The 223,238-nt window shown below is 43.4% G+C and overlaps 6 protein-coding genes, 2 long non-coding RNA genes and 2 pseudogenes across 27 annotated transcripts; 4 read left to right on the top strand and 6 right to left on the bottom strand.

The window, feature by feature from the left end:
- Positions 1-3,399: 3,399 nt before the first annotated feature.
- Positions 3,400-16,913, bottom strand: Pin1 (peptidylprolyl cis/trans isomerase, NIMA-interacting 1). Its single transcript, XM_052753559.1, has 4 exons — positions 16,781-16,913; positions 12,198-12,416; positions 4,733-4,843; positions 3,400-3,928 (listed from the first exon to the last, which is right to left on the bottom strand). Exons 1-4 carry the CDS (start codon positions 16,836-16,838, stop codon positions 3,819-3,821), a joined length of 498 nt encoding a protein of 165 aa, XP_052609519.1. The 5' UTR covers positions 16,839-16,913; the 3' UTR covers positions 3,400-3,818.
- A 7,791-nt stretch (positions 16,914-24,704) lies between these two features.
- On the bottom strand, positions 24,705-27,033 carry Ubl5 (ubiquitin like 5). 2 transcript variants are annotated; one of them, XM_052753501.1, is made up of 5 exons: positions 26,920-27,033; positions 26,268-26,334; positions 26,036-26,119; positions 25,838-25,875; positions 24,705-24,870 (listed from the first exon to the last, which is right to left on the bottom strand). In XM_052753501.1, exons 2-5 carry the CDS (start codon positions 26,321-26,323, stop codon positions 24,827-24,829), a joined length of 222 nt encoding a protein of 73 aa, XP_052609461.1. In that variant the 5' UTR covers positions 26,324-26,334; positions 26,920-27,033; the 3' UTR covers positions 24,705-24,826. The 2 variants fall into 2 exon arrangements, with proteins under 2 accessions (XP_052609461.1, XP_052609451.1); XM_052753491.1 differs by lacking the exon at positions 26,920-27,033 and adding an exon at positions 26,628-26,913.
- A 205-nt stretch (positions 27,034-27,238) lies between these two features.
- On the top strand, positions 27,239-33,069 carry Fbxl12 (F-box and leucine rich repeat protein 12). Of its 3 annotated transcripts, XM_052753459.1 has the most exons (4): positions 27,241-27,354; positions 27,974-29,255; positions 29,362-29,434; positions 31,661-33,069. In XM_052753459.1, exons 2-4 carry the CDS (start codon positions 29,170-29,172, stop codon positions 32,480-32,482), a joined length of 981 nt encoding a protein of 326 aa, XP_052609419.1. In that variant the 5' UTR covers positions 27,241-27,354; positions 27,974-29,169; the 3' UTR covers positions 32,483-33,069. The 3 variants fall into 3 exon arrangements, with proteins under 3 accessions (XP_052609434.1, XP_052609419.1, XP_052609428.1); XM_052753468.1 differs by lacking the exon at positions 27,974-29,255; XM_052753474.1 differs by lacking the exons at positions 27,974-29,255; positions 29,362-29,434 and having other exon boundaries at positions 27,239-27,354.
- Positions 27,240-194,955, top strand: LOC128119761 (zinc finger protein 426-like). Of its 3 annotated transcripts, XM_052753295.1 has the most exons (10): positions 27,240-27,354; positions 161,730-161,941; positions 162,172-162,283; positions 179,592-179,752; positions 181,059-181,213; positions 181,876-181,964; positions 182,997-183,123; positions 187,008-187,088; positions 188,124-188,203; positions 188,620-194,955. In XM_052753295.1, exons 5-10 carry the CDS (start codon positions 181,189-181,191, stop codon positions 190,030-190,032), a joined length of 1,815 nt encoding a protein of 604 aa, XP_052609255.1. In that variant the 5' UTR covers positions 27,240-27,354; positions 161,730-161,941; positions 162,172-162,283; positions 179,592-179,752; positions 181,059-181,188; the 3' UTR covers positions 190,033-194,955. The 3 variants fall into 3 exon arrangements, with proteins under 3 accessions (XP_052609255.1, XP_052609263.1, XP_052609271.1); XM_052753303.1 differs by lacking the exons at positions 27,240-27,354; positions 181,059-181,213 and having other exon boundaries at positions 161,828-161,941; XM_052753311.1 differs by lacking the exons at positions 27,240-27,354; positions 179,592-179,752; positions 181,059-181,213 and having other exon boundaries at positions 161,828-161,941.
- On the bottom strand, positions 49,215-103,163 carry LOC128119784 (zinc finger protein 778-like). Of its 11 annotated transcripts, XM_052753367.1 has the most exons (12): positions 102,796-103,163; positions 101,770-101,809; positions 93,945-94,038; positions 93,352-93,440; positions 92,560-92,686; positions 89,868-89,939; positions 89,321-89,403; positions 69,107-87,648; positions 64,692-64,780; positions 62,741-62,867; positions 56,787-56,867; positions 52,435-53,325 (listed from the first exon to the last, which is right to left on the bottom strand). In XM_052753367.1, the coding sequence occupies exons 3-8, from the start codon at positions 93,958-93,960 to the stop codon at positions 86,338-86,340; spliced, it is 1,698 nt and encodes a 565-aa protein (XP_052609327.1). In that variant the 5' UTR covers positions 93,961-94,038; positions 101,770-101,809; positions 102,796-103,163; the 3' UTR covers positions 52,435-53,325; positions 56,787-56,867; positions 62,741-62,867; positions 64,692-64,780; positions 69,107-86,337. The 11 variants fall into 11 exon arrangements, with proteins under 11 accessions (XP_052609336.1, XP_052609361.1, XP_052609327.1 ...); XM_052753376.1 differs by lacking the exons at positions 101,770-101,809; positions 102,796-103,163 and adding an exon at positions 49,215-49,628 and having other exon boundaries at positions 51,185-53,325; positions 93,945-101,763; XM_052753385.1 differs by lacking the exon at positions 101,770-101,809.
- On the bottom strand, positions 49,971-64,477 carry LOC128102449 (zinc finger protein 420-like; annotated as a pseudogene).
- Positions 130,518-139,581, bottom strand: LOC128119856 (uncharacterized). Its single transcript, XR_008221715.1, has 3 exons — positions 139,362-139,581; positions 139,044-139,134; positions 130,518-130,636 (listed from the first exon to the last, which is right to left on the bottom strand). It is a non-coding gene; the product is annotated as an uncharacterized LOC128119856 (long non-coding RNA).
- Positions 150,827-156,730, top strand: LOC128119837 (40S ribosomal protein S2-like; annotated as a pseudogene).
- Positions 161,127-161,818, bottom strand: LOC128119851 (uncharacterized). 2 transcript variants are annotated; one of them, XR_008221709.1, is made up of 2 exons: positions 161,706-161,818; positions 161,127-161,495 (listed from the first exon to the last, which is right to left on the bottom strand). It is a non-coding gene; the product is annotated as an uncharacterized LOC128119851 (long non-coding RNA). The 2 variants fall into 2 exon arrangements; XR_008221713.1 differs by having other exon boundaries at positions 161,127-161,521; positions 161,706-161,817.
- A 1,120-nt stretch (positions 194,956-196,075) lies between the features above and the next one.
- LOC128119777 (zinc finger protein 426) lies at positions 196,076-222,210 on the top strand. Of its 4 annotated transcripts, XM_052753355.1 has the most exons (9): positions 196,076-196,385; positions 202,096-202,225; positions 210,749-210,875; positions 211,653-211,776; positions 213,619-213,701; positions 215,581-215,707; positions 217,610-217,690; positions 219,218-219,300; positions 219,752-222,210. In XM_052753355.1, the coding sequence occupies exons 4-9, from the start codon at positions 211,752-211,754 to the stop codon at positions 221,009-221,011; spliced, it is 1,659 nt and encodes a 552-aa protein (XP_052609315.1). In that variant the 5' UTR covers positions 196,076-196,385; positions 202,096-202,225; positions 210,749-210,875; positions 211,653-211,751; the 3' UTR covers positions 221,012-222,210. The 4 variants fall into 4 exon arrangements, with proteins under 4 accessions (XP_052609315.1, XP_052609305.1, XP_052609294.1 ...); XM_052753345.1 differs by lacking the exon at positions 210,749-210,875; XM_052753334.1 differs by lacking the exons at positions 210,749-210,875; positions 211,653-211,776 and having other exon boundaries at positions 219,755-222,210.
- Positions 222,211-223,238: the final 1,028 nt, after the last annotated feature.

Genomic DNA, 223,238 nt, shown 5'->3' with positions numbered 1-223,238 from the left:
ATGATGATGGTGAAAACTGGTCTTCAATGAACACTCCCTGGTTGCTGGCTCACTATTATCACGGCACACTGCTGGGCCGTCCGGGTGTTCTAATGGCTTTTTAACAGTCTGGCTGTTTTTGAGAGGTTAGGTCCCCCAATTTCTTCTCTGCTTTGTAATTGCAGGAATCGTTTCTACACCAGCCATACTAGATAGTAGCAAGATTCAAACTAACTTCAAAGGTGCACAGGGCCAGGTTGGGGCAACCCACTGCACTCCACATGAAAATCCTTTCACCTGTAAGAGGCTGGAACGGTCCTGGGAGGTGGTTAGGCTGAAATGCAGGCGTCAGGTATTCCTCCTTAGGTAACCTCCTGTACCTAGCAATTATTTCTCATTTTTCCTTAATAAATCTACTCACAGTGTTTAAACAACAAAAAAAAGCACACTAACCCCCCCCTCCCCCCCGCAAAAAAAAAAACAAACAACAAAAACAGAGGGAGGGTGGCAGGACAGGAATAAGATAAAGGCTTAATTAGGAAACAGGTGTCCATGGAGCACAGGCTGGCCTTTTGTACTAAAAATGACCTTGAGCTTCTGGTCCTCCTGCTTCCACCTCCACCGCCATGCCGGGTTTATGTGGTACCGAGGGTGGAGCCCAGGGGTCACTCACGCTAGACACTCTGCCAACAGAGCCACAGCACGATGAAGGCTTTATGTCAGCCAGATCTGCCTGTGGGTCTCAACCCCTTGCCAAACCTCTATCTCTAAAATTATTTATGAAGTAGCAATGAAAATAATCTTATGGTTGGGGGGTCACCACAACATGAGGAGCTGTATTAAAGAGTGGCAGCGTTAGGAAGGGTGAAGACCACTAGGCTAGATGAGGCTGGGGCCGAGGTGTCATAAAAAATGAGGGATGAGTCAGTAGTGAGTGATGTGCAGGGCTTCCATCTGGAATGGGGGTAGTGATACATGCCACCTCCCCATCCCCCTTGTCAGCCCACTGAACCCAGAGCAGGAACAGCATGTGAAGATCTCCACTGACCCTGACCCCACCCTGCTGAGGCCACCAGGAGGCTGCTGTCCCCATCTCTAATTAATGGCCTCTGTGATTAAATCATCTCCGGGAACTTGGACTTGGATGCCATATTGGGAAGGAAACCCATGAATAATGAATGGGGCTGCCTAATGCACTCATTTAAAACCAATTTCTAAAGGCATCCTCACAAAGAGCAATTAATTCCCACGTAAGTGAACAAGCGTGACACTGGGGGGGGGGGGGCGACTAAAGTCCTGGATTAGCATGAGGAGATAGACTTTATGCCACTAAAAACAGCAAAGGCTTGGCATGGAGGCACCCACTAGTCATCCCAGTTCTTGGGAGGCTGATGTCACCTGGGTGAGACCTTGTCTCAAAATCCCAAATAAGAAAAAGGAGTTTGGATGCCTCCTGCCTGTGACTTGTACTCAAAATGGTCGTGGTCTCAGATACAGAGAATGAGGCTTCAGAGTTCTAGCCTTTGCAGAGTACGCTTGTGCCTAGAGACATGTCCCCACAAGGACAAGTCTGTCACGCGTGGGCACGGAGTGTTTACTTGGGCCAGAGCATCTGGCAGCATATCTACCCGCTGTATCACTCTTACACACGTGCACACTCACTGCATACACACACCTGAATAACTACAAAAGGATGAGCGAGCAGTCCTACCCTCATCACTTATCCATCACTGCCAGATTCACTTGTGTCTGTCTTCAGCTATGTGGTGCTGAATTAACCAACTTTCCCTAAACCACAGATGAGCATTTGGCTATAGTCAGGAAGCTGCCATTCCCTACTGCAGCAAAAACCCAGATTCCCCGGTGTCTGGTCTGAGAAGAACCCATTAAGAATGAGCAGCGGAGTCTGCACAAAGAGGGGGTAGGGGTAGGGGAGGGAGGGAGGGAAGGCGATAGGGAAGGAGGGATGCTAAACTGTTGCCATCCTAAAGGCCCAGGATTTATAGCCAGTTCCCAGTAGCAGGTCTGGGTGGGAACTTGGAGCAGGTGAGGGAAACCACAGGTAGTTAATAATACATGTTGGGGACACCGAGTGGGCTCCTGGGGAACATTTATCTAACAGCAATGTTCAGTCTTGGGTTTTCACTACTGTTATGGAGACAAGGGAAGGGGTTGGCTGGGGTCCAAAAGGACAGACCCCACAGAGGGTCGGGATCATACAGAACAGTTACCAAGTCACATGGTCATACCCAGGGATGCACAAATTACCACTGTGGTAATATCTGCCTCTTGCAGGCAGTGGTCCAGAAGTGGCAGCAGCCCTGGGGAGATCGTTCCAGAGCTCTTGCTGCTACAAGCCAGGATAGGGCTCCTCTCTTTGCCCCAAAAGATATTTGGAGGGGTTCCACTGCCTCCCGACCCCACACCCAACTGTTGCAAGACAGCAAAGCAGCGACTGCTTGCCTGAGTACCCGCTGGCCCACTGGAGAACATTTTGCTGGAGGTATAGCCAGCTCAGCTCAGCCGAGATGGGAAGAAACTCATTAAACCTTCCTAATGACAAATGCTCCAGCAGGCAGCTGGCAAAGAGCGATTGCTGTAGAAAGCAGCCAGATGGGAGCAGGCTCAGGTGACTGTTCACGAGACTCAGGCCTGTGGGGAGGGAGGGCTCCCTTGGGGTCCAGGCTTAATATTGCTCTGGTCCCCAAGCCTTACTGGTTGCAGCCACCACCACTACCCAGGCTGGCCCCATCACTTGTGGGTTAGACAGAGACCTGATTGAATTCTGAGCCCTCAGGCCAAGCTAGGCTCAGGGGCAGTCTGAAGAGACATGGCCCCCTAGCCAATGGGAGAGCCCCTTCCTTCTCCTCCCACCTGCCACTCAAAGCAGCATCCATTCCCCAGCTCCCTCTACCAGGATCCCTGCTCTTCTGGGAGCTGACAAAGCCCCCCCTCCTCCAGTCGAAGGGGCCTCTGTTGCCACGGAAACAGCATCTGGAGGGTGCTAGGTCTGGTGGCTGAACCCAGGAATAACCAGCCAGAAGTGGGTGGCAGATGCTGGATGCAATATGTTCTCACCAATAAGCAGTCTCTGTATGTGCAGGGGATGGGGTGTGCTAAGTCAGGTGCTGAGCTGGGTTCCCCCAGGATCTCTCCAGACCTACCAGCTAGAATTGGGATGTGTGTGTGGGTGGTGTGTGTATCCTTGAACAGTCTCCAGGAGGCTTGGCGTAACTGGGTCTGGACTGGTGGGTCCCAGAGGTACCGTGCTGCCCAGGAAGTCTAGCTAGTGGGAAAAATTCTTGCCAGCACCCCCAAGCCCTGGAAAAGGTGGTTTCTTGGGGCATGGTGGGTGACAGTTCCCTCCCCGAGACAGGGCCCACACCTCACCAGGAAGGTAATGAGATACAGGACCACCAATCAGTGGTTCCAGATTTAATGGAAGATGCATGGGGCGCTGCATCACACCCTGAGGCTGAGTTGCTGCATCACCAGGTGTGGAGCGTCTGCTTTTTGCAACTGAACAGAGAAACGGAGCATATAACTAACAAGAAACAAGGCCCTCCTGCCTGCCTCTGGGATCTGGGGAGTCAGGTCACTTCTGACTCCCTGAGCCTGGGGGCCTCCATACCCCCATTGCCCTTATGAAGTTAATTTCTTCAGAAGGAGCCTGGCTAGGATAGCCCCAACTGGGGTCAAACAGGGAGCAGGAAGCTCAGAGTCCCTATCTCAGAGCCCCTCTCCCAGCCATTTAGGAACAATAAATACTGTGTGACAGTAGCAGGAAGGGCGTCCATGGGCTGCTTGGCAGCCCGAGCAGGCTGGCCAGGTGCCTGCCCTCATTCTGTGCGCAGGATGATATGGATGCCCGAATCTGTGAACACTGGCCCACTCATCTCCCCTGTCCGTAGAGCAAATGATGCATCTTCAAACGGTTTCTGCATCTGACCTGTGTGAAACAGCAGAGGTGGTGGGGGTCAGGCGTGGTTGCATGGCAGATGGGCTCCTGCCGCACCTAGTCTCAAGCATATTCATCACAGGGTTTATGGCCCTGTCACTGCAGTGCTGAGCTGCGGCCCAGCTGAGGGCCACAGGCCCATTAAGGAGGCTCTGGGAAGCCCAAGGACAGCATGAAGGATGGCAGGCAGAGCTGTGCCGTGTATTTAGACACACTGCATGATGAACTCTCCTGGTTCCCAGCCGAGCATCATCTATCCTGCAGGGAGCTTGGGCTGACAGCAGAGGGCTTTGCTAGGCTCCCTCTCCCAGGCAGGTGCCCACACCTCGCACTCTCAGCCCATGCCAAGGAGATGAAGGACAGGGAGGAGGAGGAGGGGATCCTGATTTCCTCTGCCCTTGGCAGACAAGTCTGAGCTCTGGGCTGCCTATCTGGTCCTGACCTTGCCTCGCTTGCCTGTGTCCCCCCCCCCCCCCCCGCCAAAGGGGAGAATAGGATTCTGGGTGACAAGCCCTGAAGTTCTCAGGGATCCCGTCCGATAGCTCTATCAGGAGATGGCAATGACAGAACAGAGTCACCTTGATGGGCCTGTGAGGGGGACAATGATCCTGGAGGGAAGAGACCGGTGAGGTTGTATATCCCTTTTGCAGCACAAAAAAACACAGGCCAGGAAGCCTGAGGGCTGTGCTGCCACCTGGTGGACCAGGAAGGCACAGAGTAGGGCTTCCCTCCCTTCTTGGACCCAACCACCCCAACACTAGAGGGAAGGGGCCGGGTGTACCCGCTCTTGCCCACCTCTGCTGAAGGCACCCAGGTCTCCTCTGGCTTTGGCAGAGCTGCAATCGCTGAACTGTGAGGCCAGAGATTCAAAGTCTTCTTCTCCTGACTTAATCTTCTGGATGTAGCCTGCAGGGACACAAGAGGAGAGCCCCATGTCAGAGACACAGGGGCCCGCCAGGACACAGGGAGAGCAAGCCACTCCTAGGAGCTGGTGAGGCCTGGCCTGTGCACCGTGTTCCCTATAAAGACATGCTGCTGCCCTCTCACAACACCTCCCACCCCTCATGCCCAAGCAATCACACCTGTGTCCTTATCATGTGCACCCATGAAGACGGTCCTCTCACATGCATGTCCCCAGGGTGCAAACCTGTCAGCCATCCCCATGCTCCTGTGGCCATACTATTACCTTAATAGCTGGGCTAGTCACCCACAGATGCACAAGAATATAAGCACCCACACACGCACTCTGTGACCGCTTTTCAGCCCTGGACACAGAGTTGGAACCTCACAGCAGATGGCTGCCCACCCCTAGTCCTGGGGCAGTCTCAAGGTTCTGGAGACCGCAGGTGGCTAGCATGCAGCCAAGCTCTGCACAGGAGCTGGTGACATCTTCAGCTGTGGGCATCAGGAGTCCCCACCTGTGCAACATGGGAGGCAGAGCAGAGCGCTCACTAGGACATTTTGAAGAGACTCTGGGGTGAGGCTGTAAGGGCTGTGTGTGAGCACCAGCACAATTGTCCCACACTATATTGGCAGCCCCCAGGAGGCATTAAAACATCTCCCCTGGGCTGTGACTCTCCTTCAGGGTTAGGAGGTCAGGGCTGCAGGGAGGAAGGTATTCGAAGTGACTGAAGCAAAGTCTCAAAATAACAACAACAAAGTCATGTGTCAAAGTCTGACTGTGTTCCATCCCTGGAACCCACAACAGTGGAAGGAGAGAGCCACTTCTGTAAGATGTCCTCTAACCTTCAAACACACTCACCAACCACCAAACCCCATCAAAACAAACAAACAAACAAACAAACAAACAACAAAATGTAAAGGACCTAGGCTCAGGGGAGTGCGACCACAGCACCATGTCTGTATGACTCATGTCTCAGGAGCAGGATGCACATGCATGCGGATATGCGGAGACTATGTTATGCACACACAGACACGTGCTAGGTGGGGAGTTGCCAGGCACCTGAGTCCAGGCAGTGCCTGAGGTGGGCAAAAAAGCCTGTGACACATAATACATCTTGTCTCCTACTCCCGCCCAACCTGTAGCCACCATACACACAGACTCCCAGGGCAGCCACCCTGGCCTGTGCAGCCCTCAAAGCTTTCCCAGAGAGCCTGGCAGAGACTACCCAGGGGACTCTGTCCTTTTATCTGAGACAGAGCCTCCTATGCAGTTTGGGCTATCCTCGAACCCTCAACCTTCCTGCCTCATTAGGCTCCACAATGAGCTCTTTGCAGATGAGGATGGCCTGACACAGCTGCTGCTGGACTTCCACCCACCCTTCCCTCCTGATCTCTGAAAGGCTTCTGAACACCTGTGAGCTGTCCAGTGTGCACAGCACTGAAGGTCCCAACTGGTGCTTTTCTGACAAGGGGTATTATTAGCTGCTCTCACCAGTGCCTTGAGGCCCAGGAACCCAGGCACTTCCCAGGGGCTCTGAGCCTCAGGCTCCCGCAGGGCAGGCAGTAGGACTGAGAGCCCAGGAGTCATCCCTATCTGAATGCATTGCATAGTAGCTACCTTGGTGTTTGGTCTACACACTGCCAGGGTACACCTGACTACCAGTGGCTTCCCAACTCCTCTCTGTTCTGCCTATACTTGCTGCCTTGGTCAAGAACTGGGTGTCACCACAAAGCACTTCATAGAGTCTGTCAGAGGCACACAAGCCATGTGGTTTGACTTCTGGAAGCCACCCCTGGTATTAAGAGTCCCTGTGTACAGAATGAATCGTAACAGTGATCCTGACCTGGTAAACTCCTGCTTCTCCTCTCCCTGGATGCCTGGCTGTGTTCCCAGCCCCACCTTCACAGCACTGAACTCCCCATATTCTTCTGTGGAGATCAAAGGTTCTACCCAAGATCTGCCCACCTCCAGCCTATGTCCACCTGGACGTAGCCACAGGGATCTGTAGATGGGATAGCCAGGGTTTCTTTCTTAAAATTCATTTTTATTTTATGTATACTGGTGTTTGCCTCCATATATGTCTGTGTGACAGTGTCACATTTGGAGTTACAGACAGCTGATAGCTACCATGTGGGTGCTGGGAATTGAACTTGGGTCCTCTGGAAGAGCAGTCAGTGCTCTTAATAGCTGAGCCATCTCTCCAGCCCCCACACCCTCCAGCCATAGTTTCTTACACATTGTCAAGCTATAGCTGTTTAATAATGAAAGCACTGAGCTGAGTGGTACATGCCTACAGTCCTGTTACTCAGGACACTGAGGCAGTCTAGGCTACATAATGAGATACTGTCTCAAAAAAGAAAGGAAATCTACCCAGGTGTAGATTTGTTTACCACTGTTTCCCACCCTGTACTAGACCTGTGCACAAGACAGGAGTCCCTGGAGGCCAAGGAATTCATGAGTAAGTGAAGCAGAAGTTAGCTGGGAGGAAGGAGAGAGGGATCCATCACTATTCTTCACAGAGACACTGCCATCTCTTGTTTTTTGTCACCTGAACCTCTGTATTCAAGAGATGAGGCCAGACTTCCTGGGCTTCCTCCAGGACAAATCCCAGCCTCACTGGGAGGTGAGGAGGAAGCAACTCCTCTGAGGGTACCTGCCCAATTTGGCCAACAGCATCCAGCCAGGACTCTGAGAACTCTGCCCCTTGGAGCAGCCTCTCCAGAGCTCCCACACTGGAACAGAGTCCTCTACTTGCCCTGGGGTTGCAGTGGTTTGAATACAGAAAGCCCCATAGGCTCATATATTTGAATGCTTAGTCACTAAGGAGTGGAACTGTTTGACAGGATTAGAAGGATTAGGAGGTGTGGCCTTGCTGGAGAAAGTGTATTGCCAGGGGTTGGCTTTGAGGTTTCAAAAGCCCACACCAGGCCCAGTGTTACTCCTTCTCTCTCTGCCTGCCTGCCGGCCTGCGGATCAGATATCAAGTTCTCAGCTACTTGTCCAGTGCCATTTGTGCCACCATGCTCCCTGCTATGACGATAATGGACAAACTTCTGAAATGGAAAACAATCCCCAATTAAATGCTTTCTTTTGTAAGAGTTGCTTTGGTCATGGTGTCTCTTCATAGCAATAGAACAAAGACAAGAGTGTTCAGGAGCTCCCCAGATAGCAAGCCTAACAGACGAATGTCCATCTCTGCAGACTTGTGTGGGCTCAGCAGTCCCTAAGTTTCAGAAGGGAGTCAGGCCCAGCTCTAACTCCAGCTGCTGGGATCTGATCCTGTTCTGTGGTTCCTCAGCCTTATGAATATCCAGTGGCTGAGGGGAGGGGTGATTCTGCTTCTGGGAGCCTCATGAAATGACTGGCCTATGAATTGGGGCACTGGGGAGCCATGGAGATGGTTCAGTGGGTAAAGGTACTTGTGCCATCCCTGACTATTTGAGCTCCATCCTCAGGATCCCCACAATGGAACAGGAGAACCAACTCCTGCTGTACGTTTTCCTCTAACCTCAACATGCCTGCGGTGGCATGCTTGCACACATACAAATAAATGAGTGTAAAAGAAAAAAAAAATAATAGGTTAATGGGAGCTCTCACTTCAGAGGGTGATTCTGAGGGATGAATGAGTGACTGCCATAGTCAAGCCTGATTCAGGGCAGAACAAGTCCTTGACAGACATAAATGCTCATTGCTCTGCTATAGGCTGCATGACAACGTCCCGATATTCACTATGAAGAAGACCTGGCTCCTGGTATGACTATCCTTGGAGATAAGGAGTCTACAAGGGTGGGCCCTGAAATGATAAGGACTTGTTCATGAAAAGAGACACAGCCAGGCTAAGGTTTGAGCTCAGTTGGCAGAGTGCTTGCCTTCCTGCACCAGGCCCCAGGTTCAATCTCCAAACTAGGATGGCAGAGCAAACCTATAATCTCAGCACTCAGGAGCTAGAGGTGGACAGGTCAGAAGTTCAGGGTCACCCTTGGCTACACAGGGAGTTTAAGGTTAGCCTGGGCTGCATAAACTCTATCATTAAAGGGAAGGGGGAGGGGGCATAAAGATAGCCAAGATCACCAAAGACACAACAGAAGCAGCAGCTGTCTGCAAGACAAGAAAAGCAATCTCACCAAGAACCTGAGGGGAAAAGGGAGAAAGGCACAGGTCTGTGGTGGTTGGTGAGAGTGAATCTAGGGAAAAGCACAGGCACAGACTTTTCCAGAACCGTGAGAAAAGAAACTTCTGTCACCCAAGCTACCTAGCTTGTGGCATTGTGTTACAGCAGACTAAGGGACAGAATGAACCAAAAGAGTGTTTCCTCACCCTAAAAATGTTTAAGACAATCCCCTTGCCCATTCTAAAGAATCAAAGGTTCTCCCAGATCACAGGTGACCCATAGGGGAAGGGTCTGGTCAGGGAAGATGTAACATCATTGGGTGTGTCATCCTAAAAGACCCAAGACCCAGCAGGAGGGGCCCAGAGACCCAGCCATAGGTCATCAGGCTGGATATTATCACTCCACCAGAGGAGATGGCTGAACCTTGAAGCCTAGAAAGGGTGATGCTTATACTCTTGTTCTGGGCCTCCCAGGGTTCTCAGGGTTTGGATAAGCAGGGACAGAGCAAGAGAACAGGGAGCTAGGGCCTGTCCACAGCTTGGCTGACTCAGACAAGGACATGGTAATGTCACCAGCTGGGCCTCAGGTTTCTTCTGGCTGTTGCCCAGCAGCTATACCCAGTGCTGAAAAAGGAGCCGCGGCAGGGATGCAGAGGTGCTGCTTCCAAAGCGGGCAGTCTGTTTCCTCAGGGCAGAGGGAACCTGATGGTACCTTCCAGACAAAGGTACCAAGCAACTGGGAGACACCACCTGTATCACCATTACCTGATCCCCTTGCAATAAGCTCTGGGTTTAAGGAGAGCCATTGTCTCAAGAAAACAAAACAAAACAAAAAAACAAAACAAAACAAACAAACAAAACAAACCCAACAAACAAACATGGAACTGGATTGAAGGGCCAGTGGTTCAATGATGGTTTTTTTGTTCATTTGTTTCTCGTTTCTTGCCTTTATAACTCAACACAGAATTTTCTTTTTGGACCCAGGTTTGGTTCCCAGAACATATATGGCAGATCACAACTGCCTGTTTCTCTAGTTCCAGGGGATCTGATGCCTTCTTCTAGCCTTCATGGGTAGCAGGTACACGTGTGGTGTACGTACATACAAGTAGGTATTCACACATACACATAAAGTAATCTTAACAAACAAATCACACAAAGGGCCAGCAAGATGGCTTAGCGGGTGATTGCATTTGCTACGAAGTCAGATGATCTGAATTTAATCCCCAGGACTCACATGGTAAGTGGGAGCTCACCCCTGAGAATTGTCCTTTGACTTCCACACTTGAACATGTGCATTCCCACATACATGTACGTGTACACATGTACACATACACACACACACACACACACACACACACACACACACACACACACACACACACACGCACACTGAAGAGATGTTTTAGAGGTTAAGAGCACTGGCTGCTCTTACAAAATACCTGGGTTCAATTCCCAACACCCACATTGTAGCTCACAAACCTACCTCCAATTTTAGGAAATGCAATGCCTTCTCCTAGCCTCCTCTGTTCCAGGCACACACATGGTACACATACACAGATGCAGGCAAAAGACCCATACATATATTTATCAAAAATAGGTAGTTTTAAAAAATCCCAAAACAAACGAAGAATGAACAACAAAGTCTGCCAACCTTGCTGTAAATTATAAAGAAAGAAGCAGAAGAGAAGGGACCAGCTCTGTGCTTGCCAGACCCACCCACAGATGGCCAGGTCCCTCCCTCCCTAATGACCGAAACTGCCTCTCATCTGGCTACAGGGGTCCTTGGGGTAGTTATAAATTAATGCTCATTTTATAGAAGAGAAAAATGAGTCTTGAGTGAGGCTCTGAGTCTCTCAGATCACAGAGCTTATCAGACACTGCTACTATCTAACCAGAGTATGCTGGCTTTCTAGACCTGGTCACTCCACAGAGCAAGGAGAAAGGAAAGAGAGAGAAGCCTGCATGGGCCAAGCTCATCCCAAGTACAAGCACTTCTTTCCAAGGACTTCAAATAGCCTAGGCTGGCCTCAAACTCAGTATGTGGGACCTAGACTTTAAAAAAAAAATAAAAAATAAAAAATTGCAGGGGCTGGAGAGATGGCTGCTTTTCCAGAAGTCCTGAGTTCAATTCTCAGCACCCACATGGTGGCTCACAACCATCTATAATGAGATCTGGTGCCCTCTTCTGGCCTGCAGGCATACCTGCAGGCAGAACATTGCATACATAATAAACAAACGAATTTTTTAAAAAATTGCATTTATTTGTGCACACGTGACAGTATTTTCACTGAGGTCAGAGGACAACTTGAAGGAGCTGGTTCTCTCCTTCAACTGTGTGAGTCCCAGGAACTGAACTGAGGCCCTCAGGTTCACTGGCAAGTGCCTTTGCATAATGAGACATCTTTCCAGCAGCAAGCTTGAATTTCTGATCCTTCTGTCTCTATCTCTATGCTGAGATTACAGATGCCAGGTTCACAGGGTACTCGACACTGAAGCCAGGGCTCACTGCAAGCTAGGTGAGCATGCTAACAAATGAGCTACACCCCAGTACAATACAGGCACTTACAAGTGACAGCTGAGCGGCCTGGGTGGAGGGTCTGGTGGGACTTCTACAAGGCCCCCGTGATGGGTAGCGCTTATTGTCAACTTGGCAGAACCTAAAATAACCCGGCAGATAGGCTGCTGGAATCCTGTGGGGATTATCTTGATTATGTTAATCGATATGGAACGACTGACCCAGACCGACCCTTGTTTACTTGTCGGCAGGACCATCCCCTGGGTAGGGGATTCCAGCCTAAAGAAAAGACAAGCTGAGCACTAGCACAGGCACATGTTCTTTGTTCCTGACAATATTATATGATGTCACCCACTCTTGCCTCTATGACTTTCCTGCTGTGAACTATGACCTGGAACTGTGATACGAGTCCAAACAAACCTTTCTCCCTTAAGGTGCTTATCATTTTTAGAGAACTTTTTATTGGACAGTGGGGGAGGGGCACGGCAGCACACTATCATGGTGGGCTGGGGAGGCGAGAGAACAACTCCCAGAAGTGGACTCTCCTTCACCACATGCATCCTGGGAATGGAATTCAGGTCCTCTGGTTTAGCAGCAAGTGCCGTTGCCGGCTGAACCCCCTTGCTGGCCCCTGTCAGAGTATTTTGTCACAGGAACAGGAAAAGGAACTGAGATAGCCCCCCAGCCTACCGGGGAGAAGACCCCAGCAAGCCCCCATTTCCCCCACTCACCATTGATCAGCTCCAGTGCCTCCTCCTTGCTCCTGGTAATCTTTTCCTGCCGCCAGGATGAGGGCCTCCGAGATTGACTGTGCTTTACCAGCAGGTGTGAGCAGCGCACCCTGGCCGGCTCCCCCTGGCCATTCTTGCCACTGCCTCCAACACTGCTGCCGCCGCTGGGCCGCTCCCACTGGCTGGCATTGGTGATGTGATTGAAGTAGTATACTCGGCCTGCGGGAGAGCAGCACCTAGTTCAGCTTAGGCTGGGCTGAGGAGGACTCCACCCTGAAAGCCAGGATGAGGACCTGCTTGGGAGGTGCCTTCTTCAACAGACCCATTTCCTGATTTACCCTGTGCTACAGGCTTGGGAGGATGCTGTCCCCACCAGGACCTGTCTCAGACAGGACTGTGCTAATGCTCTAGGTGGAGACAGACACTAAACCAGCAATCAGAAAAAACAGCTTCCAGGTCTGCATAAATGGCTCGGCAGGTAAAGGAACTTAACAAGCTGAGTGTGAGCTCCAGGAACTTGCCTAGTGAAAGGAGAACCCACCCACCCCAAGATGTCCTCTGACCTCCCACATGTACACATGCCATCCTACAAAATAAATAAGATCAAAAGCTCAAAAGCATCCTCAGCTACAGAGTTTGAGAGCAAACTTGGCTACATGGGATCCAATTTCAAAAGTACACAACCAAACAAATACTATGGGGCTGGGGATCCAGCGTACTGATACAGTGCTTGCCTGGCATTTGTGAGGTTTTAGGTTCAAGTCCCAGTATCACACATTCATCAAAAGGGTAAGAGTATGACTGTTTCTATCCAATTCACTGCAAACAAAACTCAGGCATCATCTCCTCTATCTCTGCTCACAGCAGCAGCAATTATATCTTGTGTATAAACAGAGGTAGATACCCTAAAGCTCTATTCTTTTTTTAGGGGGGTGGAGGGAAGAGAGAGTTCAAGACAGGGTTTCTCTGTGTAACAGCTCTGGCTGTCCTGGAACTCGTTTTATAAACCAGGTTGCCCTGAAACTCGGACATGTGCCTGCCTCTGCCTCTGGATCTCTATGGACAGGTTGCTCGATCCTCCTGCTTCAGTCCCCCAAGCGCTGGGATCACAGGCATGCACCACTTTGCCCAACTTATTTATTAAGACAAAAATCTTTATTAGTAATATTAGTAGTAGTATATTTAGTGTGTGTGCATGTGGAGATCAGACAATAACTTCTCTCTTTCCACCATGAGATCAAACACGTCTTTAGACTTGGCTGCAAGCACATTTACCCATTAAGCCATTTTCTTTCTTTTTTTCTTTTTCTTTTTAAAATTTGCTGTGTGTGTGTGTGTGGGGAGAGAGAGACAGAGAGAGAGAGACAGACAGACAGACAGCGCTGCGCGAGCTCAGATTAGTCTTGAATTTGCTGTCGTAGGATGACCTTGAACATCTGGTCTTCCTCCCTCACCCCTCTGAGTGCTGGGATTACTATCACACACTAAGATAAAGTCTTGCTGTGCAGCCCAAGCTGGCTTCCAGCTCATGATCCTTCTGCTTCAGCCTCTCAAGCACTGAGACTACACTCATGTGTCACTATGCCTAGCTCTGATATCCTTATTCTCTTGCCCCAGTTTTTCAGATGAGAAAGTTGAGGTTCAGGGAGATGGCCAGTTACTAAGGTTTTAGTTGGATTTAGCCCTAAAGTCCTTGCTCCTATCCAGGCTGCTCCATTCCCAGCCTGAGGTTGTGACCTCAAGCATAAACATGCTTCTAGGTGGGTGTGGGTGTGGCAGCACATAGCTGCATTTTCAGCACCTAAGAAGCAGAAGCGGGAAGGTCTCCAGTTCATAGTTATTCCGAGCTACGGAGACTTAAAATTGTATCTGGGTGTTATGCTTGCTCTTCTATCACCATGTGCATGCAGTGCCCACAAGGAGGTCTGAAGAGGGTGCCAAATGTCCTCAGACTGGAATTACAGACAGCAGTGAGTCTCCATGTGGGTACTGGAAATTGAACCCCTGTCCCCTAGAAGAGCAGTTTATGCTCAATCTCTGAGCCATCTCTCCAGCCCCCATAGTGAGACTCCTAAAACAAACAGAAAACCTGACCCTCTGCCTGGCAGTGGACCAATTCTTGCCATTTATTCTGTAGGACTATGATAGCCTTCTTTTGTGAATACCTAGCCCCTTTTTTCTTGGTTTTTCGAGACAGGGTTTCCCTGTGTAACAGCTCTGGCTGTCCTGGAATTCACTTTGTAGCCCAGGCTGTCCTCACACTCACAGAGATCCACCTGCCTCTGCCTCCCGAGTGCTCGTTCACCACCACCGCCCCTTTACCCAGCCCTTCTCGGTGCTAGGTCAACTATGTAACGCAGAGAGACTCTAATTCCTTGGAGTGACCCAGAATCTACTGAGTCCTTCCTTCAAGCTCCTGCCATGACCCTCCCTTCTCCGCCTCTTCTCTCTCTTTTGGTTTTTGTGAGACAGGGTTTCCCCGTGTAGTTTTGGTATGTCCTGGATCTCACTCTGTAGACCAGGCTGGCCTTGAACTCACAGAGATCCGCCTGGCTCTGCCTCCCGAGTGCTGGGATAAAAGGCGAGTGCCACCACCGCCCGGCCTTTTCTCTTTTACTATTTTTCCCCCAGTTTTTTGAGACAGGGTTTCTCTGTGTAGCCCCGGCTGTTTTGGAACTTACTCTATAGAGCAGACTGGTCTGGAACTCAGAGATCCACCTGCCTCTGCCTCCCGAGTGCTGGGATTAAAGGTGTCTGGCCACCACCACCTGGATAAAAATGTGTAGCCCAGGCTAGCCTCAAACTTGTGATCCTCCTGCCTCCACCTCCTTCAGCAAATTCTACCTGTGTACACCACCACAACCAGCTCTCCTTCACTTTTTTTGAGACAGTCTTGCAAACTTACCCTGACTGGCTTCCAACAGCAGACATCCATCCTCCTGCCTCAGCCTCCCCAGTGCTAGGCTTACAGGTGTGCCTCACCAAGCCAGGCTTTTCCCTCAAGTTTTTGGTTTACCATCTCCTTTATGCACCTCACTGTCACTTAGATGTCTCTTAGATGACATCAGTCCCCCAGTAATGCTGCTTTTTTGCTCTCCAATTTAGGCTACCAGGGTAGGGATTAAGAATAAAGCTTTGGAGCCGGGCGGTGGTGGCACACACCTTTAATTCCAGCACTTGGGAGGCAGAGCCAGGCGGATCTCTGTGAGTTCAAGGCCAACCTGGTCCACAGAGTGAGAACCAGGACAGGCACCAAAACAACAGAGACACCTAGTCTGGGGGTGGGGGAGGAGGTTCAAGGTCATCCTACGACAGCAAATTCAAGACTAGTCTGAGTTTGCACACTCTCTCTCTCTCTCTCTCTCTCTCCACACACACACACACACAGCAAATTTTAAAAAGAGAAAGAAAATGGCTTAATGGGTAAATGTGCTTGCAGCCAAGTCTAAAGACGTGTTTGATCTCATGGTGGAAAGAGAGAAGTTATTGTCTGATCTCCACATGCACACACACTAAATATACTACTACTAATATTACTAATAAAGATTCTTGTCTCAATAAATAAATTGGGCAAAGTGGTGCATGCCTGTGATCCCAGCGCTTGGGGGACTGAAGCAGGAGGATCGAGCAACTTGTTCATAGAGATCCAGTCTAACACCTTTCCACCTCCACCCCCTCCTAAAAAAGGGGAAAGAGAATAAGAACATTAAACCTGGCCATGTTAATTCAGAGAGCTAACGTATGCAGTGTCCAGGACCCTGATATTCAATAAGAATTATGAGCGAGCTCTGTAGGCAGTGGCGACCCGAGATGCCCAACCGCTCCACTGGGCGTTGCCACTGACACTGGCAAGGGGACTCTGGGGACAAGAACTCACTGCATTCCAGGGCATTCCCAGTTCCTGAACTGCATCATCTGATGAGTTCTTTCCGTGTCCTGGTCTTAGTTTACCCACTAGGAAAATGAGAGCAATTCCTTCCTTGAAAGATGGGCACGACAGAAAGGGAGGAGAGAGAACGAGCCAAGGAAAAAGGGAAGGAGAGAGGAAAGGAGAGGGAGGAGAGAGCGGACGGAGATGGAGGGAGCGAGGGAGGGTGAGGGATAGGGGACAAAAGAACCACACTGACGTACAGACTTGTGAAAGATTGAATTCTTTTCAAAGCTCTTGGCACCATGCTTGGCCCAGAGGTGAACCGGCCTGGTTATAAGCCATTGCTGCCGCAGGATCCGCGCTGGAGATGACCCGGCACGTGTCACAGATGCTGCCCGAGAACCCAGATCAGAGCGGCCCACGCCCTCTGCACCAGGTCGGGGTCTCTTCCTCCCAAGGGAACCCCGAGGTGCAGCTTCGTCTCCTAAGGGCGCCCGGGCCCAGTGGTGAGCGAGGGTCCGGGCGTGCCCGTACCTGCCCCACCTCTTGCCTCAGTTTCTGACTCTCCGGGCCCGTTACGCCGCGGAGGAGCCCAGACCTCCACGCCAGAGGCAGGGCGGTGATGCGGCCCGCCTGTCCCCGTGAGCTCGAGCCCAATTTCTGCAATCTCACGAGGCCCCGGCCCAGCCCCTGGCCGACCTCCAAGAGGTACCTGAGCTGCGACTCATGCGCTTCTCCCAGCCCGGCGGCAGCTTCTCCTCGTCCGCCATCTTCCCTCCTGCCGCAGCGCCAGCTCCGCCTCCGCGGCTTTGACCCCGCGCCAACCTGCGCCACTGTTGATTGGCTCGTCCGGTAGAGACGCCCATTGGACGGTCCCACGGCGTCTCTGGCGCTCTAGCATTTTATTGGACTCACTCGCAATTTCCTGGACCGCCCCTACACACACTCTCCGCCCCCTCACCCCGACTCACTGCTGATTGGCTCACCTGGAAGCGACGTCCATTGGACGCTCAGGCTCCCTTTAAGCGTCAAAATGTCTCTGCAAACCTTCTTGGTGGGCTTAGCCCAGAGAATAGAGCTTATTGATTGGCTCCTGCTGCAGCCAATCCCGCCTTATTGAGCCGCTCTCGGAGGTCGGCCAGCCTCCACGCGGAAGCGGCTCTCTAGCAAGGAGGTATTTGGTGCTTTTGCTGTATTTTGCCGTTGCCATAGTAATGCAGTTGCCTTGGCGACGAGAAGCTAAGTGCCCAAAGCCTAAATTTGGCTTTTCAGTTCTCCCTCATCCCACTTGTTTCCTCCAAAGCGAAGCCAGTCCTTTTTGGTGTTTGCAAGGCTAACCATTTCACTGGTCTACTCACCCACTTTCCAAGTCTTTTTTAGAACCTACTTCAACTTATTCCTTCTCCATCTGGCTCCTTCCTAGGTCCTAGGCTGGGTAATGGCATTGCCACTAGGATGAGGAAAGGGAATAGGGGAGGGTGGGCGTCTCCGACGAACAGTTTAAGTCAATTGATAGTCTCTGGAGGAAACAGACATGGTGGTGCATACCCAGCACTCAGGAGGCAGAGGCAAGAGGATCTCTGAGTTCGAGGCCAGCCTGGTCTAAAAGTGAGTTCAGACAGAAACTACACATAGAAACCCTGTCTCAAACAAAAGAAACAAAATAAAACAACCCCTCCCCCCCCAAAAAAAGGAAAGGAAAAAAAGTCTGTGGAAGGCTAGAGAGATGGCTGAGTGGTTAAGAGCACTGCGTGTTCTTCCAGAGGACCTTTGCAATTCACCAGGTGTGAATATGGTGCACATTCATGTATACATGCCAGTGAAGCATAAAATCTTAAAAATGCTACTTTATGCCAGTTGTGGTAGCACACACCTTTAATCCTAGAACTTGGCAGACAGAGGCAATAGGATCTCTGAACTCGAGGCCAGCCTGGTCTACAGAGGGATTTCCAGGACAGCCAGAGTTATACATAGAAACCCTGTCTCTAAAAACCAAAAAGTTACTTTTAAAAACTATTACACTCATAAGGGAGGCTGCCATGATAACTGTGTATTTAGCAGACAATTTACAGCAATCTGTTCTCTCCTCCACCGTGGGGTTCTGGAGGTCAAACTAAAGTTGTCAGGCTTGGTAGCAAGCCTTTGCTCATCTCGCTGGCCCTGGATACGCAATGATTTTCAAAGACACCAATGGGAAAGGTTTAATTCCAGTTTATCAATAGTGTAGACCCTTGTGTGACCTCAAAAAGATGACATTCAGTGGAATGAACTCATGAAAGGGGATTAAAAGCAAGATGTGTTGCTTGGGTTCAAAGCTTTACTCTACCACTTGCTGTGAACTGCTTAACCTCAATGATTCAGCCTCTCCCACTGCAAAGTATAGATAAGTGATACTACCTCTTGCTAAAGTGAAGATCAAATGACTTATCCCTATATAAAGCCCTTAGGACAGGACTAGGGGTAAGTGTTAGCCAGTAAAAAGCTTGCTGGGTGAAAAAAAAAAAACAAATCACAAGGCTCATAGCAATTACAGTATAAAAGCAAGGGTCAAGGAGTGGGTAAGAGCATTTGCTACCAAGCCTGATGATTTGACACATGAGAATCTCTGTGAGTTTGAGGCTAGTTTGGTCAACATAGTGAGTTCCAGGACAGCCACAGTTATACAGAGACACAGAAAAAAAAATGAAAAAAGAAAAAAAAGAAAAGAAGAAAAGAAATAAAGAAAGTGGGGGAGAATAGCTCAGACTGAGTTCAAACTCTAGTAATGAAGAAATTACATAATTACATGACAGATTTAATAGTATTGCTTTCTTATTTCAAACCAGGGCAGAAGTATACAGGCCAGATAAAAGGCCTCACTGCATTCTTCCCAGCCAGACCTACTCAATGCATTCACATAAAGTTCCATTAAAAATGCTTATTTTATGCAGGGTGTGGTGTGCATGCCTTTATAATCTCAGAACTCAGGAGGTAGAGGCAGGTGGATATCTAGGTTCTATGCCAGCCGGATCTACACTCAAGTTTCAGATTGTCCAGAGCTACATACCGAGAACCTGTCTCATAAACAAACAAACAAACAACACCAAACCCCATGTCAAAGCCAAATAATGTCTATTACTGACCTGAGTGTATGGCCGTCAGAAAGTAGCTCTGTTGTGGGGTAAAAACCCAGAGACCACCCAGCACAACCAAAGTTTGAATTTGAGAGTCTGTATTAAGATGGCTGGAGACTGCCTGGAGAAAAACAATTCCCACAGAGCAGCCCTGAATGCATATTACAGGGAGGTTTTTAAAGACAAAGAACACAGAAAGACTACATCCTGGTTGGTAATCAAGCAGTTGAACAAAAGCCAAGAACATGCAGTTAGCTGGGGCATTTAGACCCTGAGTTTCTAGAACAGGGTTGGGTGCTTTCCCACTGGACTTTTTAGGGCAGGGGGTAGAAATCAAAGATGGCTTCAGCTGAGACAAGATGGAGAAATCTTTATCCTGTTACAAGCTCTATGTAGTTGGTTCTTTCCCTCCACCTTTCTGTGGGTTCCAAGGCTGGAACTTAGTTCATTAGACGCAAGTAGAAACACCTTTACCAGCCCAGCTATCCTACTGGTCTTTTCTTTTTCTTTTTTCTTTTTTTTTTTTTTTTTTTTTTGTTTTGTTTTGTTTTTCGAGACAGGGTATCTCTGTGTAGTTTTGCGCCTGTCCTGGAACTCACTCTGTAGTCCAGGCTGGCCTAGAACTCACAGAGATCCGCCTGCCTCTGCTTCCCGAGTGCTGGGATTAAAGGCATGCACCACCACCGCCCGGCTGGTCTTTTCTTAAAAAAAAAAAAAAAAAAGACTGTGCAGGTTAGAGAGATGGCTCGATGGTAAAGTGTTTTGATATACAAGTGCGAAGTTCTGAGTCTAAACCTGGAGAACCAACATAAAGCTGGATACAGTAAAAGGCAAGCACCAGTAACCAGTAACATTTCTCCATCCGGGAGATAGTGACAGCAGAAGTCCTCAAGGCTCCCGTGGTGGCTAATCTTGGTCGTCAACTTGACTACATCTGGAATCAACTAAAAAGGAAGCAGCTGGCACACCTGTGTGGGGTTTTCTTGGTTGGTGTGGTAGTTTGAATGTAATTGGCCTCCATAAGCTCATAGGGAATGGCACTATTGGAAGGTTGTGACTTTGGAGTAGGTGTGGCCTTGTTGGAGGAAGTTTGTTACTGTTGAGGCAGGCTTTGAGGTCTCATATATGCTCAAGCCATGCCAGAATATCAGACCACTTTCTGTTGCCTACGGATCAAGATGTAAGAACTCTCAGCTCCTTCTCCAGCAGTGTCTGCCTGCATGCTGCCTTGCTTCCCGCCATAACAATAATGGACTAAACCTCTGAAACTGTTAACAATTAAATGTTTTCCTTTATAAGAGCAGTCATGGTCATAGTGTCTCTTCACAGCAATAGAAACCCTAACTAAGACAGTTGGATAATTTGAGGTAGGAGACTCATCCTAAATCCAGGTCATTTGAGGGCAGAAACCCACACTTAATCTGGGACACACCTTCTGGTGGCAGCCCACATAAAAGGACATGGAAGAAGGAAGCTGTTGCTTTTTGCCTGCTTGCCCTCATTTTCACTGACAAGTCCATGTATCCTGTGGTAGATATTTTCTTTGTAAATAAATAAAATAAAATTTGCCTGAAGATCAGAGGACAGAGCCAGCCACTAGATTAAACATAGAGGCCAGGCAGTGATGGCACACACCTTTAATCCCAGCACTCTGGAGGCAGAGATCCGTCTGGATCTCTGTGAGTTCAAAGCCACCCTGGACTACATGAGATTAATCTAGTCTAAAAGAGAAATAGAGCCAGGCAGTGGTGACACACACCTTTAATTCCAGCACTTGAGATCTCATGCCTTTGCTCTCAGTATTTAGGAAGTACACATGCAATTAATCCCAGCACTAGGAAGATTGAGACAGGAAATGATATGGCTGGGCAGAGAAAAGCAAACAAGGCAGGAGACAGGAACTTTTGGCTGAGGACTCAGAGGCATTCAGTCTGAGGATTTGTAGAGACAGGATCTCGCCTCTCTTTCGGCCTGAGGATTCAGCAGTGGTGAGAAGTTTCTCTAGTGGCTTGTTCCTTTGTCTCTCTGATCTTTCAGCATTTATCCCAATATTTGGCTCCGGGTTTTTATTATTAGACCAATTAGGATTCATGCTACACTATCCTGTTCCTAAAGCAATCCTTTGCTGGTGTTAGTGCCCACTTCTTTGGGATTCCAACATAGACTGGAAACTGGCAGCTCTCTAGGACTTCCCTGGGACTCTAGCACCAAATTGGGACTGCTGACACATCTAGTGAACTGAACAACCTCTAGATCCTTGACCTTTCTCTCAGATGACCATTGCTGGACTACTCAAATCAAAGCCTGTAAGCCACTCTAATAAATCTCATATATTTTTTCTATCAGTTTTGTTTCTTTAGAGAACTCTGATTAATACAGTTCCCAAACCAGCTAGCCTCAAGTACAAGTAATGAACAACAAAGACACCATGTCTCAAACAAGGTAGAAGGCTAGAATTGACAGCCAAGATTGTCCTCTGACCTCCATAAGCAGGTCATGGCACAGGTGCACACATAAACGCAAACATTCACATCAAGACATGACTTGAGTTCCAACCCTAGGACCCACAAAGTAGCAGGGGAGAACTGGCTCCTATAGGTTTTCCTTTGACTTCCACATGTGCACCAAGCTATATGGATGTTTGCTCACCTCATCCACATACACACACATGCACAAAAAAAGTAATAAAAATTTAAATCCAAATAGTATATATGTAAATATGTACTTATTTATGTTTGTGTGGGTGTAATGGCTATTCTTGGTTGTTAAGTTGACTACATCTGGAATTAACTAAAACCCAAGCAGCTTGATTGAATCATTTGAGGTGGGAAGATCCACCTTTAATCTGGGCTATACCTTCTGGCCAGCAGTCTATATAAAGGATATGGAAGAAGGAAGCACTTGCTCTTTGCCTGCTCACTCACACTCTCACTGGCAAGTCCATTCCTTCACTGGCATTCTCTAATTACTTCTTCAGGATTCTGGCATATACCCAGCTGAAAAATCCAGCCTCATGGACTGAACAACTACTGAATTCTTGGACTTTCACTGAGAGACAGCCACTATTGGAATAGTTGGACCATAACCTGTAAGCCACTCTAATAAATCCTATTTATTACACACACACACATATATATAGATATATAGATAGAGCTTTATTCTATCAGCTGTTTCTCTACAGAACCCTAATATAGTGGGTTTTAAAAAATAGGATCTCACCATGTAGCCCATTGTGTTATTTTTCTCACTCCTGTAACAAAATATCTGATAGAAGCAATTTTAGTACTTTACCAACTAGCTACATACCCAGCTGCCTTCCACTTTTTCAGATAGGGTCTCTTGCTTAGATTGGTCCTACCTTGGCTACCCAAGTAGCTTTGTTTTTACAGGTATGTGTGTCTGTGTTTCTGTGTGTGCCTAAGTGTGGAGGGTTGAGGACAACCTGAGTGTCATCTTAGGAACACAACCTACTTCCTTTTAGACAGTCATTGACCTACTAAAGTGCACCAATTAAGCTAGACTGGCTAGGTAGCAAGCCCCAGAGAGCTTTCTGTCTCTACCTGTTCCATGCTGAGATTAAAAGTGTATACCTGAGCTGGGCGGTGGTGGTGCACGCCTTTAATCCCAGCACTTGGGAGGCAGAGCCAGGTGTATCTCTGTGAGTTCAAGGCCAGCCTGGTCTACAGAGTGAGATCCAGGACAGGCACCAAAACTGCACAGAGAAACCCTGTCTCAAAAAAAAAAAAAAAAAAAAAAAAGAAAAAGAAAAAGAAAAAAATGTACACATGCACAGATTAAAAAAGTGTACACAGCATTTTTACATGGGTTCTGGAGATTAGACTCAGGTCCTCATGCTTGTAGAGCATGTATTTTACCTATTTCCCCACTGAAAAAAACAAAACCAAAAAACATTCTTCACAAATTACTTAGCCTCCAGTATTTAGCTAAAACTACAGGAAACAAAAGACAGCCTTACTTTCCTTTTCCAAACTTTGGCCACACTGTGAAGAGTAGATGAAGACAATGCATGTGTTGGCAGCCACAGCTCCTGACAATTCCTTTAAAGCCAAAGACAAGACCATACTGAAGGGGGCATGGTGGTGCTTGCCCTTCAATCTCAACACTTGGGAGGTGGAGGCAGGAGTTCAAGACCACTGGTGCTACACAGCGAGTTCCGAGGCTAACCTGGTCTACAGGAGGCTCTCATGACAATTTTTATTTAGCTTAGTTCTACTGTTTATCTACTGTTTCTGGATCAAATGTGTTGAGTTTCTTTGCTAGTGGTGACTCTGCAGAGTCAAGGAGTCAGGGTGAAAAAAAAAAAAAGCATACTCAGCCATCTATCAGCAGAGTTCTTATGATCTAACCATCTCTTATATTAGTTACTGTTAAGGTACTTGCCCCAAACCTGATGACCTGAGTTTGATCCCTGGAACCCACATAATATGAGAACTGACAAGTTGTTCTCTGAACTCATAGCACCCCTGTCCACATAAAAAAAAATACTTTTTTTGTTGTTGTTTTTTTTTTTTTTTTTTTTTTGGTTTTTCGAGACAGGGTTTCTCTGTGTAGTGTTGCGCCTTTCCTGGAACTCACTCTGTAGTCCAGGCTGGCCTCGAACTCACAGAGATCCGCCTGGCTCTGCCTCCCGAGTGCTGGGACTAAAGGCGTGCGCCACCACCGCCCGGCCAAAATAATACTTTTTTAAAGCAGATTAAGGGAAGCATTTGTTTGGCTTATAGTTTAAGGGAGATAGTTCTTGGTGACAGAGAAGGAATGCAGGCAGGAACCCAAGTAGCTGAACCAATAGGAAGCCGAGTGATTAATGCTGGTGTTCAACTCATTCTTTTTATTCAGTCCTGACCAAAATGGTACTATCCATGAATTCAGGATGGGTCTTCTCTCAGTTAAACTTCTCTGGAAAAGCTCCTGAGTTATGCCCAAAGGTGTGTGTCCTGGGTGATTCAAAATGCTGTTGACAATGAAGGTTAACCATCACATCTATTAAAGGACCCACCTTTTAATACCTCACAACAGAGACTATGTCTTACCCCTAGTTTTGGTGGAGATACTGAAACCATTGTAGAGGATTAGGAGGGTAAAGAAACTTGCCTAGAGCCATTTGCTGTGGGCAGGTGTTCCACCCAGTCGTGTGAAGCCAGACCCTGTTCCAGCTAGTACATCTACCTTCCCTATGCAGGTTAATGGTTTATGAGGGTGACAATACTCAATACGATCTCTGCTCATCAGTGACCCAAAGCCAACAGCAGAGCTCTGGGTCCCATTCTCCTAGGCTACTCCTCCCTCATGACTTCAGTAGATTTTTGAGACAAGGTTTCATGTAGCCTAGGATGTCCTGGAACACCCAATCCTTTTGCCTCCATTTCCCAAGTGCTGAGATGTCAGGTATGAAGCACCAGGCCAAGCCTCCAGTCAATTTTGAGGTTCCCTCAAGGAGCAATATACAAAACCATAACCACCAGATATCAGCTCTCCCCTTATGATAAAACTTTCATACAAATATGACAGCAACAAAGCAGCATTGAAGTTTTTATTCATGTGAATCATTAAAAATGGGCATCTATACCAGTGTCAAACGAGGGTGGGAGAGGAAGGCAGGGTAGACAAGGAGAAGGAATTCCCGTCTATTGGTAATAAAGCTCCAGGTTCATCCCATCATGGATTTCATCTGAAGACAGGTATTAAGGAATTGCCATTGAGGGCTGACTCTACCCACTCACAGCTGGATCCCTGTGGCTCAACACCCAACGCTGGACCAAGGAAGCAATTTTGGAATGGGCACTTTTGATCTAAGAACTCAAGCTATATGTGCAGTGGCCCTCAGGACCACTGAGAAGTCAAGTTGTTTGCCACCAAAGCCTGGTGCATGAGTCAGATTCTCAAGTTCCTCCCCGACTCCATCTCACACACACAATAATAATAATACATTTTCTTAAATGTTCATACTCAGGCTGAAGAGATGGCTCAGCAGTTGAAGAACACTCATGGCTGCTCCTCCAGAGGAACTGGGTTCAATTCCAAGCACTTGCATGGTGGTTCCAGGGAATCTGAAGTGTTCTTCTGCCCTCTGCCAGCAACAGGCATGTGTGTGGTGCACAGACAAAATTGCAGGCAAAAGACCCAGGACCCCATTAAAAAGAAATCATGAGCCGGGTGGTGGTGGTGCATGCCTTTTATCCCAGCACTTGGGAGGCAGAGGCAGGCGGATCTCTGTGAGTTTGAGGCCAGCCTGGGCTACCAAGTGAGTTCCAGGAAAGGCGCAAAGCTACACAGAGAAACCCTGTCTCGAAAAACAAAAAACAAAAAACAAAAAACAAAAAAAAAGAAAAAAGAAATCATACTGGTTGTCAACTACAGTCACATCTGAGTTACACCCCACCTTCACTTCCTGTCCAACATCCACATGGTGCTCAGTCATAAATATTTTGAACCTGAATGTCAAAATCCTTCTGAACCAAGATAAATTATTCCACCACCCTCCTCATCAACAAAATAATTCCATAGTTCTCATTTTTTCAGTAGTCACAATAGGCCACATTCTAAGTTAAACATCCCGCTTCCTTAATTTCCCTACAGGTTTCAGTACAGAACCAGAATTCAAGATAAGCATATGGATTCTTTCACGAAAAGGATACAATCTCCCAGAGACACGTGGTCCTTAAAAATCGTGTACCTACGGGACAGATAGATACTTTCAGAGAGAAACTGATTTGGTGGGGTAGGGGTAGGGGTGGGCTTTTGTCTTGAAAGCAAGCTGAGCCCTCATAGGGGTTTTCTGAGGCGCTCCCCCAACCGAAACTTTCTAGTCTAACAAAAGACCAACGCGCACTTACCACTTTTTAAGAACGATCTTATTCCAACGGGTGCCAGTTTGGGCCGCTATCAGTTTCTTCAAGTCCCCGATGGTGTCATCGGTGCTGGGCACGAAGGAGTTAAGGTAAATGGAAGGAAGAGGTAGAACGAGGAAGACGCTATTAGGCCTCCCCATCTGCGTCATTTAACTACAATTTACCCAGCACCACCAACTGCCCCAGAGACCACTGCCAGTCACCCCTCGGTGGATACTTGCACTTGACGCGGACTTTCTTTCCTAGACGGTCGTTGCAAACCACCTCAATCATTGTGGCTGGAGCTACACCGGGTGGAAGGAGAGGATGGAAGGCAGCAGAGTCAGGCCTTTGGGGGTCGCCCAAAGTCCTTCCCCGAGTTGAGTTCTTTGTTCACACTACCCTGAACACCGGACACAAACCCGCAGCAGCCCCAGTCCAGGGTCTCAATGGCGGGGACCCCAGACAGTCGCGTCTCCGCCCCTTAACTCCCGCAGGCCCAGCCCCGGAAACCCCCGGTTTCGCCTCCCGCAACCCCTGGACTCCCGGGTCTCAGCCGCTTCCCGTGATCTTGGGCCTCCAGGTTTATCTCCCTCACCTCTAATCCCCTCGAACTTATCGACGACACAACTTCTAGCTCGAATGCGAGCCCTGGACCGATTTAAGGCTAGAAACAGGAAGCGGAAGTGATATGACGGAAACACCCGCCCTTAGGTGCTTCCAGGTTCCGGGCTAGCAAAGATTTGTGATTCTGTGGCGCAGTTTTGATGAGCCGATCCTAGTGGATTTACAGCGGACGTTGGAAGCGGAGTTGGAGATTCCTTCATTGTGGAGGAGACCCAAAGGATCCCCAGAGGAGGGGTGATCTGCCATTCCCAAGCCAAACAAACCTCCTACCGCAGAATCTCGGCTGCCGAGGCCGGAACTGGAGTCATGCAGGTCCAGTGGCTGTCCGGCTCTCTGCTTTCATTCAAAGCTCAGTCTCGGACCCTGTGCGTGCCTTTCGCCTCTGACCGCAGTGACTGTTTCCGAGACCCTAGGAGTACAGACTGCAGTTGATGAAAGCTAAGCGGGATCCTGGACGGGGAGGCCTTGTTGTACACCACCCCATGGGTCCATGTCCTGCCTGCCAAGATGTTGGAAACAGCATACTGGAAAAGATCTTTTGCTTTTTTTCCTTTTTTCCTTTTAATCTTCGAGGAACACCTTGTTCCAGATTACAGAATCTCCAGAGCTGATGGGAGTGAAATCCCTCCCTTCCTAAATTCAACCAGTTTCCGCCTCTACTGAACGATTCCTTCTTAGCGGACGGGACTCTCAGTAAGGTAAGCATTTATTGACTCATTTTTTAAAATTAGCTTAAATTTTTTTTTTTGAGATAGGGTATCGGTATATAGACCAAGCTGACCTCGAATTTGTGATACTCCTATCCAGCCTCGGAAGTTGCTGGTATTATACAGACCTGTGTGTTAGAAGCCAGCCTGGTCTATACAGCGAGTTCCAGGACAGAGCTTTCTAGAAAGACTGTTTCAAAAAGGAAACAAAGAAAAATCTACCAAGGCCTTGTGCTTAGCTAATACCACTTATACAAAATTTATCCTTATGCGTAGGCAGCAAAAATCATTATTTTTTTCTTTTTGTTGCGGCTTGTGGCCACGCCTCCCTGGCTGGGCAGTCCTGTTGGCCCCTCAGCCTCAGTTACACCTTTCCGTCTGGAATGAAGTCCTGGTTCCTGTCCTTAGTGTTTTGATATGTTCCATCCTCTCCCCAATGCCTCGATTCTGTTCCGAAAATACTTCCTAGCTTTACCGACACCCACATTGGAGATCGAGCCATAGCCTCGCGCATACATACCAGAAAAGTGGAGTTTCTTATTTTTATCTTTCTTTCTCTTTTCTTTCTTTCTTTCCTTCCTTCTTTCCTTTTTTCTTTCTGGTGTTGGAGGTCGAACCTAGGGCCTTCTAGCATGTTAACCAAGTGCTCTCCCACTGACCTGCACACCCAGCTCCTTGCTTAGCTCTTCTTGTTTCTGCCTCCAGGGATGCTTTTAGGGCTCCGTCCCTGGTCTTAACCACGCCTCTAATCCTGACGAAGGCCCCAACCCTCCCTGCGCCGCCCATCCATTCCAAACTTGACTCCATCCCCTAAACTGGACCTTGTTCTGCCTGAGCTAAGCTTTACAAGTTTGGTCTTCGGCCCCAGCTAGGACCCCTGGTTCTTGACACGCCTCTGAGCCCCTTCCCACTCAAGTCATGATTTCCGGGCTTGCTGCTCTGTTAGCTTTCCCCTGCCCGGGTCCCGCCTTCTGGGTAGCCTGGACTCTGCCTTGGCCACCTCCCTAAACCTCTTCCAGCTCAAGTACAGCCTTCCGGACGCGCCCCTTGGCCTTCCTGTGTAGCTGACAGCCTTCGATCTGCTCCTCTCCCACTGGCTACACCCCTCCACTCAGTCGGTCTTTTCAAAATGCCGCGCCCCAAACATCTCCCCCGCCCCCCTTCCTCTCCCCTTCCCCCAAAACCCCGCCTTCGGAGTGTGCTGCTTTTCCTCAGCCCCGCCCCAGGACCACTCCCCTCCCGCCGGAGCCTCGCCTTCTAGGCGTGCGGCTTTCCTCGGTCTCACCCGAACCTCGTCTGCTTGCCTCGGCTCGCCACGTCTCCGGGCTCTGGCCACGCCCCGAGCCCCTCCTTGCAGGAGCCACGCCTTCTGGGTTGCCCCGGCCCCTCTGGCTTTGCAGCTTCTAGTTGGCTCCACCTCCTGGCCACGCCCCCGGACGACCCCCGCCCGAGCCTTGCCTTCTGGGTTTGCTGTTCGCCTTGCACCCCGGCCCTGGCCCCGGCCCCGCCTCGTGTCCCCTCCTCACTCACCTCCCTCTAGCCACACCTTCTGGGTTTGCCTACCCTCCGTTCCACCCGGTGGCCGAGCTAGTCAGGCCTAGTCAGTCACCAGTCCCGGCCTCCAGCCGGCGGTGAAGCCGGGCCGGTGCAGTCCCGGGCCTCAGTCCCTTCCCTAGGAAGGGACAGTAGGGCTCCTCGACAGGCCTCCGAAAGTCGCGCCGGTTTGGCCAGTCCGGCCACCTCAGCGACCTCAGGGGATTGCGGGCCTCACCACCACCGGAAACGGAAGCGCGGGACAGCAGGACCATGGCGACGCTGTTCGACCTCCCAGACTTGGTGCTCTTGGAGATCTTCTCTTACCTCCCGGTCCGGGACCGGATCCGCATCTCCAGGTGCGGCCCCGCTCCTCGGGGGAAAGAGCCGGGCAGGGGCTCGGCAGGAGATGCGAATCCGGTCCCAGCGGGCGGGGTCGTTCTAACGGCCGGTCCACTCCTCCAGGGTCTGTCACCGCTGGAAGAGGCTGGTGGACGATCGGTGGTTGTGGCGACATGTCGACCTGACGCTCTACACGGTATGCAGTACGCGGGACCCGCGGGCGGTGCGCGGAGAGCCAGCCTCCTCCCTGGGACAGAAGTGGGGTCTGCTTTGTTTTGCTTTCTAGTGTTTGTTTGCTTTTGTTTATTTGGAGCTTATGTTTTACTTATTTTTCTATATTTTTTGTTTGTTTGTTCCTTTGGGGGAGGGGAGGTTGTTTTGAGACAGGGTCAAAAGCCCAGACTGGCCTCCAGCTTCCTAGGATGCTGAGGATGAACGTCTGATCTACTTCGACCTTCTAAACACTGGGATTACCAGCGTGGGCTCCCGTGACTGGTTTCTGTGATTCTGGGAATGGAATTTAGGCTTCCTAAATGCTAGGAAAGCACTCTACTGACTGAGCCGTGTTCTTGGAACTCACTACCCCTTTCCTCAACCTCCTGAGTGCTAAGGTTACAGGTGTAGGCCATCTTGTCTGGCCCAGGAAGTGTTTGGTTTTTGTTTTTTTTCCCCGTGAGACAGGGTTGGTTTGTAGCTCTGGCTGTCCTGAAACTTGCCTTATCCTCTTGCCCCTGCCTCTAAAGGCAGATCGAGTGCCACCGTGCCCAGCTGGCTGCTTTGGTTTTGAAGTGAGTTCATGCTTGGGATTTCCTGCATGTCTGTCCTGGCACTAGCCTTTACCTGCTCCCCAGCAACCCCCCGACTTCAGTTTCTTATCCAAGAAATGGGGATTTAAAAGAGTGCTTGCTTGACCCTGGTGAAGCCCAGTGCTCCATCCCTAACACCGAGAAAAAAAAGGACCTGCCAGCCTGGCGTGTTGTAGAAGACTTAGCCAAATGCATAGGGAGATGGTTTAGACCATTGTCTGGTCTCCAGCATATGATAAATGCAAACTTAAAACTATTATTAATTTTCTGGTTTTGTTGTTCTGTTTTGGTTTTTGAGATGGGTCTCATGTATCCCATAGATAGATTCTGGCTATAACTGTTAACCTCAAAGTGGATAAGAATTTATTCTGGAGCCAAATGTGAGTGATCATGGTTGAAAATACAGTTAGGCTTCCTAAAATACATGTTCAAACATAACAGTTACATGAGATTATTTATTTATTTATTTATTTATTTATTTATTTATTTATTTTGAGACAAGGTTCCTCTGTGAGTCCTGGAACTCACTCTCTAGACCAACCAGGCTGGCTTTGAACTTTAGAGATCTCCTGTGTGCTGGGATTAAAGGTGTTGTTTACTACCACCCAGTGAAATTTTATAGTAACACAATAGAGAAAGTCATAAAGACACCTTTCAAAAGAATGAGTCATCTCTCCAGCAACTATCAAAATAACTGAAAAAGAAAAACATTTAATTTCTCTCTGAAAAAATGGTCAACAAAATTTATACCATAAAGCTGAGTCTGGTACAGCCTGTAATCCCAGCTACTACGAAGGCCGAGGGAGGAAGATCATAAATGCAAGGCCAGCTTGGGCAACTTAGCTAGACCCTGTGTTGAAATACAAATTCAGAAAAGGCCTGGAACCCTGACTTAGTCCTAGAGTGTTTTCCTGGCCTGTGTAAGGTCCTGAGTTCATTCCCCAGTACCACCACAAACAAGTGTATGATCTGAGCTAGGGTATAGCTGAGTTCACGGCATGTCCTAAATATACATCCGATCCTGGATTCCATCCCAGTACAACAGTGAATCACTTGTCCTACGAGACTTTTTTTTCCCTCTCGTGTGTGTGTGTGTGTGTGTGTGTGTGTGTGTGTGTGTGTGTGTGTGTGTGTTTGTGTGTGTGTGTTTGTGTGTGTTTGTTTATTTTGTTTTGAGACAAGGTCTCACTATGTAACTCGAAACTTGGTATGTAGACCAGACTGGCCTGGAATTTAGAGAGATCCCCCTGCCTCTGCACCCACCAGTGCTGAGACTAAAGGTGTGCGCCACAACCCTGGACTCTGCCTTGTTTATTTGTTTGTGTTTGAGACAGGATCTTCCACTGAACTTGGAGCTTACTGGTTGACTAGACAGGCTGGTCAGAACTGTGGATTCTTCTGCCTCAACCTCCCTCATGTGCTGACTGGGTTTAAGGGCACGAGTCTTGATACCCAGCAAAAGAAACTGCATTGGTTTAGGGAAGGAAGCTGGCAGAAGAGCCGAACCCCAGGTGGACACCAGAACCCAGGTCCCAAACAAGTCTGTCACCAGCTAGGTGAATCTTCTGGGAGCCTGGTACCTCTCACCCAGTCACCCCAATCTCTGGCTCTTACAGATGCGTCCGAAAGTCATGTGGCACCTTCTGCGCCGGTACATGGCGTCCCGGCTCCACTCGCTGCGCTTGGGCGGCTACCTGTTCTCTGGCTCTCAGGCCCCACAGCTGTCCCCTGCCTTGATGAGGGCCCTGGGCCAGAAGTGCCCCAACCTGAAGCGCCTGTGCCTGCACGTGGCTGACCTGAGCATGGTGCCCATCACCAGCCTGCCCAGCACGCTGAGGACCCTGGAGCTGCATAGCTGTGAGATCTCAATGATCTGGCTGCAGAAGGAGCAGGACCCCACAGTGCTGCCACTGCTGGAATGCATCGTGCTGGACCGAGTGCCAGCCTTCCGTGACGAGCACCTGCAGGGCCTTACCCGCTTCCGAGCCCTGCGCTCGCTGGTGCTGGGTGGCACCTACCGGGTCACCGAGACCGGGCTGGATGCCAGCCTGCAGGAGCTCAGCTATCTGCAGAGGCTAGAGGTACTGGGCTGTACCCTGTCAGCTGACAGCACCCTCCTGGCCATCAGCCGCCACCTCCGAGATGTGCGTAAGATTCGGATGACAGTTGGGGGCCTCTCAGCCCAAGGCCTGGTTTTTCTGGAGGGAATGCCTGCCCTGGAGAGTTTGTGCTTCCAGGGTCCCCTCATCACTCCAGAAATGCCCACACCCGCTCAGATTGTGTCCTCCTGCCTCACCATGCCTAAACTCAGAGTGCTTGAGGTGCAAGGGCTGGGCTGGGAGGGGCAGGAGGCAGAGAAGGTTCTATGCAAGGGCCTGCCCCACTGCATGGTTATTGTCAGGGCCTGTCCCAAAGAATCCATGGATTGGTGGATGTGAAGGTATCACCCATCCATCCCTGGGACTTATCCTAGCTTTTAAAGTTGACCTTGTAAGCAGCAAACTGAAGCATGTAAATTACTCAGGCTTGAGGAAACTGGAGGTCACAAGGAAGAGAAGCCAGGACCTTTGGGCCTGCAAGCTGGGGTTGTCTGTCATCTCGATGACCTCAGCCTTGTCACCCAGCCTCTGGGAGGCCCAGTTCACACGTTTAGGAATAGGCATCATAGCTACCTCATGATTCATTTGCAAATCTTTACACCCCACCCCCCTTTTTTTCCCAGTACTTGGGGATCAAACCCATGTTCGGCCAGCACTGCTGTGCTCCTGAGCTACACTGGAGCCCTGGGAAGCTTAGTTTCTAATAGACTGCAGAAGAGGGGTCATTTTCAGGGTGCAGGTAGACAGAGTTCAGGCCCTGAGGTCTGCCTGGCTGTCTGCTTGTATGCTTGGGAGACAAGCTATTGGATTGTCCTAGTGTTCTAAAAATTTCTCAATTGTATTTTCTGTATTTTGTATCCTGCCTTTTTCAAGTTTTCTACAGCATATAATATTTTACTATTAAAGAAAAATAATGGTTTTTCAAAGTGTATTCGTTTATTTAAGAGGGGTTGCTCCTCCCCAGCACTTACTATTCACAGGCAGTTTTATTTATCTATCTTTTTTATTACAATTACTTACTTTGTGTTCTGTGTGTGTGTGCTATTAGCACACATGTGGAGGCCAGAGGACACTTGTAGGACTCCTTCTATCCCATGGGTCGTAGGGATCAAACCTAAGTGGTCAGGCTTGGTGACAAGTGCCTTTACCTTTGAGCCATCTTGCCAGGCTCTTATTTTTAGACAGGAGCTCATATAATGACCCTGAACTCTATATATAACTGAAGATGACTTTCAATTCCCGATTCTGCTGCCTTCTCCCAAGTGCTAGGATTTTAAGTATATACCACCACTCCTTACTTTTGGGATGGATGCTAAGGATAGAGCCCAGGCTTTGAGTGTGCTAGGCAAGTGCTCTGCCCACTGAGCCACATTACTAGCCCTTTCCAGGCAAGTTTCTAGGTGCTGGGCTGCACGGTGAACAATGGGAAGACCCTGCAGCTCCAAGTGTAGATGGCAGGGTCTAAAGAAGTAAACGCATCTGTGAGCCAGGCGTGGTATACCCCTGTCCAGTGTTCAGGAGGCTAAGGCAGGAGTTCAAGTTTGAGGTCAGCCTGGGCTACAGTAGAATGAGACCCAGTCTCCAAGACAAAAACATCCTCGGAATCATTTCAGAGCCTCTCAGGTGGTGAGCCAGGGTTGTGTCATGGGATACAGACACTTGAGAGGGAGGGAGGGCAGGGTGGACCTCCTCAGAAGTCTGAGGTGACGAGACACAAGATGTGAGAACAACTAGGGGATGACAGGAAAGGCCAAGACTCTGAGATTGGGTCCCAGGGCGTGGATCAGTGGCAAAGCCCTTCCCTAGAATGCATAAAGTTCTGTCCTCAGCACTGAAAAAAAATGAGAGACTGGTGAGATGTTTCCGTGGGTAAAGGTGCTTTCTGCCAAGGCTGATCTGAGTTCGATCCCTATGGTGAACAGAACTGACTCCTGCAAATTGTCCTCTGACCTCCACACATGTGCTGTGGCCTGAATGGATACCTGCATTTGCATTCGTGCGCGCGCGCGCACACACACACACACACACACACACACACACACACACACACACACACACACGTAACATCAAAAAGACCCTGAGATAGGAAATGAATTGGGCATTTCCAGAAACAAGAACATTTCTGTAGCATAGTCAACAGGGGAGAAAGATGGAGCCTATGAGGTCAGAGAGATGGGGGCAGGGCCTGTTGGGGGCTGTGTACTGGTGCCTCTTCCTGTTTTTTGAGTTGGGACAGCTTGATCGTGCAGGTGCCAAATGCTTGGTGATACTGAGCATATAACTGATCTGATCTGAGTTTGGGGTGCAGGGGGGGTGGGGTGGGGGTAATGCACATCTGTGATCTCACCACCTGCCATGGGTGGAGCCCAGAGGCTGCAGAGAGCTGAGCTGGAGGCATTCATTTCTTATTCCAAGCTCACCCATCAGAGGGGAGCTGGTATGTTTCTTGCCTTAGAATACAAAGTCTTCACGTGGGCCTTCAAGGGGATTCACAGCCACTCAGGTGACTGATTCACATGGGACTTGGTATTTTTTATTTCTACCACTTGGAATTTTAGGTTGTCTGTTGACGCTCTAAACTCAGAGATAACTACATTAGAAGATGTGCATGTATGAGATTTGTGTCCCTATCAAAGATACTTCTGAGGGGGGCTGGGGAGCTATCAAGGTGTGCAAGAGCACTTGCACAAGCATGAGTTTCTGAGTTCAAATCCCCCAGCACCCACCCAAAGCCCGGTGAGACTATGCTAGCCTAGCTCCTGTTTCAGTGAGAGACCTGGTCAGTCAAAGGGAACAAGGTAGAGAGAGAGGGCGGCGAATCTTAGCACGTGCACTTGGGTGCAGCCTCTCCCCCCACATAATTAAAATTGCTCCCTAGACCATCTCCCATTCCACTCTGTGACCTGTGAAGTCCTCAGCAGACACCACACCTACTGCTTCATCTTGGACTTCGAAGCTTCCACAGTTGGAACCAATACATTTCTGGGTTAGGTTGGAAAGGGGTGGGGTGGTATGTGCAGCTGTGTGTGTGGCAGTCAGGCCAACTTTCAGAAGTCAGTTCTGTCCTTCCACTGTGGGTTCCTAGGATCAAAGCCAGGTGGTCAAGCTTATGGAGCAAGCATCTTTACCACTGAGCCCTCTTAGTTTAATCTTTTGAGACAGGGCCTCCCTCTGCAACCCTTGCTGGCATGGAACTCACTATGTAGACGAAGCTGGCCTTGAACTTGTAGTTTTCCTGCCTCTGCTTCACCTGTGCTGGAATTAAAGGTGTGTGCAACCATGCCTGGTTTTTAATTGCCAGTGTGTATGTGCAGACACTTGAAGTTGTCCTAGGGGTCTAGAAGAAGGCATTGGATCCCCTGGAATTGGAGTTAAGATGCTTGTAAGATGACTGATGTGGGTGCTGGGAACTGAACTCAGGTCTTCTGGGACAGCAGTATGTGGTCTTAACTGCAGAGCCATCTCTCCAGTCCAACAAACAAAATGAGTGGATAATGTTGCTTCTGGAGCTCTGGATCCTTCAGTGGCTCCCTAGTACACCAAGGTCCTGAGTAGAGCTCAACATTTTTTCTTTTTAAAAATTCTCCTTGGCTGAATGGTGGTGGTGTACACCTTTAATCCCAGCACTCTGGGAAGCAGGATCTCCAAGATCTCCAGGGCTGCACAGAGAAACCCTGTCTTGAAAACAACAACAAAAAACTCAACTCTCCTCCCCTCCCCTCCCCTCTCCTCTCCTCTCCAAAACCCTGTCTTGAAAACAACAACAAAAAAATCAACTCTCCTCTCCTCTCTTCCCCTTCTCTCCTCTCTTCTCCTCTTCTCTCTGTCTCTGTCTCTCTGTCTCTCTTTGTCTCTGTCTCTGTGTGTGTGTATACACACATATATAGTATATATATACATATATATATGTATATGTGTGTGTATATATATATATATATATATATATATATATATATATATATATATATATATATATATATATATATAGTGTGTGTGTGTGTGTGTGTAGGTTCACATGTATCACAAGGACTGTGGAGGTCAGAGGACAACCTCTGTGAGTCTTCACTCTCTTTCCACCTGGGATCTAACTCGGGCATTAGTCTTGGTGGCAGGCACCTTTACCCACTGAGCCATCTCCTGGGCCTGATTAACATTTTTAGTTTCCCAGAAAGCTCTGTGCAGTCATGCCTCTCCTCTGACTTCAGACTTAACTACTTTCTATTCTGCTTGACTTGCTCAAACCCAGACACTGATTACAGAGACCAACTCATCGCTTGCCTCAGGGCTGTGAAACTTGTATTTCTTCCTTTCTTTTTTTTTTTTTTTTTTGGTTTTTCGAGACAGGGTTTCTCTGTGTAGCTTTGCGCCTTTCCTGGATCTCGCGCTGTAGACCAGGCTGGCCTCGAACTCACAGAGATCCGCCTGCCTCTGCCTCCCGAGTGCTGGGACTAAAGGCGTGCGCCACCACCGCCCGGCAATATTTCTTCCTTTCTTACTGTAGAAATTCAGACTTCCTCAACCCTTTCAGCATTTTGCTGAGGGTGAAGTGAAGGGGCCAGCAGCTGTGGGTGGGGCCTGGAGACATAGCTCCAAGCTACTGCCTTAACAGCCCCAGGAGCTCTTTCAAGAGACCTTTACTCCAGGAAAATCAGTGTGATGGCTACTCTTGGTTGTCAACCAGACTACATCTGGAATGAACTAAAATCCAAAACTAGAGGGCATATCTGTGAGGGATTTCTGGTTAATTTGAAGTAGGAAGATGCACTTCTGATCTTGGTTTTTTTTTGAGGTAGGAAGACACACCTTTAATCCAGATCTTTTGAGCTGGGAAAAGACACAACTTGCTGAAGACTTCATAAGGACATGGAAGAAGGAAGCTGTTGCCCTTTGCCTGCTTGTCCTGGGCTTCCCAGAACACCCATTCCTTCCTTGGCATTAGAGTCTACTTTTTCAGGATTCCTGCATCTACTGAAGACCAGCTAAAACACCCAGCCTTATGAGGATGAGGCGGAGCAACTAGATTCTTGGACTTTCTGTTTACAGCCAGCCATTGTTGGATTAACTAGACTGCAGCCTTGTAAGTCCTTCTAATAAATCCCCTTTATATATGTATATAGATTCATTCTATAAGTTCTGTTACTCTAGATAACCCAGACTAATACAGATTTTGGTTCCAGAATTGGTTCTAGAGCAGCAGAATTATAACAGAAGTATAAGGATGAATCTTTGAAGTATCTAGAATAGGCTTTTCAATTTGTCAACACATGGTTACCAAAGCCTCTCCAGTCACTGAAGCCTGTCCTGGGAGCTGGGAGAGTTCTGAAAGCCCATGGTGGGAACTATATTGCAAACTTAAGGAGACAAATGCATTTGATTATCCTGATTTGCCAATTGTGCACAGCAATGGATTTGGTGATCCTGTATATGAAACTTTTGACAGTTTGAGGAAAAATAAGGAAAATGATGCTGGTCAACTGATTTTAGCATCTCTGGATAAATTAACAAAGGGTAGGCATGAGCTCCATAATAAAATTAACCAACTTCCAGAATCTCAGAGTACGGTGAAGGACAGCAATGAATTTAGTGATAAAATTGACCTGCTCCATATTTGCATAGTCTAAAGGTTTCTTTTTTTATTTAAGAAATTTTTTTATTCATTTTACATACCAACCACAGATCCCCCTTTCATCCCTTCTCCCACTCCCCCAGCCTTCTGCCCCCCCACCCCTACGCCCTCCTCCAAAGGGGTAAGGCCTCCCATGGGGAATCAGCAAAGTCTAGGACATTCAGTTGAGGCAGGACCAAGCCCCATCCCCCTGCCTCACAGCTAAGCAAGGCGTCCCACCATAGGTATGGGCTCCAGAAAGCCAGCTCATACGCCAGGGATAGATCCTGATCCCACTGCCAGGGGCCCCTTAAACAGACCAAGCTACACAGATATCTCCTGTATGCAGAGGATCTAGTCCAGTCCCATGCAGGTTGCACAACTGTCAGTCTAAAAGTTTGTGAGTTCCTACGAGCTTGGTTCAGTTGTCTCTGTAGATTTCCCCATCATGATCTTGACCCTGCCTTGCTTATATAATCCTTCTTCCCTGTCTTCGACTAGACTCCTGGAGCTTGGCCTGGTGCTTGGCTATGGATCTCTGCATCTGCTTCTATCAGTTACTGGATAAAGGCTCTATGATGACAGGGTATTCACCAATCTGATTACCAGGGTAGGCCAGTTCAGGTACCATCTCCACTATTACTAGTAGTCTAATCTAGGGTCATCCTTGTGGATTCCTGGGAATTTCCCTAGCACCAGGTTTCTCCCTTACCCCATAATGTCTCCCTCTATCAAGATATCTCTTTCATTGCTCTCCCCACTCTGTCTCTCCCCCAGCTCAACCATCCCGTTCCCTCATGTTCTCATCCCCCACTCCCTCCCCTCTATTGACCCCCCATCCCCAGTTTACCCATGGAGATCTCATCTGTTTCCTCTTCCCAATATGATCCATGTGTCCCTCTTAGGGTCCTCCTTGTTTACTAGCTTCTTTGGAGCTGTGGATTGTACTCTAGTTATCCTTTGCTTTATGCCTAGTATCCACTTATGAGTGAGTACATACCATGTTTATCTTTCTGAGTTTGGGTTACCTCACTCAGGATGATATTTTCTAGTTCCATCATTTGCCTGCAAATTTCATGATGTCATTGTTTTTTACTGCTGAGTAATCCTCCATTGTGTATATGTACCACATTTTCTTTATCCATTCTTCAGTTGAGGGACATCTAGGTTGTTTCCAGGTTCTGGCTTTTATGAATAATGCTACTATGAACATAGTTGAGCAAGTGTCCTTGTTTGTGGTAAGATTAAGCATTCCTTGGGTATATGCCCAAAAGTGGTATAATTGGGTCTTGAGGTAGATTGATTCCCAATTTTCTGAGAAGTCACCATATTGATTTCCAAAGTGGCTGTACAAGTTTGCACTGTCACCAACAGTGGGTCTAAAGTTTTGTAAGTGTGCCCTGAAAGAGAATCTTCTTTCTAGCAGCCACAGAGTTCAAGTTGTGGAAAATCAAACTGAAGCCTTCATTATAAGGTTGACTGAATTATAGCAAAAATTAAAGTCCCAGCCTAGGAGGGTATCAGCTAGAAAGGGCATTAATTGGTAAAGAATAGGATCCTGTAACTTAGGATGAAGTTGTGTGGAGAACCCTCAGATTCTCAAGTAGTCACTCTACCCTCAGTTCCACCCCTTGAAATAGTGCCTTTTCACCTTTGACTGAGAAAATCAATTCTTCATTGTTGGCAGTGACTTTCTCTGAAGGAAATGCCAGGCAAGATAATACTGATGTCCCTCAAGGCCCACCAGTAGTTGCCTCCAGTCCTATTACCAGACTTAAGGCTAAGCAGGCTCCTAGAGGGGAGGTGGAAAGGGTACTCCGAGAGGAGGTATGCTACACTACTAAAGAGCTTAGTGACTTCACTAATTCATTCAAGCAGAAGTCTGGGAAGTATGTGTAGGAATGAATTTTAAGGGTGTGAAGTAATGGTGGAAGAAACATAAAACTGGATCAGGCTGAGTATATTGATATGGGCTCTCTGAGTGGAGATTCTAGGTATATATATAGTTTGTTGTTTTTCAAGACAGGGTCTCACTATGTAGTCCTTGTTTTTTTCTGGAACTCTCTGTATAGACCAGGCTGACCTTGAACTCGAAATCTGCCTGCTTCTGCTGGGATTAAAGGCATGTGCCACCACCGCCCAGCTAGATTCTAGGTTTAATATGGAAGCTCACTCACAGTTTAAAAAGGTGTCAAAAGTCTGTTTGAATGGTTGGCCGAAGCATTTGTCAAAAGCTGGTCTACTGAAAAGGAGTTGGAGATCCTGATATCCCTTGGCTTGGTGTTGATGAAGGGATGTTCAGGCTCAGGGCAATTGCAATACTAGAGTGGGTACACTGTATAAACCTAACCCTCCACATTGGGAAACCCCAGAAGACACACCCATCATTAATCCTATTGGACATGAAATGGTGAGAGACCACCAGCATGTTTGAAGAGCTTTGTTTTCACCCTTCTCCTTGTGCCAGACCTTAGGGTTGGAGATGCTGCTGCTGCCCAGTTGGATGAAATCAATGCAGTGGGTTTAATTAGGCACCAAGTTAGCAGGGGCGAGGTGGCAGCACTGAATTGCCAAAGGTAAGGTGATTGTAGTTAACAGAATGATCGGCACAGACAGAGTAATGTCTATAATGGCCTAACCCATAATGCACAGTAAAGAGAATTTTATGGTGGTATGACTTGTATGGACATTTGGTACTGGCTAATTAATCATGGTGTTTCCAGGCATGAAATGGATAAGAAGCCTACTGAATTTTTGTTTGATCTGTACAAGCAGAAAAAATCTCAAAAAAATGAAAGAAAGCTACATTGAATGGTGGCAAAAGGGAATCTTGGCCCGTGAATCAGTTTCCCAACTTGACCTAGTTTGCAGATCCAGAGCTATAGTTGAACTTTCTTTTGGATCACCAGCTCCAGAATATTGACATGGAAACATTATATTCATTATGAAAATTTGGCCTTAGCTTAGGCTTGTTCCCAACTAGCTCTTACAACTTAAATTAATCCATTTATATTAATCTATATTCTACCCTGTGGCTTGTTACCTCTCCTTAGTACCATATATCCAACTTCCTCCAAGTCTGGCTGGCGAATCTCCTGCCTTAGATTCTTTTTCAGAGTTCCTGTCTTGCCTAGAAGTCCCGCCTATCCTCTCCTGCCTAACTATTGGCTGTTCAGCTCTTTATTAAACCAATCAGAAGGTGTCTTAGGCAGGTGAGGTATAACAGAGACATCTTCATACAGTGTACAAAAAGATTATCCTGCTGCAAGCTGCAAAAATATATGAAGTAGGATTTTAGCTGATTATGACAAGCTAATACCCAGAAGGCCAAGGGCCTTCCAGAGGTCAAGCTGAGGCTCAAGGTGTCTTGGTGATACTGGCTTTTGATTAGTAGCCGTTTCCTAGTATGAATTTCTCGTGTGCTATTGTAACTTTTCCATCATTCATTGGGCACAATTTCCCCACTACTAATGGAATATTTAGATAACCTTCTGTGCAGCAACACAGCCAGGATCCTTAATTTCAGGCCTTTCTGTCATTATCTTCATTAGCAGCATCCGGCCAGGACCATCCCCAGAGGGACAAAAGTATCTTATCAGAGATGCCTCTGCACTCTCTAAGAACAGACTTAAGCATCCAGACTATCTGTTTGAGAAGGCCTGGTGGATGTGCTAATTAAGCTTAACTTTCTTCCTCTCCAAAGTCTTATCTCTAGTTTTAGATCTACCTTTAACTATTAACTCAGAACTAAAGGGTTTCTACTTACAGGTATATCAAGCTGACTCAGGCTGCCCAGCCACCGAGTACACTCCCTGGCCCTGCCAGAAAGCAGTAGTCAAGATAGCTTGGACAGATAAGGGGCCAAAGAAAAATAAGACAGTTTTATTTTCACTTGTCACTGATAGACTCCTAACACTTTAACTAACCACTTCTAAGAATATAGTTGAACACATAAAATCCACCTTGCTCAGATATTAACCAAATTTAGCCCTCAGTTGATTCTATTCCCCATTAGTCACTTCCCTTTTGGGTTGCAGATGACGGCTGGCAATTACTGCTCTTTTGTGTGGATCTTATTGCCCCTCCTTTTGACCCTGAGGGAATTCAAGCCTGGTGACCTTGCTTTAACCAGAGCATTGCTATTACATGGGTATATATATATATATATATATATATATATATATATATATATATATATATATATAACTGTAAACCTCAGAGACTTGAGCGGATGAGACAGAAAAGAGAAAAGAGAATGGAAGAACTAGACTGAGAAAAGAGAACAGAAGAACTAGATGGGCAAGAACTGGAGGAGAATGAACTGAGATGGGGAAGAACTAGACTGAAGGGCTAGAAGAGAGGACTAGAAGAACGAGATGGAAGATGAGGAAGAGCCATATGGTGAAGAACAAGATGAGGAAGAAGATGATGAGAAAGAAGGAGATGAGAGAGGAGCTGAGAAGGGAAAGAACTAGATGGATGAGAACCTAGATGGGGCAGAACTAAGGTGAGGGGATTAAGATAGAACTTAGAGGGGACAGCAGATAAATGTAGAGAGAAATCAGGCAAGAAAGGAGCTAGGCATGAGAGCAGAAATGAAGCTGCTGTGTAGATAGAATTTTATCCCAGAGGAATATAGAGAATCTTCTTTCTAGCAGCCACAGAGTTCAAGTTGTGGAAAATCAAACTGAAGCCTTCATTATAAGGTTGACTGAATTATAGCAAAAATTAAAGTCCCAGCCTAGGAGGGTATCAGCTAGAAAGGGCATTAATTGGTAAAGAATAGGATCCTGTAACTTAGGATGAAGTTGTGTGGAGAACCCTCAGATTCTCAAGTAGTCACTCTACCCTCAGTTCCACCCCTTGAAATAGTGCCTTTTCACCTTTGACTGAGAAAATCAATTCTTCATTGTTGGCAGTGACTTTCTCTGAAGGAAATGCCAGGCAAGATAATACTGATGTCCCTCAAGGCCCACCAGTAGTTGCCTCCAGTCCTATTACCAGACTTAAGGCTAAGCAGGCTCCTAGAGGGGAGGTGGAAAGGGTACTCCGAGAGGAGGTATGCTACACTACTAAAGAGCTTAGTGACTTCACTAATTCATTCAAGCAGAAGTCTGGGAAGTATGTGTAGGAATGAATTTTAAGGGTGTGAAGTAATGGTGGAAGAAACATAAAACTGGATCAGGCTGAGTATATTGATATGGGCTCTCTGAGTGGAGATTCTAGGTATATATATAGTTTGTTGTTTTTCAAGACAGGGTCTCACTATGTAGTCCTTGTTTTTTTCTGGAACTCTCTGTATAGACCAGGCTGACCTTGAACTCGAAATCTGCCTGCTTCTGCTGGGATTAAAGGCATGTGCCACCACCGCCCAGCTAGATTCTAGGTTTAATATGGAAGCTCACTCACAGTTTAAAAAGGTGTCAAAAGTCTGTTTGAATGGTTGGCCGAAGCATTTGTCAAAAGCTGGTCTACTGAAAAGGAGTTGGAGATCCTGATATCCCTTGGCTTGGTGTTGATGAAGGGATGTTCAGGCTCAGGGCAATTGCAATACTAGAGTGGGTACACTGTATAAACCTAACCCTCCACATTGGGAAACCCCAGAAGACACACCCATCATTAATCCTATTGGACATGAAATGGTGAGAGACCACCAGCATGTTTGAAGAGCTTTGTTTTCACCCTTCTCCTTGTGCCAGACCTTAGGGTTGGAGATGCTGCTGCTGCCCAGTTGGATGAAATCAATGCAGTGGGTTTAATTAGGCACCAAGTTAGCAGGGGCGAGGTGGCAGCACTGAATTGCCAAAGGTAAGGTGATTGTAGTTAACAGAATGATCGGCACAGACAGAGTAATGTCTATAATGGCCTAACCCATAATGCACAGTAAAGAGAATTTTATGGTGGTATGACTTGTATGGACATTTGGTACTGGCTAATTAATCATGGTGTTTCCAGGCATGAAATGGATAAGAAGCCTACTGAATTTTTGTTTGATCTGTACAAGCAGAAAAAATCTCAAAAAAATGAAAGAAAGCTACATTGAATGGTGGCAAAAGGGAATCTTGGCCCGTGAATCAGTTTCCCAACTTGACCTAGTTTGCAGATCCAGAGCTATAGTTGAACTTTCTTTTGGATCACCAGCTCCAGAATATTGACATGGAAACATTATATTCATTATGAAAATTTGGCCTTAGCTTAGGCTTGTTCCCAACTAGCTCTTACAACTTAAATTAATCCATTTATATTAATCTATATTCTACCCTGTGGCTTGTTACCTCTCCTTAGTACCATATATCCAACTTCCTCCAAGTCTGGCTGGCGAATCTCCTGCCTTAGATTCTTTTTCAGAGTTCCTGTCTTGCCTAGAAGTCCCGCCTATCCTCTCCTGCCTAACTATTGGCTGTTCAGCTCTTTATTAAACCAATCAGAAGGTGTCTTAGGCAGGTGAGGTATAACAGAGACATCTTCATACAGTGTACAAAAAGATTATCCTGCTGCAAGCTGCAAAAATATATGAAGTAGGATTTTAGCTGATTATGACAAGCTAATACCCAGAAGGCCAAGGGCCTTCCAGAGGTCAAGCTGAGGCTCAAGGTGTCTTGGTGATACTGGCTTTTGATTAGTAGCCGTTTCCTAGTATGAATTTCTCGTGTGCTATTGTAACTTTTCCATCATTCATTGGGCACAATTTCCCCACTACTAATGGAATATTTAGATAACCTTCTGTGCAGCAACACAGCCAGGATCCTTAATTTCAGGCCTTTCTGTCATTATCTTCATTAGCAGCATCCGGCCAGGACCATCCCCAGAGGGACAAAAGTATCTTATCAGAGATGCCTCTGCACTCTCTAAGAACAGACTTAAGCATCCAGACTATCTGTTTGAGAAGGCCTGGTGGATGTGCTAATTAAGCTTAACTTTCTTCCTCTCCAAAGTCTTATCTCTAGTTTTAGATCTACCTTTAACTATTAACTCAGAACTAAAGGGTTTCTACTTACAGGTATATCAAGCTGACTCAGGCTGCCCAGCCACCGAGTACACTCCCTGGCCCTGCCAGAAAGCAGTAGTCAAGATAGCTTGGACAGATAAGGGGCCAAAGAAAAATAAGACAGTTTTATTTTCACTTGTCACTGATAGACTCCTAACACTTTAACTAACCACTTCTAAGAATATAGTTGAACACATAAAATCCACCTTGCTCAGATATTAACCAAATTTAGCCCTCAGTTGATTCTATTCCCCATTAGTCACTTCCCTTTTGGGTTGCAGATGACGGCTGGCAATTACTGCTCTTTTGTGTGGATCTTATTGCCCCTCCTTTTGACCCTGAGGGAATTCAAGCCTGGTGACCTTGCTTTAACCAGAGCATTGCTATTACATGGGTATATATATATATATATATATATATATATATATATATATATATATATATATATATATATATATAACTGTAAACCTCAGAGACTTGAGCGGATGAGACAGAAAAGAGAAAAGAGAATGGAAGAACTAGACTGAGAAAAGAGAACAGAAGAACTAGATGGGCAAGAACTGGAGGAGAATGAACTGAGATGGGGAAGAACTAGACTGAAGGGCTAGAAGAGAGGACTAGAAGAACGAGATGGAAGATGAGGAAGAGCCATATGGTGAAGAACAAGATGAGGAAGAAGATGATGAGAAAGAAGGAGATGAGAGAGGAGCTGAGAAGGGAAAGAACTAGATGGATGAGAACCTAGATGGGGCAGAACTAAGGTGAGGGGATTAAGATAGAACTTAGAGGGGACAGCAGATAAATGTAGAGAGAAATCAGGCAAGAAAGGAGCTAGGCATGAGAGCAGAAATGAAGCTGCTGTGTAGATAGAATTTTATCCCAGAGGAATATAGTAGAAGGACAGAAGAGCTTGGTGTACTTAGATTCTTTTCCTGAAAATAATTCGTGCCATTCATAGCTTCTCTCCTGGGCCCCTGGGGAGAAGATTATTAAGGCTGGACCATAATAATTTTCGAGATTATCCCAATGCAGAACTCCTTGAATGAAAGGATGGCCAGGTTCCCCTGAGGAAGGACCTTGATAAAACACATAAAAGTTTTACGGTTAGCCTTTCTCCAGTCCTTCCCTAGAGAGACCAGTGGCCTTTTACAAAGGTAATAGTACCTGAGGGGAAAGGAAACAATCAGTTTTTCCAGGGTCTATTGGATTAAAGGTTCTGAGTTAATGGTGATTCCAGGAGACCCTAAGAAACATTGCGGCCCTCCAGTTAAAGTAGGGACTTATGGAGGTCAGATGATGAGTGGAGTTTTGGTTGAAGTCTCACAGTAGGTCCAGTGGGTCCCCAAACTCATCCTGTGGTATTTTCCCAGTCCCAGAAAGTATAATTGGGATAAGTATACTTAGAAGTTGACTGAGGGAGAGAAGCCTAGGGCCAGGTTTACTGATGGTTCTGCACATCATGCAGGTACCACCCAGCTGCAGCATTACAACCCCTTTCTGGGACAACCCTATAAGACACCAGTGAAGGGAAATCTTCACAGTGGGCAGAACTTCAGGCAGTACACATGGTCATACATTTTGTTTGGAAGGAAGAATGGTCAGATGTGCAATTGTTCACTGATTCCTAAGTTGTAGCCAATGGATTGACTGGATGGTCAGGGACTTGGAAAAACAGGATTGGAAAATCGGTGAAAAAGACATCTGGGGAAGAAGTATGTGGATAGATCTCTCCAAATGGTTGAAGGATATGAAGATACTTGTGTCCCATGTAAATGCTCATCAAAAGGTGACTTCAGCTGAGGAGGCATTCAATCATCAAGTAGACAGGATGACCCATTCTGTGGACAGTCAGCCTCTTTCTCCAGCCATCCCTGTCATTGCCCAATGGGCCCATGAACAAAGTGGTCTTGGTGGCAGAGATGGGGGTTATGTATGGGCTCAATAACATGGACGTCACTCACCAAGGCTGGCCTGGCTACAGCTGCTGCTGAATGCCAGATCTGCCAACAGCAGAGACCAGCACTGAGCCCCAGATACAGCACCATTCCCCAGGGTGACCAAACAGCAACCTGGTAGCAGGTTGACTACATTGGACCACTTCCTCCATGGAAAGACAACACTCTGTCCTTACTGGGGTAGAGAGTTACTCTGGTTATTGGTTTGCCTTTCCTGCATGTAACACTTCTGCCAAAACTACCATCTGTGGACTTACAGAATGCCATATCCACAGAATACTGTCATGGTATTCTACACAGTATTACTTCTGACCAAGGAACTCACTTTTCAGCCAGAGAAGCGTGACAGTGGGCCCATGATAATGGAAACCAGTGGTCTTCCCATGTTCCCCACCATCCTGGAGCAGCTGGCCTCATAGAAATAGCCTTTTTTACCCTTTAGTATTTCAGGACAGAGCTTCTCTGTGTAACAGCCCCAGTTGTCCTGGAACTCACTCTATAGACCAGGCTGGCCTCAAACTCACAGAGATCCGCCTACCCCTGCCTCCCAAGTGCTGGGACTAAAGGTGTGCACCATCACACCTGGCTCTAAGTTTTCTTTAGTTTTTTCCCCACAAGTGTCTTCAAAAGGCTATTCCAACACTGGGTGGTGATGACACAGTCACAACGCCAATTAGATCACTGCAGCCTGGAGGACTGGGGCAGGGTTCTCCAGGTGGTATGTTTTGAATCAGCATCCAGTTTATGATATGGTGTCTCCCATAGACAGGATCTATGGCTCTAGGAAAAAAGGGATGGAAAAGGGACTAGTTCCACTCACTATCATCCCTAGTGATCCACTAGGAAAATTTTTCTTCCTGTTCCCACAACTTTAAGTTCTGCTGCTGGCCTAGAAGTTTTGGTTCCAGAGGGGAAGCACTCCTGCCAGGAGCCACAACAAACAATCCATTGAACTGGACACTCAGATTTCTAATGGCCACTTTGTCTTCTGATGCACTTAAGCTAACAGGCTAAGAAAGGAATTAACAGTGTTAGAAGGGGTGAGTAATCCAGATTACCATGGGGAAATTGCTTCTCCACCATGGAGGTAAGAAAGGTTATGTCTGGAGTGCAGGAGATCCTTTAGGGCAGTGATTCTCAACCTTCTCAATGCTGCGACCATTTAATACAGTTCCTCATGTTGTGGTGACCCCCAGCCATAGCATTATTTTTGCTGCTACTTCATACTAATTTTGCTGCTGTTATGAATTGTAATGTAAATATCTGATATGTGGGTAACTGATATGCAACCCCCATGAAAAGGTCATTTGACCCCCAAAGGGATAATAACCCACAGGTTGAGAACCACTGCTTTAGGGCATCTCTTGGTGTTATCATGTCCTGTGATTAAAGTCAATGGGAAACTGCAATAGCCTTCCAGACAGGGTGACAAAGTACACAGACCTGTCAGGAGTGAAGGTGTGGGTCATTCCTCCAGGAAAAGAGCCAAGGCCTGCTGAGGTGCTTGCTGAGACTGGAGGAAATCCAGAATGGGTAGCAGAGGAAGGTAGTTATAAATACCAGCTAAGACCACATGACCAGTTGCAGAAAGGAGAATTGTAATTGACATGAGTGTTTCGGTTGTATTTTCTTAAGAATGCATTTGTACAGATATTTGTGTTTTCTTTCCTTTCTTTTTATCATGTGATGTAACGTCAATTAAGAGAATATCAATGGGGGCTGGAGAGATGGCTCAGAGGTTAAGAGCACTGACTGCTCTTCTGGAGGTCCTGAGTTCAATTCCCAGCAACCACATGGTGGCTCACAACCATCTGTAATGAGATCTGGTGCCCTCTTCTGGCTACAGTCATACATGTTGTATTTCTGATGCTTGAATAACTTTTTTTTTTTTTTTTTTTTTTTTTTGGTTTTTCGAGACAGGGTTTCTCTGTGTAGCTTTGCGCCTTTCCTGGGACTCACTTGGTAGCCCAGGCTGGCCTCGAACTCACAGAGATCCGCCGGCCTCTGCCTCCCGAGTGCTGGGATTAAAGGCGTGCGCCACCACCGCCCGGCTTGAATAACTTTTTAAAAAAAAAAAAAAGAAAGAAAGAAAGAGAGAGAATATCAATGGTTACCATATTTGAGATACTAAAAGAATGTCTCTCAAGGGACTTTGCCACCTATTCTAAATTTATAATGCATTTGCGGTTGTATGAGGGATATGTGTTTAGGCATAATTATGACCTGGTTGTTTGCATTTGGAATTTAATTATTAATTCAGTCAACAGCTTGAATCAATATGGTGGTACACATTTGCAATCCCAGCAGTTATGAGATGGGCAGGAAGATTACAAGTTTGAGGTCAGTCTGGCTTACATAGGAAGACCCTGGTTATGGAAAGAAACAAAACAAAACTGATCTGCTGATTTATGGCGTCAGTGTCAGCATTAAAAAAACACGTGTTAAACAGCAAACTCATACTTGCAAAAGAACTACTCCATAACATATTCTTCACTACAAATTCACAACACACAGGTGCACAGATCTCTTCCATTTGGGGTTTATTGTTGAGCTTGTATTAGATCACTGCTACTTTGGCTAGAATATGAGCCACAGAAAGAGCCATTGGGTGGCACAGCCCTAATGGCCTTACAGGACAAAAACCAAAGTTGTTCAAGCATCAGAAATACACAAATTTGGAACACTGAGACTGAAACCTGCTAGTGCTGATTTTGGCGTCTGCACCCATTGGCCACATCCAGGAATTGCTAGAGATAGTTTGCAACACAGCAGAACATGATGTCAGCCATGTTCATTGTGATTAAATTCCAAAAGAGTTTCTGTTTCCACACTGTATAGTACACAGAAGGACAGATCCCAAAGAAGGCTTATTGTCAGTCTCATTGTTGACTGAATCAGCAATGCAGTCTGATTGTGTTGCCAGTCTGTAGAGTAGATCTAAAGAGAAAAAATAAAATTCAGGGTTCTCACTGTACCTACACTGCATGATGTTACAGGAATATTTCCATTCTCAGTGTAAGATTTCTCTATGATTGTGAATGGGATTTCCCATTACTAGCTATTCACTCATCTTTTCTTCAACTTACCTCTTTTTGTACTTTCACTTTTTTTTATCTACAAAGAATAGCTATGAAAGCATAACTTTTTTTTGTGTGTGTGTGTGGTGCTGTTGATCAAACCTAGGGCCTCATGCATGCCAGGTAAGCATTCTACTACTTAGCTATATCCCTAGCCCTCCCAGAGATTTTTGAACAACATGAAGAACTGGCCACAGCTGGGCATGGTGGTACATATCTTTAATACCAGCTCTCAGGAGGCAAAGGCAAGCAGATCTGTATGAGTTGGAGGCCAGTATTGTCTACATAGGGAGTTTTAGGCCAGCCAGAGCAATATGGTGAGACTCTGTCATCACAATGTGTCACTTGGATTGGTTTAATAAAAAGCTGAATGGCCAATAGCTAGGCAGGATTTTCAGGGCACAGAGGATGCTAGGAAAAAGGGCTGAGTTTCAAGGAGATTCAGAGGAAGCATGACATGTAGGAGATGAGGTAACAAGCCATGAACCATGTAGCAGCATGTAAATTAATTGAAACAGGCTAATTTAAGTTATAAGAGCTAATTAGAAACAAGCCTAAGCTATCAGCCAAGCTTTCATAATAAATAATAAGTCTGTGGGGTTATTTGGGAGCTAGCTGGTGGGACAGAAAAATTCTCTCTCTCTCTCTCTCTCTCTCTCTCTCTCTCTCTCTCTCTCTCTCTCTCTATATATATATATATATATATATAGTTACACTATATACATACAACATATACACTGCAACATATATATATGTTGTAGTGTATATGTTGTATGTATATAGTGTAACTATATTTATATATATAAATAAAATTTGAGGGTATGGGCACAATTCCAGGGTAGAACACATATTTAGTATATATGAAGTTCTAGTTCAATCTCCAGAGAACAGATTTATTAGTTAATATTCTGGAAGTTCACTTTTTGTGTGGAGCAATCTGGGAGGCAGAGTGATGTAATGGGAATGGTGTTGCTACGTGAGAAAAATAGACAGCACTTCAGGAAAAATTAGGGCAGAATCACAAGTATTCAAAATAAATATAAAAACTATTCAAAAGGGGCTGAGGATGTAGCTGGTAAAGTGCTTGCCTAGCATGCCCAAAGCTCTGGTTTCATTTGCCAGCACTGAATAAAAAATGGGTGTTGTGGTACATGTTTGTAATCACAGCACTCAGGAGGTGGATATAGGAGGATTAAGAGGAGTTCAAGGCCATCCTCTGATACACAAGAGTTTGAGTCCAACTTGGGCTGCTTCAAACAGCAACAAAAATCTGAAGGTCCTATCTTTGCCAGCATATATTTCAAGATGTGGCCATAATTCTCATACTCTTCACTCATTTTCTCTTGGTTATAAAATGCCATGTTTATTAGAGGCTGAAGAACAAAATGTAGAAAACATTGACTGCAACTCCCTTACCTTCATTATCTCCACTGTGAGATCGTAGGTGAAGTACAGAACTTAGCAGAATGACTTTCCACATTACCCACAACAGTTTCTCCACTGCGGAATCTTATGTATTTAACAAGTCCCCAGGAAGTAGTAGGGCTTTCATATTTGTGACATTATATGGCTCCAGGGTGAGCTCACATATTAGTGCACTTTGTTAACATTCCAATGGCTCTCACGTTTCTTCAATTCTTGGGCATCTTGAGAACAAGGGAGCTTTCATGTTTTTCGAGTAAGCTGGTTTGAAGGCTAACTCACACTTCTTATATTAATAAGGCTTCTCACCATTGTAAATTCCATTATGATGATTAAGACGTGGAGAATTCTTGAAGAACCTTTTGACATTCTTCCCATTCAAAGGGTTTCTGTTCAGACTTATTTATTAAATGTTCAGTTAGTCGATAAAACTTATTGTAGTTTTTTCCACATTCTTGATACTTAGAGGAAACCTCTCTATCATGAATTTGTGCATGGTGATAGAGGTTTGAGGATGTTGTGAAGGCTTTCCCATATTCCTTACATTTGTAGGGCTTCTCACCTGTATGAGTCCTTACATGTTCAGCTAGGCTAGAAGAAACAGTGAAATCTTTTCCACAGTACTTACATTTATAGGGTTTTATCCCAGTGTGAATTTGAATGTGCTTATTAAGGCAAGAGGAATTTCCAAAGAGTTTTCCACATACTTTACATTCAAAGGACTTTTCCCCAGTGTGAGTTTTTACATGTTCAGTCAGCAGTCAGCAGGTAACACCTTTTGTATGCTTTCCCACATTCCTTACATTCATAGGGTTTCTCTCCAGCATGAGTCCTCTTATGGACAATCAAACATGAGGATATAGTGAAGGCTTTTCCACATTCTTTCCATTCATAGGGCCTCTCTCCAGTGTGTGTTCTTATATGTTCAGTTAGACTTGAAGAAACAGTGAAGTCTTTCCCACAGTACTTACATTTATAAGGTTTGATTCCAGTGTGAAGACGAATGTGCTTACTACGGCATGCAGAACTTCTAAAAGACTTTCCACATACCTTACAATCAAAGGGTTTCTCCACCATATGAGTTTTCAAGTGTTCATTCAATAGATAACATCTTTTGTAGGATTTTCCACATTCCCTACATTTATAAGGTTTCTCTGCACTGTGAGTTCTTACATGTTTTTGTAGGTAGGAGGAAGTGTGGAAGGCTTTCCCACACTTATCACATTTATAGGGTTTCTCTCCAGTATGTGTTTATGAAGGTAGGAAGATGCATGGAAGGCTTTCCCACATTCCTTACATTGATAAGGTTTCTCTCCAGTATGGATTCTTAAATGTTCAGTCATGTTTGAAGAAACAGTGAAAGATCTCCCACATAACTTACATAGATAGGGCTTCTGTCCAGCATGTGTTTGTACATGTGTAGAAAGTCCCGAGTGCTTAGTAAAAGCTTTTCCACATTCTTTACACTTATAGGGTTTCTCTCCAGTATGAATTCTGAAATGTTCAGTTAGACTTGAAGAAGTAGTAAAGAATTTCTTACATATTTTACATTCATAAAGTTTTCCCCAGTGTGGGTTCGTATATGACTATTAAGATTTGAAGAATACCCAAAGACATTCCCACAAACCTTACATTCATAGGGCTTCTCCCCAGTGTGGGTTCACATGTGACTGTTAAGATTTGAAGAATAGCCAAAGACTTTCCCACAAATCTTACACGCATAGGCTCTTATGGTATACTTTTGAATAGGCAGATCTCTACTTGGGGAACATGTAAAATCTCCTGCAAATTGAGTCAATTCACAGAATTTTTCCCCATTATAGATTCTTATATGTGCCTTAAAATACGACTGATTAAGGAAGTCAGTGCATTCAACAGGTTTGTCCTGCAAGCCTGTTTTCTGGTGAGTAACATTTGGGGTCAGACTAAAGTCTTCTGCATACTGATTCAACACAGAAAGTTCCTGTCTCATAGATGGTTTCTTATGCAGAGTGGGAAAGTGCTTTCCATACTGATTAGAGTCACAGGTGTTCTTTGAATTTTCAGTTTTCATATGTCTTTTAAAATATGAATGCTCTCTGAAGATATCTATGTTGCATATAATCACAGAGTTCCCAAGCACTGTGCCTTCCTGCCTGTTGAGGAGAATAAATACAACCAATGGTTGTTCAAGATTAAGAGTTTCAACCCTTATGAAGACAGAATATTATTAAATGCTTAAAATTCTTATTGCATGTATACAATTTCTGCCTTTTTTCCAAGTTCAATTCTAATGCAAGAATCATCTATAATCTGTTCTAACTTTGAAATGATTCATGCATGTCTTCATAAAATTCTTTAAAGACTCTCAAAGCAGAGTTACATATGTTGAGGATGCATATTTGTGGAAATTCTGAAGCTCAAACTTTTAAGCATGGATTAGGGTACCCCAAATTCACCAAATTCAGAATATCCATCAAAGAGAGAGTTCTCTTACAAAGGAGAATGCCATTTCTCTTAAATGTTTCTCATTTGTACTAATTTGCTACAGATGAATTCTCAATTCTTTCATAATCTTGTAAGGAATTTCTGTAAATTAATTTTAGAGGTCACCAACACTGTTGCATCTTCTCTGTATGAATGAATGATTAAAGTACATTATTTTAGAGATAGCATGGTGGTGTACTTATAACCCAGCATTTAGGAGATGAAGATAGGCAGATCAGGACTTGCTATCCTTAGCAACATAGCAACTCTGAGGATAGGGGCTACATGAGACCCTGTCTTTTTTTTAATGTATTACTTAGAGGATGATTATGATTTTTACCATTTTCATGACATTCTTAATGTTGCTATGTGATTTCTAATCAAGCTGGAGGAACAATAGTGCTAGAATCAGCTTAAATGTTTTAAAAAAAATGTTACGCATGTTACAAAATTGTTTTAAAGAGCCAGGAAGATGGCTTAGCAAGTAAAGTGCTTGCCATGCAAGCCTGAGAGTGGACAATGGATGCCCCAAACTAGATACAGTAGCATGCAAGCCTGAGAGTGGACAATGGATGCCCCAAAACTAGGTACAGTAGCATGCAAGCCTGAGAGTGGACAATGGATGCCCCAAAACTAGGTACAGTAGCATGCAAGCCTGAGAGTGGACAATGGATGCCCCAAAACTAGGTGCAGTAGCATGCAAGCCTGAGAGTGGACAATGGATGCCCCAAAACTAGATACAGTAGCATGCATCTGTAATTCCAGCACTACTGCTTTGACATGGAAGGCAGAAACAGAACTGGTCAGGAACTTATGTAGTAGTAGACACAAGAGAGATGCTGTCTCAACATGGTTGAAGGAGAGAACCAACTCCTGAAGCTCTCCTCTGAGTTCCACAAGAGGGCCATGACATAAACTTTCCCTGGTACATGTATGCCAGTGTGCACATGAGTATATGCACACACACACACACACACACACACACACACACACACACACACACGACACATAAATAAAACACAGATAAATAAACTGCTTTAAAAATTCTTGGGCAACATAGTAGAGCTGACCCTGTTGGGCACCCTGAGGGGCATGGGTGAGCCAGTCCTGAGGGTGTGAGAATGGGAGAGCTGCCCCTGCCCCTCCTTGTCTGCCATATGGTGCCTGGGTGAGGGAAAGATGCCCTCACCCTTCCCTTGCCACCTGTGGCAGGTGGGAAAGCTGGCCCTGCCCCTCAACAGCTGCAAGCACTCAGGAGAGTGGGCCCTGAACTTCACCTGGGCAGACCAGTAGAGCTGAGCCTGGAGGTGTAGGTGCAGGTGAGCAGGCCCCCAAGGGCATGAGAGCAGGAGAACTGGCCCCGCCCCTTGCTGCCTACTGCATTGGGTGAGCTAGCCCTGGTGGTGAGGATGAGAGAGTTCTGGACTAGGGCTGACCAACCTAGTCCAGAACACCCAGGCCCAGAACCAGGGCTATGAGTTGGCCCACCCCACTGTGAACTGCTGGAGCATGTGAAGGGGGCAGTCCTAAAGAGCCAAAGCTGCAGGATCTCCATGACACAGGGCAACAACAGAATATGTAAAAGTAGTCCCAGTGAGGGACGATGTTTATACACCAGTATCTATAGTGCAGTAGAGGCCAGAGGCCTTGAGCCAGACCAGTGACTCATTGCAATGTACACCTGCAAGGAAAGATGTGTGGACCAAAGGGTATACTGTGTGACTCACTGAGCCATACTACAGCTTCCACAATGAGATTTTTTTACTTTTAAATTTTATTTTATTTTGAGGGGAAGGTTGCAAGGGCAAAGGATAGATATGAAGAGATGGGAAGATGAATTGGAATACATGATGTGAAATCCACAAAGAATCAATAAAAAGTTTAAAAAAATTTCAAGGTCTAGTTACACATGCAGGATGTGCACTCGTGGGAACCTTGCAGGGTTTGGTTTCGTGATGGGTTTGACACTGTTATATTGAGTGTTTCTGGTTTAAAACGCTGCTCCCCTACCCACACCATCCTGAATGGATGACATTTACTTTCCACAGTGGAATTTCTAGTCTTTTCAGAGTATAGGAACTAATAAACATCCTTGATTAATCTGACCATTTGCACCATATTGAAAGTTTGTTCTCTCAAGGTGTCTTGCATTTCCCATTCTAAAGAAAAGACATAAAAACAAAGTAAAATCAAGATGAGACATCCGTTGCAGGAGTGGAAAGTGACAAATCTTGCCCGGGGTGGTGGACAGTGTCAGGAGGCTGAGGCAGAATGACTCTGAGTTTCAGGCCAGCCATGGCTACAGTGTGAGATCCCACCAAAATAAATAAATACAAATACAAAAATAAACTAAGTTTTGATAATTTTTTTTTTTTGGTTTTTTCGAGACAGGTAGTTTTGATAATTTTAATAGATTAAAACCTGGCAAGGGTAAAAATGTGAGTCATAGTTTTAGAAAATTATTACAATTTTCTTCTCCCCCCCCCCCCCCCAAGGGTCTCTCTGTTAGCCCTGGCTGTCCTGGAACTTGCTTTGTAGATCAGGCTGGCCTCAAACCCAAGATATTCACCTGCCTTTGCCTTCTGAGTGCTGGTATTAAAGGTGTGCGCCACCACCGCCCAACTACACATTGCTTTAAAAATGAAAACTGATGGTGAAAAGGAATATTATCAGGGATAATGACGAGGAAAGATCTCAACATAGCACAGGACAAAATTAAAAAGAGAAACGTAACAGGCATTTTTGTGGGATCACAGAAATAACCTGAGCAAAGTGTAAGAAATCCAGAATTGCTTCTGAGATAAAGGGCTGGCACCTTCTGAGATCAGCTGTATCTTTGAAACCTACATTTTAAGACTGGAGCTACAGCTCGGTTGTAAGAGTGCTTGCCTAAGCAAGCTCAAGGTTTAATCCCCAATACTGGGGGAAAAGGTTCATTATGGCTGTGTGCGGCAGTGCACACCAACAACCCCAGAACCCAGAAGGTAAAGATGGAAGTATTGGAGGGGCCAGCCTGGGCTACACAGTAAGACCCTGAATCAAAGGGAAGAAAACAAACAAACAAAAACTTCATCCTATTTCCAAACTCAAGGAACTTCCTGATCACAATTGTTTCCCCATGAATACTCACCCTGGAAACCGTCTCTTTGTACTGCCTGTAAATCTTCTTCCTCCAACCAGGAGATCAGACTGGGTTTGATGACCTCACATCCTACACACAGGGGAAAAAAGTATTCTTGGATGTGGTTCGTACTTGACAAAAAAAAAAAAAAAAGAAACAGTAAATTTAGGACCCTCTCTCCCTTTGTGTGTGTATGTGTAGGTCTGAGTGCACATGTGTACACATATGTGTGTGAGGCAGGGTCTTGTACTGCACCCAGGGGCTCATCAGCTCCAGCCAGTGTCGCTAGCCAACTGTCCAGGGGATCTCCTGTCTCTCTTCTGAGTGCTGGGGACCACAGGCAGCCACTGTGCCTGCCTACTTTTCACGTAGGTTTGGAGTGCAGACTATGGTCCTCATGACGGTACAGCCAAGCACTTTATCCTCGAGCCATCTCCCTAGCCCTGTAGCTTGTTTTCTAAGATGAGGTCTCTCACTAGGACTTGGGGTTCACTGATTAAGACTAGCTGGCTAACGAGTGAACCCTCCAGATCCTCCTCTACCCAAGGACCGGGATTACAAGTGCATGCCAGCATATCCAGTTCTTTGTTTTTGTTTTTAAATTTGAGACAGGGTCTCACTATGTATCCCTGGCTGGCCTAGAACTCACTATGTAGATCAGGCTGGCCTCAGATTCACAGAGATCCTGCCTCTGCTTCCCAAGTGCTGGGATTAAAGGCATGAATCACTACACCTTCCTGGCTACATAATTTTTTGAAACACACTCACACTGTACCTGGAGCTCACTAATTCAGCTAGACTGCCGAGGAGGCCCCCAGGGACCCTCCAATTTCCCCCTCCCCACTGTAGGAACTACAGGTGCAGCCATTACACTTGGTAAAGGCTTTTTAGCCATTTAGTACTGCTTTTTAAATGGTACTGAGGATCTGAACTCAGACACTCATGCTTCCCTATGAAGCATTTTTTCAGGTGAGGCATCACCACCACCCCCCCCCCCCGACACATTTTTTTCTTCTTTCTAATTTCTTTATTAGATTTATTTATTTTATTTTATGTGTAATTGTTTTGCCTGTATGTATGTATGTATGTATGTATGTATGTATGTATGTATACCATGTGTGTACTTGGGGTCAGAGGAGTTCAGAAGAGGGCACAGGATGCCCCTGAAATGGAGTGACAGATGGTTGTGAACCACCATGTGGGTTCTGGGAATTGAACCCAGGTCCTCTGCAAGAGCAACAAGTGCTCTTAACCTCTAAACCAGCTCTCCAGCCAATAATAATAATAATAATAATAATAATAATAATAATAATAATAATAATAATAGTACAGTATTATATTTTATTGTACTTTATTATATACTATTGTTTATTATTACTATTTTATGCATATGGTGTTTTGCTTGCATACTCTGTCTGTTCACCATATGTGTGTAGTGTCCTTGGAGACCAGAAAAGGGCACTGGATCCCCTGGAACTGGAGCTACAGACAGTTGTGAGGCACCATGTGGGTGCTGGGAATTGAACTCAGGACCTCTGGAAGAGCCAGTGCTCTTAACTTCTGAGCCATCTCTTCAGCCTTCCTCCCTGTTTTTTTAAGATTTATTTTTTATTACTTATTTGTGTGCATGTGTCTGTTTTTGTGTGTGTACCTATGTGAAAGTGCCCTTAGAGGCCAGAAGAGGGCATCAGATCCCTAGAAGCTAGAGTTACAGGTTGTGAGCTGCCCAGTGTGGGTGCTGGGAACTGAAGGAGCAGCAAGTGCTTTTAAGCACTGAGTCATTACTCTAGCTTCGGTTTTTTCTTGTTGTTTGAGATAGAATCTCACATTATGTAGCTCAGGCCAACCAGCCCTCCTGTGTGAGCTTTCCAAGTGCTAGGAGGAAAGATGTGTGCCACTGTTCCCAGCCCTGAAGAGCTCTGTTTCTAAAGAATGCACGGGAAGTGTTTCAAAAGGATAAGCATGTAGATCATCTTTTTCTGAACTAAAACCCAAGTTAAAGCTCATACATATATTAACAAAACACTAACACTCAGCCAAACAGAAAACAGAGTGAAACAAAAATATTTGTTCTTCTAGGGTAAAAGTTACCCCAGTATCTCACAGATTATAGTGTAATCAGACTTATCACAGTAGCTAGTTAAAATTTAAATTTAGATGCTAGGAGCTGGGTGTGGTGATGCAAGCCTTTAATCCCAGCACTGGGGAGGCAGAGGCAAGTGGATCTAAGTTTGAGGCCAGCCTGTTCTACATAGTTTCAGGACAGCCAGAGCTACATAGTGAGGTCCTGTTTTTTTTTGTTTTTTTTTTTTTTTAAATAGTAAAGCTTAGATGCTAGGAGGTAGGTGTGTAGTGCAGTGGTAAAGCACTTGCCTAGCATGTTCAAGGCCTAGGTGTATTCCCCAGATCTGTAAAAGCAAATACCCCTCTACAAACAAGAAACATGTGACAAGGATATACTCAGATCTCCTTTCGTTCCTAATAGGGTGATGGCATTGAGACTGGACCACATTTTGACAACCATGATGTCATATTAAAACTTACAGGGAGACCGGTGAGGTGACTTAGTGGGTAAAAACATTTGCTATGTAAGCCTGATGACTTGAGTTCAGTCTCTGGAATTCACGGCTGCAGAAGAGAATGGACTCCTGACAGTTTCTTTTGACCACACAATCACCATGGCACATGTGTGTCCAAGCTCTCTCTCACACACACCATGCACAAATACAATTCTAAAAAGTAAGAAAATATCTTATAGGGGATGGGGAGAAAGCTTGATGGATAAAGCTCTGCTACACAAGCATGAAGACCTGAATTCAAGTCCCCGGAACCCATGTAGAAGCCAGACACAGGAACACGGCGTCTATAATCCTAGTTCTCATGAAGAGATAGGAGGCAGAAATAGGAGAACCCCAGGAGCTTACGGCCAGCTAGCCTGGTATATGAGCGGAACTAAAGCAAGGAAACCCTGTCTAAGATGGAAGGTGAGGACTGGCACCAGAGTTTGACCTCTTACCTCCCTCTACACATGCCCTGTGCACACATGCCTGCATTCACACACTGCACACACGCATATAAATGCACACACACACAGAAGTTGCCTCATACCCCCAATATTGGTTTCTATAGGTTAAGTAATTCACCATCAACTGGAAACAAAAAATATTATACAGAAAATTCCAGAAATAATTTCTAAGTTTTCAACTGCACAATTCTATAAGTAGCTGAAGAAAGCTCACAGCTTCCTACTCTAACCAGCCTGGGGTGAAGTCACCCCTTTGCCCATCAGATCCGCACTGTGTGTACCTTCACTCGTCAGACCACCTGTCACTCAACACCAACACTTTCTACTTAATAACTGCCCCGAAACAGTGTAGTAGTGATGCTGCCAATCTGGTTATGCCAAAGAGAAGACATAGAGTACTTCATTTAAATAAAAAAGTTAAAAGTTTTCAAGTCAGGTATTGTAGAATATTATTTTAAGATGTGTTACATTTGTTTGTAATGTGGAACATTTGTTTAATGATGCAAAGATATGCTGCATTTGTTTAACTCTGTGAAGCTGTGTTACTGTGCCTGTCTAAAACACCTGATGGTCTAATAAAGAGCTGAACGGCCAATAGCGAGGCAGGAGAAAGGATAGGTGGGGCTGGCAGGCAGAGAGAATAAATAGAAGGAGAAATCTGGGAGGAAAAGAAGAAAGAGCAAGAGATCGAGGAGAGGAGGATGCTAGGAGCCAGACACCCAGACACCCAGCCAGCCACCAAGAAAGATATACAGAAGTATGAGAAAGGTAAAACCCAGAGACAAAAGGTAGACAGGGATAATTTAAGTTAGGAAAAGCTGGCTAGCAACAAGCCAAGCTAAGGCCGGGCATTCAGAAAAACAATAAGCCTCCATGTGTGATTTATTTGGGAGCTGGGTGGTGGGTTCCCAAAAGACCAAAGAGCAAAAGAGAAAAAATAACCAACAAGGTACGGCACATACACCTTAATTACAGTATTTGGAAGGAGGCAGGAAGACAGTGAGTGAGTTCAAAGCCAGTTTGGTTTACATACAAAGTTTGAGGCCAGCATGAATATGGAGGCAGACCCTATTCTCATGAAAGGAAATGAAATAAAACAAAAAGTTCTCAGCCGGGCGGTGGTGGCGCACGCCTTTAATCCCAGCACTTGGGAGGCAGAGCCAGGCGGATCTCTGTGAGTTCGAGGCCAGCCTGGTCTCCAAAGCGAGTTCCAGGAAAGGCGCAAAGCTACACAGAGAAACCCTGTCTCGAAAAACCAAAAAAAAAAAAAAAAAAAAAACAAAAAGTTCTCAACTTAATAAAGAAAAAAAAAATCTTATGCTGAAGTAGTGTCTTTTTTTTTTTTTTTTTTGAGACAGGGTTTCTCTGTATAACAGTCCTGGCTGTTCTGGAACTCACTCTGTAGACCAGGCTAGCCTCAAACTCAGAAATCCACCTGCCTCTGCCTCCCAAGTGCTGGGATTACAGGCATGTACCACCATGCCTGGCTAGCTAGTGTCTTAATATCTACAGTAAGAATGATTCTTGAACCAGGTGTGATAGTCCACACCTTTACTCCCAGCACTTGGGAGGGAGGCAGGCTCTCTCTGAGAGTTCAAGGCCAGCTTGGTTTATACAGCAAGTTCTAGGCCAGCCAGGGCTCCTAAAGAAAAAAAGGGATGGGGAGGGGTGCTGGAGAGATGGCTTAGCACTTAGGAGCATCTGCTGTTCTTGAGGCAGCTCACAGCTGTTCCAGGGGATCCAATGCCCTCCTCTGACCTCCTTGGGCAATGCATGCCTGTGCTGTATTTTTCATAAAAATAAAAATAAATCTTAAAAAAGATGTTTGTTTTCCCCCTCTTTGATTTCTATTTATTTATTTTGAGATAGGGTTTTGTTATATAGCCCACACTGGCCTTGAACCCATGTAGCCTAGATGGGCCTCAAACTCTAGGTGATACTTCTGCTTCAACCTCTCAAGTGCTGAGGTTACAGAAGGATCCCACCATACCTGACTTTTGTGTGAGGGTTTTTTGGGAGGGAGGTGAAATATAAAAATTCATGTAGCGACCAGGCGGTGGTGGTGTACACTTTTAATCTCAGCACCTAGGAGGCAGAGACAGGCAGAGATCTCTAGAATTTCAAGTCTACAAAGTGAGTTCCATGACAGCCAGAGCTGTTACACAGAGAAACCCTGTCTTAAAAAACCAAACCAAAAAAATCCCTCCAAAACGAATTCATGTAACTCAGCCTGGCTATGCAGTTGAGCTTCCTGCCTTCACCCTCTGAGTAATGGGATTACAGATATGTGTTACCATATCTAGTTTTTTGTGGTAAGGGGTTAAACCCAGGGCTTCATGCATGCCAGGCAGACATTCTCGCAGCTGAGCCACATCCCCAACCCCCATACTCAGTTTTTAGGAAGAATCTTCAATCTGTGAAATTGAGAAGAAAAAAGAAATTCATACTAGTTTTGCTGTTGAAACTCAAAACACTATTGAGAGGCTGGAGAGCTGGCTCAGCAGTTAACAGCACTGGCTGCTCCTACAGAGGACCTGATTCCCAGCACTGAACCCAGAAATGGCTCACATCATTTGTAGCTCCAGTTTAAGGGGATCCACTACTCTCCTGTGAATTCTGAACATACATACATGCATACATATATTTATACAGGAAAACACTCATACACATAAAATTAAATGAAAAAAATCTAAAACAAAACAAATCATGATTAAAATTGAGCCAGGCAGTGGCAGCACATGCCTTTAATCTGTGAGTTCCAGGCCAGCCTGGTCTACAGAGCTCCAGGACAGCCAGGGCCACACAGAGAGACCCTGTCTGGAAACCACCGTACCATGTGTGTCCTTATTTCTTAGTGTGTTCAGATCAAGACTGCTGATCCCTCGGTGTGCCCAGAACATTAGCCTCCCTAAGGGGCAGGAGGGCAATGGCATCTTACCCGCTGAGGCCAGGTTCTGGTAGTTCTCCAGCATCACATCTCTGTAGAAGTCTCTCTGAGTTTGATCCATTATAACCCACTCCTCTTGGGTGAAGTCCACAGCCACATCATCAAAGGTCACCGAGTCCTAAATCATAGACATGCCAGTCTGAGTAACATGTCACCAACATTCATTATAGATGAGGACATGAGACCCAGCTCTTGTCTGAGGACTTCCACTGTCTGCTTCAGGGATTGGTGGTCTATGAGACCTCCCTGTCCATAGTCACAGTCCATTTCCTATGGACATATGACTTTAGTGACCCTTCTCACAACTAACAAACAGTTCTATCTATCCCCCTACAATGTATCCTTAGCATACCACATACACTAGGTAAACAGGGTTCAATGCACAGTCTTGGGTTGGGAGATACAAATTAGTGGTAGAGTGCTTCTCTAGCATATTCAAGGCCCTAGGTTCAATTCCAAGCACAGGCAGAAGAAAAGAAAAAAAACTTATACTTTTTTGTGTGTAATACGTATCCATGTGTGTATAGGTATTCAAATGTATGGGTACATGTGTATTAGAGGCCAAAAGTCAACCCTGGGTATCTTCCTCAATGGCTGTCAAACTAACAATGAGGCAGGGTCTTTTCCTTGAAACCAATGCTCATTTATTCAGCCAGTCTAACTAGCAGGCTCACTTAAGACATCCTAGCTCTGCCTCCAGAGGATGGAAATTACAAATTACTTAAATGCTACCACACTCATCTGGTATTTACATGGGTTCTAGGGATTTGAACTCTGGTTCTCACACTTGCATAGCAAGAGCTTTACCCACTGAGTCATCTCTCTAGTTTCAGGAATTTTTAAAAAAGAGAACTTGTTTCAGCAGGCAGATCTCTGTGAGTTCAAGGTCAGCCTGGTCTACAGAGTGAGCTGTAGGACAGGCACCAAAACTACACAGAGAAACCCTGTCTTGAAAAACCAAAAACCAACCAACCAAACAAAAAAACAAAAAAGCCAAACCCAAGAGATGGGGGAAGGACTTGTTTCTTGGGGCTGGAGACGGCTCAGTGGTTAAGAGCACTTGTTCTTGCAGAGAATCTGGATTCTGTTCTCACCCCAGCATCAACATAATGTCTCACAGCCATCTGTAACTCCAGTTCCAGGAGTTCTGATGCCCTCCTCTGCCCTCTGTAGGTACCAGACATGCACATGGTATACATACAGGTAAACACAACATAATTTAAAACAAACAAACAAAAAAGAACTTATTTCATTGAGCAGGGCAGGGCCCACCCGCCACAGCACACAAATGGAGGTCAGAGGACAATTTGCAGACTTTAGTTCGTTCCTATCAAGTGAGTTCATGGGAACCTAAGTCTTCAGTCTTGGCAGCAAATGCCTTTACTTGCTGAGCCATCTCACCAGCCCCAGTGTTTTCTAACTTGTGTAGCTGAAGATGAACTTGAACTCCTGACCCTCCCCTCTACCTAAGAGGATGATTTTCAATTTCTTTTTTCTTAATTTTACTTTTATTTATATGTATGTTGTTTGTGTGTGCACATGTGTGCAGGTGTCCATGGAGGCTGAAGAGTGCATTGGATCTCCTGGAGCTGGAGTTAGAGGCAGTTATGAGCAAGTGTTGTACCAACTGAGCTACATGCCCGGGCCCCCGCAACAAAAGATATGCTCTTTCACCTTAAAATTCTGTCAGAATACCTGGCAAAATAACAAACATACCTGTGTCACCATGAGTATCAACATTAATCATTAGTTACTGAGCTCCTGATGGAATTTCAGATGACATTACACCAGTAAGTGTGTTGCTACCCCTGGGGAAATTCACCTGGGGTTTCATTCAGTCTTGATTCTTGGCTCTGTGAAGGGCCAGTGTCACATCTACCTAGATGGAAACATTTCTACCTGGTGCAGGCACACTTGGCATTTTGTGACAGTTTCTGCATACCTGATAAAAACCTCTCAGGCAGTGGGCCACCATATTCTCTACCTTTTCCTTATCCTCAAGGCAGACTGGGTAAATGGAAAGAAGACTACCTGGAAGAAACAGACAATGTAAGAACCCGAAAATTCCCATCTATCTCGTCCATGTTCTTCAGTTCATCAATCCTAGTGTCAAGTACACAGAATCCTAGATACTTGAGAAAAATTAGATACACACATTATTTTTAAAAATAGTTTTAGAGCTGGAGAGATGGCTCAATGGTTAAGAACACTTGTTGTTCTTGCAGAGGACCCAGGTTCAATTCCCAGCACCCACATGGTTGTTCACAACCATCTGTAACTCCAGTTCCAGGATGCACATGATACAAACATACATGTAAGCAAAACATTCACACACATAAAATAAAATAAATAGATCTAAAAATAATTTCAAAAAGAAAAAATATTTTTATATTTACTTATTGTATAAGTGTAGAAATGTTATAACACACACATGAAAAGGGTAACTTGGGGGAATCTATTCTCTCCTTCCACCATGTTGTAGGTTCTGTTGTTTTTCACTATGCTTGATCATCCTAGCAATTACTAAGAGCCCCACCTTCAGCAATAATCAATAGATCAAGAAGTGGCTGAGTTTCCTGTATCTGAGCTTCAAGATTCTCAAAATTATTTCATTTTTCTTTTCTACACCAATGACCTGAGCCTAGGTAACTACAATCATATTTGAAAACTTAATTTTTATGAGTTTTTGCCCTAACTTCATACCTTCATCTATACCTAGCACCCCCACCCCCAGGTGTGTGTGTGTGTGTGTGTGTGTGTGTGTGTGTGTGTGTGTGTGTGTGTGTGTAGGCTTGCATGCTCAAATGCTTGAGGAGGCCAGAGAACAAGCTAAGGTGTTGTTCCTCATGAGCTGTTCACCTTGTTTAATCACACAAGGTCTCTCAATGGCATGGAACTTGCCAAGTAGGCCAGGGATCCACCTGTCTCTGCCTCCCCAGTCCTGGGATTTCAAAAGCAGTCACCATACCAGGCTCTTGTGGTGTGGGTGCTAGAGACTGAATTCATGTCCTTACATTTGCATGACAAGTGCTTTACTGCCTGACCTGTCTCTTCAACCCTACTCTGAAACTATGCCATTTCTCTGGCCCTAGCCACCCTCCTAACCCAGCTACCACCATCCTCTCTTCTGTGTGACATTTTTCCTCTGGGAAAGGAACACACCTGCCTCTCAATTACTCTTGAGTTTTGTTCATAAAGTTTCCTGTTCCTGAATAGTCTCTCCTCATCCTTGCTTAAAGACCTGGCAGCTAAATCTTTTCTGAGTTTCATTATTAACTATCAGTCTTTCTTTTTGTTTTGTTTTGAGACAACACCTCACACTGTAGCTTAGGCTGACCCCAAACTCCTCCTGCCTCAACCTCCCAAGTGCTACGATTACAAATTTGAGCCACTAGCTGGGCATGGAGGCGCATGCTTTTAATCCCAGTACATGGGAGGCAGAGGCAGGTGTATCTCTGTGAGTTTGAGGCCATCCTAATCTCAAAGCGAGTTCCAGGACAGCCAGGGCTGTTATACAGAGAAACCTTGTCTCAAAACAAACAAACAAACAAACAAAAAATGTGAGCCACCAAGCCCAGATACTAATGCATTCCATTGCTGCTATTATATTATTATTATTATTATTATATTATCATCATTATTAATTACCATCAGTAATGGTGGTGGTGACAGAACCCAGGCTATCACACATGACAGGCCAAGTACTCTTATCACTCAGCTCTATCTCCAATTCTTTTACTTTGAGACAGAGTGTCACGAGGTTACTCAAGTTGATCCTGAACTTGAGTCTGTGGCCCAGGAATACTAGCTATTGTGATGGTGGCAGCTTCTTTCTCTTCCTCTGCCTCTTCTTCTCTTCTTTTTCCGTCTTCCTTCTTATTTTTTAAAGAGGCTGGAGAGTTAGCCCTGTACCTCCAGTTGGCAAAGTCCCTGCCTTAAAAGTAGGAGTACCAAAGTTCAATCTTCAGACCCCAGGTAAGAGGAGCTGGGCATGGAACTGGTGACATGGCTTAGAGGTTACTAGTGCATATTGCTCTAGGGAAAGACCTGAGTCTAGTCCCTAGCACCCACACTGGGTGGCTCACAACCACCTATAACTCCAGCTTCAGGGGACGAGACACCTCTGGCTTCCATAGGCACCTACACTCACATGCACATGTTCACACACAGGCATACACATATACATATGAATAAAAATACAAAAAAATCTTTTTAAAAAAAAACAAAATTGGGTGTGGTGGCAGTACATAGTTATAATACTGGTACTGGGGAGGTGGAGACAGGCAGATCCCCTGGGGCTCTTTGCCAGTGAGAAACCCCATCTCCAAAGACGGACAGCACCTAAGAAACTACACCTGAGGTTCTCTTCTGGCCTCTACATGCATATGCACATGCACGTGCTGCCACACACCCATACACAAGCATACACATAAGTAAAAAGAGAGGGCTAGAGAGCTTGCTACTCTCCCAGAGCAAGATGTGTTCAGTTCCCAGCATCTACATTGGGCAGCTGGCAACGTCCGTGATTCCAGCTCCATGATATCTGAAGCCTCTTCTAGTCTTCATGGGTGCCTGCATGCATACACACACACACACACACACACACACACACACACACACACACACACACACACACACGGACGTGGACCTATACACACATAAATAAAAAATAAAATAATCTAAAATAAATAAAATAAAAGTAATATATAAAATAAGATGGGCCTAATAGTATAAGCCTGTAGTCCCAGCTACAGAAGAATCACAAAAAAGACTACCTTGGCTATAGAGCAGGTTCAAGTGCAGGGTGACTTAATGGAATCCTGTCTCAAAACTAAGAAATAAAGTACTGGTGATATAGCTCAGTGGTAGAACGCTTGCCTGTCATGTGCAAGACCCCAGGTTCAATTAATACTCAGCACCCTAAAAAGAAAAAGGTCAATCTGTAGATGTCTATTATGTATGAAATTGTAAAAGAATAAATAGGGCCATGTGTGGTGGTGTAAGCCTTTAATACTAGCACTCGGGAGGCAGAGGCAGGCAGATCTCTGTGAGTTCAAGGCCAGCTTCATCCACATAGCAAGTTCTAGGTAGCCAAGGCTACATAGTGAGACCGTCTCAAAAAGACTAAAAAACCCAAAAGAGTAAAAACAAAGCAAACACTAAATAATACCAATAAGATAGCTCAGCTGAGCTGGTAAAGCCAAGCCTGATGAGCTGAATTTGATACACCAGACTTACATGGTAGGAGAGAATCAACTTCTGCAAGTTGTCCTCTGACCTTCACAAATGTCTTGGCATCTGCACACACACACACAAACACACACAATAAAAATTAAAAATAGGGGGCTGGAGAGATGGCTTAGAGGTTAAGAGTACAGGTAGCGCTTCCAGAGGACCTGAGTTCAATTCCCAGCAACCACATGGTGGCTCACAACCATCTGCAATAAGATCTGGTACCCTCTTCTGGCCTGCAGACAGGACACTGTGTACATAATAAATAAATAACTTTAAAAAATAAAAAAATAGGATAACTAGCTGGGTGATGGTGGCACACATCTTTAATCCTAGCACTTGAGAGGCAAAGACAAGTGGAGTCCAGGTTCGAGGCCAGCCTGGTCTACAGAGCAAGTTCCAGGACAGAGAAACCCTGTCTCAAAACACACACACACACACACACACACACACACACACACACACACACACAAACAAAACAAAAAACAAAAAAAAAAACTATACATAAACCATTGAGACCTGAAGTACTGAAGTATGGCTAGTCAGAAATTAGTATTCATGTGTGAAATGCAGATGTGATTCTTAAAATTTATTTAAAAAAATAGTATTTCATTATTTTAAAAAATTCATTAATTTTTAAAAATGTATTTGTGTGTGTGTGTGTGTGTGTGTGTGTGTGTGTGTGTGTGTGTGTGTGTGTACCACATGTATGCAGGTACTTTCAGGAGCCAGAAGAGGGAGTCCGATCCTGAGGAGAGATTTAGGACATTGTGAGCCTTAGTGCGGGTGCTGGGAACTGCCCTTTGTAAAAGCAGAAAGTTCTCATACACAACAGCCATCTCTCCAGGTCCCTCATTACTTATTGCCTATATTTCTTAGTATTTTGCATGTATTGGGTTCAATTAAAATGTAATAAAAATTAACAAAAACGTTCATTTGATTAAGAACAGAAAGGTCTCTTGAACCACTTAAGTACATATATGTGCATATAATCAATATAAATAAAAATACATATTGCAATATACATCTATAAATTTTTATTTCCCCAACGCTTGGGGTGGAATCCAGGGCTCCGCAGAGACAGCCACATCCCCACTCCTGAGCCTAATCCCTCCCAGCGCTCACCCGTACATAGGGCAGTTGCCAAGGTCCATGAGGCGGGAGGACCCTCAGGGACTCGCTTTAATGTGTATCCAACGGCGAAAATATCTTTTCCTTGTGATTTAAAAAAGAACGAAAATGATGAAGGTTTGCAGGCTGGGAAGTGGACGAAATAATAGCTGTCGTACAGCAGACAAGGCATTACGGCAGTTTTACGACGCTCCCCGACCTCGCACGGCGCGCAGCCTCCCGCAGAGCCGGCCTGGCGAGCGGCGACGCGGGCGGCCTGGATACCTGCGTCCTCCCGCGATCCAGGCCCCCTCCCGACGTCGCTGTCAAGCGGAATTCCATATAACCCGTGCCGACCTCACAGTCCGGAACCATAAAGTCGCTCTCAGAGATTGACAGAAGAAAAAAAAAAAGCCACCGTGACGGTACTTCCCGTTTTGCTTCCAGCCTTGGGTGGCGGAGTTGTAGACTTCCAGTTTCAGGGGCGCTTACCCTTGTAGGGCTGAGGGTTTGTAGTAAATCTCGCCAGTGTAGGGAAAGATAGTCTCAGCTAAGGAAGGGAAGGTTGACGGCGGCCTCACAGAGCGGGCAGGGATTCACATGGAACGGAGCTCAGGGATGGATGTGGCAGGTGAAAGGACCAGAGTGGAGGGAGCGTGGGGGGTGCCATGCTAAAGATGCTTATCAACGGTTTTTATTTGATGTTGTTGAGACGTGCTGCACAGGCTGTCCTCGAACTTGCCGTGTAGCTGAGGATGACCTTGAACGTCTGGTACTCGTGCCTCCACCCTGCAAGTGTTGGTACTGTAGGAGTGCCTGCAACTACATGCAGTTTAACAAATATAATACAAGACTCTGTCCAAATCCCTCAGTCACAGTTCTGTTGATAAATCTGCCAGTTTATGAGATGATCCGTTTCTTCCATACACCCAGTCTCACGTGTGGATTGTAATTTTCTTTTATTTGGATACCCTAATAAACTATAGTTTGGATTTCTTTGCATTTTCCTTTGTGTGTGTATGGTGGATGGGCAAGTGCTGTACCACTGAGCTGTGTCCCCAGCTTTTTATATTTTCAACTACATATAATTTTATTACTTTATTGTATACTTTTGTTTGGGGGGTTATGAGACAGGCTCTCACAATACAGCCTAGGCTGGCCTTAAATTCCAGAGTTCCTGATTACAGGACTGGACTCAAATGCTTGGCTAATTAATAGAATGGTACAATTTTGGAGGTGCTAAGACATGAACTTTTTACATCCTACACAAACACCCTGTTACTGAACTATACATCCAGCTGCCAATGATATAATTTGAGACATTAAAAAACGTTTACACGTGACTGGATGTGGTGGCACAGGCCTTTCCGGCTAGCACCTGATAGGTAGAGGCAGGTGGGTCTCTGTGAATTCAAGGCCAGGCAGGGCTACACAGTGAGATCCTGTCTCAAAAGAGGGGCACATCTATCGAGGCCAGAAGGCAGCCTGTGAGGATCTACGCTCCCATTTCAACATGTGGGCTTTAGGAATCAACTGAGGTTGTCACCGAGTCTTGGCTCACTGAGCCATCTCACTGGTCCTTTAGATATTTTGTTTTCAAATATCATTGTTTTTATTTTTAGGCTCTTACCAAATGATTCAGAGCCTTCGTGTAGCTTGTAAAATGGCAGTGGCATCTGACATTCTTCATTTACTAATTAAAGATTACAAAGTTTTATGTATGTACACATAAAAAAATAAAAATTACTAATTAAAAACAATTCCTCATGATACTTGTACATCAGTGTTTTTTGCAGCACCATTCGTAATAGATGTGTTATAGAACCAATCTAGGTGTCAAGCAACAGGGATGGACAAAATATGCTGTATGTACAAAATACAGTCTTTTTTGTACATGTATTTATTTTGTTGGGAAATGATTATGTGCCACTGATGTACACATACATGTAGGTTCCAGGTATCAAACTCAGGTTATCAGGTTTGGTGGCAAGAACTTTTAACCTCTGAGCCGGCTCTCCAGTTCCACAATGGGATCTTTATCAGCAATGGAGAAGAGTGGCCAGGAGATGCCGGCCCAAGGGGTGAAGGCACTTGCTGCCAATCCTCACAACCTGAGTTTGATATGTGAGGGTCACATGGTGGAAAGACAGAGTAACTTCTGTAAGTTGTCCTGTGACTTCAACAGACATGTAATAGGTTTTCTGTACCCTGATAATAGGTTTCTCTGCCGACACAGTAAGCCAGATCAAGCCAAATTGAAAAAGTATAACAACAGGTTTATTTGAGCAAAGAAACTCCCGAGTGGGTTCTCCAGTCCCGGAGATGGAGGCCTGAGAAGCTACAAGCCTGAACTAAAGCAAGGAGCTTATATAGGTGGTAGGTGAGGGGTGATGACATGTCCTCCACAAGCTGGGTTTGTGCCCAAGTATGGTCAAAAGCTGAACACTTGAGGCAGGAACTTGGGCTGCTGAAAACTTCAGGGGAGGAGCTGCCACCAAGAAGGCAGAACTGGGCTTTTTGGTGCCTTTTCTTTTTTGGAGATTATCTGAGAGGGCAGGGTTTGGAGAGAGGAGGGGGAATGGGGCTTTCTGGATCATGCAAGGGTAAGCTGGAGGTTCTAATTGAACAACATACTGTGGCACACATATGCATGCTTGAACACATGCACGCACAAAAATACATGTAATACATTTGTGTTAAAGATAGTTATATCATTTAAGGAAAATGGTTGCAACCAGAGGTAGTCTTATTAAGCAAATTAAGCCAGTCTCAGAATGACAAATGTTTTTTTCTCATGTATTGTTCCTAGGTTTTATATAGACACATAAAATTATGTATGTATAGATGACATGGAGTAGAGGTGAAACTGTCTAGGGAAACAAAGGGGATTAATATGAGGGGGGAAGGAAGGTAAAGGATTATGGGGTCTAATATATTCAGTGTACATTATATAGTTGTATGAAAATATCTATAAATAGTATGTGATGCAAAATATTTTAAAAGCCAAAAATATTATTGTACATTATATAATGTGTTTATGCATCCAGAAGTATATGCCTTTTGCTTTGTTAGTATTCAGCTGTTTTTTGTTTGGTTGAGACAAGGTTTGTGTAGCCTTGGCTGTCCTGGAACTAGCTCTGTAGACCAGGCTGGCCTTGAACCACCATCACCCAGTTCAACTGGTTTTTCATTGGTTGGTTTTATTTCTTGGAGCCATGTGTCACGGTGTGACATGGGCTGGCCTGGCACTGGCTTTATAGACAAGGCTGGCCATGGCACATGCCCACCCTCACAAAATAGACATGTAATAAAAACTAAAACATGGCTGGGCATGGTGGCACACGCCTTTAATTCCAGCACTTGGGAGGCAGAGACAGGCGGATCTCTGTGAGTTCGAGGCCAGCCTGGGCTACAAAGCAAGTTTTAGGGCAGCTAGGGCTACACAGAGAAACCCTGTCTCAAAAAACAAAATAAAAAAAGAAAATGAACAATGAAACTAAAAACAAACCCTAAGGCTGAGCAGCAGACATTTTGGTGCACAGCCCTGCTCATTTTTGTCCTCCAGGTCCCATAGTGACATTGATTGTGGGCTGTGATGAGTTGCCTTTGTTGTTCTATGTACTTTGGGTTTAATTTCTCTAGTTGCTAGCTTTAGGAAGTTAGATTATCAACTTGAGACCTTTAAAAAAATTCTTTGTGTGTGTGTGTGTGTGTGTGTGTGTGTGTGTGTGTGTGTGTGTGTCTGTTGGAAACCTCAGGTGTCAGTCTTCACCTTCCCTTTTGTTGGAGACAGGGTCTCTTGATGTTCACAGCTGAGTACACTAGGCTAGCTGGCCTGGGAGCTTCCTGAGAGTCTTGTGTTCTGCCTTTCATCTCCCCACAGCAATATAGATGGATTCAGGCAACCACATCGAGCTTTTCATGGGTTCTGGGCATCTGAACTCAGTTCTTCCCACTGGCGCGGCAAGACCTTTACCCACTGAGCCATCTCTCCAATGCGTTTTGTTTTGTTTTGAGGCAGGGTCTGGCTGTGAACATACGTAACTTCTTTTTCTTTACATTTGTGTGTGTATCTGTTTGCTCATGCATATAAGCCATGGTTCTTATGAACAGGTCAGAAGACTGCTTTGGGGAGATGGTCCTCTCCTTTCACTCTGTGGTTCCAGGGGTGGGACTCAGGTTGTCAGTCTCAGTGGCAAGCACCTTTACCTGCTGATCTGCCTTGCTGGCTGGCCCACACATGACTTTTCTTTCTAATATAAGGATTGGATAGCTTACATGTACACTCATTTAGCAGTACCCACTACAATGTAATGTGCTGCATTTTCAAAGTATTTTTACAATTTCAAAGTATTTTTACAATTTCTCAAGCCAGGCAGTGGTGGCGCATGCCTTTAATCCCAGCACCCAGGAAGCAGAGGCAAGCAGATCTATGTGAGTTTAGGCCAGCCTGGTCTACAAAGTAGTTCCAGGATAGCCAAGGCTACACAAAGAAACTCTTGTCTCAAAAAACCAACAAAACAAAACAACCAATTTCCCGCATACCTTCTCTCTGATCCATTATTTTAAGTTCTTTGTAAGTTATTTTGAAGTTAGTTTCCAAGTATTTAGCATTTTCATTTTGTTTTTGACTTCTAATCTAATTCCATCTTCAATTATTTTAAATTTCTATAGGCTTTGTTCTATGTTTAGAGTACATGTGTCAGTGTGCATGCTTACACATGCATGCCTGCATGCCACAGTTCATAGTGGAGATCAGTAACAACTCACTTCTCTCCTTCCATCCTATTACTTCTGGAAAGCACTTCTATCCATCTTGACTTGAGCCACCTCACCAGCCCAAGTTTTTATTACTATGAAAGAGATTTACTTTGAATGGGTGTGGATGGGAACATTCTCCCATTGTCTCTCTGCATATACTCTGAGGCTCTGTTATAAAGTGTGTGCTGGAGCTGGGTGTGTTGGCGCACACCTTTAGGCCGAGTAATCAGGAGGCAGAGGCAAGCAGACCTCTGAGTTTGAGGCCTACAGAGCTAGTTCCAGGACAGCCAGGGATACATAGTGAGACCCCGTCTCAAGAAAACAAACAAACAAACAGAGTGTGTGCACGTTTCAGATAATTCTCAGTGAAAAATGTTATGCATTCTTTTTATCTTTCATCATTTGTCTTTTTATTTAGTTTGTTCAATGCAAATCCATTCCATGAGGAGTTACAGTGAAATCAGAACATAAACACAAATACAGCATACAATCCAAGCAGCTGTACTCACTCGTTCAGGTATGAAGTCGAAGGGAGTGCTCATTCACATACTAGGTACTTCAGAGGTTTATTCCTGTGTAGGTTTTTGGGCAATGCTGGAGACCAAAGCCAAGGCCTTGTGTATGCTAGAGGCCTTCTACCACTTCTGCTATTAAACTACCTCTAGCTTTTATATCTTCAAGTCTTGCTATGTAGATTACATTTGCTTTAAACTCTTGTCCTCCTGAGTGCTAGGATTAAGGGGCTGATCCACCCAGACACACCTCCTGTATGTATTTCTTTTTTTCCTTCCTTCCTTCCTTCCTTCCTTCCTTCCTTCCTTCCTTCCTTCCTTCCTTCCTTCCTTCCTTCCTTCCTTCTTTCTTCCTTCTTTTCTTTTTAGAGACATGGTAGCCCTGGATGGCTTGGAACTCACAGAGATCTGCTTGCGTCTGCCTCTTAAATGCTGAGATTAAAAACATATGCCACCATGTCCAGCCTGTGTTTGGAGAAAGATGGCTTTGGTTATCAAGGGTACTGTAGCCACATCAGACAACAGAATATCTAAGGATCAATGTGTGGCCATGCAAAAGGAGGTTTCAGAGAAGGTTGATTTTTTGAGATGGGATCTTACCATGTTGCCCATGCTGTCTTGAACTGGGCTAAAGTAATATTCCTGCCTCCACAGTAGCTTGGACTGTAGGCTTGTGTAGTGTGCCCAGCTTTGAGTGTATCAAAGCAGTTTTAAAAGATTTACTGCAGTCATGTATGGTGCACACACTAATCCCAGCCCTGAGGAGGCAAAGGCAAGTGGAGGATCTCTTTGAGTCCAAGGCCATCCTGGTCTACATTGTGAGTTCTTGGCCAGCCAGAGCTACCCAGTAAGACCATGCCTCAAAAAAACAAGAACAAAATAAAACAACAACAAAACTAAACCCCAAAGTATTTACTGCAGAATGAAGCCCATTTCTTAGACTCTGGGCTATATTTTATCTGAAAATATTCCTAACAAAAAGTGTTCCAAATGAGGCTACTCTGACGCACAGGATTCAACATAGCCAAACCCCAATAGGCTCATTTACATATCTGCCTTTCAAATTTCAAAATGTGTAATTTTACCTCCAAAATGGAGCATATTTTTTAATTGCAAAACTACTTGACATATTCGGAAAAATTTAAATGCATTTTAAAGTTAGCTGAGGTCAATGCGCTTCTACTCTCTGGAATCACAGGAAGAGTAGGACTTTTGTTGAATGAAACCAGGTGATGGCAGTGCCTACCGTTCATGTGTGTATGGTGTACGTCTGTTTGAATGTGCATGTGGAGGCCTGAGGTTAACAAGAAAAGTCCTTTTCAGTTGCTCTCCACCTTATTCATGGAGGCAGGGTCTCTCAATTGGTCTTACTAGACAGATTGCTTTGGAAATCTTGCCTTCTGGGTGCTAAAATTACATGTGGACAGCCACACCTACTCATCACTTACTTGGGTTCTAGGGATTCAAACTCTGATCCTCACATTTCTGAGTGCTTTATCTACGGAGCTATCTCCTAGCCCTACTATCCACTTTATAAGCTATGATTTATTCATGGTGTTTAGATTTGAGGGTAGATTTCAGTCTATCATTCCCTTGATACATATCAAATGCAACACAAAAGGTCAAATGTAGGAGCTGAAGTGCTGGCTCAGTGGTTAAGAGCACTGCCTACTCTTTCAAAGGACACTCCCCAGTTCGATTCCCAGCATCCACATGTGGCTTACACATACCTGTAATTCCAGTTCCAGGGGATCCAATGTCCTCTTCCAGCCTCCACGGGCACCAGCCATACACATGGTAAACAGATACACATGCAAGCAAAACACCCATATACATTAAATAAATTTTAAAGTGTAAAGGTCAAATGAAATGTTAAATCTGAACCTGCAGAAGAAAGAAGCTCACTTTGCAAGACAACAGTGAGAGCTAAACAATGTGAAACTTTATACAAAAGCTGCCTACCATTAAATTAGCACCATGGTAAGCGGTGGTGGCGCATGCCTTTAGTCCCAGCACTCAGGAGGCAGAGCCAGGCGGATCTCTGTGAGTTTGAGGCCAGCCTGGGCTACCAAGTGAGTTCCAGGAAAGGCGCAAAGCTACATGGAGAAACCCTGTCTTGAAAAACAAACAAACAAAAAAAACCAAACAAACAAAAATTAGCACCGTGGACACAACATACTGAAATTTTATAGTAATTCCTTAAAGTCCCTTTTACTATACATATAATTATGGCTGTTTTATATTTTTTGTTTCATTTGTTTTGTGCACATGTGCGTGTCTTTGTGTTGCTATGGTTCAGAGGACAACTTTGGGTAGCTGGTTTGCTCTTTCCACTCTGCAAGTCCCAAATATCAAACTCAGGTAGGCAGGTTTGGCGGCAAGTGTCTTTCTGTGCTGATCCATCTCACTTGGCCTGGGAGCTTTTCCTATTGCTTGTTTTATGACCTTGTAGTTCATCTTGGTTCTCTGAAGTCTCTTACTTTCAAGATAGAGTTTTGTTTTATTTTGGGGGTAGGGTCTCAGTATGCAGCCCTGGCTGGCCTGGAACTTAACTATGTAGACCAGGCTGCCCTCAAACTCACCTGCTTCTGCGTCCCCAGAGCAGGAAGTAAAGGTGTGTGACACCACACTTGGTCAGAAAGTTTTTATTATCCATTTTTCTTGAGAAACATTTGATTTTCAAAGTCTCTCACTTTGTAACTGAAACTCTAGCAGACTCAATGATGGCATTTATCATCTGTCAAACCTTTCCCATGTCCTTCCTCCAAATCTCTCAAAGTTGGATTCTCAATGTTTTCTATGGCAACAAAATTAAATGTAGAATTAATATTTTCACATAGCTGTTTGTTCTCTGCCACAATCAACTCTGTTCGGTTTGGAAGCTGGGATATAAAGACGTTTCTTGGCCTGACTTGTTTCAGTACCAATGTAAGAAGGGAGAGACCATGAAGAGGCTGAGTTCACTACAGGGCTCTCTTGCTTGGCTCAGTGGCTTGTTGGATTCCCGGCAGCAGAAATATTTGGAGTAGTTATTTAAGTGTGTCACCAGCCACACTTGACTAAATCTGCATAGCAACCCCACTCAGGTCACAAAGGCTCTGCCTGTCCCCACAGACACACGGCATGTTTTGACTGGATGGAGGTCCGTGTAGAATCTTTGTCCTCGGTGGCCACAAGGGATGTGGACCCTATCCTTTTAATTGCTACTTTTTCTCCCTCCCCACCCCCCGGAGCTGAGGACTGAACCCAGGGCCTTGCGCTTACTAGGCAAGCACTTTACCACTGAGCTAAGTCCCCAACCCCTTAATTGCTACTTTTTCTATTGGATGACAGTCTACTATATTTTCCCCTTCACCTCTTTCCTTCCTTTCCTTTCTTTTCCTTCCTTCTTCCTTCCTTCCTTTTCTTTTTAGGTCTTTTGAGACAGGGTTTCTCTATAGCCTTAGGTGTCCTGGAAACTCGCTTTGTAGACCAGGCTGAACTTGAACTCACAGAGATCTGCCTGCCTCTGCCTCCTGAGTGCTGAGATTAAAGGTGTGTACCACCACTGCCTGGCCACCCCTTTCGATAGGGTCTCCTGTCTCTCAGGTTGGTACTGAACTCTCTATATAGGCAAAAATGGCCTTGAACATCTGCCTCTCCTCTCACATCCCAAGTGCTGGGATTACAGGTGTGAGGCAATGACCTGGTTACTATCTTTTTGTTTGTTTGTTTTTACAATGTCTCAACAAATCCTTGTTTTTTAGAGTCTCACTATGTAGCATAGTCTGACCTGGAACTTGTGATTGTCCTGTCTCAGCTTCCCAAGTACCAGTATTATAGGTACATGGCATGATGCAGAGCTCTGGATTCCCTTTTCAGAGATTAAAATGTCGACATGCATACATACTTCTACCTAATCAAGAAACTGAGGTAGACTAGTTTAGCTCAGGAGTTTGAGGGAAGCTTACCAAACAGAGTAAGACTGAGCCCCCCAAATAAATAAAAGCATACACACTTGGGGTTGGGGCTGTAGCACAGTTGATACCTTGCCTACTAAGTTTGAAAGTCTGGGAGAGGCCAAAGGAGAATCAGAAATTCATCCTCCATGGCACATGGGGTCAAGGATAGCCAGAGCTATATGAGACCCTTTTAAAAAACAAAAAAACAAAGAAAGAAACAAACAAATAAACAAAAAAACAAGGACAAAAGCTGATCTTTGGGTCCACCAATTTCATTATATTTGGGCTTAATTTTCTTCTGATTTATCATGTTTCAGGTTCATAGACTTTTTTCCCATTGAGATAGGGTCTCATGATATGGTCCAGGCTAGCCAGAAAGTTGTAACCATCCTGCCTCATCCTCTTGAGTGCTGAGATTACAGGCACCCACCACTACACTGAGCTCATTCTGGTTGTTTAAGTCCTATGAGGACTATAGATATTTGTTTAATCAGGCAACTCACAAAATTGGGTCTAGTACGCAAGTTTCCTTCATTTTTAAAATTACATTTATTGGAGGAGGTGGTAGCAGGTGCATTGTTGCCATGGCAATTCTCTTCTACCATCACGTGGGTTCTAGGAGTTGAACTCAGTCCAAGCATCTTTTACCCATGAAGCCATCCAGTAGTATGCAAGTTTAATGAACATTCTGTGGGCTGTGGTTTTGATGTGAATTCTAATTTCAAAGCCTTTTTAGAGCAATATTTTAGAAGGAGAAAGGAACCAGTAGCAGGAGAGATGGGAAGACAAAATAGGGAAATGAGAGTAAATATGAGCAAAGCACATGATGGACATGCATGAAAATATCCGAATGAAACCCATCATTTTGTTACTTTTTTTTTTTTTTTTTTTGCAGGATGGGGAAGCACATGTGTGGAAGTCAGGGGGCTACTTGATGATGTTGATTCTCTTCTTCCACCATGTGGGTCGAGATTGACCACTGGTCAACAGGCTTTAAGGCAAACACCTCTACCTATTGAGCCATCTTGTTGGCCTAAAACTCACCATTTTATATGATAATTAGACACATTTTAGTTTTATGTGCTGCAATTGATGAGAGTGAGTGTGTATGCACATGCTGTGACCAGAGCAGGACAAGTTGGATGAGCTCTTCCATCACTCTGTACCTTTAGTTTCTTGAGACAGGGTTTCTCACTGAATTGAAAGCTCACTTGTAGAGTAGCCTGGGTGGCCAGTGAGCTCTCAGGATCCACCTGTCTCCACCCCCAATGCTGGGGTTAATCATGTGTACAGCCACACTCATCATTTTATGCATGTGCTGAGATTTAAACTCAGGTACTTATGCTTGCAGAACAAGCAATCTTACCAATTCAGTCATCTCCTAGCCTCTACTATTTTTATAAAATGCCTCTTCAGTGCCATTCATATCCCTACTTGAGGCTAGATTGTATGGAAGGTGGTATTCTAAGGTTCCAGTGTGTCTCATGGCTACAAAACTACCTGAAGGTTGGGGACATGTAAATGACAGGGGGAAGGCATGTCTTTCTCAATGGGCATTAAAACAACCTCGTTCAGCTGGGTTATGGTGGTGCACTCCTTTAATCCCAGCACATGGGAGGCCGAACAGGTGGATCTCTGAGTTTGGGCCAGTCTGGTCTACAAAGCGAGTTCCAGGACATCCAGGGCTACACAGAGAAACCCTGTCTTGAAAAACAAAAACAAAAACAAAACAACAACAAACAATCAAAACCCCCAAACACCCCCTTCCACTGCTTTCGTCTGAAATGGAGGTACTATGAGTATTTTATGCCTACAGAGAGAAGAATAAGATTAGACATAAATTCTGTCAGCAGTAGACAAGTATACAAAAGTGAAACTATGACTAAATCCCAGCATTTAGAAAGAGAAGGCAGGAGCTAGAGAGATGGCCCACCAGTTAAAAACATGCACTGCTCTTGCAAAGAACCCAGGTTCTGTTCTCAGCACCCATACTGGGTGGTTCAAAACTGTAACTCCAGCTCCATGGGATCTGATATCTATGGCCTCTGCTGGCACCTGTACTCACCCACACACAGACAGCACACCTATACATAATTAAAATTAAAAAAAATTTATTATTTTTATTTCATTGGTGTTTTGTTTGAACGTATGTCTGTGTGAGAGTGTTGGATCCTGGAGTTACACGCAGTTGTGAGTTGCCATGTGGGTGCTGGGAATTGAACCCAGGTCCTGTGGAAGAGCAGTCAGTGCTCTTAACCACTGAGCCATCTTTCCAGCCGCTGCTTGTTTTTTGAGACAGAGTTTCACTATGTAGCTCTGGCTGTCCTGGAACTCATTATGTAGAGTAGGCTAGCCTTGAACTCACAGAGATCTACCTGATTTTGCCTCCTAAGTATGGCAATTAAAGATGTGCACCACTATGCCTGGCCAAAACAAACAAACAAACAAACAAACAAAAAACCATTAAAAATGAAAGTAGAAGCAAGAAGATTACAAGTTCAATGTCATCCTGAGCTACACAGTGAGTTTCAGACCATCCTAGGGTACTGTCTCAAATAAGAGACTGCCCCCCCCCCAAAAAGTATAAAAGGCATTGCAACAGAACACATTTAAAGTTATCAAGAAAACTTCTAAAATTACAGAAATAGTTGGAGAAATCTGGGATGCCAAAATTAAGAAAACCTTAAGACACCATGACATGCAAACTTGTACAGCCACATGGAAATCAGTACGGCAGTTCCTCAGGAAGCTGGGAATAGATCTACCTTAAGATCCAGCGATCCCACTCTTGGGCATCTACCAAAAGGACTCTAAATCCTGTGACAGAGACACTTGCTCAACCGTGTTCATTGCTGCCCTATTCATAATTGCCAGAAATTGGAAACAATCTAGACATCCCTCAACAGATGACTGTGATAAAGAAAATGTGGAACATTTACACAATGGAATATTACTCAGCTGCTAAAAAACCAAAACAACAAAAAACAAACAATGAAATCATGAAATTCACAGGTAAATGGATATAACTAGAAAAAAAAAATCATCCTGAGGCAACCCAGACCCAGAAAGAGAAACATGGTATGTATTCTCTTGTATATGGACATTACCTGTTAAATAAATATTAACCAAGCTACAGTCCCTAGACCCAGAGAAGTATGGAGTAAAGGACTAGGGGGAGACACATGGATCTCCCTGACAGGGAAAATAGAATAGTTATAGATGGAGGGGGGCAACTGGAATGGGAACATCAAACAGGGAGCGCGAGGGAAGAATAAGGTAAAGGAAGGAATGTGGGGAGAGACTGTGGTGGTTTGAAAGAAAATGGCCCCCAAAGGGAGTGTCACTATTAGGAGGTGCAGCCTTATTGGAGTAGATGTGGCCTTGTTGGAGGAAGTAGGTCACTGTGGAGTCAGGCTTTGAGGTCTCATATATGCTCAAGCCACACCCAATGAGACAGTTCATCTCTGTTGCCTGTGGATCAAAGATACAGAATTCTTAGTTCCTTCTCTAACACTATGTCCTGTTTACCTGCATGCTGTCATGTCCAACCATGATAATGGACTGAACCTCTGAACTGTAAGCCACCTAATGAAATGTTTTCTTTTATAAGAGTTGCCATGGTGCCAGGCGGTGGTGGCTCACACCTTTAATCCCAGCACTTGGGAGGCAGAGCAGGTGGATCTCTGTGAGTTCGAGGCCAGCCTGGTCTACAGAGCAAGATCCAGGACCAGCACCAAAACTACACAGAGAAACCCTGTCTCAAAAAACAAAACAAAACAAACAAACAAAAAATAGTTGCCATGGTCATGGTGTCTCTTCACAGCAATAGAAACCCTAACTAAGACAGACAGCTAAAACTAACAGCGATTTGAGGGGTCATAAGGAAAACTAATACAGTAGAAGCTCCTTAAGATATATAATTATATGAATATATATGATATATATATATATGAATGGAATCGCCAGATAACTGGGGAGACAAAGCTGCAACTACAAACCTCTTTTCACTAAATGAAACTTCAAGTTTTGAGAATGGGTTACATCTAATCAAGTTGTTAGACAAGAGCTGCATGGAAACCCCCAAACCCAGGCTATTGCCAAGGCTATTGGTTGCTCTCCAGAAACTGATAGTAAGGCCTTATTGCTGAAGGCAATACCTACATAACTCACTGAACACGGAGAAGTGGAGCTGGCACCTACTTAGAGCCTTCACTCCTACTGACCAGTGTTCCTGGTACTGGAAGATAACTCTGCCATCCTACCAAGGGATAAAGGTAACCACCAACCCAGCTACAAACACTTCAGTCTACAATGGTGACCTTTGGCAAGATACATTGGTGTAATAGTGGACAAGCTTTTGGGGTAACCAACCAGTATCTGACTGGATTGAAGGCCTACTCCATGAGATGGAACCCATGCCCAACACTGCTTTAGGTGGCCAAGAACTTGAAACTAGATAGGCCATGGACTTGGGTGAAAACCAAATACTACTGTTCTGCTACAGGAATGTAGCAATAAAACAACTCCTAACAACATTTGGCTATACTTAAAGATCAGTGTCTTGGGCTGGAGAGATGGCTCAGAGGTTAAGAGCACTAGCTGTTCTTCCAAAGGTTCTGAGTTCAATTCCCAGCAACCATATGGTGGCTCACAACCATCTGTAATGAGATCTGGTGCCCTCTTCTGGCCTGCAGGCATGTAGGCAGAACACTGTATACATAAATAAATAAATCTTTAAAAAAAAGAAAGAAAGAAAAAGAAAAATACTTTATAAAAAAAAAAAAAAGATCAGTGTCTTGCTCAGCCATCATCAGAGAAGCTTCCTCCTGCAACAGATGGGAACAGAGACCCACACCTGGACAATGTGCAGAGAGGGAGAGAACTTGCAATTCTCAGGCCTAAATAGGATGCCTCCATCAAATTCCTCCTCTCAGGGGATTGAAGAACACCAAGGTCTTCTAAACACAGAAGGAATGATACACATATAAACTCACAGAGACTGTGGCAGCATGCACAGGGCCTGCACAGGTCTAAGCCAGATGACATCTGTCCCAGTGCTGAGAGGTTAAGTGGACACAAGCCCCCATCCCTAACATAAGCTGTTTCCAATTGTTAACTGCTCCCAAAGGAAAAATGAGTTTTCTCCAATGGAGTCTCACTGGGCACACAAACCACTCTAAGGGTCAGACTTCATGCCCAGCAGTAGATGCCAACACAAAACAAACCCAGTTGCATTATTGGAGAGTTGTTTTTGCCCCATCTTAAAGGTCTTCGAATATATATTGGTTTCCAATTTTGTTTTTATGGAACTTCTATGTGTGACAGTGCCTCTCTCTGCATGTATGTTTCTTGTGCCTTTTCTTTAGCTCTTTTTCTTCTTATGTTTGCTTGTTTATATTACATCTTATTTTTTATTGTTACTTTTTAGGTGCTTTTTTGATTTTGCTTGAGACAGGGTCTCAATATGTAACTATGGCTGTCCTGGAACTCAATATGTAGAGCAGGCTGGCCTCAAACTCACAGAGATCCTGAATGCTGGGATTAAAGGCATGTGCCACTACTTCCATCTGAATGGGAGGGGAGGTGGGGAGGAAGGAGCTGGAGGAGGGAAACCTTAATTAGAATATATTGTATGAAAAAAATTATTTTCAATTAAAAAATAAGAAAAAAATGAATGAAAACTTATAAGACAGAAACTTTTACAACATCCCTCCCCGCCCCTGCATCTTCAAAATTTTAAATGTTGTGGTTTAATCCTTGTACATTAGAGGCTGAAGGTGGATAGCATGAGTTCCAGGGCAGTCTGAACTATACAGCCAGACCATATTATCAGAAAGGGTGTGTGGGGAAATGTGGAGCTAGGGATATAGCTCAGTGGTAGACTGACTTCCAATAAAAATCAATTAAAGGCATAAAGGGGACTCCAAGATGGCTCAGCATGAAAGGACACTTGCATGACAACCTGAGTTTTATTCCTAGAATGCATATGGTAGAAGAATTGCCTACTACAAGTTGTCTTCTGCTATAAACCATGAAAGTGCTACCTTCTATAAAATAAAAATGTACGAGAGTAGCAGCTGTACCCCAGGCACTGCCCAAAGCACAACAAACAATACATAAAACACCAACTAGGAAGAGATGGTTGTTATGAATATCTATGGGAAGTCATAATGGTGCCTGACTAAATGAAGTTTCTTATGCATCATACTGAGAAAGGACAGAGTATGACACACCATCCAGACCTACAGAGGCAAAAACAGAGTGACAGGAGGCTGGCATGTAAGTAAGCAAAAAAGTATTAGCTACAATACTTATTGAAATTTCTGCCAGGAATGAAAAAGTATGGCTGGGAAAAAATTCTTTAAGATCAATTACTGTGAATAATTCTAATGAGTAAGAATATAGATGATGCCTTTTCCTCTTCAGCTTTGATCTACATTGATTTAGGACATGGGACATACAGGCTTGGTGGGTTCCCAGAAAAGAATAGGGTTTGGGACTCTGGATTGGTTGATTTTCTTTTTAAGAAGATTTCATTATTTATGTGTCTGTATGTGCACATGGGTATCCAGAGACCAAAAGAGGGAGTCTGATGCCTTGGGGCTTGAGTTACAGGCAGTTGTGAACATCTCAATGTGAGTGCAGGGAAATAAACTCTGGTCCTCTGTAATAGCAGCAAGTTTTCTTAACCACATAGCCATTTCTCCAGCCTCCAATTGTTTTGAATATGAAAAGTATGGGCCAGTGAGATGGCTCAGTGTGTAAAGGTGCTTGCCAAGCCATGCCTGACAATCTGAGTTTTATCCCTGGGACCCACATGGTAGAAGGACTGAACTGCAAGTTGTCTTCTACTCTTCATATGTGCACTGTGACATGTATGCTTATCCCACTCCCAATACACATATACACATAGAAAACAACCACAAATTTATAATGACTATAAAACATATGTTCCAAGCATTTGAGCTATTTGTAATCTTGAGGAATTACCAGAACCTGGGAGGGATTGTATTATGATTCGGATCTGAAATGTACTCCAAAAGTTCATATACTGAAGACTTGGTCCCCAGGGCTGTAGTGTTCACAGTGTGGGATATAAGAGATACCTGGATCATGAGGGCTCTGGCTTCATCAATGACTGATCCATTTATGAAGTCACAGCTTAATGTGTTTTGGGAAAAGGACTTTGCTAGTTTGCTTGCTTGCTTGCTGCTTATTTATTTACTTATTTATTTATTTTACCTTTTACCTAAAAGTTGTGAAAGAGGAACAAGGACATTTTAAAGACCATGAGAACTGTATTATGAAATTTAGCTACTGTAAGTTATTATAGGGTAGCATGTTTAATAGTATGATAAGCCAACTAGAGAATCTACACTATACTAAAACAATGTTTATATTCCAAAAGTCCTCATATCACCAGCTTGCTACCCAGAAGTTGTAACAACCAAGATGAAATGGTGCTTAGAGGAAAGAAAATATATCACTCTAGGAATATCAGGACAGATATCAGAAGTTCAAAATAAACAGTATCATCCAACAGGCCTTACTGCTGCCAGCAATACTACATTTCAGGGCACATGAACAAAATTTCCATATAGTTGATTTCTCTTGGGTATGAATTATAATGTTTACTAAACACTGAGGATTAAGTTCATGTGACTTTCTAACATTCCTTACCTTCAAAGTTTTCTCAACTGTTGGAACAAATGAATTAAAAATACTTAGCAGAACTACAACCTTCTGTATGCCTACATCAGTGTATTTCCCTTCATTGTGAAGTCTCACATATTTAGTAAGTTCCTAGGAAATAGTGTGGGCTTTAATATTTCTTTCCTTACATTCATGGGACATCTTGAGTATGGGTTCTTTCATGTTTTCAAAATAAACTGTCATAAATGGGGGTTGTTCCACATTAGTTTCTTAAAATTCTAAGTTCCAGTATGATGGAATCAAGACATGAGGGATTAAGGATTTTTGGCATTCCTCCTATCTGAAGTGATTCTGTTCACTGTGAGTTACTAGTGTTTGGTTAGTAGGTAAAGTCTGCTGTAGGCTTCCCTACATTCTCAACAAAAGGTTTCTCTCTAGTGTGGATTTTTACATGGTGAATGAGGTTGGAGGATGAAGTGAAGGTTTTCTCACATTCCGTACACTCATAGGGCCTCTCACCAGTGTGAGTTCGGATATGTTCAGTTCGGCTTGAGGAAGTAGTGAAATCTTTCCCACAGTACTTACACTTATAGGGTTTTGTTCCGGTGTGAATACGAATGTGTTTAGTAAGGTATGAAAAATATTGAAAGGATTTCCCACACACATCACATTCAAATGGCTTTTCTACTGTGTGAGTTTTTAAATGGTCATGTAGCAGATTGTACCTACGATAGGCTTTCCCACAGTCTTTACACTCGTAGGGTTTGTCTCCAGTATGAATGGTCAGATGTTTGCGTAGGTACGAGGAGTTGAGGAAGGCTTTCCCACATTCCTTACATATACACGGTCTCTCTCCACTGTGAGTTCGTAAGTGTCTACGCAGGTATGAGGAAGCATGGAAGACTTTCCCACATTCACCACATATATGAGGCATCTCTCCACTGTGAGTTTTTCTTATATGGTTATGTAGGTATGAGGAATTGAGGAAGGCTTTTCCACATTCCTTGCATATGTAGGGTCTTTCTCCACTGTGAGTTCTCACGTGTCTACGTAGATTTGAGTAAGAATGGAAGGCTTTTCCACATTCTCCACATATATAGGGTCTCTCTCCACTGTGAGTTCTTCCTATGTGGTTCCGTAGGTATGAGGAAGTGAGGAAGGCTCTTCCACATTCCTTACATATGTAAGGTCTCTCTCCACTGTGAATTCTTATATGCTGACTAAGGCGTGGGGATGAAGCAAAGGCTTTCCCACACTCTTTACATGCAAAGGGCTTCTCTGAAGCATGGGTTGATATATGTGTTATAAGGCCTGACCTCTTAGCAAAAGCTTTCCCACAGTCCTTGCATTTATATGGTTTCTCTCCAGTATGAGTTCTAAAATGTTCCACTAGCCTTGAGTAGGTAGTGAAGGCTTTCCCACATTCCTTACATTCATAGGGTTTTTCTCCAGTGTGACTTCGTAAGTGTCTATTAAGATTTGAAGAACGTCCAAAGGCTCTTCCACAAATCTTACATGGATATGTTTTTATGGTGTGCACTTGAACAGAGGCATCAGGACTTGAGTGTGTAAAATGTTCAGTGTTGCAAGTACTGTGAGTTTTCATATGTGTCTTGAAATATGAATGCTCACTGAAGATTTCTCCACATTGTATATAGTTACAGAGTTCTTGTGCACTATGGCTTCTGACCTGTTGATAAAGGGATGATTTATGGTTAGAAAAATTTTCAGACCTATTGAAGGACTCCATTAAGTAAGGGCAGAAAAATTATGATTATTTTTGCCATTTTGACTACATCCAATACTCCTATCCTAAAGTCTAGAACCATCAGTTTTAATTTGGAAAGATGCCTCAGTATTTTAGTATTTTTTTAAAATAATTTTTTAAAATTTTATTTTATGTGCATTGGCATGAAAATGTCAGATACCAGGGAACTGGAGTTACAGACAGTTGTGAGATGCCATGTGGGTGCTGGGAATTGAATCTGGATCTTCTGGAAGAGTATCCAGTGCTCTTAACTGCTGAGCCATCTCTCCAGCCCCTGAGCCATATCTCCAACCCCGTAGTTTTATTTTTGAGACAGGGTCTTACTATGTAGCCATGGCTGGCCTGACGCCCAATATGTAGAGAAGGCTGGCTTTAAACTCATAGAGATCCACTTGCCTTTGCCTTCTGTATACTGGAATTAAAGGCATGTGCTACCACACCTGATCTCTTGTCCTTCTTCTTCTTCTTCTTCTTCTTCTTCTTCTTCTTCTTCTTCTTCTTCTTCTTTTTCTTCTCCTTCTCCTTCTTTCTTCTTCTTCTTCTTCTTCTTTTTAGAAGATGCCTCTCTCTTAAATAGCTCTAGTTCTCCTAGAACTTGATATATAGACCAGGCTAGCCTCAAACTCAGAGATCTACCTGCCTCTGCTTCCCAAGTGCTTGGATTAAAGGTGTGCACCACCACGTCTGGCTTGGCCTCAGTATTTTAATGAAATTATTTTAAGAACATCAGAAATCAGTAATATATATGCAGGAATGTGTACTTAGAAGGACTCTATCACCCCAAGTTTTGGCCTACACTCTAAGACATTTCTCTTAATAGGACGGATATTACTTCTCTTATGTATTTATCATTTGTGTTGATTTTCTACAAAATTCCCAATCTTTTCCGAGTGTGGTAAATAAGAAATCTGGTTAATATCATCAACACTGTTCTCTCTTTTTGATAAAGGAATGAATTATGAAGTATGTTTAACTTTTTTATAGCATGTTTAGAATTTCTGCCATGTTTTCTTTCAAATTGAAAAATGCAACTGTAGTTTCCGTTTGGGTTAAGCTCAAAATAATTGTTAAGATATGCACAAAAGTGCTGTAAAAGCTAGTATCTAGTTACACATGTGGGGCCAGGTACTTGCGGAATTTCTTTCTTTTTTAGTTATACTGGGTGAGGTATATAGATCTTACTGAGTTTGAGGTCTTCCTCGTCTACACAGTGAATACCAGGCCAGCCAGGCCTATGTGAGATCCTGTCTCAAATAAATACAATAAACAAATAAAATTACATTTATTTATTTTGCAGCAGTGTGCACCAAGAGGTAAGAGGACAACCTGTGAGAGTCAATTCTCTCCTCCTACCATGTGGGTACTGTGGATCAAACTCAAGTTGTCGGACTTGAAATCAAGAGCTTTTACCATTGAGCCATCCTGGCCAGAGGGATCTCTTAAAGAAAAGGTTTTATGATAGGTTTGGGACACCCAAAAATTCCTTATATTCAAAATACTTCTAAGATACACTGCTGCTCCCTCCTGGTGCATGCTATTTGGTTTTCTCTACCGCCTATGAATGAGGGAAATAAATATCTCTGGCCAATCTTACTGTTTGTATTCCACTGGAAGTCTGTCCCCTCAAAAAATCCTGACGCAATGTTGACTCTTTGGTGCCAAGTGGCATTTCCCATTCTGAAGATAAACAGAAAAACAAAATTAAGAGTTGGAGAAAAATAAATGGTCAGTTACAAAGTTAAAAGACATACAGGTTTTTTGATTGTTCCCACTGAACCTGGCTAAGAAGAAAAAAAAGTGTAATCATTTTGACCAGGTCAATAAAATGACTACACTAAGGATGTGAGTTTTAAATGTTTTATTTCAAACTGACTCTTTGAAAATTAAAACTCATGGCAAACAAGAACTATACTATTAGGGCTGTGAAGTAGCAAAGATCTGAGCAAAGAGTATATAAGACCATAAACATAAAACACAATAGGTCATTTTGCAAAATTACAGGAAAACCTGCGAAGGCAAAAAATAAGTGTATGAAGCAGAGGCTTTTGTACCTTTTCAGGTACATGGCCCACACATAAAGCCATCAAATGCATCTTTAAAAGATTTCACTTTAATTCTAAATACATTCTTCACAAACTCACCTTGGAGATCTTCTCTGTGCAAATCCTCTTCTTCCAACCAGGAGATCAGACTGGGTTTGATGACCTCACATCCTTATACATGGCAAAGTGCATTCATGGAGGAAGTTCATGCAAAAGAGTATAAAAGTCAGTATAATTCAGGAGCTGTTTGGTTTTTTGTTCTGTTCTGTTTTGCTTTGTTTTTGGTCAGGGTATCACTATGCAGTCCTAGAACTCGATATGTAGACCAGGTTGGCCTCAAACTCACAAAACACTGCCTGTCTTCCTCCTGAGTACTTCGATTAAAGGTGTGTACCTTGGGCTGGAGAGAGGGCTCAGCGGTTAAGAGCACTAGCTGCACTTCCAGAGGGCCCGGGTTCAATTCCCAGTACCCATAACTGTCTGTAACTCCAGTTCTAGGGCATCTGACACCCTCACACCAATGCACACAAAATAAAGTTAAATAAATTATTTAAAAATTAAATAAAGGTGTGTGCCACCATGCCAGGACATGAAGCTGTGCTTCTAATGAAACAGGGCAATTATTTCAGAAAGGTTAAACAAGCAAATACTGCCTCTTCTATGCCCTGATGATTAACTACTGCTGAACTGACACCCCAATGATGATTATATACAGTCTAAGAAAACACTAATACTTCAGGTCAAATAGAAAGTAAAGTGAAACAAAGATAATTTTACTTTCAAACAGCAGGCTACATAGCATCAGATTCATCTAGGTTAAACTCACATAAGTAGGATGTACTTTGAATTTCTGACTTAGTATGTCAAAGGAAGAAAATGACTACATTTCTATATTCTTCTTTCTCTCACTTTTTTGCGGGACAGGGTAGTGATGGGGATTATACACAGGGACTTGCATAGAACACCTAGCTACTTCCCAGCTCAATAAGTTTGATTTTTTAAAATTTATTTATTTATTTTGAGACAGGGTCTCACTATGAGCTCTAGCTGTCCTGGAATTCATTATGTAGACCAGGCTGGCCTTAAACTCACAAAGACACATCTGCCTGTGCCTCTCAAGTGCTGGGATTAGAGCTATGCACCACTATGTCAAGCCAATAATTTATGTTTCTAACAAGGTGATTGGTAGTGATGCCATTCACATGATACAGCATTTTGCGAACCACCATAGAAAATTAAAAGGCACAATGGCCCCTACTTATTCAAGGTTTCATTGTCTGTGGTTAGTTACATACTACCCACCTGTCCTGGAAATATTAAATAAATTTCCAGAAAAGATTCATATAAAATTGCACACCATTTTGAGTAGCATTATAGAATCTCACACTATTCCTCTGTTCTACCTTGGATGCAATCATCCTTTGCCCATCAAAGCCACACTCCATCAGCTACCTGCTCCACGTCATTTAGCACCTTTCTGAGTAGCTTGCTTGGTGCAATACAGTAAAACTTGCCAGACATGGTGGCACAAACCTTTAATCTCAGCATTTGCACTTGGGAGGCAGAGGCAAGTGGATCTCTGTGCATTCAAGGCCAGCCTGGTCTACACAATGAGTTCCAGTTCAGCCATGGCTAAATAATGAGACTGTCTCAAAACAAAACAAAAAACAGTACAGCGACACTCATGGGGCTCATGGAGCTCTCATTTTACTAATGGCCTCAAAACAACAGTAGTCATGATGGCAACTCAGATATGCCAAAGGGAAGTTGTAAAGTGTGGACGGGAAACCTGCATGCTGAGATGCTGAGGTTGCTATTCTCTACTCTTAGCAGTTCTCTCTCTCTCTCTTTCCTTTTTTTGTTTTTTCAAGACAGGGTTTCTCTGTGTAACAACCCTGGCTGTCCTATAGACCCTACAGACCAGGTTGGCCTCGACTCACAGAGATCCATCCGCCTGCCTCTGTCTCTGAGTGCTGGGATTAAAGGCGTGTGCCACCACACCCAGCTCAGGAGTTTTATTTCTTTTTTTTTTTTTTTTTTGGTTTTTCGAGACAGGGTTTCCCTGTGTAGCTTTGCGCCTTTCCTGGAACTCACTTGGTAGCCCAGGCTGGCCTCGAACTCACAGAGATCCACCTGGCTCTGCCTCCCGAGTGCTGGGATTAAAGGCGTGCGCCACCACCGCCCGGCCTAGGAGTTTTATTTCTTGTTTGAGTGTTTTGCCTTGTATATGTATATGTGTACTATGTGCATACAGTGCCCCAGAGGCCACAAGAGGCAGCCAATCTCTGGAACTGAACTTACAGGTAAGGTTGTGAGCTGCTATTTGGGAGCAGAGAACCAAACCTGGGTCCTCTGCGAGAGTAACAAGTGCTCTTAACTGTTGAGCTATCTCTTCAGCCTAATGCTAAATCTACTCCCAGGCCAGACTTCCAAGAAGTCTCCAGCCAGATGTTTATGGTACATATCTGTAATCCCAGCACTTGGTAAGTGGAGACAGGAAGATCAGAAGTTCAGGGTCAACCTTAACTACAATGAAATCTTATTTCCAAAAATTAAATCTCTAATCTGTGAAATCAGGAAAAAGTAACTCAAAATATTCAGTTCAGTTCATTTCCATCTAGTTCTAGACATCCACTGGGAATCTTGGATCTTTTCTTCCACAGACAGACTATGGTACTAGGACACAGTCTGTGTGTCTCCTACTTTCCATTGCATTCTGATCCCTCAGGACACCCAGGATATACCATCCCTCCCCTCCCTAAGAAGCCATAAGGAGCCGTGGCAGTCCTACCCGCTGAGGCCAGGTTCTGGTAGTTCTCCAGCATCACCTCTCTGTAGAGGTCTCTGTGAGCTTGATCCAATAAAATCCACTCTTCTTGGGTGAAGTCCACAGCCACATCATCAAAAGTTACCGAGACCTAAATCACACACACACACACACACACACACACACACACACACACACACACACACACAGAGTTTGAGTAAACAATAACATAGGCACCAATGTTCTCTACAGTCGAAGAAGTGAGACCCAACACCCATACAGAAATCTGAGAGCTTCCATTGACTGCCCCAGGGCTTAGTGGTCCCAATACCCCTGCCCACACCTACACTTAACTTGTTGATATGTTCCAGTCATTTACTAATAATGACCCTCTGACAGGTGAACAAACCTTGCCACAACCAGACTAGAAGCCCTTTTCTCAATTTCTTAAAATGTACTTCTAAGCACACTACACGTTACCTTAACAGTGATAAATACTACTACAAAAAAAAAAAAAAAAAAAAGGACACTAGATCTTCTTTATCATCTGTCAGAATAACTGAACTGGACATAATTAATGTGCATTTGGCATCATGAGTGTCAAGATTAATTAGTAATTATTGAAATCCTGGGATGATTTTCAGGTAATACCTCAACCATATCAGAGTCCCCACTCTCTCAGAAATTCCGCTAGGTACTCAGTTCTTCAGGGGCTTCTACTTGTTTTAGAAGCTCTGGACGTAAGTCTGCCCTGAAGAACGTGTATCTGCAAGGTAGGGGTAAGCATGCCACCTGTGGGACACAGTTCCTACACACCTGGTAACAATTTGTCAGGCAATCAGCCACCATCTTTTCTACCGTTATCTTTTCTTCAAGAACGGCGTCTGAGTCCCTCCAGGGAGTTCCTGGAAAAGACAAAAGACATGAGAGCCCAGAGCTGCCTTCTTATACATCCTGACTCATTCTGTCTGCCATATCTCCTTTTCTGTGGCTGTGATAAAATACTCAGACAAAAGCAACTTACGGAGAAGGGGCTTATTCTGGCTCACAGTTTCAGGGTACAGCCCAGCATATTGTGGTGGGAAGGTAAAGGAGCTCAGAGCAACGGTCACATCACAGCCACAATCAGGAAGCAGAAAAGCAAGGGATGCATTGCTCAGCTCACTCTCCATCTTATACAGTCCAGGATCCTTGCCGAAGTTAAGATGGGTCTTCCCCCATAAATTAACCTAATCAAGATAATCCCTCACAGACATTCTCAGAGGTTACCCTTAATCTAGATAGTATCTCAAAGGTGTGCCCAGAGATCTGTCCCCTAGGTGGTATTAGAACCTGTTGACAATTAACAATAACCATTACACAACCCTAATATGAAACCCATGCAATCCTGCACACCTGAGAAAACTCACCCATAGATACAAACATGATGCTAGAGCAGTCAGTCCTGTGACACCCAGAAGCAGGAAACGAGTGGGCGGACCATGCTGCGCACTGGGAAAATGTCTCATAGGGAAGACAACTTCAAGTCAGAGAGGTGACACTTGATTTTCCCCTAGTAATATATTTCATGAGGATTATATAGAACTTTTCAAAACACACATATAAGGAAGGCGTCAGACTTACCATCTGCATTATTATGGTTTGGGTACTGAAATGTTCTCACAAATTCATGTGTTGACTATGCAATATTCCTTTACACTGTGTAAATATATGTCACTGTGACTGGTTTAATAAAAAAGCTAAACATGTGAGTTCAAGGCCGGCCTGGGCTACCAAGTGAGTTCCAGGAAAGGCGCAAAGCTACACAGAGAAACCCTGTCTCGGAAAACCAAAAAAAAAAAAAAAAAAAGCTAAACAGCCAGTAGCTAGGCAGGATTTTCAGGGCAGAGAGAATGCTGGGGAAGAAGGGCGGAGCCTCAGGAGTCACCAGCCAGTCGTGGAAGAAGCAGCACAGAGAGTACACAGACGAGGCAAATGAGCCTTGGGACAGCATACAGATGAATAGAAATGGGTTGATTAGGTCATAAGAGCTAGCTAAAAACACACCTACGCTATTGGCTGGGCTTTCATAATTAATAAGAAGTCTCCGTGTGGTTATTTGGGAGCCAGCCATCCCAGTGAAAAACTTCACCTACAGTTGATAGCTTGGTAATACAGCAGTGTACACGTCCTTTGGTAGGTGACTGGGTCATGAGAGATCACCAGTTGATTAAACAATTGATTAACTATGGATGCATAACTTAATGGGCCATTATGAGGTATCAGAATTAGGGTGTGGGACCTAGATGGAAGAAGTAGGTCACTGAGGATGTGTTCCCAAAGAAATTATTTTTTTCTGCACTCTTTCTCTTGCTGTTTCTGCTTCCTGGCTGCTGTGGGGTGGGCAGCTCCGTTTCACAGTATCTGTCCCACCATGATGTTCTGCTCAGAAACAGGGTCAAGCGAACTTTGATGAAAACCTCTGAAGCTCAGAGCAATAAACTTTTTCCCTTATAAGATGCTGGTGTCAAGCTTTTCTTTGTTTTGATACAAGGTCTCATATAGTCTAGGCTGACCTCAAGCTTGATGTGTAGCCAAGGATAAACTTGAATTCCTAATCATCCTACCTTACCTCTCAAGTGATGGAATTACAGGTATGCACTACCATACATGGTTTATGTGGTGCTGTATGAAACCAAGGTCTTTGGGCATACTAGGCAACTGATCTACCAACTGATCCCAGCCCCAGTCACAATTTTATCACAGTGACAGGAAATTAACATGAGCATTTACTAGTCTACTAAAAGGTAAACTAAGCAGAGTAGTATGACTGTTCAGGCTGGGATCATAGGAATCTTTATTATTCAGGGGACTTAAATCAGATTCCCTGAAAAGGAACGACAGGTCTGGCAATGGAAAACATCAGCAGTTGCCATCCTGAAGGTGGCACTGCCCATATGCTCCTTTTTCCATGCTAAGGCAACCTCACTTAGGTATCTCAAGGGATGGTGAAACGCAACACTTTATTCGGGGTTATCAGGAGCCTGCTCCTACCAATCATCAAAAAGCAATAGTTCATTATCATACATGAGCTCACTTTCCACATATGATGTAAGTAAAAGCTACTAAAGGCAATGCACCTTGTTTTTTTGAAGATTTATTTATTATGTATACAATGTTCTGTCTGCATGTATGCCTGCAGGCCAGAAGAGGACACCAGATCTCATCACAGACTGTTTTGAGCCACCATGTGGTTGCTGGGAATTGAACTCAGGACCCTTGGAAGAGCAGACAGTGCTCTTAACCGCTGGGCCATGTCTCCAGCCTGGCAGTGCACCTTGTAATGGAGTATTATTAACAACACTGTCATTTACTGAAGACCAATGTGTGAACATGCAATATACCTATATTTATATATAAACTGGTTGATTATTATTTTTAAAACTAATTACATTTTATTTTGTATATAGAGGAGTGTCCACCTTGCACATGTGAAAGTCAGAGAAAACTTGGTTCTTTCCTTCCACCATATGAATTTGGGGGATTGAACCCAGGTCATCTGGCATGGGGCAAATGCTTTTACCAGACGAATCATCTTGCTGGTCCTATATAAACGTATTTAATTACTTCACCAACCCTTCACAGTAGGCATAATGGAAAAACAGGTCTAGACACTGCAAGTAACTGTTTAAATATGTTAGTTACATAGTGGTGAATTTAGACTGAATGCAGGAAGTTGTTGCAAACTTCTCATCTTCTGTCTGTCATGTTTTATTTTCTAAGACTGGAACTAGAGATTCTCCTGCCTCAGTTTCCAAGTACTGGGATTAAAGGCATGCGCAGCCACGCCTGGCCTTAATCTCCTGTGATTGTCATTCTTGCCTCAACAGGCTCAGAAGTACAGCCGAGACCTGTACTGTACAATATAATATAGTAGTGACTTCCACAACTACGGCTGATCACTTCTATGAAGTCATGATTTTTTTTTTTTTGGAGACAAAAATCTCATGTAGCCCAGGCCGGTCTTGAACTTGCTATAAGACTGAGAATGACTTTTAACTCCTGATCCTCCTGTCTCCACCTCCCAAGTATTAGAATTACAAATATGTAATACCATACCTAGCTTGAAGTTAATATTTCTAAAGGTCTGGTTTGTTTGTTGGTTGGTTGTTTAAGACTAACCTAGAATTTCAGATGTAGAACAGGCTAGCTTCAAACTCACAGAGATCCATCTGCCTTTGCCTCTCAAGTCCTGCCATACCCAGGTGAACTATAATTTTACGGTGTCCTGATTGACTGGTGTTTTTGTTGTTATTGCTATTGTTTGGCAAAGTACTCAGAGTCCCGTCCATGCTAGGCAGGCACTACTGCTGAGCTATACTGCCAGGCTCCAGTTCACCTTTAACATGTCTTACCTCACAGATGGACCAACTGAAGAGCAGGCCAACCCAGTGGTTATTTTCCTACTTCCTACATGTGTAACTATATATAGACATTCTTGGCAGCTGGCAGAATCCCTTCAATTAGCTGTCTGGCATATAAAGTGGAGGCTTTTATGATAGAAGCAAACAGAGCTGGGTGTGGTAGCCCACACAATCCACACACTTGGGAGGGTGAGGCAGAAGGATTACTACAAATTCCAAGCCAACTGGAGCTACATAGCAAGATCCCGTCTCAAAAACTGAAGAATCCCCTTCTCATGCTTCACAGAAATAGAAAAACAAACAAACAAAACCAACACCAAAACTACCTTAAAATTCATATGGAAACACAAAAGACCCTGAATAGCCAAACAATCTTAAACAAAAAGAACACAGAGTCAACAGTCATAAAAACAATATGGTACTGGCACAAAAACAGACATGGAGGGGGGCTGAAGAGATGCCTCAGCGGTTAAGAGCACCAGCTGCTCTTCCCAAGGACCCACGTTCAATTCCCAGCATCCACATGGCAGCTCAGCCATCTGTAACTCCTGTTCCAGGGGATCCAATGCACTCATACAGACATACCTGCAGGCAAAACACCAATGTACATAAAATAAAAATAAAAAATTATATTAAAAAGGACATGCAGACCAATGCAACAAAATCAAAGATCCAAACATAACTTCAGCATTTAATATTTGACAATGATACCAAAAACATAAGCTGAAGAAAAGAAACATCTTCAACAAATGGTGCTGGGGAAATTGAATGTCTGCATGTAGGAGCATAAAAGTAGACCCATATCTACCACCTTGCACAAAAACTAACTCCAAATGGATCAAAGGCCTAAACCTGAAACCTGAAATAGTGAAACTGTTAGGAGAAAACATAGGTATTACCCTATATCATATAAGCATAGGAAAAGACCTCCTGAGTAGGACTCCATTTGCGCAAGAATTAAGCTCAACAATTGCCAAAACTAAAAAGCTCCTGTGCAGCTAAAGAAACAATCAACTGGAGCCAGACAGATCTCTTCGAGTTCGAGACCAGCCTGGTCTACAGAGCGAGATCCAGGACAGGCACCAAAACTACACGGAGAAACCCTGTCTCGAAAAACAAACAAACAAACAAACAACAATCAACTGGGTAAAGAGGAAGCCCACTGAATGGGAAAGAATCTTTGCTCATTGGACATCTGACAGAGGATTAATACCCTGAATATATAAAGAGCTTAAAAAAAAAAGGAAGAAAGAAAAGAAAAAGAAAGAAAGAAACAAACAAAACAAACAAACAAAAAACCCACAAATGACCCATTCATAAAATGGGCCTGGGACCTGAACAGAGTTCTCAAAAGAAAACAAAGTTTCAAAAATGTTGATCATCCCTAGCAATTGGGGAAAAGCAAATCAAAACAACTTTGATGGTAAAGCTCAACCAACAACAAATGCTGAATAGAGTGTGGGGGAAAGGAACCTTCCTTCATTGTTGGGGAGACAGCAAACTGGTACAGCCACTACAAGAATCAGTGTGGAGAATCAATCAATCAATCAACCAATCAATCTTTCTCTCTCTGGTTTTTTGAGATAAAGTTTCTCTGTATAGCCTTGGCTGTCCTAGAACTTGCTCTATAAACAGGGCCAGCCTCAAACTTAGAGATCTGCCTGCCCGTGCTTCCCAAGTGCTGGAATTAAAAGGCGTGCACCACTATATGACTCAAATGTGGAGAACTCTCAAAAAGCTAAAAATCATTTGACCCAGCTATACCACTTCTTGGCATATGCCCAAAGAACTCAACATCTACTCCACAAATACTTGCTCAACCATGTTCATTGATGCTCTATTCACAATAACTAGAAACTGGAAACAACATAAATGTTCTTCAACTGACAAATGGATAATGAAAATGTTACGTATACCTTATGGAATACTCTTCAGCTGTGAAGAAAAAATGAAATCATGAACTTTTCAGGTAAATGAATGGAACTACAAAAGATCATAATGAGTGAGGTACACAAGACCAAGAAAGACAGACGTCACGTGTTCTCTGTCACCTGAGGCTCCTAGCTCCAAATCTTCAGATGTGAATATACAACCTGGAGTAGCTGTGGAAACCAGGGAAGTAGAAAGGACCATTTCTGGAGTCAGGAGAGTGGGGTAGTAACAGAGAGGAGAATAGCACAGTATGATTGATCTGAAATGGGAAATAGGAAAAATGGGGGAGGGGCTTTAATTAGGAAGAGGGAGGGAGAAAATACAGAAGGAGGGTAAAATAATAGTAAGGATGTCCGAAAAAGTTGTAAGATCATACTATCAACTATCTACCTAAAAATATCCATAGTACACCTAAGTCTGTATAAATATACATATATAGTTAAAATGAAAATTTCTCATCTGAACTGACAATGTTCCCTTCAAGAACCTAAGATCACTTATCCCAATACCAGGCATGAGAAGTCCTCTTTTGAGTTGTTGGTTGGGCAGTCCAAGAGACTTCTAAAACATACAGGCTATTGCAATTACCCTTGCTTGCCCCCCAGAGATTGAAGGAAGTCCCTATTGCTGAAGACACCATGCATTGATATTTATGTGTGTAACAAGAATTAATGGAAAGAGGCAATAAATATGAAAGAGAGCAAGAACAAGGCATATGGAAGGGTTCGGAGGAAGGAAAAGGAAAGGAGAGATGATGTAATTACAATCTCAAAAATAAGAGAGAAATTGAACAAAAAAGAAATAATTGGGGAGTCTTGGAAGTCTCTACCCTCATGCACAATAAACCAGATGTAATAAAGTGCCCTTGAGAAGTTTAGAATTGAATACCAACATGAAAGACTTGATATAACTAGCAATCATGCTAGTTAAGCCATCCAACACAACTTATTGTTGTCTTCACCTGACCTACTGCACTAACCCTTTAGAAGGTTTCAATGGCCAGTGTAAAGGTCCCTGAGTCTTGAAGTAAAACCATCAGCTACATGAAAATAAGCAGGTGGTCATACCAATTGTTTTGTTTTGAGACAAGACTTCATTATGTAGCCCAGGCTAGCCTTGTGATCCTCTGCCTCACTTTCTGAGTCACTGCAATTACTGGCCTCTGCCATCACACACATCTTCAAATGATTGTCAATATGGCATATACTGACAAGGTTAATGTTATTTTCCCTTTTCTAGTTTGTAATGAACAGAAAGCAGGTCGCATTGGCCTGACAAGATGAATAAATAGGGTATCTTTATATCACCATCCCTCTTATCTGTCTACTCTTCTGGTTTATACCATAACAGTCCCCAGAAGACTTGACAGAGCATGAAGCAGCCCACAGGTAAACTATGGTGGCATTGTGTTGGTTAGATCCAACAACTTAAAAGTTTCAAAGTTCTATAAAAACTTTTGTAAGAGATCCACGGCTGGGATAGTGGCATGTAACCGGTGAGGCAGAGGCAGGCAGATCTCTGAGTTCCAGGCAATCATCATCTACTTATCCAGCTCCAAGCCAGGCAGGACACACAGGGAGGCATGGTAATACACACCTGTAATCCCAGCACTAAGGAAACAGGGGCACGAAGATTGTCAATTCAAGACTCTCTAAGCTACATAAAGAGACTTTATTCAAAAGTAAAACAAAGGAACCGTACCACCCACTTCTCCCTCACCCCCAGTCATGCAGGAGTGGGAGGTGGGCTGGTGAGATGGCTTGCTTGCCCGCTGACTGAGTTCAATCCCCAGGATTCAAAATAGTAGGGGGACTCCAAGTTGTCTTCTAACCTCCACGTGTCTGTTGTGGCATCTTTGCACACACACACACACACACACACACACACACACACACACACACACACATATGGAAGTATACCAAAAAAATTGAAAGTGTGGAAGATTTAGGGGTGAGATTTTCTAAAGGTTCAGTGCTGTAGTCAAGACATTCATTTGAAGATTTCATTTAGGTTATTGCTCCTCAATTGCTCCTCATACCAACCCAAACAAGACACTTTACAGAAATTTGACTTTGGAGTGTAACATTTCCAAGATTTGAATGTGTTTTAACACACCTGCAGTCACCTATAGCCTCCAGTTTCAAGTGCAGGCCAGAACCAGTTAAGACAACTACAGCAGAAGGGGCCTCAGCAGGCAAAGGGGCTCGCCACAGAAGCCTGGAGACCTGGATTCAATCTCCAGAACCCACAAAAAGAAAGAATGGACTCCATCAAGTTGTCCTCTGGCCTTCATGTGTGTGCTATGGCACATGCACAGCCACACCCACCATACACATGTATACAAGAATAATAAATGTTTTTAAAGATTTATTTATTATGTATACAGTGCTCTGCCTGCCTGACGGCCAGAAGAGGGCACCAGATCTCATTACAGGTGGTTGTGAGCCACCATGTGGTGCTGGGAATTGAACTCAGGACCTCTGGAAGAGCAGTCAGTGCTCTTAACCTCTGAGTCATCCCCCCAGCCCATAAATATAAAGCTTTAAAGCATATAATGCAAGGTTTTCAAGTCCTGATCTGCATTATTCAGCAGATCCAAAGATGTCCAAGTGCCAGACGACACCTTGGCCTTCTTGGTACTTTAAAGCAACCCTGAGCCTTTTGTGTACCTGCTTCTGGAGGCTAAACTCAGAGCCTCAGGTTTGCCGAGTAAGTTCGATACCATTGGGCTACACACACTCCACGCACCATGCCCTCTTTTAAAGATGAACTCTTCTGCTTTTGAGAAACAGCTGTGGCTCACGACCAGAACATTCACAGGGTGACTACAGACACACAGTTACTAAAGCAGAAGTGAGTAATTCCTGACCATGTGCCCCAAGAAGCATACGCTACTTACCACCAACTTTTACTGCAGTTTACAAACCTCTCCTTTGGAGCTATTGTAAGTACATAGAAAAGAAAAGAAAAAGGAAGAAACACAGGTATTTTTAAACATCCCATGAGACTTCAATTAGAAATAGCAAAATGTATGACTTTCTTAAAGAATGTAAAACTCTTCAAAAGTTACTACAGAGCCAGGCATGGTGCTAGACACTGGAAATCCCTACACCTGGGAGGTAAAGGCTGGCGGATCAGGAGTTCCTCAGTTACATAGCAAGGCTGAGGCCAGCCTGGGTTACATGAGACCCTATTTCAAAGAACAAACAGAGGCCATGGAGGTGGATCGGTGGGTAAAGGCCAAGCCATAAAACCCAAGTTTGAACTCCAGCACCCAGACGGTGGGAAGAGAACCAACTCCTGCAATTGTCTCTGACCTCCGAGGCAGGGGAATTCCTGTTTTGAAATTCTCTAAGGATGCACAGGCCTAGGAACTTCACATGGAGAGGGCGGAGTACTCTTGCTTTCACCAGCAGAAGGCCTTAGTCACACAGTATCTACATTTATGTACAAAATATTCAGGGCGGGGGTGTGTGGCTCACTGAATGAGCAGTTTTACTAGCAGTAAAGTCAAGAAGAGAGGTAAAGACTGAGAAAGAGTAGAGAAAGGAAAGGGAAGGAAGGAAAAAAAAGAAAAGGAACGATTAAAGAAACAAACATTCAGGGGGGTGTGGTGGCGCACGCCTTTAGTCCAACACTACCGAGGCAGAGGCAGAAGGATCTCCACGAGTTCGAGGCCAACCTGGTCTACACAGCGACTTCTCGTGCAGCCAAAAAAAAAAAAATTAAATAATTAAATAAATAAATAAATAAAATAAACATTCACATTCACTCCCAAACAGAAATGTTTATTCCTAGACACCTAAGAATACTTTTTCTACCATAATGTCCAGTGTCATGTGACAGAATTAAACAGACGATGTCAAGACAAAGCCACGCTGTGCGTGGGAAGCTTCCTTCACAAACCCCAGCCCGCGGCGCTCACCCGAGCTCCACGATCGCTGGGTCGCGCGGAGGCGGCGGCGGCTGCAGGGCGATGCCAGCGGCGGAGCTCCGTCCCCTGGAAGACTGACTAATCTGCAAGGCGGCTGGGGAGTTTTCTGCAGAGGGGGCCGAGCCGACGGCAAGCCCCTGGGAGGCCGGGGAGCGTTCTCAGCGGTGGAGGGAGGCGAGGTGCACGTGAGACCCGCCGTCCCGGCTATGGGCCTTCGCGGACACAGCCACGCCCTAAACTGACCCTTCACGGCCGCCGTCGCCTCCACCTCCGCGACTCCCTAGGAGTAAAGATGGAGCAGAGGTGGAGAACGGCACTGCGAACTACAGGATGCAGCCATCGCTGGGGGGGGGGGGGGGGGAGGCCTATGTGGCGTCACTTCCCCTTCCGCTCCGGAGTGTAGCCCGGGAGATTCGGGTCTCGGCTGTCCTGGACGGAGATGGCGTCCTTGGAGCGGAGAAATGGCTCTGGGGTTAAGAGTGTTGCTCTTGTTGAGGACCCAGGTTTGATCCCAGCACCCAGATGGCGGCTCACAGTTCTCCCCGTCTGACTTAAATCTTAAACCCGTCTCTCTCTGTCTGTGTCTCGCTCCTTCTCTCAAGAGGCAAAGGCAGGCAGATCTCTGTGAGTTCAGGGCTAGCCTGCATAGTGAGGCAGAGAGACTGAGATGATTCTGGAGCCAAATATGAGAGACTATGGTCCAGGAACACAGATTTGAAGTTACCCCAAATTCCACATGCAAATGTGGTTACTCTTTCACAAAATTATTATAGTAACGGAACAAAGGAAATTATAAAGCATGTAACAGACCTTAGCACAACTGACGCCATGATGGAAGTATCATTCAGGCTGTAAAACTCAGCATGTAGACAGCACCACCTGCTAAAACAAAGGCCTAACCCATCAAAAATCTATAGTTATGAGAAAGTTTCTAAATGTAATAACCTTGCTTTTTGGCTTCTGTAGTTCTGCTTCTGGCTAACTGTTAAGTGAAGTATGTCAACATGGTTTTGTGCTTAAAAGCTCACGCTGAGAAAGCCTCGGGGTTACACCGGGATCGTGACCACCCAGTGTAGTTACCAGCTAGCTAATAAAGACATTTAATTGGCTTAAACTTGTGTCCGAGCAGTCTTCTCTGGTGGATACCCCACAACAAGCACAATCCCAGATACATTGGTGGAAACATCAGGTAGGTCTGTTTCAGAAAAAGGAGAAAAATCTCCTCTCTAGGCATCAGATACAATCTTAATCCTTTGTTTAATGGAAGCTACTGCTGTTCATACAGACTTAATAGTCACAAAGATATTGGGTCATATACAGGGCAAGAAATGGCTACTAAGGCTACTAAAGACTGTTGGATTTTGTCAAAGGCTTTTCCTGAACCTATTGAGGTGATTGTGTGGCTTTTGTCTTTAAGTCCATTTATGTGGTTTATTACATTTATTGACTTGTATGTGTTGGACCATCCCTGCATTTCAGGGATAAAGCCAATTTGCTCTGATACAATACTCTTAAAATGTTTTTTAAAGTTTTAAAATTAGATTTATGCATTTTATTTTATGTGTCTTGCCTGCATAGATGTCTGTGCTCCACATGCATGTTTGGTGCCCATGGAGGTCAGAAGAAGGCATCACATACCCTGGAACTGCAGTTTACACATAGTTGTGAACCAGCATGTGCAGGGAATTGAACCTGGGTCCTCTGCAAGAGCAATAAGTGCTCTTAACTGTTGAGCTATCTCTCTAGATATAGATACATTCGTACATGCGTAACCCTTTAAATGTATGCCTTTATTCTGTTTGCAAGTATTTTAATGAGCATTTTTTGTGCGTCTATGTTCTGTTGAGTCTGTTTTTGTTGTGGTCTTTATCTGTTTTTGATATTAGAGTGATATTGTGGAGTGCTTCTGTTTCTCTTCTTTCTTCTCTTCTTTATCTCTTTCTTTTCTTTCTTTCTTTCTACAATTTATGAGGGCTGGCTATAGATCTTTAAAAGTCTGATAGAATTCTCCTGTGAAGCCATCTGGCTTTTTGTTACAGTTTCAATCTCCTCATTTGTTATGGGTCTCTTTAGGTTGTTGACTTCTTGGTTTAGTTTTGGTGGTTTGGCTGAATCTAGAAATCATCCATTTCTTTTAGGTTTTTCCAACTTAATGAAGTACAGATTTTTAAAATATCCCCTTATAATGTTCTGAATTTCTTTAGTGTATATTTCCCTGTTGATTTCTAAACCTGTTAATTTGGGTCCTCTTTTCTTTTTTTTTTTCTTTTGGTTTGTTGGGCCAAGTGTCAATCTTACTTACCTTCTTAATGAACCTGCTTTTAGATTCAGTGATACTTTTTTTTTTTTTTTTTTTTTTTTGGTTTTTCGAGCAGGGTTTCTCTGTGTAGCTTTGCGCCTGTCCTGGAACTCACTTGGTAGCCCAGGCTGGCCTCGAACTCACAGAGATCCGCCTGGCTCTGCCTCCCGAGTGCTGGGATTAAAGGCGTGCGCCGCCACCACCGCCCGGCTTAGATTCAGTGATACTTTATATTGTTCCAGGGGATGTGATGCCTTCTCCTGACCTCCATGGGCACCAAACATGCATGTGGCGCACAGACATCTATGCAGGCAAAACACACATAAAATAAAATCAGTCTATTTCATTGATTTCTGCTCTGATTTTTCTTATTTCTTGCTATCAACTGGGTTTGCATTTGGTTTGTTTTTGTTCTTCCAAATTTTTGAATTGCATCATTGTCATTTATTTGTACTCTCCGATTTTTTTAAAACGTGGGCACTTAGAGCTATACATTTCTCTCAGCATTCATTGCTTTCAATTTATCCTGGAAGTTTTGTTGTATTGTGTTTTCATCTTCATTTAGTACCAGAAAAATTTTAAATCTCTTTTTTGATTTCTTGTTGAAGGGACCTGAGTACTGCAGGATGCTCCCCTCTGGACCCTGGCTTAGGCACAGACCACACCCAAACACCAATATCCAAGCACAAACCAAACACAAATCAATCCTTTATTAAGCAAAGCAGAGACAAGGTGGCTGAATCTGAATTGCACAGAAGCTTTGTAAGTGTTAATTTTAAGAGGGAAAAAGGGGAGGTCTGTGTTAGAATGAGCTGGGATGAGTAAGTTCTGATTGGGTATTTCAATTAGTGTAGTCAAAATCATGAATTTTGATGGTTGGACTTTGATGTTTTGACAGTTGGATCTTGGTGATCAGTCTCAGGAATGAGTCAGGCATAAGAAAGTGGCCAAGTAAAGGAATAGACCTTGGTGACTAGCATTAGAAATGTCATCTAACGGTTTAGGAAGGGAGAGGGAAGGGTAAAAGGCAAAACCTGTTGGTGCCATGGCTGCCGTGCTCTGGCCTGCTAGAACCCTCCACTTATTTGCCCTGTTCATCATTCAGTAATGAGTTGTTCAAGCTCCATGAGTTTGTGCGTTTACTAAAGATTTGTTTTCTGTCCATTTTAAGTTTGACCTACTGAGGTCAGATAGGATACAAAGAGTGATTTCAATCTTTTAAAATTTGTTTTATGTCCCAGGATATTGTCTATTAGAAATTTTCCATGTGCTGCTGAGCTGAATATGTATTCTTTGGTGTTTGGGTGGACTATTCTTCATATATCTGTTAAGTCCATTTGATGTATGATGTCAATTCTAATGTTTCTCTGTTTATTTTTTTGTCCAGATTACCTGTCTATTGGACAAAGTGGAGTATTGAAATTACCTACTGTTATTATTCTGATCCCACCCCTTGGGGCCACCCTGCATCCTGATGTAGAAGCCTCTTCTTAAGGAAAAACTCCGCTCCTCTCTCTCTCCTTCCACGTTTCCTCCCACGAGGTGTACACCCCCCCTTCCCCTCTCTCTCTCTGTCTCCCTCTTTCTGTCTCTCTGCCTCTTTATCTCTCTATTATAATAAACTCTCCACATGGATACAGCATCTGGGTGTGTATTACTGGCCACTGCCGCTGCTGCCATGCCCACATGGCATGCATCTGCCCATCATGTTTCCCTGCACATGTGGGATACCCTCAGGCCCCTCCTCATAATAAATCATAACACCTACTATTAATAGATTGATGTTAATCTGTATCTTAAATCCAGTAGTACAATTTTTATGAAATTGGGTACACCAGAGTTTGATACATGTATTTAGGAGAGTAGTTCTTGTGTAGAGAACCTCATGCTCACAGATAAGCACTAGAGAAACCAGGAGCATTATACATGCAGGCTTTTCTCTTTAACAAAAGGGATGTGTATCTGTTTTCTACCCAGAAGCCTGGGAGTGGATGTAGCCTGGTAATCTGTGCTACTTGTAGGGCAAGCCACACCCAAATCCCCCAGACTATTTGTTATCCCAGACTCTTCCTTCCTGGACCTTTATCTTTAGCTTTGTTTCTCAGTCCCCATACTTAGGGGAGATAGTACATGTATTTCATAGCCTGCCGATGATTATGTTATCTGTGACTATGACTGAGACCACTAAACCCTTGGGCCTTAAGCTATGGAACCCATGGGTTTGTTTTTTTTTTGTTTGTTTTTTTTTATGGAAGAGGTCATATATACTTTGCCAAAGAGTTTCTGTGCAGTTGAATCTTAAGCTTTATTGTGCACATGGAATTGAGATAATTGTTATCATGAAACTTTTTTTCCGAAATTGTATTATACATAAATATGTTTAAAATAAACTGCCTGTGTCTGGCTCTAGAACTTCGCAACACCAACTAAGTTGTGTTGAACCTGCTTCCTTCTTGCCTCACATAGATTGTTACCCTGCTGGCTGTGGCATTTGAAGGGACCCCCACATTCTTGGTTAATTGTTCTCTTGATTCAAATGAACTCTCTCTGGTTTTTTGAGACAGGGTTTCTCTGTATAGCCCTGGTTGTCCTGGAACTAGCTCTATAGACAAAACTGGCCTAAAACTCACAGTGGTTCACCTACCTCTGCCTCCCAAGTGCTGGGACTAAAGGCGTGTGCCACCACTGCCCAGAAAAGTGTCTCTTTTTATCCCTTCTGATTAATTTTAGTCTGAAGTCTATTTTGTCAGATATTAGGGTAGTGATGCCTGCTTGCTTCTCAGTCTTATTTGACTGGAGTACTTTTATCCATTCTTTTTCCTCTAAGGCAGTGAAGATCGTTAAAGCTACAATGTGTTTCTTGTAGACAGCAGATAGATGGATTTTGTTTCTTGATCTATTCAGTCTGTGCCTTTTGATTGGAGAATTGAAGTCATTAGTATTTAAAGTTATTATTAAAATTTGTATGTTAACTATGGTCATTGTGTTGTTGATCTTTGGAGATATTTGTGTTTTCACTTGTGTGTAGGGGATTGTTTGTTTGAAACAGGGTCTCTACATAGCTCTGACTGTCCTGGAACTCACCAGGCTGGCCTCAACTCATAGAGATCTGACTGCCTCTGCCTCTCCAGTGCTGGAATTAAAGGCGTGAACCACCATGCCTGGGGGTACTTTGTATTTTTAATAATTATGCATTCTTATTTCTTTCCACAGTATTTCTACTATGCTCATTTCTCTTCAACCCAAAATATTGCTTCTTGTATTTTTCTTAGATTTAGTTGAATGTAATATTTTAGGCTATGCATAATGTGGAAAGTTTTTCTTTCTCCTTCAATTATGGTGGACAATTTTGCTGAGTAGATTAATATAGGCTGGCTATCTTTCACAATCTCAATATCCAAAGTCCAAAGTTGAATTAATGCATTTGGCATTATGATATGGCAACAAGTTTGTGGGGATCTGGGAGTGGAATGTGATGTTTTGGATGAGAGGGGCCCTCTCAGGCTCATATATTTAAAGCTTTGTCCCTAGTTGTTAGAACTGTTTAGGGAAGGATTAGAAGGTGCAAACTTGTTGGAAAGGGTGTGTTATAGGGGTTGGACTTTGATGTTTCAAAAGCCCAAGCCAGGCCCAGTCTCTCTCATTCTCGGCCTCATGCTTTGGATCAGATGTAAGATTTCAGCTCCAGCGCCATGCCTGCCTGCCTGCTGCCATGCTTCCTGCCATGCTGGTCATGGATCCACTCTCTGAAGCTGTAAGCAAGCCCTCAGTTCTTTTAGAAGTTACCTTTGTTGTGGTGCCTCTTTCACAGAATAGCAAAGTAACTGAGACACAAGGCTTTCCTCTGAATTTTCTATCAGGGTTATTGGCTGTTTTGATTCCCTCTTCATTTTAGTCCTCCTCAATGTTTCAGTCTTCTTATTGGATTCTTTCTCACATCCTGGATCGTCTTCATCATTGCCATCGGCTTTGTGTTTTGTGTTTTCTTGGCCATCACTCAATTGTTTATTCTCTTTAAGTTCTTTCTCCTTAATTTCATTGAGAGGTTTCTTTGTGTCTTCTTTAAACTCCTTGAATTCTTTGATGAAGTTTATGAACTATTCCTTTAAATTCTGTGACTTAAAGTTCATCTAGGTAATTCTCATTGGTGAACATTTCTACAGGGCTGGTAGATTTTGAAGAGAAGACACTGGCTTGATCTTTTATATTGTTAATTTTGAGATGAGATCATGCCAGGTGGATGTCTTTTGTTAGTTCTAAGTTTGATATGGTCAGAGCATGTTTAGAAAGACTAGAGGATGTGCAGGTGGGTTGGGAATGACTTGGGTGGAATGAAATCAGATGGTCAGAGGGGACTGGGCTGTACAGGATCTGCCTCCTGTTTTAAGCCTGGAGTGTGGGTAGATCTGGCTGGGTGAAAAGTTTGGTTGTGGGGTGGGGGGAGGTTTGAGGGTTGGCTAGGTAGGAAGGGTCCTGGTAGAAGCCTAGAGATCAGTTGCAGCACTGGGAGGGAGGCCAGTCTAGGCCAGGGCGTTGGATGTGAGACCCAGGTTAGAGCTGGCAGGTTGGAGAAGACGCATGGGTGGGGAGAGTCAGAAAGATTCACCAGAATAGACCATAGAGAAAGATGAGGGAGATATAGCTGAGTGGAGAGGTTGGATGCAGTGTTAAGGGACTTGTGGGCAGTGGCTGTTAGGGTAGATCCTGGTAGATTACATAGAGGTAGGTTGCAGTGTAGGTAGAGAGTGGCCAGACTAGGCCAGGACACCAGATGTGGGACTTGAACTAAAACTGGTGAGTTGAGGAAAAGGTATGGATGGGAAAGTCAGTAAAACTCATTGGGGTAGACCCTGGAGAAGGAAGTGGGGAGTCTGGCTGGGTGGGCAGATTGGATGTAGTACAGAAAGGCTCAAATACATTTTAAAAGTTAAGTGTCTTTAATATACATATTTCCTTAAAAGTCCAAAAGTCTTTTAGTTGTGGGCTCACGTAAAATAAAAAATAATGTAGACTTCTTACTTAAAAGGGAAGAACCAGAACATAGTCACAGTCCAAGCAAAACCTAACAGTATAAATAACTCAGTGTCCAGTACCTGGGATTCATTCACTCTTGTTCTTCTGGGCTTTAAAGTGCTTGGATGGTCTCAATGCCAAGGCTCAGCCACTGTAGCGCACACAGCATGTTCTATCGGCTCAGGTTGGCTCCCCTTCACAATTGCTGCTGTCCTTGGTGGTCACATGGTCCTGGAACTTCCATTGTACTGAAGTTTCCACTGCAACTGACTGCATCTTCATCAACGCCTTCTGACCTCCCTGAAGGGACTCTGACCCTGCCACTCATGGCCGTACCATTGAAATTTGGTTTAGGTTTAATTGTGACTGTCTGGTCTTTCCTCTTGATCAAGAAACCAAACTTCAGCTTCTCTATGACTCCTTCATTCTAAAGCTCTCGTGCTGCCAAAATCAGTAACACTTTGGAGCCTCTACACATTACCAAGGTTAGCTACCAGCTTGAGATGCAGCCTTAGCCCCATCTGGACCACAGCTTCTATGTGCTGGTGCTCAGGAAATACTTCCCAGAAGATTTCAACTCAATGACGCTGGTCTCTCGTTAATCACAGCTTATTTCCCCAGTTGATCAGCATTGCTTGTTCCAGTGAAATAAAGGTTTCACTTCAGTGGTTGCCTTGGCTAGTGTTTATGTCCACTTGACACAAGGTAGAGTCATCTGAGAGGAGGGAACCTCAATTGAGAAAACGCCTCCACAAGACTGTGCTGTAGGCAAGCCTGTGGTGTTGTGGGGTGTTCACCAGAGAAGACTTCTCAGACACAAGTTTAAGCCAATAGAAAGTTTTTATTAGTCAGCCAGCAACCACACTGTGTGCTTGGGATCCCAGTATAGCCCTGAGCCTTTCTCAGGATGAGCTTTTAAGCACAAAAACCATGTTCTGAGTTGACATACTTCAGTTAATGAGGACAGTTAGCCAGAAGTGAAACTACAGAAGTATATGGACTTTGATGAATTAGGTCTTCATTTTTGGCAGGTGGTACTGTCTGCGTGCTGAGTTTTACAGACTGAATGATAGTTCCATTATGGGGTCAGTTGTGCTAAGGTCTGGGGCCCTGTTACAGTAGGATATTTCCTCAATTAGTGATTGATGTGGCATTGTCCAGCCTGTTGTGGGAGGTGCCACCCTGGGCTGGTATTCCAGGATTCTATACAAGAGGAGGCTGAGCAAGTCATGGAGCAAGCCAGTAAGCAGCTCCCCTCCATGGCCTCTGTGTCAGCTCCTGCCTCCAGGTTCCTGTCTATTTGAGTTCCTGCCCTCTTGCCTTCAATGATGAAAAAGTGAGTGAAATAAACCCTTGCCTTCCTAGATTGTCTTGGTCATAACGTTTCATCACAGTAACAGAAGCCCTGGCTGAGACAGTGATGCTGGTCTATTGTTAATCACATCCAGTTCTTCAGCCCAGTTGACCAGAAACCATAGATTTACAGGAACTACTCTCAAACTTCTCTGAAACTTCACAAGCCATACCTCAGTTGTACAAATTGTTCTCTGCGTTCTTATCTTCCAAGCTCGCACAGAATAGCCTGTTAAGCTCAAGTTGCAGGCAGTCTATGATATGACTGAGCCCATGTATCGGAAAAGGAGAGAATATTGAACCCCAGGACAGACAGTAGATAAGGCTCTTCATTCTTAACTAATAGGATGGGTATTCTGGGGAGTAGGCTATACTAGACACTGGGAAGACATTACCTTCCTGAAGAATTCAGCCAGTGAGAAATTTGGGGCACAGGTAGAAAAGTAGGATTAGTAATATAAAGACCACTGTCTTGTGTTTTAATATCCTTAAAAGGCATGTACTTATGTATAGTGGTAACAAGGCTGGCAACAATGCTGGACACAAGTAAGAACAACTGGGGACCAGCAAAGAACAACAGCTATTACCATTGAAGGTCTGAGAAATGGGGAGACCCACTCACAGCAGGATGGCCACAGTTGTGGTTGTGAGAAATGTCAAGCAGTGTCTTGTAACTGTGCTAGTTGCAAGTAATTGTTGTGAGTAGTTAGTCAGCATAGGCCAGAGACTCTTAGGCATCCCAGCTGCTCTTTCAATATGAGATAATCTAGTGCTGCTCGGTTTTGTAATACAGCTGTCCTAACTTCTCCTAGTTCTTGATTTAATTCTCCTAATAGTTGAGCTGTTATATTAGTGGCTTTGTTAATAGCGCAAGCCAGTTTTATAGTCTTCTGCTGAATGCCTACAATAAGGCTGAGTACAAGCAGAAGAAAAATAGCTACTGTAGCTGTCACAGGGATGGACATAAGCTTTACATGGTGATCACAATCAATAGGAAGGTTTCAACATTTTGTGCATAATGCAGTTGGATGTCAGTCAATGTGCAAAGCGTGTGACCGAGGGCACATAAACCAGAAAAAATGGTTCAAAGAGAAATAAAAGTATGGTTCCTACAGAAGAGGGTAAAGCCTTTTCTTGTGTTAAAAATTGGTTGTGTGGGGGCTGGAGAGATGACTCAAAGGTTAAGAGCACTGACTATCCTTCCAGAGGTCCTGAGTTCAATTTCCAGCAACCACACAGTGGCTCACAGCCATCTGTAATGAGATCTGGTGCCCTCTTCTGGCGTGCAGGCATATATGGAAGCAGACTATAATAATTTTTTAAAAATTGGCTGTGTGCTGGGTGGTAGTGGTGCATGCCTTTAATCCCAGCACTCGGGAGGCAGAAGCAGGTGGATCTTTGTGAGTTCAAGGCAAGCCTGGTCTATAGAGCGAGATCCAGGAAAGGTGCAAAGCTACACAGAGAAACCTTGTCTGGAAACCTCCCCCCCCAAAAAAAATTGGCTGTGAACAACCCCACACTGAGAATTTTCCTCATTATGTCAAAACATAAAAAACAGTTATAGAAGACAAAAGATGTATAAGTCCTTGAATATTTCCCCAAATTATGTTAGGCTGGAATATGACATTGTCACTAGCAATGTTAACAGATTCAATAGGAGGAATTCATAATCCCACCAAATTTGTCTTTAATAAATTTGGTATAGAAGCGTCACCAAAAATGAAAAAGAAGTTTTATTAAGCACCCCCAATAACCATTTGCAGCCATAGATTATTACCCGAGAGTCCTAATGACCTCATAGCTAGTTCAGGGATGGACATGTTACTGTGTGCTGTAATAGTATTTTTTTTGCCCTTTTCCCATTTTTGATAATGATATAACCCTTGATCCCCAAATTCAGCTTGTAATTTAAATATTCCAAAATCAATATTTCCCTTTTTGATTGATCTGATAAATTATGTCATTCCATATTCTCAGGTTCAGTTTGTTTAAAAATTGCTCATTTCCTATCTTCCTAATTAACAATGCCAACTTCTGGAGTTCCATTAACATGAACACATGAGCATCTCAATGCTATAGGTTGGCCCAACTTTGGTGTCACCTGTAATGGAGGTAGACAATTTAATGACATTATCATAAGAAATGGATTCAGGAGTTATAGGCTGATGATTTTACTCCAAGCTTCATTGTGGGAGCCCACAGAGGTTTCCTAGTGAGATCTGCGCTTGCTTTACCCAGCAGGTCTGTATAAGAGGATGATTGGACCACAGGCCTGGGTACCAGGTGTTTGGAAGGGTCTATACCTGGCTATATCTAGCAAGGGGAAGGTCTTTGGCCTCACCCCATGGCGTTGTTATAAAAAACCTTTTTGAATAAAGTTCTGGGCCATTGGGTATTGACCCAAGTCCTCCTGAAGCTATAGCAGGTCTTATGTAGATATATGTGGTCCCACATTGGGCACCATTTGTAGTCAGACCATTTTTGTTTTTGTTTTTTTCGAGACAGGGTTTCTCTGTGTAGCTTGGAGCGTGTCCTGGAACTTGCTCTGTAGACCAGGGTGGCCTCAAACTCATAGAGACCCACTTGTCTCTGCCTCCCGAGTGCTGGGATTAAAGGCATATGCTACCACTGCCTGGAATGTAGTCAGACCTTCTTATCAGAACTGCCAGCTCCCTAATAATGACACAGAGACTTATTATTAATTATAAAAGCTTGGCAGATAGCTTAGGCTTGTTACTAACTAGCTCTTACAACTTAATCCATTTTTATCAATCCACTTTTTGTCTTGTGGCTTTATTACCTTTATTCTGTACTACCCATGTTGCTTCCTCTCCATCAGGCTGATGACTCCCCACTTCTTCCTAGCATCCTGTGTGCTTGAAAATCCTGTCTAGGTATTGGATGTTCAGCTTTTTGTTTAACCAGTCAGAATGACACATCTTCACAGTGTGCAAAAAGATTATTCCACACATTATTTACTTTTCTATTCTGTGATAAAACACCATATCCAAGGAAACTCATAAAAGAATTTAATTAGGGATCATGGTTCCAGAGGATTAGAGTTCATGACCATCATTGTATGAAACATGACATCAGGTAGGCAGGCAGGCAGGCAGGCATAGTACTGGAGCAGTGGCCAAGAGCTTACATTTTGATCCACGGGCATTAGGCAGAGGGAAAAAAAGGCAAACTGGAATGACATGGGCTTTTGAAACCTCAAAGCCCACCCCTATTGGGCGCATTTTCATTCAAATCACCCATCCTCTGCCTCCTCAAACTCCTATAAGCAGTAGGAATTGATGAGAGATACTAACACTAGCTGAGCAGTCTGAACACTAAGCTGCCTGAAAAAAACCACTTGTCAAGCTGTCTACAGGTTATAGGTTTCCAGCTTTCATGGACTTCCACCCATGCTGGGGTAGGATTTTGGTGATGCAACTGCCTTTGAGTCATTTCTGCTCCTGTAACTAAAATGTCACCCATATTCCTATAAGTAACTGCAATAAAAGTCACTGGTCCACCAAGTTAGACTTTGGTGGTATCGGTACTTTGTTCTATCATCTGTTCTTCCTTTTCTTCTTTCCAGTTGTTTTTGTTTTTGTTTTGAGACAGGGTCTTTCCACATAGCCCTGGCTGTTCTGGAATTATGTAGACCAGGCTGGCCTTGAACTCCTTGTCTGTTCTTTATCTGGTATGAGTAGACATTTGCTCACATCTCCCTAGGAATAGTGTCACACATCAACCATGGAAGTCACATAGAGGTGGAAGGAGAGAGCTGACTCCACAGTTATCCTCTAGTCTTCATATGTGTGCCATGGCACATCATGTGCATGTACACGCACACACACATACACATGCACGATACACAATAAATAATAATAGTAATAATATTAATAAAAACAATAATGGGGGCTGGAGAAATGGCTCAGTAGTTAAGAGAACTGGTTGTTCTTCCAGAGAACAGGGTTAAATTCCCAGCACCCACAAGGCAGCTCACAACCACCTGTAGTTCCAGCCTCAGGGGATCCAGCACTTCCTTCTGGCCTCTGCAGGAACCAGGCACACATGTGGTACACAGACATACATGCAGGCTTTAAAATCCCATACACATAAAATGGAATAAAAAATAAGTATTTTACATGATGACCATTCTATTTAAAAACGTGTGTGTGTGTGTGTGTGTGTGTGTGTGTGTGTGTGTGTGTGTGTGTGTTTTGTGTATGCATGTGCACATATGTGTAGGTGCCCTAAGAGGCCAATGGTGTCAGAGTGCCCTGAAACTGGAGTTATGGGCCACCCAACATAAGTACTGAGAGTTGAACTCTGGTCCTCTACAAGTGCAGTACATGCTTTTAACTATGTAGCCATCTCTCAAGACCCTGAGTTTATTTTTTAAAAATTCTTTGAGAATTTCATGCATGTGTACAGTGAGATGTGTTCATATCTACCTCCTGTTTCTCCATAACTGGACATAAAGATGAAGGGAGGGCTTGGTGCCATCAAGGAGGGTTAAGGCCTGTACACGCACCTCTTTCAGATTCTTCAGTCCATTCCAAGAGTGTGTTGTCCCCAGCCACAGCCAAGTTCAGGGCTCGACAATGTCAGTGAATCCAGGTATCTAGAGGTACCTGACGGCACCCAGGAATTCCCTAAACTGCTTCTTAGTGGCTGGAGCAGGGATTTTTATTACGGCTTCTATGCAGGCTCGTGACAATAGTCTTTTTCCTTCTCTTACTTCATATCCCAAATGTGTGACCTGGGTGTACAAACCTGAGTTTTATTTTTTGAGACTTGGTAGCCTAATTTAACCAGAGTTTCTAAGAGACCCCAAGTAGCTCTTAAACAGCTCTCCTTGTCCTTGGCTGCCAATGGTAAATCATCCACACATTGAAGTAAGTAACCTCTGGGTACTCATTTCAAAAATGACTTGAGTTCCTGTTGAGAGCTTCATCAAAGATGGTAATGGGGTTCAGGTTAGTTGCCCCTATATTTCCAGTTCAAGATTGCCCCATTTGAATGCAAAGATGTGTGGGCTTACTTTTGATAAAGGGAAGGATAAAAGCATCCTTTAAATCCAGTACAGTATAAACCTTATGTCCAGGCAGTAGCATGCTGAGCAGTGTATACACATTAAGGACGAGTGAATAAATTTCCACCTTCTTGTTCACTTCCCTTATATCTTGACTGGTCTATAGTCTTGGGTTTCAGGCTTTTGAATAGATAATAGAAGTGTTCCAGGCTGATTGGCATGGAGTGAGTATACCTGTCTTGAGGAGGCATTTGATGTAGACCTTGATCTCTTCTCTAGCTTCTGAACTGATGGGGTACTGTTTGACTTGGATATGCATAGCCCCAGAGGTCATCTGTACTACAACCAGCAGCACATGTTCAGTCAAACCAGGAGGACTGTTTTCAGCTCATATGGTTGGAACATCCCTGATCAGTTGCTTTTTTAATTCCCATTCAGGGGTCTGAATTGGGCCCAGGAGGAGGAGGTACCCTCACTCAAAGGACAGGTAATGGTTAGTGCTTTTGCTGGGCTCTCCAGATGTAGCCTTGGCACGTCTCCTGAGAACAAGATAGTTGCTGGGAGTTTATTCAGGTTCCTTCTCAGCAAGGGAAAGGGGCATTCAGGGAGAATGCTGAAAGGATGAGTCACTGCCCCCTTCCCCAAATTAGCAGTTCATTCTGTGGTCCATTTGTATTTTTTTTTTTTTTTTACTTCTGTTGCTCCCTGCACCACCACTGTTTCAGGGGCCCCAGAGGCTTCCATAATACCAAGTGTGAAGTCCCCATTTGGACTAGGAAGTTTATAGGTTGGCCCCCGATTGAGGTTACCATAGGCTCCTGGGGGCCCAATTTGAAAGAGCTTTAGCCCCCCTACTCTTCCAGAGCCAAAATTGGCTTTAGCGGGGAAGGGTCCACCTGTTTCCATTGAGAGCTTTCTTTTGTCCAGTGTCCCAATTCCTTGCAGTATGTACATTACTCCCTTTGCAGGTTCTTCCTCTTATCACAGGGTGTGTGGACGGGGCTGAAGGGACTGGGGGCTTGTAGGATGGCCACTGTGTCTCAGTTCATCTTTTTAATCAACATCTCTTCTTTGCCATGTTGATTGTCAAAACACTTTTTGGGTTATCTCTAGCTGTTCTGACCTATTCTTTTCTGAAAATTTGTCTATTCTTTTTTATGTCTGCTGGGGGTTGACTGAGCAACAAAGGCCAGGTTAACCACCTTGAGGTTTGCTGGATCTTCTGGATCAATGGGAGTATATAGATGATAAGCCTCTAAGAAGTCACTCAAGAAAAGCTGAAGGCCATTTGCCTGGGCCTTGTTTTATGTCTGATACTTTACATACCTTGGTGGATTTCTGGGCTGCCCATTTCAATTCTTCCAATAAAGCCTGGTGGTACTCAACAAGTGACCTTTGACCTTCCTCAGTCCTAGAGTTCCAGTCAGGCCTCTGCCTCGGCAGGACTCTGTCACTGCATTTGTCTTGTTCACTGGTCAGTGTATCCATCCCAGGGAGTACCTTAGCTGAGTCAGTCAGAATCCATTCCCTTTCCTCCATAGTGAAGAGGGCACATAAAATTTGTTGGCAATAGTCCCAAGTAGGAAGGTGGTTAAAGAAGACAGAGTCAATTAGAGAAATAAAGGATCCCAGTTCTGTGCTGAAAGGGGGTTTTAGTTTTTCAGTGGAAAGGGAAGGGGAGAAATGACTCCGGCAAGTTGTCCTTTGACCTCTACATGCACCATGCAATATACACCCCACACATGTACACGAATAGAAAATAATTCCTTAAAAATATTTTTAAAGCCAATTATGGTAACACAGGTCTGTAATCTCAGACTTTGGAAGGATGAGGCATGGATGGAAAGAGAAGGTCAGTTGAGAGAAAGGAAACATATTTATACTTTCACTCAAACATTTATCTTGAAAATAAACTAATAAAAATGTTTGAAATATAATTTTATTCACTTAAAGTTATTCATGGATACTCAAACAGTAGTTATTGGGGGATAGGTGTTCTGACCATCAAAATATCAACCTACAAATCATTCTTTAAAAAGAAAAGTATTTTTTTTTTTTTTGGTTTTTTTCGAGACAGGTTTTCTCTGTGTAGCTTTGCACCTTTCCTGGGACTCACTTGGTAGCCCAGGCTGGCCTCGAACTCACAGAGATCCGCCTGGCTCTGCCTCCCGAGTGCTGGGATTAAAGGCGTGCGCCGCCGCTGCCCAGCCAAAAAGAAAAGTATTTAAAAAGTATTGGAGTACTCTGGTGCTCAATACTCTAAGCAAGTATTAAATGTAGCATCACTAACAAAAGGACAATTTAAATGGATATTTTAGGCTAGATGTGGTGGCACATTTCTTTAATACCAGCACTGCAGAAATAGGAAAATCTCTGAGTTCAAGGCCAGTTTGGTGTACAGAATGAGGCCTTGTCTCAAAAAATGCATTCCTGATTAAATTTAACTATAAAAACATCACCTATAAAATATTTTGTGAATTTTGATTGGCTTTGAAAATTATAAATTTATAAACTCAAGTTTCGTTTGCTTTTGGGATACCATCTTACAAGGACTCTAATTTGCAGTAAGGCTCATTAAGGAAGGGAATGGCTCAGTTGCCTTTAGCCTACTGGCTATGGGAGGGTTAGGACTTCTGTTGGTCTTTTCTGTGCTGAACACACGGATTGCAAGCCCAGCGCCACTTTGAGATCTTTGGCAGCAATTAATTCTGCAGCTCACACACGATTGAGCCTGTATGATAATGAGTATTCAGAGATGGGTAATGCCTAGGGGGCACTCACCAACCTAAGATAGAGCGCCTGTGTGGCCTGGGCAGGTGTCTCCATGACGGGTAAGGTGACCTGCTGACGTCCCATGCAACCTAAGTCAGAAGCTCATTTTCTAGTAAAAGGGGGACCTGCAGGGCCCTGGTCCCCATTTTGGGTAACTGTTGCCTTGCTTGCTGATCTTGACCTTGATATTCTCCCTATGCTAATTCCCTGCCGGGTTCCACCCTCCTGAATGCTTAAGGGAAGTTCCTTGTCTGTGTATCCTGCATAATGGGCATTAACAGCTTAGATGCAAGATTGTAAAACATTGGTAGCGAACTTCTGCCCTTCGGGGTTCTCCCATTGTGCTGTAAGCCTGTATTTAAGACCCCCTCCCTCCTTCAATAAACGGCATTTGGCATTAAAAAAAAAAGAATGACCACAAATAACCACATGACTGCTGTGGGATACCTTTCTGTACACTGTGAACATGTGTTGCTCTGATTGGTTGATAAATAAAGTCATTTGGCCTATAGCAAAAAAAAATTTGTGAATGAGGGTTGAGACTCAGTTTGTAGAATGCTTGCCTAGCATGCACAAAGTCCTGGAATCAATCCACAGTCCTACATAAACAGGACACTGTTGGTGTACACTTGTGATCCCAGTATTCATGAGGTGGTGGCAGGACAGTTATAAGTTGAAGGTCATCCCTGGCTACATACCTAGTTTGAGGCCAGCCTGGGTTACATGAGATCCTGTCTCAAAAAGACCTAAATATATTGCAAATGAGTTTTGAATGCATTAAACCAGAAAGTGACTTTATCATGCTTTTTATATTTACTGGGTTTTATTCTAGTGTGACACATTTCATGTACTCGAAAGAAACTATTTCAGTCTTTCACTGGTGTGGGATAATGTGATTACTAACTAGAGAAACATTTTCAATTCCTTAAATGCCATTTGCTTTTGGTCGATACAGGGCTGTACTGTGAAGTCCAGAATGGGCCTGAAATTGCAACCCTCCTGCTCCAGTCTCCTGAGGGCTGGGATTACAAGTGTGCACCACATCTGACTAATGAGGAAATTCCATGGAGCCTATTTGATAATCCAAGGAATTTATTCTGGGTTAACTCACAACAAGCATAAAAGAGTTGGTCGCATAATCCAGGAGGGGTGGGATGTGGTCCAACGAGGTTCTCTGAAGAACTCTGCCTTGATCCCCAGCACCAGCATCCAAGACCATGAGATAGCCAAGAGAGAGTGAGCACCTACTCATCCAAGGTCTTAAGGCATCCCTGTCTCGGCCATGCCCCCAGTCGGGGGCAGGTACCTAGTAGTTACCTGTTGCCTACTAGTGGTGCTTCAGGGGTGAAGCACAGACAACCACCCCTACATCTCCCCCTTTTGTCTAAGGAAGAAAGTTTTAATCTAACACAAAACTCTATACAATAGAAATAATTATCAAGGAGAAATAAAGGGTGATGACATAAACAAATGAAACTATAACCAACAAGAGCAACATCAAACAAGAGACACATACTAACATCCAGAGAAGTCTAGAGCACAGGTAAATAGCATGTACCTCTGTACTTCCAAAAGGTGTCCTATCTTGAAGAACCTGAACTAATACTTAATATGTTCTAGCTAAGGTACGAGAAGATTGTAACTGTAACTGTTAGTCTTCAATCCCATCAAATATCTGAGAAGGAATACAATAATACCTGAAAACTGGAGATGGACACAAGCAATTTTTGGGAATCTTGTGAGAGTAGACAGAGACAGTTGGCAGCCTGGACACTCATCTAAAGTTTCTCGGCATCATTGGTGCATTCAAATTAGCTACAGGCCTAGAGTATCTGACAGATCATTATCAGAAGCAGGAATTTTGAAAGACCACCTTACCCTGTCTTGGCAGAGTTCAATAGTCACTTTTCCTTGTGTCCCGCTCATCCAGAAGTGACATCATTTACTGTCAGCAGTTGAGGCAAGGGCAGCTCTTTGCCCAGCAAGCCATTTTGTGCCAAGAAGAAGACAAACTTCCAAACAGAAATGTCTTAGGAGCCCAACATTTTTTCAGGATCAAATTGGTGCTAGGAGCAATCATGTCTTACATCAACAGAATTCTAAGTTATTTAAATGCTATATTCTCTAGGTCTATGAAGTGTTTGAAGATTACCTGTCCATCTGACCTATGTATCTGTAAATCTAGACAATCTAACTAACATAACTATAGAGATAACAAGCACAGGTGACTATAAATCTGTAAGTCTTATCTACCTAAATAACCTAAGGACTAAGGCTTCAGGTAAACAGCATAAACAGCCTGTAAGCAAATGTATAGCAGGAGGACAATGACCTTAAAATTGTGGCAATACACAAAATAGCTTAAGCAGAGTTAGGAATGTATAGTGCAATATGTAATATGATAACAATCCTAAATATATATCAGTATACAAAATATCCTAAACAGAGGTAGAACAGTATGACAAATATAATTTTACATTTGTATCAATATACAAAATATTTCAAATAGGAGTAGAAATATATGTACATTACAACAAATATAGTTCTGTATTTGTATCAATATACAAATTCTTAAATATGAATATAAAAAGTTTACATTTGTATCAATATACAATAATCCCTAAGAGTGCAATTTATCTAAGGCTGATATTTTACTAAATTAGTTTACTAGTATCTACAATAATCTACCTTAATATCCTATACCTATCCATTCCCCTTTTTCTTTCTTTTTTTTTAAAATTTTTTTAAATCTTTTTTTTATAAGATTTATTTATTATATATACAGCATGTATGACTGCAGGCCAGAAGAGGGCACCAGATCTAATTAGAGATGGCTGTGAGCCACCATGTGGTTGCTGGGAATTGAACTCAGGACCTCTGGAAGAACAGTCAGTGCTCTTAACCTCTGAGCCATCTCTCCAGCCCCCAATTTCTTTTCTTAAGGGGAATACCAAGTCAAATATTTTCTTACACTCCAAACCCTGCAACCATTATCCATAGCCCTAAGAAACATGAAAACTTTGGGGAAAAGGTGTCTTTTTTTAGAATTGCTTTCTGCTGTTTAGGGGGCAACAGTATCTCTGTGGGGTCCTGTAAGAAAGCTCAGATAGTTAGGTCTCAGTTGGACTAACTATAGATTCTGCAACCAGTCTCAGAGTATTGGGAAAGGTTGTCTGAGATTCTGGCTAGAGGTGTAGTAGGATAGACCATCCTATCAGGAACTATCTTGAAGAGTTTTCAGTCCAAGGTTGATCATTGAGTAATGTTTATGAATTCCATGGCATCATTCTGGACTGGGTAGAGTCGAAAGTTTGGGATTTATACTGGATAGAGAAGGGATTCTTCAAAGGAGAGGAAAAGCATAGAAAGAAATAGAGTTGAGATGACAGTGGTCCCTAAATTATTGGTTTTTTTCTGTCTCACATTGGTTGGCTCTTCAGATATGAGACAGAATCTCCTAATTTTCCTTTTAGTAATATGCTTGGGTTTAGAGAAGGAGAGAGCCAAATTCCAACTCTAAAGCCAGCTTGATTTATTATTGAATCAGGACCACAACTATTCTAGAGTTAAAGAGATATTGATGTGAGGCAGTGAGATATTACCATATAGAGTATATTTGTACCAATAGGTTCTTTCCTTCTGTTGTATATGTCTGGGTATCCAAGGCCTTATGATTTCTGGAAGATGGGTATTTCCATTATCCTGTAAATAAAGAAAACAGAACCCTGACCCAACCCTTATTTGTTGAATTTTTCTTACAACTTGTAGAGATGTCACATCTGTGGATGAGCTTTTACTTCTCCTCATCAAGGGGTTTCTCCTGTTCAAATCAAATTTTTATTGATTTTGTTGGTATCCATAGCTTTTCTTATCCTGCAAAAACAAAAGCAAAACCCTTTCCTCAATGTAGGATGTATCCTGGTTTCCATTCTGAGGTCAACACATCTTTGAAATAAACAGGTTGATTTAGCTCAAGAGTTTTTTCTGTTGTGCAGTGTCTCTCTACAGCTGTTGTTCCTTTCTCATCAGCATTGAGAAAATTCAAGGTTAATAAAGCATTATGCAATCTATTTCTAGGAGTCATTGTACATGACTCAATGTTAATAAACATTTTTATTTTGTTTATTAAGCATATCCTTTAAAGTTCAATTGGATCTTTTTTTGTAATAAGCAAAAAACTGTCTAATTTTATTTGAGACATATGCTGGGCATTGTTAATCTTAATTTGTACAGGTATTCCCATGATGGCCATAACTTCTAATAGGTGTGTAATTACAGAATCAGCCTATTCAGAACTCATAGGAGTTGCCCATTGAAATCCTAAATAGGTGTCAATGGTATTGTGTACATACTTTAATCTTCCAATTTCTGTAAAATGAAACACATCCATCTGCCAAATATCATTTCTTTGTACAACTTTTGGATTGCTTCCTGCAGGTAATGGAGTTTGGTTATAGAAGGAACAAGTAGGACATTTTCTTACAATTTCCTTGGCTTGTTGCCAAGTGATGGAGAAATCCTTCTTCAAACCCTTGCTATTTACATGGTGTTTCTTATGAAATTCTGAGGCTTCTAGCACATTACCTATTACTAACTGATCAATCTCATCATTACCTTATGCTAGAGGTCCTGGCAGACCTGTATGGGAGCTGATTTGGTATATATGTGTGTGTGTGTGTGTGTGTGTGTGTGTGTGTGTGTGTGTGTATGTGTGTATACATATAAAATGTTCCCTATTTCTGGTGATTTCCTGTAATTGTATGAATAATGAAGTTAATTCTGTATTATTAGGAATAAATTCAGAAGTTTCAATATGTAAAACACCTCTCTCTGCATATTGAGAGTCAGTGACTATATTGAGGAGTTCTGTGAAGTCCATCAGTACCATAAGAATGGCATACAGTTCTGCCTTTTGTACAGAGCTGTATGGACTTTGTACCACTTTACTTAAGTCTCCTGATTTATATCCTGCTTTCCCTGATTTATTTGCATCAGTAGAATGTGGGGACTCCAGAAATTGGCTTTTGTCGGACAATGTGAGGAACAACCCACTCAGTTCTCTTTAAGAACTATATTCACATGCTTTTTGGGTTAACAGTTGTTAATCTTTCCCAAAAAGTTACTGCAGGCTCTTTGCCAGTATTCATTATCTTTTTTGACATTATTTATTATGTATACAGTGTTCTCCCTGAATGTCAGAAGATAGCACCAAATCTCATTATAAATGGTTGTGAGCTACCATGTGGGTACTGGGAATTGAACTCAGGACCTCTAGAAGAGCAGTCAGTGCTCTTAACCTCTGAGCCATCTCTCTAGCCCCTCATTATCTTTCCATAGTGTGGAAATGTCCTCATTAGTTAAAGGTACTACAATTTCTGCTGGGTCCATTCCTGTTAGCTGGCAAAGTCTTAATTTTCCTTTTAGAATCAAATCAGAGATATTTTCCACATAAGTCTTTAACTTCTTACTTAATTTATGTGGTAGAAATATCCATTCCAATATAACATCTTCCCTCTGCATCAAAATCCCTGTGGGGGAGTTTCTGGAGGGGAGTATGGCCAGAATGTTTTTAAGTTCTGGATTTACATGATCCACATGCACTTTTCCTATTTTCTTTTCTACTAGAGCCAATTCCTTCTCAGATTCGGCTGATAATTCTCTTGGACTATTTAAGTCCTTGTCCCCTTTTAGGGTATTGGCCAAATTTACTAGTCCATGTTTAGGTATTCCAATTATAGGCTGTAAGTTGGAAATGCTTCTTAACAAATTTTTGAAAATCATTAAGAGTCCACAATCGATCTCTCCTGAGTTGTACCTTTTGGGGTCTAATTTTTTGTAGCTTTATCTTATATCCTAACTAATTACTTTGTATTCTTTTAAGAACAATTTGTAGTCCACAGTGAGGCAAAACTTTCTTTTCTTCTTCAAACATGCTTTCTAAGGTACCTAATGTTGGATCAGCTAATAAGATATCCATATAACGATAAATTATGGATTGTGGAAATCTCACATGAATTATCTCCAATGGTTTTTGCACAAAATATTGACACAAGATAGGGCTGTTTAATATTCCCTGTGGGAGGACCTTCCATGATATCTCTTGACTGGATGGGAATTGTTATAATTAGGTACTGTGAAGGCAAAATTTTCTCTATCCTTTTCTTGTAAAGGTATGGTAAAGAAACAGTCTTTTAAGACAAAAACTATAATAGGCCATTCTTTGGGTAGCAGAGAGGGCAAGGGTAGCCCATTCTGTAGGGAGCCCATAGGTTGAATTACTTTATTAATGGTTCTCAGATCTGTCAGCATGCTTCAATTACTGGACTTTTTTCTAATAACAGGAGAATTCCAAAGGCTGGTAGATTCTTCAACGTGTTGAGCATTCAACTGCTCTTGAACCAGCTGTTCTAAAGCCTGTAGCTTCTCTTTTGTCAGAGGTCATTGTCCAACCTGGACAAGTTTATCAGTTAGCCATTTTAAAGGTAGGGCTGTTGGTACTTCTGAGAGTGCAGCAGTTGTGCTCTGTTTATGTACAGCCTGAATGGTTGGTGGCTGTTTTTTATAGTATGTTATAATATTATTCCTAGAAACATGCATTGGTCTATATTCCCTTTCTGAGATTGTAGGAATTTAAATCTGGGTATCCCACTGGTATAACAGATCTCAGCCCCAAAGATTCACTGCTACATTTGCCACATATGGCTTCAGCCTTCCTCTCTGTCCTTCTGGTCCTATGCGTTCAACCCATCTCATTGTTTTACCTGAGATAGGGTTCCAATCCCTAGAAATTGGACATCTACCTCTTGAAGAGGCCAATTTGCATGCCATGATTTTGGTGTAATTATAGTCACATCTACACCTGTGTCTACCAGGCCCTCTAGAACAATGCCATTAATTCAAAGTCCAAGCTTTGGTCTTTATTTATTTGTGGAAGTCTGCCAAAATATTCATTTTATTGTATTCTTTGGAACTTTTGATTTAGCTAGCAGAGCTGTTTTATTATCCAGTGCAGTATCATTCTTTACATTAGACAATGCATTGTTTAATTGTTCTGAAGAGGAATTTCCTCCCCAGTGGCTGGAAATGTTTGGACTATGTTTGATTTGGGGGCTGGCAAGAGTTCCTCTGAGGAGTTTCTTGCCAATAAAAAGTTGCCTTATATATCTATTGTTGATCTGCATTCATTGGTCCAATGTTGGCCTTTGCCTCATCTTCTACATAATCCAGAAGGTTGAGCTCTCCCATTTGGGTTATTTCTAGAAGGAGTATTGCTTCTAGGAGCACCCTATGTACAGTTTCTATTTATATGACCTGTTGTACCACAGTTAAAACATTTGGTACCTTGAGGCCTCCTTCCACTTCTGGAAATTCCCTCTCCTATCCAAGCCTCATTACCACAGTTTAGAGACTCAACACCATTAATATATTGAACCCATTCTTCCAAAGGTGCTGACCTGACCTTTAATGGTGTAAGTATTCTTTTGCATTCTGCATTAGCATTGCTGAATGCCAAGGACTCAGTTAATACTTGTCTTAGTTCTTTGACACTGGCTTTTTTTATAACTGTAGTCTGCCTTTGCAAAAAATCAGTAAAAAAAAATCAGTGGCCCTTGGAAAATTTTTGTGTATTGCTCAATTGGTTTTCTTGGTTCTGGGATTTTTCCCAAGCATTTAGTGCTGCTGTATAGCATAGGGATACTATATGCTCACCAAAAGTATTTTCTAAATTTCTATCATCAAAATGTCCCTCACCAAGAATTTGATCTTGGGAGATCTTAAAACCTCTGATCTTACCCTGCTTCCCTAGACTTCTAGGTTCCTCTCTCAATCAGATTTCACATTGTAACTGCTGGCTATATTCTAGAACAGTTGAGATCAACAGATTCCAATCATCTGGTATGATTCTATTTGTGGAAGACCACGTATTTAACATCTGTCTTACATATATTGAGTGTATGTTATATGTGACCACCACTTCCTTAATGGTTTTTAAATATCTCATGGGAATAGCTTGCAACATATATTCTACATGTGGCTCAGGCTGTCTATCATCTGCTGGCTTCTCATGGTTGATGACAGGATGAGCCATTGTATGAGAGCCATCTGGAGATGTTAGGACTTGTATGGTTTTCCCCTTCTGCCTCTTAGCTCCTTTGTCATCTTTACTGAGAGTTATGTCCAGAGCTTGCAACTGAGCACCTATGATAACATGCATTGAGTGAACCTCCTCTGTTGTAACGGATTCCAGAAATTTCATTGAATTATGCAAACTTTTATGTCCTTCTGAAACACATGATTCCATAGCCCTTATTTTATCAGTTAACAATAATCTTTCTTCCTTATAAAGTATCTGAGTAGCAGCAACATCACTTTGGAGAGTTATTGATTTATCCATTGAGTATTCATATTTATTATCAATAAAATCAAATCTGGTTGTACATTTATTATTAATAGACTGAAGTTCTTGTAATAAATTAGCAGATTCCAAACAAAGGATCCTCTTATTTAAGTCTTTATTACTACCTTGTAAAGCCTGGTTTTTAGATTCCAGAGAAAGTATCTTTTTATTTAAGTCTTCATTGCTACCTTGTAAAGCCTGTATCAGCCTCAGTAACGACTCATCTTTGTTATTACTATTAAACCAGTTCTTCAATGCTATGTGAATTATTATGCTAAACACTAAAATGGTGTATATCATGTACGTCCCAGGAAGGTCGTATATGTCCTGTAAAAATTCATTCATCATACAAGCAAGCAAAAAAGTTTTCAAATTCTTGTGAAGTAATATTTTCCACCATGTTTTGAGAAATAGTCAAAATTTGTAAAGAAAAATTTATTAGCTTGTTTATTTATTAATTGGTTTTAAGGTGTAAAACTATCAAGTACTTTTACCTTGAATAAAATCCTTGGTTGCTGATGTTTCAGTTCTTGTGATGATTTTTGGGTGTAGTAGTGCTGTTCGGCCAGCAGGTGTCTCACTAAAGCAGGTTTTGCAGAAGACCTTAACCTGTATGTCTTAAAGGGCTGTAGTTTAACCATTAGGTTCGCTGTCCACTATGCATGTGGCAGCCCTGTATGTGGCAGCCCTGTGTGTGCATGGGCCTGAGATGCGACCGGTGGGTTTGGGGGCCGCTCACCACATCTTAGGCCTGCTTGGTCTACATAGAGAGTTTATGGCCATTCAGTGAGACCTTGTCTTGCAAGAAAGACAGGAATGTCTTCATGGACAAAATGTGAATGAGGATGAAAAGCTAAAGGCACCCTATTTTCTCAATAAATAAATTCATTCTTTTAAGATCAACAGCATCCTAAACCGTTCCTTTCATACTCACCTTGGCGGTCTCTTCTCTGTAATGCTCCCACGTCTTCTAACTGAGAGATCAGGTTGGGTTTGAGCAGTAAACAACCTGTGCACAGGGACTGCTGTACAACAGAACAGACTCATAGAAGCATCAAGTACCTCCAGATAATCCATAATGTTGCTCCTCATTATAATCATGAAATTATTTATGAAAGGCTGATGTAGTTTGAAAGAAAATTGCCCCAAAGGCTCATAGGGAGCGGTACTATTAGGAGGTGTGGCTTTGTTGGAGGAAATGTGTCACTGGGGATAGGCTTTGAGGTTTCAAATGCCCTAGCCAGGCCCAGTATCTCTCTCTCTTCCTGCTGCCTGCAGATCTGGATATAGAACTCTCACCTCCTTCTCCAGCTCCATGTCTGCCTGTACACTGCCATGCTTCCTACCATGATGACAATGGACTAAATCTCTGAACTGCAAGCCAGCCCCAATGAAATGTTTTCAAGAGTTGCTGTGGTCATGGAATCTCTTCACAGCAATAGAACTTTGACTAAGACAGCTGAAAATGACCTTTATCTGTTTCTAAAGACTATCACTGAACCTTAAAGCACAAATCAATGATTATGTACACAATTATAACTAACACTCTCACTCAGGAAACTGAGTTAAACTGACTGTCTTCTGCCCACCCTTCTTCACATTTCTCTTTCTTCTCTCTCTCTCTCTCTCTCTCTCTCTCTCTCTCTCTCTCTCTCTCTCTCTCTCTCTCTCTCTCTCCAGGATCTTATGTATCTTAGACTGACCTAAAAAAAATACAAAAACAAAAAACTATGTAGCTGAGGTTGGCTTTGAACTCCTGATCCTCCTGCCTCCACTTCCAAAGTGGATTACAGATGTGCATCACCACATCTGCACTTGGACCACATTAAGAATTTATTTGAGGGCTGGAGAGATGGCTCAGAGGTTAAGAGCACTGGCTGTTCTTCCAGAGGACCTGAGTTCAATTCCCAGCACCCACATGGTGGCTCACAACCATCTGTAATGAGATCTGGCTCTCTCTTCTGGCCTGCAGGGATACATGCAGACAGAACACTGCATATATAATAAATAAATAAATAAATAAATAAATAAATAAATAAATAAATAAATAAATAGATAGATAGATAGATAGATAAATAAATAAATAAATCTTTAAAAAAAGAATTTATTTGATTTATTTATTTAGAGTGTGTGTGCATGTTTGTACACATGTGCTGCATCATGTATGGAAGGCAAAGGACAACTTGCAGGAGTCAGTTCTCTCTTTCTATCATATGGGTTCCTGTCTGAGTCCAGCTCCGACCTGTCTAAGGGTTCTTAGGGGGAGGAGAGAGGAATGAGGAAATATTACATAGAAATACAGGCAGAGATGAGAAAGACAGACACAGGATAGCTTCCAGAGGGCTCTGGGTCAATACCCAGCCACTCCAAGATTTATTCTTATGGGCTTTTTATACACTACCAAGGGGAGAGGTGAAAGACCTCCCCCTTTCAAGATCAAAGTGCAATGTACAGCCAAATGTAGACCCTTCAAAATACCTGGTAACCACACCTATGGCCAAATCATCCTATTATGCAGCCCTGTTGGATAAAGTAAGTTCAGATTCTCTGATCTTGAGTAAGGCCATATTAGGGAGCCTCTGTGGGTCTCCACAGGTTCCAGGGATTGAAATCAAGTCATCAGGTTTGGTCACAAGTGCCTTTACCTTCTGGGCCAACTTGCCAGCCCTGTTGGATCATATTTTAAGAACAACCATAGTATAGATTACAATTCATCAGTGCTGGAACTAGGTTTCTGTTATTTCTCACTAGACTCACAACTGACATCAGCGATGCTGAAATACAGTTCATACACAGCACTCCTCTCCTCCCTAAGAGACAAGGAGGGCAATGGCATCTTACTTGCTGAGGACAAGTTCTGGTAGTTCTCCAGCATCACATCTCTGTAGAGGTCTCTCTGAGTTTGATCCATTATAACCCACTCCTCTTGGGTGAAGTCCACAGCCACATCATCAAAGGTCACTGAGTCCTAAATCATAGACATGCCAGTCTGAGTAACACATGACAATAGGCATGTCTCCATAATGTTCTCTGGAAAGGAATGAGAACAAAGCCTCTATGGGGTTCTGAGGGTTCTGCTAGTCCTAGATCTTCTCTATAAGTCACCCCAGCCACTCTCTACTGAAGGCATTCATGGCATTAGTGACACATGACAGGATCTCAGAGTACCCAGACTGGGAACTGCTTTCGTCTTAGTCTTCCCACCCCACAGCACTGGGAAAGGAACCTAAGGTGTCACACACACCAGGCCAGTGCTCTAACACTGGGCTACATCCTAGCTCTTTTTTCATTTACAACATTTTTATTACATTTATTTATCCAGATATATGTTTGCATGTGGGTGCATGCATGCCACGCTGAGTATGAGGAGGTCAGAGAACAACTTGGAAACAACAACAAGGAAAGTCAGTTCTTTCCTTCCAATATATGGGTGAAGCATGAACCTAATTAGTCTTATCAATTGAAACCAGAAGTCAGATATTGGGGCAATAACCTGAAAGATTAGAGAAGCAGAGCAGCAGCCACTAGAGACTTCTTACCTCTACAAATCCTCAGACAAAACGGGACCAAGATCCTGTCTCCACCCACCTTATATTTCTTGTCTCCATCTCCTGATTGTGCTGGGATTAAAGGTGTGAGCCTCCCAAGTTCTGGATCAAAGGCATGAACCTAACAAGTGCTGGGATTAAAGGTGTGACCCACCATCACCTGGTCTCTATGGTTAACTAGTGGCTAGCTCTGCCCTCTGATCTTCAGGCAAGCTTTATTTGTCAGAACACAATAAAAATATCACACAACATATGGGTCTCAGAGATCCAACTCAGGCTGTCTGGCTTGGTGGCAAGTGCTTTTACACACCGAACCTCTCAGTGGCTTCATCTCTGTATTTTGTTTTTGTTTTGTTTGCTTAATTTTTTTATACAGGGTCTCCTTTTGTAGTCCTGACTGGCCTGGAACTTACAGATATCTACCTACAGATAAACAGACATCTCTGTCTTCCAAGAGATAGAGTTAAAGTTGTGTGCCGATACACCCAGATTTTTTTTTATTATGAAACAGAGTATTAGTAAGCCATACAACCTTGTAGTCGGACAGGCCCATAGGGTCGAGGAAATTGGCTCAGACCAGTTGCTAAGGCATGCACATAACATACTCCTTATGAGCCAACCTGGAGTCTGCCTGAGGGCCTAGCAACAGGAGCTGTCAGAGTTCCTAATTGATGTCAGAGTTCCTGATCATGCCCAGCCAATGAGGGACGACCACTCAATGCCACCAGATTGCGACACAGACTGGGTGCTGGGAGGAGGGTATATAAAGACTTCCCCGTTATTAAATAAATGAGTCTGATGTCTGCCTTCAATGACTCCCAATGTCTGAGCCGTCGATCCCGCCTCCCCGCCTCCCGCCTCCAGCAAGGGAGCTGTTAGGATCCAGCATCATCACCCAAGTAGCTGAGATGACAAACCTGTGTCACCAAACTTGGTTCATTTTCTTACTTAATTGATTTGAGTCAGGGTCTCATGTAGGAGGGTCACAATCAGTAACTACTGGACAGTCACAGCAACGTTCAAGTCGGCTGTTAGAATTCCTAGCCATTTCCCCATGACCACGCATGCGTTGGCGAGACAGTCATCCCAGGGCCTTACGACCTATGTAATCTGTGTGCTGCATGATCAAGTAATTTGCACGCAGCGTGATCACATAATCTATGTGCATGCGGTGTGGCTACATAAGCCCATATGCGCATGTGTGGGGGAATCTATAAAAGCGGGTCCCACATGCCCCTCCCCGCTTCTTCCTACACAATCATTCCCATAGGCACCCCTTCTTTTCCCTTCCCCTAAAAAACTCTTATAGTGGGTTTTGTTGTATCTCGTGGCTTTTCTTGCACAGTAAACAGTGCCACTTAATAAATGACATTGGTGCTGAGATGAAGCAGGCCCTCCTGGTGCTCTGCGCCCAGGACCCTATACTGAGGTTTTACTCTATCTATGACTGCCCACTTTTCCATTTGTCCAGCTGCCGGACCACTTCACACAACACCGGCTGCTTCGATTGGTGAGTTTTCCCTTTCCAGCCAGCATAAACAGTCCTCTGGACCTGTGGGAATGGCCGTAGATTGCCTGGCGTCCCCGGGATTGGGGGAACCCCGTCCACGCCCTTCATTGGCTATGGTCAGCCCCCATCACAGGCTTCAATCCCTGGCCATTTCCCACGACTGCAGTCTGAGATATCGTTCTTGCTGTCAGACCCCTAGGGGGGTCCTCGGGCTATGTATGCCCTGGCCCTCACCCTTCTAGCTTGACGAAGAGTTGGGTGACATGTGCCAATTGGGAACACCTGAGATTGTAGTCTTGGATCACGTTTTTTTTTTTTTTTTTTTTTTTTCTCTCTGCTGCAGCCATGGGAAATAAGGCTTCCTCCTGTTAGTCGAAGTCCTCCTCAGAAATGGCCCAAATATCTTAGCTAGCAATAAAAATGGCCACCTAATGGCTCCTTGGACCCCGATATTCTACGGGAATTATCTAACTTCTGCCAGCAAATGGGTAAATGGAAAGAGTTGCCTTATATTCAAGCTTTTTTTTTTAACCTCAGCTCCAAACCCTGCTTTTTTGATTCCTTCTCTCCTGCCCATGGGCTCCTAGCTGTGCAACCTGAACCTAAGGGATCTCTAACTCCAATGCACCTCTGCCTATCGGAACTCCCGCTCCCACTCCTCCGGCATCTGCCTCTTTGGCTCCTCCTCTAGCCCCCTCCTCTCCAACTTCCTGACACTGGCTCCCACTTCCACTCCTCCTCTAGCTGCCCCGAGGAGCATAGACGAGTTTGGGAGCAGGCTAGGATACATGCAGACGAGGTTCATCAAACTAATGCTGCCCGTCCACCTGGGGCCGAGGCAGTTCCCGATAATTCAAGATAAGGAAGAAAATCTGTCTCATCTTTTTCAGAACGGCTTACAAAGGTTCTCTTACAGTATACTAGCCTAGATCCTGAGGGCCCAGAGGGCAGACAACTCCTTATGACCCGCTTTGTCTCGCAGAGCTTCCCCGACATCAGGGCTAAACTTAAACATCTGGAGAGGGGGCCTCTGACTCCACAGTCAGAAGTCTTAGCTGTGGCATTTAAGGTATACCATGGGAGAGATGAGAAAGCCCATAAACAGAACTGCCAAATGGTGGCACATGCTATCCGACCGGCCGCCCGAAGGCCTTCAGGCCCTGTTTTAAGTGTGTAGAGAAGGCCACTGGTCTCGTGCCTGCCCAGCCCCATGTGGGCCACCATCTGGGCCTTGTCCAAAGTGCCAAGAGGGACACTGGTCAGCTGACTGCCCCCATGCACCTCATGGCATGGGGACATCAAACTAAGACCACCCTCCAGAGGATCTCCTCGGCTTGGTGGTGGACAATTGAAGGTGCCATCTCTCATAGGGAACCCAGGGCAGCCATTGCAGTATCAGGGCAATCCATTTCCTTCCTTTTGGACAGTGGAGCCACTTACTCAGTCCTGAGGGAATTTTGGGGTCCCACCTCACCTTCTCATCTCCCTATTGTTGGAGTAGAGGGACAGCCTTACCGACCTCACCAGACCCCACCACTTAATTGTATTTTCAGGGGTATCCCTCTCATCCACACATTTTCAGTTGTGCCAACCTGCCCTGTGCCCCTAATGGGACGAGATTTTCTAGCTAAGGCAGGAGCTTTTATTTCATTTGCTCCCCCCATTTGCCTCACTCCAGACTTACCAGCAGCTCCTCTCCTCCTCCTCCTAGTCACCCAGCCTACTAGCTCTAACATTTCATTTCCCTTGCCAGTCTCTCAGGTGGACCCCAAAGTCTGGGACACCCAGAACCCTTCTATTGTTAGGCACCATCCCCCCATTATTATCATCCAGTTGCTACTCAGCTAATTGTTATAGGACCACCATAGAGCCGGAGGCCAAGGACCATCAAGTATACCCAGGCAGTAAGGAACAGTAACAGTCCAGAGGTATTTACACCCCCAGACTCAAAAGTGCCTGGACTCTGCAAAAAAACAGACTTTAATATAACTATTAATTACTGTTAAATGCCCTCAGCAATTGATCACCTGTGTCTCTTGGATGCTGAATTACCAAAGAAAACAGGTGCCTTGAGGTTTGTCTTAGATAAGGCTTATCTCAGGTGAAAATTAAAACCATGTTCCAGGTCTCTCTCTCTCTCTCTCTCTCTCTCTCTCTCTCTCTCTCTCTCTCTCTCTCTCTCTCTCTGTCTCTCTCTCTCTCTCTCACACACACACACACACACACACACACACTAACACTAACCAATAAAATTCTGATAGCAGAATACTAAACATTATAATATCATGGTTACCAGCTCAAGATTTTAAATTCCCTGTGGCTGCTTCTTAATATGTTTAAAAATTCTTCTGAGCTCCAGAGCCAGCTTGAATTGACCTGGACAGGTCAGATCGATGTCAGATAAGTATAATTCAAACTTTCCTGGTCCTGGGACCCCCTCTGTCACCCTGGGACCCCTCAGGGACCCCCAAGGTAAATTTTTTTCTGAACTTCTTCTGTCTCGCCAGCACCTTGTCAGACCTAAACAGTCACAGAGCCCGAAGGAGTTGAAGACGATGGACGATTCCCAAAGCAGCAGAGGACAATCCACTACCTCAGGATGCCCAGCTACCTCAGGAGCCCTCTTCCCTACCCCCAAGAGTTAACCAATGCCCACCAAGTCAGCTGGAAGCACTTTTGGGAGGCACAGCGCCCCCATTCCCATTCACCCACCATTTTGATAAGAACAAAGAGTCTGGAATGTTAGAATTCCTAGCCACTCCCCATGACCGTGCATGCACCGGCAAGACGCCTAGTCATCCCAGGGCCTTACGTCCTACGCAATCTGTGTGCTGCGTGATCATGTAATCTATGTGCATGCGGCATAGATACATAAGCCCACATGCGCATGTGTGGGGGAATCTATAAAAGTGGGTCCCACATATCCCTCCCCCTTCTTCCGCACAATCATTCCCATAGGCCTAAGCACCCCCTTCTGTTCCCTTCCCCTAATAAACTCTTACAGTGGGTTTTGTTTCTCGTGGCTTTTCTTGCATGGTAAACAGTGCTGCTTAATAAATAACGGCCTCTATTTGGAGGGCTCTGCTCTCTGGGAAAACCAACTAGGGACTCAGTCCTGGAGTAAGGTTCTATACATTTAAGAAACTGGTGAGTTGGGCTAGGACAACCGCTCAGTGATGATAAAGTACTAGCTCTTCAAGCCTGCAGACCTGAGCTTGGCTGTTGGGGAATGTTATTTTAAGGTGTGTTACATTTGTTTATGTTGCATCTGTTTAACTCTGTGAAACTGTATTACTGTGCCTGTGCCACCTAATAGATTAATAAAGAACTGGCCAATAGCAAGGCAGGAGATTGGAAAGGTGGGGCTGGCAGGTAGAGAGGATATATAGAAGGAGAAATCTGGGAGGAAAAAAAAAGATGAAGGAGTGAAAGGAGGAAGGAGCCAGAGGAGGAGGAGGACATCAGGGGCCAGCCACCCAGCTACACAGCCAGCCATGGACTTATAGATTTATAGAAGTAAGAGAACAGGAAAAGCCCAGAGGCCAAAGAAGATGGGATAAGTTAAGTTAAATAAAGCCAGCTAGAAACTAAGCCAAGCTAAGGCCAGGCATTCATAATTAAGAATAAGCCTTCACATGTAATTTATTTGGGAGCTGGGTGGTGGGCCCCCCAAAAGAAAAAACAACAACATTTGACTTCTCAGAACCTATGTAAACCTGGTTCTGAGTCTGATTAGTCAGGTGGCAAACCTGAGCTCTATGCGATCTACAGTTAATGAAGTGATATGCAAGAACTTTCTTCCCTGATGTGACGGCTTATGCAGTCACTGGATGGGACCTAGAATCACCTAAGAAAGGAGCCTCTGGGCAAGCCTGTGAGTGATTTTCTTGATTAGGTTAATTGAGGTGGAAACAATTACACTAAATATAAGCAGTATCATTCCTTCTTTGAAAAATGATTTATATTGTTTTGATGTACATGTGCACATGTTTACCATATGTGTGCAGTTGCCTATGGATGCCAGAAGAGGGCATTGGAGGCCTGGAAGCTGGAGTCAGAGGCAGTTGAGAGACACTATATGGGGCTAGAATCAAACCTAGGTCCTGTGGGAAAGCAATGTATTCTCATCTGTTTACTTATTTATTTAATATATTTTGGTTTTTTTGAGACTGGGTTTCCCTGTGTAGCCCTGGCTGTCCTGGGACTCACTCTGTAGACAAGGCTGGCCTGGAACGGAGTGCTGGGATTAAAGACATGCACCACCACTGATGTCTGCAACATATTCTCTTAACCAGCCAGCCATCCCTCCATTTCACATCATTCCTTAAAATATTTTTTAATGTATATAGATATATTACCAGCATGTATAGGTCTGTGCACCACTGTGTGTCTGGTGACCTCATAGTCCAGAAGAGGATGTTAGATCCCTTGGAGCTGGAGTTATGACAGTTGTGAGTCACCATATACATACATACATACACAATAGATAAATGTTAAAACAAAACAAAACAAACAAACCAAAAAAAAAACAGATCTGCCAGGACCTGGTCACAACCACTATACTCTACTACTCTGGCCTCAGTAGAAATAGAGATGTGTGACGTTGTTTGTTTGTTAGGTGCTACAATTCTAACACAGGTCTTATACATATTAAGCATGCATTCTATGGCTAAGTTATGTCCCCAGCCTGAAATGTGACAGTGATGACTATTTTAGCCTCTTGAATCAAGAGAATCCCAGCATTCAGCATTCTTTTTGTTTTGTTTTGTTTTGTTTTTCAAGACAGGGTTTCTCCATGTAGTTTTGGTGCCTGTCCTAAATCTCGCTCTGTAGCCCAGGTTGGCCTTGAACTCACAGAGATCCACCTGGCTCTTCCTCCCGAGTGCTGGGATTAAAGGCGTGTGCCACCACTGCCTGGACAGGGTAGGTTTCTTTAGCCAGCCCCTTTTCCCTACACCTAGCACTGCATAAAACCAGGTATGGTGGTCCATGCATATAATCCCAGGAGTCAGGAGGATCAGGAGTAGAAGGTCATCCTTGGCCACACAGTTTGAAGTCAGCCTGGAATACCTGAGACAATACCTCAAAAGAGGGTGTTGTTTCTTCCATCAAGAGCATGCATGTGAGTAGATACAAACTAGAATGGTGACCCGAGACTTCAGGAAGCATGAGACTACCTAAGCTGCCATTACCATGATGAAGTATCTGAAGGACCTAATGGAGTATTGTTGTGATCCTACGTGTGGAGAGCAAAGAACCCTTTGAAGGAGTTGGTTCTATCCTTCCAACACGTGGGTCCAAGGAATTGAACTCAGGCTGAGACATCCCATCAGCCCTGCATATATATAACTTTAGTGAGAGTCCAATGTATATCTTTAGAAGAGGCTGTCATCAATGTATTATCATACTGCAGCCGAGGAGCTATTGAGAAAGACACTAAACAGAATGCTCCATCCAAATCTGTGCTAGCAAAATATCTACAGGCTGAGAATCTGTATTTTAATAAAATTTGGTATTGGGTATGGAGACCCTAATCATTGGGCCTAATGGATGGAACCATAACATTGAGACTATAGTAATTCATTATGAATAGTTATTTATAAATCTAATCTGTTTTCAGTTTGTTGGCTTTGTTTTTGCTGTGTTCTTTGTTTTTGTTTTTGCTTTTGAGACAGGGTTTCATTATGTGGTCAGGCTGGCCTAGAACTCAGCCTAGAACTAACTAGGCTGGCCTCAAACTCAGAGATTCGCCTGCCTCAAACTCCCAAGTGCTGGGATTAAAGGGTGGGGCACCACCACCTGTCGACTCTATCCCTTCCTAGGCTGTGAGCTGCATGTTCTCACCTTAAGTTCATTCTTTCAGGCACTTTGTCAGAACAAGTAGAAAACAAATGCACTCACTGTTTTGTATTCAATGTGAGTAACAAACCCTTCTCAAGTTCTTCCCCTCTTACTGTTGTGTTCAAAGAACTGGCCAGTACCCATTTAAAATTACTTTTTTCCGTGGACTGTTTTTTTTCCATAGAACTGCCCAAGGTGGCAGTTCTATGCCTGTCTTGATGGTCACTGTTTCCCTACTTCTGACCGATTATGTAGACTGTCAGATGTCCTCAGAATCACCACACTGAAGCACGGATGTGTTATACCAATACCTGCTTCATACTTGTATTCCTGGAGATATACCAGCAATAGTAAGGTTATTGGGGGGGGGGGTCATGAGTCGAGGCTAGCCTGGGCTATCAAAGACTCTGCTTCAAAAAGAAAAAATAAATAGGGTGTCCCAACTCCCCGAAATGGTCTTTCTATCCAGTGCTCACCTGAAAGCCTCAGAATCGCCAGGTCTCTGCAGCTGCAAGACTTAAGGCGAGACTCAACTAAATGTATGTTGACAGGTGAATGTTTTTCCTTCTGAAAAAAAAAAAAAAAAAAAAAAAAAGAAACCAGAAAGGTTTTCTAGGGGCTTTTGAAGAGGGGAAGACACGAAAACAGGCCCGAGTCACGCGTGGTAGTTACGCCTTGTAATCCCAGCACATCAGAAGTTGGGTCAGGAAGTCAGGAGTTCAAAATCACTCTGAACTACATTGTGAGACATTGTCTCAATAATATTTAAAAAAGAAAAGGAAGGCAAAAATCACCCCGGGGACGCAGTGTACCGACAGGACTCTTCGGGCCGGCCCGGGTAGGGGGTGGGCGCCCTGGCTCCCCGGCTTGCATCCACACCCGGACCCTCCACGTCACTAGACCGTCTCAAGGTAGGACCAACAGCAATTTGTTCTTTGACAAACGGGGACCGCGGCGGAAGAGACGACTGCCTTATGGTGTCACTTCCGGGACAGCCTCCTGAGGGGTGCACAAGCTGGGGTTCAGCGGCAGTAAACAGGCTGGGAGCAGTACACAGCTCCCGGCTGCCGCTGCCTGACTCATACCCGCTTGGAGCACCGCGGATTTTAAGAATGAGCCGGAACGCTGGGGGCGGGGCCTCCTTCATGGGGGCGGGGCTACCTCCTCGTGGGTGCGGGGCCGCTGTCCAGGGTCCAGGCCGCCCGTACTGACCCATCCAGAGTCCTACTCTGGGGCGGGTCCGCTACCCAACGCGGAGCCTACACACGCAAGTTTGGTCGGGAGGTGGGGCGGTAGTGTGCACAGCGGGATAGACCTGCAGAGCAAGGTTTCATGCGGGGACTTGCCCCACTGGATGCTCAGAAAAGCCTTGCTGCATGCCTGCCGTCTAGCTGTTCAGCCTACGCAGACTGGTCTGGAGTCACGTACTGGGAATTCCAAGGCTAAATGTATTAGGGCGCAGAAGCTGAGGACAGACAGGCGAGCTGAACAGGACTGACTCCTAGACTACAACGTTGTATTCCTAGTATCCAGGGTGTGGCTCGTGTGTAGCAAGTGTGAAGTCCTGGATACTAACCACAACGCAAACAAACAAAAACAAAAAACCAACTTAAAAAGCCCTAGGACCTACTGTGATGGAGGAAGAATCCCACTGAGAAATTTGTTCCTTGTTTGCGTCTTTTTTTTTTTTTTTTTTTTTTTTTTTTTTTTTTTTTTTTAAGTTGGTGATGAGGATCAAACCTAGGGCCACCTTGGACCTGAGGACCTGAGATCGATCCTTAGGACCTACAAAATGCCGAGTGTGGTACATTTGTAACCCCAGTACTGGGGGAGAGCAGGAAGAGGAGGAATCCCGGGGACTTAGTGGCCAGCCATCCTCGCCCACTTGTTGAGTTCCAGGCCAGTGAGAATTGTAAACATGCCCCAGCCCCTTGTGATTTTTTTATTCCTCTGAGGCTGGGCTCTTCTGGAGGCACAGTGAGAACCTGAAACTGTAGCCCAGGTCCCAGCTTCTTGGTTTACTTGTGCTCAGGCATTGAGATCGCGAGCGCTGCAGGCATGGCTTGGGCAGGATCCGTTTCAAATTAGTTTTTGAGACTGGGTTTTTTTTTCTTAAATTTGTATTACATTTAGTGTGCGTGTGTGTGTGTGTGTGTGTGTGTGTGTGTGTGTGTGTGTGTGTGTGTGTGTGTGTGAAGAAAGGGACTAATTATTTGAATCTACTGCCTAGAGGCTCTAGGCCCTGATCTCGGCATCTATTCTATTGGTCCATAGTCAGACCTGTTATCCATTGCCAACTGGAGCACACACATCTATCTTGAATATGAACCAGAGTCAGAAACTAAGAACTGTGACTTCAGGTTGCCAAAAGCCAAAATTAAAAAAAAAAAAAAAACAACACAGTATTTTTTAAAATTAAAAAAAAAAATTTTTTATGTATGTGTGTCTTGCTTGCATGTATGTCTGTGTGCTATGTGGGTGCCTGGTAGCTAGGAGGTCAGAAGAGGGCATCGAATCCTCTGAAACTGAAGTTACAGGTGGTTTTCAGCTGCCATGTGGGTGCTGGGAACTGAACCCAAGTCCTCAGCAAGAGCAGCAAGTGCTCTTAACCACTGACATCTGTCCAGCCTACTTTCAACATTAATCTTTAAGTACTTACCATTGTATTTGCTATCTTAGCTTGTTGATTTTAAAACAGACCACCAGATGGTCATATAATTAAATAGATTATGTATTCAGGGGGCTGGAGAGACATCTACGTGGGCAAAGCGCTTGCTGTGTAAGCGTGATGACCAGAGTTCAAATCTCCAACACCCATGTAACAGCCAGGCATGGTGCATGTGTCTGTAACTCCAGCGCTGTGGGGTAGAGACAAGAGGATTCCCGAGACTCAGTGGCATGGTGCATGTGTCTGTAACTGCAGTACTGTGGGGTAGAGACAAGGGGATCCCGAGACTCACTAACATGGTGCATGTGTCTGTAACTGCAGCACTGTGGGGTGGAGACAAGGGGATCCCGAGACTCAGTGGCCAGCCAGTCTAGCCAACTGGTGAGCACAGGTTCAGCGAGAGATCCTGTCTGAAAACAACAGAACAACAAAACAAACACAACAACAGCATGGGGGCATTAGATGAAGACTTCCATATCGACTGCTAGCTTTCACATATGCATGAATATGCAAGCACACACATATGTACCACAACACCCAGGAAGGATGTGCACTTATAGTATTTTATATTATGATGTAAAGTATGTGTGAATATACCTGTTGGATTTCTAACACTTATTTACTAAATTTACATACTAAAAATTTATACTAGAAAAAAATTTATACAGTAAAAATGTAGCAAAAAGTCACTTATTGACTTTTATACTTTTACAAAGTGAATTCTAATCAATGGTAACAAGTGGGAAATACGTCAGTTGACAAAACAAAACAAAAAACCAGACTTAATACTGGGGCTAAAACTCTAGGCACACCTGTGCATCCCACATCCCATCCCACCCCACCCCACCCCCCTTTTTGGGAGACAGAGTCTCATATAGCCCAGGATGACCTTGAAATCCTGCTTCCCCTCTATCTCCTGAGGACTAGGATTACAGGTGAGCTCAACCGTGCTTAGTATGTTTGGTTCCAGGATGGAATCCAGGGCCTTGTGCATGCTCTACACAAGCACCCTACCACCTGAACCACACCCTGGCCCCCAGATAAGATATTGGTAACATCCATGTTTCTAAAGGAACACAGATGTAACGTTGCACCAACATCCTTCTCCAAGGAATCTCATTTAACACACTCACAGAAGACACAGAAGTGTGAGAAGAGTCCTGGAGACTCAGAATACAAAAGGGGTAAGTTTATTTTACAACCTTCCAAAGTTGAAGGGCAGCCAAGAGAAAAGGCAAAAATGGCTGGCATGCCATTTTTTGCATAAAACAGTAGTTTTTCCTTATATTACTATCCATGAATTCCTCATTGGTTGAATTCTTCGTGAGGTACAATCTTCCTGGTGTTAAATACTCACTTTATTGGTTCAGGATGAAAAGACTTATGACTGTCCGAGGGCTCAAGAGTCCCCTACTTTCTGATACACGGGCTCTGTCAGGTAGCAGACTGTAATTTTCCAACCTTTGGCTGGACTGAGACAAGACTCCAGCTGCCAGCTAGAGAAATGGGCCTCCTGCTTCTCTGTGGTTCTCTGATGAGCTCTAAACACACCTTATACTGAAAATAGACCATAATGTTTTATTTTTGAGCCTTAAAATTTAGCTACAGGTTAAAATCACTGCTATTAGTGGCTTTAAAAAGAACTAAACAGCAGAGCAGGAGAGATGACTCAGCAGTTAACCGCCTATCCTGCTCTGGAAGAGGACTTGAGTTCAGTTCCTAGTACCCACACTGGGCAGCTTAAAACCGCCAGTAATTCCAGCTCCAGGGAATCTGACACCCTCTTCTGACTTCCAAACATACATGGGTACACACACACACACACACACACACACACACACACACACACACCTACCAACAAACAACAACAACAACAAAACCAAGCTAGTATGGTAACATACCTGAATCCCAGCACATGCGAGTTAGAGTCAGACAGATTTCTGTGAGTATGATGCCAAGCTGTTCTACAAATCAGGTTCCAGACCAGCCAGGGTTCCACAGCAAAACACTCTCTCAAAAATTAAAAAAAAAAAAAAAGGAAGGAAGGAAGGAAAAAGAAAAGAAATAGAGACTGAGTCTGGAGAGATGGCTCAGCCGTTAAGAGCAGTGGCTTCTCTTCCAGAGGACCCAGGTTCAATTCCCAGCACCCACATGGCAGCTCATACCTGTCTGTAACTCCTGTTCCAGGGCATCTGACACCCTCACATGGACCTACAAGCAGGCAAAACACCAATGCACATGAAAGAATGCACATAAAACATAAATTTAAAAAAAAGAAAAAAATAGAGACTGGAGTGATAGCTCAGTGGTTAAAAGCATGTACTGATCTTGCAGAGGACCCAAGTTTAGTTCCAAGCATGTCATATCATACAGCTAGCAATGCCTGTAACTCCAGCTCCAGGGTATCCAATGCCTCGGGCCCTTATGGACACCTGCACTTTCATGAACAGACACATACAGCATATATAATTAAACAAAATAACAAATAAACACATTTTTAAAATGAATAACAAAATAAATCGAAAAAAGCAAAAAATAAATGGAGCCAAACCTGGCCTCTAGGAAACATCTCCCAATTCCTTGACATGGCTCTCTTGTTGGAGGAGGCCATACCTAACCCAGACTCTTTTTTCTACCTGGAAATCCCCTTGGGGCCAAGTTAGGGAATAGTAGAAGAGTTTGTAGATTGCACAAACAGAATTGGAATGTCCCCAATAAAGGACCCAGAAGCAACACGCTGGGCCAGGTTTCAGGCGAGTGTCTTAGGCCTAGATACCCAGACTAACCAATAGGCCAGCCTTTGTTTTCTGTTTGTTAGAAACTATTAGACTGTTGCCTAAAGCACTTTAGAGAATCCAAACTTTGGGAATCTCTTGTCTTAGAGATACTATAAATTGAAATAATGTGTTATCTAATAATGTGTATAGACGAAAGCCCATTGCTGGCCCTGCCAGGACATTCCCTGTTCCTTTCAGAGCTGCAGGTGGTTCTGTTAGTCACTAAGTTACATAGTTTCTTCTTTTCTCTACTTTAACCTTTGTTGCTTGTTCCCGTGTTGTGTACATGCACATGTGTATGCATTTGCCTGTGTCTAGGAATGTGTGTGTATGTGTATGTATATGTGTGTTGTGTGTGTGTGTGTGTGTGTGTGTGTGTGTGTGTGTGTGTGTGTGTGTGTGTGTATTCCAGAAGTTGATGTCAGGAGTCTTCCTTGGTGATGCTCCACTTTATTTATTGAGGTAGAGTCTCTCACTGAACCTGTACCTGAGGATTCTAGCTAGTTTAACTAGCCTATTGCCCAAAGGATCCTGTCTCTACCTCCGGTGCAGGAATTACAGGTTTCTACCATGTCTGCCCATGGCTTTCATGTGGATTCCCAGGGTGCAAACTCCAATCTCCTCCACACTTTATTGGCATGTTTTTTATCCATTGAATCAACTCCCCAGTCCCTTTATCTTTTGGGTGTTTGTGTGTGTGTGTGTGTGTGTATGTAATATATGTTATAGTAGTGAGCTGTCACACAGTTTGAGATCATTGAGAACCTGGCTCTTAGGTAGGGCTGCCCCCTCTCCGCTTTAGACCCAAGGATGCTATCTTAAAGTGTCCCACAAGACCTCTTGCCTGGGAATGGACTAGCTTCCTCTGGTCCTGTGAGGAGAAAGGAGAACAGCAAAACAGCTCAGTGAGACTGTGAGAAGGAGGAAAAGTGCTGTGTCCTTGAGCACACTGGGAGGTAAGCATTCCCAGGCAGCTTTCCAAAGCTAAAGAGTCTGCTGCTGTTTAACCCCATGATATAAAGATGCCTGTGGTGTGAACTGCCAATGGGAAATCTCACCCGAGGGAACACGTTCTGCCTGGAATCCTCTGGTGGTCAGATGTGCCAGCTGACTGTCTTGGTGGTGGGGCCTCCTCAGACAGTTTCTGCTGGGTGGTGTAAGTGCCTGGCCTCATACTCTGCTTGTTTCTGCTGCTTGTTTGATTCTTTCAAAACCATAAGCATGGCTAGCATGGATCCCTCCACAAGATACAGTTCTGTTCTGAAGGAGAAAGCATTCTAAGGCTGCTGAGCAAATCCCTGGCTCTGAGGAACTTCTCTTTTGTGTATTGGCTTGGTAGCGAATGAATCAGGTTGGTCTTTGTGAAGAGTGGGCCAGCAAGTTGAAAGCTTTGAAGCTACACCGTGTAGCTTAGGCTTCAAAAATGGTTACTGGGAGAAATATGACCCTTTTGGCCAGGTGAGGCTGGTGTTTGCTAATGGCCTACTTGAAAGCTATTGAGGATGTAGGCAGGAAGACAGAAAAATGTTCAATGGGCAAAGGAGGTGGCAGATTGCAGAGCTGTTGATGATGTTGCAATGGCAGACATACATCCTTAGTGAATAAGTGCAGGAGAGGAAATGGGGGTCCAATGCCTGGAAATGCCACCTGGCAAATGCTGTGGCCAAATTGAGATCCTGACACCTATGCTGGGACAGTGATGTACGGGATAAGGATTAGAGTGATGAGGGATGTAATGATGAGGAGAGAGAATTCCACCTCACTGAAAGTACTGGGATAGTGATGTACGGGATAAGGATTAGAGTGATGAGGAGTGTAATGATGAGGAGAGAGAATTCCACCTCACCGAAAGCTGGACTCTCATGCACAGATGCTTAGAACAACAGGAGGATCTGGGGATCTGAAGGGATGTAATAGAATACTTTACATGGCATGAAATAAATGACATTATCAAGGGCTACCTTAATGATAATAACCCCTGATTACCTAGGTGGTGCAATTGTATGACCTAGGTGTCACTGGTATTAAACTGGATGCAAGAGACTTAATGTTGTTATTGCCACCACAGAATCTGCAGTGTGCAATGTGTTCTGAGAGTGGAGCATAAGGGCTTATACCACAGATGCACAGGGCAGGTCAATTGACAGCACCAACACGTCGGCACTGGCTATGAGGGGTGCTCAGGGACAAAGAGATGACTGCTGATTGGTGGCCCACAGCTAATCACCCGTGATACTCCTTAAAGGATTGTGTACAAACCGTGGAAGAATCCTGGAGCCGTCCAGTGTTGCAGCGGCTGATGATCTAACCCTGCTTTAGGAACATAAATCAGGAATAGGACAATTTAAAAATATTTATTCTTTATTATTTATTTATTATGGTGGTTGTATTCATGACACAAAAGTATGTGTGGAAGTGAGAGGGCAGCTCTTGGGAGTTCGTTTTCTTCTTCTTCTTCTTCTTCTTCTTCTTCTTCTTCTTCTCTTCTTCTTCTTCTTCGTTCTCTTCTTCTTCCATGTGGATCTTGGGGATCAAACTTGGATCATCCAGTTTGGCAGCAAGTGCCTTTGCCTCCTGACCTATCTCACTGACCCTGATAAGATAATTAAAACCGCAACTCCTGCTTATAAGCAAATTATCAGGGCTCTGCTAATAAATGATAGATAACTTATTGACTTGAGTGATTTAAAAGGTAATGCAAAGAGGGAAGTTGGGACTGGACCTGTAGGAAGGCGACCTCCCCCATGTGCACCATGGGGAGGAGAGCTTCCAACTCCCAGAGACAAATATTCATTGCCCTTCTTTTTTTTTTTTTTTTTTTTTTTTTTGGGTTTTTTGAGACAGGGTTTCTCTGTGTAGCTTTGCGCCTTTCCTGGGACTCACTTTGGTAGCCCAGGCTGGCCTCGAACTCACAGAGATCCGCCTGGCTCTGCCTCCCGAGTGCTGGGACTAAAGGCGTGCGCCACCACCGCCCGGCTCATTGCCCTTCTTAAGTCAGAAGTGCCACGTGATAAAATAGATGGAGTGACTAGCCAAGAACTGTGACATGTTTAAAGATAAAAGACAGAGGCATCCCTTATCCTCCGGAAAGCCCCTGGCTGATGCTTCCCTGGTGGTCCCCCATTGCTACAGTGGCTCCTTTTGCTTTGTTTGCTGTTTTATTTTCAAAACTGGCAAGTCTAGCTCCAGAAGAGAGGGTGACCTGTAAAGACTTTAGGCCCCATATTAAAGTCATAGTCTATTGGAAAAATGGGGTCAACTACCATACTAGTACTTTGGTGGGAACTAGAGATGAGACCAATTTAATTTATGGTAATCCAAAATTGTTCAAAGGGAAACCAGTTACAATTACTAGATTAGGGGAGGGAATTTTTGCCAAACAAGCTACAGTTCCATTTAAAAAGTGGCCAGCTTCCTAGACAGGGGCCTGAGGTAATGATAGTTCCCATTCCAGAGTAGATTGTGAGCACTGATATGTTAAGAGGATTAAAACTAAATTTAAATGATGGAACTTATCAATTTGAAATCTGAACTGTTTCTTGTAAGCCTAAACAGGTGCCTGTGTTGGTGAGCTACTAATGGTGATGCAAATGAGGCAATATCATCAAGGGACCACGAAGAAATAGCCCAGACTACGGAGGATTCGGAAGTATAAGTTTTTGGTGCCTACTACTGCTTAGTGGAGCAAATCCATATGGTCTGTTAGAAAAATGATCATGGAAGAAGACCAAAGACTGTTGGGAGTTAAATAAGTAGCTCTGCCTCTCACTGCTGCTGTCCCAGATGCTGTCACCCTTTTTAGAGAAGTACAGTGCCATTCAGGCACCTGGCTCTGTTATAGATCTGGCTAATGCTTGCCTCAGTATATACCCATCCTGATCAATGCAAGCAGTTTTTCCTTTACCTGGCAAGGGCAAAGAATGTACATTTGTATGCCTACCCCAAGGGTATATTCATCACCTCATGCCATCACCTCATAGCAGAGCATTTGCAGAGTGTAAAGGTGTCTGTCTCCATTCAGATAATGAGTTACATTGATAACATCATGCTTCAGAGGATGGAGGAAGAAGCCATCCCAGAAGCTGTAGTGTTAGTGACTGCTAACTGGGTTGAAGTAATTTGAATGGGAAATCAACCCTGTGAAAACTCAAGGACTGGAAACTACTGTCTAATTTGGAGAAAGTATTTTGGAATCAAGGCAGATAGTAAATATTATTTAAATCCAGACTGAAGAAATTGTAATTTCTTGTTGTATAGGATAAATAAGCAAGCCCAAAGTCCATTGGTCTGATTGGTTTCCAGCACCACCATCCTTCATCTAGAACAGTTTGAACCTTCTATATAAAACAACTAGAAAGAAATTTCAGTTTGCACAGGCCCTGAGCAAACATTTGAACATGCAAAAACAGATAATACGTGGCACTAAAGGTCTGGCTGGCCACATTGAATTACAAGGAACAGCTGATGGGATGTATGCCAACTGGAGTTTGTGGCAGAAATGAGAAAAACAGAGGGTGCCTTCAGGCTTTTGGAATAGAAATCTGTCCTCTGCCAGTGAAGCGTATTACTCCTTTAGAGAAACAGTTACTAGCTTCTTCTGGGCTTTGACTGAAACTGAACCAATCACTGCCTATCACGAAGTACTAATGAGACTCCACACTCCATTACAACATGGGCACACATCAAACCCACCCACTCATGAAACAGGGCAGGCATAGGAGCCTAGTGTCATCAAGCATACATCTTGGAGAGTATGTTGCTCACAGGTGGGCACAGGACTATGGGATGCCTAGTACTCAGGATATCATAAAGAAGAGTAACCTCAAAGATCCCCTCTGCCAGCAGATGCAGAAGTGGGATATCCTGCATCATTGGATAGATCATATTCATTAGGCAAAATCACCAGGACAATCTGGCAGATCAATAATATGGGAGCTTTGACTTGATCTCAAAATTGTCAGTCCATCTCTGTGGCAGTAAATACCTACATCTGGATGTTTGGTTGTATGTCCATATGCCCATGCTGCCCAAATGAATACTATGTGGACTCTAAACTATAATGCTAAGCTTGATATGCTCATAACAAATCCAGAGTGATATGGGAGCTACTTCAAGTGTAAGTTAATATAGGAATGTAATAAGATGCATGATATAAAATGGATTTATCATATTCTCTATCCTCTGAAAGCTGAGGGTTTGGCAGAAAACATAAATGGAATGCTGTATTAGTCAGGGTTCTTTAGAATAACAGAACTTATAGAATTAATCTATCTATCTAACATATGAATGTGTTTATAAATAGATATGTTTATATAAAATATATGGATTCTTTATTATATATGGGGGGATTTATTAGAATGGCTTACAAGCTGTGCTCCAGCTAGTCCAACAATGGCTGTCTACCAATGGAAGGTCCAGGAATCCAGTAGCTGTTCAGTCCATGAGGCTGGATACCTCAGCTGATCTTCAGTATATCCAGGATTCTCAAAGAAGTGGTGCTCTAATGCCAGTGAAGGAATAGACTTGTCAGCGAGAGCAAGAGCAAACAGGTTAAAAGAGTGTTTTCCTTCTTCCATGTCCTTACAGAGGCTGCCACCAGAAGGTGTGGCCTAGATTGAAGGTGGATCTTCCCCACCTCAAGATCTGGATGAAAAGTGGGTCTTCCCACTTCAAATGATTTAATTAAGAAAAAAATACACCTGACAAGTGTGCCCAACCATTTGAGTTTTAGTTAATTCCAAATATAGTCAAGTTGACAACCAAGAATAACCATCACAGATGTTAATACAGCAATTAAAACAGTTAGGGCAAGGCTCATTCCCATAAATGGAAAGATCATTTACTGGAAATGGTACAGACCTAAATAATAGGTCAACAGGACAAAATGAAACACACCACTAATATGGGTGATGACTCTAAATCTCCAAACCATAGTTGGAGACAAAATATGAAGCAATAGTGATAATGTCCTGGGAGGTTAAGGCTGGTGCTCAGGTGTCTTTTTGGGCAATTTTCTGATTCAGTGAGACTGGATATGTACTTCCCCACGGAGTGTCACTTAGCGTTCATGCTGCTTGTTTTTTTTTTGTTTGTTTGTTTTTTTAAGACAGGGTTTCTCTGTGTAGCTTTGGAGCCTGTCCTGGAACTCACTCTGTAGCCCAGGCTGGCTTGGAACTCACCAGAGATCCGCCTGCCTCTGCCTCCTGAGTGCTGGGATTAAAGGCATGCGCCGCCCCGCCGCCGCCGCCGCCGCCCCGCCCGCCGCCCGCCGCCAGCCGCCGCCGCCCTGCGTGTTTATGCTGCTTGTGATACCTACTGGTAGTGTGCTCTATTCCCTCCTAGATTTTTTTGGGCTAATCTTGGGAAAGTCAGGTCTGGCCATCTTGGAACTCAAATACTAAGTAGAATGATTCAGCCAGACCACTGGAGGGAGATTAAGGTGATTTAAATACTGTTGGAGCCAAAGATCTGCCCATCGCAAAGACATATCAAAATAGCTCAGTTAGTGCTCTGTCCATTTGATGAAGTTAAAGTAAAACAAGGGAACCCTCTGACACTGCCAGCAGTACAGGAGCCAAAGCCTTTGGATCAATCAGTACTTTATGAAGGCCTGAAATAAAGAGCCCCCCTGAAAGCCTCCCACATGCTATGAAAATTGTGGCACAAATTCAGTATGAAACAGTAGTGGTCATCTGCCCAGGAGATGACCAGCTGTCTCATACACCCATTACTCACATGAGTATATCGAATCAGGGCATTTATTATATTTTATTTATATTTTTCTTGAGATAGGGTTTCTCTTTGTAACTCTGGCTGTCCTGGAACTCAATCTGTAGGCCCAGACTGGCCTTGAATTCAGAGATCTGCTTACGTCTGCCTCCTGAGTGCTGGGATTAAAGTCGTGCTCCATCATGCCTAGCTGAATCTTGAATTTTATGTCCATTATACTTAATGTCTCAGCATGTTGCTGAAGGCTGCTTGATCTCTATGAGACCAATTCGATATTCTTCTTCTTCTGGGAGCTGTGCAAATCCTTTGTTCCCGGACTAACTGCACCATTCCTGTCAGACGAGTAGTTTACGAGGAGGGAGACAACTGAGGTATTTTTCCAGGCCAACAAAGACATCTCTTAATTCAAAAACGTTATTGATCCCCCCCCCCCCAGAAAAACAACTGTGATTTCACCATGTGACTCCCTAGAGCAACGCAATGGATAAGGACTTTATCTACATCAAACATAAAAAGCAGCCATTGAGATATCTCAGTGGGTAAAGGCACTTGCCACCAAGCATGAGGACTGAGTTTGAACCCAGAAACTTATGTGGTAGGAGAGAATATACTCTGATGAGTTGTCCCAACCTCCACAAGGATGCCATGTCATATGCACACCCACTTTCTCCCTCATGGAAATAAATGAATGTAATTTTTAAAATAACTGTAGGGAGGGACTGGAGAGATGGTTCAGCAATTAAGAGCACTTGCTGTACTTGCAAAGGACGTGGGCTTGGCTCCTAGCACCCGCAAAGTGGCTTATGACCATCTGTAATGTCAGGGGATCTGACCTCTCTGGATTCCTGCATGTATAAGGTGCACTTATGAAAACTCAGGCACACATATATACACAGGAAATAAAAACAAATATAAGCTTGGCATAGTGACACACATCTTTAGTCCCAGCACTCAGGAGGTAGAGGCAGGAGGATCTTTATGAGTTCGAGGCCAGCCTGGTCTAGAGAGTGAGTTCCAGGATAGCCAGGGCTACACAGAGAATCCTTGTCTTGAAAAACAAAACAACAACAAGAAAACCAGATTTCAGGTTAAATTTAGCTCTAAATCTAATCAGCTTACTTTTGGTGTTCATAATAGATATAGTCTAGAAAACTGCTACAAGGGCCAGTGGAACGGCTCAGCTGGTAAGGGTATTCGCCACCACACCCAGAAGTGTGAGTTCAGTCCCGGGGCTACATGAAAGAAGGAGAGAACTGACTCCTGCACGTTGTCCTCCGACCTCCACACTCCGCCCCGGCAGACTCATCCACTTCTTCCCTCCACCCACAACAATAAGTGAATAAATGTCATTTATAAATTAAAAAAACTGGGGCTAGAGAGATGGTTCAACAGTTAAAAGTTAAGAGTGCGTAGTGCTCTAGCAGAAGACCGGAGTTCAGTTCCAGCACCCATGTGAGGAAGCTCACAGCCACCTCTAACTCCAGCTCCAAGGGGAATCATCTCTTCCGCCCCCTGTGAGCACCTCTATTCATATACACACATATAATTAAGAATAAAATCTTCAAAAATGTTCTTAAAAATTGCTACAAAATAACCTGATAGAGAGGGGCATTATCTGTGGAGACACTGGTAAATGCTACAGGGATGCCCTTCATGCTAACCCACTAGACACCTACACACGTGGCCAGCACCGATACTGTTAATCAGTGCTGTCTTTGTACTGACTGTCCCGCTCTAAGAATATAATGTAATTCTACTGACAGCACGTTTCTGCAGAAGCCGTCTCTAGCTTGTGAATAGTGTTCGCTTTGTTTTAACGTATCTTCTGATCACACTAGTGAGATGTATGGGCTGCGTGATCGGTGACATAGTGTAGAGACGTCTTTATAATAAGGGCTCTTATCATAAAGAGCTCCACGTTTTGGGTCAGGCGCACTCTTTCTGCATCTTGTGATGATAACCTCATCCTGTACCTGCATTGACTACTATTGCAGTAGCTACATCTTTCCGAGCCGTTCCAGGTCTCACAGCTGGGTTGCAAAGTGAACTTTCAGTTAGAAGCTTCATCACTAAAGTAGTGAACAGCACTGCCTTAGCCTTGACTGCTGTTAAGAATTAATCAAACTTTTTCTTCTTCGGGGAAACACCAAATGGCGGAAGAAGCCTGTGCTGCTGGAGGACCAGGGTTGGCTTCTGAGGAGTTGGCAGCAGCAGTTGTAGGCGTGGCCAAAGGCCTCAGGACTCTTGGAAGTAAAGCGGAAGACAAGGACTGGATCCCCATCACCGAACTGGGCCGCCTGGTCAAGGTCATGAAGATCAAATCCCTGCCCACTAAGGAATTTAAGATTATGGACTTTTTCCTGGGTGCATCATTAACGAACGAGGTTCTGAAGATCATACCAGTGCAGAAGCAGACTCGGGCTGGCCAGAGGACCAGGTTCAAGACTTTTGTCCCTATTGGGAATTACAATGGTCATGTTGGTCTTGGTGTTAAGCGCACTAAGGAGGTAGCCACTGCCATCCGAGGGGCCATCATCTTAGCCAAGCTTTCCACTATACCTGTGCGGAGAGGCTACTGGGGGAACAAGATTGGCAAACCCCACACTGTTCCCTGCAAAGTGACAGGCTGCTGTGGCTCTATGTTGGTGCGTCTCATCCCTGTCCCCAGAGGCACTGGCATTGTCTCTGCTCCTGTGCCCAAGAAGCTACTGATGATGGCCAGGACTGATAAACGCTGCACATCAGCCAGGGGCTGCACTGCCACCCTGGGCACCTTTGCCAAGGTCACCTTTGATGCCATCTCCTAAACCTACAGCTACCTGCCTTCCAAACTCTGGAAAAAGACTGTTCACCAGGCCTCCTTATCAGGAGTTCACTGACCATCTTGTGAAAACTCTCACCAGAGTCTCTGTTCAGAGGACCCAGGCTCCAGCTGCGGCCACCATGTAAGGGTTTTTATACAAGAAAAACAAAGTGAATTGAATTAATCAATATGTGCCAAGGTATATTTGAGCTGCTGTTGCTTATTATTACACCACCTGAGTGCAGAGAATTTCCAGCCATGTGTTGTTTTGACCTTAATGATGATTCTCAGAATATTTCTGCATTGATCTCAGATTTACAAACAAAATTAGTAAAATAACTCATTCCATAGGACTCTTGGGATGGGCTGCAGGCTGAGAAACATATAAATGTGATGTAGTGATAATATCACTAATGACTGCACTTGTATTGATGACTATGTTGCTACTTTTACCCATTGTACTTACTACTCATTGTAGTCCCTTCATATCCTGTAACTACTCAGGAATAATTTAAAAACAAGATGTAATACACATTGTGTTAGTACACTGCCATGCGCTGTTTAAGATTATTGAGAAGCTGGTTCTGGAAGTGCGGTTAGTCCTCCACTTCCGACCCAAGTACATTTGTCTTGAGTGTCCTCCATGACCTCCTGTCCTGGGATGGACTGCCCTGCCCCTGGCCCTGTGAGAAAATGGAGACAAGGCCAAGAATGAAAATATCATGTTGAAAAAGTAGAGAAAATTGGCAGAATAATAACATTATGTCCTGGAACACAGCTGGGAGGTAAACTATTTCCAAGTATCTTCCCAAAGCAAAAGACTGATGTATCTTATGATATAAAATGCCTGTGATGGGAATGGCTAACTGGACGAGTTATCTGGGATATGCCCTGAGACCCTCTTTATTCACCAGGGGCCTGGCTGACTGCCTGCACCCTATCTTGAGCTTTCTGCTGGTGGCAGAGTCTGATACCATGCTCTACTATCTTTCTGCTGCTGGCTTATTCTTGTTTTCCTGCTTGCTGTGTAGTCAATAAACTCACTCACTCAGAACAGAAAGTGCCACTATTGAGGATCATCCACCATACAAAACAGTGTTCATGTGTGTGAGTGTGGACCCACACCTGTCAGGACAACCACGTGAAGGTCAGTAGATACCTCAAATATCTTGCTTTTAACTTATTTGAGACAAGGTATCTTGTTCACTGCTGCTTATACCAGGATAACTGGCCTGTGACTTTCCTAGAAGTTTCCTGTCTCCACATTATATATTGCTGTAGGAGTGCTGGGATTATAGATGCTATATCATGCTCCTGAGTTTGGCTTCTAAAGATAATAATTCAAGTCTTTATGCTTGCATGGCAAATATTTACAGTAGAGTCATTTCCCTAGCAGCCCATGATGGCTAATCTTGTCAACTTGATTACATCTGGAATCAACTAACACTTAAACTGCTGGACACTCCTGCGAGGGATTTTCTTGACCAGATTATTTGAAGCAGGAAGACTCACCCTAAATCTGGGCAGCATCTTCTGTTGCCCAGATAAAAGGACATGGGAGAAGGAAACCGCTTTTTGCCTGCTTGGCTCACTGTTGCTAGTGAGTCAATCTGTTCTGTTGCTGAGGCATTTCTTCATTAGTACTAGAACCAATTTCTTTGGGATTCCAACATAGATTGAAGATTAGCAGCTCTCCAGGCATCCTTCAGGACTCCAGTGCCAAATCAGGACTGATGAGCTATCCAAGCCTTGTGGACAGATTAACCACTGGATTCTTGCCCTTTCCAACACGAGACAAACATTGTTGGGGTACCCAAACTGCAGCCTGTAGGCCAACATAAGAATCTCCTTTTCATATATTGTAGGGGTTTGAATGAGAATGTCATTTATGGGCTCCTACATTTGAATACTTGGTCCCTGTTGGTGGTGCTGTTTGGGGAGGTTTAGTGTAGCCGGAAGGTTTCTCCGGTCTCGCCCGGCCCCAAGGCCCCACAGCCACTTATAAAATAATCATTCAGAGGCTTAATATTAATCACCAAGTGCATGACCTATGGCAGGCTTCTTGCTAGCTGGCTCTTATAACTTGACCCATTTCTATTAATCTATAGTTGCCACGTGGCTGTGGCTTATGGGTACTTTCACATCTTGCTTCTCCTGGCGGTGCTGGAGTCTCTCCCCTCTGCCTTTTTTCTTCCTGTCTCTCTCATCAATTTCCTGCCTAGCTATAGCCTGACTTGCTATAGGCCAGACAGCTTTATTTATCAACCAGTCAGAGCAACACGTATTCATAGTGTACAGAAAGACATCCCACAGCAGTTTAGGAAGTATGGCCTTGTTGGAGGAAGTATGTCACTGGAGGTAGGACTGAAAAGTTTAAAGAATTGGTCATTTTCAGTTAGTTTAGTGCTTGTGGTTCCACATGTGAGTTCTCAACTTCCTGTTCCTGCGGCCATGCCTGCCCCCTGCTGCAATGCTGTCCCTGTCATTATTGATTCGAACCCCTGCCATTATTGATTCGAACTCTCTGTAACTGTAATCCCAAATATATTCTTTCTTGTCTTGATCATGGTGGTTTATTATAGCAACAGTAAATATCTATCATCTATCTATCTATCTATCTATCTATCTATCTATCTATCTATCTATCGTCTCTATTTGCTTCATAAGTTCTGTTCCTTTAGGGAAAACCCTAATTCACCCTGTTCCCTTTTTTTTGTATGGGGACAGAGGAACAAATCCAGACACTTCTGCATGTTAGATAAGTGCTCACATCTTCAGCTCTTCACTTAAAAAAAATTTATTTTTGTATATATGGTGGGTATATGCACAAGAGTGCAGGTGGCCACGAGGACCAGAAGAGAGTGTATGATTCACTGGAACTGGAGCTACAGTTGGTTGTTGTGGTGGTTTGAAAGAAAATGGCCCCCAAAGGAAGTGGCATTATTAGGAGGTGTGGCCTTTTTGGAGGAAGTGTGTCACTGTGGGGCAGGCTTTGAGGTCTCTCTTATCTCAAGCTTCAGTGTGACAGTCAGTTGACTTCCTGTTGCCTCTGAGTCAAGATGTAGGCCTCTCAGCTCCAGAACCACATCTGCCTGCATGCTGCCATGTTACCCATCCTGATGATAATGGACTGAACCTCTGAAACTGTAAGCGAGCCACCTCAATTAAATGTTTTCCTTTACAAGAGTTGCCGTGGTCATGGTGTCTCTTCACAGCAATTAAAAACCCTAAGACAGTTGTGAATCATCAGATGTGGGTGCTGGGAATCAAACTTGTATCCTCTTGAAGAGCAACAAATGTTCTTTAACAACAAAGCCATCATTCTAGCCCTGCCTCTTACTTAAACAAAACAATAAACAAACAAACAAAAAACCAACCAAAATTTTTTTAGATGGTCTCACTATGTATCTCTGGCTAGCCCGGATCTGCCTATGTAGACCAGGCTGGCTGCAAACTCACAGAGATCCCACTGTTTCTGCCTCCTGAGCACTGGAATTGAAGACATGCACCACCATGCCTGGCTTTAAAAACCTTTGATTTTTCTTTTAATTATTTGTGTGTATGATGTGTACATGTGGGTACCCAGTTACTGTGGTGCTCTAGTGGACGTCAGAAGGCAGCTTTGTAGGGTCACATCTCACCTTCCACCTTTCCTTGGGTAGAACTGAACTCTCTGTAGAGCAGGCTGGCCTTGAACTCACAGAGATCCCCCTGCCTCTCCCTCTGCTGGGATCAAAGGCATGTGCCACCATCCCCCTGCTCCCAACTCTTTGTTTTCCTTTTTCTTTCTCGAGTTAGGACTCTTACTATGCCTACTTAGGGAGTTTGAGGCCATCTTGGCTACGTAAGGCTTTGTCTCAAACAAGTAGAAAAAAATTACCATTAACAATTGTAGTTGTTTGAAAGAGAATGTCTCCCATAGGCTCAGGGGTTTGAACACATGGTCCCCAGCTGGTGGCTGTTTGGAGAGGTCATGGGGACATGAGGCTTTGCTGGAGGAAAGATGTCATTGGGGGTGGGCTTTGAAAGTTTGAGGCCTCACCCCATCTCTAGCTCACTCTCTTGCTTCTAGCTTGGGGTTGGGACATGATCTCTCAGCTTCCTGATTCAGCTGCCATGCCTGCCTGCTGCTATGATTTTTTTTTTTTTACCATGATGGACTCTCATCCCATGGGAAACATAAGTCCAAATAAACTCTTTCTTTTGTAAGTTGTTTTTGGTCATGTGTTTTATTACAGCAACAAAAACATAACCAATCAACATTGACAGGCCTTTATATACATATATATTAAAATTTTATTATTTTATTATGTGTATGAGTGTTTTGCTTGTGCAAAACAGCTGTGCAACTGTATCTTTCCTGGTGCCTGTGAAGGGTCCCTGGAACTGGCGTTATAGATGGCTGTGATCAGTCATGTAGGTGCTGGAAATCAAACCTGGGTCCTCTGGAGGAGTAGCCTGTGCTCTTAGACAATTGAGCCATCTCCCCAGCCCATATATATTAATATCAAATATATCATACAAATTAATACACAATATACTATACAATATTAAGTATATCATATATCATGTAATAGCAAATACATTATTACTGGGGTCCAGCCTCAGCTCAGGTTCAGGTCCTGAGATGGGGAAGGGGTTTTGTTGCAAAGAAATGAACTGTCCGACCACCAGATGAGTTTCACACAAGTGACCAGCCCCAAATAGCTCCAGCTGTCTTTATTTATACATCAAAACCAAGCGTTTTTTCCACACTAATAAGTTTTTCCCATCCCCCAATGTTAACCTCTGGCAAAACCAACTATGTCAAATATGTTTTTTTCCCTACTTTTATATCAAAACATCTTTAAACACAAACCAACACTTATCATTTTGCTAGCTTGGCCAAATATTGAGCCATGTACATCCTGTCTTTACAAAACTAAAAGGTGATAAACATAGGTACACATTTTCAAGAACAACAATCTCATTCAAAACGTATTTACAGAAATAGGGGTGATCTGCCTCCTGTCTGCACTGAATCAGAACAGATCCTGGGGTCAGATCCCCTGGAGCTTCAGTTATAGAGAACCATCTTTCTAGCCCCTTTCACGTGTTTTTTTTTTAGTAAGCAAAGTAATAGGTTTCGTTATGACATTTTCATACATACCTTGTTTTGGTTGACTGTCCTCCCCCATTCATTTCTGCAATTCCCACCTCTTCAAAATGTACCCTCTTACCCACTTCCAGCTTAACGCCTCTACTTCTACCTCTTAAACCAATTTTTTTTTGTATAGGTATGGGTATTTTTTCTGCATGTATTTCTGGGCATTATATGCATGTCTGGTGCCCATGGAGGCTAAAAGAGGGTGTCAGGTATCTTTGGAGCTGAAGTTACAGACAGTTGTGGGCCACCATGTATGTGTTAGGAATTAAACCAGGGCTCTTAACCAGTGAGCCATCTCTCCAGCCCAACTCCTATTTCCTTAAAACCTCTCCTCCCACCCCATTCATGGTCCCCTTTCTAGGTTCATGACTTACACACACACACACACACACACACACACACACACACACACACACACAGCTAGGATCCACATATAAAACAGTAGCTTTGTCTTTTGTTTTGTTCTGAAATCTGTATCGATGGCTGGCTTTGAACTCACAGAGATCCACCTATATTTGCCTCCTGAGTGCTGGATTAAAGGTGAATGCCTCTATGCCTGACCTAGTTTTACTCTGAATTATTCCAAAAATAGAAAGTACACAAGTTGCTAAATTGTCTCTAAAAAAGTAAGCTATTTGGGCCAGCAAGCTGGCTCAGTGGGTGAAAGATGCTGATTTCCATTGCTGACTTCCATTCCTGGAACCTATGAGAAGAGAACCGACTCCTGAAAGTTCTCCTCTGACCTCCATACATTGCATGTACATGCCTGCTCTTCCTGTCACACACATGCCCATGCACATGCACACACCACCACCACTACCACTAAAAATCGGAAAAAAAATATTAGGACCTCACATTATCTAAAATTTCATGAAACCCAAATATTCTTTACAAATACAGACTTCCTCCTACAAACTGATCATTGTATACAGAGAAGATGGAAGAGAACAGCAAAAGAGTTGCCAATTCAACATATCTGTAAGCTAAATTTGCTAACATACAGATACAATTTTATTATTTATTTATAGACAGGGATTCACTATGTGGTTGAGGCTGGCCTCCAAGAGCTCTGATTAATACAGCAGTTTTCAAGTACACAGCTTCCCTTGAGACACTTCCTCAGAATTCAAAAGAGTAGTCTTGAGTGACTTTTCTTCTCAGTGTCCTATATTTCACTTATTTATTCATTCAAGAATGAGGTATTTATTGTGCTCTGAGATGCTGGTGATACAAATTAGTACAATCCAGTAGTTCAGGCTGGTTTTGAACTCACTATATATACCAGACTGGCCTCCAACTCTTGATCCTCCTGCTTCAGTCTCTGGAGTGTGTTGGGATTGCAGGAATGTCTATGAATAACTTTTTAAGATTCATATTTTTGGGGGCTGGAGAGATGGCTCAGAGGTTAAGAGCACTAACTGCTCTTCCAGAGGTCCTGAGTTCAATTCCCAGCAACCACATGGTGGCTCACAACCATCTGTAATGAGATCTGGTGCCCTCTTCTGGCCTGAAGTCATACATGCTGTATACATAATAAATAAATCTTTTAAAAAAAAAAAAAAAAAAAAAAAAAAAAAAAAAAAAGATTCATATTTTTATTATTTAGTTGTATTTATGTGCATGTGAGTGTGAGTGCCTGCAGAGACCAGAAGAGGGCACCAAATCTGCTGGAGTTGGAGTTAAAGGCAATTTGAGCCATATCAAGTAGGTGCTAGCAACTGAATTCTGGTCCTCAGAGCAGCAAGTGCCCTTATGGGTGAGGCCTCTTCAGCTTCCAAAAAACTTACAAAAACAACAACAACAAAAAGTGCAGCAGTGGAGACCGAACTTAGAGACTTGAGTGTACTAGGCAAGTACTCAGCCACCAAACTGTATTCTCAGCCCTAGTGAATAATTATTGGAAAAAAAAAATGCCTGTAAATTAGTGTTCACAGTAACTCCCCAAAGGCCACCCAATGAAAACTCAGTGATACCCAGAAAAGCCTTGAGGTACAATTTTAGAATGCATGTTATCGGTATTACTTTGTAAAGTAGGAAAGGCTGATTTATTTGGTAAATTCCAAGAAATAGAAAACTTAACACTTGAGGTAGAGGATGAAGCTCTGTTGGCAAACTTCTTGAATAACATACACTAATACCCTTGTATACTCTATTAATCCCAACATGGGCATGCCTGTTATCCCAATACTTCAGAGGAGGAGGCAGGAGACTCAGAAGTTCAGAGTTAACCCTTGGCAGCCTAGGGAGTTAGAGGCCAGCCTGGGCTACATAAGATCCTGCCTGGACTACAAAATACCCTGACTCAATGGGGAACACACACACACACACACACACACACACACACACACACACACACTCCTCCCGCGCTCCAAACCCCAAACAAGCCACATTAGATGGAGGGGGAAAGGAAACAAAGAAAATTCAAAAGACTCAGAATTTACAGAAAGACCATTTTTATTTTATTTTGGAGACAGGGTTTCATGTATCCCAGGCTGGCTTCGAATTTACTATGTAGCGGAGGCTGGCCTTGAACCTCTCGTCTCCATCTCCCAAGCACTGAGATGACAGGCGGGCACCATCTCACGGTGCTGGAGATGGATTCCAGGGCTTCCTGCCTAGTGCATGCTAGGCAGGGGCTTTACAAACTGAGCCCTGGGTGGTGGTGGGGGTTGTGCCTTTATTCTAAAAACACAACAGAATCAACGGCCGAGGTGTCTGCACGGTGTCCAGAGGCACACAAAGACAGGTCCACAAAAAGGTGTCTGGAGACGGCAGTGACTGAAGGGACCAGACGGATCATTTTTCCTGGGTTGGCAGATTATGCAACATGGCTAAGGGCACCGCGGGCGTGAGGGAGAGGCCCGACAGAAAAGCTTTTGTCAGCAGCATCTCCATGGGGCGTCCCCACCCCCATCCTCGCCCCACCGGTCCGCCATCAACTGCGGCGCACCCGGGCCTGGTCCCGCCCCTCACCCCGCCCCCGCGCTGCCTGCCCTTCAAGGCCTCGCTTCTGACCTCGACCTCTCGGCTCTTTTCCAGTCTCTACTCCCCTTACGAGCCCACCCGAAGAAGGGTGCAACTGCCCAGACGCGGGAACAAACAAGCTTTTCTCCCTGGCCTGAAGGGATCCAACGTGGCCGATAACTCCGAGCCGGAAGCGGAAGTGACGTCACGCCGACTGCCCCCCTTTTTTTTTCCTCGGAGCTCTGAGACCTTCTCGGCGTTTGTCCGAGGGCTCTCCACTCAGCTCGGTGAGGATTCGGTGAGGGGGTGCGGGGGCCGGCACCGGGAGGGAGAGGACTAGGTAGGCCTCGGCGGGGCGGGCCGAGCTCTGCTCGCGGGGCCGCGCGTCCTCCGGGTTCTGCAGCCTTTCCAGGTGCCGCGGCCCCGAGTGCGCATCACGACTCAGCCCGGAGCTGTTTGCATCCACCTTTCTTCTAAAGCCCGTGCAAAGTAACCTTTGTGGAATTGTTCTCCCCAGCCCCCCTCCCAGAAAGAATAGACTTTCCGCCATTGGCATCACATCGAGACGCTGCATCTTCCATTCTCGGACCGGGCGATTCTGTTTGCTGCAGCCGAGCTTTGGCCGAAAGGTGGGTGAGGACAGCCCTTTCCTCGTTTTTTTCTTTGTGTGTGGGTGTATGGGTGTGTGTGTGTGGAAAGGAATGTTTTATCCGAAAATTTAGCTTTCGTGGGACATCTGTTTACCTGAGACACATTGCATTCTGATTTTTTAAAAAAGATAGCTTTTTTTATACCCTTAGCAGGATGCGTCTATCTGTATGTACATATAAACGTACATAGACCCTACACGGGTCCCTTTGTGTCGAAGAAAAGTAAGGATACCAAGTTACTCTCATTTGATGCTGGGGATGCAACTCGGGACCTCATGATGCTAAGTACTCTCCTGCTGAGCTACACCCCAGCCCAAATAGTTAGCTATTGTCTGAACGTTGGAGGCCTGTGCCTTCTTGCAGACTTTAAAAAATGGAGGCTTTGTTAGGTTAGTACTGATTGGCTTTTCCCAAGGGAAAGTAAAATAACGTTTTATGGTGAACTATTTGAAATAAGTTGAGAGTTTCAGGCATGATACTTTACAGAATGGGTAATACATCTTCTAAAAAATTAAGATATTCACCCAGTAAGACCTTAATAGTAAAGTTTCAACCAAGATAACTAAAAACAATAATGTTATCTAACAGCTTCTTTGTGTGAAATCAGAATTCTTCATTGTTATAAAATTGAGTGTTTTTGCATCTAAGATCTCTTCAAAGTTTCTTTGTTTTGTTTTTGTGATAGTGGCAATTGAATCTAGGGCTTTGTGCTTGTTGGGTAAGCTCTCTACCACTAAGCTATAAGCCCAGACCTCTTTAAGACATTTTTGTTGTTGTTTTTTTTTAACATATTTAAAAAAATTTGATATTTATGTATGGGGTGTGGGCTTATACCTTCGAGTGCACTGCTCTGGGACATCAGAAAAGGGCATGGGGTCCTTGGAGCTGGAGCCACAGGAGGTTGTGAGCCACCTGGTGTGGTGTTGGGAACCAGATCTCAGGTTCTGTAAGAGCAGTACCTACTGTTAACCGCCAAGCCGTTCATCACTTCAGTTCCCTCTTTAAGGTTCTTACATGAAAATTTCAGATGTCTTTTAGAATCTTTGAACCTAGAGCAGTCGTGTTGTTTGTTATACTAACTTTTTCAGGAGGCATTTCCCCCCATTTTTGTGTATATTTTTTTTTTTTTGGTTTTTGAGACAGGGTTTCTCTGTGTAGCTTTGCGCCTCTCCTGGAACTCACTTGGTAGCCCAGGCTGGCCTCGAACTCACAGAGATCCGCCTGGCTCTGCCTCCCGAGTGCTGGGATTAAAGGCGTGCGCCACCACCGCCCGGCTTTTGTGTATATTTTGATGGCTTGTTTTTATTGGCATTTTTGTCCATTTAAAATTTTTCCCATTAAAAATTTTTTTTTTTTTCTGTAGACTTTGATGCTTTGATGGCTGAGTGAGTGAAGTGGTAGAGCTCTTACCTGGAATATTTGAGGCCTTGGGTTTCATCCTCAGCTCTGCAAAGGAAAGGAGAGGTAGTGAAAGAAATCCAGCCTAAGCTTGTTCTTAAAACCCAGAATAAATATATTACAAATTGACCAGAGTTTTGGAAGTTAATATACTCTATTGAGTTACTGAGTTAATACATTCTATTGGTATATGAGAATACATGAAGGAAATAAAAGTGAGTGTGTGTGTGTGTGTGTGTGTGTGTGTGTGTGTGTGTGTTGTGTGTGTGTGTGTGTGTGTGAGAGAGAGAGAGAGAGAGAGAGAGAGAGAGAGAGAGAGAGAGAGAGAGACAGAAAGACTGGAGGGGGTGCTGAACCTACAGCATTGGACATGGTAAGTGCTCTGTCATTGAGTTACACCCCTAGTCTTTTTACTTAACTTCTTAAGCTACATTTTACTCTGTCCACGTGAGTGCATGTGTGTTCTGTGGTGTGTGTGAGGAGGTCAGAGGACAACCTACTGGAGTCCATTCTTTTCTTCCATCGTGTGGGTCCTGGGACTAGAACTCAGGGAACTTTAGGTCTTTGGGCTTGGTGGCAAATACCTTTATACATTCAGCCATCTCTCTGGGCTTCGTGCTTCTCTTCCTCCTTTTCTTCCTTCTCCTCCTCTTATTCTTCTCCCTCCTAGCATAATGGTTCCATATACTCTTTAATTTGAATATATTCATTGTACAAAATAATGGGTTTCATTATGACATTTTAATACATTCATATAATGTATTTTGATCATATTCATTCTCAAGAGAAGTGAGTTCTAAGTTGAGACTAAATGACAGGGTATAGGAATAACCATGTTGAAAGAGAAGGATGTGGGAGGTAGAGAGAGCATGGTAAGCAGTGACTAATTATATTTGTACAGTGCAAGAGGAGAGCCTCAAGAGTTAATCCAAGGCTTGACAGTAATTTCACTCATTTTCTTTGGTGGTACACAAACTCTTATCCCAGCAATTGGGTGGTAGACACAGAGGCAGGAGGATTCCTGCCAGTTTGAGGCCAGTCAAAGCTATATAGCAAGACCCTATCTAAATAAACAAGGGGGCTCAGTGATTAAGAATACTGGTTGCTCTTGCAGAGGACCTGGGTTCGGTTTCTAGCACTCACATGGCACCTTACAACCATCTGTAACTCTGGTTCCAGGGGAATCTAGTGCCCTCTTCTGGTCTCCATGGGCACCAGGCATGCAAGTGGTGCACAGATATAACATGCAAAACACTCATATCTATAAAATAAAATAATCACAATAGCAAGACAAAACAGGATAGAAAATTCACCTATGCTAATTATTAATCTTAGGAAATGTTTTTGTTCCTGAACAGTCAGAGCCTCTTTGAGTGGTTTTTAGACTGCCTTGGGTTTCCCATATCCAAACTAGGACTCAGTTTCCCTGGGGGAATGTTCTAGTTCTTACAGGAGGAACTGGTCCCTTGTGACTGCTTAACAGATCCTGACATGAGTTGGAACCACTCCAGGGATAATGACCAGAAGGCTCCCCCGCCAGTATGGTATAGCTGAAAATATCAAGGGATACTTTGGCTTGACAACATTCATGTTTTCTTCTATATTTGCCCTTTAAGGGACATAGATTAAAAATTGATGGTGTCAGAGGAGTCAAAAAAAATGAGAGAAAGCTAGGCATGGTAGTGAACACCTGTAATCCCAGTATTTCGGAGGTGAAGCAGGAGGATCTTGAGTTCTAGGCCAACCTGAGTGACATACTGAGTTCCAAGTAAACCTAAGCTACATGAGACCGTGTCTCAGAAAACCCAACCAACTAAACAGAAAAATTAATGAGAAGTTGTTACCATGCAGTTAGTAAGGCTGTACGTATAACGCTGGTGACAGAAGTTAGTGGAGAAATAATTTGAACTATTAGTGTCTGCTAAGTGTTTGATGTGAATGTTCTGATATTATAGTATTAGTATAAAGGTAAAAGTTATTTCAATATTGTTTAAATGTGAATATTATTGAAAGTATTCACAGTTATTATCTAAAATTGTATTCAGTTAGAAACAACTGAGGGCTGGGGATATGGTTCAGCTGGCAGAGTGCTTGCCTAGTATGTAGAAAGCCCTGGGTTCTAGCTCTGGTTCTGCATACACTTGACTATAGCATACATTCCTGTAATTCTGGTACTTAGTAGGTAGAGACAGGAGACTCATCTTACAGTAAATTGGAGGGATAAATCAATGCTAGATACCACACACAGATGAATTTCTCTGCCATCTTCTCCTTTTCCTACCCTTGGAATCCAGGGCCTTGTGAATGCTAAACAAGTGCTGTACCACTGAGCTGCATTTCTGTCCTCCACACAAGCATGCCTGCCCCTGTCAAATCACGGATTTGACTTCATCAGAAAACACTTGTTTAAAAAAAATAAAAGAAGAACATGCGTATACTTATTAATTAGTGCCTAACAAGTTTTAACACATTTACTGGCTTAACATGTCACATGACTGAGTATGTTGATAGACACGTCATAGTACCTGGAAGATAGGCAGGTGCAACTCAGGGCTAGCCTGAGCTACATAGCAAGTAGCACAGGTGGAAGGGGAAAAAACTAGTGTTGTGTTGCGTAGCATGTGTTGAAGGAGAACTTGAGGCATACTGCAGTCCACAGTGTGGTCGCTCAGCTCTTTTGCATGTATTTGACATTTGTAATAGTAATTAAACAAGTCTATAGTCTAGCTAAGAGAATACAAAGGAAGTTGTAACTCTTCCCCAGAGTGAGGAGAAACAGTCCCCGTAGACATAGACATGATATCACTATCACAAACCATATTCATTAATCCTCATATTTAGACACATTCTGAGTGAATAGTCTTGTTACCCCAAAGATTAAATTAGAGCTGGGACTGGTGACTCAGACCTGTAATCCCAGCTACTGGGAAGAAGGGTAAGAAGATTGAAAAGCCAAGGCCATTAAGGGTTATAAAGTGAGTTCAATGCCAGTCTAGTCAACTTAGTGAGACCTTTTCTCAAAATAAGTAAAAAAGAGGGTTGGCTATCTCAGTGGTAGCAAATGTGAGGCCTTAGGTTCCATCCCCAATACCAGAAAGGGTAGAGGGAGCTGAATTAGAAGCTGAACTTGGTAGTGGTAGGATTGTGAGTATAAGGTCAATGTGGGCTATATAATGAGATTCGGTTTCAAAAGGAGAAGAATAAAACAAATTTAATCTCCAGCGTTTGCAGAGAAAACTGGAAAAGAGATTGAATGCTTGGACACAGTTATTACAATCCAATAGAAAAGGACTGCCGCTCTTCTCATGTAGCTTAGGCTGGCCTCACACTTATAGCCCAGGCTGGCCTTGAATTCCCTATCCTCCTCCCTCAAATTCCCAATTGTTATGACTATAGATGTGTGCCGCTACCCCTGACCTTTACCTTTTTTTCCCCTCCCTCGTGGTTGCTTTTTCAGGTATTGTTCCCATATTTCCTTCAGCAAGAATATTGTATATCTGACAGAACACCCTCCATTCTCTTCTTTTGTCTCTCCTTTTTATAAGTGTTTAGGGGTGTGTGTGTGTGTGTGTGTGTGTGTGTGTGTGTGTGTGTGTGTGTGTGTCTCCAAAGGCCAGAGGAGTTGGATCTCCCTGGAATTGGAGTTATAAGCAATTGTGAGCTGCCAACATGGCTGCTGGGAATTGACTGATTCTCTGTGAGAGCAGTGCATGCTCTTAACCACTGAACCACCTCTGCAGTCCCTTCCTTTTGTTTTATTTTCAGTTGTAACTTTCTGTTAACTTTATGCATCATGGAAGTATGTGAGACTCCAGACTTCCTTTTTGCCTTGAATGTATCCTTGTATCTCACTTTCTCTTTGGTAGTGGGGAACAGTTACTGTAGCCCATGGATTGTTTAGTGTCCCCTTGCCTTTTGATTAGGTATTTGTTGCTAGACAAAGCTCAAATGACCCGGTGACAGTCTCATTTCCAGTGTCTTCTGAGGAATCCTTTCCCTTGAGTCTGAAATGGAACTGAAGGCAAAAATTTTTTTGTGTAGAACCAATTTCACATGTACTCATCTGTTCTCCCACTCCTGACTCAGCCTACTGTATTAGAAGAAAGTGTTACATTGTTCTGATATGTATTATGGAGGCATTTGTTGCATCTTTTTTTTGAGAGGGAGTTTTGCTCTGTAGCTCAAAATAGCCTCAAATTCACTGTCCTCTTCCTATCTGCTGGCCTACAAGCATACATCACCACACCCATTGGTGTTTTTGGGGTGGGGTGGGGGTGCAAGGATAGTCTCACTATGTATGTAGCTGAGGCTGTTCTGGAATTCACTGTGTAGTATAGGCTAGCCTTGAACTTGTACTCCTCTCGTCTCAGCCTCCTAAATGCTGGTATTACAGCTGCATCCTATCTTTACCTGACTCAATGATTGCATCAATATTGTACATGTATAGACTTTTACCATTTTCTTCTTCTTCTTTTTTTTTTTTTTTTGTTTTTCCAGACAGGGTTTCTCTATGCAACAGTCCTGGCTGTCCTGGAACTCTATCTGTAGACCAGGCTGTCCTTGAATTCACAAATCTGACTGCCTCTGCCTCTGCCTCCCCAGTGCTGGGATTAAAGGAGTGTGCCACTGCTGCCCGGCACCACTCTTTTCTTAACAATGTAGTGTAACAACCACATAGCGTGTATATTATTATATTGGGGCTTTTTGTTTTGTTTTTTGAGTCAGGCTCTCATGTTGCCCAGGCTTGCCTTGAACTCAATATCCAAGGATAATCTTAAACTCCTAATCTTCTGTCTACACTTCCTAATGCTGAGATTACAGGCATGTGCCAATACCTAGTTTATGCTGTGCCATGCCAGGGATTGAACTGAGGGCCTCATGCATGCTAGGCAAGCTCTGCCAACTGAGCTACATTCTCAAACCTATATTAGATATTGTGAGTAATCTGGTGATGATATATCAAGAAGTATATAAGTAATACACAAACACTGTGATTTTTTTTTTTTTACATAAGAGGTTTAATCATCTGCATATTTTGGGATCTACATGGCACCTGGAACCAATTGCCCAGGGACCCCAGGGACATCTACTGTGTACTAGAACACAGAGTCTTGGGCTGGGGAGATGACTCAGTAGTTAAAGCCCTTTCTGGATTCTGGATTCTGGAGTTTGGATCTCTAGAGCCCACATAAATGTTGGGTGGGTGTGGCAGCCAGTCTATAATTTTAGCCCTCAGGAGGCCGAGATAAAGGATCTGTTGAGTAAGCTGGCTAGTTAGACTAGCTGAATTGGCAAGCTCTCAATAAGATGGAGAGCAACCGAGGAAGACTCTTTATAATCAAGTTCAGGCCTCATCATTAACATACACACCTGCACCTACATGTGTGCCTGTGATGGCACTTCTTGGTTGTCAACTACATCTGGAATTGACTAAAACCCAAGCTGCTGGGTGTACCTGTGAGGGATTTCTTTCTTCTCCCTCTCTCCCTTCCTCCCACCTTCCCTCCCTCCCTCCCTCTCCCCCCTCTCTTTCTTTCTTAAAAATAATTACTTATTTAATTTTATTTTATGTGCATTGGTGTTTTGCCTGCATGTGTGTCTGTGTGAGGGTGTCAGATCCCCTGGCACTGGAGTTAAAGACAGTTATGAGCTGCCATGTGGGTGCTGGGAATTGAATCCAGGTCCCCTCTTAACCACTGAGCCATCTTTCCAGCCCCAAGGGATACTTTCTTAATTAAAGCACTTAAAGTGGGAAGACCCACTTTTAATATGCCTCTTTTGAGGTGGGAAGATATACCTTTAATCCAGATCTTTTGAGGAGGAAAGCTCTCCCTTTAATCTGGGCCACACCTTCTGCTTATATTCATTCTGTAAGTTCTGTTCCTCTAGAGAACCCTGACTGATACAGTGTCCCACAGGTGAACATGAATATACATATGCAAACCACAGAGACATACATACGAACAACAAGAGACAAATGTATTTGTAGGTGTATCTGTCTGTTCATGTACATTCTTGTCCTGCCTTTGACTTTTTCTTTTTACTGCAGAGAATTTCAGTGTTTTACCATAGCCCACCTATTCTGTTGATCCATATATATATATATTTTTTTTTTTCCCCAGTTTGGAACTTGCAAATTGTAGTGGTAGCAAAGGCATTTGCTTCCATTTTATGTACAGGAGCATACCTTTTATAGTGTGTGGACACAAGAATCTCATGGATGTTGCCAGTAGTTTTTGAAATTGTTTCTCCCATAACCTACTCAGTCAGCAATGTATGCGTGTCCTGATTGACTTAGTATTAAGAACTCTTACTGTTTTTTAGAATTAGATTTTGTTTATTTTTGTATGTAGGGAGGATGTGCCTCAGCTTACCTGTAGAGGTCAGAGGACAACTTTAAGGAGTCATTTCTCTCTTTGCTCCATGTGGGTCCCAGAGAGGTCATTAGGCTTTGCAGCAAGCACCTTTGCCTGCGGATCCATCTCCCTAGCCCAGAACTGTTTCAGCTTTGTCAGCGTACCCCGCTCGCTCCTTGGGATCTCCAAGTGGACATACAAAAGATAAGGACATTTTCAAGCTGCCTGCTCCCTTCAGGTCCTTTTGGCAGTTCATCTTGGCAGAGGAAATTTCTGGCTGTTACCCATGGAGTAATTCCAGCCCCCTGGGTGTGCCAGTGTTCATCAAGAGTCCCAGGAGCTCAGTTACTCTGGACACTCTTTCAGGGAGGTGAAGGGCTAATTTGAGTAGAAGGAGGAATTCCAAGATACACTGCAAACAACTCTGATAAGTCACCTTTTTACCCTAGGCTGAGGGTGACCCAGGCCTTGAACTTTAGAGATGAGCACTCTATACCACTGAGTGCATCCCTGGCGCAGTGATCGTATTCTCTTAGATTACCTGTGATGGAATTCAGGCAGGTCACAAATACCTTGATACCTTGTATCCTTTCACACAAGGCAATCCAGTGTGTGTGTGTGTGTGTGTGTGTGTGTGTGAGAGAGAGAGAGAGAGAGAGAGAGAGAGAGAGAGAGAGAGAGAGAGAGAGAGAGAGGCAGGCAGGCAGGCAGAGACAGAAAGAGAGAGAGACAGACAGGAAGAGAGATGGAAAGAGAGACAAAGACAGTTTCACTGTGGGGTTACAAGTGTGTGCCCCATGCCCATACAGATGTCCTTGTCACCATTCTTGTCTTTGTACATCCTTGACTGTCCTGGCAAGGCAAACAGCAAACACACTGTTTGAGGTTCTTTACTGAGATGATTCTTTTTAAACTACACATTTTATTCATTCATTTTGCTTTTAAAAATTCTCTCTCTCTGTGTGTGTGTGTATATGGGGTTTGTGAGTGTGTGTTTATGAATGTGGAAATGGGGCAACCTCAGATGTGGGTCCTTGCCTTCTACCTTGTTTTGAGTCTGTTTTTCCACTATGTCCAACAGACTTTGGCATTTCTGGGCTGCTTCTGTTTCTACTTCCCACCTTCCTGTAGGCACCCTTGTTTGCAGACATCTATGCTTCTGCTGCTTCTGGGTTTTGCATGGTTTCTGGGGATTTGAACTGAGGTCTTCATGCTTGCATGGCAAATGCTTTGCCTGCTTCTCAGCTCTCTTCACTGGGATGATTTTCCATAAATACAAATCTTCAGAGTTCAGGGAGACCATAGAACTTGATGTCTCTGTTCTCCTTTCAGGTGGTGCTGATATGTCATGCAGGTTCATTTGTAAAGTAGGTCTTGTCCTGTGTTTGGGAAAAATGCAACTGAAATCAGTGTTGAATTAGTCGATCACAAGGTCTTGCTGCAAGTTCTTATAGTTTACTTGTGTTCACTGGAGTTGACAGACCTTAGGATTTTGTAATTGTTCTTCCTTCCTTTTTGGAGGAGATTGGGTCTCATGTAGCCTGGGCCAGCCTTGAATACTAAGGATGACGTTCAGTCCCTGATTCTCCTGCCTCTACCTTCATAGTATCGAGTCCAAAGGTAGATGCTCCTATCTCTGGTTTTATGTAGTGCTAGGGAAGGGACACAGGCTTCATGTATGCTAGCCAAGCATGCTCCCCATTGATTCACATTATCAGCCCATTCAGTGTCTTCTTTGTCTTGGTATAATCATGCTGGCGTTGATTCTCTGCCTCAGCCTCCTGCGTCCTGGAATTATAGGTGTACACCACTACCACACCCAGCTTGAGTGCAGTGTTTGCTGTAGTGTTCCTGTTTGATAGCAGATTGTTGTTGCATGCCCACACATATGGCTTGGTAGATCAGATGACTCAATAACTTTAGGAAATTCCAGCCATTTGGTATATTGATATCTTGTAGTTGTTCAGCCTTTATCATATGCCAGGGCTAAGATGTTCTTCCTTTTGAGAATAGCTTCATCCAGAAAGTGTCACAGATTTGGTCCATGTTCCCTGAAAACTGTGCATTGAGTTTCCCCTGGTCCTTGTCAGGGACTGTTAGCAGTACCTTGCTTTCCTTGGTCTGCAAGGTCATTTGAGCTAAATGCTGGAGAAGCTTATAGTACAGCCTGTGCTCTTTTAAAACTGGAATCCACCCCATTCCCCGCCACAGGCTTTTTCTCTGGGTAACCCTGGCTGTCCTGGAACTCACTCTGTAGACCACGCTGGGCTCGAACTCAGAGATTCACTTGCCTCTGCCTCCTGAGTGCTGGGATTAAAGGCGTGCGTCACCACCGCCTGACTAAAACTGGAATACTTAAAAGTGACTGGAGATTGGTTTAAAATGAAGAAAATTCTGTCATTTGCGGCAACATGGATGAACATGGTGGATGTTGTGTTAAGGGAAATAAAACCAAGCGTAAATCCCTAATGAGCTGCTGTGTATAGGAAAAGTTGAAGGGAGACTGTCAGCTTACTTGGATTGAGCGATGTCCAGTCAGTTAATGAGTACAGCTCTGGGTATTTCTGTGAGGATGGTTCCAGAAAGGATTAGATTATGAGGGCTTTAGCTTAATGAATGATTTGATCCATTGATGGATTCAACGTCTGTGTAAACTATTGGAACATGATGGGGCCTAACTGAAGAAAGGCCATTGAGCATGTTCGTGGGGGTTGTGTCTTGCTTTAGCTTGTTGTTACTGTGTTGCTCTGCTTCCTGCCTGTGCTGTGAAGAACCTTGTCTGCCAGATGCTCCTGCCACAGTAATGCTCTGACCAAGCACGTGCACCAATCTCCCCTGGGTGATCCCTCACAAACTGAGCAAAATAAATCTTTCTTCAAAAAAATACTCATTTATCCCAGGCTTGGTGGCCTTTAATCCCAGCACTTTGGGGTGGGAAACAGAGGCAGGCAGATCTATGAGTTCAAAGCCAACCTGGTCCACATAGTGAGTACCAGGCCAGCCAAGGCTATATAGTGAGACCCTGTCTCAAACCCTGCTCCCCAAAGTTGTGTGTGTGTGTCCCTCTCTCTGATCTGTATGTGTGAGAGTGGGCATATTCATGCTGCTTATGGTTTTCTCCTTCCACTGCGGGTTGCGGGATTAACTCAGTTGATCTGTCTTACTTGCTGAGCCATGTTGCTAGCCCAGTAATTCCTTCTTTTAGTTTGTTGTTAGGTAGTCTATACCTGGGAAAAGTAGTACAAGGATTTATTAATTTTTTATTGTTTTTGTTTTTTTTCAAGACAGGGTTTCTTAGTGTAGCCCTGGCTGTCCTGGAACACACATTGTAGACCAGGCTGGCCTAGACTCACTGAGACCCACTTGCCTCTGCCTCCCTAGTGCTGAGATTAAAGGTGTGTACCACCAACCCGCAGAATAAGGATTTATTGGATACAAAAATTAATTGTTTTGGAGGCAGGGTCTCATGTATCCCAGTCTAGCCTAGAACTCACTCATTAGCCAAGGATGACTTTCTTATTTTGTGGGTGTGCATGTATTTGTGATTGTGTAGGTCAAAGGACATCCTTTCATTCTCTTCTGGCCTCAGCATGTGCACATGTATTTGCATCTAGTCACGTACACATACTCATACCCACACCCTCCACTACCTATCTTACCTATTTGTTAGTTGTAGTCAGTGTGTTCAGTGGATGTATTGTACGGCATGGTGTGCCAAGACCTGTATTTCTAGCTTGCAATTCTATTGTGTGGGGTATCGACTTTGGTGTTGTACAGTAGATTGTCCCTGAGTTTAGTAATAGTCATGAGTCTAGTAACAGCAGCAAGTGCTTTTGAAAGTTCCTTAGAAAAATGAACTCCCTGTTTCCAGGTATCTCCCCGGAATGAGAGTTTTCAAGTAGGTCAAAGGTTGCCTTCTGAGCAACCAGTGGGCATAATGCTTCCCTGGTCAGGGGAGCTCAGGGCATTGTGGAAGCTTAAGAGTGTGGCTTTCATTTGAGTCCAGAGAGATCCCTCCATCCACCCTTCACACTCCTATTTTTTACTAACTGTACCACGTAGAGTTTTTTAATAAAAATTTATTGTATTTTATTTGTATGGGTGTTTTGCCTGTATGTATGTCTATGCATGACGTACTCTCAGAGGCCAGAAGAGAGTGTCAAATTCCCTGGAATTGGAGTTACAGATGGTTGTGAGATGCTATGTGGGTGCTAGGAATTGAACCCAGATCCTTCTGAAAAGTAGCAAATTCTAACCCTCTGAGCCATCTGGCCCCTGCATTGCATAGTTCATTGTATAATTTCATTGTATATTTTTGTGGGGCTGAACATGAACTACTATGCCTCAGGAATTCTAGGCAAGTGTTCTGCCAATGAGCTTGACCTGTTTTGTTTTTGTGTGACAGGATCTCACTATTTTCCTCTTGCTGGTCTCAAAATCAGTCTTTGCTTTTCAGCTTACAGGCACAACTTTTTTTTTTCCTTAAAACTTATTTATTTTGGGGCCTGGAGAGATGGCTCAGAGGTTAAGAGCACCAACTGCTCTTCCAGAGGTCCTGAGTTCAATTCCCAGCACCCACATGGTGGCTCACCACCATCTATAATGAGATCTGGCGCCCACTTTGTGTACATAATAAATAAATAAATCTAAAAAAAAAAAAGATTTATTTATTTTATGTATATGGCATTCTATCTATCTGCATACCAGAAGAGGGCACCAGATTTCATTATATAGATGGGTGTGAGCCACCATATGGTTGCTGGGAATTGAACTCAGGACCTCTGAAAGAGCTGCCAATGCTCTTAACCTCTGAGCCTTCTCTCCAGCCCCAGGCCCAACTTATATTTTAATTTTCTTTTTTTTAAAGATGATGTCTCATTTAGCCCAGACTGGTCTTGAACTATGTAGCTGAGGATGGCCTTGAACTTCTAATCCTCCTTCCTCTACCTCTTGACAAGACATACCCTTCAAAGGGAGCCCTTAGTGACCTGCTTCCTCCAACTGGGTCCTGTGGAAGTATATACCATCTTTCAATAAGGTCACCAGTGATGGTTTATACTGATTTTCCACTTGATAGTACCTAAAATTGTCCAGGAAATGAGCCTTTGGGCATACCTGGGAGAGATTATCTAGATTAGGCAAATTTGGGTCGGTAGCACCCTAAATATAGACAGCATGATTTTATGGACTGGGTCTTGGACTGGGAGGAAGGAAGTGAGCAGCAGTATTCATTACCTTCTGTTTCCTGACTGCAGATGCAGTGTGACCAACTGCCTCACGCTCCTACCATCATGACTTTGCTGTGGTTAACTGTACCCTAGAGCTGTGAGCCAAAATACACTCTTCCTTAAGCTACTTTGGTCAGGGTATTTTATCACAGCGACAGAAACACATTAAGACACCTGTCAAGTTATGAATCCATCAGCTAGGTGAGCCACTGATGAAGTCAAGCTTTCTTGAGCCGTCAGTCTCAAGACCCTGCCTCTGGACATGCTGTGTGAGGGATCATGTCTCTGACAGGAACCTTTCTGTAGGCCTTCACTTTCTCTCAGGTGTCCCCCAGTTTGGTCCAGCTCCTTTGTTCTGTGGTTCCCTGTTTTTTTTTCTGTTTGTGTTCCTCTCTAGCACCTGTGAGTAAATCTTTAGTTCACATGTTTCTCCAGTGTAAGTTTTTTGGCCATGAGAGAGTGATCCCCCAAGATCTCATGAAAACTCACTCCCTGTTTATAGTCTATTGATCAGTACCCTAGTTTCCCTTGAAAAATATTTGATATTGGCCATGGTTGTCATTTGTCCTGTTAACTTAGGTTTTGTGTTTTGTACTAATAGCCTTGTAGTGTTCCTTTCCTTCTAGATTTTTCAAAAATTCATTAATTTATTATTTATTTTGGACAGAATCATACTATGTAGCCAAGTCTGCCTCAAACTTGTGAATATCCTGCCTCAGCCTCCATAGTGCAGGAATTACAGGTGTTCACCACCACACCTGGCAGGGTCTTAGATCTTAAGTGGGTCTGCAGGTTAACAGATCTGAGGTTTGTTTTTTTTTTGAGAGAGAGGGTTTCTCTGTGTAGCTTGTACCTTTCCTGGAGCTCACTTGGTAGACCAGGCTGGCCTCGAACTCACAGAGATCCGCCTGGCTCTGCCTCCCGAGTGCTGGGATTAAAGGCGTGCGCCACCAATGTCCGGCCAGATCTGAGTTTTAAGCACACTTAAAAAACTTTGAGGACTGGGGAGATAGCTTTGCAAGCAGGGAATGTGGGTGGGTTTGAGTCTAGTACCCATACTAAAAAAATAAGTTGGATGTGGTGGTGTGGTCCTGTAACTACAGTACTAGAGGGGTGCCAGGAGAGTCGGATTCCTGGAGCCCACTGACTTGCCAGGCTAGTCTAAACAGAAATCCCCAAATTTAGCAAGAGATACTGTCTCAAAAAATAAGAGCTGTAGAGGAAGACTCCAAACATCAATCTCTGGTTTCCACATATGCCTGCACAGCTAAGTACAGCCACATACACAAGTAAATAAAAGTGCTTTTTTTTTAAACTTTAAAGACTTACAAAATTAATTTTTTCCATTTATTTATTTTGTGTGTGTAGTGGGGTATGCTCATGCCATGGCATATACATTGAGGCCAGAGGACAATTTGGAGAAGTTGGCTATCTTTTCTTCGTCATTGAGGATCTGGGAATCAAACTCAGGTTGTCAGACTTGATGGCAACTACTCAATGAGCCATTTCACAAATCCAAACAATTTTTTTTTTTTTGAAAAAAACACTCCATTGGAAAGTTGAGACAGGAGAATTACTGTAAGTTTGAGATCAACTTAGGCTATGGAGTAAGACAATATCTCAACAAAAGATACCATCATGGTTGGGGATATGGTGGGAAAGTACTTAGCTACCATGCATGAGCCCTGAAGTTCTATCCCAACAGTGGCTGAAGAGTAAACAAGTCACTGCTGCTGGCATTTACAGCAGCATCTGTTTGGACTCCCGAGACAGGAACCACAGTTGGCACTGCACTGCAGTCACCCACAGGAACGTTGGCATTCTTGGGATTTTACCAGATGTCTTTCCCACTGTAAGGAACACTGCTACTTTCTGTATCTGAGAGGCCCCAGCATGGGGTAGCAAGGGACCAGAAGGACAAGATTCTAGGGATAATCGTAGTGGGCTCTATTTTTCCTGGAGTCTAAATGTGATTTTTAGGACATTATCTACTCCAGCACTTTAGATTCATCAACTATAGAGTAAGCTGCATAGGGATTTTGTGAGGGTGAATTTTGTTGGTGGATAATGAGCTATGGGACTTTTAGGGTTCATTGAAATGCCACTGTGTGGAGCACTAGGTAGGCTGGTGTTCTATTGGCTTTATGAAATCTTATTTGTGGGGAGAGAACACAGGCCACAGTGTGAATGTGGCAGTCAGAGGACAACTTTCCTCAGGAGTCCGTTCCCTCGTTCTACCACGTGGGACATGGGCACAGATAGGACTCAAGTCATCAGGCTTAGCAGTAAGAACCTGTGCCTGCCCAGTCATCTCACGGGCCTTATTTATTTATGTTGGGGGGGGGGGGGGCGTTGGTACTGGGAATTGAACCTAGGCTGTGACATATGCTAGGCCAGCGCTCGCTCTATCACTGATCTATATCCTTAGCTCTTTTTCCTTTTGAGACAGGATCCCACTAACTTGCCCATGCCGGCCTTGAACTCATTCTGTAGCCCAAGCCAGCTTTGAGCTTTCAATCCTATCATTTTGCTTCAGCCGCCTCAGTAACTGGAATTACAGCTCTGGGGTTTTTTGTTTGCTTGTTTTGTTTGTTTTATTGTTGATTTAAAGATAAATATTGCTGTTTAGCCCAGGCTGGCTTTAAGGTCTTCTTGCTTCTGTCTTGACAGTGCTGGGTTCACAAAGCTTCCCCCATCATACTTGGTTTTCATTTCTTTTTTTAAAGAGCCAGTCTTTAAACTATATGTTGCAAGGTAACAATAAAAGAAAAGTGAAGGAAATTATTGGAAGAAATGAAAACAAAAAAGTCAACCTTTTTGGGTGGGGATACAGCTTCAGTGGTAAATCACAAGGTTCTGGGTTCTGTCCCCAGCATGAAAAGAAGGACTTGGATGGCACATGCCAACACTCAGAAGGTAGAGGCAGGGCTGTGAGTTCAAGGCCAATCAGGTCTTCCTGTTGGGAGGGGGGTTGGATAAAGAGAGAAGAAGAAAAAGACAAACTTGCACTTTTTCTTTTAAATGCCTGTTATTCTTTATTTAAAAAAGTATGCCATACAAAAGAGCTGGGCAGATTCTGACTCGTCCTTGACCCTGTGCCAGTATGAAGAGGAAAGGGCATTTATGTATGATTTTAATGTTTCCAACCAAGACGTAGTACTTGAAATGTGCTCTGAGTTTGTGTGTGTGTATGTGGTGTGTGTATAGAGGCCAGAGGCAATTTTGGGTGTGTTCTGCAATCACTCTTTACCTTATTAGTTTTCAAAGATTCAGTTTTATTATCTATTGTGTTTTTGTCTGTGGTGTGTGTGGGTACTTGGAGGCCAGAAGAGGCCATTGGATTCCCTGGAGCTGGAGTTAGCAGGCGGTGTGAGCTGCTGGATGTGGATGTTGGGAATTGAATTCAGGTCTGCAAAAGCAGCAAGTGGCTGGGCAGTGATGGCTCACGCCTTTAATCCCAGCACTCGGGAGGCAGAGGCAGGCGGATCTCTGTGAGTTTGAGTCCAGCCTGGTCTACAGAGCGAGTTCCAGGACAGCCAGGACTGTTACACAGAGAAACCCTGTCTTGAATGCCCCCCCCCCCCCCCAAAAAAAAGATTAAGTGCTCTTAGTTGTTCAGCCATTTCTCCAGCTGCCGTCCACCTTATGTTTTGAGACAGGATCTCTCGTTGAATGCAGAACTCTATTTTGATGAGACTGGTCAGTGAACTCCAGGGATCTTCCTATCTTTGCCTCCCCAACACTGGGATTACATGCCCAGACTTTTCCTGGGTACTGATGATAGAACCCAGGTCCTCATGCTTTCATGACAAGCACTTTTCTGACTGAACTATCTCCCAGGTTTTTGTTTGTTTGGTTTTTAAGAAAATTTAAAATTATTATTATTTTATGTGAATGGGTGTTTTGCCTGCATGTGTGTGCACCACTTTTATGTCTGGTGTCCTCAGAGGGTGTGTTAGATTCCCCAGAAATGGAGTTAGAGATAGTGTGAGCTGCCATATGGATGCTGGGAATTGAACCAGGTCCTGGAAGAGCAGCCAGTGCTCTTAAGACACTGAACCATCTCTCCTGCCCTCAGTCCTTTAAAAAAAATAATCTTGTCATTTCTTACTCTGATCTCCTGGTCAAAGATGATACAGCCAGTGTTAGTTTTCTTTTGGTGTTGCTCTCTTGTCCCAAACAAGTTTGTAGTTCTGTGCTTCCCGTGTGTGCATATGCAGGACCCTCTCCTCAGCTGCTTGATTTCCCCTGTAGCCTTATGAAGTAATATATCAGTTCTTTTGTTATGATTATATTTCCCCATAGGACTTCTAGATCTTTACAGAACAGGATATTTTCTGTGTCCTTCCCTGCTCTGCTCATGCCTACCACAGGAATAGGACTTCCTAATTATTTGCTGAAAGAATTAAAGAATAAGCCAGACCTGAAATAAACTTCCAGTACCTACAGTAAATGAAATAGAAGAGGTAAGATTATTTGTAATAATGTTTTTATTTTAACCCATATATTGAAAATACCATTTTAGTACATAATAAAAAATTCAGATGCTTGTGTTTTTTTTCTAGACATACTTGATTTATGTTTATAATAAATGAGATTAGTAGTTTTAAAAGATTCAGAACCTGGGGGTGTATATTAGTGGTAGAGTGTGTGTTTAGCTTACAGTGAGGCCCTGGGTACAGCTCACAGTCACACACAGGGCTGGGGATGTAGCCCCATGGTAGAGTGCTTGGCTGGCGTACACAAGGCCCTGAGTTCTATCCCAGCACCACATAAACCAGGCATGGTGGAACACATCTGTGATCCTCGTAGTTGTGAGATAGTAGTAGAAGGATCAGAGGTTCAAAGTCATCCTCAGTTACGTGGTGAGTTTAAGGCCAGCCCTTATATGAGATACCGTCCTTAAAAAGAGAGAGAAAAGAAAAAAAATAAAATAGTTTCAAATAGACAAGCTATTCCAAATTTTGTTTTGTTTTGTTTTTCGAGACACAGTTTCTCTGTGGAGCCCTGGCTGTCCAGGAACTGTCTTTGTAGACCTCAAACTCACAGAGATCTGCTTGCCTCTGCCTCCCGAGTGCTGGGATTAAGGGCATGTGCCATCATCTTTTATTTTTTGTTTGTTTGTTTGTTTCTTAAGACTGGGTATCTTTATGTGGTTGAGGTTCTAACTTACAATCTTCTTGCCTTGGCCTCTTTTAAGTGCTAGTACTAAGCGTGTGGCATTGGGCCTTGTGCCAAACGTACTTAAGAGTTGTCAAACAACAGTCATATTGATTTTTAAAAATATTTTCATTTTAGTTTTTTAAAATTAAGTCATAATGTGTACATATGAAGTAGTCATTTACATATGGAACTAGTGAATCCTGAATAGTGCTGTGGTGGGTCCATGTTTTGTCATGTTGGGGAGCAATAGCAGTCATAGAAAATCAAGCTTTCTGGACAAACTCAGTTTCATCAAGTCTCAGTTCATTTCCAAGCAGGGTAATACTAGACTGATTACTAGTGCTGCCTGGATATGGGTGTTTTAGTGTGGGTAACGATATCTATTGATGTCTACTGTGTAGGATGGTTATGATAACATGTGAGTTTATATATGTAAAGGTGCTAGCACAGCTTCTGACAAAATTAGTAAATGTTAATTGGTATGCGTATGGCTAGTGAGTAGATGTTTGCTGGTGGGTTTTGCATATATTATCTGCAGAGAGTGAGCACTACTGTGTGATGTTTGCTGACTGACGTTCGATGTTGTTGATTAATGATTGATGTGAACAGGACTCCATATAACCCTGTATTAAGAGGAATGGAGATTGCCTCTGTCCACTTAGATTCATAAGCTGTCCCGAAGTGATCTTGGCATCAGGGAAGGGAGTGTTCAGGCACATTTCACCATCAGCATCACGGGATGGCAGCCATTGATTTGTCCCATGGTAAGTCCTTGTTGAAGCTCTTTTTTAGACTGTTTTAGGTCTCTCCTGCACAGCAAATTCCAGTGGGCAGGGCTTCAGTATCTTGTGTGTTCGTTTACAAAGAGCTGAAATGGGTCACATAATAGTGCTCTGTGATTTAGGCTCAGAGTGTGTATGCTTTCAGAAGAGGTGCTGTATAATTGTCCTGAGTTCTGTTACCAGGTGCAATTTAGAGTCATGTTTTTCTTTCTACTTTTTATTTTATTTAACTATTGTTATTATTGTGTGTGTGTATTTGTGTGAGTGAGGGTACATGTGGAAGTCAGAGGACTTTTTTAGGGAGCCAATTTTCTCCTTCCATTGTGGAATCCTGGGAGCAAACTCTGGGCATCAGGTCTGAGCACTCAAATTAACCTAATGGCGCCATCTCACCAGCCCTAGAGTCAGCGTTTTTTCACACTTGAAGTTTCTTTATCTATAAAGTGAGAACACTCCCTTTCTCAGCAGGCAGCACAGTTCCTAGCCTGCCCCCCTGGCTCCGGGGGAGACGGAAGTGCTGTGTATTTCTTGGTAGGAACATGTATTTATGTGGTTTGATGAGTGTACAGATGACAGGGAATGTCACACTAGAGTAGAGTGACTTCATGGCTCTGGGATTTGATGCCGTCTTTCTTTCCTGTCAGGTCTTCTTCCTAGAGAGCCTGTCTACATCTGTGAAGAAAACACAGAGGAGGAAGAGACAGTGACCGACAACCAGGCAAATTGTTACCAGGTAAAAAGAAAGGATCTCATTCTACCAAATAAAACTCTTTTGGGGGCTGGAGAGATGGCTCAGGGGTTAAGAGCACTGACTGCTCTTCCAGAGGACCCAAGTTCAATTCCCAGCACCCACATGGCAGCTCACACCTGTCTGTAACTCCAGTTTCAGGGGACCCTGACACCCATGGCAAAAACACAAATACACATAAAAATAAAATATATTTCAAAACTTTTTTGTCCATGATCTAGATGCATTTTCTTCTAGAGTCTAGAATCTAGACAGACTCAGCCTCCAGGACTTCTTAAAGGAAATGCATTCGCCTTAGGAGGTGAAGAGTGTCTGGCTGAATTTCCCTGGGGAGTAGAGCCTTATATTGGTAACATGTTACCTTGCAAATCATCCTCGCATTTCTGTAATTGTTACTTAATGTGTTTGCTTGGCTGGGGATTGAACCAGGGCCTTTTTACCCATGCTCGGCACATGTTTTACCACTGAGCTATATCCCCAGCTACACTAAGTAATCTTTTTTTTTTTTACATAGGGTCTGGCTATATAACCTAACCTTGAACTCACAATATAGTCCTGGTTGGTCTCAACCTTCTTCTCCAGTGTTGAGGATTACAGACATAGGCCTCTACTAACTAATCTTGAGCCTCATGTGATAACTGCATGGTTTTTGTTTTGTTGAGTGCTCTGACAGATGATAAGGCAAGTGAGAGCACCCTTTTCTCAGAAGGTCTATTTATTAGATATTTACAGTTTGCTTAGGAATATGCTGCAATGAGACAGTAGGACCAGAAGAGCTTCTAGCCTGGCTGTGCTGGTAGAAATCATGCTTATGAAGTGCTGCTAAAGTCATGTGACAGTAGAAGGTCAGCAGAGAGTGAGCTTAGAGAGAAGAGTTCCTGGGGCCATTGAATCCTGCAGCTGGATTGAGGCTGATCTGAGAACCATGTATAGGTATTAGGTCCACCTTCCTAATTTTCCATTGAGTACTAGCAAGACTGTTAATTGGCTCAAACCAACATGTGTGTAATGGTTTAGGATTCAGTGACCTTCGATGATGTGGCTGTGGAGTTCACCCCAGATGAGTGGATGTTACTGGACCTGACTCAGAGAAATCTATACAGAGAGGTGATGCTAGAGAACTACGAAAACTTGACCTCAGTAGGTAAGGCAGCCAGCATTCCTCATTACCTTTTATGAAACAGATACATATTACATGCTTCTTAATGTGTTGGAGATTGATCATGTTAATTTTGAATATAGTGGAATGAAAAATGCAATTTTTAAAATGAAACAGCTTTTGTATGGGGGTGTGGTCAAGGGGCTCACACCTTTAATTCCAGCACTTGGGAGGCAGAAGCAGAAGCAGGTGGATATCTGAGTTCAAGGTCAGCCTGGTCTTTGTAACAAATTCCAGGCCAGGCTATCCAGGACTACACAATAAAATCCTGTCTCAAAACAAAACAAAAGCAAACCAAAATATGGCTTTTCTAATTGGGGTGTGTGTGTGTGTGTGTGTGTGTGTGTGTGTGTGTGTGTGTGTGTGTGTGTGTGTTCGTGTGTGTTCGTGTGTGTTCGTTCATGCAGAAGCCAGAGGAGGACATTCAGTATTTTCTTCTATTGCTACCTTATTCTTTTGAGGCAGGCTTTCTCCCTGAACTTCACTCTTGTGTCTTTCAGCACAATCCTGTCCACTCCCCACCACACTGTAGTTACAAGCATACCCAAGACCATGCTCAGCCTGTTGTGTGGTTGCTGAGATCAGAACTCAGGTCCTTGTGGTTGTGCAGCAAACACTCGTAATCACAAGCCATGTTCCCAGCTTCAACAAATAAAATTTCTGTCACAATACATAATAATCTATGGTGGCAGTTCTTTGCTCTTCCCTTTCTTCTCTCCTTTTCCTTAAAAAAATAGACTTCTTTTTATTTTTTGAGATTAATATAGTATGTAATTTTGCCATTCCTTTTCCTCCTTCCAATATACTACCTACTCTCTTTCAATTCATAGTCTCTTTTCATTAATTAGGGTGTGTGTGTGTGTGTGTGTCCCTCAATATATAAAAACAGTCTATGAAGTCTGCATAGTTTTACTTGTGTGTACATGCTTTCAGGGTTGACTGTTTGGATAACCAGTTGGTGTAGTCTTCCCCAGCATACCGCTGTTGTCTGTAGTTCTTTATGTATGGTGGAGACCTCATGAGCTCCCCCTCCCACATGAGCATGTCTGTTGGTGTCCTTGTCTGGCTCATATTTAGGCAGTCATGTTGTTGATACTTTATGGGCATAGCCTCTGACATTTCTAAGAGATACAGTCTCACAGCAAACTCTCTGTCTGATCGGCTGGCTTTTATATTCTTTCCACTCCCTCTTCTAAAATGTTCCCTGAACCTTAGGTGTAGAAGTTGTTTTGTAGCTGTATCCATTGTGATTGAGCTCCACAATTCAGCATTTTGATTGGTTGTGGGTTTTTTTTGTAATGGTCTCCATCTGTGATGAGGGGTGAGGACTGTACTTATCTGTGGGTATAAAGACAAGTATTTAGAATGTAGTTAGATTATGCTGGTTTAGTCAAGTGGTGGCTATAGGAACTTCTCCAAGTTCCATGGTTTCTAGTACCAGGCATGATTTCCCCCTAATTGAGTCTTCAGGCCAATTCAGGGTGTGTGTGTGTCACTTGTGTATCCTTACGGCTATCATGCCATGTTGGTTGTTGTTGTGGTTAGAGGTATCATAGCAGATTGGACTCGTTTGCTTCCCTATTTTGGAAGCTTGTGTGGTACTATGAAAGCTAGTCCTTGAAGCATTCAGGTCAGTTCTAGCTCAGGGGTCCACCATGGGCATTGTGTCTGAAGTGCATGGCATCTTCAGGATTGGGACTTAACCTTCTACCTCTAGGGGGCAACCAAGGGCAGCAGCAATAACCTGTAGTGTTTTTGGAGTCTCTTGGACAACCCTGTTCAACAACTCAAAAGAGGTCTTCTCATGTCCAGGTTGAGTTTTTGTTAGATGGTCTTTGACTCTTGGAGGGAGCATTGTCAGCTCAGGTGGGAAAATTTCATTTAAACCAGGTATCTATATTTAGACACACCGACTTATGTGTACTATGGATATTTTTAGGTAGATAGTTGATAGTATGATCTTACAACTTTTTCGGACATCCTTACTATTATTTTACCCTCCTTCTGTATTTTCTCCCTCCCTCTTCCTAATTAAAGCCCCTCCCCCATTTTTCCTATTTCCCATTTCAGATCAATCATACTGTGCTATTCTCCTCTCTCTTACTACCCCACTCTCCTGACTCCAGCAATGGTTCTTTCTATTTCCCTGGTTTCCACAGCTACTCCAGGTTGTATAGTCACATCTGAAGATTTGGAACTAGGAGCCTCAGGTGACAGAGAACACGTGACGTCTGGGTCTTGTGTACCTCACTCATTATGATCTTTGGTAGTTCTGTCCATTTACCTGCAAAGTTCATGATTTCATTTTTTTCTTCACTATAAGTTATATGTACCACATTTTCATTACCATTTGTCGGGTGAAGGACTTTTAGGTTGTTTCCACTTCCTAGAAGACAGCAGCAGTGAACATGGCTGAGCAAGTATCTGGGGAGCAGGGTTTCAAGTCCTTGGACATATGCCAAGGGGTGCTGTAGCTGGGTCATATGGTAGATTTATTTTTAGCTTTTTGAGAGTTCTCTACACTGATTTCCATAGTGGCTATATTAATTTGCAATCACTAACAGTGGATGGGGGTTCCCTTTTTCCCTCATTCCCTTTAGCATTTGTTACTGGTTATGTGTTGATCTTTGTCATTCTGAGTGGGATAAAATGAAATCTAAAGTTGTTTGGATTTGCATTACTTCAGTGCTAAGGATTCTGAACATTTAAAGAAAAAATTTTTTTCATGTAATGCATGTTGATCATATTCTCCCCATCCCTAGCTCCTCCCAAATCCTTCCTAACAATGGACATTTAAAAAAGATATGTCTTAGCTATTTTTTTCTTTTTTGAGAATTCATTTTATTGTTTTTGTTTGTTTTCCTTTCTCTTTTCCTCCCTTTCTCTCTCTGTCTCTGTCTCTTTCTATCCCCCCCCCTTTTTTTTTTTTTTTTTTTTTTTTTTTTGAAACACATAGTTCTGGCTGTCCTTGGAATTCCCTGTGTAGATCAGGCTGGCCTTGATCTAAAACTCACAGAGATCTTCCTGCCTCTGCCTCACAAGTGCTGTGATTACAGATGCGGCCACCACATCTGTCTTCCTTTTCCTTTACTCTTTCATTTTCCTTTGTCTTCTCCACTTCCTTCTTTACTCCTTTTCCTCTCTTTCCTTTATCCTTGTTGTGACTCTCACCTATTTTTGGCAATAAAATCTTCTGTGAATAGTCCAGGCTGGCCTCAAACTTGGAATTCTCTGTCCTCATCCTCCCAAGTTATGGGATTTCAAGTTTCACACACCACTGTGCCTTGCATAGTAAGTAGACTTGTTTTTGGAGAGACAGAGAGAGAGAGAATGAGTGAGTTGCCAGAGATGAAACCCCAGGGCAGTGCACATGCTAGGGAAATGCTGGACCCTGGAGGTATAGCTCCTCTCGAAAGTGTACATTAACTTGGATTTGGCTTTCAGGGGGTCCTTTTTGGGGCACAGAAATAGGAACATTGTCTTTTATGTTGCTAGAAATTGCACTTGGAGCCTTAGGCATGTTAAACAGGCACTCGACCACTAAGCCACATCCCTCCCGCCCCTGTGTTTTCACTTTTACTCATTTTTTTTTTTTTTTTTTTGTTTTTCGAGACAGGGTTTCTCTGTGTAGCTTTGCGCCTTTCCTGGAACTCACTTGGTAGTCCAGGCTGGCCTCGAACTCACAGAAATCTGCCTGGCTCTGCCTCCCGAGTGCTGGGATTAAAGGCGTGCGCCACCACCGCCCGGCCCTACTTTTACTCATTTTGAAAGAATTACTTCGCTTACATTTGAAGTATGATTTCCCTAGTCATATAAAAGTTTGCCATCTCTTGTTTGAACCTCTTCCAATCATGTTTCTGCATATGCAGGGTGTCAGTTCTTCATTCCTAGTCCGACCCCTTGGTTAAAACAAGAAGAGTTGGAGACAGTGGAAAGCGCAGTTCCTCAACGTGAGTAGTATGCATGTAGAAATCTGTTTGATGAGTTCAGTATTGTTTTGCAACTATAATCAATTTTCTTATAATGTACTGGCCTCAGAGATTGGAGCCATTTTTCTCAGAGTTTGAGATATCTTCCATTTTACATAATCTGTTGTTTCTATCTATTCATGCATACCTGTGATCTGATAGCACTATGTGTTCCATTTCCTAAGTTTAGTACTTCAATGTTAACTGTCTTTCCAGACCTTTCTGACGTTCCTGCTGCTGTAATTGCTACAGGATCAGTGTATAATACATAAAATGTTGACTCTACTTTTACTTTACTACTATTTTTTTTTATTACAACTTTTTTGTTGCTCTTGTTTTTGAGGTGCTGGGAATTGAGCCCAGGTCCTGGGCCTGTGAGAATAACCTCAGAGTCAGTTTTCTATTTCCACCATGTCAGCTCCAAGGCTCGAGCTTAGATTGTCACATTTGGCGACAAGGTGGTCTCCACCTTTTATTTTGAGACCAGGTCTCTCATTGAGATCTGGGGTTTACTGACTAGGCAAAGCTGGTTGAGCAGTGAGAATCAGGTAATCTGCCTGTCTCTGCCTCTCTAGTTACTGGGATTATTAGCATGTACCACTGTGCCTGGCATTTCAAAGTGGATCATGGGGTTCAAACTCTGGGCTTCGTGGTTTACCAACTAGCCATTCTCCCTTGCCCCTCCCTCTTCCTTGTTTTTCTGGTACTGATTTTGAAATAGAGTGTCATAATATAGCCCAGGCTGCTCTTGAACTTAAAAAGAGTCTCTGGCTTGATCGAGCATCTTATGCCTTAAGATCACAATTGTCACTGTTATGTCTGTCTCACTTTCTTTTCTCATCCTGTTGGTTTTGAGCCTTAGCCATTAATGTCTGAGCCATCTTTCCAGCCCTCACTTGTATTTTCTTAATGTGCTTAATTTGAAAAGAAGGACAAATGACCTTTACCACCTTTAATTCCTTGTATGTACCACTTATTTTTTGAACTTCTTACATTTCTCTCTCTATTTAACTTCAGAATTGGAATTGCAACCTAGAATTGATGATACAGAGCTTCCGAATTATTTTAAGATGCAAAGTTCCAGTGAAATAGAAATGGTAAGATTAGCAAAGGATTTTCTGTTTCGTACTCAAAAAAAGAAGAGGCTGTTCTTTTGTAGAAAACTATTTGAAATGATATTTGAGATGACTAGTCTGTACCCAAGAGGAATTGATACTTCTGGAGAACTATTTGGAATATCATGAATTGGAAGATTCCCCAAATATACCGTAAAGATTATGTCTCATTGTTTCCACTAGTATGTATTTCTATATATGAAATTAGACATGGAGGTTTTAAGCAATTTCATGAAAACACACATTTCTTTTTTAAAAAATGCATATAATTAACCAGTCCTCAAGCTTTTGGCAAAGGGATCTGTCATTCAGTTTGGAAAAAATAGAGGTCAGGAAATAATTGCATGGAAAAGAAACTGTAAAATTCATATTGAACATAAAAATGTTTTTGTCTTCAGGTGGGTGATTCATCCCTTCCTCAACAGTCAGAAAACCATAATGAGGGGGACCTATGTGACTCTAAGCCATGTGGAGAAGTGTTGGGTGAACAATTATGCCTTAACACAGAGGTGAGCATGCAGAGCCAAGGATACAGTTCTGAGTGTAACTGGTATGGGAAAGACATTCTTTCTTTCCTCAAGGAAACTTCTACTGGACAGAACGTTTCTGATCTTAATCAGTGTGGGAAAATCTTCAGTCTGACTCCAAACATCGTGTACCCGAGCACTAGCACAAATGAGAAACCCTTTGAATGCACAGACTGTGAGACAGCCTTTTTTAATCCGTCATACTTTCAGACAGATTTGAGGCCTCACAATGGAGGAGAACCCTATGACTGGAATAAATATGGGAATGGTTTTATTCATCCCACAAGCTTTGCTATGCATCTTCCAATTCTCAATGCAAGAAACCCCTACAAGTTTGAGGAATGTGGAAAGGACTTTCAGTACTTTGCATGCCTTAATAATCCCATGGGAATGTGCACTGGAGATAAATTCTGTGACTGCAAGGAATGTTGGAAAGCCTTCACGGTTTCCTCACACCTAACTCAGTATGTCTCAATTCATACTGAAGAAAAATCCAAAGTATGTAAGATATGTGGGAAGTCCTTTGCTAATTTTTCTCGACTTTCTGCACATGTTAAAACTCATAATGAAGAAAAGCCCTTTGTATGCAAGGAGTGTGGAAAGGCCTTTAAAAATATGTCATACCTTAATGATCACGTTAGAATTCACACTGGAATAAAATCATACAAATGTATGGAATGTGGGAAAGCCTTCCTTCGATGGTCAGGCCTTACTGAACACATAAGAGTTCACACTGGGGAAAAGCCTTACGAATGTAAGGAATGTGGAAAAACCTTTTCTAGATCTACTCAGCTTACTGAACATATAAGAACACACACTGGAATCAAACCTTATGAATGTAAGGAGTGTGGGAAAGCCTTCACTCAGTACTCAGGCCTTGCCACACATGTACGAATTCATAGTGGAGAGAAGCCCTTTGAATGTAAGGAATGTGGGAAGGCCTTTACCAGGACCTCTGGCCTGATTCATCATGTGAGAACTCACACAGGAGAGAAGCCTTTTGAATGTGTTCATTGTGGGAAAACCTTTATAACTTCCTCCCATCGCACAAAACATCTGAAAATTCACAGTGGCGAAAAGCCCTTTGTGTGTAATATATGTGGGAAAGCATTTATATATTCCACATCCCTTAACATTCACATGCGAACCCATACTGGAGAGAAGCCCTATATATGTAAGCAGTGTGGGAAAGCATTCGCTGTTTACTCACGTCTAAGGAAACATAGCAGAGTTCACACTGAAGAGAAGCCCTATCAATGTGAGGGTATGAGTGTTGCTATTTAGCCCATCTGTTGCCACCTTTAAATATTGACAGTGACACCAAAGATCATCAAATTAGTCTTATCTGCTTTGTGTGGGTTATAATGGCTCACACTGGCCTTAGACACCATCCTAATTTTGTGAAATAGGATTATTTAGTTGCCCCCTCAAACTTTCTTTTGGGCAGTGCTGAGGATTGGCCTTGAACATCACACATGCTAGGCAAGCACTCAATCACTGAGCTACATCCCTGGAACCTTTTCATGGATATCAGAATCTGAACATTTGTGAGTCATAAATGAGGCCAGTATACAGGATGGCCTCATTCTGATGCTTTACTCTTAGTGATTATAACATTTCTAAGTGCTATAAAATAATGAAACAGATTTGATCCTTTTGTTTAGTGGCTGCCAGTGTGTCTTGTTAATGTGAAAATTCACCACAAGCCAAGATAATACAGGACACAGGTGGATTGTGGAAAGACATAATCCAGGCAAATATTCTGACCCCATTGATTCCAATAAGCATACCAAGAAATAGTCCCTATCTGTTCTTAGTAGCTATTCTATTGACAGATGTTATCCCTGTGTTCCTTTATAAAATTCAAAAAGTGTATTCTATCCTACCTTTTGGGATCTATTTTGGATTGTATTGGCAGTAACTTTGTTCATATATCCAATGTCCGTTGTTCCTCAGTTTGGTTGAGATTGATCTGAGCATTGGACTGAGTGTTGTAAATGCTAGGTAAGTATTCTGCCACTAAGCTACATCCCTAGCTGGCTTTTAGTCTTTTTAATACAAACTTCTCAGTTATTGTAATGTGGATTGGCTGAGAGTTTTTCAAGGTACAGTTCTCTTTTGTTGAACAATTCCTTCTTAGCTTCAGTAGTTTCCCCTTTCATATTTTACTAAAAAGCACTCAGGAGGAACCAAGTTGCTCCTTTTGAACACTTTAATTACAGCTCTGACATAAATTTCTTATTTTATCACTCTCAAGTTCTAACTTCCACACAAAATGCAAGGTTCATGACCATTACATATCACTGATTGGTTTTTCTTCATGTTCTAGTAACATGTTCTTCCTTCTTAAGGGAGCCCTCACCAGAACAGTGTCTACCTGTCACTCAGTTTCAAAGTTACTTGCATCTGTTTAAGTGTTCTTTTACTGCAGTGCCCCAGTACCACAAAACACCATAGCTGGCACTGGCAAAATGGCTCAGAAGCTAAAGGTGCTTTACCTGGTTTAAATCAAATCAGGAACTGAGGTCAATCCCAGGGACCTACATAGTAAAGGCACAGGATGGACTGCTACAAGTTGTCCTCTACTTTACATTCATACCACAGCTTGGACACACACTTATGTACACCATAAATATAACAACAACAAAAAACATAAACCAAGTTGTTTTAAAATTCATTTTAAAAGAAATGAAATTTTAGGTTAGCATAGTATTGGGTTCCATTATGACATTTTCATATTTACATGTTATTGTACTCTATTCTCATTAGCTTACCACTTTTTGGATAGAATTTAGGGCTGTGGGTTTAGCTCAGTGGTAATAGTCCTTGCCTAGCATATGCAGAACTAGTTTTTATCTCCAGCCCTGGACAGATAATATACAGCAATTTACTTTCTCATACAAGAAAACAGCATGGGAGCTATTGAAATGGTTCCGAGGGGAAAGCTCTTGCCATGCAAACATGAGGACCAGAATTTGGATCCTCAGAACCCATCTAACTGCCAGGTGGGCATGGAGGCCCTCCTGTCATCCCAATGCTTGGGAAGCAAGATGGGAATCCTCAGGTGATTTGAGTAGCTAGGTTACTTGAATCCATGAGCTCTGAGTTCAGCAAGAGACCCTGCTTTGATAGAGTGGAAAGCGATTGGGGACACCTGACATTATCTTTTGGCTTCCACATGCCATGTGCAAATGTGTAACACACACCAGCCTGCATATATACACACACATTAAAAAAAATAACAGCATGTTTGACTTCTGCTGCAGACTTTTACTGGCATGCAGTCTCTTTCACATGACAAAGCCTGAAAATGAGGTTTTCTTCCTCTTCTGATAAAATCATAGCCTTGTTGGGTGAGGTTTCCACTCATTGTCCTTGCCTAACAAATGAAATTCTAAAGACCCTACCTGGACAATCATGCTGTGGGTTAGATTTAACCTGAATTTGAGAGGGTCATCAGTTCAGTACATGTATGTACAGATTCTTTTGGTTTCCCAGACAGGTAGTCATACCTGTAGATAATGATGATTTTTTTTCTATTTTAGTTGTTGTTTTTACAGAAATGAGTATGATGTCCAGCACACTAGTGAAAGTAGTAAAAGCATATTTTCTTTAGAATTATAATGAGGTATGCTCTCCATCATACTGATTTGCTTATTAGTTTTTTTTAATATCTGAATTTTACATAATGATTTTATAGTATTTCTTTATTGGCGAAGTAAAATTCCTCTTGGATTCATTCATTCATTGCTTTCCCTGTATCTTCTGTGATGACTGTACTCATTTGCTGGTAAGACTAAAGTACCTAGGATTTCCTTGGTCCGTAATACCTAATAAATACTGGAATGAGTAAAAGGACTCTAAAATAAAAGCAGTCATTTATTAATGATGATTATATATTAGTTGTCTCATGTTAACCTTAAATTTCTAGATATATTCAACTTGGACATTAAGGATCATTTTTGTTTTGTGTGATTGCTGAGGATCAAACAAACCCAGGATTAGGCAGGCACTCTGACACTGAGCTACACTCTTGAGGCAAATGGATCATTTTTACTACTTAGTGTTGATTACGTTTACTCACATAAAGATTATCATAGATAATCTTGAGTAACATTGACGTGTAAGTTTTCCTTGTGCAAGAAGAAATGGAGTAGGGGATAGGTAGAGTGCCTGTTTAGCAATCAATGTACAAGACCTTGGTTTCAATCCTCAGCATCACCAAAACAAATTTTTAAAATGAACTGACTGGTTTTTAGCTGTAGATTAGAACAGTGTCATATACTACAATTAAGTGTATTCCTCACTTTTCTAAATTCTTAACCTGTTCAGTTATCCTGATCTAGAATAGTTGATACTGTTTTGGGTACCTTATCTTAAACTGTTCGATATCTTTTATGTTTATAGGACACCTAATATTTACAATATCATTTAAATTTTTTGAGTATATTTTTCTAGGCATGCTTTCATTTTCAAATATAAAGCAAAAATTTATTTTTTTCTTGTATTCCTAATATTTCCTGGTTGTATAATTAAATTTACTTTGGGTCTGTCTTGCATTCTGCAATGATTTCTTCTTGTATTTCCATTGAGTTGATCTTGAAAGTATCCAGTATTCTTTCAGAGAGTATCTGTCTCAAAAGCAGAGTGTGTTACCACCCACTTAGAGATTGGAAGCCAAGTCGGGAGGGTCACAGATTTAAGGGTAGCCTGAGCCTGGGCTACTTTGTGAGACACTAAAGATTAAAATCCAAAATAAAACAGAAAAACAAACAAACAAACACAAATGCACCCAAAGGTGGAGTTGGGGGCCTGGTAAATGATTCGGGAGGGAAAAATCATCTTGAAATATTTAAACTTTCTGATATAGTTTTTATTCCATTCACTCTGGGAGGTATTTACATGGCGTTCTCTCTCTCTCTGTCTCTCTCTCTCTCTCTATATATATATAATAAGCTTTTTGTATCCTTAGTTAAAAAATTTTTTTTGTGGGGGGTGCTAGGATTCAGACTTAGGGCTTTACACATGCTAACCACTGACTTATAACCCAGCTGTAGGTGTGTCTTTTATACATACTTTAGTTGGAGTTTTAAAACTCTGAATACTTGAAAAATACTGATTAACAATTGTTTTAGACCATTATGTATAATGCAATGAGTAACAAATTGGATTTTTAGCAACTTGGTTTTTTTCTTCTTCTGTATTTGTTGCATGTACCTTCTCTTTGTAATGATATTTTCATTGAAATTTTACCTAGTGCTTGAAATCTATGTACTCCATTTACTTTTATTTTAGTTGCTATTCTAAAACATTAAATCCAGTTTTAAAATAAAATCTGTTAATATTGTTTCTTTCTACCCGAGTAGACTAGACAGTTTGCATACAGATTCCCATCATCCACTTCCTGAGTGAGCATCACAATTGCAGAGACCTAGAAGGGAATGCACCATTATACTGACATAGAAGAAAATCAAAGGAACAATTGATGTTATAGAGGATTTAATATATTTGCTCACAATTGCAGAGACCTAGAAGGGAATGTACCATTATACTGACATAGAAGAAAATCAAAGGAACAATTGATGTTATAGAGGATTTAATATATTTGCTGAGGAGATACTAAATCAAAGTAGAATTTAGCCAAGGAAGTGCTGCCCCCTCCCCCCGCCCCCCAATACCCCAAACTTAGTAGTGTGCTACTCAAGACTGGTAGAGATAAGCAAATTCATGATTCATGATGTAAATGTTTGTTCACAGGCCTGACTGGTCAGCCATTAGTCTCATCCCCAAAGAACATGCCTTTAACAGGCAGCTCCAGGGAGCAGCGCAGGGTCACAATGGATGTTAAGTCCTGGCCTGCTGTAAATTCCCAGTTCTTTTCTTGAGAAAAGCATAGTTCTGTTGAAAGGGCAACATGACCCTGGGTCACATCTGTTTGAAAAGAGCAACACTGTGTACTTAAATAATTTTGGCAATGTTTTGCTTTGTAAATCATCTCTCTGTCCAGGTGGCTAGACTTGCAGTCTCCTGTCTCTGTTTATAAATGTTAAAAGTGTAAGCTGGGACCTAGAAGATTTAAGGATGACTGTGTGTAAAATGCATAACCCCAAGGTGTATATAAGTTAGCAAAATTTTCTATTTGAGGCCAGCTCTTATTTGGGCGTTAGCCCCATTTGGCAGTGTGCTTAATAAAGAGCTTTTCCTTCAGTTTTAAGTGTGCAATGATTTCTTATTGAGAAATCTTATTGGCATAATGTTTCTATGGCAACACAAGCCCCTGACTGGACAAATTTATGGCAGAGGGGGCAAAATGGGTCTCTTGATCACAGCCATAAATTCTTTGAAGTTCATCAGAAGGTGGAGTAGCATCTCCTTTTCCCTTTTATGTGAGCTGGTCTTGACTCAGTTTGACCAACAGAAGTCAAGAGAATTCAGTTCTGGAAGTTCCTCAAAAGGCGTCTAATAACATTACAGTTCTCAGCTACTGAACTGTGGGTTGTTAAGCCCTTCGTGTATCAAAGGAGCGTCAGTATCCAACAGAACTGTTTGAATGACTGCGCATTCATTTTTCCTGTGACCTGAAATAACAACAAGATTTGCGTTCACTTTTTGTTTCGGTACCCGGGGCATTCAACAGAACCGAGAACTGGGAAAACAACTGCTGGGAAAGATGCAGATAGGGTTAGGAGAAGCTAAGACCCACTCAGTAATTATTTCAGGATTTCCAATCAAAAACCTCCAGCATCTCAAATTCCTCCAGTGGCTCCTGAGCTTGGTGGAGTGGGTTGAGGGTCGATCTGTTGAAGCACCGTTTATTGTTGCAAACTGCCCAAAGCAATCCCAACACCTTGAGAGGTCCAGATAATTGCGGAAGCGAGCCTGCCTTCTGTTCCCTACTGAATTAGGGAGCTCTGGAAAGCAAGGGTTTTAACGCGACGGAGGCAGGCAGGAAAAGTTTCTGATGAGCTTCCTGTGGGCGGAGTACCCACAGGAAACCTTGGGCTGGAAGGGCTTACGTGACAGGGCCTGGGCGCCACCGATGACTTCCGCTCCCACCCCTGGCCCGGCCCACAGCCTGGGTTCCAATTCTGTCTTGTCCTCGAGGCCAAAATTGGCCTCCAGCTCCCGCTGTGAAGTTAGCCCGGCGCCTCCGCCCTCATACTGCGAAGAAACCAGAATTCTGACAAAGGGAACGCAATGAAGTAGGATCCGAGCCCCGACCCCGCAGTAAACGAAGCGCGAGCGGAAGTGACGTAAGGGCCGCGACCGTCTCTTCCGGTCCCTGTCTGCAGGGAGGCGTTCCCTGGGGGCTGTGGCCTTTGTGAGTTCCGCGGTCCGGGGACGGCCTGGAGGTTGGTGGGAGGATACAGGACGAGCGTGCTGAGCTCCGCTCCGCCCGCCGCGGCTCCTCCCGTGGCCACGGCTGAGGCTCTCAGGCTGTCAGTCACCGCGTGGAAAGTGCCCGGAGGGCGCGTCCTGGCGGTGCCTGCATCTCCCGCTCTTCAAAAGCCGCCCAAGCAACTTTTATGGAAAAAAGCTGGTTGTTTTGTTTTTGTTTTCTCCACAGAAGGGAACGAGTTTTCGCTGGAGTAGTTGGAGTGACCAGCATCATAAACCTTGTGATTTCAGCGCCTTTGGTGAGCACTTAGTGAACGGTGGCTTTTGGAAAAGGCCGTATTCCTTAAAAAAATTAGAAACGAATGTCTCGGGTGAAAACTTGACTCATATTGTTGGTGTGTGTGTGTGTGTGTGTGTGTGTGTGTGTGTGTGTATGTGTGTGTGTGTGTGTTGACTGTTAGCTTCAGATACAAAGACATGCTTAGTTACTTAGAGTGTTCTTCTTTCTGGTGAGAGAGTATAAACGTTGATAGAACTCAAGTCCCCTTAAGAAAACTCAGCCGAGTGTGGCTGTGCATGCCTCAGATCTCAGCACTCAGGAGGCAAGAGGATTTCTATGAATTCCAGGCTAGCCTGGTATACATAATGAGTTCCAGGCTAACCAGTGCTACATAGTGAAACACTGTATTAAAAAACAAGCAAAAACCCAACAAACAATAATACTAGGCTGTTCTGTACAAAGTTCCTAGGCCTGTGTTTGTTCCTCCATCCCTTTTGTGCGCTTGTGCTAATGATCAAATCCAGGACCTTGTGCATGCTACAAATATTTTCTCTTAGTTCTTAGGCCTGTGCATCACTAAACTGCTTAAAAATACGGACCTCACAGAGGAAATGTGGGAAGTTTAATTAAAAATCGTAGAATTAACTGTTAAGATTGATAAATTAGTGTTCTCTCTCCCACAACATTCCCTCCCCATTTCTCTTTTTAAAAAAACCTTAAATGTACTTGCATATTAGATGGTCCAGAATCTGTTGTGGTACATTCATCTTTTTGCAGAAGTTTATTTGCTCTTTCCTCTAATAGATAAATATATTGTATGGTGATTTATTTGCTAAGATGTAAACAGAATAAAGGGGACCATGGCAGGGTTGTGGTGGCGCATGCCTTTAAGAGGCAGGCGGGTATCTGAGTTTGAGGACAGCTAGGGCTACACAGAGAAACCTTGTCTTGAAAAACAAAACAAGATTACTAGATTTCGATCAAGAAAGTTAGAGAATAGAGTTGGGTATGCAGCTCAGTGGTAGAGTGTTTGCCTATTATGTACAAATCCCTAGGTTCAATCTCTAACACCATATAAACTTGAGTGTAGTAGCCCATACTCCTGGAATCCCAGCACTTAATCCATAGAAGCAGGAGGATTAGGAGTTCAAGGTCATCCTTGGCTAAATAGTAAATTTTAGGCCAACCTGGATCACATAAGATCTTATCTCTTTTTTTTTGTTGTTTTTTGTTTTTTGTTGGTTTTTCGAGACAGGGTTTCTCTGTGTAGCTTTTCGCCTTTCCTGGAACTCACTTGGTAGTCCAGGCTGGCCTTGAACTCACAGAGATCCGCCTGCCTCTGCCTCCCGAGTGCTGGGATTAAAGGCGTGCGCCACCACCGCCCGGCTAAGATCTTATCTCTTAAAAAAAAAAAGAAAAAGAAACATATTAAAAACCAGTTGGGCATTTAGCTCAGTAGTAGAACACTTGCCCGACATGTGTTCAATTCCCAGCACCACACACACAAAAAAAAGAACTGAAAATTTAAAATGATGCAATGTGATATCTGATCTATAAACATTCAGAGTTCTCCACATTGTTTAAAAGAAATAAAAAGCTGGGTGTTGGTGGCGCACGCCTTTAATCCCAGCACTCGGGAGACAGAGGCAGGCGGATCTCTGTGAGTTCGAGGCCAGCCTGGTCTACAGAGAGAGTTCCAGGAAAGGCGCAAAGCTACACAGAGAAACCCTGTCTCGAAAAACAAAACAAAACAAAAACAAAAACAACCAACAAGCTTCTGGGTATGTGGAGGTGTATGATCCATTCAAGATTTCCGTATTGTGCTGGGCTTGGTGGCAGACACCTGCAATCCCAACAGCTGAGTGGGAAAGGCAAGAGTATCACTGCAAGTTGAGGTCCCCCTGGACATACCAAGACCTTGTGTTAAAAAATAAAACCAAAAGATGTCCATGTTATACTTGTTTATAAGCCATAAAGGTTACCAATTAATTGGCTGTATACATGTAGTAGACAAGCTGCGATCCATGGGTGAACAACTAGGCACAGCCTTCCCTTTTTTGAGGCAAGGTGTCATGTAGTTCAGGCAAGTCTTAAGCTTATTATTGGCTTAGGTTGGCCTTGAATTTGGACTCCTACCACCATCTCCCAAGTGCTAGCTTAACAGGCACATCTTGCTTTCAGTAAATTTGGGTGCCATAGCTTCCACTGCCAGCTCCAGAGGCTTCAAAAGGTTATGTGGAAGACAATTGGTAGATATCACATACTTGGATTATATTTTATCAGGGAGGCACCAGTTGGGGTCCTAATTTTGGTGCTCGCTAAAGGCCCTGCCTGTCACAGCACTTTGGCCATTAGAGCAGGGACTTGGGTATGCTAGGCGAGCACTCTGCACCCAGCCACAGCCCCAGTGCTTTGTTTTACAGAGGTTTGTCCTTTTAAATAAAAAATTGTAGGCCAATAGTTTGACAGGAGGACTGTCTTGAGCCCACCTCTCATCCCACCTAGTTTTTTTTAACATCCATTAGTCACCTGCAGTGAATACATGTCCCCCCCCCACTTTTTTTTTAATGTGTACACGCTCATACCTTAATGATGGTGACATGGTTGTGGTCAGAGGACAACTTTGTGGAGTTGATTCTATCCTCCTCCTATGTGGGTTCTAGTGACCCAACTCAGGTAGACAGGCTTATGCTGCAAGTGCCTTTAGCCAATTTGTCAGCCTTTTTATCCCCCCTTCCTTGTATTTATGGAGGTAGGTATATTGTCAGAGTAAGCTTTCAAGGACGAGTGTTTCGGGGTCAGAGGACATATGTACACTTTATTTTGACATACATTAATCTTTTTCTCCTTTTTCCAGGTCTTTTACCTATATAGCTGAATCAATTTTTTAACTTCATTTGAAACTTATTTTGGGAAAATAAGCAGATTTTTAGTTGTAACTACAAGGCATTTGTTGTGAAAAGGGAAGTCACTTGGCCATTTTAAGTGAATACGAGCACTCACCTGTATTCTCAGAAGCTGTATTTGCACGGGTGACCTGTCATCTAGTGCTTGGGCAACTGAGGCTAAAAAAAAAATCATTGAGTGATATATACCTCTAATACTAGGACTTGGGAAACTGAGGCAGGAAAGCACAAGTTGGAGGCCACCAGCATTACATAGTGAGAGTCTGTGTTTGAATTTATATTGTTTGGGGATGATATTTATGAGTGTTATTTAATTTTTGCTTTGTAATCTTGCTCTGGTGAATGGTTCTTTCTCCTTTGTGTCTCCTCCTCCCGCTCCTCTCTTTCCCCAAGCAGCATTTTTGCTGACTGTGAACTCAAATGAGCAAAATAAAGGGACTTTTAAACTTCAGGTTTTAGGTTTTCCAAAAATATTGATTGATTGATTGATTGATTGGTCTTGCTGTGTTGGGTAGGTCAGCCTTGGCCTCTATCCTCCTACCTCAGGCTCCCCAGCATTGTGAGTATAGGTGTGTCCACCTTGAGTTAATGATTTCAAAATGAGCCCCATTCAAGAGCTTAAAATACAATGTAATTTAGTAGATTATGTGAGTACATCAGTCTTTATGTTTCCATTTATGGTTTTTGAGATAGATTCCTGCCGTGTAGCCCTAGATGGCCTGGAACTCACTATGTAACTGATGTTTCCTCTTGCTCCTGCCTTATGACTACTGAGATCTATATATTTCTATATGTCTGCATTTTAATGTGAATAATATAAAGTATATATGTGATAAATTTTGTCAGATGTAAGTAATAAAATAGTTCTATATTCTGATCTAATCCAAAATGTATATAATTAATTTTCATGGATCAGATAGACACAGATGGTGCCTTGCAGTGTTTTACTGCGACCTCAGTGTTGTGACTTCATAGTCAAAGCCCCATATACAGTACTCAATATTGCTACTCATTCTCTTCAATCAACAACTTGTAAATATTTTTTACTTATATATGGGCTAACATATTCCTTTTAATGCCTGTTTCTTTTTATTTAATTTATTACTGTGTGTGATGTGGGTGTGTGGGTATGTGCGTAGAGGTCAGAGGACAATTTTGTAGAGTTGGTTCTCTCCCTGTCCTATTACCTGATGTGGGTGGGTTCTGAGGGTTGAGCTCAGGTCAGCAGGCTTGCATGGCAAGCAAGTGTACTCACAGAACCATCTCATCAGTCCCTCGGTGCCTATTTCAACCGCTTGTTAGCTGTACTGTGCCTCACTCTTCTTGCTTGAACACAGCATACTTTTCCAGTCTGCCTTTGAGGTACCACAGCAACTTTGTCATCACACACAGTCCATTCAAACAACATATTTTTTTGTTTTGTTTTATTTTTTTCAAGACAGGGTTTCTCTATGTAGCCTGTCCTGAATCTTGCTCTGTAGACCAGGCTGGCCTCAAACTCACAGAGATCCGCCTGGCTCTACCTCCTGAGTGCTGGATTTAAAGGCATGCTACCTGGCCTCAGACAACATCTTAACTGTATACACTTTTCTCTAGGACCACAAGTAGGACATTGATAGTATCTTCCAGGATTTTCATTTGACACACTTCATTTTTACATTTATTTTGTGTGTGTATGTGTGTGTGTGTGTGTGTGTGTGTGTGTGTCTGTCTGTCTGTCTGTCTGTCTGTCTATGTGTAGGGTGCTTGCACTCATGTAGGAGTGCCACAGTATTTATGGAAATTGATTGTCTGTTACAAACCTCTGGGTTCCAGGGATAGAACTCAGCTTTTCAGGCTTGGCAGCAAGTACCTTTATCCGCTGAACCATTTCACTGGCCCTGGCACAGTATTAAAATGACACAAAAAAATGCAACATCTTTTACTCACTCACCCTTTCCTTTATTTTTTAATTACACTTACTTGGGGGGTTGTTGAGATCATGGGGCAACTTGGGAGAGTTGGTTCTCTCCTTCCACCCTGTGGGGCCTTGGAATTGATGGTGAGCACCTTTTTCTACTGAGCCGTGTTGCTGGCCATGTCGTTTTAGTTCTGGTGGGATACATCCTTATTTTAAAGTTTTATTGACAAATTGAAACTAACAGCTAATCATGTTAGTGTCCTTCGATGCTTCTTCACTGTAGAGGTTTCATCAATATTTCTTATGCTTTGTAGTGTATCTGTCCCCGATAGCCTTTTGTTGCCATACTCTTCCGATAGAAGAAATTGCCCTTCTCAGCTTTGAGCTGTACATCAAGACAGCAAATGACATGCCTACTGGGCTATCTGAGAACAGGTTATCACAAATAGAGCCTTTACTTTCCATACCCAGCTGCCCATAATACTCCAGGTCATGGATATCCCATAAATCTGGCATGGATATTAAAGCCCAAGCCAGTGTTGCCGGTATTGTATCAAATCTGGGCCCTCTGATAAATTACAGCTGTAGGAACAGTGGCTCCTGTTCCCAGTCCCTGTACCTAGGTAGAGGTCTCTGAGACGCCTAGACTTTACAAGGAATAGCTTGGGTTTGACGTGTGAATGGCAATGAGAGTTTGTTATAGGGAGGATGCTGCTGCATTATGAATGTACCTTAGCCTTAATGTCCTTCATAAAGGACAAGTGCAGGAACTAGCACACTTGTTCAAATTTTAGATTGTTGTCCTTAGCATTAATGTTGTGCTCAGCCAGCTACCCCATTCTCACATGTAAACTGGGGAACAATTGTTAAGCATATTCTCCTTTGTTAACTATAGTATCATATTTGGTTTTATTTTGAAACAGGACTCGGGCTGGCCTTGAACTCTCTGTGTAGCTGAGGATGACCCTAAACTCATGGACTTCCCAGCTCCACCTCCTAAGTGCTGGAATTCCAAGTCTGTATCACCATACCTTACTCATATTACCACATTTTGTGAGTACATTTCCCCCTTTTTAACAGCATTTTTGGTTTCAACTGTGGTCCCCAGTAAGCAGCATATATATATATTTCTCATTGCTTATCTTCCCATGTTTTCCATAATGAAACTGTACCCAGTGTGAAGTGGTCACGTGAGTTTTTCTCTCACTTCGTACCTCCCTCCATCATCTACAGGTTGCTGAGTGAAATGAACAATATGATGGTCCCCTTATCTATAAGAGAGACTTTCCTTAATAAATGTGTTTTAAAATCATTTAATTATTTGAGTATTTTGTGTATGTATGCATGTGTATTTTTATGTGTTTAGATACTCACGTGGAACTAAGAAGTCAATACCTGTGTCTTCGCCTATCTTAATTCTTGAGATAGGGTTAAAACTATAGCTCACCACTTTGACTAGACTATCTGGCTAACAAGTCTCTGACCCCACATCCCTCCAGTACTGGGGTTATAGACATGTGCTAGCCTGTTGGATTTTACATGGGTGCTAGGATCCACACTCAGTGTCTTCATGTTTACACAGCAAGTATTTTGCTCACTGAGTCATCTCCCCAGATCCTATGGTTGGTCTAAGAATGTCAGTAGATAGCTTAAACTGTAGAGGGTGTAGAACTCTACGTGTATCATTTTCTGCCCCTAAACATATGCATCTGTGATAAACTTATGAATTCACTACAGTAGGAGATGAACAGAAATAACTAAGAAATTCAGCAATGTACTATAATAAAAGTTAAGTAATTATGGTTTCTCAATATTTTGTTGCCTCATAGTCACCTTTTTTCAGACTGATTGATCATGAATAGCATACTGGCATGTAAATATGGAAGCAACTAATGCATTTAGTTCTGTGTTAGTAGGATGTGACATATTACAAAGCCTCTAGTATTTACACCAATTCAGCATCTTTTGTCAAAATCAAGTCATAGGTTCCAGCACCTAATAGCACCTTATAATGATGCTTTGAAATCACTCAATATCAGCATGAAATATGGTCTGTCCTACAATGTACCTGTGATCGTTTTTTTTACATTTTTTTCGCTTTGAGGGCTTAATACAGTATAGATTGATCGTATCCACTCCTTTCTCAACTTCTCCCAGATCAGTTCCCATCTCCCTTCCCACCCAGCTTTCCTGCTTCTGTTTCTTCTTCCTCCTCTTTGTCCTTCTCTCATCAAGTCCAATTGGTGTTGCCCAAATACTCCATCCACTGGACTGTGGACAGCCTACAAGAGGTCGCACTTTTAAACTGACAACTGACTCCTCCCATAAGCTGCCAGTAATTCCTCTGCTAGGGTTAGACCTCATCTCACCTTCCCCTCTGTGCTGGGATTTTGTCTGGCTTGAGCTTGCAGAGGTCTTGTGCATGTTATACAACCACTGTGAGTTCATTTGTGTAAGAGTGCCATGGTGTGTCTGGGAAGCACTTTCATTATAGTCATTTGTGGTCTCTGGCCCTTACTCTTCCGTCTTGCTTGATTCCTGAGCCTTGAGGGGAAGGGTGTGATGCAGATGTCTCATTTAGGGCTGAGCACTCCAAAACTTCTTATTCTCTGCAGCGTGACCAGTATTGGATCTCTGTGTTGATTGCCATTTACTGCAAGAAGCTTCTCTGATGAAGATTGAGATTGAGATTGGGTTAAAACTATAGCTCACCATTTTGGCTAGACTATCTGGCTGACAGATAGTCTATGGGTATAGTGATAAGTCATGAGTTTGTTTAATACTATGTCTATTTAGCAGAGTAATAGTGGTAGGTTCCCTCCTATGGTCTATGACCAACTAGCCACAGGTTCTTGGTTCTGATAATGCCAGGTCTGGGTTCCATTTTATGTGAAGGGTCTTGAGTCCAATCAGAATGTGTTTGGTTACTCCCGTAGCACTTGTGCCGCTAGTGGTTGCATCACTGGGTATATCCTGCCAGAGTGGACATTATTGTAGCTTGCAGAGTGCACAGCTGGATGAGACTGGTGATTCCAGGACTGAAGAGGTAGCTCAGCAGTTAAAAGCACTCCTCTCCCAGAGGACCCAGGTTCAATTCCCAGCACCCACATGGCAGGTTACACCTATCTGTAACTCCAGTTCCAGGGCTTTTGACATGACCCAGGTTCAATTCCCAGCACCTACATGACAGGTTACACCTATCTGTAACTCCAGTTCCAGCACATTTGACATGATACTCTCAGACAGACATACAGGCAAAACACCAATGTACATAAAAATAAATTATATATTAAAAAAAAAAATTGACCACCGTCCCCCTCCACTCCCTAGTAGCATGCAGAGCACTCAGCACTAAAAGCTAGTCAATAGGGATGAAGCTTCCAGGTTAATAGCAGTTTGATTTTTTTCATGTTCTGTGGCTCAAGTACGTGGTGTCTTCAGCAATAGGGTCTTATTCTCAAGTTTTGAAGGGTAACCAAAAGCAATGGCAATAGTTTGTAATGTTTGGAGGTCTGTGCAACACCACCAAAAGAGGTAGTCCATTCTTGGCACTGACTTTTTTATTTGTTAGCCTGTGGTATATCCAGTGGAGACATTGTTGCCTGGCTACAGGGTAATTCTATTTAAACTCTTTTTATACAAGTATAAATTTTAGGAAGGTAGGCTTCTATGCAGTGTCTTCAAAAGGCTTTTAATGTTGCCTTTTCCCATACTCCCTCTTCTATTCTGCCCTTCTATCCCTGCTTTATTTAACCCATCCTGTTGGAGTAGTCATTTTTTTCCCTTTGTGATACGATGGTTAGCTTTTAATTGTCAACTTGTCCACCTGGAACCACCTGTAAAGAATCTAAGTTAGGAATTGTGTAAATCAGATTGGCTTGTGAGCATGTCTATGGGGGCATTGTCTTGATTGTTAATTCCTATAGGGAGTCCCAGCCTGTTGAAGGTGCCATCATTCCCTGGTTTGGGACTCTGAAATGTATGTATAAGATAGAAGAGCAAGCAACCAAGAATCCATTCATTTCTCTGCTCTTGATTGTCAATGTGATGTGAAAAGCTGTTTGAATTCATGCCTAGACTCCCCCTAGGTGATAGACTATAGACTCTAATTGTAAGCCAGATAAATCCATCATCCCTTAAGTTGCTTTTGGTAAGATTGTTTAGTCTAGGGCCAGTGGGTGACTCAGTGTGCAAAAACATTTGTCATGCAAGACTTGGAACCTGAGTTTGATCCCTGGAACCCACAGTGGAAGGAGAGAACCAGCTCCTGAAAGTTGTCCTCTGACCTCCACATGTACATGCCTACACATGCACACACAATAATAAATATTTTTTTAGGTCTCTAGTGCTTATTGAATGAATGATAGGATTTTTGACTGCCCACAGAGGAAGTAGAGATTGTGCCATTCCAGCTGCATCCTGCTAGAAATCTATAAGAAATCTCTATATTTCTTTTTTTTTTTTTTTTTTTTTTTTTTTTTTTTTTGGTTTTTTGAGACAGGGTTTCTCTGTGTAGCTTTGCGCCTTTCCTGGAACTCTCTCTGTAGACCAGGCTGGCCTCGAACTCACAGAGATCCACCTGGCTCTGCCTCCCGAGTGCTGGGAGAAATCTCTATATTTCTTATAGAGAGCAGACAAGGGTGTTGAAAAATTATGTTTTAATAACCAATGTTCTCAACACTTAACTTTGATCAAATAGCTGCAGGAGTATAATTCTAGCACTGCAAAAACTAAGAGGAGGGTAGAAAGTTCAAGGCCACCCTGGGCTCTCATGCAAGATTGAAAACATTATCTTGATTTTAGATAGAGGTGTCTGATCTGTTTTCTTGGGTGCTGATGGCAAAACAGAGTGTCTGGCTAGTGAACTGTGTTCCAAACCTTGTCATATGTCTAATGAACTCTTTCTAATTGTATGGATTTTGTTTTACTTTGTTTTTTGTTTGTTTTTCAAGATTGTCTTTAACCTCACTGTATAGCCAGGAATGACCTTGAACTGGGCCTCTTGCCCCATCCCTCAGATTAGGAATATAGATGTGCTTTGTCTCCAGTTAGATTTATAAACCTGTGGGAGCTAAGTCAGTCTGTTCTGCTCATCTTTTATATCTGCATAACCCAGATGACAAGTGTCAGCATTCCCAGTTGCTGCTTAAAATACTGAGTTGTGGTGTTCGAATGATGTCTCTGCAGTTAAGAGCATTTGCTGTTCTTCCAGAGGATCCAAGTTTAGTTCCCAGCACCTAAGTCAGACCATCAGTAATTCTAGTTTCAAAGTACCTGACAACTTCTTGGCCTCTCCAGGCACTTGGACACATGTGGCATGCTCTTTCGCACATGCATGCACATACAACACACACACACACAATTGAGTTAGCAGGAATGAAGGTGCACATCTGTAATCTGGCACTTGGGATGATCAAAAAGAGAAAGAAGACCAGTAAGATGGCTCAGTGGTAAAGGTGCTTGGTGCCAAGCCTGACGTCCTGAGCTCAATCCTTGGGACCCACATGGTGGAAGAAGAGAACCAACTCCCAAAACTTGTCCTCTGATCTCTACATGGGTGCCATGGACCATCAGCACACCCACACATACATATAGCAATAATAAAAACTTTAAAACAGGGTGGTGAGGTGACTCAGTGGGTAAAGCTTGTGGGTAAAAATTGCTGTGTGAGCTTGATCTGAATTTAATCCCTGGACCCCACAGTTGAAAGAGAGAACCAGCTTCCCAGTTTTGTTTGCTTGCCATCTTCTGTATACCATGGCACATGTACCTGCACACAGCACACACACTAATAATAATAATTAATAATATGTAAAGGACCAGTGAGATGACTCAGCAGCTGAAGGTGCCTACTCCCAAGTCTGACAGCCCAACTTCAATCCCTAGAGTTCACAGCAAGAGAGCCTATTTCTGAACGTTGCCTTCTACTTCTGCACATGTTCAGTCATACACCTATTGGGGACCAGCCTCAGCAGTTTCGAGGGTCTTGAAGAGCAGGGATGTCTGGCAGGCACAAGAAAAGGACTCGGACACATGGGTTGGTGCAAGCTGATGAGTCTTGTCAGATCTGGAGGTGTGCGTCTTCTCCGCCTTCTCCCGATCCCACTCAACCCCACTCTTTTATTGTAATAATACAAGGAAATAGGGGATGAGAAAATTCAACAGGTGATTGGGTTTTTCACAATAGTTTCAAAAGTTCTTTTTGGAAATCAGCAAAGTGTACCCCATGCCCCTTGATTGCACATAGAAGTTCTCAGGCAGAAAACCAAAGCGTACCAGCTTATTCTTTTGCAGGTTGATAATTATCAGAACATCTGAGGCAATCACCCCAGAGGCCATCTACTTAGAAAGCACAGAAGTACAAGCAGTGGTTTAAGGTACCAGACTGTCAGCTTCCTCTCAGCTTAAGTCCTTCTTCGTCACTCTGTAATTCGTCAAGTGTCTTTTAACTAGTTCTGGACAACTCTTGTCTGTTATCCCATCTATATGTCACTCCATCTACAGTTTTCTGCCACCAGCCTTCTGGGTTTTAAATGATTGCTTCTTTGGGACTGTGCTTAGCATGCACAGGCAGAGTTCTCGGGTCATCTAAGGTTGAATTTTGCACAAGCACTAAATTTAATTCAGCATGACTCTGTATCGCATCCCATACGCTATAATTCTGAACAATTGCACTCTGTATAATTGTTCCATGCCTGAAGAGCTTCCTCAGGCTTCAGGTTTTTCCCATGACCCGCATAACAGCTTTAACTCCTGCCACTGTCACAATCTCAATATCATTTCTAATTTCATGGAAACCACTGCAGGAGAGAGAGAAAATCATAAAGAACAAGTAGATTAGGAGGATTACAAGAACCAGTAACAGTTGGATGGGTGAGAACATGACATGCATACGCCATAAAGTCTGCCCTCAGGACACAAGGGTGGTTTTCTTCTGGCCCACAGAAGGCAGGCTTAGTAGAATGTCTGGCAGGGCAGGCCCGGAGGGATGGATGTCCTCATTCTCGGGTACCTGCAGCACAGAATCCACTGCCATCACCTCAGGCTTTTCCTGTGCCGTCTCCGGCATCTCCTGATTCCCACAACACACAATAATAATTAATAGTAATTACACTTTTAGACCAAAACTACTAACAGTTCATGTGTGTGGGGTGCTAGAGAGCTGGCTCAACTGTTAAGAGCACTTACTGCTCTTGCAGAGGACCAGTGTTTGGTTCCCAGCACCCACATGGTAGTTTATAACCATCTGTAACTCCAGTTCCAGAAGAATCCAATACTTGAATTTTCTGACTTCCTTGGGCACCAGGTATGCACATAGTGTACATACATACATGCAAACAAAACACTCAAAATACATTTGAAAAAAACTTATTAAAGAATTCATAGCTGGGTGGTGGTGGCGTACATCTTTAATTCTAGCACTTAGGAGGCAGAGGCAGGTGGATCTCTGTGAGTTTGAGGCCAGCCTGGTCTATAGAGCGAGATCCAGAACAGGCACCAAAACTACACAGAAAAACCCTGTCTCAAAAACTAAAAAAAAAAAAAAAAAAAAAAAAAATTCTTATGTTGGGAGAAGAAAAAGGCTGGGAGCTGGTGTGTGTGTGAGGAGTGGGGCTGGGGAAGGCTTGTCCCCAGGAAAGAGGTCAGATCATATTGCAGGAAGAACTGGAGCCTGGGGAATCATGAGGGGTACCACACACTAACCAGGACTGCTTAGCTTTGCATGTCTCTTGCCCTCTGTTTAAATCTGAAGTTCATGTTAGGATCTCAGAGATAGGCTTGGAGGTAAAGGCCATTGTTTTGTTGGAGGTACAGGTCACACTTTTTTTTTGAGACAGGGTCTCTCACCACTATGTAGCTCAGGCTATCCTGAAACTTACTATTGCAGACCAGATATCCACCTGCCTCTGCCTCCTTAGTGCTGGGATTAAAGGCATGCCACCACCACCTGGCCAACTGCTATTAATTTTTTTGCCATTAAATTTTAACAAAATGTTTTTTTTTTTTAATTTTTGGTTATGAGCCTAGGATTTAACAGGTGAGCCATATCTCCAATCCCCAGAATTATTTTTTAAATACATAATGCTTAATGATGACCAAAAGGAGGGCTGGGGATAAAACTCAGTGGGTAGAATACTTGCCTAGCATGCACAAAACTCTGGGTTTGATCAGCATTACCACATTCACTGGGCATGGTGGCACACATCTGTGTTGATTCTAGCACTTGAGAGATGGAGGTAAGAGGATTAAAAGTTCAAGGCTAAGGCGGATCTCTGTGAGTTCGAGGCCAGCCTGGGCTACCAAGTGAGTTCCAGGAAAGTCTCGAAGCTACACAGAGAAACCCTCTCTCGAAAAAACCAAAAAAAAAAAAAAAAAAAAAAAAAAAAAGGTCAAGGCTAACCTTGGCTATGTGGTGAGTTTGAGGCCAGCCTAGGACATGAGATCTTTTGTTTTCTTTTGTTTTTTAAAAACAACTTGGGAGGCAGAGACAGGTGGATTCCTGAGTTCAACACCAGCCTGGTCTATAGAACAAGTTCCAGGTTAGCCATGGATGAAAAAAATTAAACATATGAAACACTATTCCTACCTTTTATTACCTAAGGAAGGAATGCTGTTGGTACTTTCCTATAATCTTAAGATTTGAGAAACTGAATGGGAAGATTGCTATGAGTTTGAAGCTAGCCTAGGCTATATAGTGAGATCTTGTTTCGGGCAACTAATCAGAAACCCTAAAACAAAAAACTGAAAAGATGGTTCTCTGAAAAGACCTATAAAATAGGTGTTAAATAGGTCTGATTTTGCTCTAGCCTTCCCTGTACTAGGGGGAGAAGACAGGTCTTTTGAATTCCGTATTTCCTACCACGACCTTGCTGAGGTTGCTTACTGCTTAAATTGTATTCTGAGATTTCCCCTGCCCAAATACCTTAACATTTAAGACTGGGATATAGGTCAGTGGTAGAACTCTTGTCTGCCCTGCATGAGATCCTGATTTCCACACCTGCAAAACAGAATCAAATACTACCAACAAAAATCTCCCTGAAAACAAAAGAATTATTTTGGGACCATAAAGATGGCTCAGTGTTTAAGAACATTTGCTGTGGATCTGAGCCTCATGTATCAAACCAGGTGTCCAGTTAACACGTGTAACTCCAGTCCTAAGAAAGGATGGAGACAGGAGGATCGCTAGAGCTTGCTGGCTTTCAGCATAGCTGAGAAAATGTGAGCCCCAGGTTCAGAGAAAGACACCACTTTAAATGAATGGATGAAGAAAGATAGGAAAGGGCATCAGACACCTTCTGGCCTCTACATGTGCACATAAACAGAAGACATACAAATAAATAAGAAAATAACAATCTGCTTGTTGTACATATAACTTTACCACTCATTAAAGATAAGAGCAAATTTGCATACTAATGAAAAAACTCTTACCTGCCTTCAAGTCCTGCATCATCATTTTTTAACTGGATGGTAAATGAGCAATTGCTAATGTTCTCTGAATATAGATCCTTTCCTGTTTTGTTCTGTTTTAAATTTTATGATTATTTTCTCTCTGTGTGTATGTAATGCATGATGTAGGGAGAAGGGTGCACATATCACTTCACGAGTGGAGATCAGAAGACAGTTTGTAGAGTTGGTTCTTTCCTTCCACCTTTACATGGATCCTGGAGATATGACTTAAGCTGTCAAGCTTACATGTCTGGAGGCAAGTGGCTTTACCTGCTTAGCCATTTTGCCAGCTCCCTATTTTTTTTTTTTTTTTTTTTTTGAGGCAAGATTTTGTTTTGTATCCTGGGCTAGCTTTGAACTTGCAGCATTTCCCCTGACTCAGCCTCCCAAGGACTGGCATGTAGGTGGAGTTTTCTGTCTCTCCAGCCCACTCCCAAATAACCACACAACGACTTATTATTAATTATAAATGCTTGGCTGGTAGCTGAGGCTTGTTACTAAATAGCTCTTTCAACTAAACCCATATTTCTTATCTATGTTCTACTGCATAGTGGTACCTTTTTTCAGCATGGCGTGTTCATCTCCTGCTTCCTCTGCATCTTGCTGGTGACTCTGCCCGTCTTCATCCTCATACTCTCTTTTTGTCCACAAGTCCTGCTAAACTCTACCTGCCTAGCTGTAGCTCTTTATTAAACCAATGAGAGCCCTATATTAAACCAATGAGAGCAACAAATTTTCACAGTGTACAAAAAGATTGTTCCACAGCACTAGCATTGCAGTCATGCACTACCATACTTGGCTTTCTTTGAATGTAGGTCTTTTTAGGGCAGTTGTATTTACTGTGAAGGCTGGTTATAATGATAATTGAACACATACATGCACACATACACACGTACACACACACACACTCCTTGCACAGTGTGCTACATAGCATTCCTCAGTAAATGGCAGTTAGTATCACTAGAATTCATGTGTCAGAGACATGTTAATTAATGATTGATACTACAGGAATGCTAATGGTTGTGTACAACAGGTAATGGAGAGTGCTTCTGTCCACTGAAACTCAGCAGCTGCACTAAAGTGATGATAACCCCAGTCAAAGGAGTATTCAGACACACTTCCATGTTACAGAATGGCAGCAGCTGATTCATCCCATGGTAAGGTCTGATGATTCTGTGTCTTAGAAGAATTCCTAAGGTTCCCCTAGGGATTCCCAGCACTGTAGTCTAGGTCAGAATAGTTTATGTTGCTGATTCTTTGTATACTTTAAAAAGGTAGTTCTCAGGACTGCAGAGATGGCTCAACTGTTAAAAAAACACTTGTTGCTCTTGCAGAAGACTCCAGCTCCCAGCACCCAAATGGTGGCTCACAACTATCTGTAACTCCAGTTCCAGGGGACCAAATGCCTTCTTCTGACCCCTGCAGACATTAGGTACACACGTGATGCATAGGCATATATGCAAACAGAACACTAGTACATGTAAAATTTAAAAACAAAAAGGTAGTTCTTTGAGAAGATACTCCATAGGTAACAGCTGTGCAAATTCTGAGTTGGTCTGCCTTGGTCCCGTGCCAATGAAGAGAGTGGGTATTTATATGATTGGAAAAACCAAGGATCTAGTATTTGAAATGTGCTCTGAGGATTTTGTTATATTTGGGTTTTTTTTTTCTGTGTGTGTGTGTGTGTGTGTGTGTGTGTGTGTGTGTGTGTGTGTACATGTTAATGTGTATGTGCACATTGGTGTGTGTGTGTGTGTGTGTGTGTGTGTACACATGTTAATGTGTATGTGCACATTGGTGTGTGCATGTGGAGATCAGAGGTCCACACTGGGTGTTTTCCTCAGTCATTCACTGCATTACTTTTTTTTTTAAAGGAATCTTTGTTTGTTTGTTTCTTTGTGTGTGTGTGTGTGTGTGTGTGTGTGGACAACTTTTAGGAGTCAGTGCTCTCTCCTACCTTGTGGATCTCTGGAATTGAACTCAGGTTGACAGGTTTGGAAGCAAGTGCCACTTGCTGGCCCACGGGAATATTTGTAACATCTCTGGGGTGTGTTACAAGGGAAAAGGCGAAGTCTTCATTATAAGTTTTATAATCATGACAAAGTACCATTTTTTTGTTTTAGATTTTATTTGTTTTTATGTGTATGTGTGTCAATGCATCATGCCCATGGAGGCCAGAAAAGGGTGTCAGATGGGACTGGACAGTTGTGAGCTGCCATGTGGGGCCTGGGAATTGAACCTGGGTCTGCTAGAAGACACATCAGTGCTCTTAGTCACTGAACCATCTCTCCACCCCCAATACTTTTCTTTTTTGAGATAGGGCCCCGTGCAGCTCATGGTGGCCTTGAATTTGCTAGGTAACTAATGATGGCCTTGAATTTCTGATCCTTTTGCTTCCACCTCTTGAACTGGGCTGACAGGTATGCACCATCATACCCATTTTTATGCTAAGATGGAACATGGGTCTCCATGCATCCTAGGCAAGTACTGTACTGACTGAGCTCCAGCTCCAGCCCTGATAAAGTAGTGTTTTCAGGGCATCAGGCTGCTTTACTTGTGAAATGAGGCTGTTGTTAATAGTTACCCCAATAAGCAGCATTCCTTGTCATCCTTCTTTCAGGTTGTAGATGGGACGGGACTGTCCTAGCATTCTGTGGCATGTAGGGGTGGGGAAGAGCACTTGTGTGTGTGTGTGTGTGTGTGTGTGTGTGTGTGTGTGTGTGAGAGAGAGAGAGAGAGAGAGAGAGAGAGAGAGAGAGAGAGAGAGAAAGAGAAAGAGAGAGAGAGGTGAGGAATGAGTGAGAGAGAGGGAGGAGAGAGGGATATATTGAGAGACACAGAACAAGAAAGATGGAAAATAGGAGGGAGGGAGGCATCAGTCTGTAGTTAGATTGATTACATAAGGCTTTTGTATTTTTGTAGTAGGGTGGAATGACTTCTGTGCCTTTGAATGAGATTCTGGACAACTGAGTGTTCATACCTGCTTCCTTTTCCTTAAGATCTTTCAGGGGACTCAGTCTGCCTTCAACAAGAAAAGGTATCAGCAGAAAGGATGTTGATTGACTGCCTGACAAAGTATCAGGTAAAAAAATACACACATATACACACTTTCAAAATGTTCTACCTGTAGACAGTTTCCTCTGGACAAACTTGTCTCTAGAGCAAATAGAGCCTCACCTAAGGCTCTTGTTCCCTGTTCTAGTTTCCTGGGAGTTAGAGCCTGCCATAGTTCGCCTTCTGTTGCCCTGATAAACATAAGGAGGTGGGGAGAGAAAGGGTTCATTTCAGTTTACAATTCTCAGATCATCATCCACCACTGAGGGAAGCCAAGGCTGGAACTTGAGGCAGGAACTGAAGCAGAGACCAATGGTGGAATCTGTTTCCTGGCTCATGCCCCTGGCTTGCTCAGCTACCTTTCTAATACATCCCAGGCCCACCTGCCCAGGAATGGTACCACCCGCAGTAGGCTGGGCCTTCCTTCATCAATCGCCAATCAAGAAAATGCCCCCCAGGCCACTCTGATGAAGGCAGTTCCACAGTTGAGACTCCCTATTCCCAGATATGTCTAGGTTTGTGTCAAGTTGACAGTGACTATGACAAAAAAACTTTCCTGTTAAGTGAGTTGGAAACTTACAGTTAATCTTGATTTTTCAGTAATAACCTGGTTTTACCTTCATGGTGTCAACTCATGTTTCTTCTTTTCTTCTTTCTTCCTTTCTTTCTTTCTTTCTTTCTTTCTTTCTTTCTTTCTTTCTTTATTTCATTTTTATTTTTATTTTTTAGATTTATTATGTATACAGTGTTCTGCCTGCATGTGTCCTTGCAGGCCAGAAGAGGGCACCAGATCTCATTAGAGGTGGTTGTGAGCTACCATGTGGTTGCTGGGAATTGAACTCCAGACCTCTGGAAGAGCAGCCAGTGTTCTTAACCTCTGAGCCATCTCTCCAGCCCTCATTTTGTTTGTTTGTTTTTATTTTTGGTTTTTCTAGACAAGGTTTCTTTATGTAGCCCTGGTTATCCTGGAACTCACTCTGTAGACCAGGATGGCCTCGAACTCACAGAGATCCACCTGTCTCTGCCTCCTGAGTGCTGAGATTAAAGGTACATGCCACCATCGCCCAGCTTCCTCATGTTTCTTTTATTATTACATTTGTGTGTGTGTGTGTGTGTGTGTGTGTGTGTGTGTGTATGTGTGTGTCTGTATATATGTATGTGCACATGAATGTGTAGATGCAAATGTTTATATGAGCACATGCCACAGTGTGTGGATTCAGAGGACAACTTGCAAAAGTCAGTTCTCTCCTTGCATCATGTGTGTCTGAGGATCACACTCAGGTCATCAGGCATGGTGGCAAGTGACTTTACCCACTGAGCCATCTTGCTGGTCCCTGGTCAACTGATTGTTTCTTCCTTTGTTAAGTTCTCTGGCAGATGATAAGATAGATGACAATTTATTTTTCTACAGACATTTATTCATGTATGCACATTCCTCACATCTTTAGGAAGTGCTGGCTACTGTGCTTAATACAGAGAAATATGGTATTTTCTTGTGTACTGCTAGTACCAGTTCCAGTTCAGCAGTGGCATGTAACTTGAGGAAATTAAGAGAGTGGGCTGCATATGTCTATAATGTCATGTGGGTGGAGACAGGCAGATTTCAGGTCTCTCTGGTCAGCCGGTCTAGCTGAAACAGCAATTTCCAGGTTCAGTGAAAAACCCTGTCTCAGAAAATAAGGTGAAGAATTCATTGAGGAAGTCATCCCAACATCATCCTTTGGCCTTCACATGAACTTGCACAGGCAAGTATACCTATCAGTATACATGCATATACAACACACACACACGAGTTTACAGAGGGGCCAGGAAATTTTCTATAGAGGATGGGTCCTGCTTCCTCATCCTCCCATGTTCATTAACAAAGATCTTATTTGGCTAAACCCAGCATGTCTTCAATATTTCAGAAGTTAGTAAGCTTTGAGGATGTGACTGTGGACTTTACCCAAGAGGAGTGGTCCTCACTGAACCTAGCCCAGAGAAGCCTCTACAGAGATGTGATGCTGGAGAACTACCAGAACCTGGTGTCAGTAGGTAGGTCTGCTGTTGCTCCCTGTAGCCTCTCATGGACTGTGTTTCAGGAATGGTGATGGTGGTTCTGAGTAAGACACAGCTCCATCCCTAAATACTTACTTTTTTGGTTTTTGCTTTGCTGTATTTTGAAACAGGGGGTCTCATTATAGCCCTTGATGGCCTGGAACATGAGCTGTAAAACAGGCTAACCTCAAACTCACAGATATTACCCTTGGCTCTGCATTCTGAATGCTGAGATTAAAAGTATATACCACCCTAAATATGTCTTAATATACTGGGGTAGTTCTCAAAAAGGCCAAGTCTGTATATATTTTTGCTGGGTGTTGGTGGCTCATGCCTTTAGTCCCAGCACTAAGGAGACAGAGGCCAGCAGATCTTTGAGTTTGAGGCCATCCTGGTCTACAGAGCGAATTCCCAGGGCATCCATGCTACACAAAGAAACCCTATCTTGAACCCCGCCCCTCACTCCAAAAAGAGAGTATATATTTTCCCTCTCCATGTTGATAACCTAAATTAGAGACGTCAGTATAAAATCTTATATCATTTGTGTGTCAATAAGTTCTCTTGGAGTTTAAGAGATGGCTCTGAATTGTATTGCAAAATAAAAATAAAAAGTAAAAAAAAAAAAAAGAGATGTTGCAGTGGTTAAGAGACCTTGTTGAGGACCTGGAGTGGGGATCCAGTACTTACATAACAAGCGACTTGTGGTCTTGCACACACCTGAAACCCTAGTATAGAATGGGGGGAGGTTGGAAATGAGGATCACTGAGGCTTGCTGGCTCCCAGCCTAGCTGGAAAAACATAAGCCAAGGTTCCAGGAGAGACTGCCATACACAAGTGAGACAGAGAGTGACAGAGAATGGCACCCAACACCCGCTTTGTCCTTTGCATGTGGGCACAGGCATGCACACAGATGTGCATATACCACGTACACATACATCACACACATCCATACCCACAAATGCATATATTTAATTAAGGAAGGGGCTGGGGAGATGACTCCGTTAGTAAGGTGGTTACTGCTCAAGCAAGAGGACTGTGTTAGATCCCCAGCTCTCATGTAAAAGTCAGGTGGGATACTGACCACCACATATACGGAAGCACGCCCACAGACATGAGCACTTATACACACATGCAAAATAATAAGTAAATTAGAAAGTTTGATTATCTTGATGACTGTGATGAACAATACTATATATGAACCACTTGTAGTTAATTTCCCTAGAGGAACAAAGATCTCTTTGTTGCAGTTCTCTCTCTCTCTCTCTTTCTCTCTTTTGCTTTTGGTTTTTGAGACAGGGTTTTACTGTGTAGCTCTGGCTGTCCTGGAACTCACTCTGTAGACCAGGCTGGCCTTGAACTTAGAGATCTACCTGCCGCTGCCTCCTGGGATTAAAGGCATGCACCACCACTGCCTGGCTGTTGCAGTTCTTACTTCCTGTTTGAATAAAAGTCAAATTCTGGGTTAGATATGACTCAGTGGTCAAGCACCTACCTATCACTTGCAAGGCCCTAGGTGCAGTCCCCTGTACTACAGAAAGAAAACTCTGATGCTTTGTAAATGTGTACGTGACTAAATTAATTGGGGTCTTAGGCTCCAGAGCAAATTGAACTTTTGAGGCATAGACAGGTGGTACTTGTATTATTAGTCCCTTAAAAATAATATATGTTATCATTACAACTCTAATTCCTAGTCAGGGTTGATGGCACACTTCTGGAATTCAAGCATGTGGGAAGCCAAAAGAGGACTATTGCTGTGAGCTTGAAGCCAGTGCTTGTCTCCAAACACTGGAGAAAAAAAAGCAATTTTTTTTTCTCACAAATTCAGATTCGTGAACCCTGGGAAGTTATGCCATTTTTCTGTCTGTGCCTTCTCACCAATGTGTCTTACCTTGTGCACAGGATATCAGCTCATCAAACCCAGTCTGGTCTCTTGGTTGGAACAAGAAGAGTTTAGTACAGGTCAGAAGATAGTTTTCCCAGGTCAGTATTCTTGGAAATTCTTTTTTTCTTCTGAGACAGGGCTTCTCTGTGTAGCCCTGGCTATCCTGGAACTGACTCTGTAGATAAGGCTGGCCTCGAACTCACAGAGATCTGCCGGCCGTCTCTCTCCTGAGTGCTGGGATTAAAAGTGTGTACCACCATCACTGGGCTTGGAAATTCTATTTAATGAAAGTTTAGTATGTTTGCAACTGAAATAAACTTAAAATAAAAACAAAACTCTTGTGTTGGACTGGAGAGACGGCTCAGTAGGTAAAGGCATGTACGGCCAAGCCTCACAACTTGAGTTCAATCCCTGGAACCCACACGGTGGAAAGAGAGAACCAACTCCCAAAGTCCCCTGACCTCTACTGCATGCTGTGACACATGTGCATGTGTGCATACATATACTCAGTATGTGAATGAATGGATGAATGAATGTTTAAAAAACCTTAAAACCCTCGTATATGTATGTGTGATGTGTGCATGTATGGGTTGCCACGGTATGTATTTTGGAGTCAGAGGGCAACCTTTGGTGTTGGCCCTCACCTTCCACTGCGTTTTGACAGTGTCTCTGTTTGCCACCGCATGTGCCAGACCGGCAAGCCTCAGGGGATTTCCCTGTCTCCGCCCCCATCTTGTCATAGATGCACTGGGACTGCAGACACATGCTATCATGCTCAGCCTTACGTGAGTTCTGGGCATCTTGTCATAGATGCACTGAAATTGCAGACACATGCTATCATGCTCAGCCTTACGTGAGTTCTGGGCATCTGAACTCAGGTCCTCACACTTGTAAAATAAGACTTTACTCTTTTTTAACCAGCTCAGCTCCTATAATGAAGTTCTTCAAGATAAAATTTGTCTCAGAACTCTGAGGCAAGAAGGAAAATCTTCAACTTCCAATATTCTTTTAGTTTACTTAATCTTCTTGCTTTGAGAGATTTTTCTACTTAAATTTCCCTGAAATTTTCTACTCTCTTTCCCTTATAATTTCTTTCTGTTTACCATTGGTTTTAATTTTTATATAATTAACTTTTAATATAATCTAAAAGTTTGATCCAGTGTTATTGTTTTTGCCTGGCATGATGGCACATTGCTGTGATCCTTCTATTCAGGAATCTGAGGCAGAATGGTTATGAAGTCAGCATAGTATGAGCTGTGTAGTGAGTTCAAGGCTGGGCTGCTTAGTCTTAAAATAGAACAGAAAAATAACCTCATCTGTTTCTACTTTTTTCTACCTTTTAAAATTCAAAATAAAAATAAATGAGCCTTATTTTTTTAAAGATAATTTATTTTTATTTTATTTGTATTGGTGTTTTGCCTGCATGGATGTCTATGTGAGAGTGTCAGATATTGATGTTCGAGACAGTTTTTAGCTGCCATGTTGGTGCTGGGAATTAAACCTGGGTCTTCTAGAAGAGCAGTCAGGGCTCTTAACCACGGAGCCATCTCTCCAACCCAAGCCTTATTTTTAACTCCCGTTTTCCATTTCTTTCTCTTAACATTTATTTTTCTGTTTTACTTCAGAATGGAAAGTGCAGCTTGAAACCAAATGTTCAGCACCCCAACAGGAATTTTTGAGGAATAACGTATCCAATGGGATGCAAATGGTAAGAATAAAAAATTTATCTTATTTTTATTCTCAAAGAAAATTAGCGGCTAGAGATGTGTCTCTTGTACAGTACCTAATTGGTGTGCTTGAAGCCCTTCGAAGGAGAAAACTAGGAATCCCATTAAAGGAGGGTTGAGAGAAGCAGATAATACACAAGAGCAAGTGTCTGAAGAAATGGTATTAAATTGTGCCCATGATGTGTAATGAAACTCACTGCTTTGGAATTCACACAAAATTACATCTTTTTCTTGGAATGGTACAGAAATCTTTTAAAGATTAGACCGGATAACAGCATTCTGGAGGAAGTGTTTAATCACACCACTTGAGAGCAATTCACGAGTATGAACTGTATGCATGTAGTGAAAAATAATCATAATGTTTTGTTATCAAATGGTTATAACCTTACCAATTGGCTGCCAAAAAGAAATGTTGTTCTTCCCTTTTATCAGCAGACAGGAAGCCAGAATGGAAGGGAGCGCTGTAACTGGACGAAATCTGGAGACTTCTTCAGTGAACTCTTATCCCTTAAGACACATATGGAAACTCAAACTACACAGGATGATTATGACTGTAGTCAGTATAGAAAAGACCTTGTAATGCTTCAGAAGAAAAACTGTGCTGGTGAGAAACTTTCTGAGTTCAATCAGAATGAAGAAATCTGTATGACCCCAGTTAAGGTTAATCAGAAAATTGCCACACAAGAGAAATCTTTTGAATGCAGTGACTGTGGGAAGTCTTTTATTAATCAGTCACACCTTCAGACACATAGAAGAACTCACAGTGGAGACAGAATTTATGACTGGAATGAATATGGGAGAAGTTTTATAAACTCAAGACTTGCTGTGCTTATAGAAACTCTCAATGCAAAGAAACCTTACAGATGTAAGGAATGTGGGAAAGGCTATAGATACCCTGCATATCTAAATATTCACATGCGAACTCACACTGGTGAGAAGCCCTATGAATGTAAGGAATGTGGGAAAGCCTTCAATTATTCCAATTCATTTCAGATACATGGAAGAACTCACACTGGAGAGAAACCCTATGTATGTAATCAGTGTGGGAAAGCTTTCACTCAGTACTCAGGCCTTAGTATACATGTAAGATCTCACAATGGCGATAAGCCCTATGAATGTAAGGAATGTGGGAAAGCCTTCCTTACATCCTCACGACTTATTCAACATATAAGAACTCACACAGGAGAAAAGCCTTTTGTGTGTGTCAAATGTGGGAAAGCCTTTGCTATCTCTTCAAATCTTAATGGACATTTGAAAATGCATGCTGAAGAGAAGACATGTGAGTGCAAGATTTGTGGGAAAGCATTTGGATATCCTTCATGTCTTAATAATCACATGAGAACTCACAATGCCAAAAAGTCATACACATGTAAGGAATGTGGGAAGGCCTTTAACTATTCCACCCACCTTAAAATTCACATGCGAATCCACACTGGAGAAAAACCCTATGAATGTAAACGGTGTGGGAAAGCCTTCAGTCATTCCACTTCATTTCAGATACATGAAAGAACCCACACTGGAGAGAAGCCCTATGAATGTAAGGAGTGCGGGAAAGCCTTCATCTGTCCCAGTTCCTTCAGAATTCATGAAATAAGTCACACTCACACTGAAGAAAAACCATATAAGTGTCAGCAGTGTGGAAAAGCCTACAGTCATCCTCGTTCACTTCGAAGGCATGAAAGAAGTCACTAGTGAGAAGCCTAGTTGATGTATGCTATGTGAGAAAGCCATTATTTGCTCTAGTTTACTTTGAAGACATGATGGTGCTCACACTGGAGAGAAAATATTAAAATTATATACATAGCTTGGAGCAGTGCTGTGTGGTAGCTGCTCAGGAGGCTGAAGATGGGGGATAAATTTAAAACTATACTGGGCAACACAAATACTCCATGTCAGAAAAATTAAAATGAATGCTGGCAAGATGGCTCAGTGGATCAAAGCACTTGTGAATGTCTGACAGCTTGAATTTGATCCACATCCATGTAAAATAGACAGATATAGTGGCATGCATCTGTATTCCCAGCAGTCCTACAAGATGGGAGGCAGAGGCAGGAGAATCACCTGGAAGCTTGCAGGGCAGCTAGCTTGGAGTATGCAGCATGGCAGAAAGAACAAGAGAGACCCTGCCCTGCCTCACAAAGGTAGAAGAACCAATGCCCTAAAGTTGTCCTCTGACCCCGTATGTTTACCCACTTCCCCACATATGCCACAGTAATAAATACAATTTCAAAGAATTGAAATGAGGGCTGTTGAGATGGCTCAGTAGATAAAGCCTTCTCCATACAGTACTGACAACTTGCTTTCTATCCCTGGTTCCCCACAGTGGAAGGAGAGAATTGGCACTTAACAGCTGCCCTGTGATCTCCATCTACATGAATGCTGTGGCACACATGCCCTCTTGCCAGTCTCCAAGAGTAATAGATTTTAAAAATTGAAATGAGAGACTGTAGAGATGGCTCAAACAGTTACCAGCACCTGCTACTCTTGCAGAGGACACAGGTTCTATTCCCAGCATTCACATGGCAACTCACAACCATCCATAATTGTAGTTTCAGGGCATCTGGCACCCTCTTCTGGCCTCTGTGAACACTCAGCATAAATAGAGTGCACATGTGCAGGCAAAACACTTATACACATAAAGTAAAGATAATAAAAAGAAAAGGAAGCTGCAATGAGTCCTGTTAGGTCAGATGTCTGATGTCCTCAGAAGGTTAAGGTGCAGCAGGATGCAGAGAGAAGACCATGGGAGTCTTCAAATGGCCTTCTGCAAGTGAGACAGATGGCTACCACGTGTCTTTCTACTATGACCTCCAGAGGAAACTACCTGAGTTATGCTGATCTTTGATTTCCAGCCTCCCAATTGTAAGAAATAAATAACCACGTTTAAGCTACCTGGTCTGTTACTTTGTTGCATTAGCTCTAACAAATATATTCAATATGAATGAACCTTTGGACTACCCAAAAGCTTTAGTTACATGCAGGTTTGATTGCAGTGGCCCTTATTTGTATAACCCTACAGTTTGAGAGGTGGGAGTGGGATTGAGTGTAAGACCTGTGCTACACAGCAAGGTCTTGTCTGTCTTCTGTGTTTTCAAACATTTTTCTTCAATATCACACCTTTACAAATCAAATCAAGGGGTGTGGGCAAAATGATGGCTTAGCGGTTAAGAGCATTTGTTAGTCTTCTAGAGGACCTAGTATTTGAGTCCCAGTGTCCACATGGTGGCTTATAATCATGTCTGTAATTCCAGTTCCAGCTCATCTGATGCCCTTTTTTGGCTCCTGAGGACAACATACAGTCATGTGTTGCACATAAATACACGTAGGTTAAACACTCATGCACACAAAATAATTAATAAATCTTTTGGGTTTTTTTTTTTTTGAGACAGAGTTTCTCTGTGTAGCCCTGGCTATCCTGGAACTGGATCTATAGGCCAGGCTGGCCTTGAACTCTCAGAGATCTGCCTACTGAGTGCTGGGATTAAAGGCATGCGACACCACTGCCCTGCTGAATAAATCTTAAAAAGACAAATAGCATGAAAATAACGGCACACTAATATAATCCTAACACTTGGGGGGATGAGGCCAGAATGATCAGGAAGTCAAGGCCAGTATTGCCTACATACTGAGTTTGAGGCCATCTTGGGTGCCATGAGATCCCATCTCAAAACAAAAATAAAATCGAGTGTTGTAGTGCACACCTGCCATCCCAGCACTCAGGAGGTGGGAGCAGGAGGACTAGGAGTTCAAGGTTACCCTTGCCATGGTTAAGTTTGAGGCTGGCCAGGGCTAACTGAGATCCTGTTTATGGTGGTTTGAATGAGAAAGGCTCATGTTTGAATGCTTGGTCCCCAATTAGTGTAACTTTGGGAAGGATTAGGAGATGTGGCCTTGTTGGAGGAGGTGTGTCACTGGAGGT

This window comes from Peromyscus californicus, unplaced genomic scaffold, assembly GCF_007827085.1.
Source record: "Peromyscus californicus insignis strain IS unplaced genomic scaffold, ASM782708v3 Scaffold_11__1_contigs__length_118956290, whole genome shotgun sequence".
Lineage (NCBI taxonomy): Eukaryota > Metazoa > Chordata > Mammalia > Rodentia > Cricetidae > Peromyscus > Peromyscus californicus.
Note: the sequence above shows the minus strand (reverse complement) of the source record. Positions and strands in the feature narration are given on the sequence as shown.

Bases quoted from the DNA above. Each gene is read 5' to 3' on its own strand.
- Pin1 (XM_052753559.1), bottom strand. From the start codon at position 16,838: ATGGCGGACGAGGAGAAGCTGCCGCCGGGCTGGGAGAAGCGCATGAGT. The intron at 4,844-12,197 runs GTGAGTGGGGGA...GTGTCCCTGCAG, and splicing joins GGCACTGGAGCTGATCAATG to GCTACATCCAGAAGATTAAG. The intron at 3,929-4,732 runs GTGGGCAAGAGC...TGTTTCACACAG, and splicing joins CCTGGGTGCCTTCAGCAGAG to GTCAGATGCAGAAACCGTTT.
- Ubl5 (XM_052753501.1), bottom strand. From the start codon at position 26,323: ATGATTGAGGTGGTTTGCAACGACCGTCTAGGAAAGAAAGTCCGCGTC. The intron at 26,120-26,267 runs GTATCCACCGAG...CTTCGTGCCCAG, and splicing joins AAAGTCCGCGTCAAGTGCAA to CACCGATGACACCATCGGGG. The intron at 24,871-25,837 runs GTATCCTTTTCG...ACCTGTCTTCAG, and splicing joins CCACGTGTCTCTGGGAGATT to ATGAAATCCATGATGGGATG.
- Fbxl12 (XM_052753459.1), top strand. From the start codon at position 29,170: ATGGCGACGCTGTTCGACCTCCCAGACTTGGTGCTCTTGGAGATCTTC. The intron at 29,256-29,361 runs GTGCGGCCCCGC...CCACTCCTCCAG, and splicing joins GACCGGATCCGCATCTCCAG to GGTCTGTCACCGCTGGAAGA. The intron at 29,435-31,660 runs GTATGCAGTACG...TGGCTCTTACAG, and splicing joins TCGACCTGACGCTCTACACG to ATGCGTCCGAAAGTCATGTG.
- LOC128119784 (XM_052753367.1), bottom strand. The intron at 89,940-92,559 runs GTAGGACTGCCA...GCCATGTATAAG, and splicing joins CCAGAACCTGGCCTCAGCGG to GATGTGAGGTCATCAAACCC. The intron at 89,404-89,867 runs GTGAGTTTGTGA...GTTTATCTTCAG, and splicing joins GCACAGAGAAGATCTCCAAG to AATGGGAAATGCCACTTGGC.
- LOC128119761 (XM_052753295.1), top strand. From the start codon at position 181,189: ATGGCAGCCATTGATTTGTCCCATG. The intron at 181,965-182,996 runs GTAAAAAGAAAG...GTAATGGTTTAG, and splicing joins ACCAGGCAAATTGTTACCAG to GATTCAGTGACCTTCGATGA. The intron at 183,124-187,007 runs GTAAGGCAGCCA...CTGCATATGCAG, and splicing joins CGAAAACTTGACCTCAGTAG to GGTGTCAGTTCTTCATTCCT.
- LOC128119777 (XM_052753323.1), top strand. From the start codon at position 202,147: ATGGACTTCCCAGCTCCACCTCCTAAGTGCTGGAATTCCAAGTCTGTA. The intron at 215,708-217,609 runs GTAGGTCTGCTG...CCTTGTGCACAG, and splicing joins CCAGAACCTGGTGTCAGTAG to GATATCAGCTCATCAAACCC. The intron at 217,691-219,217 runs GTCAGTATTCTT...GTTTTACTTCAG, and splicing joins TCAGAAGATAGTTTTCCCAG to AATGGAAAGTGCAGCTTGAA.